General features: G+C 43.9%; 7 protein-coding genes across 7 annotated transcripts; 3 read left to right on the forward strand and 4 right to left on the reverse strand.

Moving 5' to 3' along the window:
- Positions 1-7,588: 7,588 nt before the first annotated feature.
- LOC147888578 (Phototropic-responsive NPH3 family protein) lies at positions 7,589-13,235 on the forward strand. Its single transcript, XM_087392470.1, has 4 exons — positions 7,589-7,826; positions 8,558-8,627; positions 8,746-9,969; positions 12,403-13,235. Exons 1-4 carry the CDS (start codon positions 7,768-7,770, stop codon positions 12,952-12,954), a joined length of 1,905 nt encoding a protein of 634 aa, XP_087248596.1. The 5' UTR covers positions 7,589-7,767; the 3' UTR covers positions 12,955-13,235.
- Positions 13,236-38,294: 25,059 nt separating this feature from the next.
- On the reverse strand, positions 38,295-202,275 carry LOC147888579 (alanine aminotransferase 2-like). The gene is made up of 16 exons (XM_087392225.1): positions 201,866-202,275; positions 201,606-201,785; positions 200,286-200,336; positions 192,205-192,255; positions 192,007-192,072; positions 149,580-149,641; positions 149,224-149,302; positions 133,907-134,011; positions 133,622-133,732; positions 133,103-133,240; positions 132,527-132,601; positions 123,426-123,546; positions 82,857-83,011; positions 39,443-39,517; positions 39,022-39,225; positions 38,295-38,940 (listed from the first exon to the last, which is right to left on the reverse strand). Exons 2-16 carry the CDS (start codon positions 201,765-201,767, stop codon positions 38,824-38,826), a joined length of 1,572 nt encoding a protein of 523 aa, XP_087248351.1. The 5' UTR covers positions 201,768-201,785; positions 201,866-202,275; the 3' UTR covers positions 38,295-38,823.
- LOC147888580 (uncharacterized) lies at positions 67,530-68,799 on the reverse strand. The gene is made up of 3 exons (XM_087392283.1): positions 68,467-68,799; positions 68,156-68,317; positions 67,530-68,015 (listed from the first exon to the last, which is right to left on the reverse strand). Exons 1-3 carry the CDS (start codon positions 68,764-68,766, stop codon positions 67,557-67,559), a joined length of 921 nt encoding a protein of 306 aa, XP_087248409.1. The 5' UTR covers positions 68,767-68,799; the 3' UTR covers positions 67,530-67,556.
- LOC147888581 (uncharacterized) lies at positions 73,558-74,744 on the forward strand. Its single transcript, XM_087392282.1, has 2 exons — positions 73,558-74,559; positions 74,709-74,744. The coding sequence occupies exon 1, from the start codon at positions 73,586-73,588 to the stop codon at positions 74,114-74,116; it is 531 nt and encodes a 176-aa protein (XP_087248408.1). The 5' UTR covers positions 73,558-73,585; the 3' UTR covers positions 74,117-74,559; positions 74,709-74,744.
- Positions 202,276-225,162: 22,887 nt separating the features above from the next.
- LOC147888582 (uncharacterized) lies at positions 225,163-227,765 on the reverse strand. Its single transcript, XM_087392321.1, has 3 exons — positions 226,309-227,765; positions 225,702-226,139; positions 225,163-225,550 (listed from the first exon to the last, which is right to left on the reverse strand). Exons 1-3 carry the CDS (start codon positions 227,763-227,765, stop codon positions 225,163-225,165), a joined length of 2,283 nt encoding a protein of 760 aa, XP_087248447.1.
- A 1,699-nt stretch (positions 227,766-229,464) lies between these two features.
- Positions 229,465-233,259, reverse strand: EIF3C (eukaryotic translation initiation factor 3C). Its single transcript, XM_087392267.1, has 3 exons — positions 233,120-233,259; positions 230,988-232,829; positions 229,465-230,746 (listed from the first exon to the last, which is right to left on the reverse strand). Exons 1-3 carry the CDS (start codon positions 233,144-233,146, stop codon positions 229,694-229,696), a joined length of 2,922 nt encoding a protein of 973 aa, XP_087248393.1. The 5' UTR covers positions 233,147-233,259; the 3' UTR covers positions 229,465-229,693.
- Positions 233,260-259,963: 26,704 nt separating this feature from the next.
- LOC147888584 (phosphatidylinositol 4-kinase gamma 3-like) lies at positions 259,964-262,796 on the forward strand. Its single transcript, XM_087392625.1, has 2 exons — positions 259,964-262,083; positions 262,318-262,796. The coding sequence occupies exons 1-2, from the start codon at positions 260,599-260,601 to the stop codon at positions 262,690-262,692; spliced, it is 1,860 nt and encodes a 619-aa protein (XP_087248751.1). The 5' UTR covers positions 259,964-260,598; the 3' UTR covers positions 262,693-262,796.
- The last annotated feature ends 25,562 nt before the right edge of the window (positions 262,797-288,358 follow it).

Consider the following 288,358-nt stretch of genomic DNA (forward strand, 5'->3'; position numbering starts at 1 on the left):
TACTAATGGTGCAACATGGGCCTTGGAATCCTTGATTTCCCCACTCTATGTGGGAAGGTATGGAAGTAAGTATAATTAATTAAAAGGAAAAAAGGTGTTTCAATTTGAATTCTTCCTAAGTACCCTCATTATTATTGGAATATGTTAACAAGTATCTGTAGGCTAGTAATACTCCATCACTTTCTTTAAACTTGAGACTCATTTTGCCTTTTTTGAACTTGAGATTAACATTGATTATATCTAGATGCCAACTTGGATTTGGATGACTTTGGTAAGATTGTATTTTGCAAAAGTTAGGTGAGTTGGCATACCTCTCCATCAGGTTCAAATGCATTAGAAAATCTAAGGCATGAAGGCATGGTGTTGACAAATTTGAGAAGCACTCTACAACGGATTTCTCCAAGCAATGTTAAATATAATTGAATTCTCTATGGGAAACTAATCATCAGTATCGTTGTACTTTTTGCAATGTACTGATATAATTGTGAGTATAGTATTTGACTCCCACTTTGACACTTTATTAAGAGGAATGGTATGATATGGATTATTTGCATTTATGAGGTATTGAGAGGTTGGTTATTAACAGATTATTCTCACTAGTTGTTTGAAAAGGGCAATAGTAGATGCTTGTAATTGATTTACTTTCACATTGAAAACTGGTCCAGTAGTAAAATAGGATAGATGTTCGATAGGTTGAGCACACACACATGCACACGAGCATGCACCCACACATGCACATGCACACACATGTGCACGGGCATGCATGCACACACAGACATCCATTTTTTACTATGTCTCTATATGTTACAAATACCCTATTATTCACACCTGTAGTAGCTCCCCTACATTAAATTATCAACATTTTTATCTTTGTAGTCTCTCTTTCCTCCTAATCATTTGATGGCACTCTATATTATAATTCAAGCACCCTTCCTAATTATTTGCACCTTATGCATGGCCACCCTCCTTTGTCAGTGGCTGTTATGATTTACATTATTATCCATGGGGTCGTCTCCCCCTTGCTAGGTAGTACCAATAGATACCATTGCATTATAATTTACTCTACATTCAAGTACAATTAGGTCACTGTTATTTTAATATTGAAGGAATGAGTCCTCATTTTTTAATTATTGGTGGTATGTAGGTTTTGGTCCATTTTGGAAATTTAAGGGTGAGAAGCGTCACTTTCATATCATTAATTTTTTGGGGATACTTATGGGATACCAACCTCTCTCCTAACCCAACCTTACCTAATCATCCCCTCTTACCTAACCTTACCCCTACATAACCCACCCATGCTCAGCTCACACCACCCTTCTTGCTCGTTTAGTGGCAGCTATCTCGTTTCCCTCCCTTGCGGTGATCTTGTGTGCAATTACTCGATACTTTCTTCATAACGGGCAATGCTTCAGCTTCTTTTCCTTCTTCTCTTGTAATTCATTTTGCTCCCTCGCCTTCCCATAGCCAATCTTTTCCTCGGGAGTTCTTCTTCTTAGGCCCGTTACGTCCTTTTGTGCTCTCTCCTTTGAACTCGTGTGATGCTTTGTAGTTTGCTTCCCCTTAGTCTCTTAGTCATTATTTTTTTGACTCGGTGTGGACATACATGGTTGCTCCCTCTACGCACCTTCATGGTTGCTCCTGCTACTCCTCCACTACGTTATTGTGTGAACTATTGTATGGAATCAATTGTTTGGCTCTATCGCCCCCCTTCTACTCTCTCAAAACCTCCTTGTGGAGCTTTGTATGTGCTTTCCTTTTATATCTTTACACGTAGTTTGTAGACAACCCCTTCCTTGACTTTAGTCCATGAACATCCCCTTACACGACATGGATTCTACCTCTTCCTTCATCAGGTTCTCTGATGACTTCGCCACCTTGCTCATAGCCAAAACTAAGTCAGTTCATATTTTGCACACAGCTCTCTTACGCTACATACTTGCCGTCTTTCTTATACTGTTCCATGTCTCTCACAGAATTGCATATGTTTGCCCCACTTACCTTACGCTACTACATACTCGCTTTGTTTAACTTAATCGCTCGTACTCTACTGGTCTTGTTTTCAATAGCACATTCGCAACCTTTGTTATCATCTAGATGCTTTAGGTTCACTTATCTCCCACTTTTACACTTAGTGACGCATCTACGTATTGACTCTAAATTGTCAACTTCCAGGGCCCATGATTGTTCGTTGTTTCGGACTATGGCCATGTGCATGGCAGAAGGTCCTTATGTGTTACATGCTTGTGTGTATAGTGGGGGCTTGAGTAGTGTTGTAGAGGCTTGGTCATTTTTTGTTTCATTATTGCATTATGCTTATGTATTATTGTTTTAAATTTGAAAAAAAGTTACCAAACTAATTAAAAAATAATGCTAATAATTGTTTCCTTGTGTTTCATTTGTTTCATTTATGTACTTGGTTTATCTTTGTTCCCTTGTGTTAGCACATTAGTTGTTGTTTCTTTCTTCTTCTCCTCCCTACAGATTAAATTTTTTGGGTTAGGCTAGGTTAGGTTCTGATGGAAATTAACCTACAAAACAAAATACTTTCTTTAAAAGAAAACAAAACTAGTGCCTATTATTGTGCAATAGTATAGCATATAACATGATACAATGCTTTATTGCTGCAAACACACATGACTAAATAATTTTATTGAAGGTGAAGACATCATATATTACCTTTAAACAAAATGGTTGCACTAAAGATTAGAGCTATGGAACATTGTGGTAAAAAATACAAAAAAAATAAAATAGCTTAATATAAAGACACAAGATACCATCATCACTATACTAAGCAAAAAAATGCTTTTGAGTACTATAATTCATTCTCTCTCTCTCTCTCTCTCTCTCTCTCTCTCTCTCTCTCTCTCTCTCTCTCAAACACACACACACACACATGTGTGTGTGTGTATGTGCGTGCATGCATGTGTGCATGTGTGTGCATGCGTGTGTGTGTGTGTGTGTGTGTGTATTTGTATTTTTACACACACACACACACACACACAAAACTATATCCATTTTAGAAACACACAAAATGTATTACTAAAATACATTTCTACAATTCGGGATACAACTAAAGCCCAAAGCAATACTCTTAAGGACTATGTGTTGTAGTATTATAGTACCAAAGCAAAGCATTTATTTTTTATATTCCCCCCCCACACTCTTATTTTAGCATGTATGATTATTTTAAGTTTGATATGAATAAAAAGTTACCAGACTAATTAAAAAATAATGATAATAATTGTTTCCTTGTATTTGTGGTTGTGTTTCATTTGTTTCTTATATGTATTTGGTTTATCTTTGTTCCCTTGTGTTAGCATATTAATGTTTGTTTCTTTCTTCTTCTCCTTCTTTTTCTTCTACAATTAAAATTTTTTGAGTTAGGTTAGGTTAGGTTGTGATGGATATTAACCTAAGTAATGAAGAACAAAACAAGTGCCTATTACTATGCAATAGTACAACATATAACATGATACACTTACAATGGTTTACAGCAAACACATGTGACTAATTTATTTATTTTTGAAGGAGAAGACAACATATATTACCTTTGCACTAAATCCTATAGCTTTGTAGGATTGTGGTAAAAAATGCAAAACAATTAAATAGCTTAATATAAAGACACAAGATACCAACATCACTATACTAAGCAAAAATCTCTCTCTCTCTCTCTCTCTCACACACACACACACACACACACACACACACTTGTTTTTTTGTGTGGAATTTCTCTCTCTCTCTCTCTCTCTCTCACACACACACACACATACACACACACACACACATTTAGTTTTATCTTTATATTTATATTTGTACTTTTACACACACATACGTATATATATAAATACTATATCCATTTTACAAACATACAAGATGTCTTACTAAAATTCAGTTCTACAATTCTAATACAACTAGAGCCCAAAGCAATACTCTTAAGTACTATATGTTGTAGTGTTATAGTAAAAAAGCAAAGAGTATAGTACGTTGCCTGTGCACACTAATACAATAGTACCAAAGAAAATAATGTAATACTTTGCCTATGCACACTACTACAATAGTACCAAAGCAAGAGATTTTTTTAAAAATTTTCCCCACTCCCTTATTTTATTATGCATCATTGTCTTAAATTTGGGGAAAATTTTACCAAACTAATTTTAAAAAATGCTAATAATTGTTTCCTTGTGTTTGTGTTGGTGTTTCATTTGTATCTGATATGTATTTGGTTGAGACTTGGTTTATCTTTCTTCCCTTGTGTTAGCACATTAGTTGTTGTTTCTTTCTTTTTCTCCTTCTTGGTTTATCGTTCTTCCCTTGTGTTAGCACATTAGTTGTTGTTTCTTTCCTTTTCTCCTTCTTTTTCTTTTATAATTTGAATTTGTTGGATTGGGTTAGGTTACGTTAGGTTGTGATGGAAATTAACCTAAGTTAACTCTGTGTGTGTGTGTGTGTGTGTGTCTCTCTCTCTCTCTCTCTCTCTCTCTCTCTCTCTCTCTCTCTCTCTCTCTCTCTCTCTCTCTCTGTGTCTCTCTCTCTACTTTTCTTCTTCTAATTTTCTGCTTTGTTTCTTCCTTTTTTATATCAAAGTTTGTGTGTTTTGGTTGCAATTTAAAAGCTTTGTAAGCATTGGGTTACCCAAGAGATTTCCAAATCTTTCGAAACCCAAATGGTAGCTTCTACTTGGGTACTAGTGAGAACGTAAGCGTTGCTTTGTTTATGATGTTATATTTATTTTACAATTTTCTCACTTACTCTTAATTTGCCTAAAGTCACTTACAAACTCCCTTCTTTACTTTGTTCCTGTGCTTGTTCTATTAAAATTTTAGAATTGTAACATAGATAGATACACACACACACGTACGTGTATATGTAAAGAATATGGTACTTTGCCTATCCACACTCTTAAAATAGTACCAAAGCAAAGAATATAATGTGTTGCCTCTCGACGCTACTACAACATAGTAGCAAAGGCATTGCATTTCAAAGACACTACTATAATTTAATAGTGTCTCATCAGCTATAGTACTAAAGATAGTAGTGCTATAATTGCATTTCAAAGACACTAGTACTATAATTTATAATAGTGTCTCACAGCTATAGTACCAAAGATGACAGTACCTACCTCCCTTGCATCCCCCCTAATCTGCACATGCATGCATGCAAAGAGAGAGAGAGAATAAGGATGCCCCGCCCCTAGTCTTGTCCTTTGACCCAATAAAGAGGCATGTAAAAGGGAAAATATGCTTAGGTGTCAAGCTCTTATGAAAAAATGTGGCACAGTACTATCCCATCAATGCCTTTAGTATTGGGTTTGTAGGTTTTCCACCAAGTTAATTTTTTTCTCTCTTTTTTTTTGAAAAATTATATTCTTTCTCTATTTCCATTCGTGCGATGCTCTTACATTTTGAAAAAGATTAAAAAACCCATAGGCGCAACCCTTTACACTATGGAAAAGATAGGGGTGTACAAGACTGACACCTTTACCCTAGCTTCATCACCTCCCCCTTTCCTCCTCAATGCCTTCTCACCCCATTCATGTCCCTCCATGTGTTGTCTCTTTGTGTGTGTTGTCATTGGTAGTTGGACTCACTCCTCCCCTCATGCAAAACCATTCATCTCCCTCCATGTGTTCTCTTTGTGCTCCTTGTCATTGATAGTTGGTGGACTCCCTCCCTCCCCTCATGTCAAACCATAACACTTTGCATGGACCCATATAATCTTATCCTTTTTCTTACAATTCGTACCTTTCATCTTATAACCTCAACCTGCAAGTCAACACTACAAAGACTTTCTACAAATGGATGCTTGTGTCCTTGTGGTGAGTGGATATGGATGCAATCTCATTCTCTCTCTTCTCTCTCTCTCTCTCTCTCTCTCTCTCTCTACACACACACACACACATGCGCAAGGCACACTTACACAATATTTGATTGAATGCAAGGAATTGTGGTCTATGTGTGTCCCTTAAAACAACCGGGGTTGAGATTGTTGGTTGTGTGAGGTGAATGTGGTAGTTTTCTAAAATTTATCTGAGAACTCTACATTTACATGCCCTTTTGCATGGTCAAACGTCTCTTTTAGTGCATGGGCACTACATGACATTACATGTGAGCACCCTCACACAAAATAAAAGTCTTAAAAGAAAAGAACATGTGACTATCACATCCAAGACCAAACATTGAGTTGGTTATTATATACACAAAGCCAAAAGAGACATGCCACCTTTAGATTCCTTGAGCGCCAACCCCAATAGACTTCTAACTGTCACCTCAAGTGAGAGATCCCTTTCTGATTGTCAACCCTTACAATCTGCACCAATAATCATTTCCTTGAATGTTGCGAAAAGTATGTATGCTCCCAAAGGGTTGTTTTGGCATGTGCTATGCTTAGTTGTATTGTGGAGATCGATGCTTAATACAATAGGGCAAGTGAGGTTGGTGTTTTTTGCCTACGGTGAGGAAGTGTGGGTGGGAAACCCTGATGACCTTCATATAATAGAGCTTCTTGTTCACTATTTCTCCAAGGGCTTGTGGGGTTGACTAGCATTGATCATACAAGTTGACATTTAAATCATTGCCCCGTCATCATGCTAGTGATGCAAGTGTTGATTGTTCATGTGAGATGGGGCATGAGTGATTGTTCTTGTGGCGGAAGGGAGGCGACACTGCACATTAGAAGAAAGGGATGTGCTGTGGTGACAAGGATGGGCATAGGAGAGCGGGTGGTCCGAGGTGATGTGATGACATGAGTAGATGCTCTTGCTCATGTCTAAGCTAGCAAGTGAGTGTGTGAGTGGGAATAGCACCATATGAAGAAGACAAGAAAATGTGGGCAATGACGAGTTCTTGCATTAGTCGAGACCCCTTCTCCAAAACGAGGGACCTTGTGTTTTCTCGCAGGTCAAGTATTTGACGTGTCCTTGTTCTTGAGTGCTATTGGTGCTATCTAAGGGTTAGGTAAGAAATTCTAAGAGGTTAGCAATATCTAAGGGTTACTTGATAAATTCTAATGGGTTAACCTGTTGAGCTTAACGAAACTTGGGCAACAATGAAAAAAAGGATTGGAGACCTTGAGGTGCCTATGTATCAAGGTCATCTGTTGTGTTCATATGAGATGGGCAACAGCAATGGGCAAGCACTCTACTAGTAGAGAGGGTTGGGAATGCACGTAAGTGAGCGTGTGAAAAGGGCTATTTGTTTCTGTGCGTGAGTGCGTATGTGGTGTGTGTGTGTGAGAGAGAGAGAGAGAGAGACAGAGAGACAGAGAGAGAGCTGAGCAGAGCTCCATAAAAGAACTCGGGGCTCAGTGAGGGCTCCATAAAAGTATTGAGGCCTCAGTCGAGCAAGCCTCAGATGAGCGTAACAATGTAGAGCTGCACACGATCCTCGCATGTGGACGGGCCGCTAGTAACACACCCAACAACAACAGTCACTCCTGCGCACAAGCTACGCACGATCGTCACTCCTGCGCACAAGCTACGCACGATCGTCGCATGTGGACGGGGCCGGTAACACATCCAAAAACAACACACACTCTAGAGGAGGCTTCAAGAGAGATAGAGAGAGAGAGAGAGAGAGAGTGTTGTGCCTGTGGAGTGCTTTTCCATCTCCATCTCCATCTCCATCTCCATAGCCAGAGCTTTGCCCTGCCCTCCTCCTCCTCCTCCTCCTCGATCTTGCTGCTTCACCTCGATCCTGCCGCTCCCTTCTCCCCCTTTTCCATGCCCCCCTCCTCCTTCCTCCTCCCCCTCAATTTCCTCCTCCTTCCCCCATGGCCTGCCTCAAGCTCGGCTCCAAACCTGACGCCTTCCAACGCAAAGGACAAGCATGGTTTGCCTCACCCCCTTCCGCCTTCTCCTTTCCGTTTTTTCATCTTCTTCTGCTCACTTCTTTTGCACCTTCAAAAAATTTCTCTCTACATCCGTTCTAGACGACCAGATCGTGCGTGCCTAAGGATCCTTAAACCTCTCTCCTAACACTGGCTCACTCAGTGCTGCCTTTCCCTGGTGCATAGTTCCTCTGGGCCGAAATCTCCGCTCACGATGCTGGGCACTACGCTCTTTCGAGCAATCGCAAAATCTATCAACTTCTGTCGACTCTTTACGTTCACCTTGTATAGATTAAGGCGAGCTATGTGGCAGATTCTTTGGGGCTTCAGAGCTTGGCTAAACACCTGCCCACAAGTCATATACCTCCCCTTTCGGACACCATTTTTTTGTTTTTCGGACACCATTTTTTTGTTGACTTGAACGATGACCGTCCTTACAGCACATCGCGACAGAATATGTATGTCTGCGACGCACAGCCTTGTCCGCGTTTTTGCACGACTCGTCCGAATCCCTTGCCTTCTGTTCTCAGTATCTTGTCGTAGTGATAGTGCTGCTTTCGGACGTTGAAAGACTCGGAGGATACGAGGCTCATTGGTGTCGTCCAGCAAGACCACTGGAATTTTATATGAGCTTTGAGTCAGTTTGCATATCGCATAATAATATCTTTGGCTTTATCTCCTTTCACTTTTTTGTCTGTACTTTAATTATATAAGGGGTGTGTAAAACATGCAGGTTCTGCACATCTGGCCTTCCAAGTGATGTCACAATTGAGGTGGAGGAGATGTCTTTCCATCTGCACAAGGTGAAGTTCAGCTGCTTCATAGTCATATTTGTTTGGTTGGTTCCCTGAATTAACTACTAGATGATTCTGTAAAAGATGAATGTCTTGATGATGGAAAACATTGTGCATGTGGTTTCAGTTCCCACTGGTTTCCAGAAGTGGTAAGATTGCCAGACTTATCGAGGAATTTTTGGAGAAAGAAGAGGAAATGCTTCATTTACAACTTTCGGACATACCAGGTGGTACTGAAGCGTTTGAACTTGCTGCCAAATTCTGTTATGGAGTTAGGCTGGAGCTCACCGCTGCAAATGTAGTTCCATTAAGGTGTGCAGCCGAGTACCTCGAAATGACTGAGGAATTTGGGGAAGGAAACTTGATAGCAAGGACAGAGGGGTTTCTCAACCAGGTTGTGCTCCGTAATTGGAAGGAGTGTACTCGTGCACTTCATAGCTGTGAAACTGTGCTTTCACAAGCAGAGGAGCTTGGAATTGTGAGTATGTGTGTGGATGCTGTAGCCATGAAGGCCTGCACAGACCCAAACCTGCTTGGATGGCCAATGCTAAATACCTCCATGCAAAGTCCAGGGGGAAGCTTTTTGTGGAATGGGATTAGCACTGGAGCAAAGCCCAAAAAGTCGCGTTCAGATTGGTGGTATGAAGACATTGCTGTGTTAAGCCTTCCTCTCTACAAAAGAGTGATAACAGCAATGGAAGCTCGGGGTATAAAACCAGAAAGTATTGCTGGTGCACTCATGCAGTTTGCAAAGAAATACCTTCCAGCTCTCAACAAGCGTCAGGGTACAAAGGAGGAGAGCAGTCGGTTTGGGTCACTCTCCCTTGCATCTGTCCTGTCGGAAGGTGATCAGAAAGTTGTTTTGGAAGCTATTGAAAGCCTTCTGCCTGTGCAGAAAGGTGTGGTGTCAACAAAGTTTCTTTCTGGTTTGCTTAGAAGTGCTATGATATTGAAAGCAAGCCCCGACTGCAAGAGTAGTCTAGAGAGAAGGATTGGATTGCAGCTTGAACAGGCAAGCTTGGAAGACTTGCTACTGCCCAACTTATCATACAATCTTGAGACCTTGTATGACATTGATTGTGCTCAACGAATTTTAGACCACTTTCTTTTGCTAGACCAATCTGCTGGAGCACCGTCTTCACCAAGCTCTATTGATGACGGACATTTGATAAGTTCCCCCTCACTGACTCCCATGATGATGGTGGCAAGGTTGATGGATGGCTATCTTGCAGAAGTTGCCCCTGACGTAAATTTGAAGCCGTCGAAATTTCAGTCTCTTGCAGAAGCTCTTCCAGATTTCTCTAGAATATCGGATGATGGTCTTTATAGAGCAATCGACATCTATTTGAAGGTTAGTATCCTCATCATTGCTATGTTTCACTTTTGTTCTAGATTCTTCATGTTTTTCACATTCCTCCTGTCTGTTGTATTTTTTTTTGTTTATCTGCAGAAGTTTTCTGGCATATATGTTCTGAGTGACCATGGCTTATCTATAGCATACATCAGGATGTTTTGCTGCATGCTTTATTATCCTCTTCTTTTGGCAAATCTAAAGATCCATGTAACCAAAACCACACATGCTAAAAGGAAACACCAGGGCAGCCTCTGGAGCAACAAACAGTTGTTGAAGTCAGATGTAGGTTGAGAAGCCAGAATGGCTAGCTGTCCACATAATAGACAAAGAAGCCCAAGGGGACCTCAACAACAATTAGTGGCTAAAGTGTTGTTAGTGGCTAAAGCAATGCAAGAGTTGGAACAACCTCCCATAGGTGATTTTTTTTTGGGGGGGGGGGGGAACCTCCCATAGACAAACATTTGGAAACTCCTGACAGGAAGATTCTCCATCCATACCATTCAATTGAGTGGAAGTGTTGATTAGAAGGCCTGCTCCCAAATTGCGAGTTGTGCTCAAGTACAGCTTTAAGAGAAGCACATATATCAATTGAGTATACGGAAGAGCTAGAAACAAATGGTTAGCTGAGATCACTGAGGTGTTTGCTGCCTTCAGTGTCTTCTTGTGTTTGAATCCCAAAAGGGTTTTTTAAATTGCCAAATGGAGTAGATGGGTGAGTACGTACAAAAAGAGCGAGGCAACCTAGAGATGCCGTTTTCCCATTGGTCATATAATAGGGCATTGCTTCGCATCCATGTGTAATTTGGTAGTCCATAACGTTCCAATTCTCAATGGAAGCTTGATAGCTCAAAGGGAGGTATCCAATGATGGGAATGTGGAGGGGGGCCATTCAACCAATAGCATAAACCACACCTAGGTTTGTATGGGGCTTGAGTAGCTTGGAGCTGCCAGCCCGCATCACAGAGAGCATGCAACCTGCCATGACCTGCAGCTAGCCATTCTCTCTGGCTAAAAAGCTTCTTGAGAAGAGGTATGAATCAAGATTGGCTTTGGAAAACTGACAAGCAAGCACACAAGCATGGAGTAGAGTGCCTTGGGAGACTGCTTGCAGGAGAGGAGAAGAAGGCTCTGAAAACGGGGTAGCATGGGCTGCAAAGCTACCAATGTCAGGTAGCCTGAGTGCCTGACCAGCATGTGTGGTGACCACTTTAAATGGCAACAAGAGGAAAACATGGGATGAGAAACACAGTGAGGAGGGAGTAAGGCCGATCTGAAGCAGAACGAAGGGCATGCTTGAGTTTGGGCATGTCCTGTATTCATCTTGATATATGCTTCTGCCATATTAGTGGACATGCAAATTTCACCTTGTGAAGTTTTCGTCCATGTCGTGGCTTGCTGGTATTGCGATAATTCTTTCTATCTTAAGGGGTGCATTGCCCTATCAGCTAGATTTAGATGCTTGGCTGGGAGAGACTAAAATGAAATCGTTTTGTCTTCACAAGCAGTTGTAGCTTGAATGAAGAGATTTTGAACTACATTGTTATTATCCTTCTCCTGGACTCTCTAGGTACATGCATTTTTATTATCCTTCTCCTTTAGTGCTAGCCTTAGCACTAAAGGAGTGCTAGCCTTACATTTTTATTATCCTTCTCCTTTAGTGCTAGCCTTAGCCTGCCTTTAACCTCCGGAGTGCCGACAGAAACTCAGTACAAAGACTTTGTATAAATGGATGCTCAAGTATGTGTGGGTGTGTGGATCTGTATGTGTGAGAGCATATGTTTATACTATGCTCTACACCCATTGTTGGGCACTGACGACATCAGTGGGGATGTCATAGTAGCTAGTCCCTGCTATGTGGGATGGAGTTTATGGTTTTATCATGAGATTGAAACTGTACTATGTTGTGTTTTTAGAGGATGAGTTTGGGCATGTTCCTGGATTCATCTAGATATATGCTTGATGCTGCCTGGAGTCATACAGCCAGGGGTAAGTTGTAGATGACAGTAATTGTGTGAAGGAGCAAGCCTGAAAAAATTTTGTCCATTGATTTATCTCCTTGGTGCAAGCATGAATAAGAATAATTTCTCCATGCATGTGCCCTGGAGTTTACAAAATCTGAAGTGCTCTTTCACGCGTGTGGATATTTAGATCGACATATGAGGATATATACATTGGCATGTGTGGAATATATATTTAGATTGGCGTGTGTGGAATATTTAGATTGGCACATGGACAGTATCTCCAAGTTAAAAAGGGTGTCTTTGTACACTTGAGCATTTGGGGTTTATATATGCATAGGTCTATGCCATTTCATTTTATCCTCAAGAATAGTATTTTGGAAGGGCTAACTTTGTTATGCATGAATGGGCTGATCTTAAGCTGTGATTTTCCAAAGCTTAGCCATTTGACATCATTTTGTGATTTATGAAGGCACATCCTTGGCTCAAAGAGGAAGAAAGGGAGCAAGTATGCCGCCTTATGGACTGTCAGAAGCTTTCACTGGAAGCTTGCACTCATGCAGCACAAAATGAACGACTGCCTCTGCGTGTTGTTGTGCAAGTTCTCTTTTTTGAACAGCTACAACTTCGCACTGCTATAGCCAGCTGTTTCATGGTGTCCGATAGTTCTCGTCCTTTGCGGCATCAACCGGTGGTAGATGCAGCTGTGCCAGCTGCAGCTTTACGGGGGGATGGGTGGGCTAATGCAATTCGTGACAATCAGGTTCTCAAGGTGGACATGGACAATATGAAGCTACGGGTAAGTGATCTTGAGAGAGAATGCTCCGGCATGAGGGAGGAAATTGAGAAGCTTGGAAAGTTCCGGGGACATTGGCGGATGGTCTCAAAAACTTTGGGAGGCAGATTCAAGTCTCAACTTTGCAGAACAAAAGAAAGTGCCGTGCAGGACCAGACTCTAACAGGTGGTGAAGACCCTACTCATTCAAGGCGATCAAGGCATCATAGAACAACCTCCCTTACTTAGCCATAGTTTTCGCAGCTCAAAGGAGGACAGAAGCTTTGATGCCCGTGTAATTTATGTTATTGAATCAGTCAGAGTAATGCATGACTGAAATTTTGATGTGAGCCTCACTGGATTTTTGTTTGGCTCTGATTGTAAGGGCTCACTAGAATTGATTGAAAGCAGTTTTTAAGGCTTTCTGGAGCCAGATCCATTTATCGTCTTAAATTTTCATTTTTTCCCATTAGATATTATATTTTAAAGTTATCATTGCAGCTATACAAAACATATGGAAAGGCCTTGACAGTACGAATCTGAAGTGCTACACAAGTGACAGGTATGCTCCAATTACTCGTTTGCCTGGATGAAGTTAGCTTTAAAATATGATTTCCTTGGATTAAGTTCTCATCAAGGAGCATTTTGGCAAGAGCTTAAGGAAGCTTTGTAATATTAAATATGCAGTGGGTACAAAATATCTTTGGTAATATCAAACATGCAGTGGGTACAAAATATCTTTGGTAATATCAAACATGCAGTGGGTACAAAATATTACTATCAAAGACATTATAGACCGAGTAGATATCGTGTAGATCTGGATACATGTCTCCTTTTGTAGAGACTATTGAGCTTAGGGGCTTTAGAAATAGTGCTCGTTTTTTGGAGTTAAAAGTATCGAATGTTGGAGGGGGTAAATGGGTCTATTAATTGTACAACAAGGGGCTCATTGTACAAGGGGCTCCACTTTGCCATTTACTCCACCTCTGCCCCCCCTAATTAATGCTGCTGCACGTGGTATAAGAGAGAGAGAGAGAGAGAAAGAGAGAGAGAGAGAGAGAGTGCTTGGAGATGTCAATATCAAAACGTGAGTAGTATAATAGTGAGCAAGTGAGACTTCTGAAGTCCTAACTTTCTCATTTTTAGCCCTCTCAAAGTCCTCTTTTTGCCCTTGGTCCACTCCAGGCTTCTTTTTCCTCATCATCCCTTCCCATAGAAATTTTCTCAAATTTGTAAACTGGTGCTGATCAACCTGGCAAAAGATGGGGGTACTCCTGCACAATGCTTTTTGGCTGCCATGATTGTTTATCCTCCAGTAATACCTTCAATTTGACGGAGGTACTCAAATGTTTATCTTGTTATAAAGTATTTTGTCTCTAAAACCCGCAATGCAAATGGGGATAGATTTCCTTAAATGGGCTTGATAATGCTTCGTAGTGGTGGTGTTGGTGAATATTGCCTTTATATTAATATAAAGTGAACTTATATAGATGATGCCCCGTGTGTGTCCACTTGCCTTCTGGAATGCGCAATGGTTGCATCAAACTTAGAATTTTGCATCCACACATATCTTTTTGGCCCTTCCTAGATTCAATGTCAAAGTGGTCCCATACAAGTAGTGATCTTGTTGTCAAGTGGTCAATCTTGACGTTGATCTTGCTCCCATACAAGTAGTGATCCCACTTTTTGAAGGTGTGCAAGGTTGCCAAGATGATCATAGACATGGTAATGGGGCTTTTTTCCATCAAACATCTTACTTTCAAAAGCTATCACTCCATGATCATAAACACATGGTAAATGAGCTTTTTATCATCAAAACATCCTACTTTCACAAGCTATCACCCCATGTTGTGGCCTTAAATCCTTTATTGGCATCTTTGCCTCCACATCAATGACCGTGAGAAGTCAGAGCAGACGAACATGAGGGCATGAGTCAACACACATTTCAAATCTTCAAAACTGTCCTATGCTTTATTTGATCTCAAGAAGGTGGCATTTTGGCAAAATGACATGAATCGCTCGTAGAAATAAGCAAGGCCCACAAACTCTTTAATTGAGTGGGATTGTGTAGATGCGGCCATTCCTTATGCATTCAATCTTTGAGGAGTCCACTCGAATCCCATTCTTACTCCCGATGTGCCCTAAGTATTTGACCTCTTTTGCCATAAAAAGTGCACTTGTTGGGCTTAGCATGGAGTTGATGCAACCTTAAGATTTCTAGCACCTGTTTAACAAGCTCAATGTGCTCTATTTGTGTTGTTATAAATGAGGATGTCATAAAACCCAGCATATAATGGAATACAAGCGCCTGGTATTGAAATACAAGTGGCTGAAATATCTTGTTCATTAGTGCCAGACAGGTGGTCGGTAACTCATACATGCCTCCTCTTGTTCACAAGGTTATCATCACCCTAATTTCGTGGGTGATTGGTAACTCATGCATGCCTCCTCATGTGCAAAAGGTTGTCTTGTGCTCATCACCCTCTTTCACCCTAATTTCGTTGTATCTAGACCTTATATCTATCTTGGTGAAAATTCGATATCTTGAATTCATCCAACAGAATGACATTGAAGAACATCTCATGAGTAGCAGGCTATGTTGCCACAATTTTCTACCTTGGACAAGGGTCCCATTCTTAGAATGTGGACAAAATCTTTGAGTTTACTGTGAACTTGAATGCCACGTCTCACTTTCCACGCAAAGAAAAAACAGTGGTTTTGCAAGGTCTAATACCCCTAAAAACAGCATCTAAGATTAGCAAGGCAATTGGGGAAAAAACTCAATAGAGTGCCTTATGTGCATTGCATGTAACAAAGCCTTAGATAGGTGAGTACGCGTCTAGTGGAAAATGTTGATATGTAGCAAATGCTTTAGGATTTTGCTAACATGCTATATTATTTGCCTTTGAAGTGAGATCTTGACCATGCTATAGTCTTGGAGCTACCAGTAAGCTCATCAAGGCTCCATATTATCTATCTAAGGTGGAATAGGAGGAAGTGTTAGGAGTATGTATGGTGAGAAGAACTTTCTTTCTCATAGCCCTTCTCCTTTTTCCTCGCTCATGCTTTTTCTTAAAAAGAAAGATGGTTCGTACCACACGTGCATTGATTACAAAGATCTCAACAAGGCCACCATTAAAAATAAGTATCCGATTGATGACTCCATGCTCGGAATGGCATAGCAATGTGAGGGTTAATAAATGTACCTTTGGTACCAGCATTTGGTTGAGATGTAATTCTCTTGTTATTCTAAATCCCTTGAATGTCTTGAGCATACACCTCGAGTCCTATAGAAACATCTAGGTCAAAGAGAAAAGTGGACCCATGTGTAGCTCTAGCTTCTACGGTTTGTTGCCCTACATCATTAGTATCATAATTCTCCTCGTGAGTTACAACAAGAATCTCAACCTCCACCAGCTTCTCTTCATCATTAGATAACTCCACAATCATGCTAAGCTTGGCTACCCTCACGTTTCTCATTTTTTATACTTCCTTGTGTTCAATAGTCCAGTTCTCACTACACTTGAAGCATAAATTTTCCTCTTTCGGCTGTCCACAATGGCTCTAACATGTTTTATTATGTCTGATTTTGCTTTAGATTTTGTATCTAGCTATCTATATGGCCTCACAATGGCCTTTCGCTACCAGTTATTGTCAAATCCCTGGGAGATGGGCTGTTGCAATGTTCTTGTCAAACCATTAAGCATTCTTGTCTTTTCCTCAACATCCAAAGCTAACCCATATGGGCTAACCCCAAGTTTCTATTTTCTAGCATACTTTGACTCAAATTCTTAGCAAGATTGGCACTTTGGGGATAGAATTCCCTCACATCAAATGCTCAAGAAGGGTGCAATCCTTGAATAAATTGTGACAACTTTCCTATCCATTGCATTGTGTGGATGATGCATGAGGTTTCCCCTCTTGCTAATGTCACCACTTTGACATTGGTTCATGAACTTTTTATGGTCCAATACATTGAATGCACAATCCACAAAGGTTGGAACATAGATTGGAAATGGTTTGCTTTCTAGATAATCCCATAAGTGGGAACAAATGATGGATGCTTTCCTAAAGTGCTTCCAAAACATAACCAATGAGGAAGATGTTAGAACATGATTGGTTAGAGAATAAAGACATAGTACTAGAACAACTCCAAGATATTGACTTCAACATGATTGAGAAACGAGTGAGGGTTGCTTTCCTAAAGTGCTTTCAAAACAGAACCAGTGAGGAGTGTTAGAACAAGATTGGTCAAAGAATAAAGACTTACTAGAACAAATCCAAGAGATTAACTTCAACATGATGTTGCAGTGATTAACTTTAAAGTGGCAAGGGATCCCAATCCACATATGCGAATAGTGTGAGTAACCCTTAAGCCGATTGAATATCAAAGATATCACATTAATTCCCACAAAGGTATCACATGAATCCCAATTATGCTAAGAGGGTCAAGAATGGTCTTGAACAACTCCTACTGACAAGCGTCAAGATGGACTTGAGTTTGTGCCCAAATAATCCTTGACCTATTACTAATGGAATGCATAGGTAGCATCCTTGATCAAGTAGTAGTGGACAAATCCAATGCTTTCTAAACTTTGAAAACCCAACAAAAAATTTGATAGCAAAAAGGAAGAAACAAAGCAAAAAATTAGAATAAGAAATGTGGAGAGAGAGAAAGAGAGAGAGAATGAGAGCTTAGAAGAAGAAAGAAACAACTACAACAACTAATGCTACATAGATAAACCAATTTACATATAAGAAAACAAGTGAAAGACCAACGCAAACACACAAAAATGATTGTTATCATTATTTTGAATGAGTTCATTTTTTATTTGTCTATTTCAAATTGAAAAATAGTAACAAATAATAAAATAAGAGAGGGGGATGAAAAATACAACAAATAATAAAATAAGAGAGTGTATCTAACTACTATTTTCACTTCAAGCAATTCAAAATCTAGAGTCCAATTCCAAGAGAAGATTGGCACAAGGCATAGTTTCTCTTAATCCTTTGAAATTAGTGAAACACGTTTTTTGGGATTTTTCTCATCCATATCAAATGTCTCTCCAATCTATATCTTGATAAGGTCGTTAATCTACACATTAAAGAAATAGTATTGATACCCTCTAATAGTTTCTCCAAAAATGTGTCACTACCTCCAATAAGTGACCCCATAGGATTCATGTCCACTACCTCCAATAAGTAACCCCATAGAAGAAATTTGATTGAGTATCCATGAGTGCCTTTAGTAGCATGACCCTTTGCCTTCTCTACATTTGCTTTGAGCCCACTATTTTGAAAACATGGCCAAGATATGCACTAGTTTATGTGCCTCCTCTTGGAAAAATGACTTCATCAACAAACAATAAGAGCATGATGGTTGTCCACCTAATAATGGGATAAAAAACCCTTTCCTAGACTTTGTATTGGAAAGTAAAGTTGATGTCACAAAAATTCAAGAGGCTCTTGATGTGAACAGAGTGAGCAGAAAGGGATATGCTTCAATATTTAGAGTTGTGTATAATATTCCATTACTCTAGTTTCTACACCCATAATGGGCTCAAAGTGCCCTTCCTACTCTGCACATTTCATTACCCTAAGTTCTAGTCTATGTATGGAGAAATTGGGTAGCCATACTTGACTCTAATATCACAAGTAAAAATCTTTGATACCTCACCTTTATCTTGACCAAAAAATGTACATGCTCATGTATATTTTGGATGTTGCAAGTATATACCCCTAAGACTCCTAATTCTTCCATTCTCTTCCACAAGTTGAGTTTGGGGAGGAGTACTCGACTGTCACATACTCCTGATAGATTTTAGCCAGGTTTGGACTATCTTATGGTGACTGATTGTGGTGAGCCTTCATGCTACAAAGAGGCTATGCAGAGGGCAGATAAGATTAAGTGGGAGTTGGCCATGAAGAGCGAGATGGCATCTCTCAAGAAGAATGGCACATGGGATTTGGTGCCTTTGCCGGATGGGCATAAAGTCTTGCCATGCAAGTGGGTGTATAAGCAAAAGTTTACATCGGCTGACACTTCACTAAAGTACAAGGTCAGGCTTGTGGCAAAAGGTTTTAAGCAAGAACATGGGATTGATTTTGATGAGGTTTTTTCTCCCGTAGTCAAGATGACTACCTTGCGGACTGTTTTAGCTTTGGTTGCTAGAGATGACTTGGAGTTGTATCAGATGGATGTGAAGACCGCGTTTCTTCATGGTGATCTCCATGAGAAGATATACATGCAGTAGCCAGAGGGGTTCGTTGACAAAGGGAAACCTCGTCATGTATGTAAGCTCAAGAAGAGCTTATATGGCTTGAAACAAGCTCCAAGGGAGTGGTATCACAAGTTTGATGCATTCATGAGAAAGCAGGGCTTTGGCAGGAGTGAAGAGGATCACTGTTTCTATGTAAAGAGGGCTGAAGATGGCAGCCTTCTTATTTTTCTCATCTATGTAGATGACATGCTTCTAGCCAGAACACGTAAGCAGTCGTTAAATGCCTTGAAAGCTGAACTACATAAGGCATTTGAGATGAAGGATTTGGGCATTGCGAGCCATATTCTTGGCATGCGTATTCAGAGAGATAGACAAAGGCGATTGCTTTACCTGTCTCAAAAGGAATACATTGGGAAAGTTTTGGAGAGATTCCATATGCAGGGTGCGAAGGCTCTTTCTACTCCATTGCCTCCGTACTGCAAACTTTCTCAAGAGGATAGTCCGAAATCAGATGAGGAGCGGGTTGCAATGTCCAAGATACCTTATGCATTGACTGTTGGTTGTTTGATATATGCCATGGTTGCTACTAGACCAGACATTGCTTATGCAGTGGGAGTAGTGAGCTGATACATGGCGAATCCTGGGAAACGGCATTGGGAAGCAGTGAAAGGGGTTATGAGGTATCTCAAAGGCACTCAGGATATGTGCATATGCTTTGGGCAGACAGATTCAGCAGTACATGGGTATGTAGATGCTGATTATGCAGGTTGTCCAGTGAGTAGGAAGTCGACTACAGGCTACTTGTTCACATTCGCAGGTGGTGCAATTTCATGGTCTCTCGTCTACAGGGTTGTGTTACCCTTTCTACCACTGAGGCAGAGTATGTGGCAGCCACGGAGGCTGCAAAGGAGGCCATATGGCTTTCTCGTCTCTTGGCAGAGTTAGGTATGTTACAGGAGATTCCAGTGCTACATTGCGATAGCCACAATGCTATCATGTTGGCTTGGAATCCAGTATTCCATGCCAAGACAAAGCACATTGATATCAAGTACCATTTCATACGGCAGGTACTTGGTGATAAGCTCATCCAGCTTGTAAAGATTCATACGGATGACAATCTTGCAGATCTTCTTACGAAGAGTCTAGCTTTAGCAAGGTTTGCACACTGCCGAGACCTCATGGGTATTGGATAGGTGACCTTCTTCTATTGTTGTACATTGTTGTACATACTCTCACTCCCCTTAGGCACATTGCCTTTAAGTGGGAGGTTGTTGGGGTAAAGGCCATGTGGCCAGTCCCGTGTACATAGTATACTATGCTTCCACTATATATACTATGCATACCTATTCTTTGGTGTCTCTTGACACCCCCACATTGTGTGCTCTCCTCTCCTTCTTGTTGCCCTTTGCTGTCCCCGATCCCCTTCACTTTGTCCAGCCTCTGTCTCGCTACTCCCTTTTGGTGCCTCCGTCACTGCTTTTGCCCTAGGGGTACCAACTCCTTTTAGTAAGAAAACCTATCAAAATCTTGAGTATGAGATGAATTTAACAATATGCCACAAGTAGAAATTATTCAAAGTAACATGGTTGTTTTCTACACTAAAAGAGCTTCAAATATGTCTTTACACCTTGAATTTTGGGTAACACATGAAAAAGTTACACTAATTTGAAAGGAGATGAGTTTTCATATTTTAGTGTATTTTTTGTTTTACCCCCCCCCCCCCCCCCCCCCCAATCCAAAAGACCCCCCCCTTGGGCCTTACATATTATGAAAAATATGTACAAATCTTAAAATCTTGCATATTTTTCAAGGTATATGCCTTATATTTTCTGGGAGGGCCGACATGAAATTTTCATATTTTTCCCTTACATATTTGAAAATTTTAAAGGAAATCCATGCATATTATATCTGGATCTTATCCCCCCATACCCTGAATTTTGGACGAGGGTAGTAATATATTACATATTGAGTTGGCACCCCAGGCTCCTACCACTTGTGTGCTTCTCCTCGTTGTTGCTTGCATCACTGCCTCTCCACGCTCACGGGTCTACTCTCCACACTCACGACCCTGCCACCCCCTATGGCTACCTTTCGTACAACAGCACCTCCTACTACTGCTCTCTGCTATGACATCCAGATCTCTTGCTGTTGCTGATATCCCATACGTGGTGATGCCTCTACCGCGACCCGGGACCTGCTGCTGCAACCCCCCAATACTAGCCTCTAGCCCCACCATGGCTACTATGGTTGCACTTACCATCACGGAGTAGCTGTCTGCCCCCGCTCCCTCTCTTGGCACATAGGTGCCCACAAAAACAGGTCACGGGGGCATGCTCCTAGCCCCTGCACCCCCCGGTGCCTTCACGACATGCAAGGAGGGACTTCTAGCCCCCAACCTAGCTAGCAAGGCCACCATCACTAGCTCTAAAGCTGCAAGGACAACAAAAACATCAAGAAAATCAACATCAAATCAAGAAAGTTCAGAAAGGGGAGTTTCAACAGCAAATACACAAAAATGCAACACTAGAAAATTAGGAGGACGACAGAGAAGGATTACCAACACACTTGAAGGTCACTTAGGGCGTTAAAAACATGTGAAAATGTATATTTCTACACTACCATACACAGGTCTTGTAAGTCAAAAAAATCTACTGCATAGTTCACAGTTAGCAGCGATACCATGGCTACAAGAGCGGGAGTAGAAGACACATGGGGAAAGCAAGCTTTAGAGATAGCTATGGCAGCCCTATTCAGTAGAAACAACACATAAAGGTACCACAGATGTACTCACATTCCTCAACAAAATTTGCCTCATGCTGATGGAAAAAATAGATAGCTTGGAGGCCACCAATGTGGCCCTAGTGGCTGAGAAAGAGCGTGTGGACAAAACACTGGATCAGATTTGGAAACAAGGTGGGAAGGTACAAGGAGAATGAAGGAGAAGGCCAAGAAAGGAGAATGGAAGAAGGAGAGAGCAGAATGGGAAAATGAGAAGACCAAGCTACAAGACCAAGTACACACATTGGGGACTGAGCTACAACAAATGAAGGGCAAGCAAATAACATCAGATGGAGGCAGCAAAGTTATGGATGAGCTCAAAGTAGAAAATGAGGTGGAGGCCATGCAGACTACCATGAATGGTAAGCATGCCAAGTTTGCACAACAGCTCAACAAGGGGAAAGAAGTGAGGCTTGAATGGACAGAAGTTGTTAAAAAGGGATCGGCAGCTCCCAAAAAAGACCTCATTTCTGAGACACTAGAGGAAGAGAAAAGACGGGCCGGTAAAGCAATGAATGTCTTAGTTAGAGGTTTCACAGTGGGAGATACCCCAATGGAAGATGCTAAAGCCCTATTTGCCAAGATGGGAGTCAACCTTACATGTGAGGCAGCTTGGAGGGTAGGGAAGATGGAGATACCAACAAGACCATTAGTGCCAAAACTCTAGATTGCCAATCGAGAGGTCCAACCTCATGAGCATGCGAGCATCCCTGAAGGGGACCAAAATCTACTTGGATGACGACCTCACCCTTCTACAACAGGAACATAAAAGGGAAGGCATGAGAGGGGTAATGGCACCAAGGGAAGTAGGGAAATGGGATGCCTATAGGGATGGAAAAGTGATTATTCGAGAAAGAGTTGACAGAGTGGATAAGTAGCAGGGGAGAAGGAACAGCAGGAACTATGACGGTGTCAAAGCCGGGAGGGGAGTGCACAAAACAAGCTGAGTATGGCTGTATGGAACTATAATGGTGCCCTTTACCCAAGTGGCTTCTTGGAGACATACACAGGCAGAGACATCATCTTCTAAATTGAGACACATGAGAACCCAGAGAGAGGGCTACCCACAGTGACAGGGTACATTTGAGAATCAGCTTATAGAAGAGAACTGAGGAGAGATAGCTGAGTACGAGGCTCTAGAGGTGTAGCTATCGTTTTCAAAACACACTTGAGACCACTCATATCTGTGGTATGAAGAGAGGAACATGCATGTCACATGTGGATACGAGTTCAACTACAAATGCTCGATCGATCTTCATTGTAGTATGCTATTTCCCTCTAGACACGTCATCATATGTCCATGATGTCACTACAAAGGGACACAGTCCTTATGAGATGATACATGATGATATTATAGAGTTCTCCAAATAGGGAGACACCCTCCTTCTGGGGGATTTCAATGCAAGGATGAAGGATAGGCAAGTGGGCTTAATTGACTTCACATATGAGAGAGACCCCCACATGATGCCAGAGTTAGATGCAATAGAGCTTGGGATTTAGAGACTTTCTGCAGATACTTCACATGTGATAGCATACGGGCGACACTTGCTTGAGCTGGGAGCTATCCACGACCTCATCATCTACAATGGCCTTCAAAGATAACCATCATTTGGGGGATTCACATGCTTCCCATGTGCAGGTGGGACTAGCACAGTGGACTACCTACTGGGTCCATTGGCTTTTGTCTCATGGATACATGACCTCCCCCCCCCCCCACTCGGAGCCAACCACTCATATCTGGCCTTCGATGTTCTTGCTACTAAGCCAGTCACAGGGGAGTTCCTACCGCATCTCGTACCCAGATCCACTTCGACGGTGCCCTTGATCCAGTGTATGTGTGTCACTTAGCCAAAGAGCTTCTAGCCCTATTAGAGGGTGATTTAGACCTTGCCCATGCTTCAGCCACCCTTGTCATAGTGGTACAGGATGCTACCACTAGATCCTCTCCTATGACCTGATTTTAATGGGTACGAGATGGGAAGATGCCTCAAAACCCCCGATTTGATGATGAGTGCAGAGAGATGTGAGCCCACCTCACATGGGAGTGAGCCTTGGGTCAGTTGACATCACATGAGGCACACAGGATCTTTCAGCAGTTGACACACCACAAGAGATGAGCCTTCCTCACACACAAGATGGATGAGATCATCAGATCATTTTGTGGGGGAGACCCAACCACTGGATGGGGAATTCTTTCAGAGGGGAAGCCACCCATCCCCATTATTGATCCGGGAGTGTGGCACACTTATGCATGCTCCTTGTATGATGTCCCGAGGCAGACACCACCAGACATGTCCTCTATGCCTAGGCCCACTACCTGTTATCTATTCACTATGCAGAATGTGTGGGATGCACTTTGCCAGCTCCACAACTGGAAAGCACAGGATCATGAGGGCCTTTAGATAGAGCACTTCGCACATGGGCAGGAGGTTCTAGCACTGATTCTTGCACATATGCTTACCTTGTAGTTTTTCATGGCTTCCCACCAGCATAGAGCACCACCACTATTGTACCGATACACAAAGTAGATCTCATGGACCCCGAGAACTATCGCACCCTCTTGATTAGCCACACATTGGCCAAGATCTATGGATCGGTATTAGAGAGGGAGATCAACAGTCATACAGAGGCACAAGGGCAGTGTGCACTAGGGCAGGCACGATTCAGGAGGCAGCACTCTACTCTAAACCACATTTTCACTTTGAGGGCTATCATTGAGGAGGCGAGGTTTAGACATCAGAGACTCTACACATGTTTCATAGACTTTTGTAAGGCTTTCGACACTGTCCCATGATCCCACATGATTAGGAGACTACAGGAGATGCAAATTCCAGAGATGTTGGGTGTGATGAGCCTATATGAGTCAGTTAGAGGTAGGGTTCGTGCTCCAGGCAATCTATCGGATTGGGTTGAGAGCACCATTGGGGTGAAACACGGCTGCCCGCTCTCATCGACTCTCTTTGGACTCTACATCGATGAGATCATATCTTTCATAGATTGCCTAGTGGGCGAGGGTTCATTACTAGGTGATCTCCTCATACGAATATTGCTATATGCTGATGATATAGTCCCCATATCCTCTTCGACGGAGGGGTTGTAGAGAGATCTGGAGGCATTAGAGGTGTTTTGCAGAGAGAGAGACCTGACGGTCAACCTTGGGAAAACTAATGTTATGATCTTCAACACCTCACGAGCAGTGATTCGTCGACTTAGGTTCACCTATCGTGGCAAGCCAAGGGAGATAGTGCAGTCGTACACATATTTGGGAGCAGTCTTCATAGGACCCATCTTCACATTGACCCATGTAGCCCAAGCACGGCTCACACGAGGGTGTAGTGCTTTGGCTAGACTAGAGCAACAATGCTTCTAGGCGCACTTCCAAGATCCACTAACGAAGGGCTGGCTTTTTGACACATTGGTGCAACCGACTACCATGTATGCAACACCGTTTTGAGGATGCAATCTTTCGAGGATAGACTGGAGGAGCTTCAAGCGGCTACAGGATGATTCGATGTAAGCCCTCAGTCCCACATGAGATAGTAGAGGCAGAGTTTGCCATGACACCTCTCTAGGTTGATGCCATCTTTCAGACAATGACTTTCATCCATAAAGTCTAGGATTCACCCCACTGGAGACTTTCGAGGTTGGCCCTAGAGTCATCTAGACGACTAGTAGAGAGCGGCACAGGCTTGCCCCCTTTCAGTATAGCATGGATGCACCCCTGACTCGATCTCGCAAGATGAGATCAATCGTATCATACAGTTAGACCTCCTCCAGCTTCATACATCCCAGGGACTTGGGGGAGGACCAAGAGCTCCCCACCAAGACCCGGTTTTATCATGACCACTTCCTAAGAGAATTAGAGGAGGGATTCATGATCAGAACCCAGTATCTCGAGGACAAAGGATTCTCCCATTCACTGAGGATTGCCATTGGTCGGATGCGGGTTTCATCCCATCAACTGAGGATCGAGGCAAGGAGAGTAGCAGGTATATGTAGAGAGTAGTGGGTCTGCACGCTATGTACGCTAGGGGAGGTTGAGACAGAGGAGCATCTTTTTTGTGTTTGCCCAGCCTACTACAAGATCCCGGGGCGCTACCACTGTCTCTACTAGGAGAGGAGTGGCTTCGGCCCTTTGTCACGAGTGATCCATTTCCATTATCAGGTCTTTTATTTGATGGAGATGCGTCGGCACAGGGAGACATTTCTGCGAGCGACAGATCAGAGAGCAGCAGGGGATAGCCAGACCACCACAAGATAGAGGATGACCGAGCACAGTAACGCATCACAAAATTCTATACATTTGAGTCAGCCCCAGGACAGAGTGGAGTGGAGGAGGAGGAGCTAGCTGCCAGTCTAGATGAGGAACCAACACAGTACCACCGAGAGAGGGACGTAGAGACCACATGTGCAACAAAGAGTCCCCAGAGTACACTCTATTGAGGTCCGACCTATCACAACTTTCCTCAGAGGGGACCAACATAGATGAGGGGTCACTCTGGACATAGCTCAGAGAGTCCAGAGAGTGAGGAGACTACATCCCCCACTACAATGCAAGACAGCTTGATAAACACAAATACGAGACATCTTCACAGCTCACCAGAGAGCCATCACTGTACCAAGCTTCAGTTTTTGATTCTGTCTGAGTCCCAGTGCCAAGACTGACTTGTCTTTCAATTTGTTCCTGATACTGGATGGATTGATCTGACCCACTATGCAGTTGCAGTTGACTATTTCTATTCATGATTATGGATTAGTACTCAGCAAGGGTCCTAGCGTGCCCTTTGCTTCAGCTCATTGAGGCTTGTATGAGATCGCTTTTTTATGTACTTTGTCCCATAGGCCCGCGAGGCCTCCCGTGGATGTTAATCTCTCTCTCTCTCTCTCTCTCTCTCCCCCCCCCACTTTATAATAAGCAAATATCATTTTCCAAAAGTGTACTAAAATTGTTGCATTACCTACATTATCAATAAGGAAGAGTAAGGTAAGAAAATGAAAAAACCTCTTCCCTCTTTGTGTTGGCATACTTATATCTCTAATATGAATGCTTGAACATATTGCAAGTCCTTATTCTAGCTATGTGATTCGATAACATCACAAGATAATATGCAAACTTGTTCTATTGATGAGCTATGTGTACATGACATTCCAATTTATCACAGCGAGAATGATTTTAAGAACGAACTTGCTTGAAGAATGGCTATGCTCCAAGAACTTTTCTCAAAGAAGTGCTTACCTTGAATGAGGATAAGGACAACAAGCATAATTATGACAAAATACCACTGAGCAGATTGACAATGATGAATAGTACAAGATTGAAGACGATATTAGCTAAAAGGGTACCAATAGTGATGGGGTGAGGAATTCATTCCAACATATGATAAAACTTAGGAATCCCAAGAGCTATTTTTCATTTCTAATTTATTCTTTCTATATCAAAATACATAATGCTTTCAAAATCCACATGCTCAACAAATCACATTTAGCACAAAATTTTACATTACATATTATTAATTGTATTTATAAATAATACCTTCACATGTTTATCTTGATATGCATGCTTCATGATTGTACGAGAGTATACAACTTGAGGTACATAAAAATGGATATGCTTTTTAAATCACTACATTGTAGGATGATGAACAAGCATAATATCACATGTAGCCATGAACAACAATACAAATAGATATGTGTGTGAGATCATTGCATTATAAGAATGTGAAGCACATAAATATGAAGACCGTGGCATTTTACGTTTGAGCAATTCACATTAATACGTCACATTTCACAAGGTCTCCTATGGGTAAACAAACTTTGTTGCATAATGAGTATGCCTAGAGTACATATACTTGTAGGCCAAGCTATAGGTTATTGTAAGCGGTCCATCACAAGTTTTGCATCCTCATGTGCTTTATGTTCTTGCATGTGTGCATGTGTATGACTCTATGTGTGTGTGTGCATATGTGCATGAGTGCGTGTGTATGCATATATGTGTGCCTCTGTGCATCCACACACGTGTGTGTGTACGTGTGCGTGTGTGTGCACGTGCAAGTGTATGCATGCATGTGTGCATGTGTGCGTGTGCTCGTGCATGTGTGTGTGGTGTGTGTGAGAAAGATGAGGATGACACTAATGAATGTGTTAGTGTCCAATGGAGGAATACTATGTGACCAAGAAGTAGCATTATCAGGAGTATCTATGGTGTGTAGGACACTACTTTAGTGGTCACTATGGGCAATATAGTGAATTTGCATTACTAATTTCTTAGTTTTTTATGGCCTCATAAATGTAAGTGCCGATGGCATTTGAATGACCATACTACAAGAGGAAGTGGACAATGGTGTGCTGACCCTCTAGGATATGGTAGAATCTATCTTGTATCATGTATAGGGGCGTATTGTACACACTCCAACTGAGGATGTTGCTCAACCTCTACTCTTATACTTTATTGCATTGTCAATGTTGATATCCCTCCTTAGCTATCCCATTTGGAGTATATTGTATGCTCCAAATGGGGACCTTGCTCAACCTCCACTACTATACTTGGTTGCATTGCAAACATTGCTCATGCATGGAAGCAGCGAGGGTAATATTGCTTTGTGGATTTCCACAAAGCCTTTGATATCGTACCATGAGCCCAACTATTTCAATGAATACTAGCTCTAGGAATTAGGACATCATTTGGACAGTGCAAACACTATATGAGCGAGTATCAAGTAGATTTAGGACTTCGATTGGGTGGTCAAAGGAGTTCATGAGCACAATCACGATCACAAAAGATTGTTCTCTGTCACCAACCTTGTTTGGTTTGTACATCGACAAGCTCAAGTCCTTCATCAATCACGGCATTGGGAGGAGGAGGTTCACCCTTAGTTAGTTCCATGATCCCAATTGTACTATATGCAGATGCTGTATGCAGATGATATGGATCTACCCTCATCATTTGAGAGTCTCCGATTGCATTTGGATGAGCTCTAGTCTTTTTTGTGAGACACATGATCTTCAACACATCTCGAGAAACCACACATCGAGAGTAGTTTACCTTGACACAACACCAATGGATATTGTTGCATCCTATACATATCTAGGGCTTCTCTTCTTGAGCCCAATCTTCACAATGTGGCCTCCATGGCAGCCTCATTTGAGCTAGGCTCAAGCACTGGTGATTTAAATCTCATTTCCAGGACCCCAGTACCAAGTCTCTCCTTTTTTATCCCTTGTTTGAGCAACTAAGATGTATGGCAGTCCCTTCTAGAGACATAATATATTGAAGATAGATTGGTCTTGCACAGAGAGACTTCAAATTCTGCTTCTTGCTCAGATGATCCCTAGCAAGCCATCAATTCCCCAACAGATCATATTGGCAGAGTTTGGCTAGCCCTAACTTCATCTATGGCATTGGAGGTAGAGGGGGATCTAAGGAGCTAGTAGGCTAGGATGGTTTGTGGGCTAGTATAGGTTCCCTCCATCTTGCTCACCTACCAAGAGGTGAACCAGGTCATCAAAGAGGACCTATTACATTTCCACATATACAAACTCAACTTCTACAGGGATAACTGCTTCCCGAACCCACAGAGGAGTTTACTAGACCGTCGAGCTACACTCTGATTCATATCCCACATGCAACGAGGATTCTGATTCATATTGTTGAGATATTAAGCTCTACCCCCGATATATCTCCTGGATGACTATCATTTATGTCACCGCCTATGTTAGTTGTACTCGTGGTGTAGTTAGACTACCACATATGTTTTTGGTTTGGGTTCACATATGAACCACGTATTCTAGGGTTTGACATATAGGGTATTTCCCTCTTCTATTGTATTGTTGTTGTGTGCAAAAGTGAAGAAAGGCTTCACCCTCCAACCGTGTGTCCTCTCTCTTTTGTGTGTTGTGAAGAAAGCTGAACTTGAGTCTCCTATCTCTCTCCCTTATTCTTTACATGGTATCAGAGCCTTGTTCGTGGTAAGGAGCTCAAGAACGCAAGCCAAGTTTGTGGTGTCCTGGTAAGAGGACCAGTGTTGCTTTCCTATTTCGAGTTTGGGAGCAAATCTCTGCAGGTAGCATAGCAAGAAGTGCAGGAGTGCACTGTTTCAGATTGAGAGGCCCTTCGCGGTGTGGCGAGAGCGCAGTATATGCTACGGGAAAAGGGCGAAGCCTTTGGTGACTTTATTTTTTTGATTTGAGGCCGTTTCGGGGCCCGTTTTGAAGGCGGAAGTTCTTCACAGGCACTCAGAAAAAGGCCCTGTTTTTCGTTGTGCGACCACTGCGCGGCTAGTCAGTGGAAAGGTGCCACAGAAATTGCATCGTATGCCTGTGTGCAGAGATATTGGGAGTTGCAGATTCATGCCTGTTGCCTGTTGATGCAAAATCGTCACTAGGAAGTGACTGTGTGGTGAAATACCACTTTCGTCAGTGTTGCGGATCTGCCCCTGTGAGGCTATTTGCAGAAGTTTTGCTATTTGCCCTTGTGAGGCATTTGCTGTGTTTACAGGTTGCTGTTGCAATTCGTGATTTGTAAAATGTCTGAGAATCTGTCTACCATTGTCAGTGAGAAGCTTGACAAGAACAACTTCCAAGCATGGAAGTTCAGGATGACAAACTTCCTTATGGGAAAGGGAGTTTGGGATTACATCAGTGGTGAAACTGCAGAACCAGTTTTGGGTGCTGCTTCCACTCCTGCTGAATTGAAGGCCTTTAAAGAATGGCATGAAAAAGCGAGAAAATGCTTGTATTGGCTGTCTGTTAGCATTTCAGATTCTATGATTGTGCATATACAGGATGTAGAGACGCCTAAGGAGGCATGGGATACATTGGTGAAGCTGTATAGCACAAATACCAAAGCACGAAAGATGCAGCTAAAGCAGGAGTTGCACAATGTGCAAAGGAAAAATCTGAATATAAATGAGTATTCCTTGAAGGTGAAAGGCCTTGCAGATTCTCTTGCCTCCATTGGAGCACCTGTTGATGATGAGGACTTAGTGTTCCAAAAATCACTAAGAACCTGGTTTCAGTTGGCCAGATGGTTGAGCAAGGTCTGCAGGTTAGATTTAATCCTGATGGATGCTTTGTTGAGGACTTGAAAAATAAGTGCCGCTTGGTTGCAAAAGGCAACAAAAATGGCAGAATGTTCACCTTGGATGTTGATATGCCTGAGGTGAAAGCTGCTATGTTTGCGCATGATGTTTGCGCATGGGAGAGGTGTCATTGCAGATATTGAGATATGGCACAAGCGCATTGGGCACGTGAATATACAAAGGCTGAAATCTATGCAAACGAAAAACATTGTTGCAGGTTTGCCTAAATTCAGAGTTGAGGGAATGCAAAAGGTATGTGAAGCATGCCAAATGGGTAAGCAGGCCAGACATGCATTTCCCAAAAATGCTAAGGTGAGCAGAAGACCTTTGGAAGTGATCCATTCAGATGTTTGGACAACCAAAGCTGCTTCTATTGGTGGATGCCATTATTATGTGACGTTTATTGATGACTACACTAGGAAGGTGTGGATTTATTTTATGAAGCACAAAAGTGAAGTGTTCAGCCATTTCAAGGCTTTTAAGGCCATGGTCGAAAAAGAGAAAGGTGTGCATATTAAAGTGCTAAGATCTGATGGAGGGGGAGAGTACTTTTCAGAAGAATTTTGTGAATATCTGAAAGAACAGGGAATTCAAAGGAAGTACTCATGCAGGTCTACCCCTCAGCAGAATGGGGTTGTTGAAAGGAAGAATAGGCATATTGCAGAAGTAGGACGGGTGATCCTAAATGAGAAAAACATGCCTGATTATTTTTGGGCTGAAGCAGTAGCAACTGCTGTTTATATTATGAACAGAACCCCCACTGCAGCTGTCCATGGCATGACGCCTGAAGAAATGTATACAGGCCAAAAACCAGATATTTCTCACTTGAAGGTATTTGGTTGCATAGCTTATGTTCATGTTCCTGATGAGAAGAGAACAAAGCTGGATCCAAAGGCAGAAAAATGCATCTTTATTGGATATGCTCTGCACCAGAAAGGGTATCGCTGTTATAACCCTTCCACCCGCAAAATGCAAGTGAGCAGAGATGTTGTTTTTGATGAAATGAGCAGCTGGTATGCACCAACTGTTATGGTAGGAGATGCAGATGCAGGAAATGGGAAATGCAGAGCAACAATCTCAAGCCTTGAGTGGACCCAGAGAGTCCTCTACTAGTGGATCCAATGCATGGACAGGGATTGAGATCTAGTGAATCGTCACATGGCAGCCCTGATAGTGTTGTGCAGGTATCACATAAGGGAAAAGAAAAAGTAGACCATGCTCCAGTGTTTGATGTGTCTGCTGGTAGCTCTCATGTTGATGGAGAGTCAAGCGGCTCTGAAATGAGCCTTGATGAGGAACTTGGGATTCCTTCTGTTGTTACACCTGGTGCAAGGAAAAGCAGGCATGATTTAAAGACTCCTGCAACTGATCCAGTTGTACGGAGGTCCACTCGTATTAAGTATCCAGTTGACAGAGGAGATATGATGGGTATACAGCACATCACTATGCTTATATGGTCAAGGTTCTAGAGGAGCCAGAGCCCAATGTTTTGAGGATGCAGCAGGGCATAAAATTGGGAAGCAGCTATGGATGAAGAGATGGCTGCCTTGGATGCAAACCACACTTGGGATTTGATGCCTTTGCCTCATGATAAGAAGGCTATTGGCTGCAAGTGGGTTTACAAAGTAAAGCACAATGCTGATGGGTCTGTTAGCAGGTACAAGGCAAGATTGGTTGCCAAAGGTTTTGCGCAGACATATGGAATTGACTATGAGGAAACTTTCAGCCCAGTTGCAAGGATGGCAACCGGGAGAGTAGTAATTGCTATGGCTGCTGCAAAGGGATGGTCTTTGCATCAGATGGATGTGAAAAATGCCTTCTTGCATGGCGATTTGCAGGAAGAGGTTTATATGATGCAGCCAGAAGGTTATGAGGATAATTCACACCCCGATTTTGTATGCAGGTTGCGCAAAGCCTTGTATGGTTTAAAACAGGCGCCGAGGGCATGGTCAGACAAGATAGGGCAATATCTTGTCACTATTAGATTTCAGATTTCCAATTCAGATTTTTCACTTTATGTGAAAAGGACAAACAGAGGGATTGTGCTTATAGTCATCTATGTTGATGATTTGATTATTACAGGTGATAGTGATGCAGACATTAATGAAGTGAAGCTGCTGTTGAAGCAGAAATTTGAGATGAAGGATTTGGGAGAGCTGCGTTACTTCTTGGGCATTGAGGTTATTAGATCCCCGAGTGGGATATGGCTGTTGCAAAGGCAATACGGTTTGGACATGCTGTCCAAATATGGGATGACAGGCTGTAAGCCTATCTCTGTTCCATTGGAGCAGAATGTGAAGCTCAATGCAGAGATAGGTGAGCTTCTTGAAGATATTACTATGTACAGGCGCATAGTAGGTAGCTTGATTTACATGACTATAACCAGACCAGATTTGAGCTATGTTGTGGGGCTGGTGAGTCAGTTTATGCAGGCACCGAGGAAGCCACATTTGGATGCAGCTAGGCGCATACTGCGGTATGTGAAGTCCACATTGCATTATGGACTGTTTTATGAAGCTGGGTGTGCATTACAGGTACATGGATACACAGATGCTGACTGGGCTGGTAGTGTCTCAGACAGGAGATCTACTAGTGGTTTTATGTTTTCCCTTGGGAGTGGTGCCATCAGTTGGAGCAGCAAGAAGCAGCCAACAGTTGCCTTGTCGAGCACAGAGGCTGAGTACAGGGGTGCAGCAATGGCTGCATGTGAGGTAGCTTGGTTATGGAAGCTACTTGCAGATATGGGACAGTCAATTCATGCAGTCGTTGTCATTCATTGTGACAACATTAGCAGCATTATGCTTGCTAATAACCCAGTTTATCATGCTAGAACGAAGCACATTGAGGTGCATTATCACTTTGTGAGAGAGAAGGTTCTAGCTGGTGAGATTGATCTTGTCTATGTCAGCACTGAGGAGCAGGTGGCTGATATTTTTACGAAGGCATTGGGTACCGAGAAGCTTCGCAGATTTAGGAGCTTGCTTGGTGTACGTGAGATGGATTTGAGCTTGAGGGGGAGTGTTGAGATATCAAGCTCTACCCCCGATATATCTGTTGTGGATGACTATCATTTATGTCACCGCCTATGTTAGTTGTCCTCGTGGTGTAGTTAGACTACCACATATGTTTTTGGTTTGGGTTCACATATGAACCACGTATTCTAGGGTTTGACATATAGGGTATTTCCCTCTTCTATTGTATTGTTGTTGTGTGCAAAAGTGAAGAAAGGCTTCACCCTCCAACCGTGTGTCCTCTCTCTTTTGTGTGTTGTGAAGAAAGCTGAACTTGAGTCTCCTATCTCTCTCCCTTATTCTTTACACATATCCCACATGCAACGAGGATCTCGATTAGGCATTTTTGAGTATCCTTACAGGCTACAAGTTGGGATAAGATGGGCAAAGGGAATCCCACGTGAGAGATGGACTTGCAATTTATGTGATATGTAGGATATCAAGAGAGAGGATCACTTTACATACACATTCACCTTGTAATATGAGATCCGTGGATGGCATCATTGTCTTTTCAACAGTAGTTTTGGCACACTCAAAGAGTTTTTGGAACACCTTGATTAGTGATGTGCGGTTCTTTTTCTCTTCACGGCCCAAAGACATAGAGGAGAGCTAGAGTTTATAAAAAACTCTCTCTCTCTCTCTCTCTCTCTCTCTCTCTCTCTCAGCTGCTCTGCCTCACAGCCACTTAGCCTCATAGTCTCCCTCACAACTGCTCAGCCACTCACCCACTCACTCACCACCACTCAGCCACTCACTCAGTCCACAACTCTCCCTCATACAACTCTCTCTCAGCTCCCTCACAGCTCTCTCAAGCACCCAACCTGCTCCCTCATAGACAAGGCCTCCTGTGGACGTTAATCTCTCTCTCTCTCTGCCCCCCCCCTCGCCTTGTAGCCGCCTTCAGAGTTGCTGCAAAGTCTCCACCAATTCATTCGTTCGAAAAGATTTCACACAAGTTCTAAGGCTAAGTACTAAGGTTCACACAATTTAGTCACCCCTTTAGTTTACCTTAGTTTACCTTAGTTCAAGGTTCAACTCACGATTTGGTTCCGTCCACTCCCCCCTAACCCCAGGTTGGTTTGAATTCCCAGCCCAACCAGGGGGTGCCCCAATTCACATAGGCAAACATGGAATTTCCCAAGGTCAAGACCTTTGCCTCGACTCCAGCCAACAAGGTCTCTTACTCGACCATTGTCGCCCTCCCATCTCCTTTCCCCTATGCACAGATTCAAAAGCGGAGGATCATTTCAAACCCCCACACGCAGACCTATTACTTGCAGCAGCAAGAAATACGGGAGCTCAAGCTCCAAGTTGCAGACTTGGAAGGAAGGTACAGGATATGGAGAGCAATGGAAAACATGAAATTGTAGTAGAAGTACTACACAAATTCAACATATCTCCACCAACACCACAATTGGTCTCCACAGTTAAGAAGATGATCACTAATCCTGTAAGTCCTATCAAAGATGAGATGATTACTGACACTAGCAACAAAGTAATAAAGCTAATCTTTGTATGGAAGTAAGAGCAGGAATCTAGAATAAAAAATAGAGTGATCTTATGCAATGGGGGATTGAAGGATGGTTTCCTTCATGATGAAGAGGAGAAATACATAGATGATATAATTGTGTGCCTTAAGCAAGAAGTTTTGCAAGTTGAATGAGATGCAAATGATATATGCAATGTCAGTACAAATGGCACACAAGCACAGGTCTACTTAAGAGGGAGGGTAGCAAAAGTTACGAGCCTCAGACAAAGACACAAATTAAAGGGTACAAATTGGATGCGTGAGGAGCTCACCCTGCTCGCTCAAACATAACAAATAGTGAACTCAACATGGTCGAGGAAGCATGCAAAGCAAGAAAATGGGTGGTTTATTGAGATCGACAAGCATTGATTAGAGACTTCAAATCCAAACCCAAAGACTCTTAGTCTTAAATTGATGTTATAAAAGCCAACTTATAGCAGTATTGGAAGGTAGTTATGCCCTATAGTGACTCGGTCTCTGACTTGGCTTTGTACTCCCTCGACTCCTAGTTATCCAGATGTATTAAGTCACTTTTTGGTCGTTTGTACTTTGTCTCACAGACCTATGAGGTCTTCTGTAGATTTTAATAGGTCTCTCTCTCTCTCTCTCTCTCTCTCTCTCTCTCTCTCTCTCTCTCTCTCTCTCTCGATCCCTCAGCTCAGCAACGTCCCCTCTTCTCTCTCTCTCCCTCCCTTCCTCCCTTCCTCTCTCACTCATTGAGGGTACTCAGTTTGTCACCACAATTCACAGGTTCTCAATTTTTCGCTGCCACAGTTCATCATGGGTACTCAGCAAGCCTTCAAAGGTCATCGGCGAGTACTTAGAAAGCCTCCAAAGTTCCAAGTTTTGCTATAGATAGATAGACAACTTCACTTCACAAGGCTAGCAGGTCTACAGGTTGCTACTCTAGGACCACATGTCATTTTTCTCACTTTAGTTCGAGCCCCAATTTAGTTTAGTTCAGTTCAATTCAAAGGTTGTTAGGTCACTCCAGGTTGGGTTGAATCCCTTAGGTCCAATAGGGGGGCACTCAGATCTAATGTAGGCCACTATGGAGCTTCCCAAGATATTTGCCTTCGCAACACTTGTAAGCAAGCCCTTATACTCGGCCATTGTAGCCCTATTGACACCCACCCCTCATGCAAATAGAAAAATAATCTCAAACCCACTGGAGCAAATCTACTAGTTGCAACAAGAAATTTGAGAGCTCAAACTTCAGCTTGCAACCATTGGGAGGATAGTGCAGGATATGGAGAGGAATAGAAAGTAAGAACTTATTGCAGAGGTCATACATAAATGCAATGCATCTCCACCGACACTAAAACTTGTCTCCATAATAAAAGATATGATCATCAATCAAGTAATCTTAATCAAGCAAGAAATGGGTGATATGCTAGTAATTAAGTGTATAGAGTGGATCTCTATATGAAAGTAAAAGAGCAAGAAACCAGAGCACACATTAAGACGATCTTGCACATTGGGGGACTGAAAGATGGTTGCCTTCAAATGATGAGAAGAATGACATAATCATGTCTTACAAAGGAAGTACCATGAGTTGAATGGGACAAATATGATATATGCAATATAAAAAAAAATCCAAACCCAAAGACTCACTCTTAAATTGATGTTACAAAGGCCACCTTATGATAGTATTGGTATGTAGCTATGCCCTATAATAACTCGGGAGGAGTTGAACCTTGCGCACTCCCCCAATTCTCTGGCTATCCAGATGTAGTAAGTCACTTTTTGGTGTTGGTATGAAGAGGATGATGCTAAATAAATAGTACAATATTAAAGATGATTTACACAAAAGGATAGCAATAGTTGTGGTGTGAGGAGTTGATTCCAACATATAATGGAATTTGAGAATCCCAAGATGCATTTTTCATTGCTATTGGTTTCTTTCTATATCACCGTACATCATTCTCCCAAAATTTGACATGCACAACGATCACATTTGCCATACAAATTTAAATTACGTATTATAAATTGCACCCATAAAGTATAACTCTACATATTTATGCTTCACAATTGTAGGAGAGTATTCAACTTCTTGAGGTGATGTTTTAAATTAAAAGGCACCTTAAGCTCATTATGAACTACGATAACATTGGATATGCTTTTAATATCATTCCCTTGTAGGATGATGAGCAAGCAAAATATGGCACAAAATGTGATAGCCATGAAGAACAATAAAGATGATATGTTTGTGAGATCATTACATTCTAAGAATTTGAAGCATATAAATATGAAGACCAAGGTGTTGTACGTTTGAGCCATTCACATTAAGAGGTACGCTTCAATTACATCTCATTAGGTCTCCTGTGTGGCCCACGTCTTCCAAAAGACATTGCACATCTCAACAATGACATGGCAAGAATTCTTTAGAGTGGGGAAACAAACTTCGTAGTATAATGAGTAGTCTATAGTATAGTAATTAGGGCAAGAGAAACATGGGTAGAGAGGTGTTTGCTTTGAATTCTAGAAACTTAGTTGGAGTACATATACAAGCTGTCCGTTATTTTAGAAATTTTCATTACAAGTTCAACATCCTATTATACTTTGTAGGAAATTACTTATTTTCTTGAATAAGACCATCATTAGAAGATGAATCATGAGTCCCATAAGGAAGAAACACAACCACATGAGTTTGCTACCTTCTTGTGTCCCTCAACATCCATCTTTCTCCATGTGCTCATGCTTCCTCTACTGCCAATTGTTCTAACAATGGACCTTTGTCAATTCTCTCCTTCCTTAGCTTGCTCCATTATATTTACTTGTTTCATAACCTATTGCTCCGTCATCATGTTAGATCTCTACCAGTAATGGTCTCTTCCTGAACTTGGCTATTGATATCAACCCCAATGTTATTACGTTAGATGGTCCTTGCACTAGTTTTACTCCTAGTACAATCAAGGTGATTAGAGGCCTCCCCATGCAATGATCATAAAAGTTTATTTTCTCTCAAAAACTTTCAAATGGAAAAGTCCCAAGGCAGGGTTGCAATGATTCAGATTTTTGGTGTCAATCATGTGATCACAAGACTTTTCATCATAATGCATGGCAAAAAAATCGTTCACACTGACAAATCCAGTGTCATAAAGATGTCTATTAGTTCTATGGGCAAGGTATGGCCCATCTTTGGGCTTGTATTATGACTCCAGCAACAGCAATGGAGTGCAATATGCAGACCTGCTTGTACAAAATGGAACTGGAGAAGGAGAAAACAATGGCAGTGTTTAAAAAGGACTGCAGGAGATATAGCTATGTCTATAAACTCTCCCCACTGCAGCAAATAAATGGCAGTGTTTAAAAGGACTGCAGAAGATATAGCTATGTCTATAAACTCTCCCCACTGCTGCAAAGTGTTTCAATGAAGAGTAGGCACCTTTGAAGTAGACATGTAAGTAGTGTCCAAAAAGGACTCCACTTGCTATAACATGTAAGGCACCATTTCAAAACCAATAAAGTTTTCTCCACATGACATTGTGAGCTTCTGCATTTTAGTCTCGAAACTCTTCCATGAATCTCTCATGAAATGTGGTGAGGTGTGAGATAATACCAGGCAACTTGTCTTCAGGAGGCAGAATCGTGGTTCGGAAGTGCCAGGTTCCAGGTACCTAGAAATCACGACGTTAGAACAAGGTTCATACAATTACCCCTGAGACTGGCAGGAAGTAAAAAATCAGCAAGGCACTCACCTGGCCGAATCCCGAACCTGGTACAATAACAATGCCTGTGGCGTCAAGTAAACGCCGGCAATAAAATGTATCCGGCACCATCCCTGCTGCAGATGCAGCATTTAATGCCCGTTTCGGTAATTCCAAGCGAGGAAATAGATACATGGCACCTTCTGCCTCATTACAGGTCACACCTTCCAACTTGTTCAAGGCTTCTGCAAGCATCTGTTTGATAGAAGAACAGAAAAAAGAAGGTGAAATACACTGCACCGGGCAGGCAAAAGCGGATGCTATCACAAACATAAGCTGCTATCTCTGTCTCACGAGAGATTCGATAATGGCCTGGGGATACCCATCCCAACCAGAATAACTTCCTACGTTTCTACCTGGTATCTTTATTACTTGTCATGCAGGAGTTTTGTATAACGAACATAGGAAGTACCTTTGCTCGTCTGCTCAGTGACGACAAGATACCATCACGTTCACTAGCATACAGCTCGTATGATTCATCTCCCATCTGCACCATGGTTTAGTAAACTGTCCAACGTCATTAAACAAGATACTTGAAGGACAACAGCTCAACAATCTCAAACAAAAACCAGAATGGATTTCTCTCTCTCTCTCTCTCTCTCTCTCTCTCTCCCCTTCTTTGGATGATATCCATGCAACCTTATATCACAATAAGCAGTTTCCAGAAAAGGAACATGCAATTACATCAGATGTCATTATAAGACAAGTACGCAGGAGCATCTATCTGATGAGCACATAGACAATCATAAAACGATTGTTGTAGTGACATCCAGAAAATGTTAAACTTGGAGGAGGTGGGATCACCAAAGACACGATAAATTCTGTCATCTCTCTCATCTCTCTCTCTCTCTGAGTCTCAGGGATGCCTACAGGGATGTCAAAGTGATTATTCGAGAGAAAGTAGACAAGGAAGAGAAGGAAGATGGGGAACTAGACAGCACATGACAGTGTCGGACCTATGAGATGAGTGTACAGAATAGACTGAAAATGGCAGTGTAGAATTGAAATGGCACCCTCTGGTTTGACCCGAGGGTTCTCAAAAACATACACTGATAGAGACGTGATCTTTTACACTGAGACACATGAGAGCCCGGAGAGAGGACTGCCTACAGTGACATGATATACATGGGAGTCAGCCCATAGAAGGGAGATGAGGAGAGAGAGTGGGGTACGGGGCTCTAGGGGCAGGGCTGTCCTTTTCAGATCGCACTTGAGACCATTCATATCTGTGTTACGGAGAGACAAGCATGTACGGCATATGTGGATACGGTTCAGCTACCAAATACATGACTGATCTTCATTGTGGTGTGCTATTTCCCCCAAATACATCATCCTATGCACGTGAGGTCACTATGAGAGACAACCCATATGAGACAATACATGATGACATCATGGAGTTCTCTAGACAGGGAGATACCCTCTTTCTTGGTGACTTCAATGCACGCACAAGGGATAGAAAAGTGGGCTTGCATGACTTTGCAGATCTCCTCATAGTACCAAAGCTACTAGATGCAACAGTGGTTGAGATAGTGAGGCATTCAGCAAATGCAGCACATGTGATAGGGTACAAGCAACATCTACTTGAGTTGGGGGCCGTAGATGATTTGATCATATATAACAGTCTCCGGAGATGGCCATCATCTAGCGGGCTCACTTGGACAAGCACAGTGGACTACCTGCTGGTCCCCTTAGCCTTTGCCACACAGATACACGACTTTATTGTACCTCCTCCCCCACTCGGTGCTGACTACTCATACCCAGAAATATACCCAGCCTTTTGTATTTCTGCTATTATGCCAGTCACAGGGAGGGCCCCTCCCACGCCCACTTATGCCAAATCCACTTTGACCATGCCCTTGACCCAATCTATGAGAGCCATTGGGATTGCAAAGACATCTGGAGGCCATAGAGGTATTCTGCAAAGAGAGAGACTAGACAATTAACCCTGGGGAGACTAAGGCTATGATCTTCAACACCTCACACGCAATGCTTCACCGACCCAATTTTGCTTATCGAGGTGAGCAAGTGGAGATAGTCCTACACATACTTCGGGGTCGTCTTCACAGGGCCGATTTTTATGATGACCCGTGCAGCCAGGGCACGACTAGAGAGGCCGACTACCATGTATGCAGCACCTTCTTGAGGGAATAATCTCTCGGCGACACAGTGTAGGAGATTTGAGAGGCTACAGGTGAAGATGGGGTCTAGGATGATTCGGAGGAAGCCCTCAGTCCCTCATTAGATAGTACAAGTAGAGTTCGCCATGACCTCTCCAGGTTTTGCCATGACCTCTCCAGGTTGATGCCATTTTTCAAAGAGTGACATTCCTTCACAGAGTTTGGGCCTTACCCCACAGGATACTACCGAGGCTGGCACTAGAGTCATCCAAACGACTAGCCGAGAGTGGGGTTGATAAAGTACGATATGCACACATATCTACATGGGTTGCCAGCCATGGTATTCAGAAGGACCGGCTTCCCCCCTTTCAATATAGCATGGATGCACCGACCAAGTCAATCTCACGAGATGAGATTAACCGTATCATGCAGTTAGAACTTCTCCAGGTCCATACGTCTCGAACTTTGGGGGGGAGGACCAGAAGTTTCCCACCAAGATCCAATTCTATCGCGACCATTTCTTGAGAGTGTCGGAGCATGGATACACTAGTACCTCGGGAGTCTTACACGCACTGAGGATTGCCATTGGACAGATGGGGTCTTGTCCCATCAGCTGCTGAGGATTGAGGCACGGAGGGCTGTAGGTATACCCAACGAGCATCGGATTTACACGTTATGCGCGTTGGGAGAGGTCGAGATAGAGGAGCATTTTCTATGTGTCTACCCAGTCTACTATGAGATTCGGGGACAGTACTACTGCCTCTTTCAAGAGGGGCACGGCTTTGGTTCAATCTCACGATCCATGACTAGGTCTGCATTGGGCTCTATCTGATCGAGATGAGACAACACAGAGAGACACTATTACGACAGATTAGAGAGCACCAGGAGTGACTACGCCACATGACATTGAGGTCAAGAGAGCACAGAGACATGCCACAAACTTTTACTCATTTGAGTCAGCTCGAGGACACAGTGGGGTGGTGAAGGAGGAGCTAGCTGATATGAGGGCGGTATGGATCAATAGAGACAGCCGACGATGTTGCCGAGGAGGGACACAAAGACCAACCAGAGCACACACAATCGAGGTTCGGCCTATCTCAACTCTTCTCGAAGGACGCCACCAGAGACGAGGCGTCACTCTTGACATAGCCCAACGGATCTAGAGATCGAGGAAGCCACATCTCCCCCTACCACAGCGATATCTTCACAGCCCATTGGAGCGCCACCATGGTTTTGGCTTGAGTCTCAGCTTTCAATTTGCCTCTGAGGTTTTGTTTGATCTCTTGAGCTCCTCAGCTTGGCATAGCACTCAGGAAGGGCCCTAGCGCGCCCTTTGCTTCATCCCGTTGAGGCTTGTATGATTTATCTTCTCTTGGTGTACGATGATACTGATGTGTAGTCGATCACTCTAACATGACTATGTACTACTTAGCACTAGATTTTTGCTTTCTGCATTGGTGTGGATGCTCGTTTTGTCACCACAATGTAAATATCCTAAGTCAAAGTACAGTTGACCATTTATTTGATCATAATTAAAGAGTTTTTATATGTGTTAATTATGGTCAAAGAGTTATTTTAATGGTCAAAGGATTGACTACGGTCAAAGATACTTGACTCTAGTCAAGTAAACCTGACTGCGGTCAGAGAGTGTTGACTTCGGTCAACAGGACTTGGCATGCGCCAAGAGGGTTAACCCCGGTTAACCAAGATGTGCCAACTTCGGTTGGAGAGACTTGGCTATAATTAAGGCGCCTTGACCTTTGGTCAAAGCTCTTTAATTATAATCAAGAGTGTTGACTCCGGTCAACTAGAGAATATATATATATTTATTTGTATATATATTTGTTTAGATGTGCACATGTGTTCAGTGGGGACGCCCACCATGACCAGGATTAGTCCACAGTGTGTTATTTGCATGCAAAGCGCTAACAATTAATGGGTACCATGGTGGTGCGCTTTAATTAATTGTTGCAGGTACTAGGAAGGATTATTTTTCCTAAGCGTAATGGGAGCCTGACAAGCATCTAGGAGGCGGTTCGTGTGACCGCGAGCTTTGAAGACTCCACAATGGCCCTTAGTGGCATGTAATAGGATTTAGTCTAGATTTTAGACAAGTGGCATGTTGCCAATTTGAATGGAGCTTGAAGCTCTTGTAAAAAAAGGGATTATTCACGTTTTGGAATGTGGAGATTTACGAGATAGCTCTACTCTGAACTTCTGTAATAGATTTTCTTGGATGAATAAAGACCTTCGGGGGGGTCCAGCCCGACGATTTGTCCTGGGCCCTAGTGCATCTTGAGAGAGAGAGAGTGAGGGAGAGCTTTTGAGAGTATAAATCCCGTCGTTTAAGAGTGGTGATATTGAAGTCATAGCTGTCTTTCACCGGTCAGACGGGTTTTATTGGTATCAGAGCTAAGGCAAGGATTGCCTCCTATGGCGACCTCGATCAAAGAATTCGTGAGCAAATAGGCTAGCTCTAATGCCCAACGTAGGTGCGGGAGACGTGAAGTTTTTGATGTTCCTCAAATTGCTACAAGGGACTCTCTGGCTGTAAATGATTGACGAACGCGTGTGATAAAATCAAGCCAGCCTGACAAGGGTGCACGGGTGAAACTATGGAGAGGTCTTCATGCTTGAAATAGCGCAAGGGCTCTGAGAGTTGAATGCTAACGGAGCGCTTCCACGACAGACAGTTTGACGCGCAGGCAACCCAAGGCTTGGCCGTGGAGATTTTTGCAGGCGACGTAGGCGTTGTAGCGTGGGTTGCAAAAAGAGGCGTGAAGGTTAATTGTGAAGCACCGCTCCTGTGCAAGCTTAGAGCGACGGTCACCAAGGCGCGGGCGGGGCACTTTGCATAGGCGTTGCTGAAGAAGAAGGGCGCCGGCGTGACGTGCGATGTCACTGACGCTGCCAAGGTTTGAAACCTTTGGCTGGTGCTGATGTAGTCAGACAGCTCAGCAGACACGTGGCACACAGGTGACGTGGCGTCTGCACGTGAAGGCGCTGACGTGGCGGATGGAGCGGTGGGGTTGATGACGTGGCACTGACACGTGGCAGACAGCTCAGCAGCTGACGTGGAAATACACGTGGCAAACAGCGCAATTGCTGACGTGGCATGCACGTGTGAGATGACCTGGCATTCTGACAGGTGACATGGATGCTGACATGGCTAACCAGGGGTTAATCTAACTCAACCTTGGTAGTGGACTGGTTAGAGGTCCAGTTAGTTGACCCAACCAGACCAGTCTGGTCACTGTAACCAGACTGTGGCCAGTCTAGTTAGTCCAGTTGCAGACTGACCAGACTAGAACCAGTCAGTCTGGTTAGAGTAACTAGCCAGTTACTCTATCTGGTTACTGTTCTTTAAAAAAAAAAAAAGAACAGTTGCAGAGACTGTTTCTGCTAGCAATTTTCACCTGCTTGTCAGACTTTTACTGTCAGAAAAGCAGCAGAAAAACAGAGAAAGCAGAGAAAACAGAGAAAGTAGATCTCTACTGTCAGAAAACAGCAGAAAAACAGAGGAATCAGAGATTTGCAGAAAAAGAGTATGCATGCCTTTGAGCAGTAAAAAGAGGGAAAAACAGATGCCTTTTGAAGCCATCTGCAGCAGCCAGAAAAGGGCGATATAGTTGTTGATGCTTTGGTAACTGTGTGGGTATATGCCTTGAACTGACAGCCAGTACTAGCATAGATTGTGAATGCAAAACACCTCTTGTTGAGGTACTTTTTCTGTTGGAAAAGCAAAGGTAGTGTGCATCAGTTACCTGCACGGTGTGAGAAATCTACAGATCTCAGAATATGGATCAATCACCTATCCAGTGGGATTCACAAGATAGGGATGTACATCCACGATAGAGAAATGTGCCGCAAACTCAACAAGAATTTGAACAGATGGTACGCACTCGTATACAAGAGCTGGAAAATCTCAAAAGGGATCCCAGGGCTCAGTATTTGTTTCCAGCAGAAGCTATGCCTAATCCAGTATATGACGTGCCAATGCCAGAGGCACACTCTCGTGTACAGCCTAAGAGAGAGAGATCTCATAGATCTCATAGGAGACGGTCCCATAGTAAAAAGAGATCGAGGCATCATCACCGATCTCCTAGTCCATCATCGTCTACCTCGAGTTCGACCTCTGTGTCTTCTTCTTCCTTATCAGATAAACCATACAGGAAAAGAAGGAAACACGAAAAGTCTAGGAAGAGAAAGTCTTCCAAAGCGACCAAGGAATTTAAAGAGGGAGGAAAATCTGTCAAGTTTATGACCTACAATGGACAGTATGGTCATACAGACAAAGCATTGCAGTTTATCAGACAGTTTGATGCTGCATTTGGTACAGAACAATTTTCAGAATCCTCCAAGTTAAGAATGGTCAGTTTACACTTGACAGCAACGGCTAGTGCATGGTGGAGTGCACTGACCACAGATGGGTCAGCCCCAAGGAAGTGGAAGGGCTTCAAGAAAGCCTTCTACCAGCAGTTCATGCCTAAACAGTTTAGAGACCATGTTCTTCAAGACTGGAACAGCTTGCACATGGATGCAGGACATACAGTGGATGGGTACAACCAAAAGTTCTGGGATGCTTATTTGCAGGTTGCACCGTTCAAAAAGATCTCCAAAGGCACCCAAATGAGGAAGTACAGAGCAGGTCTCACTCCAAGAATTCAGGTAGTAGTGAATGCTTTGGGGGCAAAGAATATTCAAGATCTTATGCATTCAGCTTCAGTAGCGAGTCTTGTGCCGCTACAAGATCCATCTACAGTGCCATCCTTGCATGCAGGACGTGCTGATAAAAAGAAAACTGATTTTACAAAATCAGAAAAGAAAGAGTACCCCAAGGCTGAAAAGAAAGGGTTTCAGCCTCAGAAGCCGAGGGGTACTCAGTTTTCAAAGACTTATAAGGGCAAATCTCTATTTACCCTTGAACAGATAGCGGAATTCCGTAGAGATGGGAAATGCTTCAGGTGCGGTAAAGAGGGGCATGTGGCTGCCCAGTGCCCAAAAAAGCCTTCAACATCGAAGGGAAAAGAGGCAGAGAAGCCACGAGGACCGCAAAAGCCAATGGCGGGGGGAATTCCTGATATACTGGGTCATGCTTTGAACCCAGAAGAACGAGAATTGCTGCTATCATGGGGCAAAGTTAAAGACCAGCAAGCGCTAATTTTATTTGATCCAGGGGCTACTGATAATTTTATATCAGAGGATCTAGCCCTGAGGCTGGGAATAAAGACGGAAGAGTTAGGCAGGGCTTTGGATGCCGATCAAATGTTTTGTGGGAATCCTGTGCCAGTTATTCCCTTGATAGGGAAGCTCCGTCTTCATGTTCAGAGCTATGTGGATCAGGAAGACTTCTTCATTTCTCCACTGAAACATTATGATGTAGTTTTGGGGATGCCTTGGTTTCACCACAAGGCAGTGAAGTTGACTCTTCCTGAAAGAGTGCTGGAGTTTGTGCATAGGGGGGAAAATCAGCGTTTAATTGCCAGGAATAAAGGGGACACTATCCCCATTGTATCTGATGTTTCATGCGGTAAACCAATAAAGTCTGCAATTTCTGCGTACATGGTTTTTGTAAAAGAAAAAGAGAATGATATGCATGCTGAAATGAATGATGCAGACAAAGATAAGTTTCAGTTTCTGGTAAACTTTAAAGATTGTTTTTCTGATGTTTTGCCAGGGGAGTTACCCCCAGAGAGACCAGAAGATCATCAGGTACAGGACTTGCTGTCCAAAGGGTTGATTCAGCCCAGCTCGTCTCCTTTTTGCTCCCCTGTACTGTTAGTACAGAAGAAAGATGGTTCATTCCGTATGTGCGTCGACTATCGCGCACTGAACAAAATGACCATTAAGAATAGATTCCCTATTCCGCGCATTGATGATGTCCTGGATCAGTTAAATGGAGCTTCAGTTTTCAGCACAATAGACTTAAAGAGTGGCTACCACCAAGTGAGGATACAGCCTCAGGATGTGCACAAGACAGCATTCCGCACTACATTCGGGTTGTATGAATACTTAGTGATGCCTTTTGGGTTAACAAATGCTCCAGCCACATTCAATAGAATGATGGATCGCATCTTCCGGAAGTACAGGCATTTTACGGGTACTTTCTTTGATGATATCTTAGTTTTTTCTAAGACAGAGGAAGACCACAGAGAACATCTTGCTATAGTGTTTCAAGAGCTGAGAAATCATCAGCTCTATGCAAACAGCAAGAAAAGTGAGTTCTTCTTGGAAGAAATCCACTATCTGGGGCATATAATATCCAAGAATGGGATACAAATGGATCCAGCGAAGACCCGTGCCATTCAGGAGTGGCCAGAGCTGAAAACTGTGCATGAAGTTCGAAGCTTCTTAGGCTTGTGTTCTTACTACAGAAGGTTTATCAGACATTTTGCTGATATCGCAGCTCCATTACATGACCTCACTAAGAAAAATGCAGCCTTCACATGGGGATTATCACAGAAGAAAGCATTCAATACACTCAAGGAAAAGTTGACTACAGAGCCTATTCTGGTAGTCCCGGATCTTTATCAGTCTTTTGATGTGGATTGCGATGCTTGTGGAGAATGTGTTGGGGCTGCATTGCATCAGAATGGTCATGTAGTAGCCTATGAAAGCAGGCGACTTCGGGATGCGGAAAGATATTTAGGAATCTATGAGAAAGAGTTATTGGCTGTAATTCATGCCATCCATACATGGAAACACTATCTTTTGGGTGCAGATTTTACTGTCAAAACAGATCACCAAAGTCTGAGATACTTTTTGACTCAGACCAAGCTTTCCGAGAAGCATATGAAATGGGCAAACATGCTGTCAATGTATCATTTTCAGATTGTCCATACTCCTGGAATTCGGAACAGAGTGGCAGATGCTTTGTCCCGAAGACCCCAGGTCAATAATGTAACTATTGCTTATCATCAGGACCTGGAAGGCATGAGGGAACAATATGCTCATGATTCTGATTTTGGTGAAATTTTACAGCAAATGCAAGAGGGGCAATCCACCAGTCACTATTCCCTGAAAGATGGGTATTTAATGAAAGATGATTGCCTATGCATCACCCAGGAGATGAGGAAAAAGATTTTGGGGGAATGCCATGCACCTCCCTATGCTGGACATAGAGGAATTACAGCAACAACTCTAGCACTAGAGAGGTATTTCTTTTGGCCAGGAATGCGGAAAGATATACATCAGTTTGTTACTGAATGCCTTACGTGTCAGAAAATCAAGTATGATAGACGGAAGGCACCTGGCCTACTTATGCCTCTTCCCGTGCCTCAGGCACCATGGGAAAGTATTACAATGGACTTTATTTTTTATTTGCCGAGATCAAAGTCAGGGAATGATGGGATTTGGACTATCATAGATAGATTCAGCAAGCAAGCTCATTTCATTCCGGTTCGCAAAACCATAAAGGCAGATCATATGGCTAAGCTGTTCATGGCACAAATTTTTAAACATCATGGTATGCCTAAGTCCATTGTTAGTGATCGAGATCCCAGAATGACCAGTCTATTCTGGAGAGCTTTATTTGATAACATGGGGACGAATCTAAATTTTTCTTCTTCTTTCCATCCCCAGATAGATGGTCAAAGTGAAGTAGCAAATTCTACCATTTTGGATATGCTGAAATGCTATGTGGGTGACCAAAGTTCAGACTGGGAAAAGTACCTACCGTTAGTAGAGTTTGCTTACAATAATACAGTACATAGCTTTACAGGGAAAGCCCCTTTTGAAGTCATATATGGGAAGGTGATTTGCCACCTATATTAAGGACTAAAGATGAAATATTTGCAGCTGATCAGTTTGTCAGAGACCTCCAGACAGCTTACAGCCAAGTCCGGACAGCAATTGAAAGGTCTCAAGAGAAACATAAAAGAGCTGCAGATAAGCATAGGAGACAGATAGATCTCAAGGAAGGGGACTGGGTACTTTTGAGGTTTGAAAAAACTAGGCTCCGCAAGTTTAAAGGCAAACAGAAAGTGTATGCAAAGTTATCTCCCAGATACTATGGCCCTTTCAGGGTTACAGAAAGAATAAATGAGGTTGCATACAGATTAGCATTGCCAGAGCATTGGAGGATTCACAATGCATTCGATGCGAGTCTTCTAAAGAAATTTCAAGGACCAGAGCCTACAGAACCAGTATCAGAAGATCCACCAGAAGTGGATGAGCTGGAGGAAGTCCTTCAGCCAGAGCAAATTGTGTACCATATTGTACGTAAAGGCCCTCAGGGTAAGGAGTTTTACAGGTATCTTGTAAAATTCAAGAATTATACGGCATTAGATGCCAAGTGGATGGACGAAGATATGTTATCCGATTATCCACAGCTTTTGGATGTTTACAAGGAAGCTTTTCAGTTGAGGTCAACTGAATAGAAGCCGAGGGGATGTCACCACAATGTAAATATCCTAAGTCAAAGTACAGTTGACCATTTATTTGATCATAATTAAAGAGTTTTTATATGTGTTAATTATGGTCAAAGAGTTATTTTAATGGTCAAAGGATTGACTACGGTCAATGATACTTGACTCTAGTCAAGTAAACCTGACTGCGGTCAGAGAGTGTTGACTTCGGTCAACAGGACTTGGCATGCGCCAAGAGGGTTAACCCCGGTTAACCAAGATGTGCCAACTTCGGTTGGAGAGACTTGGCTATAATTAAGGCGCCTTGACCTTTGGTCAAAGCTCTTTAATTATAATCAAGAGTGTTGACTCCGGTCAACTAGAGAATATATATATATTTATTTGTATATATATTTGTTTAGATGTGCACATGTGTTTAGTGGGGACGCCCACCGTGACTAGGATTAGTCCACAGTGTGTTATTTGCATGCAAAGCGCTAACAATTAATGGGTACCATGGTGGTGCACTTTAATTAATTGTTGCAGGTACTAGGAAGGATTATTTTTCCTAAGTGTAATGGGAGCCTGACAAGCATCTAGGAGGCGGTTTGTGTGACCGAGAGCTTTGAAGACTCCACAATGGCCCTTAGTGGCATGTAATAGGATTTAGTCTAGATTTTAGACAAGTGGCATGTTGCCAATTTGAATGGAGCTTGAAGCTCTTGTAAAAAAAGGGATTATTCACGTTTTGGAATGTGGAGATTTACGAGATAGCTCTACTCTGAACTTATGTAACAAATTTTCTTGGATGAATAAAGACCTTCGGGGGGGTCCAGCCCGACGATTTGTCCTGGGCCCTAGTGCATCTTGAGAGAGAGGGAGTGAGGGAGAGCTTTTGAGAGTATAAATCCCGTCGTTTAAGAGTGGTGATATTGAAGTCATAGCTGTCTTTCACCGGTCAGTCGGGTTTTACGTTTAGTAGCTCTACCCTCACAGTTTGTTTGTATCAAGATTCTCACACTCTCATAGACCCATCGGTCTTCCGAAGACTTTAATAAACTCTCTCTCTCTCTCTCTCTCTTTCTCCACACACACACTTTTTTTTTTGGTAATATCCAGTGCATATATTTATATGATCATAAATTTACATGATGGGAGGTCTCCAAAATGGAGAGCATCCCAAAGTTCAGAAGCATAAAAAGAAAAGCTGTATGCAAGAAGCATCCATATCACCCTCATGGCAGGCATCATATAAGGATTGCCGCAATGAGGCTCGGAAAGATTCATATGACTTGTGAATCTGCCGACCCAAGTATGCCAAATTATGCTCACTCCAGATTGTCCAAAGAGCCCAATATCGCACCCAAGAGAGAAATAGTGAGTATTGAGACAAGGACTTCATAAATCTGCCAAAGAGCCACAAATGTTTTCCAAATCTATGACTCGGGAAACGGATCCGAAGATAATCTGAAATTCTCCTGAGGAGGATCTTAGTACACAGGCAATGCCAAAGCAAATGAATAACAGTCTCTGAAGGAGCCTGACATCTTAAGCATGTGGATGGTGCAATGCGACGTTTAGCAAGTGGGACCCCCACTGACAATGTACCTGTCATACATCTCCAAAGAAAAAGTCTTTGTTTCAATGGCATTTTACACTTCCATAATATCCTGAGATTCTTCCGCCACCATGAGAGGGGCTTCCTTATATGCCACAGAGAATTAGCATATTGCTGAATCCATGGAGCAGGCTGAAGAAGCCTATAGGCTTTGATGGAGGTTAAGCCAGAAAGAGGACCAGGATGAGTGCAGGTAGCAGAGGGTTGCAATTGCCAATCCATAAGCCTGTCGGTGTCAGCCACAGGAGGAACAGGTAGAAAAGGATGTAATAAATCGGTAATTTTCTTCCATATAGACCTATGATGCATTTTCAATGCATAGGAAGCAGTGGCCTGCGGAAATGATAAGACATATCCCTGATCATCTACCACATCATGTATGTATCTAATTCCCAATTTCATGAGATTGTAGGCCCGAACAGGTTCCTGTAAAGCTAGCGGAATTGCAAAAATGGCACTCCAGTGAATACTTTCTTTCCTCATTGAGTTTGTCCCCAAGCAATTATCAGAAGCCCATTTGACCTTAGAAAGTACTTGTTTCCAGTCAAGTATCAAAGCAGTAGAGAAAGGACAGCCAGGTATCTTTCCTACAAATCTGCCAATGACAACCTCCCAATGATCAGTAGTCCAATGACCATAAGCACAAGTCCTCATGTTGACACACATGGATGCTAGCATACAAGTCCATGGCTGTTGTTGGCAGAAAAAAGTATGCAGCATAGTCGCCTTCCTTGCAAGCACATGATATCTTATATTGAGGACATTAAGTCCACCATGCATCCTAGGAGAGCACACCATTTCCATCTTCATTAGTCTCAATGCTTTCACAGCAGTTTTTGTCCTCCATAACATCTCCATAGCTTGAGACATGAAGGCTGAGATATCCCTGGAGGACCAATGCATCAAAGGCAAATAGAACTGGACATAGGACATTACAATGGATTGTACTATTCTGAGCCTGACATGAAGAGGCCAAGTAGAAATCTTCCAGTATTCCAGTTTGTGTTGAAGCCTTTGGAAGATCCATTTTAGTTGCTGCTTCCTGGTGATATGCCATCCTATGGGATATCCCAAATGCATGACTACATCTTTGGAATGCACCACCTGACCTGGCCAAAGAATAGAATGCCAATCACATTGTGTCAAGGGAAGTAATTTAGATTTGTCAAAATTGACATGCAATCCTGCTGCCAAACCATACAATGAAAGAGTGGTCATAAGCATGTGAACTTCCCGGGGAGAATTCTGTGGCATAAAGAAGGAATCATCAGCATATGCTTGTGCCAAAAAAGATGCAGCCCCAGGGATTTGAAGACCAGTCATCTGTCCTGTGTTTGTAAGATGATCAAGATACATCAAAAGGGGATGTGTTGCAATGGCATAGAAGAGAGCACTAAGAGGGCAGCCCTGTCTAACTGATCGACCCAATGTCCATGACCGAGACAGATGACCCCCAGGAATGCACTGAGAAGTAGAGTCAGAATAAAGCCAGTAAACTGCATTTGCTATCTTGGGACCAAGGCCTAACTTTGTCATAATTTGAGAGATAAAATCCCATTGAACAGTATCAAATGCCTTAGCAATATCCACCTGCAATATAAGGACATCTTGATGCGAATACTTAGCATATTCAATTGCAGTCAAGGCATTGGAAATATTATCATGGATTTGTCTTCGCGGCACAAATCCATACTGATGAGGATGAAGTCCCGCATCCAGTATCCTGTGAAGCCTATGCACAATCATTTTGGTAATGAGTTTGTAAACTACAGGCATCAAAGTAATAGGCCTCCAATCTGACATATGGTCACACAGATGTTTTTTGGGCACAAGTTTGACTATGCCATGCTTCCAAGAGTGCGGTAACTTATTTTCTTGCCAGGCAACATTGATCATTTGCAAGAGGACATCTTTCAAATCATCCCAAAAAGAAATATGAAATTCCACCGTAAGTCCATCCCAGCTAGGGGACTTGTATTTGCTGAGGTGGAACAATGCATTATAAAGTTCTGTGTCAGTAAAAGGTCTCTCCAAGGTAAGAGCATCATCCATTTTCACTATTTCAGAAACATATTGGAGAAATTCAGTCCTCGCATCAGTCATTTGATTTGATGGGGAACCAGGAGCAGAGAACAATTTCTGGAAATAATTTTGGCATTCATCTTGGAGATTAGAGAAAGAGTGCGTCCAAGAGCCATCTAGCTTCCTTATCCTTAGACATGAGTTTTTCTTTCGAGTAGCGTGCAGGCCCTGGAAAAAGGCTTTTGATGAGCAGCCCTTATCCATGAGGGGCTTCATTCTTGCTCTAATCTGCCATTTGTGCAATTTCCTCTGATCATTAACAGTCAATTTAATCCGAGCATGTGAAAGGGAATCATTTTCTGATTCAGAGAGAGGCCGGTGCAGATTCATCCATAATGGGGCATGATCTGACAAGGCCAATGAGAAATCTATGAGGAGATGAGGGCTAAAATCTGCATATTGTTGTGGGTAAAACAAATACCATCTGTCAAGCCTTGCCCAGTATGTAGTAAGTGCATTATGATGAAAAGTATATCCGGGCACTAACCCTTGGAGAAGCAGCCATAAATCTTCAGCCTGCATAGAAAGAAGCATGCTATCCCATTTTTGCCTTTCCAATGATAGCATATGAGATCTTGAAGTGGTGTTATCTCTTGGTAGAGGGGAATTATTAAAATCTCCACAGATGAATGCATTAGATCTCCATGGATATTTGCTTAAAGAAGCGCTCATGGCAGAGGTCTGGGAGGCAAAGACTGATGCAAACTCAAGTATATCACCATTGACATTACATTGTATGACCATCCATCTGCCACTGCTGTCATTGAAGGCTAACTGAGGCTCCAGCTCATGTCTAACCATTATGCATACACCTAAGTAGGTAGTGGTACCAGCATAATATATATCATAACCGCCAAAATAATCATGATGACCAACCTTAGAGTGTTGATTATGCTCTTGCAAACAAACAATATCTGGCTGCATTTTATGTACATAATTCCATAAAAGCCTCCACTTTGAGACATTGCAGAATATCAGAGAGGCAAAGCCTCTGCTTGCATGGGCTGCATTCCTTCATGATCCATGAAAGACATAGCATTCTCCCCCTCTTCAGAATCACATATGGGGATGCCCTTCTTCAAAACCCCCACCCAGTTTCGAAGGACAGGAGCTGAAGTAGAAGCCTGTCCTGGTGAGGGAGAAGAAGCATCCCATTGACGAGATTGAAAGAGGCGTTGCTTCAATACAACCACCTTCTTAGGCTGTTGAAAACCATCCCGATCTAGTTCCCGCAGATTCCTTCATCTTCTCTTTTTCTTTATCTTTTCCTTTTCCAGCAAGTGATTGCACCTGATTGATTGGTTTAGCATTCTTTGCTCCATTTCTATTTGCTGTCTTAGCTTGCAAATTCTCATTCTTTTCTCGTGTCTAGGGCGGCAAGGCATTGGGAGGGGGCTGATGCAGGACCATTGGGCATTCAGAGGCTAGATGCACAAACTTCTGGCAGGCAAAACAAGCTCCTACAAACGCACCCCATTTCAATTCAAAATACTTTTTTCCCAATTGCACTCCCTCAACTTCCATTGCAATAGGAGGGGTAGGTGTATCAGTGTCCCAGAGAATGCAGAACCTGTTACGGTTTCCCATAGGGCGTGGAGGACAAATGACCTGTCCCAAAGAAGCAGCCAAGCCAGGCAATTCTTCATGCATATAGTCCGGGAAGTTAACAACCTCAACCCATACAGGACAATGATGTCGTATAAGGCTTTGATAATCCTTGTTTGGGGACCAGGGCATAGCATGTACCATCTGCTTCCCGTAAAAGAGGGGAGAGAGCTCAAGTAGCCTCTGCTTGCACAAAGCATCTGATAAGTGCACCTCATAAAAGCCTCTAGATGCAAAATATACTCCCTCTACAAAGCATCCTCCAAGGATGGACTTAATCCACTGTGCGACATCACTGGCTGCTGGGATTTTTCTTGGAGAGAAAATTATAACCGCGGTTTGAGATAACTTCATGAGAGGATTCACGAGGGATGGCAATTTCAATTTGTATGTGACCTATGGAACTAGTTTGCCCCATTCCTGTCGTGACTACTGAAAGTCATCCTTAAGGGTATCAAACACGTATTGAGCTTCCATAGTAAGTTCATCATCTTGTGTTGCAGGATGTGAAGGGCGGCGCTTAGCATCTGCGGGTCTTTCTTTTTTAGCATATGTACAAACATCTGAACCTGAAGCCATGATTGAGATACGACAAGGCAAAAGGGACTGTACAGAGAAGTATAGAATCAAAACAAGCAAGACACAAGACTGTACGGAAAAGTACATGAGCAAGACTCGAGACTGTATGGAAAAGGTACTGGATTGTGTCCGGGCAAGACTGGACTGTACAGAGATACAGACGGGGCTATACGAAAAAAGATTGGACTGTACGGAGATGCAAACGGGGCACGGAAAAGATTGGACTGTACGGAAATGCGGACGGGGCTGTAGGGACGTACGGAAGGTGGTCGCTAGAAAAAAGTACGATGATGCAGACAGGTACGGAACTGCGCGGAGGTAAGCCAGACCTAACCTAGCTGTTCGTACGGTCATACGAAAACCGTATGGCGACTGTATAGGTGTACGGACAGAAAGGGCGGCTTTACGGGATCCTTGGCGAGGCTGAACAGCAGAGGCCGCACTCTCTCACGCTCTCACACACACTATACACACACTAACACTCTCTCCACACACACTTTTTTGTGAGAAGAAATCTTTTATTGCTGTAAAATAATTACATTCATAGTTACTTCAAAAATGAAGTAACTACTACTCAACTAAAGATCTCAGTATAAGCTGTATACATATCCTGATCAATCAAACGAGTATGAACACAATCATAGAAAGATTGCTGCAGAGATCGTTTGAAAAAAATAAAAGACGAAAAAAGTGGATCACCAAAGACTCTATGATTTCTGTCCATCCATAAAGTCCATAGTGCCCAGTAGCGTACCCATACAAAAAATAAGTCAAAACCCTGTCTCTCTGGATGAAAACCAAACAACCAGAAAAGTTTGCCAAAAGTAACAGTAGGAAATCTCGCTCGAAGCCTCTGTCGGATGAGAGCAATGAAGTCACAAGTATGTGGACAGAACCAAAAGATGTGAAGCACAGATTCAGTAGAGTGCAGGCATCTGTGACAAACAGCGGGAGCAATGTCTGTGTGCGAGTAACTGGCCAGATGGAAAAATGCCAAGCAGGACTTGCCAAAGGAAAAGCTGTTGCTGAAGAGGGACTTTGTAATGCCAAAGGAGATGCAGCCGTTTTCTCCACCACTTTAGTGGGCGATCCATATGCCAAACAGTATTTGCTCTGTCAGAAATCCAAGGCGGAGGTAATAACACTTTATACAGAGATGACACTGTGATATGTGAGAGCTTCAAGGGACGGGGTGAAGAGAAGGAAGAGAGTAAAATCCAATCCTCAAGCCTATTCTGAAGTTCCAAGCGAGGTACCGGCAAGAACGGTTGAAGCATTGCTGAAATCTTGTGCCATAAAGGACGATAATGAGCTCCCAAACCGTATTTGCTAGCAGCCATAGAAAAAGATAAAAGTGTGCCATCATCCTGAAGTACATCCGCCATAGATGAAATGCCTTTGAAGGAGAGAAAATAAGAACGTCTGGGTTCTTGAATGGCCAAAGAAGGGTGGAATACTTTAGACCAATAAATATTCTCAGCCCTCAAAGAGTTTCCCGATAGAGAAACTCGGCCATGCCATTCTAAGTGGGACAAGATATGTTTCCAATTAAGAAGTAGGCGAGAGACAAAAGGGCAGCCTCTGATCTTGCCTTGGATAGAGCCAAATAGGAAATCCCACTGAGTAGGCTGCCAATGCCCAAAGGCAGAAGTATGAATATGTAATAAGAGAGAGCAGATCATGAAAGCCCAAGGCTGATCTCCTTGCATAAACTGCAACATCATTTTTCCTCTTTGAGCAAGTAAATGCATTTGAATATTGAGAATGTTCAGACCCCCGTGCATCTTTGGAGAACAGAGACGATGCATAGAGAGCAATCTGAGATCTTTCTTGCCATTTTTTGAACCCAGAAAATTTCCATAATAGCTGACATAAAGGAAACCAGCTTTGCCTTTGTGAACATAATGAGAGGCAGATAAAATTGTATGTATGCTATCAAAATGGATTGTGCGATTCGCAAACTAACATGTAGTGGCCAAGTTGCAAGCTTCCAATATTCAAGTTTTTCCCTCAACTTTGTTAGCACCCAATCAGTTTTTTTTTTTTTTGGCACAAAAAGTAGTGCTAGTTATATTGCTTGAAAACGACAGTCCCTCCAAACCCGGAGCGAGCGCGCAGGCCCACGCGCCCAGAGCGCCCATGGGATATGGGATCTCTCTCCAAGCTGGCGACCTGTATCATCTGTCACCTGGCTGCTCCAGATCAGGGGCTGTCTATCTATCTCCTCTCGGCAGCTGGGGGGAACCTGAGAGAGGCTGTGCCGCAACTTCCTCCAGACCGAGACGAGGCTACGGAGGAAGGGGGAACGGGGCTGAGTCAATGGGACAGAAGTGAAAATCCACCGAATAGACGGCTGCCAATCACCCCCTCTCTGGGGGATACACGAGCTGAGACCATGCTGAAGCAAGAGCTTCCACGTCTGCCCTCCTGGGGTCAGACCGCGGATGACTAACTTGCCAAGTAATGCCTGACTCTGCAGCCTGACTCTGCAGTTCTGGATCTATGATGCCAAGACCGCCCTTTGTCTGGGGGAGAATGACCGTCTGCCAGGCGACCCGGGCTCTGGTGGTGCCGGAACCATCTGAGCCAAACCAGAGAAAGTTCCGCACCAGTCTCCTCAGCTGGGCTACACACGATCTCGAGAAACACCAACAAGATGCCACGTACCAAGCGGTGGCAAGAAGGACCTGATTGACCACAAGGGCTAGCTCCGTCGTATGGAGACTAGGACCGGTAAGAACTGCTGAGCCGGCATGATATCCAGACCTACCTGGAATCCCAAGTATCGTGTCGTCTATCCTCTAGGGATCCAATGAAACCCCAGGAAAATACCCCACTGTGAGCTGGCTTTCAGATCCGTAAGAAAACCAACTAACTTATGCCAGTTGATTTTCGCCCCAGCGGCTAGGCAAAAAACCTCTAAAGACAGTCTCACTCGCTCTAGTGACTCGATATCATCCTGCACATACAGGGCCGTGTCGTCTGCATACTAGGAGTCCAGAAGTTCTGCATCATTCCGAATAGGGAGGCGCATCCCTCGAAGACCAGTGGTACGGGCTCGTAGGAAGTGAGTCATGGCCCACGCAAAAAATAGGAAGAGGTAGGACGCAAGCGGGCAGCCCTGACGCACCGAGTGCTCGAGGGTGAATCTCTCCCTCATCCTGCCGCTGATGATAACCCGGCTGGAGGCCGACCTGTAGAGACTAGTAATACCTCTGATCCACTCGTCCGAAAAATCGAATCGAGAGAGTGTACCTTCCAAGAAGGACCAATCTACCCTGTCGTACGCCTTCTCAAAGTCAAGAAGGAGTATGGCAAGGTGCTGGCCACTGTGCTGGGCCCACTCCGTCGCCTCTGAGAGTGTGAAAATGTTGTCCAAAATGCAGCGATCTTGGACAAAACCAGTCTGGGTGTCATGGATCAAGTCATGTAGTAGGGGGCGGATGCGGCTACTGATCATCTTGGCGAGGCTTTTGTAGGCAGTCGCGAGGAGGGTGATAGGGCGCCACTATCTGATCTCCTGACGGTCCCCCCCTTTGGGAATGAGGCAAATCAAGCCTATCGCAAGGCTCTCTGGCATCTGTCCGCTGGAGAAGATATGCTGGAAGGCTGCGAGCAAGGGTTGCTGGACTTGCTCCCAGAAGGTGGTGAAGAAAGCTCTAGAGAGCCCATCCTCACATGGGCATTTCTGCCCATCAATAGCGCTCACCGCATCCTGCATCTCTGCCACGGTGAAAGGGGCGAGAAGGGTTTCACTCATGCTACGCTGCACGAGTGACGGTGTATACCTCCACACCTCCTCCCTGCAACGGCGGGCACAATGGTCTAGGGGCTCCTGCTAGAACAGGGATCTGTAGAAATTTGTCGCCAAGTCCCGGACCTCGTCTGGATCTGTCCAGACACTACCATCCTGCGCTCTAAGAGATCGGAGCTGTTCCCCTGCTGACCTCTGGCCATGAGTCCTGAAGAACTCTCTGCAGATCCTGTCGCCTTTCCTAGCCCAAAAGGACTTGGAAGCATGAAACAAGAACTGAGCGTCGCTGAGTGATCTCCTCTAGCATGGCTCGGGCTCTAACCTCCTGTCGTCTAAGCTCCTCAGAGCCTGGAGAAGACTGCTGCATCCGCTGTATCGAGGCAAGATCTCGTCTGAGACCCCTCTCCTTCGCCCACCATTGCTGCCTGACCTAAATCGCCTCCTACTGACAGATGAGACTAGACTCGACAAGAACCTGAGCTGCCATATCCCCCATGGGGTCCCAATCCTGCTCCCACAGGTCCACTATCCTGCTGCGAACCGTTGCTCTAGAGTAGATGGAGTCTGGGATCCGGCACGAGCATGGAGGTAAGCAGTGAGAGGCTGAGTCCAGGACTAGGATGACTGGAGCATGGTCAGAGAGGGTCGTCCCTGGAACCACTCTTGACTCTCCACCTCTGCGTAGCGCCCAATCGCTGACATAGAAATGGTCCAACCGCTCCAGAAGTCTGCCTCCCTCCCTCCTGTAACCCCAAGAGAAGTCCAGACTCCCTGTCCATCTGCAAAAGGAAGGCTCCCTCCAGCTGTCCCGACCTCCCACAGCGAACAAGAAGGAGTCCCAATCTGCCTGCTCCGCCTGAGCTATACCGAGGAACTCTGGGCCCCGTCCCTACTGATCCTCTAAAGTCTCAAGGTTATTGAAGTCCCCTCCTACAATCCAAGAATCCATCTCTGGCAACAAGTCTGTCAAAGAGCTCCAGAAAGCGGCTCTCCGTCTGAGGTCGGTCGGGGCATAGATATTGAGGATGCCGATGCGGGATCCCTCAATATTCAAGCCCACCCAAAGCGCTCGTCTTGGGATCAAGGTGCCAAAACCACACACATGCTGAACTAGAGAAGCGTCGATCGAGGTACAGACACCCCCGCTCCTCCCCTGCTCACCAATCGAAGGTTCCCAGTAGGTGTGGGAGCGTCATGTGAGGACCTTCCCACACTTAACTGGTCTGAGAAGACGAAAGATTGTGTTCCTGCAATAGGAGCACATCTACCCTTCCCACCAAGGCTGGCTGGAGCTCCTGTCTGAGCACCATCTTCCTGGGGTCGCGGGTTCTTGATGAGTGGAACCCGTTGACGTTCCAAGAGATAATGCGTATACTCATGAAGAGGGGAGATGGGCCACAAACAGCTCTCTGCTTGCGGTCTATGTCGAGGTGGTCAGAGGATGTCCAGTGTGTGCAGACGAAGGCGCATCTGTGAGGGTTTCGAAGGAGAGGCCGGATCATCGGACCCATCCTCTAAAACCTTCAACAGAGGGGAGAGGCCCTTCGTCCCATGGTGGTAAGCTCTCTCTAACCAACTCGAAGCCTCCGCCAGGGAAATACTGTAGAAGCCCGCTACCTTTGAGGTCCTCCAAGGGTGGAGCCCTTCTGCGTAGATCCACTCCAGAGGCGATCGAATGATGACCAAAAGGCGAAATTGTTTGGCACTGTGGCGCTATCTCAGACGAACGTCAACCTCCTTCCACTACTGCTGAAGAAGCTCCGCTGCTCTGCTACCGATCCAGTCCTGCACCTGCTCCTGGGACTGTCGTCTCCCAAACATTTTCATTCGTCCATTGCTCATTCCCGTCACTGGTGATAGTGAAGGAATAGCTAGGACCATCATGGGGGGCAAGGACGGACACCTTACCCTCTGCCCCCTTTCGGAGGAAGAAGATGTTGATGTCTACGCATGTAGGGAAGGAGCCAATACCCGCTGCATCCAAATAATCCCAAGGTCCTGCTCGGTAAAACTCCAAAGGTAGACACTGATCTAGGCGACCAATGACCATAATGTGCTGCGTTACCACACCTATGTCCGTCTCAATCTCGAACTTCGAGGGGATACTCTGCGGATCTAGGACTGCCACTTTGACACGTGGCACCCCTTGGGCTGCCGCCGCATCAATGAAGGTGTCCTGCATGAGCCAGCCAAAGTGCACCCCCAGGTCCTTGATGATCGGGCGAAGCTCTGTTGCGAGGCCTGGGAAAATGAGGGTAACTGGATGGCAAGGAATGCGAAAGCGGGCATCGAAGTCCGCTACACTGAAACCCCTATACCATGGGACCATAAGGATGATCTTCCCACCCATAGAAGTAGGGGACCGTCTGATCATATCGCTCACAGCCTGTGCTGAGGAGAGCTTGAGCCAGAAGATACCACGTCCCATGAGTGCGACCTCCTCAATGTGGCTCTCCTCAGGTAGAGGGTGGACTGCAACCAGTCCCTGATGTCTGCTCGTGAAGAGGCGTAGCCAATGACTCTCCCATAAACGAACGTCTGGGAGAAGTCAGTGGCGGCCTGCTTCACCAAGGAGACCTGATGCTCTGTTAGTGTTATGCGGTAGGCTGGGGGGGGGGGGTCCGTCTGGGCCACCGGTTCCGAGCTCACGGCCGCCATACCGCACCGACAAACTGCGAAAGCTCCAAAAGGCGGGGGAAGGAAATGGCGAAGGCGAGGGAGGGGGAAGTGGGACAGAGGTGGGGGAGGAAAGAGGGAGGGATGGAGAAGTACGGGGAAGCGAGGGGAGGAGAGGTGGTGGAGAGGGAGCGAATGGCGAAGGGGGAAGGAAAGGAGAAGGGAGGGGGGAGGCAGCGCAGCGCAAGGCGGGGAAGACGAGGGAGGAGAGGGGGGGTGTGGCAGTGCACCGCGAGAGCGGGCGGGGAAGAAAGGAGAGGGAGGGGAAGGGGGGGGTGGCAGCATTGCGCAATGGCGGGGAGGGGGAGGAACGGGGCGGGGGGGTGGTAGCGCAACGCGAGGGGGGGGAGGCGAGGAGAAGACGGAGGGGCGGAGAAGGAAGGAGGGGGGGGGATGGCGGGCGGAGAAGGAGGAGAGGGGGACAGAGGAGGCGCGGCGGGCGGCTGGGAGCTGAGAGGCGACGCAGAGAGAGGAGGGGGAGGGGTAGACGGGAGCGGGGGAGGGGTGGGAGCATTCGCAGGAACCCCAATCAGTTTGTTGGGAACGGGTGAGTCCCCAACCTAAAGGATAGCTAAGATGTCGAATGAATTGAGAAGCGGGGACAATTTCCCCAGGCCACAGAAGACTGTGCCATTCCTGTTCATGCAACGGCAACAATTTTGATTTCTGAAAATTTACCCGAAGACCAGCAGCCAATCCATATGTAGAAAGAGCCTGCATAATCATGGACAGATCAGCCCGAGTATTTTTTGGGGTAAAGAATGAATCATCAGCATATGCTTGAGCGATCATGCTATGATTGCCAGCAATCTCCAAACCATGCAACTGGTCAATGTCCAAAAGGTGGTCCAGATATTGAAGCATTAGATGAGTGACTATGGCAAAAAGTAAAGCACTTAGGGGACATCCTTGCCTAACAGAACAACCAAGAGTCCAGGATGTAGAAATATCCCCTGAAAGTATGCAGGCAGCTTTACTATCTTGATATAGCCAAGTGATAACTTGCTGCATTTTTGTGCCAAATCCCAATGCGTGCATAGTCGATGAAATAAAATCCCACTTAACAGTATCAAAGGCTTTGGCAATATCAACTTGCAATAATAAAACATCCTGCTGCGTGTATTTGGCATATTCAATTCCAACATAGGCATTAGCAATGTTATCTGTGATATGCCTATGCGGGACAAAGCCATATTAGGCAGGATGCAACCCATCATGTAAAAACCCCTTTAGCCGATCGACAATCATTTTTGTAGTGACTTTGTAAATAACTGGCATAAGGGTGATAGGTCTCCAGTCTGCCAAAGATTCACGAATTTGCTTTTTTAAAAGGAGTTTAACAAGACCTCTCTTCCATGTGTCTGGCATTTTCTGCCATGCAGCATTCACCATATGTAGCAATGTATGCTTCAAAAGAGGCTAATATTCTAGAAAAAACTCGACTGTAAGACCATCCCATCCTAGAGATTTCCATTTGCCGCAAGATTTGATTGCATCTGATAGTTCCTTCTCAGTAAAAGGTTCCTCTAGTCTCCCATTTAGCCAGTTTCCTGTGATCATTGAGTTTAAGACAATGTTTGGCCTTGCATAGTGTTGTTTGCTCATGCAGGGACAACGAACGAAGATGGCTGAGTTCAGTGAGGTCCTGACAAGTGAGTTTGGCCTGAGCAATAGTTTCCCTCATAGTCTTCATGTAAGACTTGCCATAACCTCGAATCACCGCTTGCATTTTGGAAACAAAAGAATCCCAGGCATCATCAATATGAATATGGCTGCGAGAAGACAGAGAATGAGATGCTTCAGTAACCATGGCCTTGAAAGCAACATGTTGCAAGTAGCTATTGTTCACGATTAGATGTCGCCTTTGTGGCAATCTATCATTTGGCATAGCATGAAAGGATAACCGCAACCATAGAGGTGCATGATCTGAATGCACAAAGGCATAATCAATCCACATTTTGCATGTAAAATCCCCATTTTGTTGCGGAGCTACACTATACCATCGATCCAGACGTGCCTGATAAGTAGAAAGGGCATTATGTTGGAAGGTGTATCCAGGCGATAAAGGCTGTAATTCCTTCCAAAGGTCAACCAAATCCAGACGCATCAGTAATTGAGACCATGCATGTCTTTCAGGGGTTAACATATGAGTATGTCTAGAGGTATTGTCACCCTGTTAAGGAGCATTATTGAAATCCCCACATATAAAGGCATGATATCTCCATGGATATTATTGCATGGCATCCCAAGCTGCAGTTCTTTCTCTAGAGGATTGAGGTGCATAAACAGAAGCAAATTCAAACACCTCTCCTCGAATAATGCATTGAAGAACAAGCCATCTGCCTTTGTTGTCATTTAAAGCAATAACTGGGTGAAGCTCATGTTTGATCAGAAACACCACCCCTGAGAAAGAGTGCTCCCCAGCATAGAAAATATCATAGCCACAGTAGTGTCCTGTCTTTCCTGCATAGACATGTTGGTTGTGTTCTTGTAATGCCACTATGTTAGGCTGAAATCTGTTGATGTACAGCCACACTGTTTTCCATTTCCTCCTCTCACACATCCCCTGGACATTGAGTCTAAAACATTTGATATGAGCAGTCATATTTATAGATATTTATAGCAATATAACAACTATGTACAACAGCAAATTTCATTGATGTCAGCCCTGCATTTCTATCTCAGGGTCAAGGCCTCTTCCCTAAGTAGAAGTATCCACCTGAGGAGTAGACAGCAAAGCAGCAACCTCTTCTTCAAGGAAGAGTGTTCTGCTAGCTGTCACTGCAGCCCATGTGATCCCAATTCCTGTATTGACCTTTGGGGTGTTTCCACTAGAAGACGCACCATTCCAAGTGCGAGGGGGTGGAAGTCTTCGAGCAGAAATAACTTTTCTTGGACTTTGCCATCCATCAGTTGGAGGTTTCTGTCCTTTTGTCGAGGGTTGAATAGCAGGAGGTGAATGTGAAGAAACATTCCCATTTGAAACCACTGGAGCTTTGCCTTTATCCTGAATTCCAAAAAACTGTCTACTACCTTTGTTTTTATTTGCAATGGAGGTAGGAGCATCTTTGGTAGGCATTTGAACCGGCAAAGCAGCAGGAGGCATTTTATGCTGATTCATTGGACACTGTGAAGCCATGTGTCCAAATTTTTTGCAGTCAAAACAAGCCCCTGCAAATAATCCCCATTTCAGTTTCTAAAAAGCACTTCCCATGTCCACATTATTCACCGTGACTGAATAGGAGTCAGGTGTGAGATTATCACTATCCCAGAGAATGCAAAATCGATTCGAGTTGCCATTAGGCCGTGGTGGGCAGACCACTTTGCCTAAAGATGCTGCAATTTTAGACGAGAGTGAGGCCATGCATTGTGGGAAGTCTACAACCTCAACCCAGACCGAGCATCTGTGTCGGATTAAAGCCTGATAATCCCTTGTGGGAGACCATGGCAGTACATGCACCATTTGCTGCCCAAAAAAGAGGAGCAAATGTTCCAAAAGCATTTGTCTGTGTATCTCATCCACCATAATAACCTTAAAAAAAACCCTTGGCTGCATAGTGCACTTTGCGAACAAATGAGCCAGCCAATGTGCGAGTCAACAAGTTGCCTATCTCTGCAGCAGGTGGCATCCGGCCTGGAAAAAATAAAATGACTGCATTTTTAGCATATTCTCTGACTGGATCCACAATTTCATCTACTTCCACCATGAGGCCAATTGATGGAACCGAGTCTTTCCACTCTTTCCTTGTGTCTGCAAATCCTTCATGCATGACATCATAGACCAGTTGGGCCTCAAGAGTATCATGTACCGGGTCATGTTGACCCTCAGCCTACTTTTGCTTCTTGCAGGGAACCGAACGTTCCTTTTGAAAGGTTTTTTCATAGGAATATTCAGCCATAGCTTTGTTAAAAAAGGAACTCAGAAAGGAGGTACCTGTAAAGTGGTAGTGGAGGAAAAAAAACCAGTCCCAAAAAAAGCCCACAGGAAGCCCACAGAGAAGAGAAAAAGAGTATATTTGTAAGAAGAAAGAAGGGAAAGAGGGATATAGAGGTCGAGAGAAGATTAAAAAACAGTTTTGTAGAGGAAAAAGAGAGAAAAAACCAGTAAAAAACCCCAGATGAACTATATTTCCGAGGAAAAGGGAAGATTTTGGCGATGGGAAAGGTGCAACAGACCCAAACACTAAAGAGAAGAGAAACGGGAGCGAAGGCCTTTAAGATCAATGCGTAGATGTAGTAGTCTGCAAGCAGAACGCTGCGTGGAAAACGATCCAAGAACCGGAGATGAACTGGGAGCAGCAACCTGCAGCAGGCGGGATTGGCTGTACAGCTGTATGGAATCTGTACGAAAGTCTGACAGGCTGAACGGCGGCTGATGACTGCTCATTTTTGGGCATTGGTGCAGCGCAACAGGGAGCAGATGCTCATGGGCTGGTCGCGGGAGGCTCTAGAGCTGTTCTGCAAGGCTTCTCCTCTCTCACGCTTCTCTCTCACTCACACTCACACTCACACACACCTCTCTCCACACACTTTTTTTTTTTTTTGTAATATCCAGTGCTGTATTTATATGCTCATAAATTTACAAGATGGGAAGTCTCCAAAATGGAGAGTATCCCAAAGATCAGAAACATAAAAAGAAAAGCTCTATGCAAGAAGCACCTATATCACCCTCATGGCAGGCATCATATAAAGATTGCCGCAATGAGGCTCGGAAAGATTCATATGACTTGTGAATCTGCCGACCCAACTATGCCAAATTATGCTCACTCCAGATTGTCCAAAGAGCCCAATATCTCACCCAAGAGAGAAATAGTGAGTATTGAGACAAAGACCTCATAAATCTGCCAAATAACCAAAAATGTTTCCCAAGTCTGTGACTTGGGAAACGGAGCCAAAGATGATATGAAATTCTCCCGAGGAGGTTCCTAGAACACGGGCAGTGCCAAAGCAAATGAGGGACAGTCTCTGAAGGAGCCTGACATCTTAACCATGTGGATGGTGCAATGCGTCGTTTGGCAAGTGTGACTCCCACTGACAATGTGCCTGTCATGCATCTCCAAAGAAAAAGTCTTTGTTTCAAAGGCATTTTACACTTCCATGATATCCGGAGATTCTTTCGCCACCATGAGAGGGGCTTCCTGATATGCCACAGAGTATTAGCATATTGCTGAATCCATGGAGCAGGCTGAAGAAGCCTGTAGGCTTTGATGGAGGTCAAGGCAGGCAGAGGAATAGGATGAGAGCATGTAGCAGAGGGTTGCAATTGCCAATCCAATAGCCTATCTGTGTCAGCCACAGGTGGAACAAGTAGAAAAGGATGTAACAAATCAGCAATTTTCTTCCATATCGACCTATGGTGCATTCCATAGTTGTAAGACACGTTAAAACACGACACGTTAGACACGCTTTAGACACGAGTGTCTAAAGTGTCTTAAAGATAAGACACGTAAGACACGTTTTCCAGTTATAATAATATTAAATAAATATTAAATTTAAAAATATAAGTATGTATAAGTACAACTTGGTAGCAATGTAGCATGCTGCATGACTAGCTGCTAGTTTTAAGTTTTAACATTTTAGAAGTACAATGTAGTTAAGAGTCAATCATCATAGTCTTCAATAAAGTTTAAACATATGTCATAAATAACTCGGCCAATGCCACATGAAATTTAAATGAAATCTGAATCCTCATACATATAACTGAATGGAAAACTTTTGAATCTCAAGAGTCAAGTCTCTCAAGACTCATCCTAGTCTGAATCTGCTAGGTCACTGCCACTGCTGGATCCAAAGTCACCATCAGTGATAGTGTTACCCTCACTATCATACTGTGGCTCCTCGGGCACCTCATCCTCCTCCTCCTCCTCCCCCTCCTCCTCGTCCAAGGCAGACCGCATAGGTGTATCTGACGAGGTACTGGCCATAGCCACGGCTCTCCCATGGCCACGTCGGATGGCACAACCACGACCTCGTGCTCCTCTTCCACCACTCCTGCCTCTGACTCTGCCTCTGCCTCTGCCCCTGCCCTCTGATGTGTCCCTCTGTGCTGGAATAGCAATGGCTGATGATGCTGATCTACGACGTGAACGAGTGACTCGTCTATCTATGGTCTCTAGCTCTCTATGTAGCTGTGCATATATCTCCTCCTCATCAGCTTCAACTCTAGCATAAGTAGGCAACTTGGTTATGTCAATGCTTGTAGGATCCACCTGCAACAACATTTAGAAGCATATGTTATTATGTTCAATGTTCATTGTTATGATTTCAATTTCCTAGATATATTTAGAATCGAAATCATAGATGATAGAACTGTGAACATGTTACAATAGACTCAAGCTACCAATGTTACCTGCATTGGACCTGCCAAGTTTTTAAGCTTTCTTATAAGCCTCAAGTTTGCACGGCAGTATACTAAGCGCTCGAGTTGCCTTGTGCTTAACTTGTTCCTTATTTTCGTATGGATCAAAGAGTGGGAGCTCCAGTTCCTCTCGCATGCTCCTGCTGCAAATTCCTTTTGCCATTTGGTTCCAAATCCCGATTGGCATTTACAAATCGAGATTAAAGGAGTGAGAATCAAGATCACTCATCATCTACATTTACAGTTTACCTAACCAGGAATAGCAAATGCCAAACTTCAAAGATATATGTCTCAGCTCTCACCTGAGATAAAATCCGGAGAGCCAACTTCCGCACTCGAGGAGTGGAGTAGCCATATGTCTCCCACCACTCAATTCGCTTCACACAAATCTCTTTCCTTCTAGACGTGGGTCTACAGAAGGAAGCACCCACACTATTCTGATACTGAGAAAGCTCCAAGTCCAGCTCCAATTGCTCATCCTCTGAAAAAACCCTCTCTATGTAGGCATCTCTATCCGCCAATAACTCTGGCTTATTGAATAAATCAACTGACTTAAACAGTGGATGCAAAAGTGTTGCAAGCCCATGGATGGGCCTACACATGAACTGCCATCTCGTATCCACTAGAGACCTTATTTCTTCCAATCTACATATCAACATAATTTGTAAATTATAATAAACACTGATAATGGATTTATAATAAGTGATGATTCATTACTTATTAATATAATGGACATAGACCAACCTTACCTCTCAGGTGCGAGGGAGTTACATGTACTCAGCGAAACACGCAACTGCTCCATGAAATGATGGACCAAGCCAAGAGTACTTCCCTCCATATCAGTCACCTGCAAGACAGCGAATAAAGGATGGAGAGCTTTCACCATGGACTCCATGTCAGTCCAAAGTGAGTGATCCAAGCAAATCCTCTGTACTGTCATGTTCTCTACCCTAGTAGAGTCAGGCCACTCTAACCGCATCCGAGACACCACTGTCTGTCGAAGAGCTGCATGCACTGCAAGAAGGCGCTCCAAAACAATGTGCATGTATGCAAAGCGTGTCTTCGATGGCCGGACAATTTCCAAGTTGCTATGCTCCCTGAATATGGCCAAGGCCTTGGGCTTCTTCTTAAAGAAGGCTGCAATGGTACTCGCAGTCTGCATCACACTAGCAATCCAAGGGAGCCGACCGATGTCCTCCATGAGAAGGTCTAGGCAATGTGAAGCACAAGGAGTCCATACAATGGAAGGAAACTCTGCCTCCACAAGCTCTCCCATCCTCACACAATTACTTGCATTGTCTGTAACAACTTGGACCACATTCTCAGGCCCTATCTCGATGATAGCTGCTCGGATATGCTGAAAAATGACTTCACCTGTAGTGCTAGCACCTCCTCGACCTGTATCAACAGCTTTCAAAAAATAGGTACCAAGGCATGAGGATACCAATATATTAATGATGCCCCTCCTCCTAACATCACTCCAACCATCAGACAGTCCACCACAAAGTTTTGGATGATCTCTGATAACTTTCTGCGCAATCTCAAAAGGAACAGAAGTACATCCACCAATTCCCCTACCACCAAGTCCAGACACATGGAGAATAAGACGTGTCGTTGAGCTCACAAAAGGCTCGCCACAATAATTGCATTTCCACTCTTTGTTTCCTGACCCCGTTGCCACAGCAGGGTTAATCATAGTGGTATGGATCCCCCAAAGTGGATTTGGAGGTTTAGGCATGGTAAATCTCTGCTGCGATGCTGTAATTCTCTGTTGCTATGCTATAATTCTCTGCTGCTATGACCTGCGACCTGTCATGGTGGCATGCACACGAGCATAATTCAATATAAATTTTGGGAGAAGTAGAACAAGCAAGTAAACTGCAATCTATAGACTAATTGTGTTGAGAAATGCACATGCCAAGCTTGAAGCAAGCTGCAATAGAAGCTTCAAGGCTCAAGCATTAAGCAGTAACAAGTCTAATGCATAAGGTGCTATGCAGCCCTAAGGAGGCCAAATTAATTAGGGCTTTCAGCCCATACTTTGCCCCCTTTAAATTTACTGTTATTCTAGCAGGCTCTTATATGAAACAAACCCAGAAGGGGGCCAACTTTCTTAGGGATTTCAGGAATCAGCCCATAATTGCCCCAATTTTTTGGGAAAGGAGAAAGCAAGATGCAGAGTGGAGCCTTCAAAAACAGCACTATATAACGAGATAAAAGAAGGCTGAAGCAAACGATGCAGTGTGCACAATGTGAACCTAAAGGCAGGCTGAGCTCCAGCCTCCAACGTTGATGCTCGTCACCCAAACCAGCAGGCTGCAGAAGGTGCCAAAAATCGAACGTACGGTAAATCCGTACAGTGTACGGCGAATCCATACAGTGTGTACGTCGAGTCCGTACGGTGTGTACGTAGAGTCCGTACAGTGTGTACGTCAAGTGTGTACGGCAAATCGTCAGCAGTTGTGCGGGAGAGGCGAAAGAGCGTACGGATACCGGACGGCTTGTACGGCGAAACGAAAATGCAAAGTCTAAGGTTCCAAAACGTAGGGTTTTTTAAATTTTATAAAAAAAATTTAGAGCGTGTCTAAACGTGTCTTAAGGTAAGACACGTGTCTTAAGTCTCTTACCATAAGACACGAGTGTCTTAACAACCATGGTGCATTCCCAATGCATACGAAGCAGTGGCCTCAGGAAAAGATAAGACATAGCCCTGATTATCTACCATGCCATTCCAAGTGGGATAAGATATGTTTCCAATCAAGATGCAGGCGAGAGACGAAAGGGAAGCCTCTGATCTTGCCTTGGATAGAGCCAAATAAGAAATCCCACTGAGTAGGCTGCCAATGCCCAAAGGCAGAGGTATGAATATGTAATAAGAGAGAGCGGATCATGAAAGCCTTCGGCTGATCTCCTTGCATAAACTGTATCATCATTTTTCCTCTGTAAGCAAGTAAATGCATTTGAATATTGAGAATGTTCAGACCACCGTGCATCTTTGGAGAACAGAGACGATGCATAGAGAGTAATCTGAAACTTTTTTTGCCATTTTTTGAACACCAGAAAATTTCCATGATAGCTGACATAAAGGAAACCAGATCTGCCTTAGTGAACATAGTGAGAGGCAGATAAAATTTTATGTATGCTATAAAAATGGATTGTGTAATTTGCAAACGAACATGTAATGGCCAAGTTGCAAGCTTCCAATATTCAAGTTTTACCCTTAACTTTGTTAGCACCCAATCAGTTTGTTGGGAACGGGTGAGTCCCCAACCTAGAGAATAACCGAGATGTCGAATGAATTGAGAAGCGGGGACAATTTCCCTAGGCCACAGAAGGCTGTGCCATTCCTGTGCATGCAACGGCAACAATTTTGATTTCTGAAAATTTACCTGAAGACCAGCAGCCAATCCATATGTAGAAAGAGCCTGCATAATCATGGACAGATCAGCCCGAGCATTTTTTGGGGTAAAGAATGAATCATCAGCATATGCCTGAGCGATCATGCTATGACTGCCAAGAATCTCCAAACCATGGTTGTTAAGACACTCGTGTCTTATGGTAAGACACTTAAGACACTTAAGACACGTGTCTTACCTTAAGACACGTTTAGACACGCTCTAAATTTTTTTTATAAAATTTAAAAAACCCTACGTTTTGGAACCTTAGACTTTGCATTTTCGTTTCGCCGTACAAGCCGTCCGGTATCCGTACGCTCTTTCGCCTCTCCCGCACAACTGCTGACGATTTGCCGTACACACTTGACGTATCTCGTAGAGACTTGACGTACACACCGTACGGACTCGACGTACACAACGTATGGATTCGCCGTACACTGTACGGATTTACCGTACGTTCGATTTTTGGCACCTTCTGCAGCCTGCTGGTTTGGGTGACGAGCATCAACGTTGGAGGCTGGAGCTCAGCCTGCCTTCAGGTTCACATTGTGCACACTGCATCGTTTGCTTCAGCCTTCTTTTATCTCGTTATATAGTGCTGTTTTTGAAGGCTCCACTCTGCATCTTGCTTTCTCCTTTCCCAAAAAATTGGGGCAATTATGGGCTGATTCCTTAAATCCCTAAGAAAGTTGGCCCCCTTCTAGGTTTGTTTCATATAAGAGCCTGCTAGAATAACAGTAAATTTAAAGGGGGCAAAGTATGGGCTGAAAGCCCTAATTAATTTGGCCTCCTTAGGGCTGCATAGCACCTTATGCATTAGACTTGTTACTGCTTAATGCTTGAGCCTTGAAGCTTCTATTGCAGCTTGCTTCAAGCTTGGCATGTGCATTTCTCAACACAATTAGTCTATAGATTGCAGTTTACTTGCTTGTTCTACTTCTCCCAAAATTTATATTGAATTATGCTCGTGTGCATGCCAACATGACAGGTCGCAGATCATAGCAGTAGAGAATTACAGCATAGCAACAGAGAATTACAGCATAGCAACAAAGATTTACCATGCCTAAACCTCCAAATCCACTTTGGGGGATCCATACCACTATGATTAACCCCGCTGTGGCAACGGGGTTAGGAAACAAAGAGTGGAAATGCAATTATTGTGGCGAGCCTTTTGTGAGCTCAGCGACACGTCTTATTCTCCATGTGTCTGGACTTGGTGGTAGGGGAATTGGTGGATGTACTTCTGTTCCTTTTGAGATTGCGCAGAAAGTTATCAGAGATCATCCAAAACTTTGTGGTGGACCTAGTACCATGCCTGCTGCCTTGCAAGATGAGGATTTGTTGGGGCCTGAGTCTCACACTATCAACCTTGATGATGCTATGGATAGTGACTCTAGTGCTATTGGTTCCTCTCATGCAGAGAAGAGGGCCAGGAAAGAGGGCATTGCTTTTGCTACATCCTCACAACCATCCACCACTATGGCTACTTCGAAAAAGCTCCAGGGGACTTTATCAGGTGCATTGTCCACATAGTCTTGGCAAAAAGAGCGGTAGCGTTTGGCAGATATTGAAATTGGGAGGACTGTGATTGAATGCAATTTTGCTTTCAATGTCCTACAAACACCACAGTGGAAGAGGATGATCAAGGCAGTGGCAGCTGTGGGAGCTACAGATACATGGACAGGTGTGACATATGGTGCGATGAGGACATCTGTGTTGGAGGAGGAGATACGCAGAATTAACAAAGCTCTTGATCCTATCAAGGAGGGATGGAAGAAATTTGGTTGCAGCATTCTGTCTTATGGTTGGAATGATGTTAGGAGGAGGGGCATCATTAATATATTGGTATCCTCATGCCTTGGTACCTATTTTTTGAAAGCTGTTGATACAGGTCGAGGAGGTGCTAGCACTACAGGTGAAGTCATTTTTCAGCATATCCGAGCAGCTATCATCGAGATAGGGCATCGAGATAGGGCCTGAGAATGTGGTCCAAGTTGTTACAGACAATGCAAGTAATTGTGTGAGGATGGGAGAGCTTGTGGAGGCAGAGTTTCCTTCCATTGTATGGACTCCTTGTGCTTCACATTGCCTAGACCTTCTCATGGAGGACATCGGTCGGCTCCCTTGGATTGCTAGTGTGATGCAGACTGCTAGTATCATTGCAGCCTTCTTTAAGAAGAAGCCCAAGGCCTTGGCCATATTCAGGGAGCATAGCAACTTGGAAATTGTCCGGCCATCGAAGACACGCTTTGCATACATGCACATTGTTCCGGAGCGCCTTCTTGCAGTGCATGCAGCTCTTCGACAAACAGTGGTGTCTCGGATGTCGTTAGAGTGGCCTGACTCTACCAGGGCAGAGACCATGACAGTACAGAGGATGTGCTTGGATCACTCACTTTGGACTGACATGGAGTCCATAGTGAAAGCTCTCCATCCTTTATTCGCTGTCTTGCGGGTGACTGATATGGAGGGAAGTACTCTTGGCTTGGTCCATCATTTCATGGAGCAGTTGCGTGTTTCGCTGAGTACATGTAACTCCCTCGCACCTGAGAGGTAAGGTTGGTCTATGTCCATTATATTAATAAGTAATGAATCATCACTTATCATAAATCCATTATCAGTGTTTATTATAATTTACAAATTATGTTGATATGTAGATTGGAAGAAATAAGGTCTCTAGTGGATACGAGATGGCAGTTCATGTGTAGGCCCATCCATGGGCTTGCAACACTTTTGCATCCACTGTTTAAGTCAGTTGATTTATTCAATAAGCCAGAGTTATTGGCGGATAGAGATGCCTACATAGGGAGGGTTTTTTCAGAGGATGAGCAATTGGAGCTGGACTTGGAGCTTTCTCAGTATCAGAATAGTGTGGGTGCTTCCTTCTCTAGACCCACGTCTAGAAGGAAAGAGATTTGTGTGAAGCCAATTGAGTGGTGGGAGACATATGGCTACTCCACTCCTCGAGTGCGGAAGTTGGCTCTCCGGATTTTATCTCAGGTGAGAGCTGAGACATATATCTTTGAAGTTTGGCTTTTGCTATTCTTGGTTAGGTAAACTGTAAATGTAGATGATGAGTGATCTTGATTCTCACTCCTTTAATCTCGATTTGTAAATGCCAATCGGGATTTGGAACCAAATGGCAAAAGGAATGTGCAGCAGGAGCATGCGAGAGGAACTAGAGCTCCTACTCTTTGATCCATACGAAAATAAGGAACAAGTTAAGCACAAGGCAACTCGAGCGCTTAGTATACTGCCGTGCAAACTTGAGGCTTATAAGAAAGCTTAAAAACTTGGCAGGTCCAATGCAGGTAACATTGGTAGCTTGAGTCTATTGTAACATGTTCACAGTTCTATCATCTATGATTTCGATTCTAAATATATCTAGGAAATTGAAATCATAACAATGAACATTGAACATAATAACATATGCTTCTAAATGTTGTTGCAGGTGGATCATACAAGCATTGACATAACCAAGTTGCCTACTTATGCTAGAGTTGAAGCTGATGAGGAGGAGATATATGCACAGCTACATAGAGAGCTAGAGACCATAGATAGACGAGTCACTCGTTCACGTCGTAGATCAGCATCATCAGCCATTGCTATTCCAGCACAGAGGGACACATCAGAGGGCAGGGGCAGAGGCAGAGACAGAGTCAGAGGCAGGAGTGGTGGAAGAGGAGCACGAGGTCATGGTTGTGCCATCCGACATGGCCATGGGAGAGCCGTGGCTATGGCCAATACCTCGTCAGATACACCTATGCGGTCTGCCTTGGACGAGGAGAAGGGGGAGGATGAGGAGGAGGAGGAGGATGAGGTGCCCAAGGAGCCACAGTATGATAGTGAGGGTAACACTATCACTGATGGTGACTTTGGATCCAGCAGTGGCAGTGACCTAGCAGATTCAAACTAGGATGAGTCTTGAGAGACTTGACTCTTGAGATTCAAAAGTTTTCCATTCAGTTATATGTATGAGGATTCAGATTTCATTCAAATTTCATGTGGCATTGGCCGAGTTATTTATGACATATGTTTAAACTTTATTGAAGACTATGATGATTGACTCTTAACTACATTGTACTTCTAAAATGTTAAAACTTAAAACTAGCAGCTAGTCATGCAGCATGCTACATTGCTACCAAGTTGTACTTATACATACTTATATTTTTAAATTTAATATTTATTTAATATTATTATAACTGGAAAACGTGTCTTACGTGTCTTATCTTTAAGACACTTTAGACACTCGTGTCTAAAGCGTGTCTAACGTGTCGTGTCTTAATGTGTCTTACAACTATGCTCCAAACCGTGCAACTGGTCAGTGTCCAAACGGTGGTCCAGATATTGAAGCATTGGATGAGTGACTATGGCAAAAAGTAAAGCACTTAGGAGACATCCTTGCCTGACAGAACAACCAAGAGTCCAGGATGTAGAAATATCCCCTGAAAGTATGCAGGCAGCTTTACTATCTTGATATAGCCGAGTGATAACTTGCTGCATTTTTGTGTCAAATCCCAATGCCTGCATAGTCGATGAAATAAAATCCCACTAAACAGTATCAAAGGCTTTGGCAATATCAACTTGCAATAACAAAACATCCTGCTGCATGTATTTGGCATATTCAATTCCAACATAGGCATTAGCAATGTTATCTCTGATATGCCTACGCGGGACAAAGCCATATTAGGCAGGATGCAACCCATCATGTAAAAACCCCTTTAGCCGATCAACAATCATTTTGGTAGTGACTTTGTAAAGGACTGGCATAAGAGTGATAGGTCTCTAGTCTGCCAAAGACTCACAAATTTGCTTTTTTGGAAGGAGTTTAACAAGACCTCTCTTCCATGTGTCTGGCATTTTCTGATTTTGCCATGCAGCATTCACCATACGTAGCAATGTATGCTTCAAAATAGGCCAATATTCTAGAAAAAACTCGACTGTTAGACCATCCCATCCTGGAGATTTCCATCTGCCACAGGATTTGATTGCATCTGACAGTTCCCTCTCAGTAAAAGGTTCCTCCAATTCCAAAGCTTGAGTAGTGGAAACAATAGGAGAAACATGTTGCAACAGTAAATTTCGTGCAAGCAACTCTCTCCACACACACACACACACACTTTTTTTTTTTAGTGAAATCTTTATATTTCTATGTGGGAAACCTCAAAAAGAGGTAAAAACCCACCAATAAGTACAAGGAAAAAGTTTTTACAAGTAAAACCTCAGAGCAAAAGTCATGAGGTAACCAAGTAAAAAGTTACATATCAAGCTGGAGGAGAATCAAACACAGCATCCTCCAGCTTCAAATTGTTGCTCTGTAAAAATTGATGCAGTGATGAAACTACACCATCAATAAAAACAAGCCGTTTTTTGCCCTTATGATTCTTCTTGATATAGGCTGGTACCCGAAATTTTTGAATCAAAGGGTCAAAAACCTGTTGTAGCATAGGATGGAAAGATTCCAATAAAAAAGGTACTTCTGCATCCCTAACAGAAGAAAACTCTGGCGCAGGCATCAAAGGCATAGAAGCTAACTCAACATCTGTGTCTTCTGATAAAGAAGCTACATCTGATGAAATAAGATTTTGCATTTGAGCTTCATTCGGAGGATCAATCTGAATAGGAGCAGGGGCAGTATCCTGAGAAATAACATGCGTATCATCCTGTAACTTGCCCTCTGCAATGGTTACATCCATATCCTAAGTAGAAGAAAACTGATGGTGCCTCAAACAGAGTGCAATCCTGAGCTTCTTCAGCAAGAGGAAGATTTGCCTGTGATTTATCAACCTTCCTCTAGTAGTGCTTCGGAGCAGTAGAGGACTTCACCAAAGAAGTCATAGCAGAAACCAGAGGAGAAGGGAGAGTAACCTTGACAGCTGAAGAAGGAGCAGGTGGTATGGGCCTGGATATGGAAGGGCAAGCGCGTGCAAAATGGCCAACCTGTCGGCACTGATAACATGCAGTGGGGAAAGATGCAAAATGGAGCCCGATGCGCAACGGATGAGCAAATCCCAAATCAAGATCCAGAGTGGATGGCACGGGCTGCGTCATATCCCACAGAATGCAAAGACGAACATCACGAGAGGCTTGCAAGAACTCCTATCTCGGAATATGGAGAGGCCTTCCCAAAAAAGCTGCAAGAGTTGGAAGATGCTGAAAAAGAGGCACAGGCAGCGCTTTGAGAGTGATCCAAACCGGATAGTGAGTCAGAAGTGTTGCAGAAGGATCAAAAAGTGGATCCCACGGCATAACATAAGCAAAGAAACCCCCTCCAAGGACACCATCATCATTAACAAGGCGCTCTACCACCTCAGTCGAAGAGCACTGGGCATAGTAAAATCCTTTGCCTAGAAAGACAAAGGAAGAAATAGAATCCAGACCCACTGCAACATCAGCCCAATGACGGAGCTGAGCTGAATATAAAACCCTGCCCATGAAGTAGAGGCAGATTCCAAATTGTTGAGCCTGTCGAAGACCAGAGACCAAAAGGGCATAATCCATGGGGCAAACAAGTGGGAAACTCGATGAAGGAACTTCTATGACAGAGGCAGAGCACAATTGGCGAAGAAGATCCAGCTGGAGTGAAGAAGAAGGGCCATCAGGACCATCCAGCTTTGCCGATTTGATAAGAGGAGAGGCAGGCAGACCACCATGCTTTCGGCGAAGAAACACACGAGTAGGAGCAAGGGCAGAAGGAGGTGTCAAAGCGGAAAAGACAAAAGGGGGAGGTGGCTGCAAAGAAGACTGTACAGTCGACCGTATAGGCTGTATGGTCGACCGTACAGTTTGTACGAAAGGCCATACAGCAAGGACAACGGACTGTACGGGAGGGTCTGCAAAACATGCAGAAGGTATGGGAGACTGTACGGGCGATGGTACGGAAGGCAAATCGAGCGAAGATTGTACAGATATCCGTATAGCTGACGGCAGCTGTACGGAAGACGGCACAGACAGTAGGGGTGTAGCGGGGGACTGTACAGACGAGGACTGTACGGGCAAAATCAGGGATGAAGACAGGGCTGGCTGCGCAGAGGCGGATAGCTCCATCGCACTCACTCTCTAATCCCTTCCACTCTCCTCTCTGACAACACACACACGCGCATGCATGCACACACAACGCACATACAACACAACACGCTCCACACACACACACACACACACACACATTTTTTCCCCATAAAAGAACCTTTCATTAAGAAGAATATACAGTCATAGCTGTCTAAAAGTGAAACAACTCTACTTATAAACTAGCAAAAACTGAAAGAAAGACAGCCATAGCTGCTCTAGTGAAGAGCAGTGGGGAGCGTGGTCTCTGAGCTCTCTGTATCCGGTTGGCCATGCCAATAATGGCGCCTTTGGTCGATCAGTCCCTATCTCAATCCTCAGCTGATGGGATGACACTCATATCTGCACAATGGCAATCCTAAGGGCGTGTGAGCCCTGATGATCACTCCATCCTCTGATACTCTCAAAAAATGGTTGCGATAGAATCGGGTCTTGGTGGGGAATCCCTCGTTCCCTCCCCATGTCCGTGATCTACAAAGCTGGAGCAGGTCTAACCATATGATACGGTTGATCTCATCTTGTGGGACCAGAGGATCAAGAGCATCCAAACTATATTGGAAGGGGGGGAGACGATCCATGAGAATACCATGCCTGTCAAACCATTTGAAAATGTGTGCATACCAGGCCCCACTCCAGTCGCATAGATGACTCCAGCGCCGCTCTCAGTAATATCTCTCTAGGTAAGGCCCCCAAACCCTTTGGAGATAGGTAACTGCCTAGAAGATAGCATCGATCTTGAGCGGTATCATAGCGAACACTGCCTACCTATATGATCTGGTGGGAGACTGAGGGCTTGCTCCGAATCATCCTGGATCCCATAATCACCTCAAACCTCTTGAAGCATCACCACTTAGTTGTGGAGGATGTAGCCAATGGCCTTAACCCAAAGAAAAATTTTCTTGTAGCAAAAACACATTCCCTGTAAATATAACTATCATGTGCTCTTCTTCAATTATATGACATGTGTCATGATGTTGTTTAATTATATTAAATGTCCAAATGCATGGGAGCATGTTCTCGTGATATTTACTCCATGTCCTTTTAAAAAATTATATGAACACACTAGCAAACTATTCTCAGCATATGATCACTGAGTCTTTCCAGCTGGACCACACACGCTCTCGTCCTGCGGGCGTCCGACACAAACGTGACCCAGAACCGACGACGCAACACCCGCAATAGAGAACGGATGCACATATTACAATTGGGGACAGTCTCTCCATGTTCAGGGTTAGAGCGCGACCAACAAGGGTTACCATAGCCCTTGTCAGACGCGGAGCGACAGCCAGGAGACAACGCATGGCCACACCCACGGACACTTGACATCAATCTATCTCTAGCTTCATGTTATCACTCCCCCACCGTCCTTGAGAGGATAGGGGAGATGGGGGGGAGGCTGTAGCTATGATACTGGGCTGGATCTCGCTTTGTACTTTGATGACATGTGGTGATAGTGATGATGGAAATGACCATATTAATATTGATATGATGTTATTATGACTATGTAGCATTTAGCATTTAGCATTTAGTATGGGTGTTGATGCTCATTCAGTAGCTCCACCCTTTCAGCTTGTTTTGTATCACTCATAGATCTATCGGTCCTCCGAAGACTTTAATAAACTTTCTTTCTTTCTTTCTCCAACATTTGCAATGTATTGTGCTTTCAGAATTCCTCATGTGTTTGTATGTGCTTTCTATTCTGCTTTCAAGCAGTCCTCATGCACTTACACGTGCTTTCTATTGTGCTTTCAAATAGTATTATGTGCTATCACTCCTCATGTGCTGATATGTGCTTTCCATGGCGCTTTCAAAAAATCCTCATGTGCTTATATGTGCTTTTAAACATTCTTCTATGCTTATATGCACTTTCCATGGTGCTTTCAAAAAATCCTAATGTGCTTATACGTGCTTTTAAACAGTCTTCTATACTTACATATGCACTCCATATGCTTTCCAAGGAGGGACGAGAAGAAGGTCTAGTAGTGTGGGCCTGTGTGTGTCACCTCCGGTGTGGGTGACATAAGTGATGAGTCGGATGGAGAATCTGCGGCAAAAGACGAAGTAGAGATCGATGACAGACCCCCTATTGTGGATGAGTTGTAACTGTAACTGTAGATGTAACTATAGGTGTAGCTGAGGCTAAAGTAGATCCTGTCGATGTAGATGTAGCTGAGGCTGAAATAGATCCCATCAATGTGGAGCTCTTATGAACCGCCCTGCTATCCACTCCAAGTCTGCTTTGGTTGAAGCGCTTATTGACGTCCTTGAGTTTTAACTGTATCTGCTGAGCTTTGTCTTCTTTCTTGAGTTTATCTTTGTCATTGTCTTTCTCTCTCTCCCCTTTCCCCATTAAGATTGCTGACTCCTGTTTTTTCCTGAACTGCAGGTGAGGGGGGTACTTAGGTGGGCTGGACTTTATGAGGGAGCCTCCTTACTTCTAATGCTATAAGCAACAAAAATGCATTTTCCTGCTTTATCATCCAGTTTGCCTCTTCTCTGTTTAGGCACGTGTGCATATGCTATGCAGGCAACCCTAGGGCAGTCAATCTTGGGTTTCCTATCATTCCAAGACACAAAGGGTGTGAAATATTGATATTAAACTATAAGAGACCTTAAGATTAGGTTGACATGATACTCCATCTAAATACTAAAATGAAATCAAGCTTTGAAACTCCCCACTGTAACTTTTACATTGGGCTCAGTGATCCTAAACATATCAAAGAATAGAGCAAAGGAAGTATAACGAAACAGCCTAGAAAACAGTAAACTTCCTCGACTTGTCTTCCTATATATACATTTATAAGACTAGAATATATCCAATCGTACAAATTTAGATTTTTTGTTGTTTTAAAGTCCAAATTTCTACAAAGAAAATAAAAGAGGAAACAAAAGAGAAGGAAAAAGATGCAACAAAATTTAAAAAAAAACAAAAGGAAGACATCATAGCAAGCAAAGCAACACTTATGTGTTCAGCAGTTCCCAAGCATAAGCAGCTATACTGGGTCTCTAAAGACCCGCAGAGTCTCATGGGTGACTTGTCTTCCTAGTCTCTAGCGTTGCAAAAATTTAAATGCTTAAGTTGCTCTGAGAGATTAAAGTAACCTTACTGGATGAAGGCAAAGGAACCTACGAATAGATAAGAAATCGCTTCATATTTAGCCATATAAAAAAACTTCCAGCCAATGTGAGGCATTCTTACAAGATCAAAGAAACGTAGGTAAGATACTACCATTTAAGCAATTAGGCTCATAAAAATTACCGAGATAAATCCCTTCATCCGAAGAAATTGAATCTTCAACCAAAAGTCTCAAGTCTAGAAGATTCGAAGCTAATAATACATCACGTTTGGACCATTTATGAAGATCGGCTAAACAAGTCTTAAAAGACATCAAGTATTGCATAAAATCAAAGTCATAATAAATAGAGAGGATACTAGTAAGAATACATTACAATTAGACCCCATAAAAATACCTATTATTTGTAGGGATTATGAATTTTCCTGGTTGTAAACCAATTACCTAGAAGTATGATGAGTCAAGAATTACATGTTCAATTTTGACAATCCTTTCTCACATCATAATCCTTTTGAGCAATCACCTAAGGAAACTGTTCACTTTGGATAAAACAATTGCTGCTCGAGAAAAATTCTGGTAATTAATCCACTAGCTCTTAATAGGTATTGGCTTTACTTTTTGAAAATTTGATAAGCACAAGCAAGGAGCCACATGCCACCATCAGACAACATATCAATCGAGCAAATATGCCTTAACAATACCTACTTGAAGCCATGGATTTAGAGTTATGATATCTATAATGTGCGGTCTAGGCCAGGCTAGTAGCTACCAATGCTCCAAATTCTATACTCCTGAAATAAGTTGTTTTGCGTAAGTATATTTGCTAAAGTCACTTTGAATATTAAGTCAGCACATTATTTAACAAGCCTACATTTAAAAGGGATTACGTGTTACAGAATTCTACTTGAATATACATGGAATTCCAATTTGCTTGCCATGGCTGTACCCTTGAACAAAATCTGCTATAAACTTGCATTTTCACTGAACGACTTGTAGAAAATATTGAATCTTTATTTAGGAAAAAAGTACTTAGAAATACTAGCAGCTATTACATTTAATTACCCAATAATTCTTTTTTTTTCTTTACATCAATAAGATTGAAATTATGCAATCTGCCTCTAAAACACTGACACGAGTAGCTAGTTTAAAAGACAATACCTTCGGAGGATTCATGACAAGGCTCATCAATATTTGGCCTGATAAGTTTGAACAAAGATTCACAGAGGCCACCTTATACAATTGTTCTTTCACGTCTGCATCTATGCCACACAATTCCATGTACCCTCCCCGCCGTCCACATTCACCATAATACCCTGAAACCATACTACTAGTTAAAAAATCGATTTCCATGCTTCTGAATTTAAGATTAGATACAATGATTATCACCTTAAAAATCCAGGCTCAAATGTTTTCCTAGGGAACAAAAAAGCATCTTTATGATTTCATTGGCAAAGATAGATTACACCACTATACCATTTTGCATGTGTGTACACAAACATGTGCCTTATATGCCCTGAGCACTCAACATCAACACTTCAATGGCATACAGTGCAGATAATAGGAATTGTACGTAATGGACACTTTGGCACTTATTAAAAAGACATTTTTATATGATGAAGGTGTATTAAGATGCCCCCGGGGTAGAGTTAGGTTTAAGGGAATGAAATACCGTTATCTTAGGATGTCAAAAAAGGAGCAAATCCTAGTTAGTGCATAATATAGAGCCACATGGCCTACAAATCATGTATATGAATTATGAAACATGTACCCAATGGAATACGAGCCTATATCAATCATTTGTATGTTCATGTTAGTGAGAGTAGAGTGCCAAGTTGCTCAAAAGTTCACAAAACTTACCAAACCTTGGAAAAACTGGTTCGAGAGGCACTTGCACCTGAACCTGAAACTCTATCTACACCCTCCAAATCGTTGTCACTCTCTACAAGTTGTGCTCTCTATTAAAAGTTTTTCTATCCTTACAACTCACTTTTCTGCCTGACCATTGCGGACAGGTTTGTGAATTCATGGCCTTCATTCCATGTAAAACACAATTGACACAAGGCACTACCAAGTTGCCTCTCCACTGGTGCTATCCGATCGCGGCAAACCCCAAGGCCCTAAAGCCTTCTCACTAAGTCCTTTGAGAAGGTGTATGCAAGCGATCGCGTCACCGAGTCAAGACCCTTCTCACCAAAGACTGCATCGCACAGCTTAGGAATCATACCCAACCTAGGCTAACATGCACCGATGAAATGTTGGTAACAAGGAAGGGCAGTAGGTCTATCTCCGCATCCTAGAGAAGAGAGTCAAGCAAATTGGGAGACAGAGCTTTGGAGCCTTAGGTCATCAATGATGCTTCCATGAAGTTCCAGTTGCCCATGACATGGACTATGCATCTAGTGTTTCATATGTCTTGATCTCAAGCTTTATGGGGGCTTGACAATGATCCTAGAGGTGGAGCAGCCTGAGATTGAGGTAGAGGTGAGCCCAAGCTGAGTTTGCTACATCGGTTTGAAAAAGGCAGAGGTCACGGTCAATGCTTGTACGTGGTCAAGTTCAAGCATCAGGGCTCCCACAAGGCACCATGGATCAACAAGGTCTTCTTTTCAAAGTATCCTTACCTCCTTACAACATACAAAGAGGCTTTCATCTCCCCTACTTCCATTTTCAACAGAAGGACGAGTAATGGGCACCTACAGCCCACGGCATGGCTTCCTAGATGGCAGCCCGATAGCGCACAGTAGCAGGACTCCAGCAATAAACAGGTCCACATGGCCACGGGGGCTATCACATGGCTAGCGCAGACAACAACAACAACAGGTGTATGTGCAAGCAGCACCAGACAGGTACAGAGCAATAGACGGATACAGAGCAGCAAGCGTTGACACCGGCAATACGGTGCTGACATCAGAGGCTGATGCCAACAACTTGTCAGCCAGCTGCCACGGGCAGGTTGGCTGACCCAGCCCTATAAAAGGACTTTGTCCCCTCATTCAGCCTTTGCAACCTCAGCAGCTCCAAGGAGGACCAGCAGACTCTAAACAGCAGACAGAAAGAACAAAAAGATGGCAGCCAGCCTCTCTCCATCTACACTTACAGGTTGGGATCCCCCTACATTTATCGTGTCCATTCCTCAGCCGCAGTTGTATTCAGCCTAGGGGCTGCAATCAGCCTATTTCCAAACAATGAAAAATAGTGAATACTCTCTCTACACACATGCAAGCACATGTTTCAGTGTCTTCTCTCAATTCAATGCATACTTCCACACTCAATTATAGATTATTGGCCAGAGACATAGTTACTAGGGAGCACAAATGTCCGATGACAGAACCGGAACGTTTCAGGTTAGGGGAATATGGACCTAGAACGGAACGCCAAGTCATATGATAGTATCAAATCACATGGAAATATACCATAATATAGAGAGAAAAAAACCTTTTATAACTCTACACCTCCTTTTCAACTTTAAACTTTTAAGATACAAAGATCCATAGAAATTTGAAATGTACATTGATGACAAATGTTTGCAATGTGCATTATGCCATAGAAGTTTTGTGTATGGAATCACTCTGATCAAATGACAAACTGTACTTCGGATGGCATCAAGCGCTACGCTGGTTGCACACATGGAACAAAGCATTCACCAATTTGTAAAATCAGAAATCACATGAAGAAAATCTGCGAGGCAAACCATACGTTTACAAAGGCACCAGATAGGTGGTGGATCATACAACAAAAGGATGAAAAAGCATCCGTTACGAGGGAAGGGTTCAATAAAGGATTTGGAAAACATTTCCTGCCTCCTAACAAAGCATCCCGAGCTTGGGATCAGTATAGAAATCTTTATCACTGAAGTTTGGCAGTACCTCAGTACACTAACAAGCTTAGGGAATATGTTATGAAGATATTCGAAGCTCGCCCTCACTCGGTGCAAGTAAAAGAGTATTTTCAGATTTGAATGACAAAATCAAAGTGGAAGTTCGGGCTCATTTTGCGCATACGTTAGATCAAGCAATAGCTATAGCCCTGACCTATGAAGATGCTACAGGCAAACCGAGTGGGTTTGTGCAGATAAGTGCTCAATATGAGTACCCAAAGAAGAGTGGGCTTGAAATGAGGTAGGTTAGAAAGTCTAGTGCCCTGCAACCTCGTGGTCAAGCCAAGCAGGCGAAGCTAACTAGGGCCCCTTCAAAACCAAGTACCACAGTTTGGGTGAAAAGGAAAGTAACACCAATGGTGGCCCTGACTTCGTCAAATTCTCTTTAACCTCGGAGTAGAGAAAAAGTGATGGGTGAAGGCTTACGCTTTGGATGCCATCAGCCTCATCAGTGGAAACATTGTCCACATAACAAAGAGCACTAGATGGCGGAATTTAGTCTAAGAATGCAACATGGAATGCAAGAGAGTCTAGAGCTGACCAAATGTAGATTCAGCTAGCAAGGTATTCTAAGAGGTCAGTACTACATTAATCAATTCAACATGAACGATGTGCAATGCGTTCTGCAAGATGAAAACGATTCGCCTCAAGGACCGTTGGTCTCTGTGATGGAAGTTTGAAAAGCTCCGAAAGAGTTTTTATTTCTTTGTACGGCATCGGTAGAATCCATTGGTGATCCATTGACTAGCACTAATGCCACCCAAGATGGGGAAATAGCCAAGGTTGGCTGATGAAATTGCAAAGGTTCTCTAATTGTTTTAGGGATGAGTTGCCTTATGGATTACCTCCAGACTGGAACATTCAAGACAAGATTGAACTTATCCCACAGGCAAAACCTATAACTAGGCCTCTCTATAGGTTGAGCTTTGCTTAAGAAGAAGGCAACTGAAACAATACCTCAAGTTGGGGCAGATTGAACCTAGTTTCTCACCTTTTGCTTCACCAATGATATCAAAAACGACAAAAGATGATACCTCCATCTCTTTATAGATTACAGAGGATTGAACAATATCGGTATGGCCCAAATTGATGGTCTACTAGATGCATTACATGGAGCCATAATTTTCAATAAGATACAACTTAAGAAGAGTGGCTATCATTAGATCCAGGTTAGAGCCAAGGATGTGCATTAAACTACTTTTAGGAGCAAGTCAGATATTACGATTTTTTGGTAATGTCGTTTGGGCTTACCAATGCTCCAACTACATTCGTCATGCTTATGAATGATTTACCACACCTCTTCATCATGAAGTTCATAGATATACACTTTATTAACGATATTCTTATTCGTTACAAAAGTATTCCTGAGAATCAAGAACACTTAGAGAAAGTATTCAATACTTTGAGGAAAGCTAGTCTAGAAAGAAAACCATGATGTGCATGGTTAGACTTGAGTATCTGGGGTTCATTGTTACTTCCAAGTGAGTTGAAATGTATCCGAAGAAGGTGCTGTGAATTCTTCGGAATGAGGTTTCATTGAAGGCATATCAAAGGATATTCCGAGATAGGGTTGCCTTTGACTGAGCTAATCTCACGTAGAGTACCTTTAAAAAGAGAGTTTTTAACACTATAAAGAAGGCGGTGGCTTCTGGTCAAGTGTTAAAAATCGTTGATCCTTAGACCCGTTGATAAGGGGAAAAAGGGAAAGACAACCAGGAATTATGTACTTCACCACGTCAAATAGCTGAGACTTCATAGGGATCAGCTGCAACGTGGGCTCGTAGATGATAAGCTTATGAACCAGGTACCAGAGCATGTGTCTTTGTATTAGGCACCGAGACAAACCCCCCCACAAAAAAAAAACTGACTGAACATGAATCACACAGACTCAAAGAGAGCCAAAAGACTACACAGCCCGAAGCAGATAAACTTAGAACTGAACTTCCCCCCGTAAATCAGAGAACAGTCAGCCTCAGAATACTATGAACCCACAGCCAAAACTCCTAAGCTTCCATCAAGGACAACAGCTCGTAACTCTTCACATAGTCATAACTGCGCCACAACATCTCCTTCATGTGGAGAAAACCAGCAACACGGCCTCTCTTATCATCATGGAGCATTCAGAATCTGTCTACTCCAAATTTGCAGTCGAGATTCACAGCCAAGCATCTCAAGACTCCAGCAAAAGCAAACAGCCCGTCTCTTAGGCTCCCAACAAGAGTAGGCAGCTCGTAGCTTGGCATATGATCAAGATAGCGCCACAACATCACCTTCCCTGTCGCCCAAGGTCCTCCAGCAAAGGTAACTGCCTCACAGCTCCTGTACTTGCTCACAGAGCACCTGCATCTCTCTTCTCCTTCACGCCTGCATAGCAGCGACGCCACAGTATTGCCTACTTTGTCATCAAGCCTCAGCATCCATAGCTCTCTTCAAATACGGCAGCCTAACCTCTAATCACATGCCCTCCTTAGCATGATGATCCTGGCCCGTATCAAGAACTCCAACCAAAGCAACAGTCAGTGACTCGTTCGTCACTTACAAGCTTGCACTCTTCGAACAAGCTTCTAGCTCACATGCAACTAACGATCAACTTCTTGTGTCAAGAACTCCATCGTCACAGCAGCTTCTCCCCTAGACCTGGTGCACACGATCTCCACAGACAGTGTATTCCAGCCTCTCAAAAGCAGCCGTTGTTGACACTTTTAGTAGATCTTACGTACTTCATTCTTCCACCTTTACGTGAAGGTAGCCAATAGAACAAACCTCCCGTCATCACACAAGCCATGGGACTCATGGACTCCCGTAGTCGGAGAAGCTCCCATTTCCAGAGCCCGTCACTCACCTTTCTCACGCACAAGTTTTTCCTGTTCTCACACAACCTCCGTTCCACTACGAGCCTCTGCCATCGATCTCGTCCTTCCCCCCAACTCTTTCAAGAAGCCTTCATCAAGTACAACATAAGATCCTTCCAGCGTCCCCAATCAACTCCCAGCCGCCATCTTCACGTAGTTCCAACTCACAGTCCAGAAGCTCCGCTTCATCCTTTCACGTAGCCACCTTGCATGTGTAGGATGCCTTCCCAATCAGTCCAGCCACCTCAGCCTAATTTGCCACCTCATCAGTGACATTTTACCACTCCCATTTAAGAAATGCAAATATCCCCCCAAGGCACATTAAATGCACATTTTGGTCCTTTGGTCAATCAATTCCCACACACATTAGCATGCACATTAAAGCTTGCATGCACCCCCGTACACACACATGAAAAGCCCCTTGACATGGGCACCAAAACATATCAAATTCCCGTAACATGCAAGTGCACATTGACTCAGGAAAATATTAAAAAACCCTTCATGACTTGACTTTACATGACCCCAAAAACATTTCACTTGACCACACACTGGACACCCTTGCTCTGGAAGTCTAGTACAACCACATTGCATTTCATCATTTCCCATGAAGTCCCTGCAAAACATACTTTATTGTCTCAAAAAACTATACATCAGTCCATCGTGCTTGTGAAAGAAAAATCCACAAATGCCAAAAGCCCACACCTACCCTAGATGTGTACAACTATGTGCCTACCCACAGCTATATACAGTGCTCAAAAACTTGATACAGATTTTGTCCTATCATTTTGCCCATCCCCAAGTCTGCAGACATTCATGTCTTGCAGATAGGGGTATATAAGATTTGCATTTCTTTAGAGATATCCTCATCCATGAGGTCTTCTGGCTTGTCTGGTTTCATCACAGTAGGTCCACAGCTGCCCACACTCATGATCCTATGAAAGTATTTCTTTAGTCTGAAGCCATTGACTCTATTCTTATGCTGCTGACGACCATCCAAATTCTCAAGTTGATATGAGCCATTTTTGAATTTCTTCGTCACACGAAAAGGTCCATCCCATTTAGTCACAAATTTCTTCTTGAAGGTAGAATCCACACTACTGTTGTATCTCAAAACTAGATCACCCTCCTCGATTTTCTTATCCCTGAATTTCCTGTTTGCCCTCTTCTGATTCTCCTCTTGAATTAAAGCATAATGTTCCACCACCTTTTGTCTATCTAGTTGTGCTTCCTGCAAAGTAGAATTTGAATCCTCGTTTATCTTCATTAACATCTGTAATGCAGGAATTTCTACTTCCAAGGGTAATAGAGCTTCTTTCCTGTAAACAAGATGAAATGGTGAAAACTGTATGCCTTCTTTTACTGCAACTCTGTAAGCCCATAAAGCCCAGTGCAAAGCAAGGTCCCACTCCTTCTCATGTGTTCTCATGATCTTTCCCATGATATTGGTATACACACCATTAAAATTTTCATTCATCCCATTACATTGGGGATAATAGGGACTTGCATATCTGTGTTTAATCTTCAGCTTTCCACATAATAAATCCATCAGTTCACTCCTAAAACCTAGACCTCTATCAGAAAGCAACTCCAGTGGCACACCAAATCTACAGCAAATATCATACACAAATTTACATACAGATTTCGCATTGACAGCCCGTACTACTCGTGCTTCAGCCCATCTCGTCAAATAATCCACAGCTGTCAGCACAACAATTTCCCTTGGCTATCATGGGTAGAGGACTGATGGCATCTATTCCCCATTTCTCAAAAATAATATAAGCAAGCATGATATTTCTGAGTTCTGGAAGTAAGATCCTCTTACTCATCTGCTGACACTGTAGGCATGACTTGCACCAATGTCTTATATCTCTCTAGAGGGATGGCCACACATACCCTTCTGTAAGTATTTTCCTCAGCATGATTTTGAAAGCAAAATGACCTCCACATACTCCCTCATGATTAGCTTGTAGAATATGAAAAACTTCCTCATGCCAGGGAATTCTTCTGAGCACCAGATCAGCCCTTTCATGTAAAGAACATCATCTATCAGACTAATAAGTACAGCTTTTAATAAATTTTCTTTGTTTCGGAACTTCTTCAGGCACTTTACTAGTTAACAGGAAGCTTTCCTCACAAGCCAATGTCTCCCTTCCTTTGCATAAGGGCTCCTGCACTCCTACTGCATCAACATAAGCTGCTGTAATTTCCTGCGCAGCATCATGTGCATTTACATTCTTACCTCTTTCAATATGCTGGAGTGTCCAGGCATCCAATTGATTTAGCAGTTTCTTCACCGCGCTTATCCATCTCTTCAAATGAACATGCTTAACCTAAAATTTGCTTCACAACCAACAGAGCATCTCCCTTAATCATGAGACTCTTAATACCCAGACTAATGCATACTTTCAAACCTTCGAAGAGGGCTGCATATTCAGCTTCATTATTACTACTGGCTTCGAGCTGAATTCCCATTTTCCGATCTCCTTTCCTCTAGGATCATAAATGACAATTCCTCCTGTACTTTTATTTAAACTTTTTTTGTAAGATCCATCAAAGTGTAAAACAAATGCATCCTCTAGTACTTTTTCTTCATTCATGTCAGTGTTCTTCTCCACATCTTCAACTAAAATAGGTCCTTCCTTACAGGTGAGGAGATCGGCCAAGGAAGCTCTGGTAGAGTTCTCAACCAAGAAGGTAAAAGAGTACTCCTGTAACTCTACTATCCATTTAATCATGCTCCTAGAGATGTTTGTACTATTCAACATATGAGGCAGTAGTTAACATGAGGTGAGAACCACAAAAGGCCTGGACAATAGATAAGACCGAAATCTCCTACAGGCGTACAAGAGGCTAGCTAGGACCAACTCAACCGCTGAATACTTCCTTTCTACTTCACTCTTCACCCTGCTGGCATAATAGACTGGCCTCATATATTTGGAACCCTCTCCCTGCTGCAAAAGAATAGCACCAATAGCATCTGGTCCTACAGACAGATTCACATAAAAAGTCCTGGAATAACCTAGTGGCTTTACACTTGAAATATGAGTCAAGGATTCCTTAACTGCCTCAAACACCTCTTCACTCTCTGTCCTCCATTTTAGAGGCTCATATTTTACCACCTATTGAAGAGGATACAAAATCTGAGATAACATATGAATAAATCTCGACAGATACTTCACCTTCTAGAGAAAGGTATGCAACTGCTTGGTATTCTCAGGAGAGGACAGCATAACTAAAGCTTTTACTTTACCTGGATCTGGCTCAATCCCATTCTCAGATACAATATGCCCCAATATTTTAATGCTGGTCTGAGCTAACTGAATCTTCTTAGGATTTAATTGACCACCATTATTATCAATCTCATAAAATACCTAATCCAACTTGCCACAGTGCTCCCTTCTTCCACTGTACACACAGATATCATCAATAAACACTTTACAAAATTTATCCACGAAAGGTGATAAAATCAGATCTGAATTCTCCTGATAGTGCAAGGGGCCATTGGTAACTTCAAAAGGCATTTTCCTGTAACAAAAACAGCCCCAGGGGGTAATGAAGGTAGTCTTGATTTGATCTTCCTGGGCTATGGCTATCTGGAAGTACCCTGAATATCCGTCACACAACCTGTACATTTCATGACCCATCACTTTATCAAGAATATCATCCAGAAAAGGCAGAGGATAGTGGTTTCTCTTTGTCACTGCATTCAAAGGCTTGTAATCGACACACACTCTCCATTTGTCCACACCTTTTGGCACTATGACCACAGGACTTATCCAATCAGAGTGAACAACACGATAAATTATTCCTGCCTTGAGAAGCTTATCTACCTCTTCCTTCAGCACATCTCTCTGTTCCGGGCTTAATCTTCTTATTTTCTGAAAAACAGGTTTGGCACCTTCCTTCAGCTCAATCCTCAAAGGCTTCCTTTTAAATCCCTTGATCTCCTCATAAGAGGTGACAAACACATTGGGGTATTTTTGCAACATCTTCAAATATTCTTCTTTCTGCTCAACATTGAGATCAGGATTCAATGATTGCTCAATCAACACCTGGGTTGATTCTTGAGAACATTTGGGCTGCATTAAATCCTCGATAACCTCAAACCTATCCACCTCTTCCTCACCGAACCCTGCTGCCCCCACAAAATCCACCTATGAATCCTCATCTACCAAATCTACCAATGCTATTGTTCCTTCATCACTTTCTGAAGTCACCGAGCTCTCATTCTCACTGTTGGTTTCACTTCTCTCTTCCTCTTCACTTGCTGAATCTGAAACTTCAGCCCTGCTTACCATATTGAAATTCAATTTCTTCCCATTCGTATGTATTCTGCCAATTCTGAATTGCACCTACCTTCCTCAACCACGGCCTTCCAAGAATCAAAGGATAGGCTCCCAACCCCGCAGGCATTACATGACAATCCACTTGACATGAAACACTAAATGCCTCAACCTCCAGGCCAGGTACTATCCCTAAAGTCTTCACCTTGGAGTGGTTTGCCATTCTGATGCGATAACTAGAGAAGCGGGATATCTTCAGTCCTCATCTCTCCACACAAGCCTAAGTAATCACACAAATCTGTGCACCCCCATCTATATAGGCCTCTCCAAAACCCTTTCCTTTATGCCAGGCTTCTACAGCGGGTAAAAGATCTGGCAACTCTGAGACAGACATCAACTTAATTGTACCTTTATGAGAGTTCCTCTTTTTTAAAGCTTTGGGCATAGACCAATCATTTGGGCAAATGTAATGTCCGGTTTCCTCGCTGAAAGATCTTCCACCAAATCACAATCTCCCTGCTCCTCCCCCATGGGATAATCTGCAGTTCTATACGTCCTTTTGGGCTTCTTGCTCTTCTTCTTTTGGTAGGTCATCATCTCCTCAGACTGCTTCCCCTTCTTTGCACTCCAACCAACCTCCTCTTCTCTATCTCTCTTCCCTAATGGCATGACATCTTTAACTTCCTCCAACTCCAACAAGCCAAATGTAACTGCCTTACCTTTCCCTTTCTCTTCTGCAGTGGCTTTACGGATTCTAGAGGTACTAGGCTGACCTACATCTTTTACTTCTACACTATGATCATTCACCCTATTATTTAACCCTGTTGGCAATGGATAATCATCACCTCCAACACGAGGAGGCTTATCATAGTGTGTGCTGTAATGTCCCCGCTCTCCACAATTAAAGCACTGGACACAAGGTGCAAATGACCCTTGACCTCGTCCTACCTGCCACGGGCCTGAATTATTTGAAGAAGGCATGCTGCCTCTGCCATAACCACGCGATGATCTACCTCTTCCCCTACCATTCATGAAATTCAAACTCAAACTCTTCATAAGCTCCGACATTTCATGAATTTCTTCTTTTATATTCTCCTCCTTCCTGACTTCTGGCTTCTGTATTTCTTTTTTTTTTCCCCCCCCCCCCCAAGAAAAAGACTTCTATTAAGTAATTAAAAAAACCCGCGAGAGCAAGCTCAAAGCGGAATACATCATGAAATCATGAGGATAAATAAAAACCCCCTCAGAGTGAGGTGGAAAACAACCAAGGCTGAGGCTGAAAGTGCCACCTCAACCCTGTAGTAGTTTCAGAGAAGAAAGGAGAATCCTTCCATTCCCTGAAGAAAGAAGCCCTCCTAGCTGAGGCTGCACGGGAGTCCCCCTGCATACCCGTCCATACGGCCATCAAAGTATGTACGATGTCTGTCCAGATACTAGCCAATGTATGCGAGGGATGAACCTGAGTACCCTCCAAAGCCTCTGTGCATCTGGCTCTCCAGATATGCCAGGATGCTATGCTCGCTAGAATCTCCCAAGAAGTATCCACAGAGGCATGTACAGCTGTAAAAGGAAGGTGTGGTACCACATCCAACGAACAAGACTCAATCCGATGACGTCGAACCGAAATAGCCCGAGAGGAGTCAACTCCCTCATAGAAAACCTGAGGTCCTGTAAGAGAAAGCCAAGGCTTCTGTATTTCTGGCTTCACATGAGAGATAATTTCAGGCACATGCTGAACCATTGGCATCTCTTGCATCATTTGTGACAATCTTATCTGCTTCCTCTCCTTCTCTTTTCCTACCCTGAGAGCATCCTCATAAGTCACCAGCTCTTTACATTCAATCTTTATCCTAATCTCCAGCTTCAGACCAGCAACAAACCTATCCTTTTTTATGACTCTGGGAGGAACTTCAGGTAATAAGGCCACCTGCCATTTATTCCACAACACAGTGAACTTACCGACATACTCATCCACTTATTGAGTCGACTGTTGCTGCAATAAACATAGCTCTCTCCAAATGCCATCAGGATCTCTAACACACATAAACCTGTCCAGGAAAGCTGTCCTCACCTCTGGATAAGTCAGGTTTCTGTGAGCACCCTGATCATCACGCATCCTTGCAGAGAAAGTTTGCAGCCAAGTTCTCGCTTCTCCCAACAGACAAAAGGATAGAATCTGAAGAAGGACTTCTGGAGCATTCCTGTCTTTAATAAGAGCTGTGAACTCCAAGCACTCTAAAAACCTCTCTGGGTCTTCATTGGGCAACTCGTGAAATCAAGGAAATTCATGAGCTATCTCTCCTCTTGACTGACTTATCTCAAACACACTTCCAACCAGAAATACCACCCAACCTCTTCTGGGAAGAAAACAAAAATAATCACTCTACTAAAGAAAACTTACCCTGCATCTGACTGGCATTATTCTTCCTAAAAGCAATCACTTTCAAAGCCTTTTGAACCTTAGCACGGAGGCGTATCACCCGAAGTTCAACATCAAGGCATCTATCTCTCCCGTGTCCACACTCCCCACATGACTCACAATGAATCACTCATGCGAGGCTTTGTCTTCATAGTTTCAATCCTTAACCACACAGAAATTCAAGCAACATTCCCTAGCCAATTTTTCGGGGCCCTTTTGTCTTGAGTACCCAATCTCAATTCAAAACTCCTCCTGTCCCTAGCAAGATCGCCAAAACGATGATAAGGGAAAAAAAAGGAAAGACAACCAGGAATTATGTACTTCACCACGTCAGATAGCTGAGACTTCATAGGGATCAGCTGCAACGTGGGCTCGTAGATGATAAGCTTATGAACCAAGTACCAAAGCATTTGTCTTTGTATTAGGCACCGAGACAAACCCCCCCACAAAAAAAAAACTGACTGAACATGAATCACATAGACTCAAAGAGAACCAAAAGACTACACAGCCCGAAGCAGATAAACTTAGAACTGAACTTCCCCCCGTAAATTAGAGAACAGTCAGCCTCAGAATACTATGAACCCACAGCCAAAACTCCTAAGCTTCCATCAAGGACAACAGCTCGTAACTCTTCACATAGTCATAACTGCGCCACAACATCTCCTTCATGTGGAGAAAACCAGCAACACGGCCTCTCTTATCATCATGGAGCATTCAGAATCTGTCTACTCCAAATTTGCAGTCAAGATACACAGCCAAGCATCTCAAGACTCCAGCAAAAGCAAACAGCCCATCTCTTAGGCTCCCAACAAGAGTAGGCAGCTCGTAGCTTGGCATATGATCAAGATAGCGCCACAACAGCACCTTCCCTGTCGCCCAAGGTCCTCCACGCAAAGGTAACTGCCTCACAGCTCCTGCACCTGCTCACAGAGCACCTGCATCTCTCTTCTCCTTCACACCTGCATAGTAGCGACGCCACAGTATCGCCTTCTCTGTCATCAAGCCTCAGCATCCATAGCTCTCTTCAAATACGGCAGCCTAACCTCTGATCACATGCCCTCCTTAGCATGATGATCCTGGCCCGTATCAAGAACTCCAGCCAAAGCAACAGTCAGTGACTCGTTCGTCACTTACAAGCTTGCACTCTCCGAACAAGCTTCTAGCTCACATGCAACTAACGATCAACTATCTTGTATCAGGAACTCGTCACAGCAGCTTCTCCCCTAGACCTGGTGCACACGATCTCCACAGACAGTGTATTCCAGCCTCCTCTCAAAAGCAGCCGTTTTCGACACTTTCAGTAGATCTTACGTACTTCATTCTTCCACCTTTACATGAAGGTAGCCAACAGAACAAACCTCCCGTCATCACACAAGCCATGGGACTCATGGACTCCCGTAGTCGGAGAAGCTCCCATTTCCAGAGCCCGTCACTCACCTTCCTCACGCATAGGTTTTTCCTATTCTCACACAACCTCCATTCCACTACGAGCCTCTGCCATCGATCTCATCGTTCCCCCCAACTGTTTCAAGAAGCCTTCGTCAAGTGCAACGTAAGATCCCTCCAGCATCCCCGATCAACTCCCAGCCGCCATCTTCACGTAGCTCCAGCTCACAGTCCAGAAGCTCCACTTCATCCTTTCACGTAGCCACCTTGCATGTGCAGGATGCCTTCCCAATCAGTCCAGCCACCTCAGCCTAATTTGCCACCTCATCAGTGACATTTTACCACTCCCATTATGCAAATATCCCCCCAAGGCACATTAAATGCACATTTTGGACCTTTGGTCACACAATTCCCACACACATTAGCATGCACATTAAAGCTTGCATGCACCCCCGTACACACACATGAAAAGCCCCTTGACATGGGCACCAAAACATATCAAATTCCCGTAACATGCAAGTGCACATTGACTCAAGAAAATATTAAAAAACCCTTCATGACTTGACTTTACATGACCCCAAAAACATTTCACTTGACCACACACTAGACACCCTTGCTCTAGAAGTCTGGTACAACCACATTGCATTTCATCATTTCCCATGAAGTCCCTGCAAAACATACTTTATTATCTCAAAAAACTATACATCAGTCCATCATGCTTGTGAAAGAAAAATCCACAAATGCCAAAAGCCCACACCTACCCTAGATGTGTACAACTATGTGCCTACCCACAGCTACATACAGTGCTCAAAAACTTGATATAGATTTTGTCCTATCACCGTTTTTCCTAGAAACCGATGCCAGTGGCATTGTAGTAGGAGCACTTCTTCTCCAAGAGGGAAGTCTTTGAAAGCAAGAAGCTTTCTCTCTCTCAACGTGATTGGCCAACTCATGAACAAGAGCTGTACGTTGTTATTCATACTTTAAAAGCATGGAGACATTACTTATATCGTTTAGAGTTTTACGTGAATGTGGACCACAATACTTTTGAAGTAGTTTTGTAAACAGTGTGATTTGAGTGGCCGCCAAGCTAGGAGAGCTCATGCAGGAGTTTAATACGAAGATTCGGTACCAAAGAGGGAAGGAGAACAAGATTGTTGAGGCATTGTCACATATTATGCATAATATGAGTTTGAAGGTATTAGAGAGTACTCTAATGATCAAAATTACGAAAACTCAAAAAGTCGATGAGTTTGTCCAGAGCCTTTAGCCTAAGGCTAAATGTGAATAAACCCGGGAAAATAAATAATTTGGCATCTGGAAAAGACCAAACTTATGCAAGATGTACCAAAGTGGGTGGTAAGCTAAAATGTAATGGCAAGGTAGTCGTACCTAGTCAAAATGGTCTCAGATAGAGGATCATTCGATAAAGCCATGGTAGCCCATGTGCACAACATCTAGGTGTCAAGAAGACATGATCTCGTGAAGTGAGATTCTTTTAGCAAAAGATGAAAAAGCATATTCATGAACATGTGACACTATTTCTCATGTCAAGTGAGTAAGGTAGGGTGGGTAAAGCCACTTGGTCTTTTATAGCCCTTGGAGATACTATCAAGCAGATGGGAGAGCATCTCCATGGAGTTTATTATTTGTTTGCCTACGACCCAAGATGGTTCACTTCGTTCTGACTAGGGAGTCTGTTAGTGCCTTCATAAATAGCAGAGTTGTTTTTAATCATATATTTCATCTGCACGGATCACCCAGATCCATAGTGTCAAACAGGGATACTAGATTTACCAATCATTTTTTAACTAGTGTTTGACACACTAAGGACTGAGTTGGGAATGAGGGGCAAGGGCGAAGGGCACGGGCGGGAAGGAGGCGCTGCATCATGTGCCTCCATCTTGAATACCTACTATCCCTGAATTTTGTAAGCTAGAGAGGCTGGATCAATAGGGAAGGCCAACCAAGTGGCCATCTCCCAAGTGAAGCCTCTCTGCATCATCTGCGTGCTGGCAACAATCCTGAGGACACCCAATTTTGATACGCTGGTGCGATTGAGTACCATGTATGCAGTGCCCTTCTGAGGATGCGATCTCCCAAAGGCAGGGTGGACGAAATTTGAGCGGCTACAGGTGATCATGGGATCCAGGATGATTCGATGTAAGCCCTCAATCCCACATGAGATAGTACAGGAAGAGTTCGCCATGACACCTCTCAAGGTTAATGCCATCTTTCTAATAGTGACAACCTCACTAGAGACTTCCGAGGTTGGCCTTGGAGTCATCCAAACAACTAGCGGAGGGCAAGGCAGACACATGGTATGCACGTATATCCATCTCGCTTACCAAGCACGGTATCCAGACGGACAGACTTCCTCCCTTTCAGTACAGCATGGACGTGCCTCTTGAGTCGATTCCACGAGATGAGATCAACCGTATCATACGGTTAAATCTCCTCCAACTCCACACATCTCGGACTTGGGAAGGGGACCAACAGGTCTCCACCAAGATCCTATTCTATTGCAACCACTTCCTAAGAGTATCAGAGAAGGGATTCATCATCAAACCCCAGTACCTCGAGGACAGAGGACTCTCACAAGCACTAAGGATTGCCATTGGATAGATGCGTGTTTCGTCACATCAACTAAGGATTGAAGCAGGGAGAGCTGCAAGTATACCCAGAGGATTTGTATGCTATGTATGCTGGGGGCGGTTGAGACAGAGGAGCATTTTCTCTGCATTTGCCCAGCCTATTTTGAGATACGGGACGCTACCACTGTCTCTACCTGGAGGGGAGTGGCTTCCGTCCACTATCACGACTGATCCATTTTCATGACCAGGTCTATTTGGGGCTCTATCTGATGGAGATGCGTCGGCACAGGGAGATACTCCTGCGATGGATCAGAGAGCAGCAAGAGGTGGCTAGACCACAGGACATGAAGGCTGACCGGGCACAGGAACGCATCACAAACTTCTATACATATGAGCCAGCAGCTCCAGGACATAGTGGAGTAGAGGAGGAGCTAGCTGATATGAGGGCAGCTTGGATCAGCAGAGAGAGCCGACACAGTGCCACTAAGAGAGAGACGCAGAGATCACACTCGAGACAGAGAGTGCCAAGAGCACATTCTATTGAAGTCCAGAGGGGACCGAGAGAGATGAGGGGTCACCTTGGACATAGCCCAGAGAGTTCAGAGATTGAGGAGACCGTGCCCCTTGCCACAGCCGAGACAGCTTGACAAACGAAGATACAAGACTTTTTCATAGCTCACTAGAGAGACACCACTGAGCCAGGCTTCGATTTGTGAGTCCTAGCTCCAAGATCGACTTGATTGAGCTTTTGATTGACTGATTCTAATTATAGTTATGATTTTGCTAGCATAGATTAGTACTCAGCAAGGGCCCTAGCGCGCCCTTTGCTCTAGGCTTGTATGAGTCTACTATTTTTGCATACTTTGTCCCATAGGCCCGCAAGGCCTCCGGACATTAATACATCTCTCTCTCTCTCTCTCTCTCTCTCTCTCTCTCTTATGACACCTTCTTCGGAGGTGTCATACATTGCTCCACATTACGCCTCAACCTTTCTCTCCCCTCTCCCTCTCAGTCAGCCCACACTCCCACATCCCATTGGGACTGCCTCTCTCATTCCACTGTCATCTCTGTACCTCACGCTTCACACAGGAGCAGGTCCGCTTCAACCAGAAGTAGAGTTGCATCATACAAGAACAGGCTCGCACCATTCAAGAGCAGGCTGGTCTCATTCAGGGACTCAGAGGATATCTCGTAGCTCCGACAAGAGGTCACAGCCATACACACAGTCCCAGGGAGTACCCCAGTTGTCTAGGCACAGATTGCGAGTATGCAATCTGTTATTGAGATCTAGATGGGTTGACATGGCCATACGGAAAACCGCAAGGGTAACCGTTTCAGCTATCCTCATGCAACAATAGAGAGAGCCAGCAAGGCTCTCAATATCAGAGTGCGTGGGATCCCACGCTCTGAGGCTACACCGATGGCAGATGTGACTGCTTTTGTGGCCGCTACTCTGGGTGTGGCCGAGCACACAATCAAGAGGACATGGCGAGTGGGGAGAGACCCCAACCGAGAGCAACCCCTGATCATACGGTTCCATGACACTCAGGCACGACTTTCAACTTTACGACGCAGATCAGCAGTTCTTCGAGATCAACCAGTGATCTCCCTGAATGAGGACCTCACCCCTCTATAGGTTGAGGAGAGGCACTCTTTGTTTCAACAACGGGATCATAACCGGAAAGAGGGAAAGTGGGCAGTGGTAGAGAGGGACAACTTCTTACAGGCCCCCGTAGGGCACCAGCCCCCTCCCCTACATAGGGAAGCGGGGTCTATGAGACTCAGATATCCAAGACCCTATCTTGCACCATTTGGAACTATAATGGTACCTTATGGTCAGAACTAAGGAACTTCTTGGAATCCTATACAGGTCACAACATAGTCTTTTACACAGAGACACATCAGAGTCCAGAGCGCCCACTACCAGTAGTAAGCGGGTATACATGGGAGTCTACCTCTACAGAGATGAGACGAGGGATACAGGGGGAGTTCAAGGGTCAGGTGAAGTCGCAGCCCTTTACAGATCCACACTTTTGGGAACCATTTCAGTAGAGTAGAGAGATGGACATTCCAAGTTTCTTTGGATCCGGATTCGGCACATGGACAGCCGGGATTTGTTTGTTGCAGTGTGCTACTTCCCCCTTGAGACCTCCCACTTTGCTAGAGATATTCGAGGTGAGAATGAGACGTCTCCATTTGCTGCTCTTTATCAGTCCATTGTTGACTTTTCTAGCTACGGAGAAGTCCTCCTAGCTGGGGACTTCAATGCAAGGACAGGCGCCCGTCAAGTACCACTCCTCGACTTCAAGGATGATTCCACTCTACTGCCAGACATTGACCTTGAGAATGTAGGTATGCTATGGGTTTTGGCTAATAAACAAGGCCCGATCACATCTTATGGACAGGCCCTATTAGACCTTGGCAAGATGCATGATCTCATTATTTATAATGGTCTTGATAGATGGTCCGCCTCAGGTGGTTTCACGTGGTTTCCACATGGGGGAGGCTCCAGCGGCGGCGATTACATCATGGGATCCCTTGCCTTCACATCTCACATCACTGATTTTACCGTAGCACCTCTCCCTCCAGGGGCTGATCATACCTAACTTTTCTTTAGCATTTCCACTCCCCGTCGCACAGCACCTTCCCACCCCCACTGAGTTCTTACTCCACCTATCATGATATATGCTTTGACCGCGATCACTCACCTACTTACTCTGGTCGTCTGTACATACTTCTCGCTTATATTGACTTCATAACCCTATTGGAGGATCGTGCTGCCCTGGTCACCCGCTCACTACACAAGGCTATCCTTCACGCTTTTCCTCACACCACCCGCTCCACCTGCCCACCACCCCCTGGGACCGTACCCTGTAATAGCTCGTACAATGATGAGTGTAAGGCTTTATGCCATTAGCTCAGATTCGAAACCAAAAACAATCTGCCGAGCGAACCAGAGACGCTATCATGATATACGCTTTGACCACGATCACTCACCTACTTATTCTGGCCGTCTGTACATACTTCTCGCTTATATTGACTTCATAACCCTATTAGAGGATCGTGCTGCCCTGCTCGTCACTACACGAGGCTGTCCTTCATGCTTTCCCTCACACCACCCGCTCCACCTGCCCACCACCCCTGGGACCGTACCCTATAATAGTTGGTACGATGATGAGTGTAAAGCTTTACGCCATCAGCTCAGATTTGAAACCAAAAACAATCTTCTAAGCGAACCAGAGACGCTACGCGAGTATCGTCGACTGGTACACAGAAAGAAACTAGACTTCGTTCGCCGGAACGAGGAGAAGCTACTTAACATTTTATTTAGTAACAACTCTAAGGACTTTTGGCGGAGATTTCTAGAGGGACGGTCCCCCTCACCACTCACTGACACGCAAGTCTGGTATGATTATGCACACACACTTTATGACATTCCAAATCAGCTAGTCCCTGACCTCTCACATATGCCACACCCCACATCCTGCACCCTCTTCACTATGAGGGGGTAAAGGATGCCATAATGAAACTTCATAATGGCCGAGCGAAGGATCATGAGGGACTATGCACTGAGTTCATTGCATATGGGATTAACCTCCTAGCCCCGATCTTAGCAAAGCTCTTTAATGAAGCTATCTGTTTGGGGTTTCCACGCACCTGGACCATTAACACTATCTCACCCATCCACAAGGCAGCGGATCCCATGAGCCCGGAGAACTACAGGACCATTAGGATTGGACATTTCATGTCCAAGATTTATACATCAGTACTTGATTCCGAGGTTAGCAGATTTGCGGAGTGTCGAGGAGGACTTAGAGCAGCAGGACAAGCACCATGGACCACATTCTCACGCTCAGATGTATCGTCAAGGAGACAAGGGCATGGAAGTAGAGGGCTTATTGTTGCTTTGTGGATTTCCGCAAGACATTCAACACAGTTCCAAGAGCTCGCCTCACACGACGCCTATAGGATTTGGGTTATGACTAGGAGATCATTTGGGCTGTCATGGCACTTTACGAGAGAGTTTCAGGCAGAGTCCAGGTGGACAAACGAGATCATGAGCACTATCAGAGTCACACAAGGGTGTCCATTATCACCCACCTTGTTTGGCCTCTACATTGACGAGCTTGAGGCAGTGATGCAGACATAGGGGGGGTAGGTTGCGCTCTTGCGGGCACGCTGATCCGGATATTGCTTTACGCAGATAACGTGGCTCTCTTGTCTTCCTCAGCAGAGGGGCTCCAGAGACACCTTGATGCACTACAGTCCTTTTGTGAGTCTCATGATTTGAAGGTCAACCTGGGTAAAATCAAGGTTATGATCTTCAATACAACTCAAGCCGTCATGTGCCAGTAGTAGTTCACATTTGATGGTCACCTGTTGAGATAGTTTCATCATACACTTATCTTGGGGTTGTCTTTTCCGGACCCATCTTCCCTACGAGACCCGCAATGCTGGCACGCTTGAGCAGAGGATATGCTTCATTGGCCAGACTAGAGTGCCTCCACTCGCACTTTCAGGATCCACGAACCAAGGGGTTGCTTTTTTACTCCTTGTTCTGTCCAGCGGGGATGTACGGCATCCCATGTTGGAGGCAGACTTATCCGATATAGAGTGGGCCCGTGTGGAGCAACTACAGGTTCTCATGTTATCATGGATGATTCGTGGTAAGCCATCCGTTTCTCACTAGATCATTCAAGTTGAGTTTGGGTCACCCCCATTACAGCTAGATGTTGCATTTCAAGTCATCACGTATCTGTACCGAGTCAGGGAGTATGGGGATTACACCTCTGAGCATAGCAAGCTACCATGGCTAGCATTGTCCTCTTCTATGGCACTTGCAGCAGGAGGGAACCAAAGGTGCTGGTATGCACGCACAAAGAGATGGTTTGAGTGACTAGGGCTCCACATGGATAGACACCTCCCTTCCAATATAGCATGGATGCTCCATTCTCTCCCCTCTTATCACACAAGGTCAACCACGTTATCTGTAAGGATCTCTTACAACTACACACATTTCAGACCTGGTTGGGACCAGTGAAGCTTAGCTTCTACAAAGATCACTTCTTACATATTACAGCGGAGGGTTTCATTGTTGACCACCCAAGCAAGATACACACATATATACTTACCCCACTCGCTGAGGATCTCTATTGGGCAGTTTTGGGTCTCTTCACATAGACTTCGTATCGAGAGCAGCAGAGCAGAGCAACTACCAAGGGAGAGGCGCATATCCACATTATGTGACATGCAGGAGGTTGAGACAAAGGAGCACTTCATCTTCAGGTGTCCTGTTTACTATGAGATCTGAGGGCGTTTCTACTACCTCTTCAGAGATAGCTATGGGATTTTGGCCCAATTCCTCTCCTACCCAGACCAGCGATGTTTGGCAGGTCTCCTTCATGAGGTACTCAGACACCACGAGAGGATACTTCGAGCACGGAGACAAGAGCAGACTGTTTCCTTGGCTGATCCCTCTCAGAGCTCTATCACGGAGTTTTTTCAGCCAGATCACATGGACCCCCATGAGATGAGGCCTCGACATGACCGTGACCCGAAGCCAGTGACCCGACAGCTCAGACAGAGGGTTGACACACAGATCACACTTGGGGACATTCTCTCTCTCTCTCTCTCTCTCTCTCTCTCTCTCTCTCTCTCTCTCTCTCTCTCCTGTTTAGTTTCCACTGCACTTCTCACATGATTCTCCCAAAGAAGCCAGCCCTCCCATAACAAGAGGCGCCATAGCATCCCTCCTATCTTGCCAAGGCTGGAATTGGATCAATGGTCCAACCCTTTCCTAAGCGCCTCACTACCTTTATCCTCTGCCAGTCGAGTGAGTCCAGAGCCTCGCCATCCCCTAGGTCCCTCGTTGTCTCAGGCTAAAGAAGGCCTCCAGGCTCCATTGTGTAAAGTCTGCATCGATAGGAGCGAAGGGAATACTGCAAAAATTGAATCCTTAGAGGCACCCATGTCCTAGAAAATTATTCGTACTAACAAGGAGGGTTCAAGACACTACGGAGTTCCTCCCACCAAGACTCTATCATCACTGCATCAATCTCCCGCCATCCGGGTGACATCCCCAAAGAGAGTGCCTGCCCCCATGCCTCTGCGTCTACAATAAAGCCGCTCCATGTCCCAAAAGATCTAGTAAGGTCACTACGCCACGGAGCCCATTTGACATGTATCCACTACCCCTGCATGAGTTCCTCTTGATCCCAAACCTCCGGATCCCAAATGAGTGGCTCTCTCTCAAACTCCTCGAGACACATTGGACTGGCCTGAAAAGCAAGAGCTTCTAGGTCTCAGAGCCTTGGGTGTGAGATTGCGTACCATCAACTTGTCCATTAGGGCTCTACTCTGCATCTTGGGGTCAATAATCCAAGTCCTCCCTGTGCCTTGGGCAAGATCACCAACCTTGGATCTAGTATTCCTTGTACCATTTGAATCTGCCCACAAGAAGTTGCCTAAGCTCAACCCATACAGCCTCTGTGAAAGCACCAGCAAGAGGCTATATACAAAGCTGTAGCCAGAAGGACCTGATTTGCAACAAGGGCCCTGCCTGCTAGAGAGAGTTTGGCCAAGCTCTGGGATAACAATTTGTGCCTCGCACTCTCAAGCACTGGGCAATCCATTGGTTTGCTGAAATATCCATGCCCACCATCATTTGTCAAAATCCGATGTGGTGGTCGGTGGGGACTCGAGCAATGTGCCAAACTTCGTCCGATGGAGGCCAAGATAGGCCCATACTCCTTTGGGAGCCCCAAGAAGCGAAGCGTCACCGGAAATTGAGGCATACGGTGTGTCGCATCCATGTTGTTGATCATAAGACCATGATACCAAGGAAGGAAAATACACCAGATGTGGGCCAAGGAGTCTGCTCCATCAAAGGTTGTGTGATATCAGGGGAGCTCACCTAGAGAAGAAAGACTCCTCTCCAATAGATAGTGATCTCGTGAATATAGTTGGCTTCAAGGGCTAGGCTCGCCTGGATCCAATCACGAATGTAGCTTCTCATGGGTGTGAGGCCAACGACACGGCCCACCAGTGCTCTATCCTATAGGGACTGAATGGCTGTGGGATTCAAGGGACCTGCCATGAGTCCCAGACCAAAGGAGGTTGGCACCAAGAAGACTTTTCCTAGAAAAACAAAACAAAAAAACGCCTACTTGCAAGAGGGAAAGAGGCGGAAAGGGGTCAGAAAAGAGCAAGAAAGAAGCTGAAAATTGCAGCAAAGGGGAAGAGGAAAAAGGAAGCTGCAAAGTGGTTGCATCCTCGAAAAAACCAACCCAAAGAGGGGATGGAGCAGCAAGAAATCTGTGCCCACCACCAAAAATCCCAACATCAAGGCAGCCACCAAGAAGAAGACCCGGGACCAAGGCACAGGACGCGGGGGACAGCTGCCTATGAACGAATACCAAAGACGCGCATGAAACAAGCAGCAATCAGACACAAAGTGACCTGGCGCCAAGCACGCGACAATAGAAAGAGCCGATAGGCAGTGGGAGCCAAATGGGTAAGGGCAGAGAAGCTGTAACAACAGGGCAGAGAGAAAAGAAGGGAGAGGCCATGCGAAGGAGAGAGAGGCGCAGCTGAGGGCAAAGGAGTAGCAAGGAGCAGGGGAGCTATGGCAGGAGAGACAAAGGGACTAGCGAGAGCTCCACCAATCACGACTCACTGCATTGTCACCTAATATGTTTGTGATTGTCACTAGACCAAACATAGCTTATCCAATCACTACACTTTCCCAATATATGGCTGATCTTAAACATAGCTTATCCAAAGCCATTGAGGGTAGAAAAGAGAATCCTCAAGTATGTCAAGGTAACCTTGATGGGATTGAACATAATAGAAGTAATGATATGAAAATGTCAGGGAATAATAGTGATTGGACATGGTGCTCAGACAACAAAAGACTACTTCTGGATATTGCTTCAACATTGGATCTTACCCGATAACGTGGAGGAAAAAGAAGCGAGAAGCACCTTCAATGATATTGGATTTGTTTAAAAAGACCTAACTTTGTTATTTCTACGTTGTTAACCACCCAACCAGCGGACTTACTTCTCCACCTCTATATGTCTGTGAAGCAATTCCTTCCCTCGTATTCTCTTGAGAGATGTGGAGCTCTTTGGAGCCCTCCCCTAAACACGGCACTTACCAACTAACCCTATCATTTGGTGCCACATGTCCCACAAGGGACCCCTTGCTTTTTAACCCTCTTTTAGGCTGTCCGAATCACCTCCTCAGTATTGCCTAAGCCTAGCTGTGACCCTAGACCCAAGCCCTCTAGGCCCCGCTAATGCAAGTGCTATCGAGCCCTCTTGGTTTCTCACTTCCACGATTATGGCTGACGTAACATTCCCTTCCCCTTCAGAATGGTTTACGTCCTCGGAAACGAAAGTGAGAAACCTCCTCTGGAGATTACTTACCCTTTCCCATGTTGAACTCTCTTCAAGTCTATCTTTCCACTTAACCAAACATTCTTGCCATATTGTATGTTGCGTTCTTTTTTCTTGTCGATCTAAATTTTTTTTTAATTCATGTGGTAAAGTAGAAGGTTCAATGAGTTCAGCTAGGACTTCATTTCCAATGAGGTTATCATCATCTCCTAACTTTCTTTTTGGCCTACTTACATGAAAAACTGGATGTACTCTACATCCCTTTAGTAAGGCTAAGTTCTCCAATTCTCTTAAGTATTGTGAATGGTCCACAATACCTAGGAGACAACTTGGGACATTTACCTGTCTGTGGGGATTCTGAAGATTCAAGTACCTTAAGAAAGACTTTCTCAAAAACCTTCTATGGTGGGTGTTTGCATAACTTCTATCTTGAGCCCTTCTGACTCTATCTTTAGCTAATTTAAGCATTTGATTCATATCCTCAAGAAAGTCTTTGGCCGCTTGAAGCTTCTCTTTTTCGAGTCCCATTGCAACTGGGGCTGCATTGTCAATGACCCGGATAGCAAATTTAACAGCCATTTTTTGAGGGTTGTGTTTATGAGGTTGCAAACTTCTTTGAATATGAGCATTGCGGACCATCCACAGAGTGATGGTCAAACTGAAAGGGTCAATCAGGTCATTGAGGATATGCTTCGAGCATATGTAAGTAAATGGCAAACTAATTGGGAACAATATTTGCCCATATTAGAATTTGCATATAACAATGTCAAACATTCAGCACCTAATGTCATTATTATCCAGAACACATACTCTACCTTTGTAGAGCAGGTAGCCATCTTCAATAGTATACTTTTTTCATTCAAGTCCTTTATCACCAACTTGTGGTGTGTCATCATTTCCATGTGACTCCTCAGTGAAACCTCTTCGAATAGTTAGATCCCTCTTCTTAATTGCTTTCCATATTTCAGAAAAGTGAGGATCAAGCTCACCTTTTTTTTTTCAAGAAAAGACTTCTATTAAGTAAGAGAAAAAACCCGTGAGAGCAAGCTCAAAGCGAAATACATCATGAAACCACGAGGATAAATAAACCCCCCCAAAATGAGGTCGAAAACAACCAAGGCTGATGCTGAAAGTGCCACCTCAACCCTATAAGAGTCTCAGAGAAGAAAGGAGAATCCTTCCATTCCCTGAAAAAAGAAGCCCTCCTAGCTGAGGCTGCACGGGAGTCTCCCTGCATACTCGTCCATACCCCACGGGAGCAAACTGTTGCGTGGAGGAAATATCCAAGCCGCCCTGGCAGCCCAAATATCTGACTGGCACACCCCTCTGAACCCAAGTGAAACCCCCAAGCCCCCAATCTGGAGTGTCCTCGTCACTGATCCAAAAGCCATTGGATTTATGCCAATTTATATGTGCCCCTGCCGCCAAGCAAAATAAATTCAATGCTGTCCTGAAAGAAGTGAACGCCTGTGGTGTGGCATTCAAGTAAACTGCCGTGTCATCTGCCAACTCACAGTCAAGTAGCTCCTCTTCCTGTCTGATGGGAAGTCTCAGCCCAAAGATCTCTGCTTGAGATCTAATATGTACAAGGATGATTAATCACCAAATGGATATAAGTTCAGGGCACTGCGAAATGCCTCGAACTTTTCACGTGGAAGTGCTTTGGTGAAAATATTTGCAACATTGTCATGTGTGGACACAAAGATCATGCTGATCTCTCCTGCATGCAACTTCTCTCTGACGTAATGATAGTGAACCTCAATGTGCTTCGTGCGACCATGAAACACTGGATTCTTTGCCACTGCAATGGCACTCTAACTATCAATGAGAATTGGAGAAGGACCCTCCAATGACAAATGAAGATCAGCAAATAGACGACGCAGCCAGACACATTCAACTGTTGGTGTGAAAGCTGCCCTGTACTCAGCTTCACATGATGAGGTAGCCACTGTAGATTGTTTCTTGCTCAGCCAGGAAATGCAAGCTTTACCCAAAAAGAAACAATTGCCACTAGTGGACTGCCTAGTGTCATAATCACCAACCCAATCTGAATCACTGTAGGCATGCATCTGCAAGTCACCCTCTTCTATTGCAACTAAGCTTTCAGCTCTCAGCTCACTCTCTTGCTCTCTCTCTCCCCAAATCTTACATTTGGCATTGAAATCCCGAAGAGGGTATGGCATCAGAGCTTGCCCAAATCGAAGCTCCCCTGCAGCATTCACAGGCTAGAGCTTTTAACATAGAGGACGTCATGAAATTCATTTGACAAATATTCTCAGTCCTCCGGGCTGGCTGCTCTGCTTTAAACCTCCAACCAAGTGAGGTCTGATTGCTTGGAGGAGCTCCCGTCTGCCTGCTGCCCGCCATTGCCCACCGCCTTCTTCCAGCCCTTGGCAGCGCCATGTCCCTTGGTCACACCCTGCTCCCTTGGAAGCGCCCTGCTGCCTTGGTCGTGCAGGGTCCCTTGGCAGCGCCCTGCTCAAGTCGCCCCCCCCTTCAGCCCTCTCGCATCACGCCCCCCCCCTTCAGCTTGCTATCACATCGCGCCCCCCCTCTTCAGCCCGTCTGGCTGCAGGTCGCCCTGGTGGTCGTGCCCCCCTTCAGCTCGTTCACGTTGTGGCCCCCCCCCCCCTACAGCCCGACTGGCTGCTGCGCGCCCTGCTGATCCTGCTGGCTGCTGCTGGTCGCGCCCTTCAGGCTGCCATCTAGGCCGCCCTTCAGGCTGTTGTCTGCCCCTCCCTTGCGCTTCAGGCTGGGCTGCTTCAGGGCCGTCTCTGGGGCTGTTCTGCTCGTGTTCCGGAGAGCTGTGTTCCTGGGCTGCTTCCAAACATTGGCAGAGCTTTCTGCTTCAACATTGAGTGGCCTGTTTTCATTCCACGCAGGCTGAAGCTTGGGACTTTCTTTAACCAGGGGTTTTTTGGGATTCTAGAGGTTGGTTGCGAGTTCTTGGTGGATATTTTCAGCAGAGGTAGCTCCTCCCCTCAGGACAGCGCAAGCTGAGACAATGGAGGACACTAATGCCACTCCCGTCGCCGAACCTGAGGAGATCGAAGTCACAGTTTCTTTTCCTCCTGACATTGTGTAGATAATTGAGGTAGCAGAGGAGGGTTTTCGTTTGACGCACATCATTGGCTTTCTACCTGGTAGAGGCCAACAGTTACGTGATTGGGTGTACACCAGCATGGCCTCATTGGGTATCTCAGTTACGGTTTTCCGATTGCTTGGCAAAGGGTACTTTTCTTTTGGCCTTCAGTCTGCAGAGCAGGCTCAAAGAGTACTTATGAGCTCACCGATTCAGTTTCAGAGCAGAGTCATCCGTTTGTGGCCTTGGCGGAAGCACTTCAGTACTACTTCCCCAGAACCGTGTCAGGTCTCTTTTTGGATGCTTTTCCCTGGACTTCCAGATGAGGTCAACTCTTGTCGCAGAGCTGTGGAGCATATGGCTAGCGTGGCAGGTACAGTCATCCCATCAGGTGCTAGACTTTCCTATGCTCAGTCACTTGCTGGTACATGTGTTACGAGGGTCAGACTCACTTCAGAGTTCCCCCCTCCTCGACCTTTGCCTACTTTGATTTCGTACTCCACGGGAGATGGGGTCCAGATGCAGCAAAGGGTTTTGTACGAGGGGCTTCTTGATCAGTGTCTTTTTTGTCGGAAGAGAGGTCATTTTATTAGGGATTGCCCCAGTCGTCGGCCTGGATCAGAGACTCCGGATCCTTCTCATCCCACGAGTGACCCAGAGCCTACAGTTCAACCTTCAAGGGTCTCTAAGCCTGCTTCGACTCATTCAGCAGAACGAGAGGAGACTCCTCTGGGGGAGCCTCCAGTGGACTCAGAGGACCTGGAGGTGCCTTCAGTGGAATAGCTTTCACGGAGAGCTCGGAGGAGACGGAGACAGAGAGAGAGCCAGCAGTACAAGCAGCCCTAGGTACGAGCTCACAGATGGCAGAGAGTTGAGACACATGTGCAGGAGACCCCGGAAAGGGGAGATGCAGAGGACCATCCGCAAGCAGGTCTTGACACTGTGCAAGAGACGGTAGCTCAGGGAGTCGAGACAAATGTGCAGGAGACCCCTGAAAGGGGAGATGCAAAGGACCATCCGCAGGCAGGTCTTGACACTATGCAGGAGACGGTAGCTCAGGGAGTCGAGACACGTGTGCAGGAGACCCCGGAAAGGGGAGATGCGGAGGACCATCCACAGGCAGGTCTTCACGCTGTGCAGGAGACAGTAGCTCAGGATTTAAGGACTCTAGACACTACTACCCTAGAGGTTCAGATATTGGTTACGGAGACAATTATTCAGCAGGAGACTGCTCAGGCTGCAGTTACTGTGATGGATGCCTCTCCCCAGCAGTCCATTGAGAGAGTGGTATTTTACGACACAGGTCAGAGTGAGAGCCCGTCCCAGGATCTCATGTGCCTGTACAAGGTTCCCTCGAGACCTCTTTCACAACCCCGTCGCACAGTACCTTCCTTTGTTGCTATGTGGAGCGTCCTTTTAGACACCCCTCCCAGTACAGCCTCATCCTCGCAGCTTTTCACTCCATGTTTATCCAGATCTTTTGCGAGTGCGGTCACAAATTTTGCTCAGTACCCAGACAGGCGTGAGGATTGGGAGATCCTAGCAGACGAGATTGAGTGAGAGTATCAATCACCCACGCGGACAGACACCTCGTCGCACATTCTTCCTCTCCCTCTCACCTATTCTAGGAGCAGAGTCAGGACGGCCCAGCCCTTTTCAGCTCTTCTGACTCCTAGACCTGACCCTAGGATGGTTGATAGAGATCTGCCCGTTGAGTTTTGGCCCTTTTTGGCTCGAGAGGTTATCACAGACTCCCTCACTCGATTGGAACTTCTACCGGTGTTTTGCCGACGGTCAGAGGAGGTAGAGTACTTGGGATCTGTTACTCTCTCCAGAGAGGGGCATGTTCTTCGTTGAGTTACTTGACAGCGAGATTGCTAGACAGCTCTTGTGCATGACTCAGTTTTCATCGGTTCATCGTATTGTCGGCTCGCAGATTTATTCTTGCCCTAGGACTCTTCGACCTGGCTTTGGTGGCAGGGCCTTTCTGTTTCTGTTCTTTGAGATTCAAGGAGACTTTGATTTACCCAGGAGTGCTGGTTGGTTTGACTTTTAGCTCCTCAGTTCGCGCCAGAGTACTATTCCCTTGGATGGAGCCATTTTACATGAGTTGAGGCAGATTTGGAGTTTGATCATTGGATTGCGCCGTCAGAGAGAGAGTTTTGTGCTGTTGCCACTGACACACCCTCACTTCCATCTGATGTCTAGGTTGTCCATCATTTCTTGGAATGTGAGAGGACTGAACGGCCGCAGATTTACCTCAGATGCAGATGGTCGTAGATTGGGAGTTCCTAGATTGCAGTTGCTTAGGGACTCCCTTCGGTTTATTTCCTCAGGGTCCCCTCCAGACATTGTGCTTATCCAGGAGCATAAGCTCTCCCAGGACAGGATTGACAGATGCACATCCTTACTCAGAGGACAGAGCCGGACATATTGGAGCCCAGCGGATGGCACGAGGGGAGGAGTTTGCATTTAAGTTTCAGCTAGGTGGGCCTCAGAGATCACCCAAGAGGGTACATTAGTGGAGAGCAGAGCATGCTATGTTATTCTTCACATTGAGAGCACAGCAGTTGGTGTTCTCAATGTGTATGCTCCCACGGATCCAACCCACAGACGTGCTTTTTGGAGACAGCTCAGAGAGTCCCTTCCTCAGGCAGACACCTGGATTGTTGGAGGAGATTTCAACATGGTTGAATTCTCTAAAGACAAGGCGGGTCAGACAGAGGGTGGCCTTTTTGATAGGGAGAGAGTGGAGTGGGATAGTTTTGTTTTGCATGCTGGACTTCATGATGCAGCTCGATTGGATGACTTTCGTCACTTGGCTAACAGTCTTCAATTCTCTTGGTCGGGGGTTTTCCATGGCTCTCTTTCTTTGGTCAGACTTGACAGGTTTTATATTGGCCAATGGGGCCAGGCCAGAGGAGGACAGATTGGGATCCGCCCGGGTTATGTTTTATCTGACCATGCTCCAGTCCTTGTACAGATTCTTCCTACCTCTCGATTGGAGAGCACAGGCTCAGTGAGAGTTCCGGATTTTGTTTTTCAGGACACAGAGTTCGTGGAACGGTTGAGAGAGGCTTGGTTGTCAGAGGACACTCCTATGGATCAGGGCTGGTTGATGTGGGTAGAGGGGGCTTTGGCTAGAGTCAGCATGGCCTGCCAGTTGAGGGCAAAAGAGGAGAAGGAAAAGCTCAGAATCAGAGATATCGGAACACAAGAGCGGAGGTATCCAGACTTCAGAGATTGATTCAGAGTTTTCCTCATTCTCTTTTCATCAGAGGGCAGCTTTCGGAGGCTCACGAGAGACTAGAGGAGATTCAGGGCAGGAGGGCCCAATTCAGGTTTTACTCCCAGCAGACTTTCTGGATTCAGAAGCGGGATAGATGCTCTAGAGAGTTCTTGAGGGCAGTGGGTCAGAGATACTCTTCGGACAGTCTTCGTAGACTTGTGGATGAGGCCGGGGCTCTTCAGACGGACCCTCACCGTCTTGTTGAGATCACTTCTGATTTCTATTCCACTCTTTACACCGCCGATCCAGTCACTGAGGAGATGATCAAAGCCAGAGAGGAGATTTGGAGCCATATCCCCCTGATGGTCTCAGATTGGATGAGTCATGTTTTGGATAGCCCACTATCACTCCTGGAGATCACGGATGCATTACATGAGCTGCCCAGAGATAGATGCCCGGGGGAGGACGGTTTGTCGCCACTTCTTTTCAGAGCTCTTTGGGATACGATTGGGCCTCATCTACTCTCTGCCTTTTCAGAGGCTCTCGATACAGGATCTTTGGGCGAGACATTATGCACAGGTATGATTTGTCTCATCCCGAAAGGGGGAGACAAGACAGTCCTACGTAATTGGAGACCCATTACACTTCTAGGGACAGCCTATAAGATCCTAGCGAAGACCTTGGCTCTTCGTCTAAAGCCTATGCTGCCAGATATCATCAGAGCTACTCAGACATGATTTGTCCAAGATCGGAGTATCTTGGATAACATCTTTACTTTTTGGGAGGCCACTCACTGGGTGAAGGAGAGTCAGCAAGAGATTGCAGTTCTTCTTCTCGACTTTGAGAAGGCTTATGATAGGGTGGATTGGGGTTTCTTGGAGGGCACTATGAGGAGGCTAGGCTTCAGTGATAGATGGATTTCTTGGGTCTCCTCACTTTACTCTCACTCTTCTAGCAAGATGGTGGTCTGTGGAGGCAAAGGACCGCCTTTCCAGCTATCCAGATCGGTACGATAGGGTTGCCCGCTTGCACCTTACCTTTTCCTTTTCGTAGCGGAGGCTATGGGATACTTTATGCAGGCTACCAGTCATGGCACTTTGGGCCTCCATCTGCCTATCCGCCAGGAGCAAGAGCTTCTGGACACTGAGTTTGTTGATGACACGGCACTGACAAGTTCTGCCTAGCCTCGCTACTGCTGTGGATTCAATTGACAAGTTCTGCCTAGCCTCAGGGGGACTTGTCAATTGGAACAAATCAAAAGGCATCTGGACTGGAGCTCAGCAGGATACCCCAGCATGGGGAGGAGACGGAGGCTTTGTTTGGACTCCCAGAGGCACCTCTACGAGATATCTAGGCTTCTAGGTTGGCATTGAGGTGTCCCCGATGCAAGAGTTTGCCCCAGTTCTTGAGAGTATCCGAAGAAAGCTAGCCTATTGGAGTACGGCTAGACTCTCTTTGGCCGGTAGAGCACTGGTACTCAACCAGGTTCTACTAGCGACTATGTGGTATGTTGCGTCATGTTGGTGCTTTCATGCTGACTCGATCCGTCAGGTGAGGAGATTGCTCCGAAACTTTCTGTGGAGTGGTGGCGACGGTTCTGAGGACACTAGGGCCAAGGTTTCATGGGATACTATCACTTTACCCTCCTCGCAGGGAGGACTTGGGGTTCTTGATCCTAAGATGCAGAGCAGAGCCCTTTTAGTCAAACTTCTTGTTAGAGGTTTGACTCCAGGAGATCAGCCGTGGAAGCAGCTCTTACTGCATGGGATTCACCAGTGCACCCCTAGAGCAGCAGGCCAGTGGGCTGGTAGAGTCAGTTGGATCTTCCTGACGGACCAGCATTCTCAGCCTTCCTCACCTCTTGTGAAAAGGCTTATTCAGATATGGGATCATTTTCGACAACACCTCATCAGAGCAGTTCCTCCTCTAGAGAGGAAATTGCTCGACAGCCACTTTATCATAACCCCCTGGTTCGATATCAGGGATCTTCCCCTGGTACAGAACTTAGGACTCCCTTGGTCAGATGGCATGCCCAGGGGGTTGTGACAGTTGGAGATTGGTTCAGGGGAGGTGTGGAGATGCCAGAGGAGGAGATCAGAGATAGACACGGGCCACTTGAACAGATTGCTGCCACCAGATTACTGATCATGAGAGCTATTCCTCAGGAGTGGAGAGATATGCTTACAGATCCAGCCTATGTTCATCCCATCTCTACTTGGTCAGGTTGTTTTAGTGAGGTTGGGCTATGCATTGGAGCTCGTTTAGGACCGGCACCGTTTACTTATTTTGAGTCGGACTCCTCTCACAGATTGTATCCCACTCAGCCCCTGGATCGACAGGAGCTCCTTTGGCAAAGGGTCAGGGTCATTGGTTGCCTGGGTAAGGAATGGGCCATAGATCCTTCCAGGTTGACCATTGCAGAGGATCCTAGATGGAGACTTTCGATTTTTCAGGGTTGACCTCTCGCGGAGCTCGACTGGGACCCACGTGAGTGGACGTGGCCTGCTCCGGTGGCAGGTGGCCGTCCTCTTCCTTTTTCCAGTACTCGACGAGGTCAGGTTACAGGCTTCACCAGAGAGACTCTCATCACCGACCATTAGCCTCACAGCATTGGCACGCACAGGGACTTACTGCAGAGCTCTTGTTGAGCTATTGGACTCACTTTTGGGGCATCAGTAGAGCCAGGAAAGTATCATATTTTCTTTGGCTCACTATACATAGGGGCATACCTGTGGGTACTTGGCTTCAGCAAATGGGTAGACCCTCCTTGTGTATGCATTGTCAGCTTGCAGAGGAATCTAGTAAGCATTGTTTATGGAGCTGCCCCAGCTCTAGAGTGGTATGGGCAGGTATTTTCAGGTTGTTCTCATAAGTTACATCCGAGTCCTTTCTGATGACATGGGGTGCTGCCCTTTGGGGGAGAGGATCTGGAGCCTTTGCTCTCTTTAAGTCAGAGCCAGGAGACCACGGTTTCTTCATGCAGCGTCGCCAGAGACGGGGTCCCACAGATGTCAGCATCATGGAGCCACAGGATTTACTTTTGGTACCTGTACCTGCTCAGGATTTCATGCCTACTTCACCTGCAGGGTCAGCCTAGGAGGTGATTTCCAGCATTACTCTATGGCGGATATGGTGTTCGCGATGTTCTTTTGTCCTTGGGGGCCATTTATGCACGGAGGCTGACACTCTCGCTTCCATTTGGGTGGAGATTATCTTCACTCTCAGGAGTCAGTGGGAGCAGTGTACAGGCACCTCTTTGGCAACTCGTGGGAGACTTCTATCCTTCATCAGGACATGGAACTGCTCATTATTTTTTCATTTGACCCCTTTTGGGATGTCGTGGCATTTTAGACCACCTCCATGGCTTTTTTGCCACATTGTTGAGGCTAGGGATAGAGTACTTTCTCTCCCACCTGTTGTATGATTCGTTTTGAATGGAATATATCACTTTTCTCTTAATATAGATACTCATAGCTTCAGCCACGAACAAAAAAAAGAAAAGGAGCGAATAGGCATCCCTGACGGACTGATCTGGAAATCTGAAATCTCTCACCCCTTATCCCACCAATAAGTACCTAGCTATGGGCTGATCTGTACAAAGAGGAAACACCTCTGATCCAAGCATCTGTAAAGCCAAAACGTAGAAGGGTGCCCTCCAAAAAACCCCAATCTACTCTGTCATAAGCTTTCTCAAAATCCAAGAGTAAAATGGCTAGATTCTGGCTGCTCTACAAGGCCCACTCTGAAGCTTCCCAAAAGGAGAAAATGTTATCAAAAATGCTTCTGCCATGCACAAATCCCATCTGAGTGTCATGAATAAGATCTGGGAGAAGGGGCTGCAATCGGAGGCTGATTGCCTTGGCCAGAATCTTGTAACATGCCCCCAAAAGTGTGATAGGCCTCCACTGGGACACTAAATTTCTGCAACCTCCTTTCGGGATAAGGTGGATGAGACCCTCTGTAAGTGACCTGGGCATCTCGCCAAAGTCCCAAATGCCCTGTAGGGCTGATGTAATGTAGTCTCCAATCATATCCCAAAATGCAATGAAGAAAGGAGTGAGGCCATCCAAAGCTTGGCACTTACCCTTGTGAAGGGCTGAAAGTGCAGTCCTGAACTCTATGTTGGTGAAAGGTGCATCAAGCAAAACATGCATATCCGGTTTCACCAACATAGGGATGCTCTGCCAAATAACCTATCTAGCATCCTCTCTATCCTATGTGTCAGGATCTGCAGTAAGAAGGGCGGCATAAAATTCTGAAGCTATGTGCATGACATCATCTGGATCTGTCTATAAAACCCCATGTGAGTCAATAAGCTAGGATACACTCTCTCTACTATGTCTAGGGATAAGAGTAGAGAAAAAGTGTTTATTGACTCTGCCACCCATCTGAATCCAGAAGGACTCCCGTGCATGAAAGGCATACTCTGCTCTCTGATCAAGCAATGTCTACTGATGAGCCCTTGCTGTAGCAAGGCGCTCCTGAATCCAAGCATCTGAAGGCTGTTTCTACTCTTCCCTCTGCAAAGCTGCCAACTGCTAGCAAATACCAATCTCACATCTGAGAATATCTCATCTCCTGGTACTAGCAATTAAGTGGTAAAAGTCGCTAATACCAGAAAGGGCAGCAGCTACATGTGATGGAGATGGCTGCCCACCCTGGACATGAGAAACCTATATCTGTGAGGCTGCCTCAGTAAAGTCCTCCTCTGTATACGAGGCATCTGGAATCCTGATGTTGGCAGACCGGCCTCTCATGTGAGGCTCTGAGATAGCCAGCACAATAGGAAAGTGGTCTGAAGTGGTAACCCTAGTAACAATGCATACCGATCCACCTCTGTCTAGTGCCCAATCATCTACATAGAATCTGTCAATGCGTGCAGGAATAGGCATCTGTTGCCTCTTGTTCGACCAAGAGAACAGGAGGGACTGTGGCTGAATAAGAAAGGCATCGTCCAACCAAGTATCTCTGCCACAGTAATGAAAAAGGAAGGCATCCCAAGCTGCTCTCTCCAAAGAGTGAAGTCCTAACTCAATCATGTTAAGGTCACCTCCAATCACCCATGAATCCGCAATGGGGGCCCAGGAGAGCAAATCCTTCCACAAGGTTGTTAGGCTTATGGAGGAAATGTGCCCAGTTGTATGAATTGAATGTAAAGAGACAAGGATGTCGAATGAATGCCTTTTACCTTCTGATGGTGCTATTCAGTTGTTTTAAATGTGGATGAGGGTGGTTGTGAAGGCGGATTAGGCTCTACTGCTTTTATCCATCCACGTTTTGGTGCCTCCACAGAGAACTGTGCACTTCAGTTTACAAGTGTGAAGCTGTGCAGTCAGTTGTAGTGTTGAAGAGCTGAGAGAGATGGCACAGGACTTTCCAGAGTTTTGGGGGATGCCATATGAGAATGCAGTGAGATTCCTGGAAAGGATGGAATTTATAGCACTTATGAAAGATAGGGCAACCCCTGAGATTTGTTTCATATCATGAAGTGTGAGTGTCCTAGACTAAATAAGTCCTAGAGTGTGAAGAGTCCTTGTCCAACTTGTGCAAGCGGACCACTTGTCCAAATGGACCAAGTCTTAGATTAGATTTGATATCAGTGTGACATCACATGTGAGCTCCTTCTATGACCTCACATGTGATGCAATGTGTGAGACTTGACCAGCCTATAAAGTACTCTCTAAGCTTATCACCTTCCATGCCTACAAATGGTGATCAGACTCTTGCCATCTCAGTCACTTTCAGATATCTGGCAAGACACTTATTCACACCCTCAGGCCACCTGCCACCGAGTTCAAGGCTCCTCATGTGCTGCTGTGGCCAAGAGAGTATCTTTCATCAGAAAGTGGGGCCACAGTTTATTTGTCAAGTATACTACCACAGGGCCTTTGTGGAAGGTTTACAAAGGTCAAAGAATGTTGAGCTATCGTTCAATATAACATCATCTGGCCATGCTCAAACTGGGCAAATGAAATTCTTGCAAGTGGAAGGCTGGGCAGGGAGGCTGCACAGGGAAATATATATATTATTATTATAATGGAAATTCCATCCTATATTAATTGGTACAGCAGGAGCTCCCATGCTTGCTACAAGTAAGGAATTTGATTCTTCCACTAGTGCTAATGTCAAAGGATCAACCTCTCGGGTTGGTACGTTACATCGTGAATTGCGCCCTTTGGCTGGTTAAAGTGGTAATCGTCTCCTGACATGGTCTGTCCAGAAGGAGCACATCTCCAAAAGTGCATCTGTTGTGGAGTATGGAAATTTAGGAAAGAGTTCTCATTTCAGGTAGAAGAGAGATGCAACTGGTAGAATTCATGCAGACACAAGCAAGGAGCTCTGGAATTATCAAAGAGATTGGTCAAGTGAGCCATTGCAAAACTACAACAATTCACATCCTCAGGTCTAGCAAGGTACAAGGAGGGACTCCTGTTCGGCACCAGGAATGCTCCCAGCAGGCAGAAGAGTACAAATTATTATAGCCAGCCAAAGGAAGGAGGCATAAATGACTATGCTTAAGGAGCAGCAAGGAACAAGTTAAGAGTAATTATTTGAGGCAACCAACATACAAAGGGCTGTGTCACCTTTCCTGCACATAATAGTTCTGCCTAGATGCGAACAGGCGGCTAAAGTGTAGGCCATCTTCTCCCTGTTCTAGTGATGCCCCAATGCTAAAGTGGTTGCCTCTACTGCTGGTCCCTCTGCAGAGGGTACTACTCCTGATGCCTTATCTTCTAGCACCCCTGCTGTTGCTCCTCCAACTCGGGAACAATCAAGATGGGATGCCAGAGATGCAAATGCACATTCCTGTATTGCTTTATCATGCAAGAGAATCATTAATCCACACATCCGATCTTGCAGGACAGCAAAGGATGCTTGGGACAAATTGGCTTCTCTTTATCACATTCGCAATGAGGCACATGTTGCATGTTTAAGAAGGCGATTGCAGGAAGTCAGTATGAATGAAGGTGACTCTATGGATGCATACCTGACAAAGGTCAAGGACCTCATGGAACAACTTGCCAATATTGATGAGGTCATGCCAAATTCTCAGCTTGTCAGTACCACATTGAATGGACTACCAGATACATATCAAGGGTTTGCTACAACCCTTCGATTAGTGGCCATGGGTTATCCAGACCACTACTCTTTTGATCAGCTAGTCACATTGCTTTCGCAGGAAGAGCAAAGTCGAGCTAATAGACAAGATATTAATCCTGATCATGCATTTGCTTCACAGCAGACAGGAAGAGGCAAGGCTTCCAAGCCTATAGGGAAGCCTAAATCTGCGCCTAACAGTGGCAATTCCTCCAATGCATCTAAAAATACATAAAGATAAGTCAAAGAATAAAAGATGCAACTATTGTCGCAAGCCTGGACATGACATTTCAGAATGTAGGAAGCGCATTGCTTCGGAGAAAAAGAAAGCAGGATTGACAGTTAATGACATGCAATTGAATCTCACGAGCCAGCAGATGCTTCACATGCACATGCTCTCCCGGATGATTGGGCATGGGCTGTCCATGTTCATTTGATCCCTCCCGAGTTGATGCACTTTTTACTGCTAATGATGCTCAGTCTTGGTATTTTGATAGTGGTGCTTCCAAGCACGTCACCTCTTGCAGACAGTTGTTTCATTCCTTAGCTAATGCACCTCGAGGAGGGACTGTCACATGTGCTAATAATGCTTCCTATGCTGTAAAAGGAATTGGAAATGTGCAGCTCACATCCATTTCAAGTCATCCTGTCACTTTGACAAATGTTCTTTTTGTGCCTGGAATTAAAGTCAACTTGATTTCAATTTCAGCAATTGCCACTTCAGGTTTCAGAGTGATTTTTGATAGATACACATGCCTAGTATATGATCTTCGTGATGACAATGCCATAGTTCTCACTGGCATTATGAAAAAGGGGCTTTATCACCTTGATGATCACTCAGCTGCACTCTCTATTGAAGCATTTGCTATTTCAGATTCACAGCTTGTTGCAGGTTTCTGAAATGTCACACATGGGACAGCTCCACTATTATTTGGGCATTCACTTTGCTCATGTTGAGGGAAGTATCATGATGTCACAGTCGAAGTATATTGGACAGCTCCTTGATCGTTTTCAGTTCGAGGATTGCAAGCCAATCTCTACTCCAATGGACCCTGGCTTCGAATTTTCAGCTCATGATGGGAGCCCACCATGTGATATCACTCTTTACCAACAGGCTATTGGATGTCTCATTTACTTATGTCACACCAGACCTGACTTACAGTATGCAGTATCTCAGCTCAGCAGATTCATGCACATGCCCAGTTCACAGCATTGGCAGGCAGTGAAGAGAGTTTTCAGATATCTCAGAGGCACTCAGGATTTAGCTCTCTTCTATGGTGATCAGGGTTCACTTATCATGCATGCTTACACAGATAGTGATTGGGCAGGTTCTTCCGACACCAGAGTGTCACATACCGGCAATTGTCTTTTGCTTGGCAATTCATGTATCTCTTGGCTTAGCAAGAAACAACCAACAGTTGCCACATCTAGCTATGAGACTGAGTACAGGACAGGCTTCACCCCTACAGTAAAGCGTGTCTGGCTTTGACAGTTACTTACACATCTTGGTATTTGCCAAACATCCTCCACTATAATCTACACTAATAGCCAAAGTGCTTTGGCCATTGCGCGTAACCTAGTGTTTCATGCACGTACCAAGCACATTGAAGTTCACTATCATTATGTTCGAGAGCGGTTGTCAGCAGGGGACATAGAGTTGTCCTATCTTCCCACAGAGGACAACATAGCAGATATGTTTACAAAGGCATTTCCTCGTCCCAAGTTCGAAGTCTTCCGACAGGCTTTACACTTGGTTCCCTTTGTTACATGATCTGACATACCTTGTACATTCATAGGTGGCTATATCCTTTTGGATGAACATGTGCCACCATGACCAGAAAATACCGGGTATTCTGAGACGTTTCCAGAATACTTCAGCCCATACCATGGAGGGGGGTTTGTAGGCCATCTTCTCCCGGTTCTAGTGATGCCCTATGGGCCCTGTTATGTGCCTTGTAGGCATAGTTATAGGCACTTAGTGTATTTTGTGCCTTTTATGCCACATAGGACACTTAGGCCTATGTGACACCTAGGACACTTAGTCCTAGGGTCTACCTACAAGTACTATGTACTTTTCTTTTCATTTTAGTCTAGTTGACGTGATGATTGATAACTATCGACTCTTGTACCTTGTACTTGCTCTCTCGTTTATCGATCCTACATAAAGATTATTAGAAGAATTAAATTCATTCAATATGTAATGTAACACCTGCCGCTTTCCATCTACTGATATGCAAGCCCAAAAATTGTGTGCAGGCTTACACAATCGTTGGGCCCCTTTCCTTGAGCTGGCCGCCAGAATATCCTTATGGTGCCGTATAAATTCTACCTTCGTCGATAGCAGTGATAGCCAGCGTTTATAACTATGTCATAAGACTATTACAACCCCACAGGAAAAAAATACCTATGGTAGATTTACTATCAAACCAAAAGAAAGGGCCACCATCGAACATTTTCAAAGAAACATCGAATAATAAATATTTAAAGAGAGAAGGAATTGATTGAGACCTTTTGAAACCGAGTGGAAAGATACCAAACTGAACTCGTGAGAACTAAAGCCCATGCTCCGAACTATTTTCTTGAAAGATGTAAAGCTTTTATTTTCTGCATATATATTTTCTTGATATACCTACATGACATCGAAACACAAAAACTAATTAAAACTTCTTCCAACCTGTAAATACATTTTCTTATGCTCACAACAAAGCATACTTTAGACATAAGAGTACATGATTTTGTTGTGTAACAGTAGCACAGTTATCTCTTAGTGCCCATATGTGAATGCAATCTCAACATTTGCATGCAAAAGCATCTACAATGATTGATCTTGCCACCATGAAATGCTTTAGGAGTTGCAATTCCCAACCTTTTGCAATCAACTTGTACAAAAGGTTTGTTGAAAACACCATAGATGTCCCAAAGTCCTTTGAAAGACTGGTTTCCATCTGCTCATATACAAACTATTTGAAATAATAAATTTTCCAGACTAGAATATTCACAATCCAGAAAGACTGATTTCCAATCTGCTCGTATACAAACTGCTTGAAACACTAAATTTTCCTTGAAGGTGATTATGGGGTCCAAGATGATTCGGAGTAAGCCCTCAGCTCCTCATCAAATAGTACAGGCAGACTTGGCCATGACGCCACTCTAGATTGATGCCATCTTTTAGACAGTGACAAATCTTCATAGGTTTGGGCTTTGCCTACCTAGAGACTACTGAGGTTGGCACCAGCGTCATCTAGACGACTAGCTGAGAGAGGGGTTAGCACGGCCTAGTATGCACGCATATCTACATGGTTTGCTAGTCTAGATATTCAAATGGACCAACTCCCCCCCCTTCTAGTACAGCTTGGATGCCCCATCCTCGTTGCTCCCACGAGATGAGATCAACCGTATGAGACACTTGGATATGCTCTAGCTCTATACGTCCAGAACTTGGGGGGGGAGCCAGGAGCTCCCCACCAACATCTATTTCTATCGTGACCACTTTTTGAGAGTATCAATGGGTACATGCACTCAGGATAGCCATTGGACCAGATGCAGGTCTCGTCCCATCAGCTAAGAATCGAGGGAGGGAGAGCCGAAAGCACACAGAGAGAGCAGCGGATCTGCATACTCGGCACACTAGCAGAGATGGAGACAAAGGAGTGTTTCTATGTAAATTATGAGATCCATGAACGATACCAATGTCTCTTTCAGAAGGGGCACAGTTTTGGGCCACACTCTCGGCTGATCCACTTTCATGACCAAGTTTGCGTTGGTCTCTATCTGATTGAGATGCGACAACACAAAGAGGCCCTGCTGAGACAAATCAAATAGCAGGAGGTGACAGTGCCACAAGAGAAGAGATAGATCAAGCACAACGATATGTCACAGATTTCTACACATTTGAGTTGATCCCCAGGACATAGTGGAGTGAGGAGGAGAAATTAGGTGATATGGACCAGTGGGACGAGACGTGGAGCCACAGAGCAAGAGACACTGAGACCACACACGAAGCAAAGCATGACTAGGGCTTGCATGATGGTCTAGTCCATCTCAGCTTTAGTCAGAGGGGACCGCCAAGGTCAAGGTGTCGCTCTCGGTATGGTTCACTAGATACAGAGATCACGGCGGCCACGTGTAATATTAGTGAGCTTAGTTTAGCAGCCAATTAAGTAATGGGCCATGTTAGTTTATAAAAGGGTCCGGTCCCACTAATTTGTGAACACTTCAGTTTTTGTCTGTACATTCAGTAGTAATCTTAGGCTTTCATTAGGGCTTGCCACGTGGTCATATACAATTAGGTGCTGGCCCACTTTCCAAGACCTATAAAAGGGGCTTCAGCTGTACTTGCAAGCATTCAAGATCAATACACTTCAGATACCACATCTATGAATGTTAAGTACCTTCAAGCATCAGCCTTTCGGGTTGCACATGCAAGAAGGACTAAATCTAGCATTAGCTAGCTAGCACCATGGGTGTTGTCACATCCCATGCCCTCTTCCTAGTAAGGGTGAATCTTCCTTCTCTTTTCCTTCTATTTTTTCTATTCCTGCTATCTAGTTTCTCAGTTTCCCTAAACTAGTTATTGCTAGCAGCCTATAGTCCACGTTCTTTACTGATGGTATCAAAGTAGGTTTTGGACAGATCAAGCAGATTTATGAAATTTGGAGGATCATATCATGACCCCAACAGCTACCTCTGTGCAAAAATTCATTGCTGGAAGTTTTAGGGATCCTGTTCTGCCACATGCCACGCATGTAGAGAGTCAAATTTTCAAAGTGCTCATATTTTGGGGATTTCCGGATCGATAGAGACCTCTTGACTCCCTGATCCACCCCCTGTGCTGGAATCTCAAAAAATTGAAGAAATTGAACCTGCAGGAGCTTTTGGCTGGCGCTAATGGAAACACCTTACAGCCATGCTCAAGGTACAGCCTCTGATGGTGTGCCAAGCTCTTCCAGGGTGTACCAAGAAGCCCTCAAGAGAGGTGAGTTTCTATCTCAACAATTGATGACATACAATCAGTTGGACCCTAATGTTAGGTCAGCTATGACTTTCACCCAGTTTTGAAGGCTATCTACGATGATATTCTAAAGGAAATGTGGAAACAGTTGGGTATGGGTAAGGATTACAAGGACAAAATCATCTGCAGACGTTAATGATGAGACCAGCTCACCAAATGAGACCATTTTGCTGTTTTTTCTTCTCCGAAGCAATGCGCTTGCGATATTTGGAGATGTCACGGCCGAGCTTCCTGCGATAATTATAGCGTTGCTTCTTCTTCCCATCAACACTAAAAGAAGATGATGAGGTACTAGCTGACAGGTTTGGGCTGCTGTAATCCCACCCCCCCCCCTTTTGCCTTTGCCTTTTCCCCTGTGATCTGTGGCAAAGGCCTGATCTATGACTAGAGGCAAAACTGTTTCTATTTTGGCGGCTCTACCTCTCCTGCAGGAGTAGGGAAACAGCTAATCGAAAGAATAGTGGTTCAGGTTACCCACGGCCACTAGTCTCAATGTCATAGCAAATCCCTGGTATGAGTCAGAGAGCCCATCAAATGTCATAAACACTACCTATGAATATGGGACATTCTCATCAGCATTGATGAGCTGTTCTCTATAATCCTTAATCTGTGTGAGATAAGTATCCATATTGTCCCCTTTATTCATCTTAACACCATCGAGCCACCTACGCAAATAGGTAACCCTGGCCTCATTCCAAATCTGATAGAGGTTAGCAAAAATATCCCATGCAGCCTTGCCTGTCTTGCAAAACCGGATGTGAGGTATAAACTCCCTTTTGCTATTCATAGCAATGCATGTGCATCTCTGTGATCCCAACAAATCTATTCGGGTCTAGGAGGCGCTACGGGAGGCACTGCGGGAGCACTGGTAGATGAACCAAAAGTGGCAGTAGTAGTGCAGCAAATGCATGTGCTGGAGAGACAGGTCTAGTCTCTGATCCAAATACAATTCCCCAAAAGTTTATGGACACCAATAGGCGGCGCACCATGCACGACCACATGCGATAGTGGGTACCATCAAGTCTGTCCTCAGGTGCAAGCATTCCAAATGACTTGGTTTGCCATTGCAAAAGATCCGCAAAAGAAGAAGTGTCCCCTGCAAATGTCAAAGCCTCAAGGCGATTGCTGCAAAGAGCTAGCTGCTCAAAGTATCTGACTGCTCACTGCAAATGTCACGAAAAAAGTATCTGACAGCAATATTTGAAAAGTATCGGACAGCAATATGTGCAAAGGTGAATGCCAAAAGTGGCTACTCAAAATGCACAAGCTGTCCCCAAAATCTGATGTCCTAAAAACAAGGTTTCCTACCAATAAGCTGTCTTGCAAAATGCTGCACAAATCTGCCCCAATGTATACACAAATCTGCTTGAAATTGATGTCCCCAAAGCACGAGAGCAAGATAAAGGGAGCAAAAGCTCCAAATTCTTGCAAGCTGAGTGCGTGAAATCAAGGGGGCAATGTCTTACCAGGTAATCCGACAGCTGAAAAAGGCAATTTTGGCAAAAGCCCCAACTTCTGAAGAGGACAAATGTGCCAAAAAGAGGGCAAATCTGAAAAATCCTCAAATGTGACCAACTAGGCCAATGTCACTGCACTAGAGCAAATCTGACTCAAAAAACTCAAATGTCGTCTGTACTAGGGCCACTGCAAAAATCAGAAAATCTGGCAAAAGCCCTAAACTTGGAGAAGGCCAATCTGCCAGAAAGGGGGGAAATTTCGTAAAAGCCCCAATTTCCCTGCAATTTTGCAAATGTGACTGCAATGTGCTGCAAATCTGCAAGTTTCCTGCAATCTGCTTGCAAATGTGACACGGAAGCCCCCAAATCGGCCTGAACTAGACAATATCACTACAAAAGCTCAAAAGCCTCAAAGTATCCTGAAATCTACAGAAGCACTTTTGCAACAGCAAATGGTGGCTGAACTGCAAGAAAAACAAGCTATTTGGAGCTGTACAGAGGTCCAACGTCACCAAAAAGTGTACGAACAGGTACACGGAGGCTATATGAATAGTTTGCAATCGAAACCATTGAATCCATATGGCTGTATGGACATGTACGGGCGTCCATACAGACATGCACAGCAAGTACAGAACAAGGTCGCCTGTGTATGGACCAATCAATAAATGTGAAAAAAATCAAAATACGACCCTGAAAAACATCAATAAACAGTCCCAGAATTGTTTCCAGCCCCAAAAAAAGATTTTTGCCATCAAGACTGCAAACTCAGCTTCTTTTTGGCGATGCTTTGCAGGCTGGAGCAGGAAACGAGAGTACTTGCAAATGGATAATGAGAAAGTACAAGTGGTGGCCACTATATGTCCCAAAGTCAACCACAAGTGTTGACCAATGAACTCACCCTAAGTATGACTGATCGTAACTAGCCTATAAGACCATACCAGCATAAGTGCTAACAACGGGTACTTCTAGAAAACAGCCAATGTGGACTATTCATAGAAGAAGCCTAGTGAAGAGCAAAAATCTCATTTCATTCCAAGACCTCTTCGACCTTGCTCTCAAGATTCAAGGGAAAATTGATCCTAGGTATCCCACTGTTGAAGCTTCAAAGTCCAGCACTTATGGCAAGACTTGAAACTCAAAGGATAAGAGTAAATCTCTTACGGATGAGAGGAGAAAGAAAGATCTCTATTTTAGATGTGGTGAAAAAAGGGGAGCTGATCACAATAACGGTATGCAAAGTGGCAAATTAAGTATGATTATGGAGATTTCAGAATCTGAGGATTAATCTTCCTCAACAGATGATTGTGGTCAAGATGTCTCAAGGGATGATGAATTGGATGATAAGAATTATGTATTCAATCCCGGTGATAATAACCATTGTGAACTCAGAGCTATGAATGGCTCTAGAGCTTGGATATTATTATCTTGTTCTTCACAGCTGTACACAGTTCCTTTACAGCAGTGGGTAAGCATAGCTCCTACCCTACCATCTTGAAAGTTCTTTTGACTGTTGTGACCCCTACAGGGAAGCTGAGGGTAATGAGGCTGTGAATGATGAAGAGATTACATGGGACACACAACCAGAATTGTACAAAATATCTGCAAATGCTATTGAGGTGTAAGAAGGCCTACCACTTTCAGGATCAAGGGGAAGGTAACATGAGAGACCTATATTCTTGTGGATAGTGGCAGCACCCATAGTCTTGTAAATTGGGTAACAGCCAAACAATTCAGAAAGCTGCTCAAGAAAGATGTTATCATGTAAGTTAGTTCGCTTTAAAGCTTTAGGCTGGAGATAACTGAAACCAAGAAAAGGCTTCAAAGTGGAGCGACGTTGACATGCTAGGGTTGCTAAAGCAATATCAGGATATTTTTCAGGAACCCCCACCTGGTCTTTCCTCTAAAAAGGCCATTTATTCGGAGGAAGGATCAAAGCCCATCAAGAAGGCCCCTTACATGTTATCAAAGGCAAAGAAAGATGAGGTTGCCAAGCAAATTCAGGAGTCGTTGGACAAAGGTTTATCACTTATAGTCAATCTCCCTTTGGTCCCCCTGTTTTGTTGGTGCAAAAGAAGGATGGCACTTTCATATCATGCATTGACTATAGGGAGTTGAATAAAATGACTATAAAAAACAGATTTCCCATTCCCAGGGTGGATGATTCGTTGGATGAACCAAAGGCATCTAGATACTATTCTAAGATAGACCTCAGGTCAGGGTACCACCACATAAGAATCAAGGAAGGTGATGAATATAAAACTGCCTTCAGGACAGAAAGAGGTCACTACAAATTTAAAGTGATGCCTTTTGGGCTCACTAATGCTCCTGCTACTTTCCAGCACTTAATGAACCTGACTCTTGGGCCTTGTCTCTACAAATTTCCATTGGTATATGTTGATGACATGCTTATACATAGCAGGAGTAAAGAGAAGCATTTACAGCATGTTGCCCAAGTGCTGGAAGTTCCCAGAATGCATCAACTTTATGTCAAGCCTTCTAAGTGTGCATTCATGGTGCAAAAGGTGGAGTACCTGGGCCATATCATTACTCGGCAGATAGAGTATAAACAAGAGAAGATCTTGGGATACAAAGACAAAATTCTCAGGAAAAAAGTCTTGATAGAGTACTACATCAAATCGAAGGGTCTACCTGAGGAGGACTCCTCATGGCAGCCCAAGAGTGTTGAGCTAAGGTGGATCTCTTTCCATCCAGAACTGGTGACAGTACTTATACATGCTCTTCCCTACTCAGTTGTATTACTTCTGTCCATTTTGAGGACAAAATTCTTGCAAGTAGGAGGGGATTGAAACATTAGTGAGCTCTAGTTAAGAAATTGGCCCTGTTAGTTTATAAAAAGGTCCAACAAATTGCAAACCAGGTTCTACTCATTAAACTGCTCTGATACCACTTGAAAGAAAGAAAGATATATTAACGTCCTCGGGAGACCTCACGGGCCTATGGGACAAACACGCACCAAAAGGTGAACACCAAAACATCAGTTATAGACTGAAAGGTGCAATGGATTTGACTAAGAGAAAAAGCAGTAAACTCACAAGGCAGGAAAAATGCAATGAAGGGAGAGACACTTCGACACTCGAGGTCAAGGCAAAACTCTGCATTGAAGCTGAGAAACCCACTGGTACAAGATGAAGAAAGAGGGCAGGGACCTGTAACTGGGGCCCCAACCCTGCAATCAGTCTGCTTATGCAGGCCAACCCATAGGTTGGCCTAACCCAACCCAACAGGGTCAGGTCTGGTAGAGTTAACGCAACCAGTCTGGGGACCTAGTTGGCCCCCAACCCAGCCCCATCCCGCCCGGCTTCTGGAGCAATCAAATTGCAGGTTGAACTGACCCCTCAAGCACCCCAAACAGCCTCAATTTTCGCTGCTGACCGAGCTCATGTGTCGTACCCTGGCAAGGCAGTTGCCCTGGTAGGGGTCAATCCCCAAACTGTCCTGCACTAATCTATCCTCTCGCTGGGGCGGGCACACCCACAAAGAAGCCTTCTCACCCTAACAGACAGACGGGAGATGACTAACGTCTATTAGGGGCGGCACCGAATGGGTCACACTCCCACCCTTGGCAACCTGCACACTAGGTGGGGAAGCCTAGTTAAGTTGAGGCTCCAAAGGAAGGCGAGACTAGCAGCTAGCTACTGAAGAGCCAGAGCAAGAACCTAAAAACTAGGTAGAGAAATGGAGACTAGGACCGGGGCGAGAAGGAGCTCACCACTAAGGAATCTCCACCCTATTGTCTACCTTGCTCCTGAGGAGGGAGGTCCGTCTCCATAGGCACACCATCTTGCTTTTGTCGTCTAGCTCTATGCTTTGCATTTTTCTTGGCATAGTGCCGATTTCTCTTGGTCTCGACAAGCACCCACGCCGTGCCAAGGAGGACCTAAGAGATCATGCCGTGAGTAGGTAGAGGCTAGGGTGGGGGATGTAAAGGATCCTATGCTAAGTGGGTGCCTCACCTCCCTGTCTTGCCCATGCTTCAAAAGGACAAACAAACTTTGGGCAAGCCTTGGCCAAGTGGACAAGTTCCCAACAAAATTCACACTGGCCCAAGCGACCCACAACCTCTACTTGCTGAAGCACTAATGATGCAAAAGGATAAGGAGGAGGGGTCCATAATCACCAGGTAGACCTTTGGCACCCCCTCATCAATCAAGAGCAGGGCTAATGTCTTTGGGGCCTCCAAGACCAAGCACACAAAACCGAGCACCAATAGAAGGGAGAATGCCCATGTACTCCTATGGCATGCTTGGGGAATCTCCACCGTGATGCTAGGGATCGAGCGGCGATCTCCATATGTCCATGTGAAGCTGTGGTACCAAGGTAGACAAGGGACTCTGAAGAGTGTCTGAGCCATCTATAGGGAGGATAACTGTATTATGAAAATTCGGCGTCCATAGATTGCCAGCTCTTGAACATCATCTCCTTTCTACCTATACCCAATCTCGAACTTGGTGTCTAGTGAGGGTGAGACCACGAGGCACCCAATGATTGCTCCATCACAAAGCTCCTGAAGTGCATGCTCAACCTGCTTTTAGTCCTCAAATGAGAGCATGATACGGAAGAAAAGGGAATTGAGTAAGCTTCCATATGAGCTCCTTTGGCCAGACCTTATCCACTAAATGCATGTGAAGACAAACTGGTAGCACCCAAAGGGAAGGAAAGGAGAGGAGGAAAGTGGAGACACAGGAAGAAGCGAAAAGAAAGAAAAGGGGTGAAGAGGAAGGGATAACATAGTAAGATACATGCATAAGCCACCACCCTTGTTTAAAGATAAGAGCCATACTGTTTGACTCTCCCAGTCACTGCATAATTCCTTTTGTATGACTCTAGGGCATATTCACTCCGCGATGGATTCGCTGGTTGTACAGTCTCCCCACCCGGCTGTTAGCCCCCTGTACGAGTGATTCCCTAGGCAATGAGCAGGGTTTCTCTAAAACAGGCTGGTTTTCTTATTTCAGCCTTTATTCCCGGTTTTTTCCATACTCAACACCTTCAGGGCTGTTGTTTTGTATGAAAGTTTCTTCAAGCATTAATAGAAGGTTCCTTTCTTTGCAAAACAAAAAAAAAATTTCTTTTGTATGAAATAGACAGCTTAATGTGTTGAAAAGTATCACAGAAGTCACCTCATCAGCAAGTAGAAGTAGGCGTTCATCCTTGCAAAACTGCACAATCGCTCGCTGGTTTTCCTCTGAGAGCACCTGCACAGCACCTTTCCCAAACTCAGACTTTCTATCAACAGCTACCAAAAGCCATGTATGCCACAACAAATTCTGGTGTCTTATCAACATATACCTTTGTACGACTAGAATATGTCCAATGGTACAAATTTAGAAATTTTTGTTGTTTTAAAGTCTTGACAATTTTTATATGCTGCTTATCAACATATTGAAAATACAAGGGGTTGCTCCCTTAGCTACATTGATGAAAGGTTAGAAGACTTTCATTTTCAATAGAGTCATACCTTTCGGCCCTATTTTAGTACACAAAATATTGATCTGGATACAAAGACAAATTCAATTCTTACTCATACAGGTAATGGAATCATTCCTCACTATATAGGAAAAGCCATTCTGCGCAAATTCTTATAAAGCTGAATGGGTATCTTGACCATTCTTTGATTAAGAATGATCATTCTGAGCCAGACAAAGAATAAACATGAGCACACCATCCTTGGATCATTTTGTAAGACATGTACGCACCTGACCAGTTGGGTTTCCTGGGTTGATAACAACTAGGGCGCAAACATTGACACCTGTTGCCTTTGCTGCATCAAGCCTTAGTTTCAGTTCAGATAACTCAAGACCCCACCCTGTGCTTTCATTCAAATAGTAAGGCACCTGTTGGAAACAAAATCTCAGCTTCATTCCTTTTCGCCTAAACCTTCAATTGGGGTCATATTGTTTCAAAGCTCTCATGAATATTAGAAACTTCCCACAACAACTAACACTTGGCAGAGACATATCTCAGTAGATCACCCCATCATGTTTTCAAATGATCATAAACAACATAATTTACAGCTTCATCAGCTAACCACTCTTACACTAAGCATAAACTCCGACAGCCCTATTTTGCTACATCACCAGGATGAGACTAACAGGACACAATTATTTGCTTTCTTCCCATGTAGGCAAGATTGACGAGTAAACCAATTCATTGTCCCCTCAAAGAACCAATTCATTGTCCCCTCAAAGAAGCTGTGAACAAAATCGGTCCCGTACCAAAGCCCCACCATGAAGAGCAATCGACGCAGAATATAAAGGATATTGTGGGATAGGGCACAGAATGCCATCTTGTTGTGAGCTTATAATCATTTGCATCATCATATGAACCTGAAAATTTGCAAATCAGTAGGATACTATGTGTAAAACCTTATAGCATTCCTAAAGAATGGCTTTCTCTAGAACAAAGGAATAATGCAAAGTTCAAACATCAAGACTCCTTAACTACACAACATATACACGGCCTGAAAAGAGTAAAATGAGATGTGTAAGTATGAGATTAACCCCAGGACTAGCTCCATCTGTTAGAAAAATGTTATCTGCATCAGCCGGATATCCATCACGCTTGGTAATTCCCTCAGCAATAGCAATTCTCAAAGCCTTCACACCCTGCCAACGATTAACTGAATCAATTAATTACATTTATAAGGTATGCAAATGGCTTTAAACCACAGTAGAGGAATATATTGTGCAATTCACAAACTATAAGAGTACATACATACATGGGTGGTGTGGAAAGTTGTCTGCGCATGTGCATGAGAAAGAAAGAAAGAAAAGAAATTTTACTAGAGTCTTCGGAAGACCGATGGGTCTATGAGACTGAAAGAAAACCTGACACAAATCACAGTAAGGGTGGAGCTACTGAAATGAGCATCATCACCCGTGCTAAATCCTAAGTCTGATCATACATAATCAAATACATCTAGATGTAACAATGAAAAGAAAAGGACTGGAGCGGAGCGGAATCCTCCGTATGTCATGTCCCCCTGGTTGGTGCATAGCCGGTGATGGGATGCTGGTGCCCGTCAAGGGGTGCCGTGCGTCTCGGTCTCCTGGACGAGGCTCGACGCAAGACCAAAGCCACCGTGACTCCCGTGGGACGTATCCCGCGTCTAAACAATGACGGGAGGTCCCCCAGAGTGATTTGTGTGTCCCCTCGATGTCTCGTGTGTCGTGCTGCGATCGTCGGGTCGGGGTCCCTGTCACGTCGGCGGCTAGAGACTCGACGATCAATGTCACTCGATGGGAAGAACTCTGTGATCCTGCTCTGAGAGGTGTCTGATGATGTGGCCAAGCCCTGTCGCCTGAGTAAGTACTCTCTATGTCGGACTCCCTCGTGAATGAAGGCCGTGAGGCATCTCTGATCTGGGTAGGCGAGGAATCTGGAAAGGAGCCCGGAGCCGTCTCTGAAGAGGCAGTGGTAGCGACCTCAGATCTCGTAGTACACTGGGAACCTGAAAATAAAATGCTCCTTCGACTCAACCTCCTGACAGTCGCACAATATGCATAAGCGATGCCATTACCCTCAAGTTGAGGTAACATGACCTCGGAAGGGTCAGTCGACATTTTCCTTTATAGGATCAATGTTTGTATTATATTTCTTTGGGCTTCATGTAAATGATCAAAAAAAGGAATCAAGGTCAAGGTCCTAGGTGAGGGTGATCTGGCACTAGACTAGGTGGATCTAAGGCTAAAGGGACCTAAATGCATTAAATGTGCCTAGGGGCAAATGGTTTCAATGATATCCCAAGAGAGGGGTAAATGATGCATTAAGGAGGGACCCTAGAATGAAGACATGTGGCATACTAGATCCATCTAGGGAATTTTGGGGCTTGGTGGAATTTTGTAAGCAGGAGCTTCACGTAACAGTGGATTTTGCAGGAGAGCTTGCAACCACCGAGGTTGGCTGGGAGGACAATCAATGTGCCTATGCCCGTGATTGAAGAAAGAACATAGGCGCAACAGATTTACGCATATCATTTTGGTATCAGAGCCAGACAAGCGATTGGGGAAAGGGGGAGGTGGACGACGTCGTGTTATCTGTCCATGATATCTAGATTGTGTACAGTCGCAGGTTAATAATTTGGTTAGTACTGAAGGCTGGGGGGGGGCGTTCGAATCATGGGTCAATTGCTGTGCGAAGTCCGTGAGTTACAATAGTTACGTAGATCAATATTCTTCATCGGATTGACCACACTGGTATTACTTTTAATTACGTTTATCGCGGAGCAATTTTGGAGAGTAGTTAAGCCCAGGTCTTGTGCCTTCGTCGTGAACGTGAGCGTTGAAACAGTGACTTGAAGCGAGATAAAGCATAGCGATCGTCATAATTTAGAAGGCGGACATATCTTCTCTATCAGTTTATGATCAGTAATTAAAGAACGACGTCTTGTCTATTTAAAAGACCATCGTTGATTGCGTTGAGTATACTGTCGAAAGGGAGTCACAGTTCAAATTCGATGATTTTCAAGCCTACTAGTAACTGGTTGGCGGAGTTTTGATTTTAAAAAAAAACTAGAGCGTAACGCTTGCTTTGCAAAATTTGGGCTTGCGACAATATATATGGTTTGTTTAGTCGTGGACCCAACTATTGGACTTTGTAGCCCGCAGAGCTAGGCTTTCGTTGGTTGCGCTTGATCGTGAGCTCATGTGAAGGGGTAGATACTACAGTATGTTTGTGGTCACAAGGCAGGTCATAAATGCATATTTGGAGTGGACTACAGGGACTAGTTCATCTCTTCATGCAGCAAGAATTATAACCAGGGAGCTCTCTATGCCTTCTAAGCTTTGTTGGAGCATATGCTTGTTTATTTGCCTCCGTGTTTGAGTAAATTTGGATTGCAGGAGTTTTCACTAGTACAGGGAAAAGTGGGTTTGGTTACAGTGTGATATATACCTAGCTAGCTGTAAATTTGGAAGTTGGACTTTCGAATTGTAATTACAGTTTCAAACCGTGTTTTGTTATTTTTTTATTTTTATTTTATTTTTATTATTTTTTTTTTAAAACACCCATTGTTCTAAATGGAAGTAGAAGAAGAAGCTTCTAGAATGGATCCCGTAGAGTCGGAAGTCCAGCCGACCCCGCAGGTGTCGCGCCCAACAGGGCATACACTATCTGGCAGAATTGCAATGTTAGAGGATGCCTTGCAACAGATTTTAGCACAGCAGTTACAAGCAAATGTAGGGCAATCTGAGCTCAGGAAAATGGTGCATAGTATGTCTGCTAGGCCATCCCGTGAGGAGAAAGGTAAATCTCCAATGGAACCAGAGTCCAGTGCTTGTACGGTCGAGCCTAGGAGGGATAAGGTGCCTAATATTGCCAATTATAGGCCAAAAGAGTATTCTCGTCGGATGTCTGACCGTAGTTCTGATATCATTGAGACCTGGTTACACAAATGGGACGAGGCCTTCGCCATTTGTGAAATCAGGAATGATATGAAAAAAATCTGCGAGGCCACCCATATGTTTAATGAGGCAGCGGATAGGTGGTGGATGAAATAACAGAAAGATGAAGTAGCATCCACTACTTGGGAGGGGTTCAAAAAGGAATTTAGAAAACACTTCCTACCTCCTGACGAAGCATCCCGAGCTTGGGATCAGTATCGAAACCTTTGTCAAAGAAATTTATCAGTGGCGAAATACACTGATAAGTTCAGAGAAAGTGTAATGAAGGTTGATGAACCCCTACCTCAGTCAATCCAAGTAAAAGATTTTATCTTTGGATTGAATGATCGGATAAAGATGGAAGTTCGGGCTAAGTATGCGAACACGCTAGATGAAGCAATTGCCATAGCCCTGAACTATGAGGATGCAAAAAGGAACAGACCAAGTGGGTTTGTGCAGGTTGGGATTTAGTATGGGTACCCGAAGAAAATTGGGTTTAAGAAGAAGTGGATTAGCAAAGGAAGTGCCTCACAGCCTAGTGGTCAAGCCAAGCAGGTGAAACCAGTTGAGACTCCTAAATCAAGTACCACCATTGGAATGAAAAGAAAAGTAACACCAATGGCAGCCCGGGCTTGGTCGAAGTCTTCTTTGAACCCAGAGCAAAGAGAAAAAGCGAGGAGAGAAGGCTTGTGTTTTGGATGCCTTCAGCCTCATCAGTGGAAAGATTGTCCACGAAACAAAGATCGTCGGATGGCCGAGATGGTGGTCTCAAAATGCGACGTGGAAATGGAGGGAAGTCCCATAGCAGAACAGATGCAGATTCAGCTAGCGGGATCTTCTCAAAGGTCAGTACCTGTTTTGTTATGTGTGTCTATTGCTAAGTTAGAAACTAGTGCACCTGATAATATCCTGTCAAAGCCCGCAGCAACGGGGTATACACCCTTTAATGATATGGAGTTAATTAAGATGAAAGGGCAAGTGGCTAATCATGATGTCATTGTGTTGTTTGACTCAGCGTCAATGCACAATGTAATTAACTCCAAGCTTGTAAAGAGGCTGAAACTAAAGACTAGCCCATCTGACTATGCATATACAGTCAGAATGGCAAATGGAAGTTCAATTGAAGTATGGGACCAAAGGGTTACCCAGTTGGAGCTTCGAATTCAGGACTATGCTGAGAAGCTTGATTTTGAAATGACTAAGCTTGCTCATGCAGACATAGCCCTGGGTAAGGCTTGGCATTCTAAGAAGAATCCAGCCATAGATTGGAAAAAGCACATTTATCAATTCAAGATGAATGATGTGCTGTATGTCTTACGAGGTGAAAAAGATATACCTCAAGGACCGTTGGTTTCCGTAATGGAAATTCAAAAAGCTCAAGAAGAGTTTTTGTTTCTTTGTACAGCATCGGTAGAGCCGATTGATGACTCTTTGACTAGCACTGATGTTGCTCAAAATGGAGAGATGGCCAAGCTGGCTGATCAAATAGCAGAGGAGTTCTCTGATTGTTTTAGTCATGAGCTACCTTATGGTTTACCTCCAGAGCGGAATGTTCAGCATAAGGTTGAACTAATCCCGAGGGCAGAACCTGTAAATAGACCTCCCTATAGGTTGAGTTTTACTGAAGAGACGGAGGTGCGAAGACAACTGGAAGAATATCTCAAGCTGGGGCAGATTCAACCAAGTTTCTCACCTTTTGCTTCGCCAGTGATATTAAAGAAGAAGAAAGATGATACTTTTCGCCTCTGTATAGATTACAGAGCATTGAATAATATCACTATTAAGCTGTTACGCTCTAGCCGAGGTAGCATGACCTCGGAAGAATCAGTCGACATTTCCCTTAAAGGATCTATATTTGTAATATATTTATTTGCGCTTCATGTAAATGATCGGGAGGGAATTAATGTAAAGGTCCTAGGTGAGGGTTGATAGCACCAGACTAGGTGAATCTAAGGCTAAGGGTCTAATGCAAGAAATGTGCCTAGGGGCAAAGGAAACTAAAGCATCCCAAGAGAGGGGTGAAATGTTGCATTAGTAAGGCCCTATAATGATGACATGTGGCATCTAGATCCATCTAGGGAGATGGGGCTTATTGAAGCTAGTGAGAGGTGAGAATGAGCTTTCACGTATGTTTTGAATTAGAATTCTCAGTTAGCTCTCACGCTTCAGCAAGATTGGTTGGGTGGAACAAATTCGATGCTTCTCCCGTGAATTGTCTGTAGTGAGAAGTAGATTGTGACATTTGGTATCAGAGCTCAAGCTAGGTAAGAGAGCGGTGATCTAACGGAACGTGAAGAGGGGTTCGTGAGTTGTGAAGAACTACGAACGGTCTATTGTTGCTGAATTGAAGTGAAGTCGCGTATGAAGGAGGGGCAGGCACAGGAGACGTGACGTGCAGGCACGGATACGTGACGTGCAGGCGCGGGACACGTGACAACAAAGCAGTCAAGCTCCACGCATCTAAGCTGTTGCTGGAGCGGAGGGTTCCCGTGAGGCAACTTGACGAAACAAGACAGATAAGGAGCGCAGGATGATCTTGCTACTCCTGACCTCCACGCGATGGACTCATTTGACGAAATACGGATAGTGAACGACGGACTAGCGGGGTAGACTAACGCACGGACAGCGTGTTCATCTACGATCCACCTGTTTCATTAGCGAAACTTCATCGACAAAGATCTGGCTTATGGGAGGAGTCGTCAGCACAGCAAACTCTAGTTGAGGAGCGCATCAATTGGTGGTACCAATTTGTTCACCAAACCAGAGCCAGTTGGTCCAGTTAGTGTAACCAGACAGTTATCCATCCAATTACTGTGGGGAAAAAAAAACAGAGAGTTTTCTTTGGCCACCAGTTTCTACTTATCCGTTGTCAATTGATTTCCTGTCAGAAACATAGAGTTTGGCAGAAATCTAGAGACTTGGAAAAGCTTTAGCAGAAGCAGGCTTCGGGGACTCGAATTGCGATGTGGAGCTGAGACAGATTCCCTCAGACAGATTTAGACCAGGGAGCACTTTACTCATTTTCCCTTTTGTTCTGTCATTCCTATTTTGTCAAAAACAGATTAGGCTTTTGTGGTTGTAGCAGTGTTTGCAGTTTACGATGCTATAGCAGGGACAGATTATGCCTGTGCATATGCCTGTGTGCTTCAATCAGAGTTAGGTTGCAGGAATTTCCCTAGTATAAGGAAAAGCACTATTTGGGTAAGCACTATTTGGGTTATGCATGTGTCAAATGCCTAGTCAATGTGCATGTGGGATTGCAGGTATTCCCTAGTATAGGGAATTGTGTCAGTTTGTAAATACAGTGTTCTAGCAGTGTTTTAAATTTTTTTAGTTAAAACAAAACAAAACAAACCAAAACACCCATTGAACTGAATGGAAGCAGAAGAAGGGGCTTCCAAGAGGGACCTTGGTGAGTCAAAAGTCCGGCCGACCCAGCAGGTGTCGCGCCCAGGAGCTCACACCTTATCTGGCAGGATTGCATTACTTGAGGATGCCTTGCAGCAGTTATTAGCGCAACAGTTACAGACAAATGCAAGGCAGTCTGAACTTAGAAGAGCAATACATAGTATGTCTGCCAGACCTTCTCGAGAGGAGAAAGGAAAGGCTCCAATGGAACCGGAGTCTAGTGTCCATACGGTCGAGCCTAGGAAGGCTCAAGTACCAAATATTGCAAATTACAGGCTGAAAAAGTATTCTGGTCGGATGAATGTCATTGAGACCTGGTTACACAAATGGGACGAGGCGTTCGCCATTTGTGAAATCAGGAATGATATCAAGAAGATCCGCGAGGCCACCCACATGTTTAGTGAGGCAGCGGATCGGTGGTGGATTAAGCAACAAAAAGATGGTATAGCATCCACTACCTGGGAGGGGTTTAAAAGAGAATTCAGGAAACACTTCTTACCTCCTGACGAAGCATCCCGAGCTTGGGATCAATATAGGAACCTTCGTCAAAGAAATTTGTCAGTGGGAGAATACACTGATAAGTTTCGAGAGAGCGTAATGAAGGTCAATGAACCCCTGCCTCAATCAATCCAAGTGAAAGATTTCATATTTGGATTGAATGATCGGATCAAAATGGAAGTTCGGGCTAAGTACGCGAACACGTTAGATGATGCAATAGCCATAGCCCTGAACTATGAGGATGCCAAGGGCAGCAGGCCAAGTGGGTTTGCACAGGTCGGAACCCAGTATGGGTATCCGAGGAAATCTAGGTTTAAGAAGAAATGGATTAGTAAAGGGAGTGGTTCTCAGCCGAGTGGTCAAGCCAAGCAAGCGAAACCAGCTGAAACTCCTAAACCAAGTACCACCATTGGAGTGAAGAGGAAAGTAACCCCAATGGCAGCCCGGGCTTGGTCTAAGTCTCCCTTAAACCCAGAACAAAGAGAAAAGGCGAGGAGAGAAGGCTTGTGTTTTCGATGCCTTCAGCCTCATCAGTGGAAGGATTGTCCACGGAATAAAGATCGTCGGATGGCTGAGATGGTGGTCTCAGAATGCGACGTGCATATGGAGGGAAGTCCCAGAGTGGAAGAGATGCAGATTCACCTAGTGAGATCTTCTCAGAGATCAGTACCTTGTTTGTTATGTGTGTATGTTGCTAAGCTAGTAACGAGTGTACCTGATAACATCCTATCTAAGCCCGCAGCAACGGGGTATACAGCCTTTAATGATACGGAGTTAATTAAAATGAAAGGGCAAGTGGCCAATCATGATGTCATTGTGTTGTTTGACTCAGCGTCAACTCACAATGTGATTAACTCCAAGATCGTGAAGAGGCTGAAGTTAAAGACAAGTCCATCTGACTATGCGTATACAGTCAGGATGGCAGATGGAAGTTCAACTGAAGTATGGGACCAAAGGGTTACCCAGTTGGAGCTTCGTATTCAGGACTATGCTGAGAAGCTTGATTTTGAAATGACCAAGCTTACTCATGCACATATAGCCCTGGGTATGGCGTGGCATTCTAGGAAGAATCCAGCCATTGATTAGAAAAAGCACGTATATCAATTCAAGATGAATGATGTGCTTTATGTCTTGCGAGGTGAAAAAGATATACCTCAGGGACCATTGGTTTCCATGATGGAAATCCGAAAAGCTCAAGAAGAGTTTTTATTCCTTTGCACAGCATTGGTAGAGCCAGTTGATGATTCTTTGGCTAGCACTAATGTTGCGCAAAGTGGTGAGATGGCCAAGCTGGCTAATTTTATAGCAGAGGAGTTCTCTGAATGTTTTAGGGATGAACTACCTTATGGGTTACCTCCAGAGCGGAATGTTCAGCATAAGATTGAACTGATCCCGGGGGCAGAACCTGTAAATAGACCTCCCTATAGAATGAGTTTTACTGAAGAGGCGGAGGTGCGTAGACAACTGGAAGAATACCTCAAGTTGGGGCAGATTCAATCAAGTTTCTCACCTTTTGCTTTGCCAGTGATATTAAAGAAGAAAAAGGATGATACGTTTCGCCTCTGTATAGATTACAGAGCATTGAATAATATCATTGTTAAGCACAGGTATCCGATGGCTCGGATTGATGATTTGCTAGATGCATTACATGGAGCCGTGATTTTCAGCAAGATAGATCTTAAGTGTGGCTACCATCAGATCCGGATTAGAGCCGAGGATGTGCATAAGACCACTTTCAGAACAGGTTTGGTCATAATGAGTTTTTGGTAATGCCCTTTGGACTTACCAATGCTCCAGCGACATTCGTCATGTTTATGAACGATTTACTACGTCCGTATATCGGAAAGTGTTCCTTCGCACTCGAAGTTGTTAACTTCAGGAGAGTGTGCTAAGTTATCACCTCGATACTGTGGGCCGTGGTTAATTCTAAGGAGAATAGGCAAGGTAGCCTATAAATTAGAATTGCCACAGGGGTGTAAGGTGCACCCGGTTTTTCATGTTTCGCGCTTAAAGAAATTTTTACATACAAGTGACTCACTAATCGAAGGTGTAGTTTTGTTTCAGGAGATAGAGGATAATGCGAGGCGCAAACCAACAAGAATCCTGGACCGAGGAACAATGCAAATACGAAATCGGAAGATACCCACGGTGTTGGTTGCATGGCATGGTCAGCCACTATCCGAAGCTACCTGGAAATCCGTATACCAGTTGCAGAGAGTGTTCCAAGACTTTATCATCCACGACGCTGATGTCTGAAGAGGGAAGGAATGTTACGCTCTAGCCGAGGTAGCATGACCTCGGAAGAATCAGTCAACATTTCCCTTAAAGGATCTATATTTGTAATATATTTATTTGCGCTTCATGTAAATGATCGAGAGGGAATTAATGTCAAGGTCCTAGGTGAGGGTTGATAGCACCAGACTAGGTGGATCTAAGGCTAAGGGTCTAATGCAAGAAATGTGCCTAGGGACAAAGGAAACTAAAGCATCCCAAGAGAGGGGTGAAATGTTGCATTAGTAAGGCCCTATAATGATGACATGTGGCATCTAGATCCATCTAGGGAGATGGGGCTTGTTGAAGCTAGTGAGAGGTGAGAATGAGCTTTCACGTATGTTTTGAATTAGAATTCTCAATTAGCTCTCACGCTTTAGCAAGATTGGCTGGGTGGAACAAATTCGGTGCTTCTCCCGTGAATTGTCTGTAGTGAGAAGTAGATTGTGACATAAGCAAAGGTATCCGATGGCTCGGATCGATGATTTGCTCGATGCATTACATGGGGCCGTAATTTTCAGTAAGATAGATATTAAATGTGGCTACCATCATATCCGTATTAGGGCCGAGGATGCGCTTTTAGAAGCAGGTTTCGACATTATGAGTTTTTGGTAATGCCCTTTGGACTTACCAATGCTCCAGCTACATTCGTCATGCTTATGAACGATTTACTACGTCCGTATATCGGAAAGTTTGTAGTACACTTTATTGACGATATTCGAGTATTCAATAAAAGCATTATTAAGCATCATGAACACTTAAGAATAGTGTTCGGTACTTTGAGAAAAGCCAGTCTTTATGTAAATAAAAAGAAAACTATACTGTGTATGGTAAGACTTGAATATTTAGAATTCATAATTACTCATGAGGGGATAGAATTGGATCCAAAGAAAGTGGCTGCAATACTGACTTGGCAGGACTTTTACAGCCCTTGGAAATACCACTAGGTAGGTGGGAGAGCATTTCCATGGACTTTATCATAGGTCTGCCTACAACACAAGGTGGATATGATTCTGTCCTTGTGGTGGTTGATCGTCTTACCAAGATGGCTCACTTCATTCCAACTAGAGAGTCTGTTAGTGCCCTGCAAGTGGCGGATTTGTTTATTAGACATATATTTCGTTTGCATGTATTACCCAAATCCATAGTGTCAGACAAAGATGTCAAATTTACCGGTCATTTTTAGACAGCGGTGTTTGAGACACTAAGAACTGAGTTGGAAATGAGTAGTGGGCATTATCCAAAAACGGATGGTCAGACGGAAAGAATCAACCAAATTTTAGAGGATATGCTTAGAGCATATGTGTCATTGAGGCAACATACATGGGACAAGTAGTTGCCACTGTTAGAATTTGCCTACAATGATAAAAAACATTCCTCTACAGGGTTCAGTCCATTTGAGCTGAACTATGGTTATAGACCAGTGAATCGAACTACAGTTGGAGTACCTCAAAAAGTGCCTAGTGCCGTGAACTTTGTGGTTCAGATGCGGGAGGTGCTAGCACTTGCGAGAGCTAACATCCGTCAAGCTATGGATAGAGCTAAGGCGTATGCGGATGAAAACCGATCCGCTAGAGAATTTAAGGAATGAGAAAAAGTTTTTCTCCGAGTTCCTTCGCACTCTAAGTCTTTGACTGCAGGAGAGTGTGCTAAATTATCACCTCGATATTATGGGCCATGGTTGATTCTAAAAAGAATAGGCAAGGTAGCCTATAAATTAGAATTGCCACAAGGTTGTAAGGTGCACCCAGTGTTTCATGTTTCTCGTTTAAAGAAATTTTTGCATACAGGTGACTCACAAATCGAGGGTATTGTTTTGTTTCAAGAGATAGAGGATAATGCAAGACGCAAACCAACAGGAATCCTGGACCGAGGAACAATGTAAGTACGCAATCGGAAGATACCCACGGTGTTGGTTACATGGCATGGTCCACCTTTATCAGAAGCTACCTAGGAATTTGTATACCAGTTACGGAGAGTGTTCCCAGACTTTATCATCGAGGACGCTGATGCTTGAAGAGGGAAGGAATGTTACGCTCAAGTTGAGGTAGCATGACCTCGGAAGGGTCAGTCGACATTTTCCTTTAAAGGATCAATGTTTGTATTATATTTCTTTGGGCTTCATGTAAATGATCAAAAAAAGAAATCAAGGTCAAGGTCCTAGGTAAGGGTGATATGGCACTAGACTAGGTGGATCTAAGGCGAAAGGGACCTAAATGCATTAAATGTGCCTAGGGGCAAATAATTTCAATGATATCCCAAGAGAGGGGTAAATGATGCATTAAGGAGGGACCCTAGAATGAAGACATGTGGCATACTAGATCCATCTAGGGAATTTTGGGGCTTGGTGGAATTTTGTAAGCAGGAGCTTCACGTAACAGTGGATTTTTTTGGAGAGCTTGCAACCACCGAGGTTGGCTGGGAGGACGATCAATGTGCCTATGCCCGTGATTGGAGAAAGAACAGAGGCGCAACAAATTTGCGCATATCGGATGCTCCTAGGAATCCCCTCTGCTCTATCGCTCTCTATGCGGAGGCGGTGTGATGATACCCAAAACTGTCCGATGGAGATCCGTTGTGAGTGAGGCATATGAAGCTCAGTGTACCCCGGTGGTGTGATGAATCCCTCCTCCCAAATGCGAAGACAATAAGAGAAAGAAAGAAACTTATTAACATCTAGGAAAGGCCAAAGGGTCTATGAAACTGGAAAAAACAAGATACAATGAAAGTTAAGGTTGGAAACAGGCACCCATACCCCAAGGCTGGTGTCTAAAACAAAAAAATGAATACATCATGCTGTCGCTTTCGATCTAGTTAGAGCTGGCGTCGCCGAGGAAGAAACTTAGTGACTGACCACTGCTGCTGATTAGCATGCCCAAACTGTCCAGGTCCCTGCTCCTCCTCCGAAGCCTTCGAGAGGAAGCTCGTCGTCTGACAAAATACCACAGTCACTCTCATACCTTGTCTCCCCATGTCAAGAAGTAGAGGAGATATATGCGGCAGCTCTTACGTGAGTGTCCACGCGAGGTCAATTCTACCGAGTCGTGCACTCTAACTCTCTGATACGTCTAGTCCCCTGCTACCCTTGGCTCAGATAGCTAGAGAAAGAGTCCATGATCGTCCTTTGATTGGGCTCTGGCGGTCCCTCTTGTGCTTTTCTCTAAGCTCATACGAGCTGATTTCCCTCTGTCTCTGGCCTCAAGGAGGAAAACAGCCACGCATCACCAATCAAGGTGTGCCAGAAACTCTTTGAGTGGGTCAGAACCGTTGCTGAAAAGACAATGACGCTATCTCTGAATCCCATAGTACATAGGGCATTTGAATGCTAAGTGATCCTCTATCTTGTTGGAATATGTGGCAATCATGTGTCCATGAAGGTGCAAGAAGGGAGAGGCCTTGTAATGACATGTGGCAAACTTCTAGGGGCTTAATCCCACATACAAAGTGGGTAGCCTAATACCAAGGCATATAAGCCTTGGATAGAGGAGACCTCAAATACCGCAGATCCACTTTCGGGGAAGAGGCTCCTAGGAGTGGCTAGGTGGCTGAGGGTTTGGGCACTCATTACACGGCTCCACCAGATAATGCCACATGTCCAAATCTCAACATATCTCATGCATATCAATAAAGTGTGCAGAGCATCTCTTACTTGGGATGCCCTTTGTCTGCCCTGTCTCAACCTGTAGCCTATGTGGAGATACTAAAACTATCCAATTGAGATCGTCAATGCATGTACTAAAACTATCCAATTGAGATTATCAATGCATGTGGGGAGATGACTCTCAGTATAGCCCGGCCGTAAGAGTCGAAAGGCTTCCGTACGGTGGTTTGTTGTGAGGGACGGGGAACAGGGGTCCACGGCCCGGACCCCGGCAATTCGGTAAACCCCTATAAGATCCATAAGCAATGATCTTTGTAGTAGCTAAGTTTAACTAAGAGCTCGGTAGGTGCTAACCAAGTCATATATATATGACGCTGCAATAGATCCTTGCTGATGACTTGGTTCACCTCTTGGTAGGTGAACGGAATGGATGGAGCCTCAAGGCTATACTGAAAATGGTCATGTATAGTCCCAAGCCTTCAAACCATACGCGTGTCTCCCCCTTTGCCTCCAATGCCATAGTCCCTAATTCTAAGGAAAGAAAGAAAAGAAAGTTTATTATAGACTTCAAAAGACCACAGGGAACAGCACAGTCAGGATGCCCAGTTAGATAATGCCATGTCATCAGTGCACTAAAATTCATTTTGCTGCATTTGACGCGTTGGTGTGTAGTCTTTTTTGTAGACTAGCACAGCCATAGAGGAGATTCAACTCTACCATTTCCATATCACCCGATTAGTTCCCAGCAACGTCAGTCCCATCGGATCTATTATCGATGTACACATTCACACATCTAACACCAGCTCACTATCTTGGCATTCGGTAGTTCAGCATGTCAGGTTGACACTTCTAAAGAAAACTGGATACAATGAGAAAGCTAAGGGGTGGAGCCACTAAGGGGAGCATCCACACACAAGACTGATATCTAAGAGCATGAAGAATCAATAGGTATCAAGATACACAGCAATGTCTTTGAGAAAGGATGCATGTAGCAAATCTACAAGAGGCCATGGGAGACCATTACTAAGAAGCAACTTGGTCATCTATTCACCTATGTATCGAGTTCTCTATACTTTGTCTATTGGAAGACTAGGCCACTAGGCGACGGTATGTAGAAAAACTAATCTCGATGGACAATGGCTCTAGTAAGGTTGGCATCATCGAGGGATGAAATTAGTGATAGGACACTGCCACTAGTCAGCTTGGGTAGCCTGCCCATGCCTTGCTCTCCTCTGTCGGCACCAAGAAATATAGCTGAAGTTGATGCGTCCAGCAAGAAATAGAGCTGATAGTCAATGCGTCCAGTTGAAGTCGTTCAGCAATGCGAGTTGTGTAGGAGAAGAACTACTCTCCACTACTTGATGTGAGTGTCCTACCCTAGATGGCCAGAATCACTCGCCTAGATCCCACTGCACCTCATGCAAGGATATGCCCTCCCAAAACCAGAGGCAACCCTTCTTATGATGTCAAAATTGCACCTCATGGTAGCCTTTCTCTATGTCCACGTTTCATCTCTCTTTTCCATAAGATGCTGCCAGTAACCTCCCCTATGTCCCCCTCATTTGGGGGCCCATAGCTGGAGAGGTGACCTATATAATCTCAACAGAGTCAACCAAACTCTTTAAAAGTACTAACAGCATATCTTTCAGTAAGGTAAAGTATATGGAGTAAGTGGTTACCATTACTTGAATTTACCTATAATGATACAAAACATTATCCATAGGGACGACTCCATTTTAGTTAAATTACAGGTTTAGACCAGCAAATCCAACTACAATACCCAAATGCGTGAAATGGTAGCACTTGTGAGAGACTCGTGGAGCTTTATGTTGCTACTTTAAATGGCATTGTCTGTCCAAAGAGCCCAACCATCCGGGGGGGGCCCTCCACTCACCAAATCCATGCAATGGCCTATTGGACCTCCTCCTCTTGAAAAAATGCAATTGGAATCCTCACCTCTTTCTAGGAGAGCCCTTGACATAGCTTTACCCGTGTAGTTAGTTTATGGTTTTAGACCAACAGACCCAATTATAGTAGTACACTTTAAGGGATAGACAACTTCCTCGATTTTTGTCAAAATCTACCTCTTTAATTTTGGATCTTTAAGAGGAGGTACCCTCAAGGTTTTGTTATTTGAAGACAAAAGCACAAGGTAGGCAAGCTCATGCATTGTATACAATATAGCTCCAAGAGAGAGTACCTAGTGCGGGTACCCCCATCACTTCTTGCCAAGTGACAAAGGGTATATCTATAAATTAGAGTAAACAAGCTTACCTTGATCAGGCACCTCATTCAAATTGAAATTTGCATGTAGCCCCTTTTTCAGCTTTTTGTTAATCCAGACCCAAATGACACTTCATTCCAAGCCCAGCCTTTTTACAAGAGTCATCGCCTTTACCATCCTATTCGTAGAGTCTCAAATCCTATCATATTTAACTCATACTATTCAAGAAGGTAAGCAATGGCTTCATAGACATTAAGATTGATTACAGCTGATGCACTTAGATTTGACCTCCTAACTATATTTGTACTACACCTGCATGACACCTTAGGCACCTCACATCTTTTGCAGTTCCAAAAAACATCTCTTTTTCCAATGCCATAATTGTCCTCATGATATATTAGAATGACATTTTAAGCTATCACAAGAACACATTACTTGGCTATGGCTATAGGCTCCAGTGGCCCTCCCAGGTATGCTGTCGATGATGCTCCAGGCTCTAGAAATGGAATCTGAGCTGGACAATAAATACAACAAAAAAATGTAAAGGAAGGAAAAATCAGATTGTTTCGTTGAAGTCCATCCCCATTTTGCCTTTGTTTTGTTTAAGTATGCCCCAAATACTTTGCCTCCTGTGAGCATCTGCGCGAGGTATAAATTTACAATAGAAAAAAAGCCACACTACCAAGCAAACCTTTCCAAATTTTCAATTTGTAAGTAAATCTACGGCCACCCCTACCGAAACAATAGTCTTGTTTACAAAACACTTTGAACATGTTTGTAGAAAACCATACCTGAAAAGACCATGCACTTCGTCTTTGTCCAGTAGAGCAGGATGGTTACAAAGGGCCGACACCTGCTTAAAATAAGAGACATAAGCATACGTGTGAGGGCATTAAACTTTCCTGGAATCAAAGAATGCATACGGGCAATGCTTCAAACAACGGTGACTGAGCGACAAGAAAGATTCCCTTTATGCAATTCATCAATGCCCAAAGCAATATGGCGATTGTGAAGAAAGTTCCAACTATTACTAAGAGACTATGTAAATATAAAAAACACTAGTGTCCACATTCTTAAGTGTGACATACACCACTAGGTGCAAGCATCATTCCTCCTGCACACAGACTTTTTTGGTGAAACTCTCCTGCGTGCACGCACATGCACATGCACACACACACTCCTTTTTTTTGTGACAACTTTGAATGCTTTATATTACAAAGTCCCAAAACTGTGAAGCTAAAAGATACATAGCTGGAAAATACATCAAGAGAAAATCTCAGTGTGGGACAAATATACATCATACTCTATATAGTGAGGTTGCAGGCAATCAAAAAGAGATTGCTGCAAACAATGATGAAAGAAAACAAATTTAGAAAAACTAGGGTCACCATAGACTCTATGGTTCCTATCTTTCCAGAGAGTCCAAAGTGCCCAATACTGAACCCAGGAAAAGTACAAGTCAAACTGCAGTCGGCGAGGATAAATCCCAAAAAGCTAGAATAACTTGCCAAAAGTAGTATGAGGAAAGCATAATCGCAATCTCTACTTAAGAATGCCGATGAAGTCACATGTGTCAAGGCAACGCCAGAAAATATGAGAAACAAACTCTCTGGGTGCCAAGCAACGATGACAAATAGCTAGAGCAATACGCCGGCATGAGAGCAAGAGTCTAGAAGGAAAACCCCCCAACAGAATGCACCAGAAAAAGATTTGTTGTCGAAGAGGAAGCTTGGAATGCCAAATCTGCCTCAAGCGTTGCTGCCACCATTTGAGAGGATGAGTCAATCTCCACATTTGATTTGCTCGAGTTGACACCCAAGGTGGAAGCAATAGAACTTTATACAAAGAAGACACTGTAATGTGAGATAGCTTCAAAGGACGAATGGATAAATTTAATGACAAATGAGTCCAGTCTTGAAGCCTGTCTTGAATTTCTAGAGGCATAACTGGCTGAAAAGAGTGAACCATACGAGTGATAGCCTGCCATATAGGGCGATAATGCATCCCCAAGCCATATTTTCCAGCAGCCAATGGAAATGATAAAAGAGTCCCATCATCATGAATGACATCAGCCACAAAGGAGATCCCTTTTGGATTAAGGAATATGATCATCTAGGCTCCTGCAATGCCAACAGTGGAGAAAAAGCTCGGGACCAGGAAATACTTTCAGCTCTCAAAGAATTGCCTTGTAAAGAGTCACGTCCATGCCAAGCCAAATGCGAGAGAAGATGTTTCCAATCCAAAAGCATTTGAGAGACGAGAGGGCAACCTCAAACGTTGCCTTCAATACTTTCCAAGAGAAAATCCCACTGAATAGGCCTCCACTAGCCAAAAATAGGGGTGGTGATTTGAAGAAGCAAAAAAAGCATCACAGCAGCCCAAGGGTGATCCTCGTGCAGAAATTGGAGATCATTTTCCCCCTAAGAGCAAGAATATGCACATGAATATTCAGAATATTCAAACCCCCATGCATTTTTGGCGAACATGACTGGTGTAAAGGAAGTAAGCACAAGCTTTTCTTGCCATGTTTTGAACGCCCAAAAATTTCCATAACAATGGACATAAATGAAGTAAGATCAGCCTTGGTAAAGAAGATCAAAGGCAAATAAAATTGGATATATGCCACCAAGATAGATTGAGCAATTCGGAGGCGAACATGTAGAGGCCCAATAGCCAGGTGCCAATATTCAAGCTTCTTTTTGAGTTTTGCAAGGACCCAATCAATCTGCTAGCGACGAGTAATCTTCCACCCAAGACGATAACCAAGATGACGGACTATTTGATTGGGTAGAAGAATTTCCCCTGGGCATACAAGACTATGCCAATCTCGAAAAAAAAAAGTGAAAAAGTAGGATCACCAAAGACTTTATACACTTTTTTTTTTAAATAGTGAAATCTGTATATTTCTGTGTGGGAAACCTCAAAAGAGGTAAAAACCCACCAATAAGTACAAGAAAAAAGTTTTTACAAGTAAAACCTCAGAGCAAAAGTCATGAGGTAGCCAAGTAAAAAGTGACATATCAAGCTCGAGGAGGATCAAACACGGCATCCTCCAGCTTCAAATTGTTGCTCTGTAAAAACTGATGCAGTGATGAAACCACACCATCAATAAAAACAAGCTGTTTTTTGCCCTCGTGATTCTTCTTGATATAGGCTGGTACCCGAAATTTTTGAATCAAAGGGTCAAAAACCTGTTGTAACATGGGATGAAAAGATTCCAGTAAAAAAGGTACTTCTGCATCCCGGACAGAAGAAAACTCTGGCACAGGCATCAAAGGCAGAGAAGCTAAATCAACATCTGTATCTTCCGATGAAAAAGCTGCATCTGATAAAGCAGGGTTTAGCATTTGAGCTTCATTCTGAGCATCAATCTGAGTAAGAGCAGGGGCAGAATCCTGAGAGAGAGCATGCATATCATCCTATAAAATGCCCTTTGCAAGGGGTACATCCATATCCTGAGTAGAAGGAAACTGATGGTGCTCAACAAGGGTGCAATCCTGAGCTTCTTCAGCAAGAGGAAGATTTGCCTGTGATTTATCAACCTTCCTCCAGTAGTGCTTCGGAGCAGTAGAGGGCTTCCCCAAAGAAGCCATAGCAGAAACCGGAGGAGAAGGGAGAGTAACCTTGAGAGCTGAAGAAGGAGCAGGAGGAATGGGCCTGGATGTAGAAGGGCAAGCACGTGCAAAATGACCAACCTGTCGGCACCGATAACATGCAGTGGGAAAAGATGCAAAATGGAGCCTGATGCGCATCGGATAGGCAAATCCCAAATCAAGATCCAGAGTAGATGGCACGGCCTGCGTCATATCCCACAAAATGCAAAGACGAACATCACGGGAGGCTTGCAAGTACTCCTATCTCGGAACATGAAGAGGCCTTCCCAAAAAAGCTGCAAGAGTTGGAAGATGCTGAAGAAGAGGCACAGGCAACGCTTTGAGAGTAATCCAAACCGGATACTGAGTCAAAAGGGTTGCAGAAGGATCGAAAAGTGGATCCCAGGGCATGACATAAGCGAAGAAACCAGCCCCAGGAACACCAGCATGACTGACAAGGCGCTCTACCACCTCAGTCAAAGAGCAGTGGGCATAGTAAAATCCTTTGCCCAGAAAGACAAAGGAAGAAATACAATCTAGACCCACTGCAACATCAGCCCAATGACGAAGCTGAGCTGAAGATAAAACCCTGCCCATGAAATAGAGGCAGACTCCAAATTGCTGAGCCTGTCAAAGACCAGAGACCAAAAGGGCAGAATCCAAGGAACAAACAAGCAGGAAACTCGATAAAGGTACTTCTGTGACAGAGGCAGAGCACAATTGGCGAAGAAGATCCAACTGGAGGAAAGAAGAAGGGCCATCGGAAACATCCAGCTTTGCAAGGTTGGTGTCTGTTTCAGCAGCTCTTTTCACAGTTTCTTTTACAGTTTACTCAGCTCACTCACAGCACTTATCACTCAGTTCTCAGTTCACATCTCAGCTCTCTGTTAGCTTCCATTACTCTCATATTTCCATCTTACCTTCATCCCTCACACTCACACAGCTCCGCTGCATGCCCGGGGACAGCACAAGCCTCTTCAATAGCCTTGCATAGTGGTCCAGATCTTCCATGTGGCCAACGTGGCCTTGGTCGAGATTTGGGTTGCTTCTCATGCATTTGTGGGTCAGCTCTCCATATCGAAGGGTCATCCCCAGAGTTGGCTCTCAAGCTCTCTAAAGGAGTGTCAGTTGTATTATTTTGCAATTCTCCAAGATATAAAGCAAATTCTTCCCTATTTGGGAGGGGGGCCCTTAGTGGGGTACAGGGACCCAATCTGGTGTCATCTACATTCCCTCTCTAATTCTACTCTCTCTCTATCTCTTATGGTGCATACGCATACACCTCGCACAAAGGTTTAAAGAAGGTCTTGCAGCGCACTACACGATCATTCATCGTTGCATGTTACACTCAGCATAAATTCCAGTTGAACGCTGATGAGTGCAACTACGAACCAGCCCCTAGCTAACGCACGGAGGAGAGAAGAAGGGGGTGTATGCGCAGCTCCAGAACCCGACTCCTTTTCTTCAACCAGACGAATCAGATCTCTCGACGACCTGCCTGACGACGCGCTAATTCAACACCCTTGTTCGGCACTTGATCGAGGTCTTGGTAAAATGAATGCATGCATGTAGCGCAGGGGATTTTCCTCTCCGTCGTCGCCAACACCAAGTTCAGCCCGGGCCAACCATTTTTAATCTCGTCACTGCCCAACAGCCCGTAGCCCTTGTGGCCCAACCGACCTCCCCGCAGCCTTGTTTCCCAACCCCGTGCCATGCCGCCATCCCGTGCCATGCTGACGTCGTCGAATCCTACCACATCCAAAACGTTAGATTCTAAAATTAGGTTTCTTTGTAGCTTGGGGATAGTTTTGGGTTAGTTAGTCTAGGATTAGGTGGTTAGGCTTGGGTTAGTTTAGGCTAGGGTTAAGTTAGCAGGTTGGATTAGGTTAGTGGTTAAGGTAACTTGGGTTGAGTTAATCTAACTGGGGTGACTTAAGTGTCCTAATTGTCTTAGCTGCCCTAGATTAGTGTACTAATAGTCATAGGTGACTTAGGACCCAACCCAAAACAAAAAAACAAAAAAAGAGAGCAAGGAAGACATTTGTCCATTCTCCTTTTAGGGCCTTTCATAGCCCCATTTGGGCTCATTGGGTTCCATTTTGAAGCCTCGTCATCTACCTTTCCTCTCAAGCTTCTCCATCGAGATTTACAGTATTTCACACTGTATCAGGAAGCCAACTACATCCACGATTCCTCTCTCCCGTGACAGTTCACCATGGCACCCAAGCATGCCCTCATGAGTCACTTCATTACAGTGATGAGGCTGCTCAGCATGAGCAATTGCCTTCCACAGTGGGTGCATCCACTAGTGGTACAGAGATCCCTACTACTCAGCCTCTCCCTCCTGCATCTCGGAATGCTCAAGCACAGTTCCTGGAGGCATTATCCTTCAAGCTCCACGATACATTCCTTTAGTTGGGCCAGGAGATTGATGAGCTGATACCTCAATGGATTGGCCAGCAACGTCGTGCATTATCTGACAAGGGCAAGCAGCCCACGTTCCATCATGGGGATTGGTCGGAAAGCTAGGAAGCATTCTCCACACCACATGGTGGTTTTATGGCAGATGCCCGACGCTCAGCGAGATTTCAGCCCTTTAGTTAGCCTCAGTTTGAGCAGCTTGCTCCCCAGTATGGGGATTATCGAGGCATTGAGGATGCCTTCTCTATAGTACTACCAACCCTTTTATCGGACTTGAGGCCATCCTTCAGTTTACAGCTCTCTGCACCTCTACAGATGGAGCAATCTATTTTGGGCCGACCCAATGGTTTGCATGCGTTCAGTGCTCCTCATCCTGCAGTCTGCCTACAGCTGCATTGGTTTACAGGGCAGCCCACACCATTGGGAGAGAGATCAATCCTCTTCCTAGCCTTTTGGCATGCCATCATTTCAGAGGGATGCGTTTGGTAGATAGCCACAACCAGGGGTTCATGCTCCTTTTGCTCCACCAGTGAGCACATTCAGCCACATTATTAGACAAGAGGTTCTACTTTTCAGCCAAGTGTTGGTGTTGGGCAGCAGGTCGCTATTGATGATATGCTTCTTTCTGATGCCTTGCAATCATACTAGTCGTTGCCTGAGGACATCCGTGATGCAATGCCTTTCCACCAATATGTGAATCTTAGGCGTGATGATGCCCGTTCCAATGGTGGTTACAATCTTAAGAACTACGCATCCAAGGATGTAAAAGATAAGCTCATAGTGCATAAGTTCAAAGGTGACACTCGCACACCTAATGAGCTTGAGGATTGGCTCACGAAGCTGGAATATTACTTCCGCTTCTACCCTAAGTCTAATGAGGATCGCATCATTTTTTATGGTATACATATGCAAGATTACGCTCACACGTGGTGGCATTATATGAGGGATTCACCTCAGAAGCCTACCACATGGAAGGGATTCAAAGAACTCATAGTCACTACCTTCGTATCTTCGCTGATTTTAGAGCAATACCTGGTTGAGTTCTATGCATTAACACAGACCGGAACGGTCCAGGAGTATCTACAGCATTTTTGGAGGCTTTCTTTGTTTGTGCATGACATATCTGAAAAGGGCAAATTGCTGCATTTTATACACGGACTGCACCGTCCTTCGGTTGTAGATGTGAGGGCACATAACCCTCAAATCATTGAGTGAGCTGCCCAACTTGCAGAGGTCCTTGAACCCAAGTATGCCACCAAATTTAAGAATGCAATGGGCAGCACACAAGGGACTATGCATGAGGCTGAGAAGTGTTGGGTGTTGGAAGCAATGGAAGCACAATGGAGAAAAATGAGATGCTATAATAGATTGCTGCAAAACTGAAGTGTGGAGGCTCAAGGGAGAGCCAACATAACAAAACCCTAGGGATAACTCCCCTAACTGGACTAAGTGTCCTAACTGACCTAGATGGTACATAAACTAACTGTACCAATAGTCCTAACTCACTATAACTAGGCCTACAAGGCTCATACCAAGGTATAAGTGGCGTTTATGAATAGCCCATGAGATAGCCTACAAACCCCCCTCCATGGTATGGGCTGAAGTATCCTGGACATGGCTCAGGATACCTAAATATCTAGTGTCATGGTTGCACATGTTCATCCCGTAGGATAACCTATGACTGTACAAAGTACAACAGATCAAGTTACAAAAGGTACTAAATTTAAAGCTTGCCGAAAAGCCTCCAACTTAGGTCGAAGTAGAGCCTTGGTAAAAAGATCTACCAAGTTGTCTTCAGTGGGAACATAAGACAACTCAATATCACCTGTTGATAATCGCTCTCTAACATAGTAATAGTGAACCTCAATGTGCTTTGTGCGAGCATGGAAAACTAGATTTCGTGCAAAAGCCAAAGCACTCTGACTATCAGTGAAGATGACGGTAGGAGCAATCTGACATGCACAAAGATCTGCAAGTAGCTTCTGAAGCCAAACACACTCCACTGTAGCTGTAAAAGCCGCTCTATACTCAACTTCACAACTGGAAATAGCAACCGTACTCTGCTTCTTGCTTAGCCAAGAAACACATGAAGTACCAAGCATAAAACAGTTGCCACTATGTGACACACGAGTGTCAGAACAACCAGCCCAATCACTATCAGTGAACACATGCATGACAAGTGAAGTATCAGCCCCATAAAGAAGGCCTAAATGCTGAGTGCCTTTAAGATATCTGAAAACACGCTTCACGGCATGCCAATGGTGCATAGATGGGCTGTGCATATATCTGCTCAACTGTGAGACAGCATACTGTAGATCAGGTCTCGTATGGCATAGGTAAATCAAACAACCAACTGCCTGCTAATAGAGAGTGACATCACATGTACCGTTGCCATCCTCAAAAGAGAAGTGAAAACCAATATCTAATGGTGTGGATACTGGCTTGCAATCCTCAAATTGAAAACACTGCAAAAGCTGTCCAATGTACTTGGATTGTGACATGAAAATGCCCCCCTCACTGCTAGCAAATTGAATGCCCAGATAGTAGTGCAGAAGACCAAGATCAGACATAGCAAATGTCTGCTGCAAATCAACTTTAAAATCTGCAATTTGCTGAGCATGTGTCCCAGTTACAAGCATGTCATCCACATAAAGGACTAAAATCAGCAAATCTGTCCCACGCTTGCAGATGTAAAGGGTAGCCTCTATAGGGCTGTTCTAAAAGCCAAGTGTGAGCAAATGAGAATGAATTCTCGAATACCAAGCCCGAGGTGCCTGCTTCAATCCATAGAGGGCCTTTTTCAAGAGGCATACCTTGCTTTCAAAACCTTCAACCTCAAAGCCACGAGGTTGGGAAACATAGACCTCTTCCTGCAAATGCCCATGAAGGAAAGCTCTCTTAATATCAAGCTAATGTATCTGCCAATGAAAGTGGTCAGCAAAGGTAATAACAATGCGAATGGTAATGATCCTGGAAGTGGGAGCAAAAATCTCCTCTGTAGGCCATCTTCTGATGGTTCTAGTGATGCCCTATAGGCCATGGTATGTGCCTTGTAGGCATAAGTGTAGGCACTTATAGTGTTAGTGCCTTCTAGACCACATAGGACACTTAGTCCTATGTGACACCTAGGACACTTAGTCCTAGGTCTAGGTACAAGTACTTTGTACTTGTGTGTTTTCAAGCTATCTAAGATTTTGACGTGACGGCTACTCTCCATCTCCTTCGTACCTGCACTCTCTCTCCTTTCTCAACGGACCTTCAGTGGTATCAGAGCAGGTTTTGCTCTTGTCTTCCAGCTCTACTCAACCCCTGAGTCCTCCATTGCTCTTTGGGAGTCTGTTGCCCTGCTGGTCGACATATCTTCAGCACCTGCAGTTTTTCGAGGTCTCCTTCAGCACCCGTGGCCATCAGACGCCATTTTTCGTGCTGTAGATCCAGGCCTCCAGTCTCACCTGTTCGGTACTGCATACAGTACCTTAGCCGTACAGCCCGTACGTGAACACGTACATCGCCGTCGCCGTACTGCATCGTCGTATCATACTGCATCGCCGCATTGCACGTCCGTACTGCACGTCGCCGTATTGCATCGTCGTACCGTACTGCATCGCCGCATTGCACGTCCGTACTGCACGTCGCCGTACACCTGTGCATCGCCGTACTGCACGTCGTCGTACATCTCCTTCACTGTACCTGCGCATTGCCGTACAACGTACGACCGTACAACCGTACAGTCGTACAGTTGTACTCAAGCTGGCCGTACAATCGTACACTGTACTTGAGCTGTCCGTACAGTTGGTACTTCCCTCGACACTGTAGTACAAGTGTTGCAAGTGTGAAGTCTCTTGCAAGACTTTGGCAAAATTGGGGGTTTTCAATACCTTCAGGAGAGATTTCGGGATTTGGTCTGCAATTTCTTTTTGATTGCAATACATTGAATCACATTTGTAGGACATTGAGTCACTTTTGCAGTAATTTGGAGTTCTTCGTGAAGATGATAAGTTGGATGGCACCAACTATCCAATGTGGTCTTATCTCATGAAACATATTCTTGTTGCAAAGCATTTGTGGAATATTGTTTCTGGGGCTGATCTGAGGCCAGCCAATGCTACAGTGGTTGTTTCTACTGCTGGTCCTTCTGTAGGTGGTACTCCTCCTGATGTCTCTTCCTCTAGCACTCCTGCTGCTGCTCTTCCAACTCAAGAACAGTCAAGATGGGATGCAAGAGATGCAAATGCACATTCATGCATTGCTTTATCATGCAAGAGAATCATTATTCCACACATCCGGTCTTGCAAGACAGCAAAGGATGCTAGGGATAAATTGGCTTCTCTCTATCAAATACGCAATGAAGCTCGTGTTGCATATTTGAGAAGGCAATTACGGGAAGTGAATATGAATGAAGATGAGTCAATGGATGCATATTTGACAAAGATCAAAGACCTCATGGAACAGCTTGCCAACATTGCTAAGGTGGTGCCAAATTCAAAGCTTGTTAGTACCACATTGAATGGACTGCCAGATACATATCAAGGGTTTGCTACAACCCTTCGATTAGTGGCCATGGGTAATCCAGACCACTATTCTTTTGACTAGCTAGTTACTTTGCTTTTGCAGGAAGAGCAAAGTAGAGCTAACAAACAAGCCATTATTCCTGATCATGCATTTGCTTCACAGCAGACAGGAAGAGGCAAGGCTTCCAAGCCTATGGGCAAGCCAAAATCTGCGCATAGCAGCTGCAATTCCTCCCATGCATCTAAAAATACAGCAGATAAGGGAAAGAAGAAAAGATGCAACTATTGTCGCAAGCCTGGACATGACATTTCAGAATGTAGGAAGCGCATTGCTTCGGAGAAAAAGAAAGCAGGATTGACAGTTAATGCCTCACATGCCATTGAATCCCATGAGCCAGCAGATGCTTCACATGCACATGCTCTTTAGGATGATTGGGCGTGGGCTGTTCATTGCTCATTTGATCCCTCCAAAGCTGATGCACTATTTACTACTAATGATGCTCAGTCTTGGTACTTTGATAGTGGTGCTTCCAAGCATGTCACATCTTGCAGACAGTTGTTTCATTCTCTAGCTAATGCACCTCAAGGGGGGACTGTTACATGTGCCAATAATGCTTCATATGCTGTAAAAGGAGTTGGAGATGTGCAACTCACATCCATTTCCAGCCATCCTGTCACTCTGACAAATGTTCTTTTTGTGCCTGGCATTGAAGTCAACTTGATTTCAATTTCAGCAATTGCTACTTCAGGTTTCAGAGTAATTTTTGATGGCTACAGATGCCTAGTATATGATCTTCGTGATGACAATGCCATAGTTCTCACTGGCACTTTGCAAAAAGGGCTTTATCACCTTGATCATCATTCAGCTGCACTTTCTATTGAAGCATTGGCTATTTCAGATTCACAGCTTGCTGAAACTCATCTTTGGCATGAGAGAATGGGCCATCTCAATTATAGAGCTCTTGCAAAGCTACATTCACAGCAGATGGCAAATGATGTACCTCAGACTCACACAGTTTCCAAACATGTGTGTGAGGGTTGTCTTTTGAGTAAGATGCATCGATTTCCTTTTCAAAAGAATTGTCCAAAACTCTCACAAAGGAAATTGCAGCTAGTACACAGTGATGTCTGTGGCCCAATGAGGACAAATGCCATTGGAGGATACAAGTATTTCATGACTCTCATTGATGATTTCACAAGGTATTGCTGGGTATATCCTTTCAAGGCCAAATCTGAAGTTTTCTTATGCTTTCAGAGATGGCTGAATATGGCTGAGAATGAATCAGGAAACAAGCTTGTCACCCTTAACACAGATAGGGGGGGTGAGTATATGTCAAAGGAGTTTGATGCATTTCTATCCTCACGGGGCATTATTCACTCATGCACTACTCCTTACACTCCTTAGCAGAATCTTGTTTCTGAAAGGAAAAATAGGTCCACAATGGAGATGGCCAGATGCATGCTTAAGGCCAAGTCCTTGCCCAATAAATTTTGGCTTGATGCAGTAATGTGTGCCAACTATGTGCTGAATAGATCACCTACACGGGCATTAAAGACTATTACACCTTATGAAGCATGGAAAGGCAGGAAGCCTTCACTTTCACACATGAAAGTTTTTGGGTCTCTTGCATATGTTCATGTACCATCTCAGCTGAGACATAAGCTTGATGACAAGGCAATCAAATGCATATTCATTGGTTACACCCAGGAGAGCAGAGGGTATCGGTTATATCAACCAAATACTGGGAAGATTATTGTCAGTAGAGATGTGATCTTTGCTGAACATTTAGCTTCTCCTCTTGTGGACTGCAAAGCAAAGCCAGATGTTGACATGTTAGACATGGGACGGCTCCATTATTATTTGGGCATTCAGTTTGCTCATGTTGAGGGGGGTATCATGATGTCTCAGTCCAAGTATATTGGACAGCTCCTTGATCGTTTTCAGTTTGAGGATTGCAAGCCAATCTCTACTCCAGTGGACCCTGGCTTCAAATTTTCAGCTCATGATGGGAGCCCACCATGTGATATCACTCTTTATCAACAGGCTGTTGGATGCCTTATTTATTTATGTCATACCAGACCTGACTTGCAGTATGCAGTATCTCAGCTCAGCAGATTCATGCACATGCCCAGTTCACAGCATTGGCAGGCATTGAAGAGAGTCTTTAGATATCTCAGAGGCACTCACGATTTAGCCCTCTTCTACGGTGATCAGGGTTCACTTACCATGCATGCTTACACGGATAGTGACTGGGCAAGATGTTCCGACACCAGAGTGTCACATACTGCAAATTGTTTTTTGCTTGGCAATTCATGTATTTCTTGGCTCAGCAAGAAGCAACCGACAGTTGGCACGTCTAGCTGTGAGACTGAGTACAGGGCAGCTTTCACCGCTATAGTAGAGTGTGTTTGGCTTCGACAATTACTTACAGATCTTGGTATTTGCCAGACATCCTTCACTATTGTCTACACTGACAGCCAGAGTGCTTTGGCCATTGTGCGTAACCCAGTGTTTCATGTGCGTACCAAGCATATTGAAGTTCACTATCATTATGTTCGGGAGCGGTTGTCAGCAGGAGACATAGAGTTGTCCTATCTTCCCACAGAGGACAACATCGCAGATATGTTTACAAAGGCACTTCCTCGTCCCAAGTTCGAAGTCTTCCGACAGGCTTTACACTTGGTTCCCTTTGTTACATGATCTGACATTCCTTGTACATTCATAGGTGGCTATATCCTTTTGGATGAACATGTGCCACCATGACCAGAAACTACCAGGTATTCTGAGACGTTTCCAGAGTACTTCAGCCCATCCCATGGAGGGGGGTTTGTAGGCCATCTTCTGATGGTTCTAGTGATGCCCTATAGGCCATGGTATGTGCCTTGTAGGCATAAGTGTAGGCACTTATAGTGTTAGTGCCTTCTAGACCACATAGGACACTTAGTCCTATGTGCCACCTAGGACACTTAGTCCTAGGTCTAGGTACAAGTACTTTGTACTTGTGTGTTTTCAAGCTATCTAAGATTTTGACGTGACGGCTACTCTCCGTCTCCTTCGTACCTGCACTCTCTCTTTTCTCAACGGACCTTCATCCTCAAAGTCAATGCCATGCTGCTAAGCATAGCCCTTAGCAAGAAGACGGGCTTTGTAACAGTCCACTGAACCATCAGCTTTCCGTTTGATCTTGTAAACCCACTTAGTTTCAATGGCATTCTTGCCATAGGGAAAATCACACAACTCCCAAGTGTCATTCTGATGGATAGAATCCAATTCAGCTTGAAGGATCGATAAACCAGAGAGCAAGCACAAGATTCAAGAGTCGATGGATATCAGCCGTCATGTTAACTAGATAGAATGAAATGAAGAGTACATGGTACTTGAGGATAGACCCTAGGACTACATGTCCTAGGTGTCACATAGGACTAAATGTCCTATGTGGCATAAAAGGCACTAAAACACTAGGTGCCTATAACTATGCCTACAAGGCACATACCATGGCCCATAGGGCATCACTAGAACCGGGAGAAGATGGCCTACAAACACCCCTCCATGGTATGGGCTGAAGTATTCTCGAAACGTCTCAGAATACCTGGTATTTTCTGGTCATGGTGGTACATGTTCATCCAAAAGGATATAGCCACCTATGAATGTACAAGGTATGTCAGATCATGTAACAAAGGGAACCAAGTCTAAAGCCTGTCGGAAGACTTCAAACTTTGGATGAGGAAGTGCCTTTGTAAACATATCTGCTATGTTGTCCTCTGTGGGAAGCTAGGACAACTCTATGTCTCCTGCTGACAACCGCTCTCGAACATAATGATAGTGAACTTCAATGTGCTTGGTACGCGCATGAAACACTGGATTACGCGCAATGGCCAAAGCACTCTGGCTGTCAGTGTAGACCATAGTGGAGGATGTCTGGCGAATACCAAGATCTGTAAGTAACTGTCGAAGTTAGACACACTCTACTGTAGCAATGAAGGCTGCCCTGTACTCAGCCTCACAGCTAGATGTGGCAACTGTTCGTTGCTTCTTGCTGAGCCAAGAGATACATGAACTGCCAAGCAAAAAACAATTGCCGATATGTGACACTCTGGTGTCGGAACAACCTGCCCAATCACTATCCGTGTAAGCATGCATGGTAAGTGAATCTTGATCACCATAAAAGAGGACTAAATCCTGAGTGCCTCTGAGATATCTGAAGACTCTCTTCACTGCCTAACAATGCTGTGAACTGGGCATTGCATGAACCTGCTGAGCTGAGATCCTACACACTGTAAGTCAGCTCTGGTATGACATAAGTAAACGAGACATCCAACAGCCTGCTGGTAAAGAGTGATATCACATGGTGGGCTCCCATCATGAGCTGAAAATTTGAAGCCAGGGTCCACTGGAGTAGAGATTGGCTTGCAATCCTCGAACTGAAAACGATCAAGGAGCTGTCCAATATACTTGGACTGTGACATCATGATACCCCCCTCAACATGAGCAAACTGAATGCCCAAATAATAGTGTAGCTGTCCCATGTCTGACATTTCAAAAGCCTGTTGCAAATCAGCCTTGAAAGCTGCAATATGTTGAGTATCTGGGCCCGTAAGTAGCATATCATCCACATATAAAATCAGCACTAAAAAATCAGATCCACTCCCACGGACATTAAGAGTGGGCTCTATGGGGCTATTCTGAAAACCAAAGGATAGTAAGTGTGCATGAATTTTGGCATACCATGCCCTGGGTGCCTGCTTCAAACCATAAAGGGCTTTTCTAAGCTGGCATACCTTGTTTTCAGAATTAACAACCACAAAACCAGGAGGTTGTGTCACATAAACTTCTCCCTGCAGATCCCCATAAAGAAAAGCAGTCTTGATGTCAAGTTGGTGCACTTGCCAATGGTGATGGGCTGCAATGGCAATGACACATCTAATAGTAGCAATCCGGGATGTGGGAGCAAAGGTCTCCTCAAAGTCAATGCCTTGTTGTTGGGCATACCCTTTTGCAACAAGACGGGCTTTGTGTCGATCTATACTGCCATCAGATTTCCTTTTTAATTTGTAGACCCACCGGGTACCAATGGAATGCTTACCGGGAGGGAGATCTACTAATTCCCATGTGTCATTTTTGGCAATGGATTGTAACTCAGCTCGCATTGCATCCATCCACTCTTTGCTGTCAAAAGCATCTTTATGGCACAAAGGCTCTTCATTGCAAGCTGTAGCAAGGAGTGCAAACTCAAGACAGTGACCATGCATCTGTCTATTCCATGATCTTGTCCGGGCAGCAAAAGGTTGATCTTGTTTGCTGTCCCTCAATGTATCAAGAAGCCATCTGGGAACTTGCCTTTGCTGTCTATTGACAACTCTTTCTTCAATCACTGCATCATGAATGGTGGGATCATTTTGTGCTGGAAGAGAAACCTGCAAATCAGCATGGGGTACTCATTGCTTGTTGGAGGATCTACAAGAGGCTCATGTTGCTGGTCCAAGTCCCCCTCTGAGGAAGGCAGAGGTAACCAAGAGTCAAAAGGCATCAAACATGTCAACTTCTGGCTTAGCTTGGCAATCCACAAGAGGAGAAGCCGAATGTTCAGCAAAGATGACATCTCTACTAACAATAATCTTCCCAATATTTGGTTGGTATAACCTATACCCTCTACTCTCCTGGCTGTAACCAATAAATATGCATTTGATTGCCTTGTCATCAAGCTTATGTCTCAACTGAGATGGTACATCAACATATGCAAGAGACCCAAAAACTCTCATGTGTGAAAGTGAAGGCTTCCTACATTTCCATGCTTCATAAGGTGTAACAGTCTTCAATGTCCTTGTAGGTGATCTATTCAGCACATAGTTGGCACACATCACTGCATCAAGCCAAAATTTATTGGGCAAGGACTTGGCCTTAAGCATGCATCTGGCCATCTCCATAGTGGACCTGTTCTTCTTTTCAGGAACAGGATTATGCTGAGGAGTGTAAGGAGTAGTGCATGAGTGAACAATGCCCCGTGAAGACAAAAATGTATCAAACTCCATTGACATATACTCTCCCCCCGTATTTGTGTTGAGGGTGACAAGCTTGCATCCTGATTCATTCTCAACCATATTCAGCCAGTTCTGAAAGCATGAGAACACTTCAGATTTGGCTTTTAAAGCATATACCCAGCAATATCTTGTGAAGTCATCAATGAGAGTCATAAAATATTTGTACCCCCCAATGACATTTGTCCTCATTTGGCCACAGACATCACTATGCACTAGCTGCAATTTCCTTTGTGAGAGTTTTGGACAATTCTTTTGAAAAGGAAACCGATGCATCTTACCCAAAAGACAAGCCTCACACACATGTTTCGAAATTGTGTGAGTTTGAGGTACATCATTTGCCATGTCCTATGAATGTAACTTGGCAAGAGCTCTATAATTGAGATGACCAATTCTCTCATGCCAAAGATGAGTTTCAGCAAGCTGTGAATCTGAAAAAGCAAATGCTTCAATAGAGAGTGCAGCTGAGTGATCATCAAGGTGATAAAGCCCCTTTTTCAAAGTACCAGTGAGAACTATGGCATTGTCATCACGAAGATCATATACTAGGCATCAGCATCTGTATCCATCAAAAATCACTCTGAAACCTGAAGTGGCAATTGCTGAAATTGAAATCAAGTTTACTTCTATTCCAAGCACGAAAAGAATATAAGTCAGAGTGACAGGATGGCTTGAAATGGATGTGAGCTGCACATCTCCAATGCCTTTTACAGCATAGGGGGCATTGTTAGCGCATGTGACAGTTCCCCCACGAGGTGCATCAGCTAAGGAATGAAACAACTGTGTGCAAGATGTGACGTGCTTGGAAGAAACACTATCAAAATACCAAGACTAAGCATCATTAGCAGTAAAGAATGCATCAACTTGGGAGGGATCAAAGGAGCAATGGACAGCCCATGCCCAATCATCCTGGAGAGCATGTGCATGTGAGGCATCTGCTGGCTCGTGGGATTCAATTGCATGTGAGGCATTAACTGTCAATCCTGCTTTCTTTTTCTCCGAAGCAATGCGCTTCCTGCATTCTGAAATTTCATGCCCAGGCTTGTGACAATAGTTGCATCGTTTCTTCTTTGACTTATCTGCTGTATTTTTAGATGCATTGGTGGAATTGCCACTATTAGGCCCATACTTAGGCTTGCCCATAGGCTTGGAAGCCTTGTCTCTTCCTGTCTGCTGTGAAGCAAATGCATGATCAGGAATAATGGCTTGTCTATTAGCACGACTTTGCTCTTCCTGCAAAAGCAAAGTGACAAGCTGATTAAAAGAGTAGTGGTCTGTAGCAAATCCTTGATATGTATCTGGCAGTCCATTCAATGTGGTACTGACAAGCTGAGAATTTGGCACCACCTCATCAATATTGGCAAGTTGTTCCATGAGGTCCTTGACCTTTGTCAGGTATGCATCCATAGAGTCACCTTCATTCATACTAACTTCTTGCAATTGCCTTCTTAAATATGCAACACGTGCCTCATTGCGAATCTGATAAAGAGAAGCCAATTTGTTCCAAGCATCCTTTGTTGTCCTGCAAGATCGGATGTGTAGAATAATGATTCTCTTGCATGATAAAGCAATACAGGAATGTGCATTTGCATCTCTTGCATCCCATCTTGATTGTTCCTGAGTTGGGGAAGCAGCAACAGGGGCGCTAGAAGATAAGGCATCAAGAGTAGTAGCCTCTGCAGAGGGACCAGCAGTAGGAGCAGCCACTGTAGCATTGGCTGGCCTCAGATCAACCCCAGAAACAATATTCCAAAAGTGCCTTGCAACAAGAATATGTTTCATGAGATAAGACCACATCCAATTTATCATCTTCACGAAGAATACCAAATAAGTCGTGATTGTTCCCAGCCATTGTAAATAGTACTGATATAAATGCACTGACAAAGTGACCAAAGGATAGCCTCAAGGCTTTAAACTGCAAAAATATGTCTTACTATCACAAATACCTGTGAGCCAACAATAGATATTTCCAGGAGGCTGCACTGGGCCTCAAGGCAACACGGTGCCTTTTCTTGCTCAGATGATAAAATAGAGATAGCAAAAAGACTGAAAATATGTGCAGCAAGGTATAAGAACAGAATACCAGCTGAAATTGAGCTCCCAACACAAAAGCCCCAAATTTTGTTGGCCTGAGTGATGACGTGGCACAATGTGATAGTTTTGAACCTGACTTTTACTAAAAACTTCAATTTTTGGAATGATTTCAGTTGTCAACCTTGTCCAAAGTGTTGTATTGACAAGTTGAAGGTCCAAATGTCAAAATCCCTAAATTTTCCTGTTGGAAATTAGGGTTTGACAGTAAAAGCTGTCAAAACTTCTGGTCCCCTTAACTTAAGGCTGAGACCCAAAAGACCTCTGTAGGTAGAATATGACAGACCACGGTGCTGCTGCAGCAAGTTGAAGTGCAAAAGGCGGCTGGAGCAAAGCTGGAACAGCCCTCAGACACCTCGAAATGAGTGCGTGGCTGCAAGTGTCTCCTGTGGAGGGCTCTGGACAGGTCGCGACAGCAGGACACCTCCTGCAGATGAATCTGGAGAGGTCGCAGGAGCTGGGCGCCTGGATCTGAGTCTGGTTGAAGTGATCTGCAGCACAAAAAATGGCGACAGATGGCCACGGGTGCTGTAGGAGACTTCGAAAATGCTGCAGCAGGACCTAGAAGCAATCGCCTCAGCCTGGAAACAGCAATTAGGCAATTTATGGCAACAAAAAGACTCTGGAAGCCTTGGACAGCAGCTGAAGAGCCTCGAACAGGCTGGAAATGTGACGACCAGCAAATGCTGCAGCAGGACCTAGAAGCAATCGCCTCAGCCTGGAAACAGCAATGAGGCAATTTATGGCGACAAAAAGACTCTGGAAGCCTTGGACAACAGCTGAAGAGCCCCGAACAGGCTGGAAATGTGACGACCAGCAGAGCAGCAGACTTCCAATGAGCAATGGAGGACTCGGGGGGCTGAGGAGAGCTGGAAGATAAATGTAAAACATGGGCTCTGATGCCACTGAAGGATCGATAAACGAGAGAGCAAGCACAAGATTCAAGAGTCGATGGATATCAGCCATCACATCAACTAGATAGAATGAAATGAAAAGTACATGGTACTTGAAGGTAGACCCTAGGACTAAGTGTCCTAGGTGTCACATAGGACTAAATGTCCTATGTGGCATAAGAGGCACTAAAACACTAAGTGCCTATAACTATGCCTACAAGGCACATACCATGGCCCATAGGGCATCACTAGAACCGGGAGAAGATGGCCTACACAGCTTGCATGGCCTTTATCCAACAATCATTCTGAAAGGCATCTTGATGACATAATGGCTCTTCATTGCATGCTGTAGCAACCAAAGCATAAGCAACAAAACTAGCATGCTCTTTCTGGACAGCTGCTCTCGTATGGGCTGGCAGAGGAGTGTCTTGTTTGCTGTCTTTTAATGTGTCAAGAAGCCAACGGGGTACCTTTTTAGGCTCCTGAATTTCTGCTCTTTCCTGGTCAAGAGCCCAGTGCAAATGATACCTGATCAATGATAGGCATATCAGGCTGAATTTCTGCATGCACATGGGGCTGTAAATGACCAATAGATGGAGGAGGGACCACCTCAGATGGAACATCATCCCGAGCATCGGATGGAAACAAAGGCATCAAGCTAGTCAAATATGTATGAGGCATCAACAACGGGCTGTTTTTGACAGTCCAGCAAAGGCATAGTGGAAGATTCATCAAACACAACATCTCGACTGACAAAACACTTGCCCGTGCGGGGCTGATATAGCTTATAGCCCCTGCTCTCTGAACTATACCCAAGAAAAATGCATTTAACAGCTTTATCATCCAGCTCAGTGCGTCTCTGTAAAGGCACATGAGCATAAGCTAAGCATCCAAAAGTCCTCAGATGGGAAATGCGAGGCTTATGACCCGTCCAAGCCTCATAAGGTGTGATAGTCTACAATGCCTTTGTAGGACATCTATTCAAGATGTAATTTGCACACATGACCGCATCCAACCACAACTTAGTAGGCAAATGTTTGCCTTTCAACATGCATCTGGCCATTTCCATCGTTGATCTATTCTTCCGCTCAGCCACGGGATTCTGTTGAGGAGTATAAGGCACCGTGCATCGATGATTAATGCCACGGGAAGCCAAAAAAACAGCAAACTCTTTCGACATGTATTCACCCCCCCCGTCTGTATTAATGTGAGCAATGTGCAGCCCACTCTCATTCTCAGCCAAGGCAATAGAGTGCTTGAAGCATGAAGAAACATTAGACTTGGATTTCAATGCGAAAATCCAAGTGTACCTGGTGAAATCATCAATAAGAGTAACAAAATAGTAGAACCCCCCAAGAGTTGCAACCCTCATGGGTCCACAAACATCATTATGAACCAGATAAAGCTTACGTGAAGCACCAACTCTCCCATCCTTAGGAAACACAGCACAGTGCATCTTACCAAGTAAGCATGGTTTACAAACATGTTTGGTAGGCATATGCATTTTGGGAAGATCCACAACCATATCTTCCTTGTATAACTTCACCTGGGCTCCATATGATGCATTATTGGCCCATGTGACACTGCCCCCCTTAGATGTAAGCTCCAATGAGCTGAATAACTTCCTGCAGGAAGTGATGTGCTTGCTAGCACCACTATCAAAGAACCAGACATCACGAACATCTGAAACTGCCATACAAGCATCATGAACATTAGGATTATACTGACATGTAACCAAGGAAGCCCAATGGTGGTCTTGTGCGAAATTAGCGAACTCGTGTCAATCTTTAGCACTAGAAGAACCAGATACTGCAAGACCAAACTCTTTCTTTTTCTTTTCAGATGCTATGCGCTTCCTGCATTCAGAAATATCATGCCCAAGTTTCCTGCAACAGTCACATCTCTTCTTCTTTTTGTTATCGCCTGAAGAAGAGACACCATGTGAATGATCAGCATGGAAATGAGAGGGCTTTCCAGTTGAAACCTTGCCTTTACCTTTGTGTTTATGATGGGCAGCAAATGCTTGATCACTAGCCATAGTAGCATTGCGATTCACACGACTTTGCTCCTCCTGAAGAAGAAGATCAACAAGCTGGTCAAATGAGAAATGATTGGCATCACCCCCTGCAACCAACCTCAATGTAGTAGCAAAGCCTTGATATGAATAAGGCAACCCATCAAGGGTATTAGAAACCAGCTGAGAATCAGGCATAATCTCATCAATGTTGGCCAACTGCTCTTTCAAATCCTTCACAGTAGTGAGATAGGCATCCATGTCACCACCCTCATCAAGCTTTAAATCTTTCAATTGCCTGCGGAGATAGGCAACCCTCACCTCATTCCGCACCTGATACAAAGATGTAAGTTGATCCCATGCTTGCTTAGCTGTCTTGCAAGACCAAATATGAGGGATAATAACCTATTTCACTGAAAGAGCAATCAAGGCATGTGCTTTGGCATCACGACCATCCCACTGAATTTGCTCCTGTGAAGGAGGCAAAGCACCTGGAGCAGGAGGTGCAGGAATCCTGGCTGTAGCAGTAGAACCATCACCTGAAGAAGTAGAGGCTACAGGTGTAGAACCAGTAACAATGCGTGTAGGCCTGGCCTCAGAACCTGAAACAATATGCCATAGATTCTTGGCAACCAAAACATGTCCCATCATGTATGACCACATGGGATAATTGGTGCCATCAAGCTTGTCATCGGCCCCAATCAGCTCAAACAAATCATCTTTGCCACCAAACATGGTGCTGAAATACAATACAAATGCACCAATTGGCAAAGCAAATGAGAGAAAAGCAACCTCTCAGAATCAAGTGCCAAAAAAACTGCCCAAGCTTCAAAGCTTATATTTGCAAAAGACTCTATTGTCCCAAGGTGTACCTGTTGCAAGAAAAATTCCCAAAGGCAACACGAGGCCTTTCCAAAATGCAAATGAAGCAGAAATTGGAAAAAACCAATGCAACAATGGCTTACCCAATGATGAACAGCATTAACAAGCTCTGAAAGCGAGCAAATGACGGTTGGAAATGAGAATTACAGCAAAAGAAGTGCTCCCACGAGGAGGAGAGCACGTATAAATGGAGTGAAAGAGATCCAATGGAGAGAAGCTCGCAGCCCGAGGCAAAGGGACGCCAAATGAGGAGGAAAGGGCTCAAAGAGAAGTCTCCGGATCAATTCAGCAGCTCCAAATGGCTCCAAACACTGACACGCAGCTCGAGGCAGCTCCAAAATGTTGGGAAATTTGAGAAATGACTGACACGCACCTCGAGGCATCCCGTACTGCAAGGAATGTACTGAAATTCTAACAAACTAGACAGAAGTACGGAGTTTTCTTATAGATGTATGGATTTTCATACAATTTATGACAGATGTACGGGTTTTTGTACAATTTCTGACACATGTACAGATTCTGTACAATTTCTGACATGTGTACGGATTTATGAATTTCCGTACAATTTCTGACGCATGTACGGGTTTTTTTTTAACAGGTTCAAAATTCTATACAGATGCTATAAATGCTCGAGCGTGGTCGTTTTCTGCTGCAGCAAGCTGGAAAATGCATCGAAAAACAGTTCCCTTCGCGAGAGTTGCTCCAAAGCACGGTCTTCTCGTGACAAAATGAGGTTTTTCGCGACAGAAGTGCTTGGAAAGGTCTCAAACACTTGTGGGAGTGTGAAAACCAGCAAGACCAGAGCTCCAAAGCCTGCCAAACAGCTTAGGAAAGCTGTCAATGGCTGAGGGAATGGATTCCTGACCTGCTCTAATACCATTGTTGGGTGTTGGAAGCAATGGAAGCTCAAAAGTGGAAGCACAATGGAGAAAACGAGATGCTGTAATAGATTGCTACAAACTGAAGTGTGGAGGCTCAAGGGAGAGCCAACATAACAAAACCCTAGGGCTAACTGCCCTAACTGGACTAAGTGTCCTAACTAACCTAGATGGTACATAAACTAACTGTACCAATAGTCCTAATTGACTATAACTAGGCCTACGAGGCTCATACCAAGGTATAAGTGGCATCTATGGATAGCCCATGAGATAGCCTACAAGACGAAGCCTCAATGGGCTGACTTGTATGATAAGAAATCTGCAGGAGCACCATTCCCCAGATTTCCTACTGTATCAGGCAATAAGATGTCGTATGCCAAGCCATACAGATATCTTGATACAAAGCCAGGAGGCAAGACTAATGCTGGAATTGATAAATCAGGAATAAAACAGCATTCAAGAGCCATTATGGACAGCAGAAAAAGAGCCAACTTATGCTTTAAGTGTGGGGAAAAGTGGACTCTTGAACATAAGGATGTATGCAAGATGCGCACCACTGGCACAGCTAAACTCAGTATGATCATTGAGTTATTGTTGGGACAAATTGATGTAATGGGATTGTACCAAGGGGTACAAGGTCAGTATGTGCTTGTGTGTGACCATATGGTGGTTAGTGTGACCAGGTTAGGTGGCAAAAGGTTCTATTAGGTGTTATTGAGAGATTCATGGATTTGATTGAGAGATCAGTGGAGAAATTGGTGAATCTGGAGATGCTCTCCCTTGGGCACATGCATTGTATCAATTGCCTACATAAGGGCACTTCTACTCATGAATAAACAAGTCTTTTCTTCATTGTTGATACTCTCCATGCTTCCATTGCTGCTCCATCATGTGGTTTTAGAGCATGTTACCCTCCTTGAGCCACGTCATCATCTTCCCCATCTCTCTTCCTCTTGTTCATCTCTTCTTCCTCTCTGCCCATTTTTTTCTTAAGCTTGTTCTCCACCCCTGATGCATCATTCCATGAGCACTCTGAGCTGAAGATTCCTCGTGATTGGGCGAATCTCTGGTCCAAAGGAATTAAAGAAAAACACCGCCATCTGCCCGTGCTTTCACTCCCACTAGTCGCTGAAAATTCGCGCAATTCTCTCTGTAGGAGTCACCATTCACAAAATGGTTCAAGCTGCAGTTGGGAGACATCATGAGGAGGACGCTAACGCAGTTTGAGCACCAATGCTCCAGCGTACGAGGAGAAATCACGAAAAAACCAATCGACAATAGAGCATTACTCCCAAACGACCTGACGCAAATTGCCGCAATTCTTCTCTAGTGGATGATCTCTGGTAATAGAGCTCCCTTTCTGTACTGAAAGCCCTCTAAAAGCTGCTTGCATCAGTTCGAATTTTGGGCTCCACGCTGCTGCAGTTTTTGCAAGGCATTTTTTGATAGTTTTCACTTTTGAAGGTTTGACTAAGTCAACATAGACTTGGGGTCTTTACTCTTGACTACATTTGGACTCAGTCTTCAGTGCATAAAGGTTTTGAAATCAAAATTGAGGAGAGTCTTAATTGATGTATTGAAAGCCTTGATTATGTTTGGAAAATGACTTCGTCATGTGAATCCTCCAACATTCAATACATTAGGGTCAAAAAGGTCATCAAGAAGAAGGCAAGGTTTGTTAATAGGAAAGTAACCAAGGTCCAAGCCAAACCCGAGTTTCCTACTACTATCAATGTGCAAAGAACCTTGGTTTTTCACATTTTCTTGCTTGCAATATGGACTTGTATGGTGATGGTTCTTTCTAAAGAGTTGAAAAGGAATTAGACACTGCCATTATTCATAAGACCTTCCCTATGGCTACCAAAACAAAGATAGACAAGTTTGAGGGTGAGGGATTTCACACATGGCAAACCAGACTCAAGTTTGTTCTAATGAAAAATGGGATTTGGAATATTGCTAATGGGAAAGAGAAGAAGCCTACCACTAGGGAAGGAGAAGCATTATGGTTACCTAGCGATGAGAAGGCATTGGCTATAATTGCACTGGGATTGAGTTATTCCTTTATTCATCACATTGATGGTTGTGAAACTGCACATGCTGCATGGAGGCACCCTGAGACTATCTTTGGAGCACAGGGAAAATGTTCCAAGTATAGCTTGCTCATTAAGTTCTTTGATCTAAAGCTGGTTAAGGAGAATCAATATGCTCACATCTAAACTCCATGAAAAGTGTATTGACTCAACTAGCTAGCATCAAGTTTGATCTTGATGATGACATTATGATTGCTATCTTGCTTAAGAGTCTACCTGATGAGTATGGTGCCATTGTAACTACTCTCACTAATCTACCAGAGTTTGGTAGATCCCTGTTGGAAGAAGAAAGGAAGATCAAACAAAAGAATGACTACAAAGAAAGTGAGGCATATCTAGTCAAAAGCAACTTCAAAGGATCTACAAGCAAGAGCAAGATGAAGTGCAATTTCTATGGAAAGCTTGGTCACTTTTTAAAGAAGTGCTATGCAAAGAAGAGACTTTCAATAAATCTTGTAGAAGAATCAGAGAAAGAAGAAGAAGAATCACAGGAGATTAAGGCTCTCACTGCTTTCATTACCCAAGTCAATCTTGATGAGGGTGATGACCCATTTATCTTCTAAGTTGTTTTGTGTGTGGTCAATTAGGGTTCTCTGCCCTGGGATGTCCCCCTTAAATGATTGTTAGTCTTTTGTGTGAGTTATTTTGTTGTCAGACCTATGGGAATTTCCCATGCATAGTCATTGTCCATTCTCCCACTTGTAAACCAAGAGCCATAACTAGAGTAAGTTACAAGTTGGGGTCATGAGTGTTGTTCCTAGGTGTGAACAAGCCATGAAGCTTTCCATGTACTACTGCTGGGGTAAGATCATTAATTTGTGGGGGGGTATGTTGGGACAAATTGATGTCATGGAGTTGTACCAAGGGGTACAAGGCTAGTGTGTGCTTGTGTGTGACCACATGGTGGTTAGTGTGACCAGATTAGGTGATAGAAGTATCTATTAGGTGTGATTGAGAAATTCATGGACCTGATTGAGAGATCAGTGGAGAAATTAGTGGATCTGGAGATGCTCTCCCTTGGGCACATGCATTGTATCAGTTGCCTACATAAGGGCACTTCTACTTATGAATAAACAAGTCTTTTCTTCATTGCTGCTCCATCAGTTATCTGATGATGAGGAGTTGGTGTATGCCTCTAATTCTCTAAATGCTTCTCATGATGAGCTAGAGGGAGCACATGAGCCAGAGGAAGCACCAGATATTGGAGCCCCGTAGGATACATGTTTTTCTTTTCATCCTGGTGGGGCTACTGATGCATTGATGCATGTTCTTGACACGATTGACATTCAGCCCACCCATGGTAGACAAGGCCGTATGCCTAGAGCCTCTTATGTGGAGCACCATGTGGCCATGCCATTTCATGCACGAGATGACGCGGATGGAAATGCTCCTATGACTAAGGAGGAGATTTATTGGGATGCCCAGCCAACAATATATGATATCTACCTTGATGCATTGATGGGTGCCAAAAGTGTTGAGACTATCAGATTAATCAAGGGCCAAATTGTTCACATGCTCTCAGATTCGAAACCAAAAACAGTCTTCCGAGCGCACCAGATACGCTACGTGAATACCATAGACTGGTATGGAGGAAGAAACTAGACTTCGTTCGTCGAAACGAGAAGCTACTGAACATTTTGCTTAGTAACAACTCTAAGGACTTCTGGCGGAGATTTCTAGAAGGACGGTCCCCTCCGCCACTCACTGACACCCAGATCTGATTTGATTATGCATGCACACTTTATGACATCCCAAATCAGCCAGTCCCTAGCCTCTCACACATGCCTCGTCCCACATCCTGCACCCTCTTCACTAGAGGAGGGGTAAAGGATGCTGTAATGAAACTTCATAATGGCCGAGCGAAGGATCATGAGGGACTATGCACTGAGTTCATTCCATATGGGATTAACCTCCTAGCCCTGATCTTAGCAAAGCTTTTTAATGAAGCGGTTTGTTTGGGATTTCCACACACTTGGACCATTAACACTATCTCACCCATCCACAAGGCAGGGGATCCCATGAGCCCGAAGAACTACAGGACCATTATGATTGGACATGTCATGTCCAAGATTTATGCATCAGTACTTGACTCCGAGGTTAGCAGACTTGCAGAGTGTCGAGGACTCAGAGCAACAGGACATGCCAGATTCCGGCGTGATCATGGAACCATGGACCACATTCTGATGCTCAGATGTATCATCGAGGAGGCGAGGTCACAGAAGCAGAGGGTTTATTGTTGCTTTGTGGATTTTCGCAAGGCATTTGACATGGTCCCGAAAGCCCGCCTCATACGGCGCCTACAGGACTTGGGTTATGACCAGAAGATCATTTGGGCTGTCATGGCACTTTACGAGAGAGTTTCTGGTAGAGTTCGAGTAGGATCCGGGTGGACAGACGAGATCATGAAGAGAGGTTTGCACACTGCAGATCTCTTATGGGTATTGGTTGAAGCCAGCATATTGGTCTTGTACATTGTATACATTTGCTGTTTTTTATTCTTTCTCTCCTTGAGGGCACACTGCCTTTAAGTGGGAGGTTGTTGGGGTAAAGGCACTGGCCACCCTATGTAAACAGTACTTAGCGTACTTAAGTGTCCTACACTAAAGTACAACATAAAGTACTGTTTACATAGGGTGGCCAGTGCCTTTACCCCAACAACCTCCCACTTAAAGGCAGTGTGCCCTCAAGGAGAGAAAGAATAAAAAACAGCAAATGTATACAATGTACAAGACCAATATGCTGGCTTCAACCAATACCCATAAGAGATCTGCAGTGTGCAAACCTCTCTGCAGCTAACCCTTTGGTTAATAGATCTGCCGGATTGTCATCTGTATGCACCTTAACAAGCTGAATTTGCTTGTTCTCAAGCACCTCCCTGATGAAGTGATATTTCACATCTATGTGCTTCGTCTTTGCATGAAAGACAGGATTACGTGCCAACTGTATGGCACTCTGACTGTCACAATGCAACAATGGAATCTCCAATGGATAAGCCAAATCTGCCACTAGCCGAGATAGCCATATAGCCTCCTTGCATGCCTCAGTGGCTGCAATATATTCAGCTTCTGTGGTAGACAGAGCAATGCATTGCTGCATTCTAGATACCCACGACACTGCACCTCCAGTGAAAGTGAAAACATATCCGGTAGTAGACTTCCGGGTATCAGGGTGACCGGCATAATCAGAGTCTGTATAACCCTGCACGTTTGCATCTTGACTGCCGAAACATATACACAAATCTTGTGTACCCTTCAGGTATCTCATGACACCTTTCACTGCATTCCAATGCTTCTTGCCGGGGTTTGCCATGTATCTACTAACCACTCCCACTGCAAACGCAATATCGGGCCTGGTTGCAACCATAGCATACATGAGACTGCCACACGCTGATGCATACGGAATCTTTGACATCTCAGCCCTCTCGGCATCTGTCTGAGGGCTGTCCAAAGCACTGATTTTCACATAAGGAGGCAATGGAGTACCAATACTCTTCCCCCCCTCCATGTGAAATCTCTGCAAGACCTTGCCAATGTATTCCTTCTGAGACAAGTATAGCAATCGCTTTTTCCTATTCCGAAGTATCCGCATGCCCAGTATATGGTTGGCATCACCAAGATCCTTCATATCAAAGGTTTGGTGCAATCTTTTCTTCAAGGCATTGATCTCCTTATGAGATTTTCCAGCAATCAACATATCATCCACATACAAAATGAGGATCAGTAAACTGCCATCTGAAGCTTTCTTGGTATACAAGCAGTGATCAATGTCACTTCTCCTATAACCTTGGATTCGCATGAATGTATCAAACTTATGATACCATTCTCTGGGTGCCTGCTTAAGACCATAAAGACTTTTCTTCAGTCTGCACACAAGCTTCTCCTTTCCCTTCACTGTAAAACCTTCTGGCTGCTGCATAAAAATCTCTTCATGTAAATCACCATGAAGAAATGCCGTCTTGACATCCATTTGGACCAAGTCCATATCTGCATGTGCAACCAATGCTAATACAGTTCTGAGAGTTGTCATCTTAACGACAGGAGAGAATATCTCATCAAAGTCAACACCATATTCCTGTTTGAACCCCTTGGCAACCAGTCTGGCTTTATGCCTTGGCTTTTCACCAGGTGTGACCTTAAGTCGATAAACCCATTTGCATGGCAGTACCTTCTTACCAGTAGGCAAGGATACCAATTCCCAAGTGCCATTCTTGTGAAGACTGTCCATTTCAGACTTCATAGCAAGATCCCATTGAACCTTGTCTGCCCTCTGCCTAGCCTCTCTGTAGCATGAAGGCTCTCCACAATCAGTGAGCATCAAATAATCAATGCCTCGAACAAATCTTTCTGGCTGCCGCGTCGGTCTGGTTGAACCCAATGACCATCGTCTTGAGCTGGCTGTCCAGCCTGTTCATCACCCAGATAAGGTGGCTGTCCCATGTCTCCTGGCTGCATTTGCATGTCAGGAAGATCACCTAACTGTGCCTCATCCATTGGGATGTCTTCTGCCATACCTGGCTGTCCATTAGGACCTGCTGCAGCATCATTTAATGGCTGGTTATGCTGCTGTTGTGGCTGATTTACAGCCTGTCTTTGTTGCCCATGATGCCTGTCATCATCAATAGTTACTTTTAAAGGTCCCTGCTGTACAACAGGTTCCTTGAACATGATGGTTTCATCAAACACGACATCATTGCTGCGTATAAGTTTTCTGTTCTTGGGATCCCAAATCCTGTAGGCCATCTCACCTTTGTCACCGTAACCTAGGAATATGCATTTAAGAGACTTTGGATCCAGTTTAGTTCTGTCTTCCCTGCGTACATGCACATACGTGACACAACCAAAGACCCGTAGGTGTTTGTAAGACGGAGGCTTACCCGTCCATGCCTGTTCAGGCACACCGCCACATAGTCTCTTGTTTGGTGACCTATTAATAAGGTGCACAGCTGTCTTTACAGCTTCAGCCCAAAATGTGTGGGGCAGTGCAGCATGTGACAACATGGATCTGACTTTCTCTTGAATGGTCCTGAACATTTTTTCAGCGGTACCATTCTGTGGAGGATCATATGGTGTAGACAACACCCTTTGAATACCCTTTGCCTCACAGAATTCTTGAAACTCTTTGGACAAATACTCTCCACCATTGTCAGATCGTAAAGCTTTCAGTTTATTGCCTGTCTCATTTTCGACCAGTGCAACAAACTTAGTGAAAGCCTTGAACGTATCACTCTTCTTTTTGAGAGTGTAAACCCACACTTTGCGGGTGGCGTCATCTATGAATGACAGTATGTACTTAGAACCTCCTAAAGAGAGTGTAGGCATCTCACACACATCTGTATGTACCAGCTCCAAGAGCTGTAATTTCTGATCTGACCTTCTCTTATGAGGTATTTGTACTTGACGACCGTAGAGACAAAATTCACATTTCTTTAAATCTGAAAATTTTAGACTCGGCAAGTAACCAAAATGAGCCAATTGCTCCATTCCCTTAATACTCATATGGCCAAGCCGGCTATGCCACAATGAAATCTTTGGCAGCTCGGCGGCATTTACATCGGAATGCGGACAATGTCCAGCATGAAGTGAATACAAAGTATCAACCTTAGGACCCCTGGCAATAGCCATTGCCCCTTTGCTGATTTTCCATTTCTGACTGCCAAAGGTGGTCTGATAACCATCGTCATCCAATAAACCTGTGGAAATCAAGTTCTTCTTCACTTCAGGGACATGCCTGACTCCTTTGAGCATTAAGTGTTGGCCATTTTCAAGAACAAGCCTGACATCACCTATGCCAATGATCGAACATGCATGGTTATCACCAAGAAAGACAACTCCCTTCTGCCCTCCTGCATATCTGACAAACAGATCTCTGTAGGGTGTAACATGAAAGGAAGCACCTGAATCTATAATCCAGGAAAGCATATCTGATCCATCACCAGCATGAAGTGTATGAGCCTCCAGTGAAGAGGTGAAACATATCTCACGTCCACTGTCACTGTCACTAACATAAGTAACATGCAGCTCCTCTTTTTCCTTGCCCTTAGATTTGCCTTGAGTCTTGCCTTCTTTGGCTCTCAGGTCGTTCTTCTTTTTAAAACACTTTTTCTCAATATGTCCCTTCTTGCCGCAATAGTTGCATACAAGATCACTTTTAGAGCGGGACTTGCTCCTCTCTCTTTCTTTGTAGTTTCCACGTGTCTTGGACCTGCTGCGTGCATTCAAAGCATTCGACTTCCCAACAGCATTGTTCTTTCTATTCATCTCTTCCTGTAGAAGAGCACTCTCCACATCTGCAAATAACAGAATGGCATTTGAGTTGCTGGTAGAAGTCCTGAATGTGTCCCATGACTCAGGTAGAGAACATAGGATGAGTGTAGCTTTCAGCTCATCATCGAGCTTCAACCCCTGGTTGATCACCTGGCTGAATATGCTGTTAAACTCAATAATATGAGTGGACATAGGTGTCCCCTCCTTCATTTGAAGACCAACAAGCTTTTTCAGCCAGTAAGCTTTTCCCGTGGCACTTTTCTTGGCATAAGTATCCTCAAGACATTTCCACATCCTCCACGCAGTAGGTTCATCCCTGATGCCTACAACCAGTGAATCAACAACTGTAAGCATAATGGTCGACATGGCCAAGTTGTCCATCTTCTCCCACTGCTCATCAGTAACGTTGGAGGGCTTAACACCCTTCTCCTTTATAGGCTTGTACTGGTCCTTCTGCATCAGCACATTGTAGCATTGTGTCCTCCATATGTCGTAGTTTTTAGCTCCTTCGAGCTTCTTTATCTGGAACAAGGACGACACGTCGCTTCCGGAACTCATGGTAAAGAAAGTGGAGTTTGTTCCTCAATGGAACCGCCTGACTCCCTGTAGTCATGCAATTAAGCACTAGTCACTCCAAGAAAATTCTCCCGCAGCGGAAGTACGATCAAAAGTGAACTTGGTACTGTTTCAGTGGCACAAAACCAACTGAATATTTTTCTCCCACTTGCTACAGAAACAGTACAGCAAGCTGTTCCTGTCTTTTTCGCTGGCGAAAGTGCGGTACGGCTGCGTCAAATCGCTCTAGAAAAATCCCAGAACTGATATAATAAAAAAAACAGCAGTACTTTTTGACTTTTTTGATAGTCAAATATGGTCAAACCTGCTGTTTGACAGTCCCGGACTGTCAAAAAACAGTAAATTTCTGATTTTTTGATGAAAGTCCCTGATTTTAGACCTCTAATGCTCCAGAAACTTCCCCCCCAACTGAATTTACAGTTTGGAAGTGAGGTGGCTCAAAAGCCCTTTGAATGCATGAAGAAAATCAGAGATTTGACCTCCAATCTGGAAAAGATTGACCTTTGACCAAACACTGTAAGTCAAATTTGCACTTTCAAAGCATAGTAGTGCTCTAGATAAGCATTTGTCACAACAATCTGCAATCTGCCTGCATCCACTGCCTGTGCGGGTGACAATCCTGACTAATGCATCTGTCTCTGCACGAGAATAAGCATACACACTGCAAGTGACAATGCATACACCGCTTCAAAATTGCATAGACCTCTGCTCAGAAAATATGCATACACACTGCAAATCTGTCAATGCATACGCTGTAACGCTTCACTGGCCAAGTGAATAACCTGCCTCAACTCTATTTGCGGCATAAGCTAAGCCTCAGAGTTGAGTAATGCCCTGCCCCCAAGTGGAACACCTGTACATGCAATTGTGCAGTACAAGGTACAAAAGGAAAGAATGGTAGGCAGAAAGTACAATGCAAATTACAAAGTACCTGGCTATGGTTTGCCAATGGCAGAATACAATGCTGTCCAAGAATGACGCATAAACAGGGAAAATCTTTCTCAAGTGTGAGCCCCAAAAAAGGACTCGAGAAAGACCGCCTCAGGTATTGATAAAAAATACAGAAGATAAAACAGTACCCCTTGGTACTTGTTCCAGTGCTGCTGTAGCTCCTCAGAATGCGTGTACGCTGTACTTCTCCCACAGAAAATGCATCAGGAGCAGTTCACATTTGCGGGGTCATCTGTTGAGATAGTTTCATCATACACTTATCTTGGGGTTATCTTCTCCGGACCGAACTTCACTATGAGACCCGCGATGCAGGCACGCTTGAGTAGAGAATATGCCTCATTGGCTAGGCTAGAGAGGCAATGCTTCCGCTCACACTTTCAGGATCCACGCACCAAGGGGTTGCTTTTTGACTCCTTGGCTCGCCCAGCGGGGATGTACGACAGTCCTTGTTGGGGGCCAGACTTATCGGATACAGAGTGGGCCCGTGTGGAGCGGCTACAGGTTCTCATGCTATCACGGATGATTCGTGGTAAGTCATCCGTTCCTCACCAGATCATTCAAGCTGAGTTTGGGTCACCCCCTTTACAGCTAGATGCTGCATTTCAGGTCATCACATATCTATACCGAGTTAGGGAATATGGGGATTATACCTCGGGGCATAGCAGGCTACCATGGATAGCTCTATTCTCTTCTATGGCACTTGCAGCAGGAGGAGATCAGAGGTGCTGGTATGCACGTACAGAGAGATGGTTTGAGCGACTGGGGCTCCACATGGATAGACTACCTCCCTTCCAGTATTGCATGGATGCTCCGTTCTCTCCCCTCTTATCACACGAGGTCAACCAGGCTACACACTTTTCGAACCTGGTTGAAACCGAGTGAACTCCCAGTGAAGCTTAGCTTCTACAGAGATCGCTTCTTACATATCACAGTGGAGGGTTTCATTGACCCACCAGGATACACACAGATTCACCTACCCCACTCGATGAGGATCTCTCTTGGGCAGTTCCGGGTCTCTTCACACAGACTTCGCATCGAGAGCAGCAGAGCAGAGCGACTACCCAAGGAGCGGCGCATATGCACACCATGTGACATACAGGAGGTTGAGACAAAGGAGCATTTCATCCTCAGGTGTCCTGTGTACTATGAGATCCGAGGACGTTTCCACTGCCTCTTCAAAGATAGTTATGGGATTTTAGCCCATTTCCTCTCCTACCCAGACCAGTGGTGTTTGGCAGGTTTCATTCATGAGGCACTTAGACACCGCGAGAGGATACTCCGAGCACGGAGACAGGAGCAGACTTCTTCCTCGATTGATCCCTCTCATAGCTCTATCACGGAGGTCTTTCAGCTAGATCACATGGACCCCAACGAGACGAGGCCTCGATATGACCATGACCCGGAGCCCGTGACCCGACAGCTCAGACAGAAGGTCGACACACAGATCACACTTGGAGACATCCCCTCCTTGTTTAGAGTTGGAGCCCGACTGACGGGGGTCACAGTAGCCTTGGTTAGATGCAGAGCTACGACCTAGAGACGTGCCAGGACCGCACCTCTGAGTGGCCAACAGCACTCTATTGCCGACTTCATGCCTCCACTGCCTCATCCATCCTAATACCTTGTTGTTGCTGGGGATGATGATGATATTGATGATGATGCTGAAATTGATATATAGTCAACCATCGACATGACTATGTTGTACTTAGGTAGTACTGTCATTCTGCATTTTTTGCATTTTGCATTGGTATGGACGCTCGTTTAGTAGCTCCACTACCACAACTCGTTGTATCAGGATTTTCACAGTCTCATAGACCCATCGGTCTTCCGAAGACTTTAATAAACTTTCTTTCTTTCTTTCTTTCTTTCTTCCTTTCTTTCTCGCAGAGGGTCGGGCTGATTGCTACAGAGATTGACCGCGGGCTGAGAGTGGAAGTGGCAAATGGACAGGATACGATCAGTAGATTGTGTTGCCAAGGTGCAAGGATCAGGCTCTCTGATGACTATGATTTTTGCGCTAGACATGGATCCGCGCGATGTTGTCTTGGGCTGCGATTGGATGAAATCTCTAGGACAATTCAGCGTGGATCTAAATGCCTTGACACTTCGCTTTGCGTACAGGGGTAAGCAAGTGGTGCTACAGGGACAGCCCCGAAAATGCAGGTAATTTCAGCAAGACAATTGGCCAGAGAACTCAAAAAGGAGAGTGTCATCTATGCCCTAAATTTTTCCATAAAGGGAAGCATTCCAAGGTGGAGGATGTGGATATGAAGCAGTTGCTCGCTGAGTTCACGGATATATTTGTTGATATGCCATCTCGATTGCCCCCCAAGAGGGATGTGGATCATGCTATTGTTCTGGAGCCCGGTAGTAAGCCCATAACAAGGCCCCATACCATCTTTCTAAGTTGAGCAGGAGAAATTGGCAGTACAAGTGCAAGACTTGCTTGAAAAGAACTTCATCTCTCAAGGCACTTCCCCTTTTGTCTCCATAGTGCTTTTGGTGAAGAAGAAAGATGGATCGTACCGCATGTGCATTAATTACAGGGATCTTAGCAAGACCACTATCAAGAACAAGTTTCCAATTTCCCAGATTGATGACCTGCTGGATGAGCTCAAGGGTGCTCAATTTTTCACAAAGATAGATCTGAGGTCTGGCTACCATCAAATCAGGGTGAAAGAAGGGGATGAGCACAAGATGGTCTTCCGCACAGTATGGGGCTTGTATGAATTCAAGATGATGCCTTTTGGATTGACTAATGCACCGGCCACCTTCTAGGCGCTCATGAACAAGATATTGGAGCCACTTCTTTTCAGATTCGTGTTGGTTTTCTTTTATGATATCTTCATTTACAGCAAGGATAGGCAGAAGCACATTAAGCATGTGAAGCAGGTACTGGAAATTCTAAGGATGCATCAACTTTATGCAAAGGCCACTTTTATGGCAGAGGAGGTTGAGTACACGAGGCATATTTTGAGTAGACATGGCATTCAGGTAAGGGTGCAAACCTCAAAGGCGACTGCCAGGAGAGCTCCTGGCAAATTACAAATCAACAAATCAGCCCTGGCAAGGCTCCTGCAAACTGCGAATCAGCTAGACCAGCCCCGAGAGCATGCAAAACAATGAAAAGGCCAGCCTGGAGCCATGAAACAGCCCTGGAGAAGTGAGCAGTCATGAAATGCCTATCTTGGAAGGCTCCCTGGAGAATTGTGAATCAGTAGGCAGATCCCAGAAAGGCCCTGGTGGATTGTGATTTGATCAAACAGCTCCTAGGAAAGGTGCTTTTGCAAGCTGGGACCTGGCAGAGCTCTTTGGCTGGTGGCAAATCAACGAAACAGGCTCTTGAAAGGTGTGTGGACAGTTGGGGAGCAGGAAAAACGAAATCTTGATCTGAGATGAAGCTGAACCAACCCCAGCTTAGCCCTTAATCCACTTAAGCCAAGAATAGCTACCTTTGATTGCCCAACACGTTACTGGATTTTTACCCCTCGCTAACCCTCAGATCCTTTGCCTTAGCCCATGGAATTAATTGTAGTGAAGTGTCATTTATAATTTTAATCAGTTTGAGGCTAGGTCAATCACCGTAAATTCCTAAAAAATAGAAATTCACGTCCCCGCGACACCTCTCTCGTCTCACTAAAACATATAAGAGAGTCAAACAGGGCTTTATCTGGGAAGGCATGTGGCAGGATGTGGTTTAATATGTGACTGAATGCTTGCCTTGCCGACAGAATAAAAGTGGATAGCAAATTACCCGCAGGACCCTTACAACCATTACCCATTCTAGAAGACAATGGACACACATAGCCATGGATTTCATCATAGGATTGCCTTCTACAGAGCGGGGATGGGACAGCATCTCTGTTGTGGTAGATAGAATGACAAAACAGCCCCATTTCATACCCACGAAGACCCGATATTCAGCATCACAAGTTGCTTGGCAATTCATTGAGTAGATTCTCTCCACAGCATGCTATAAAGGCTTAAATTAAGAACATCAAGTACATACCAAACCGTGGTACTACCTATGTGCTTGCTCTGAAAGCAAACCATGCACCTCACCGCCTTTCAAGGCAGGGTCCCAGCCCCCTTTGTTTGCCTATATAAGGCCTGGTTGGCTGGCTCCAACCAGCCCAACCAGCCCCTCCATGTAGCCGACCCCACTGCTGATCTGCCCCGCCCTATTGTGCCATCTCCAAGGCCCTGCTGCAGGTCGTACACCTGCCCATAGACCCACCAAACGGTTCACCTCCAAGGCGCCTATACCCCGGGATACCTTCGCCCTCTGGTGCTGCTCCAAACATGCCTCTGACAGGCTTGATCCAGGCTGAACTTCCATAGCCAACTCTCCGTCCATGAGCTTCGTTTCTCTCAGGACCCAGGTCCACCCCCCCATGCTCTCCTCATATGGGGGTCTTACAGATGGGGAGGTGACCTTTCCAACACAGAAGTCTTGGGATAAGTGGCTGGCACTTGCTGAATTTTGCTACAACAGTACCAACCATCACTCTATTAGCATGAGCCCATTCGAGGCAATGTACAAATGCAATGGGAATGCCCTCTTCAATTGAGACATGGCGGTGAAAAATCAGCAAGCACATGATGACTTGTGGATGCCTGCTGCCATTGGCTAAAAAGAATCTGCAGGATGCCCAAGCCAAGCAGAAGAATTATGCGGATGAATGTCGGAGATATTTGTCTCTCAAAGAGGAGATTATGTGCATTTGTGTCTCCATAAGAACTGTTATGCCTCGCTGAAGGGTAATACCAACACGAAGCTTGCTCATAGGTATAACGGTCCTTACAAGATCATCCATTAGATCTAAGAGGTAGCGTATCAATTGGAGCTACCCCCTACCTCCAAGATCCGTGATGTTTTCCATGTGTCTTTGCTGAAGCCACATGTGGGACAGCATGTGCATGTTCTCCCAGAGTTGCCACCTATGGATGATGAGGGTCATATCCTCTATGTCCCTGAGCATATCGTGGGCTTCAGAGATCGTGTACCGTCAACAGCCAGTACATGAATTTTGAGGGCTGGCTGTAATGAAGGGGGGGAAAGGGCTAAACTAGTAGTACTTCTAAGGGGGATTTAGTGAGAAATATGGGGGAGACTATATATGTCCACACCCACCACTCATTGTAGTACTTTTGATGTGACATCTAATCCTATCTACTCCCTCCTCCTTCCTCCTACGTACTGTCTACACTCCCTCTCCCAATATTTCTATATCTCTCTCTTCCCCTCCCTCTACCCCCTTTCCCAACTTGTAATGATAGATCCCTTATCTTTCCCTTGTTTGAACTGCAAGATCATAATTTTTCCCATTAAATTCTGAATTATTCAGTGATGATTTGGATGAGGCAACTTCCAAAGATCAATTTGCTCAATGCCTTAAGGATGGCTTAGCTCTAAAACGTACGTAGATCACACTATTGCGTTACTTTCTGGCCATTAGCTAAACTGTGGCGATTTAGCAAGAAAGATAAGGACCAAATTGTCTGCCAATTTTGGAGTATCTTAAAGCTGGTCACTTTCGGACGAGTCAGTCTCCATTGGGACACTCTCATTCGCCTTAGCAAGAAGAATGACAATAGCTTTCCCAAGTGTGTTGACTATAAAGGATTGAAAAGAATAATTATCCCCTTCCTCAAATGGATAATCTAATAGACCGATTGCCTGATACTTTACCACAATTAATTAAATATCAGGGTACGATCGAATCTGAATTAAACCTCAAGTCTGTTCATTCTAGGCTACCAATATCATGAACAATTAATTTTGTCCATATCTTGGAAAGTTTGTGGTACTCTTCTTGGTTACTGATTTATAATAGATCATTGGAAGAACACCAGCAACATCTTCATGTTTTCTTAGATATTCTCACACATGTACATGCAAAGGAGCCAAAGTATGACTTCCTTGAATGTAAGCTTTTTAGAACGCATGATGTCTACTGAGGTAGTGTGGTTGACGAAGAAAAACTCCAATCTGTTTGAAATTGGTCAATCTCTCTCACTGAGGAGGACATGGCAAGGACGCGGAAGGTTTATTATTGCTTTGTGGATTTTCGCAAAGCCTTTGATGAGGTATTGAGGGCCCACCTTATTAGATGGCTGCAAGATCTAGGTTATGACCAAGAGATCATTTGGGCTATTACGAGAGTCTCGGGCAGAGTCAGGACAGGGACTGTTTGGACTGAGGAGATCATGAGCACTATATGGGTCAAACAAGGGTGTTCTCTTTCGCCCACCTTGTTTGGCCTCTACATAGATGAGCTCGAGACCTTTATGCAAAACCTAAGAGGGGTTGGGTGCTCTCTTGCTAGTACTTTCATTCAGATCTTGTTGTATGCAAATAATGTGGTGCTTTTATCCTCCTCTGCAAAGGGCCTTCACAGACATTTAAAATGCATTGCAGTCTTTTTGCGAGTCACATGATTTGAAGGTCAACCTTGGCAAAACCAAGGTTATGATCTTGAATACCTCCTGAGTAGCCGTGCATAGAGAGCAATTCACAGTTGATGGATCGTCAGTTGAGATTGTCTCAACTTAAACATACCTAGGGGTTCCCTTTTTTTGCCCTATTTTTACGACGAGATGAGCTATGCAAGCCCATCTTAGCAGAGGATACGCTTGTCTAGCTAGATTGGAGAGGCAATGCTTCCACTCACACTTTTAGAACCCCAGACCAAGGCCCTCTTATTCGACTCCTTGGTCCGACCAGCTCGGATGTATGGCAGCCCTAGTTGGGGGCCGGGTCTTTCAGATGTAGAGTGGGTGCCAAGTCCTCATGTTGTCATGTATGATTCGCCAATAAGCTGTCGGTTCCTCATCAGATTACTCAAGCCGAGTTTGGATCACCCCCGCTACAACTTGATGAAACATTCTAGGTCATCACATATCTATATCGCGACAGGGGGTATGGGGACTACACCTCAGGACAACGCAGATTACCATGGTTGGCATTGTCCTCCTCTATGGCTTTCGACCAGAGATGCTGGTACGCACACATATGCAAGTTGTTCGAGAGATTGGGACTCCACATGGATAGACTTCCCCCCTTCTAGTACAACATTGATGCGTCGTTTCTCCCACTAAGGTATCACGAGGTTAACCAGGTCATACGCGAGGACAACCTACAACTACACACATTCCGAATCTGGTTGGAACCACAGGAACTTCGAGGGAAAGCTTAGCTTCTACAAAGACCACTGACTACATATTTATGACAAGGGCTTTATTGATCCTCTTGGATATACCCGGGTTCACCTCCCCCATTCAATGAGGATCTCTATTGGGAAGTTCCAGGTTTATTCACACTGACTTTGCATTGACAGTTCGCGAGCCGAGGGAGTACCTATGAAGCGGCACATATGCACTCTGTGTGAGCTACACGAGATTGAGTGAAAGGAGTATTTCATCTTCAGGTGTCCGGTATACTACAAGATCTGAGGTCGCTTTTACTGCCTCTTCAGAGACAGCTTCGGGCTACTTTACCACTTCTTCACCTTTCCAGACTAGAGATGCTTGGACACCTTCATCCATGAGGCAGTTAGACATCAAGAGCGCCTACTCATATCACAAAGACATGGACAAGGTGCACTGGCAGACTCCTCTTAGAGAACGATCACAGAGCTTTTCCAACCAGACCACTCAAGTTATCACCACGCGGACCTACGATGTGGCCTAGACCCGAATCCAGTGACGCGTGATATCCGACAGAGGATGGACACACGATTACACTTGGAGACATTTCTTCCATGTTCTGGGTAGGGGTATGACCAACTGGGGTCACTGTAGCCCTGGTCCTCGACGTAGAGCTTCTGCCAAATGACCACGCTGGGTAGTGTCCACGGATAGTTGACAGCACTCTATCTCTAACATTATGCTACCACTGTCTCATCGGGCACTACATCCTTCATGATATTGCGTTGGATTCTATATTGTACTCTAATGACCCATGATGATAGTGGTGATGAGGAGGGCCACACTGACATGGACATTATATTTGGCTTTGTATTGAGGTTCTTATGACTATGTAGCATGTAGTATGGGTGTTGAAGCTCGCTTAATAGCTCCACCCTTTCAGCTTGTTGTATCTGGTTTCTCACACTCTCATACACCCGTCGGTCTTTCAAAGTCTCTAATAAACTTTTTTCCCTTTCATTCTTTCTTTCACCATACATTAGGCAAACATATTTTTAGAGTTTCTTTTCTAAGCTCATCAAAGACTATGGCAAGGTTGCTTATCCATTGACCCAACTTCTTAGGGGAATGAGCAAGAAGGGAAGACCTAACCCACCTATATAATGGAATGATAAATTGTATACCTAGATGAATCCAAGAACATTCCCAAACTCATCCTCTACAAACACAACATAGTGCAGTTTTAATCTCATGATAGTCACTCATAAGGTTGAAAGCCATAAAGTCCATCACGCATAGCAGGGACTCCCCACTGACATCATCAGAGCCCAATAGTGGGTGTAGAACATAGTATAAAAATATGGTCTCACACATACAAATCCGCACACCCACACATACTTGAGCATCTATTTATACAAAGTCTTCGTACTAAGTTTCTATTAGCACTCCGAGGGTGGGTGTCATTGTTGGAAAGGTCACCTCCCCATCTATAAGCCCCCATATGAGGAGTGCATGGGGGGAGTGTACCTAGGGTTTGAGAGACTGACACATGAGCAGCAGCATGGCTGCCGTGTGGGCAAAAGAAAAGAGAGAGGGAAGGGGCCGCCACATGGGCAGCACCTCACAGCCAAGAGAGAAGAGGTGGCTGCCACATGGACGGCAGCAAGGCTGTCATGTGGGCAGCACTGCTCAAGACATACCTAGAAGAGCTTCAGAGGCTGCCTCAGATGGCAAGACTGTGCAGGAAGGATGGCGAGGGCAACAGCCCCTGGATCTAGGCCTGGCCAGAGGCGCCACATGGCAAAGAGGCTCTAGGCAGCAGGCTACACATGGCAGGGTATCCCGGACAGATGGCACAACATAGCGAGGACTTGTAGGCAGGTACACGGCCTGCAAACAGGGCTGATACATGGCGTGAGATGGCGGGGGGAGTCTGCAGGAGCAGTCGGCCTTGTAGAGGACTGGTAGGGCTGGTCAAGAGCTAGTCTACCAGGTCGGATCAAGGGCTGCAAGAAGGGGCTGGACCATGTATATATAGGGGGGGAATGTGCCCTAGTTTTGTGGGCCAACATGCCCTTGTTTTGAGCCCTAGAAGGGGCACATTTAATGGGCCAGAGGGGGCAGGTTGACCGACCAGCAGGTTGGCCATTTTAGGTCTGCTGGGTCGGTTGGTTGGCCAGCCCTCTGGGCCTATAAAAGGGAGGGCCTTGTGCCCTCATTCATCATTCTCTGGAGCAGCAGATTTACAGCAGACAAGGCTTCCTTGGGCCTTTTCCCAGGAGGTGAAGGAGACCTAAAGAGGGCTGCAGACTGAGCTAGTAAGTGCTGCCTAACTAGGCTGATCTACAGGCACTAAGGTAGAGAGAACCATTCTGGACAGAAAGTCTACAGACGCTCGAGGTGGAGCACGCAGGCTCAAGTCTAGAGGTAACCGCAGATAAGAGGAGGACCTTGTGGCAAGATCAGAGGACCACACCATTGGTGGGACTCTGGATCTCTCTCTTTGTATTGTGTCCATAACTTTGGACAGAAATATATTATTTAGGTGGTTTCTCTATCTGGCTGGTTCATTGTCTATTGATGAGTCTGCACATCTATTCTATGCACATTAAGTTAAGAAGTATGTGATTCCACACCCCACACCACACTGTGTGAGCTCCTGGGCAATTCTATCAGTCTTCCGCTGCGCTGTGCATACCCTCTGTTGGGTCATTTCTAACAGTCACATCATCTTTCCCAGATCTTCCACATGTGTGCAATTTATAGTTTTCAAGTACACTAATAAGTACCACATAATCCAAGCAAACAAACAATGTCAAAAGCTCAGATCACATAAATGATAAAGTCAACTCACTAAATTCAAAACATACCTCACGAAAGAAGGTAATTGGCTGCTGTTGAAGAGATTGAGGATTTCCAATGTTGCAGTAGATTAACTAACGAGAACAAAGGACATAAACAGATCACATTAGTCAAAATCAAAACATTTGGTCTAAGTCTTTAAAGCTGTGACTGTTTCCAAATGTGTATGAAATCAGACCAATACATCTTAAGAAGATACACATTACCTCATCAAATGGAAGAGATGATGGATTTGTCTGAAGGACATGTTGCAGACGCTGTACAAAAAGGCAGGATGTGAAATGATTGATAAATGGAAATCACTAATAGCATTGCAAAAAAAAGATGCAACTAATGCGGAAATTTGATCCTTAGTTACCTAAGAACATGAGCAGGAAAAACACGCAAAAGTAGAATAAGAATGGGAAAAGCCCACATCAGTATGAACCATATTCCCAAAATCAAAACAGGACATCCGCATTCAATTTGCATGATTGAGACAACAGAGCAACATTGACACATTATATACGTGAAAAAGGTCATAATTCTATCATAAATAAAGCCGAAGTAGCTGTCACAAATGGTTGTCCAAACTAGAATAGCAGAACCCATTGTCTCAAAATGAAGTTCAAAGGCTAATCTAAACCCTCATTCAGTTTGAACACACCTTGATGGAGGCAAACCTGTGGTCTGCAATAATCCTACATCATCATTATTAGTACTATCAATCTGTGACAAAGGGCTGGTATAACTATCCCATCCAATGAGCTCCAAGCTCAAGGTCATACTAAAATCATTCGGTGTCATTATAGTTATAAAGCGCCCAGACTTCCAGCTCAGTGGTTCACCCCATCGTAGTCATGGTGTCATTACTACTAGATGTTGAAATCCTCCTCTGAGAAGACTTCTCTCAGGTGCTTATCCATGTAGTTGATTTGCTTCATTTGAGCCCGATGGACAACCTTTTACACCAACATAGCATAGATCTTTCCAAATAGGTTTTCCCTTGCTTGAGGGAAACCATTAGAGACACCTTACATCAGTCACTGAAATGGAGTCTGCTTCATTGATGTCTCATAGGAACCATTGATACTCCAACAACGAAAGCAATCCTCCAATAAGCTCAAATGTTTCAAGATGCACAGTCTAAGCATGATGTAACATGACCAAAGTCTTGTTCATCATCTATGGCTGCTGACATGTCTAGAGTTGAAAGGCAAAGAAAAATGGGAAGTTGATGCCAAAAACAATGAACAAGACCAGAAAAACTAACGTATGAACTTTCCCCCTTTTTGGCAAGCCATGCAACCTGAAAACACTTTAGAAGATCTAAATCATGACTTGGGTAAAATCCAAAAAGAAGTTCTATTTTTTTGCAGCTTTTTTGGCTAGCCTCTGGTCCTTGGTCTGCCCTTGTACTCTCTACCCTCTCCTGTCATAGCCATTGCTTGCTTTGCCTTGTCTCATCATTATCCTTGCCTTCCATTGCTTTGTCTTGTTTGTCCATCAACCCATTCATCAACGTTCACTTGTCCTTATAATCTGTCTACTATGTCACGAGCACTGCCCCTCCAAGGGACACATGGCTAGGCTGCCATGTAACAGTCAACAACGTTGTGCTGCCATGTGGTAAGCCATCACTCTGGTTAGATGCACACCAGCTAGATGGTCAGTCCCAAGTCAGACCTAGCTGAGGGGAACAAGGGCATTTGAGACTGGGATTACAAATGGTTGGCCTCGACGTCAGCCCTGTTTGTTGCGGCTCTCTGCTGCATTGCTGTCCTGCCCTGCAATCAGCCCGGTGGCTTTTAGTTGAGGAAAATTCTTTGACATTCGTAGGTACACTAGTGTTTCCTCCACCTTGGTTCTTGAGGCACCAATACACAACAGCCGCCTGCCACCTGGCAAGCTGGAGCCGCTTGCAGGGTCCACGGAAAAGTTAGCAGGCCCGCATACACAGTCCGTCAATAACAAGGAAGGTTTGCCCTAAACCATGTAACGAGCCCCTTCCCTCCTCATTCCATCATCAGCCTAAAGGAGTTCCAGCCTCAGCAGCAGCCCTTAGCGTACATTACCCTACAGGAGGACCAGCAGACCTTGAGCGTGAGTTAGGGGGAAAGAAAGAAAGATAGAAAGTTTATTAACGTCTACGAAAGACCAAAGGGTCTATGAGACTGGAAAAAAACAAGATACAATGAAAGCTAAGGGATAGGGCTAGTAAACGGGCACCAATACCCAAGGCTGATGTCTGTGATAATAAATACATAGCGTCGTCACTGTGAGAGAGAAAACCCCAAATAGGGGAACAATAAGGGAAGCCCTTGGTCATCTATCAATCGGTCAGGTATCCATCAGCGTGACTAGACCAATGCATGTTGTTTGTGGGACCAACTCCATCGGACGATTGAGGAAAGGCAAGAAGAGCTCGCCTGACAATGGCTCTAGATCTTGTGAGAGCTGGCATCAAGGAAGAATATAGTTGATCTGTCCTTGATGATGCTTAGCCTGTCCAAGTCCCTCCCTCCTCTGTAATCTCCATGAAGTAGACCGATGAGTGCTACCATCAGTCCACTGGTCTGTCTCCGCACGTCAAAAAGAGTGAAGGATTAAGTCTCTCCTCTTCTAACGGACTTGATGGTGGTGATGCTCTCATTCGATCTCTGCCTCACTCAACAGTAGGCTTGGTCTCGATTCTGAGTTGACGGCATAAGGCCTTACACTCATCATCGTACCAGCTTTTGCATGGGACCGATCCAAATGGATCTGGATTGCATCGCTCCACAATGATCATCCCCATGAGAGATGATCAGTATAAAAATTGTGACCTTGTCCAATCCATGTATGCCTCTTACGTCTTTGGCCTCATCCCCATAGGCAGACTCCCATGTGTACCCACAGACTAGTGGTAGCAGACGCTCCAAGGTCTGATGAGTCTCTGTGTAGAAGACAATGTCTCATCTTGTGTATGACTACGAGTCCCTGGCTCTAACCATAAGGTTCCATTATGGTTCCAAATGGTACAGGTAAGGGTCCTGGTCCTCCAAGTCTCATTGAGCTTGTATCCCTATGTGAGTGTGTCAACAGGCCCTTTCCTAAGGCTGATCAAGAGCTAACCCCTCATGTACCACAACCCACTTCCCCTCCTCACATGCAATGCAGTTTGCCTCTCCATATCCAATCCATCTTCAAGTAGGCACAGCCATTCAAACCTTGTATCTCAGCCTACTTGGCAACAGTTGTATCTCAGCCACACTAATAACAATAAAATACAATCTACAAAGGGCAAGGGGGGGAGGCAATTGCAACCCAATCAAGCATTGTCTCATACACTCATAATTGAAAGCACAGGTGTTATGTGTCTTTCATTTCCAATTACACTTCCCCTTTTCATAGAAATAACAAGCTAGAGAAAGAAAGAAATACGTGTCTCCTGAGAGCTGCAAAAATACCTTGTATCTGTGCCTGTTGGGTCATCTCTCACTATGGCGAGAGACGAGTCTCCATGATCTCTGTACCGAGTGGGTCTGATCGAGAGTGACACTTTTGCTCGGGCAACCCCTCCGAGTAGAGCTTGTAAGAAGTGCAACGGAAATGAAAACTCCTAGTCCCCCCCCTAAAAGTTTGTCACTTATAGAGCTTGAGTAGGTACAACCATAAAATCATGGACCAAGGGATCAGGAGCATCCTAGCTGTATTGAAAGAGAAGGGGGGGGGAGACGGTCTATCTGAATACCCTGGCTGTCAGACCATCTAGATATGCATGCATACCAGGCCATGCTAACCCATTCTCGGCTAGTCATCTATATGACTCTAGTGCCAACCTTAGTAGTCTCCACCCAGATAGGGCCCAAACCTTGTGAAGATTGGAAGATGGCATCAATCTGGAGTGGTGTCATGGCGCTCTGCCTGTACGATCTGGTGGGGAACTGAGAGCACATCTAGGCTGCACTGGAAGAAGCAAAAGAGGACTATGAACGCAAGCCTTGAGAAAATAAAGGAAGAACGGGATCAAGGTGTACTCCTATTTTGATCAGGCCACAAGTATCAGAGACATTCAATCGAGAGCCCACCAAGACTTCATTTCGTGGGAAGCTCAACTTCCAAAGGTATGACAGCAAGATTGACCCTTTCTAAGCATTTCGAAGCTATTTCTTAGTGGTTCCCACAAAAGACAACAAAATGTGTGTTCCAATTTCTATGCAACTTTCAAGTGAACTATAATTTGATGGCACAAGTAGCAAGCAAATCAGATGTAGATTGAGAATAGCTAGTTATATGTTGATGGAGTTCTTGAAGGCTATTAGGACACAGCTTCTTCCACATGAACTATTTGGAGACCTAGTTCTTCAAGCTGTCCCACAGCCCCTGCAAATTGCTCAACCATTGCGCCCACCAATTCACATAGGTAGCCATTCAATTACAAACAAGGTGAATGATATATCTATCATTCATCAGGCCTGCCCCTGCCTGAAGTGAAATGCACAGAGTGAGCATTAAATTGGAGGCCCCAAATTCAAGAAGGGATGACGAAAGTGAAAAGCAAGAAGGAGAGTGTGGAGAGAGGAGTAAATGTGAATGGCCCAAAAGTCATCAAGGGACCCCAAATCAGCAATTCTCTTTGCCAAGGTTTGAAGCAACCAATGGGAATTTCGAACAACCCCAAAAACTAAAAAAAAGGATTTTTCCCTTTGAAGACCAAATCATCACTAAGGGCTTCCCAATAGGGCAGGCCAAAAAGAAATGTTTTGATGAAGTTTGAAGGAGAAGAGTAAAATCATGTGTTTGTGGGGTGCTCTAAACATGGAATTTGGAAAGGCCTTTAAAAAAAACCAAATACGTGGCCAAAATGAATTAAACAAAGATGTATTTTTGCTTCTACTGAGAGTTGCCTTCACTTAGGCCTCCTCATGGCAGGCCAAAAAGGAAAAAGAAGAGACCATGAAATTTTCCATGGCCTCCGATCGGACATTCAATGATACTTTGGCAGTTTTCATCCAAATAATAGGACACCGCTTACAAGATCGATCACAACTTTGAGCTCATTAACAAGGGCCAAAGACCCAAGGTAGTCCTCAGCAAGAAGTACCAAGATTCCACTTTTTTATAGCTCCAACAATGAAAAGAAGCTGAGAATGAGTAGCAAAACAGTAAGAAGAACTGAAAAACGAAGGTTATCAATAGCTGCGAAGGTTTCTTGTACGCCAAGGCACTTTCCAGGTACAATAAAGAAACTATTGCTATTACTATCATGTGCATGGCCACAAGAAACAAGATTGCTCGCACGTCAAGAAGCTCAACGAGGACATGGCCACACCAATCGGGCCAATCACATCTTCAACTCTAGCAAAGACGACTTCCGGTTGAGGATCAGCGGACAAGAGAGCCTCAAAATTTAATATGCACCTACGTGTAGCATACATAGTCTAAATCTTGTGTTGAACGATTGGGACAAGCGTGTGGCATGGATCAAGTAAGTCGTACATGAAGTGCATAAAATCCTGAAATTTATACATTTGAAACAACATCTAGATGCCATCAATCTATCCAGGGCAAGAGAATAAAAGAAGGCCAATCAATTGTTGGAGTCAGGGAGAGAAGAACAGCAAAAATGTGGAGTTGTATTAAGATGCAAGAGTTGTGATACATTGAAAATGCCAAAAAGAGGAATATATCGTCGACAAAAGAAACTAATCCTAGGGGGAGGAGCCTCCTTAACAAGAGGGAAAAAAGGCCCCAAGGGGTCTTCACACCACATTACAAATAATCTAGATCAGCAACATTGTCCTGCATAGAGCAGTAGGTCAATTGTGAGCTCCCCTGCATGAAGAGCCTCTCTTAGCATAGTGACAGTGAATCTCAATGTGCTTGGTAGGGGCATGAAAAATTAGATTCCTGGCCATAGCCATAGCACTATCAGTGAGAATGGTTGTAGGGTCTAATGATACTCATGAAGATCTCCGAGTAACATCCTCAGGCATACACAATCTACCATTGCAGTGAAGGCTGTCCTATTCTCAGCCTCATAGGTACAAAGCAACAATGGGTTGTCTCTTGCTTCACCAAGATATGCATGACTTGCCAAGGAAAAGCAATCCCCATTGGTAGACTATCGGATATGATAATCAATGCTGAGTCTGAATCACTGAAAGCACATAACCACAAGCTGTCCACCCTTGGATAAAACAGTCCAAGATTCTATGTAACCTATAGATAAAGGAAAATACACTTCACTGCTTGCCAATGCTTAGAACTGGGACAGTGCCACCTTCACTTTCAAGACTAGTCACGCATGATATTTTCTTCTTCCATCCTCATGGTGAACAACTGATCTGGAGGTTGAGGATTCTTGTTGTATTGTTCGTTTCATATAGGTCCTTCAAGATGTCCTACGCTTTCTTCAAAGTACATACCAACGAAATGTGTAGAATCACTCCATCTGCTCTCGTCCCGATGATCATTGGTAATACTTCGGCATCCTTTTCTTCCCATTCTTCTACCTCGTCTACAGCAGCTAGTTTTCAGTTCCCCTTCCATAAGTGTAACTATCCCCATCCAGCTTGCCTGGATCTTCAAAGTTTGGGATCAGTGCATGTGTAGCCATAGAATTTTCTCGAATAGACTCAACACAGATGCAACTGATACAAATACTGTCAATCCCTTACTAAGGCATACAGGTTGGAATCTTGGTTACCTTCCTTCTCGCAAAGGTACCTGTGCTTCAACGTAGGAGATGACATCAATTTCCACAAGCCTGAACTCAGATCTCCTTCCAAATGTTATCTCCAAGCTCCACGCACTTGTGAATCTTCCTCAAGGCTCTGCTACCATCTTAGAAAACAGAGACAGAGGTTGCTTGCTGTAGCCAACACCCATGCAGTGGAAGACTGTATCGAAATGTAGCCCAAGGATCACACAATGCTAAAATCAAATCTCACTCTTTGTGCACTCTAATGTGGATAGAGACACAAATTTTGAACAATGCACAATAGAGTACAATAGCAAAACTTGTACTATAGATTGCTCCAAAGATGAACAAAACCTGATACAAAAGCATGCTCAGTGTGCGTCTTGCAGCTAAGGTACTGCCTAGATGTGGACCCCTGGCACCTTCAGAGCTGTTCTACCTCCTGGCAATTCCAATCATCTGTCAGCTGAATGCTCCAATAGAGCTTCAGTAGGCCGCTTAGATGCTGCTCAAGCAGACCTCCTTGCTCCTCCGCAAAGCAGGCAATGGTGAGGCACTGCACACCTTCTCCTTGGCCTCCCTGCTGCTGTGGATGCAGCCCAAGTATGAGGCATAAGGTGACCTGATCATGAACTCTCTGCTGCTGTGGATGCAGCCCAAGTATGAGGCATAAGGTCTGACCTTCCTGCTGCTCTGGATGCAGCACATACACAAGGCACATGCATGGCCATGTGGCAGGTGTCTAGTGGCCCTCCTCCACTGTATTGCCACCTGGCAGTCCGTACTGTACTCCTGCTCTGGCCACCTGCCTCTATAGGCCTGACCATTGCTGTAGACTGCCGCCTGGCAGAGACCCACATACATGCTGCTCCCAACCATTCCTAGGCTTCTGAATGGCCCAGTACATTCCGTCTTGCAGCTGTACAGATTCCGCAGAGCTTTGCTGCCCTCTGCAGGACCTGCTGCAGCAGCTCCGCTTACTGCCTACATGGCAGGCTCTCTTGTCCCAGACATGCTACTGGTCTACCTCCCCCATGTCCTTGCTCACAGGTGACCCATATACTCCCAACAAAAGGGCTGGGTTGGACAGAAACAAAGAGGTCTCAAGAGTAAGAGCAAAGAGGAAGTGAATTTAGTTACAATTCTCAAGTCATAGAATTATATAAGAGTCCCTTTTACCCCATGCGAATGAAACAGAATGCAACACGATGCCTTGCATCTTTAAAGCCCTTTTGCACCAATAACCAGTAAAAACACTTAGCCACAATATCACAACACCTCTGTTGGACAGTTATATACATCTTTGACTTGCTGAAAAAGAACTGCTGAGATTTGGACACATTTCTAGGAAGTGGATAGACAAAAGGGTCAGTAAGACTAAGCCATGCAAGCTGCTTCAATATTCAGTCCTGCTGAAGCTTGCATACTGCAAAGTGCACATATTTTTTTGTGTACGGTATCCATGCACGTAAAAGATTAAATTCTAACTGTAGACAATCTAATTTTCATGTCTCCCACCCTCCCATGTTAAGCAGTTGATTCAATATAAACATTTTAGAAGCTTTTAAATAACCAAAACATAAGAACATGGCATGAAATGGTCAGGGGGGTTAAAAGGAGCACCTCTGCATGTGCAACAATCTCTCCACGAACAGCATATTCACATGCAAGAACCTGTAAGCAAAAAGGCAACATCAACTGAGGAGTCAAGCAAGTTGAGATTAAGATTGAAGCATTCTCTGTTCATGTATGCCATCTTGTCTCAAGAAAAACAATGCAGTACGAAAAAAATGCAAAGATAAAATGAAATAACTACGTTGATGCCCATCTGCTCACTTATTAAGCTTGGCATAACTAAAACAACTTTTTTCAAGACTTTCCAAGCTTAATAATCTTTAACCTATTAACCACGGACACGAGGGGGGGGGAAAAAAAGAGAGGACACGTGGCAGCTTGGTGACCTGCCACGTGTCACAAAGAAGGAGCTCTTGGATGGAGGCTTGGAGAGGGGAGGAGGTGGAAAGACAAGAAGCAGGCTTTGAGTGGGGAGGAGGTGGAAAGACGAGGCAGCTTTAGGGGAAAGGAGGAGACAAGAAGCAGGCTTTGAGTGGGGAGGAGGTGGAAAGACGAGGCAGCTTTAGGAGAAAGGAGGAGACAGATGGTCAATGGAATGGAGGAGATGGAAGTTCAACTTTGGGAGGAAGGAGGAGATGGAAGGTTAATGGAATGAAAGGAGGAGATGGAAGGTCTCAAAGCCGTTAAAACAAATTTCAAAAGCCAATCCAAGTATGCAAGGTGAATTGATTAGCAATTAAGAATCGATCATTCTGCTGGATGGCTGAGGAAAGATCCACCTTCAGATGGGGAGTGGTTGAGGATGATCATGCATCTTTGCCCATGCAAAGCACGGGTTCAGTACTCGTAAGTCTTAATGCCTTCCAAATCAGCTGTCATGCAGGTGCTATCATCTAACCTTGAGCTATCCCACAACAACAATGCAAAATCTAGCAGAGGCGTCCTACACACTTTGTACGTAATTAGTATGTTGACAACAAAGCTGCTTGTGAAGTGTTGGCATCAACTATAGAAACTGAAACATTTGCAGCATATAATCCATTGAAATCTGATTCCAGACCGTTTTTGTGCTTTAGATATAATGCATTGTTTAATTTAATAGAACGGTAAAATAGTAATGGCCGTGAGACGCTGAAGGCGTAAGTAAAACTAGTGTGCAACCGATGATGAATTTATTGCATTGGTTAGGTGATGGATCGTTTCATTGTGACCCCAAAAGTCGTTAAAAGACCGTTCCATCCCAGGAATGAATGATTGATTGCAAGAGAATAGGTATCCGTTTGAGAAAATCCTTTCCGATAATTCCGTTTTTTGTCCTTCCAATTAATGCAACATAGTAGTCAAGAAGACCAGGACGAAGAAAGGGACCTTTGGACTGATCGTGTCCATGGTGATAGGAGGAGACCACGGACTGGACGAGAGCGGCCTGACAAGTTCTTTTAGACCGTGTCGAGCTTGCGGTGCCATCGCAGGAGCTATAGCCGTTGCCTTGGTGATAGCACGTTTGAGAGTGTAAACTGATCGTCTCATTGGGTCTCAACTTTCTCCCTGCAAAGATATATAGGAAGACCGTGGGCAGCGTCGTCTCTCTCTCTCTCTCTCTCTCAAGTGCACAGTGCAGCTCTTACTGTTAACCCAGCCTCGACGTTAGCTCTTCTTCTGAAAGATCGATGCAGCTTGTCGGCTGTGCGCTCTCTCTCTCTCTCTCTCTCTCTCTCTCTCTCTCTCTGCCTTTCAGCTAAACGGATCCACCTTTCTTCCTTCCTCCCTAGCTTACTCTGTTGCGCTCTCTCTTTCTGTCTCGGCCTTTCGGCTAAAGGGATCTCTCGCTCGCTCTCACTCTCTCTCTCTCTCTCTCAATGCCAAGTGTTCTACACGGTGGACCCGTCAGCCAACCAGCTGCAATGCCTTCATACTCGACTTTCAGTGACGGAGTGGGTGACTCGATCCGTGATGGGCACCCACGATGCTAGTCATTTCGCATCTTACGGCGCTTTGACTTGCATTGAACCTAGTAGCGAAGAAGGCAACAAAAGTTTCTAGTGAGCTGAAAAAGCTTGTTCTCTCTTTTGTCTCGTTGATAGTGTTGTTGCTGCTTCTCACCATCTTCCTTCATGAATACATTAGCATCGCTCCATGTTCTTTTACCTTTTACGCAACACAGATTCCACTTGCATTAATTTAAGAAAAAAATTGCAGCATTAAGCTCTGTTTTTTGTTTTCCCAAATTTTTAAATAATAGATTTTTGGCATGCCCCATGGGAAGGTCTAATTGGAGGTTCCACTTTGAGGTGCTAAAAATGTTGATTTTTCAAATGTCTAATTGGAGGTTCCACTTTGAGATGCTGATTTTTCAAATTTCTCATTTGGATATTTATGATTGGGCTAAGTTTGCAATTTCTACTCTCTCTCTCTCTCTCTCAGCTTTCAATTCGCCCCTTTTCGCACATCATCTCATGCAGGCCACATGAATGAAATTCATCTTGTAGAATTATATGTGCATATTCATTGTTTTATTGCAAAATTGTAACTTTGAGCAACATGACTTTATGCTTATTTTTGCCACGCTCAAAGATATTAGCACCGACTCAAAATCTACAAGGTAGTTTGACTCCATGGCAATGGTTCGATGCCCAATTTAATAGTTTGGTTTGGTGGTAATGACCCTAGCTTCTCTCTCATACGCATTGTGTTGGTGGGTTTGTTTTGCTTGCATTGCTTTAGGGTGGTAGGGTGCACAGGCTCAGATTGTGGTTATCTCTCCCACGTGTCTCATGTGCGTACAAATACGAGGTTTCTACGTATAGTACTTTTTCATCTAAGGGTATGCCTGACGCATCAAGCAGCGAGCCTAGTGCATGCCAGACATGTCTTAGGAGCTAGTAGTGCCTCTCTCACTCTAAGCCATGGAGTGAGGACTAAGTGTCCTCACAGGGATAGACCAGTTAGTTCATCCTCAAAGGTAGGTATGGAGCGTGGAGTGATGATAGAGGGCATTAATGGCGGGTGAGCAGTTCTTGCACTTAGCGAGGGGGAGGCAATCAACGAGAAAGAAAGTAGCATGGAAAACCCATCCTCTTGCATCCACGTGGTTGATGGTCGCTTGAGTGGAGGGTTCTTTACCATCTCTAACAAGGAAGCCAAACAGATTTTACATGTTGACATTGCTCGTCAAGCCCAAGAGTTGAGCGAATGGGGTGACACGAATCAAGTTTCAAGCACCCCTACTAATGCAAGGTCCCCATGGACAAAATTCTGCCTGAGTTCAGTAGGTTGGTTCAAGGGTGATTCTGGTCGTCGCATCATTCCTCTAAAGAGCTATGGAAATTTCTAGAGTAGGAGTACGAATTTGTCCTCAAATGGCTATGAAGTCCTTTGCTGTGTTTTCAAAGCTCTATCTAATGGCATTGTTGGGAAGTCCTTTGTTTAGCAGTGTTGGTTATTCCTTGGACTCCTTCTTTTAGTGTGGATGAGTTCTTATATAATGAATAGCCAGTGTTGGTTGACTTTTCTAATTTGCCTCTCTAGTTGGGGGGTGCCCTTAAGGAAGTTTCTCCTCATCCCTCCCTTGACATGAACCCCGTTTTGTGCAAAGAAGGCTTGGATTTGTTGTGCTTAAGAGATTACCAAGCAAATGGATATCAAAGATGGCCAAGGGTTTAGTGCATATTCAATAAGTTCGATTAGGGGTCTTTTCAGAGACTTGTTTTATATGCAAGAAGCGTGGTCATTTCATGCATAGCTACACCTCAAAAGTGTAGAAGGATGTTCATGGTGCACGAAAGTACTTGCATGTGGCTATTTGTGTGGGGGGATTGCAGTATGACAGAGAGTTTAGAGGATAGTTCGGATAATAGAAGGGGTGTCTCTAATTCTAAGGCCAATTGCTTTGTCTGGGTTGGAATTTAGTTGATTGTGCTACATGGGTCCAAGGGGAGTTGAGCGGGTTTTCTTGGATGAATAGGAGAAAGGGTCACGAGTTCTATGCAAGGTGAATCAACCACTTCTATGCACATAGAGAGGGATGGTGGATGTGTCCCCCCCTTGGAATATTTTCTCTATTGGATTGTCTGACCATATTTCTATGGTCTAATGGTTCTCACTCCCAATGTTAGTCAAAAGATCATTCTTTGCCTAGGGCCTTTGCCTGCATCCTTGTGATGACCTTCAAGGGCACTGCTGCTACTTGACCTTGTTCAATGCTTAGTAAATTAATGCTAGTGCTCTTGAGCGGAAGGGTTAGAGTTGTTGGCCTCCTCAAGGGACAATCCTTGAATAAATGCTCCACTCCGCATCTAGAGCACAAGAGTGTGGGACTTGTTGTGGGCGAGACCACAAGGGTAAGATCCATGTATGGATAGTTCTTTAAAAGCGCGGCCCTTGGCAGTTAAAGCATGATACAGGGGGGTTCGTTGCGACCTTATATGGGAATTCGCTTGCCTTGCGTGGACCTTGACATGCATAGCATTGGATCGGGGGCCTTCGTGCCAAGAAATTCATGTCTCTTGCCCTTGAGGCCACGAGCATTGTCTGATATTCTGGGACATGCTAATCCTCATGTAAAAGATAGTGACTTATGATGCCACTTCCCTCCTCGTAAGTATGATAGTCAAGATGTCCATGATCATGCTCAAGCTCTTCCCAATCATTAGGTAGTTCTTCCATCAATACTTGGTTGACTGGAGTTATACGAGGTGGGGGCGGTTGCAAACCTAGTATGGGTCGTGGTAATGGAGCATGTTGTGCCCTATATTGCCCTGAATTGGCTAGACGGGCTCCTTGCCCATTCATCGGGTTGGGTGGGGCCCTCAGGTTGGGGCCTCGGTTGGTAGATCGGTGGGGGAAAGGACCTTTGAAAGTCAACACTAAGAGGTGTCGAACTTTCCCAATCTATAGCAATGTGCACAAGGTCATGCAGCTTCGGGTCCACCAATTTGATGAGGAAGCATGGCAACACTCGCTCGTCACTCATTCTCGCAACAGGAATTGACGTGTTTGATCCTAGTGATGTAGTCTCAAAGGGATTCAATCATTCTGTTTCACCTTATACAACCGATTAATCGGGCTCCACTTGTGACCATTGGGGGCGAACCCTACAATGAAGGCCCAGTTGCCTTTCTCCTCAGGGCTAAGGGACTTACACCATTGGCCAGCCTTGCCATCCAGGCTAAGGCCGAATGCGTCAACCATTTCTAGATCTCCGAGAGCACTAAATGCTTCACATATTTGCTCAAATCGCTCCACGTGGGAGATTGGATCTCCTTCCCCATGGAATTTAGTTATCAGCTTCTTAGAGATGTCTATGGATCGACTCCTAGAGGGATTGGTGTTCCCTGTTAGAAATACGGGTACAATCGAGGGTGGAGCGGCCCCCCTTCCTAGTGCATCCACCAAGATGTGCATCGCCTCATCCGATAGCACTATTTGGGAAGCTTGAGAAGGCAACATTGTTATGGACCTAATAGGACATAAAGGCGGCCTCAGGCCTTGCCCTAGTAGCGGGGTCCATTGGTTCGCTTGTGCTGATGTTGGGGCTGTAAGGCCTACTCCCCTGACCATCAGGGTTGTAACTATGGGAGTAAACTATCAGACTCCTTGAGGGAGCAGGTTACCAAGCATCTACATGGATGCTCCTTGCATCGGTCTGTAGGTGGAACTTGCAAGGGTGGCTTGTGGCCTAATGGGGAATGTTGGGGGCACCTAGAAGGTCGAAGGTTCATAAGGGTTTCCCCCTTGGAAGTCTTGTGAGTTTCCAAGGCAAGGGTTTTGTATTGCAAAGTCCCTCATCCACGAGTCTTCGTCTTCCATGTGCTCTGGGTCAGGGTGCCCAGTGAAGACTATGAGTCATGGGTCCACAAAAATGGCCTCAATCCCTACCTGTGGCTCAAGGGCTGGTTGTCGTCATTGGGCCCTTTCCGTGGGCATACTAGAGCAAAAGGGTTAGCCATTTCTACTGAATCCATTCAGCCTAAGCGTCCCAACATGTTGGATATAGTCCCCCTTATTATGGAGGCTACAAAAGGAGGAGGAGAATGAGGTAGAGCTATGCTGGTGTAGGGGGTTTCGAAGGCCCTTGGGCCAGTAGCTTCTTGAATTTCCTCATTCAAGCTCTTGGTCTCATTTGAACTAGAGGGATCACTATGTTGGGGTCCTAACACTGAGTGAGAGATGAGAATTGAACTCCCTGTTGGAGCTGAACCAAAACTGGGGCGAAAGGTGGGTTGCATGTAGTTCAAAATGATGTCCTCGGGCTCAAGCTCCTTGGACAAAATGCTCTCGGATCTCAAGTGCATGTATGAGATCCTTGCAAAGGTACACCCTACTTCAAATTCAGTTCTGTATTTTTATCAAAGAATTTGTTCCCAAAGCTATCCCTCTGGTCAGAGGGCTAGCTGTATGCCGCCAGGTCGAGTGGGTTAGTAATGGTCGGTGGGATAGTAGATGACACATGTCGGTGGGTTGGGTTAGGATTGGTATGTCATTGGGTTGACGGATTAACGTTAAAAAAATGGGCGGTGGGATAACTCAAGTCGACAGGATGGAAATACGACAACGGTCATAGGGTTAACCACCAGCGGGGTAGCTTGCCTAGGAGGGATACCAGAATGGCACCGGTCGAGGGGATCCTAGTTTAAGGTGTCAGATCAACGCCTGTCAAGGTGGCGGGATAGCAAACCCTTACACATCATCATTAAGGCAGTGGGTTAGGTGACTATAGGTCGGCAAGATAGCGAGCTAAGGTGACGGGTCGTTAGGATAGGAATTGTCTAGGAACACGTCATGTCGCCGACTCTCTTCTGATGATTCTTGGTGGTTCAAGTTTTGTTCCAAGTTTGTGTGCATAGGGGCATTGTTAAGGACCTAAACTACCTATCACAAACAAAAACATCACAAAACAATAACTTTTGGCACACAAACGAGTGGTTTCTACAAGTTGGACTATCAAGCACCCAAAACCACTTCAAAATTCTCCTTCGATCTTTATTTCCAAGTGTTTTTGGTTGGATTTGACACTACAAATAGCTTAGCAATCATTCTAGCTACCTTCTTATATAAACAAACAATAAAAAACAAGCTCAAATGCATGAAAATGGCTTTATGGATAGAAAGTTGAAAAGTAAGCTTTTCTACTTTAAAATCACTCTTTCCCACTTCAAATCCACTCCTAATCTCAACTAACAGAGTCCAAGGAGATGTGCAATGGGTTGTTTACGGGAGAAAGACAAACAAATGCAAAAGCATACCTCTTATCTCCCTGGCAGCAGCAGCGATGCCAAAGATGTGTTTTTTGGCAGAGACACGTGTTGTGGGGATGCTGGAAGCATGCCGATGGAGCTTCTCACTCCTGTGCTACTCCTTGTGGGAGCATTGCATAGTAAATCCTTTACTCTTGTCACTTGAGTGCCTATTGGATCATTGCAATGGGGTTTCCACTGAGAAGAAGGGGGTGAGAAAGAGAGAGGGGAGGGGCAGGGAAGAAGGGATCGTGGCAAACACCAAAGGCAAACAAGGAGAGCAAGCAAACCTCAATCTCAACACATGAGCAAGAAGAGAGCTTGTATTTCTCAAAGGTTGCATACAACAATGAAGACAAAAGTCAACCACTTGGCCTTTTATACATGATGTCACCTTTCGAAGGGAGGGTCAACCCTATTCCTTGTACCACTCTCTCTCTCTTGTTACAATTACTTGGACCCATATGGCGCCAAGGCATATGCAAATTCTCTCAACCTTCTCTCTGTCTTCAAATGGCTCTTGTGTTATCCATATACCGGATCCAAATGGCTCTCGTGTTATCTTTGCCAATTAGGGAGATCCCCGTGACTACTTTGAAACTGAGTGGCTCAAAACCCGTAGGGTTTGGACTGGCCAGATACATTAGCATGCTCAATGGCTATTAACCAAAGCAAGCAAACACAGCCTCCTAGAATTCTTAGCTTTATTCCATCACATCAACACTCAAATACATAAGCCCACAAACCTTGGCACTCCACTCCCAAGTGCATGTTTGAGTATGCTTTAGATCAACTTTATTCCATCACAACAATACACAAGTTCATAAGCACACGAACCTTAGCACTCCCAAGCACATTTTTGAGCAGTCTTTAGTAGCATCAATTCCTTGCGAATTCTATCAATCGAAGCATTCTTGCTTGAGGCACGATTATTGCTCCAAGCAAAAATGGTCAAATTCAAGCAATTAAAAAGTAAACTACAAACGCGAGGGGAGGCATAAGTTAGGCCAAAAGCTAGGACATAAATTTGGAATGCATGCCTTGAATTGGATACAAGATCAACATCTACAATTATGACACGTGGCTTAAGGGGGGATCACAAAAAGAAAACACAGGTCTAGGTTGCCTGTCGTAAAGAATATCATCCAACCCTGAGAAAACCTAGAAACAGACAAATAAAATCCTTAAAACTAGCCACAAGGACAATGCAACATCAAACTTAGTTGCCTATATGCAAAGGTCAACACATCATAGGAAGCAACAATTCAAATTCAAAGGCAAACAAGCCTACTCCCTTATGAGAATTTTGTTAGACCAGCTACTTATAGGCTCTAGCCACATGTAAGCAGATCCATCACTTAGAAGCATGCGCACTTCAGCATGCTTAGAACCTTAAGCATAGACAAAAGCAAACAAATCCCATCAAACTTAGTTGCCATATATGCACAGGTCAACACATCATAGGAAGCAACAATTCAAATTCAAAGGCAAACAAGCCTACTCCCTTATAAGAATTTTGCTAGACCAGCTACTAATAGGCTCTGGTCGCTAGGCTCTGGCCGCATGTAAGTAGATCCATCACTTAGAAGCATGCGCACTTCAACATGCTTAGAACTTTGAGCATAGACAAAAGCAAACAAATCCCAACAAAAGGAAATATCCTTAAATGAAAAGGCAGTATCCTTTTAAAAGTAACATAAAATAATATACTAGCATATATTAATGGGGTGGTCACCCCCGAAAAAAACATCAATATGAAATTGGGTCAAGTGTAGATTGGGCTAGCAGCCAATGGCCTACACTGTATTATAGCAGGACCAAAATGTAGGGGTGATTAAACAAGCACACGCTAACATCCAGCAAAGAACAACTTCCCAAGGGGTCTTTAGGACTTAGCACCACTCTAGCATGGACTTCACGCTTGTAAGGACACAAAGAGTATGAGTTCTTGTCTTCAATCCTCCAAAGACAAAGTAATTCCTACTTCCTCATATTACCCGAAATGTTGCAAACCTTAAGTAAGGCTAAATAAATGTCGCTGTTGAGGTTAAACCGTGGGGGTCACACATGAAGATTGTTCTCCACATAGACAAACATCAAAAAACCCATCATTAGGCTAGACTTTCATGCAACTCCTTTTAGACTCCGCGAGGCACCTTACCCTCTGACTAGGAGCCAATTTTCGAAAGAGCTTTCCCCACTTGGGATGACTTCTAGATATTCAACAATCTATCTTCTCTCCATGATGACCCCCTCTTAAGTTCCACTTAAAGTTTATGGCAAGAACAATGAACCTTGTGACACTAGTTGCTCGTAGAACACCCCTGTTACATATCCTTTATTAGCATCACCTTTCTTCCAGACACCCACCACTAGTTTCCCTCCAATAATTTAATATAACATAATTTGTCAGCCAATCTTTAGGAATACACTCTAGCATTCTAGCCAAGAGCACAAGTTCTCTATGAGAAAGACAAAAACTTAGGCGCAACTCCTCATTCGATCTCCAATCAACCACTTCCTTATTCCAAAGCTACTCTCACCTTTAAATCCCCTTCTTTTGAAGGCTTCAAGCACTAGAAAGAGCTAGCTCATCTTATGTTTTCCCACCATGCACCATAGGCCTTCACGAGATTCACGAGATGAGCCTCTAATCACCCTTTTTGCTTCAAAGAACCTCCTCAATGCTCAACAGAGTCCACATCTAGCTAATGGTCACACCCACAAGGTTTTTTTGTGAGAAATCGGCTTACCCAGACAAAAAATTCGTCCACTCTATCTCAGAAAACGTCTTTTTTGGCTCCAAAATCGCTTTTGGGCTTACCAAAACACTTCGAGACTACCAAAAATCACTTGCAAGCTTCTACAAGTTTCCAATACCACTTAGGCAACTCAAACAAGCACCCGCAGGCTTGCTCAATCCTTCCATAGAGCTGTAGCAACAGCAAACACACGGGCTCAGCTAGACCACCCACAAGCATCAGATAGACCACCTGGGCTCTAATACCAATTGAGAATGCTCTCAACGGAAGCGAAACAGAGGAGAGAGAGAGAGAGAGAGACACACACACACAAGTTTTTAGTGGGTGCTGAACACCCTAATCTTCTATGTCATCCATATGTGTGTGTGTGTGTGTGTGTGTGTGTGTGTTTGAGTATTGTACATAACTGGGGTTAAGGCACAGCGGCCTTTAACCCCTACACAACCCTATACCATTGGCCTGGTATAGTCACACTCATAATGGATATCGGTCAATAGGGTGCAGTCGAGGGGTAGGGAGTGTCTCCTAGGGTACCCACCCAAGATGGGTATAGAGGGGGGCGAGAAGCCATTGTGCATGGGAGCATGTTCCCCCAAGTCCATCTGTTCATTTCCTTGCATCTCATGACTCGATAGCCGAAAGCTAGGTATCATGGGCTCATAGGCTCTAATGAAGGAGGGCTCTCCCTCATAGAACTAAACATGAGGCCCCCTAGGGTTCACTGGTGAGGTGAATGTTGGGATACTTTGGGCACTTCCAACTATAGATGTTATAGGAGCCTACAACTCCTCCGACCCTCTAGTTTGCCTAGCAAATAGGTTGACCATGTCAAGGTCATACCACTCGAGTCTCCCTATTATATCAGAGAGTGATTCCCCAAGCCGTGAGGCTATAGTTGATGGTGTGGGGGACTGGGGTCTGTGATTGAACTACAATATGGAGCTCTGGAGGCCCTTGGATTTGGGTTATCACCCTTTTCTACATCAAAATTCATTGAATCCTCTGAGCTAGAGGTGTTTACTTGTGAATGACCATGCACGAACTATGAGCTCAGAGTTGAGTTCCCAGATGGTGCTGATACTAAGGTGGTTACTTGATTATATATAGTATTTTTGGAGGCACTATCTTATGGCTTTGGCTCCTAGGATCCTACCTAATCTCGATTGCATGTAGGTGGGTTAAAGTGAGTGGACCCTTAGCTAGCAACTATGTTTCCGGCCTCGAATTCCTTCCACAAGTCAACTAGCTAACCCAATGTGTGTTGGGTTATTAATCCACCAGCATGCGCTGGGTTGTTAACCTGACATGCAATGCATTTTAATGTAGCATGTTTGTGGGATTACAGTTATTGTAGTGGGTTCCTATCTTTTGACAGTTTGGGGCTCAATTGGAGTTTTTTGATGACCTTGATATATTCTTAGAGGTGATATGGATTCTCAGCTTGCTTGGTGCCACTTAGTTTGATGATTCCCTTATAAATTTCTCCTCTGTTTATTCTATGAACACCCCCACCCCTGAGGTTAATTTTTTAGAAGGTCCATTGAGTATTTCTGGGTGGTTGGTGATGGTTCGGAAAATACCAGATCACTAAATGATCAGATATGAATCACAAGGGTCTATTGACCGTTGACCAGTTAACCCGGCAAGTTTGATGGGTCATTAACCCAATGCGCACGATATAAACCCGATGTACACTAGGTATTAATGCAATGGGTTCGCGGCTTACTAACTTGTTGGCATGCGTTGGGTTAGGGTTGACCTCTACTTTGGCCAAGAATTTGTCCATTAGTTATGCTAGCTGGAAGATTCTTTTGTCAGGTGTCAGGCTATCAGTGGATGCCAGATGATGTCAGGGTGTCAATTTGGTAATGAAGCGAAGTCAATCAATATTGCAACATAGTCAACGTTAATGCAATAGAGTCAACGGCATTGTAGCAGATTTTTAAATTGTTGTGCGATGCATTATATTGCAGTGTATTCACTGCATTAAGGCTACAACAATGCTTCTCCCCCATACTGTCTGGCCGATGGAGTTTTTGGGATTCTCTAATGTTCTAGGGCTTTTGTGCACTTGAATACTTGTTTTGAAACTACTCTACCTATACTAAACAACATGAAGCAACAAAAAGAAACCAAAAAAATCAAAAAGCAAGCAAGCATGGAGCAAAATGGAAGGTTTCCTTCCCAAAATGGACTGTTTGTCATTCCCCATACCTTGGAACTTCCACCCAATCATCACTATTCTACTTTTTCAAAAGGATGGGACTACCTCCAACGTTTAGCAATGATTCTAACTACTCAATCTGAGATTTTCACACCCTCAATCCTTTAAAACCCACAAAAAATAGCTCGAGTTTCTTCCCACCTTCCTCTCTCTCTCTTCCTCCACTTTTTTTGCTCATTCCTCACACAAAAACACCAAAACCAAGCTCTTGGCAATGGAAGATAGCAGAAGAGACATGTGCAAGCAAAAGCATACCTTGAACTCCTTGGCAATGACACCAAAATCAGGCGATGACTCATGTGTCATGGGGATCTTGAAGGGATGTCGAGGGAAACTCTCCTCCTACTAATTACTTCTCCCTATGGGAGCAATGTAAGCACATGGGGTCCAAGAGTGTTACGCCAATGGCTTCTAGAGTTGTAGCAATGTGAATCCTTGAGAGAAGAAGGGGAGTGAGGAGGGGGAGAGGGAAGGGGAAGCATGAAGCAAGAAGGGGGTGAGAGGCATCTACAAAGGCAAGGGCAAGAGAAACACAAACAATGCTCCTTTGGAAAAGGGAGAGAGCTTCTATTCCTCAATCTTGCAAATTTACAACTCAAGACTAAAGTCAAACTTTCAGCCTTTTATTCATACCACCTTTTGAAGGGAGGGCCAACCCTATTCCTCCTTACCACTCTCCCTATTTCTCATTTTACAAGCACATGGGCCATATGCCAAGGTGGACTTCCATTGTTTTCCTCTCATCCTTTCCTTCTTTCCACTCTCTCTTTTAAAAAATCCTAGGAACTGGCTTTGCTATCCCATGGCATTAACACTTGAGCTCTTAGAAGAGACGGTTTGATTTTACTTGGACATTTTGTAGTAACCATATCGTTTCCTAGTGGGTTAAGTGGCCTACTGGTAATATGTAATTCATTTTCAAAGAACATGTGCAATGAGACCTTGAACATGTTGAATAAATCAATTTTCATTAAGTATTTGTAACTTTTAATGAGCGACCTATTTCATGTAAGCATATGGCAAGGGAATAGGGCCCCTAAGGACTATCAGTTTACTTGTTCAATTTTGAAATTATATTTGGGATTTGGCTAAGGGTGATCAAATGTGGCCTAGCAATCATATCTCTCTCTTCAAAGGTTGATCCAAAGAACAAGCTATAATGAGTGTGGATGATTGGTGCCTCTTTATATGTTAAATGTTTCATATGAAATATTTCCAAAGCTCGGCTTGTTGATAATGAATAATCTAGCTTCATCTTTAGAGTAAGTATTTTATTATAGGAGCTATTGGGATGCACTATACCTCGGTCAAGAGATCTCCAATGCTTTAATTGAGCTTAATTTCATCTTTAGAATATATAATTTGGTGAATTTATTAAAATAGCTATTGGATGTACTATCTGATGCTTTAGTCAAGAGATCTCGAATGCTTATAGTGAGCTTAGATCCTAATTTTGATAAAGTCAATGATCAAAATTGTCAAGTAGTAGTGTGATTTTAGTATATGCCTTCAAAAGATAATTTGATCAATGTTTAATGAAACTTGATCATTTTGTTAAATGCATGACGTAGAGGTAGTGGATCTTGCATGTGAATTGCTTAGAAGGAGATGTATGTCTTGCATGCTAGTCACTTTGAGTTTAGAAGGGGGTAATTAATAGATGGAGAAAGGGGTGGGTGGAGTAGCAAAAGGAAACTGGCTTAATCATTGGAAGGAGAGGGGGAGGGGGGGGGAGACTAGCAAGAAGAAATGGCTTGATAGTTGGAGGAAGGGGTAGTTAACAGTTGAAGAAATGGGGGGTTGAATAGCAAGAGGAAATCGCTTACAAGTTGCTCGTGAAGTACTCTAAGCATCATCTGCTATAGGAGAGCTTTGTTCACCTTAAGGAATCAAGCCGATCAATACACCACAAGTATAAAACATTGAGAAGCCTCAAATTTCACGTCAAACTTTGTATGTCATTCTTGTTAGCTTGCATGGTAGAAGTTTTTTAGTCCAATTCATTCGAGAACAAATGTCCAGATCAATCATTGTAGTTTTTTAGTCCCGATTGCATTCTCTACATCCTCCTTGGTGTAGTATTTACAAGCCTTATTTTGATTCAATGGATTTGACACCCGTGGAAGGAAATCTAGACTTGGTTTAGGATGCATAACAACAAATTGCCATTTTTTATCCCCTATGTTTTCCTCCTCTCTTCTTGCTCATTGTGTGTACAGCAAACGAAATAAGTTAACCTTGGGGGAAAAAGAAGGGGAGGAGATTATGGAGCTACTTCTTTAAGACAACACCTTATTGTCTATGAATTAGAGTTTGAGCACCAAATTTTTTTGTACATTCCGTGGCTGTAAGCAATGCCTATAATTGGTAAATGGGATTGAGGAATAATGCTTCCTCACATGAGAGCATAGTACAGGATTATCTACATACATATGATCACATTTACAAATACGCTCACCTTTGACAACAATAAGGACACTAGTGAAAAGCTTATTCAACAATGAGAGATCTCTTTGTTTCGTAAGGCCAAGCTTGCACATGCATTCTTAGAGGTGGGGGTTTGGGTGCTTCTTTGTTTTGAAAATCAATTGTCTTAGATTTTTCATGTGGTGGCATAAAGATGTAGATTGGAATGGTTGGCAATTTTAGATATTGCTATTTGTATCTTTTGAAGGGTTATGCTTAGATTACATGTCAGCCTTTTTAGCTTCGGGCATATGCTAACGCATCCCTTCACGCTTCATGGGAGGTAAAGCTTCAACCATCTCTAGCATAACATGTTGTGGGTGAATTCCTTGTTAAGTTCTACAAGGGGGTGTGAAGAATATGATGCAATCCCTCTATTGAGATTATGTGTACGTATGGACTCAGAAGCGTAAGTATTATTTGTTTGTGCTAGGATTATGTATATGTGTGGACTTGGATGTGCATGTCTTGTTTCTTCATTAACACTGCCTCCATAGAGGTTGTGCTATAGTGGAGTATTGAAACTCTTCTTGCAAATTTTCACGTGTAATTTTTAAAAGCAAGTTATGTGTTCCAAAGTGCCATTTATGGATCATCCAATGATGAGAGAAACCAGAGGACCATGGGTGACCTTTATGACAAGTCTCTAGCACACCAACATACATTGAACACTAGAAAAGGGCCAACAACTCATATATTTTATCAGCATACATTGCAGCATCAATGACTTCTACAACCCACACTTTTTCTTTCCACTTTTGCAAACAAGAACAAGGATCAAAGGGGACTCTCATACACGAGGAAGACTTCAATATGGTGAAAAGTAGGAGCACCACCCTTCTTCCAATCCCAAGATACTCACAAACTTCCTTTGCTCCTATAAAACATCAGCTATCCTAAACCTTTCACAACAAAAATAGGTTGCCTATTGTATTCTCAAGTTTTGACCCTCTCTTTTTCCAATTTAGACCCCTACTTCTTCTAAAAAGTCATAGATCTCAATCTCGACTTCGTGTAAGTAATAAAAACTTCTATATTCAAGTTATAGGTCTAAAGTTATTGCAAAAATAACGACTACTTTTTTTGGAGAGGTGCGACTGTTTTTTTTAGTTGCATGCTCTTTACCCATGCCTCCATTGGCCTATCTACCATTAGTTTCAAAATCAACGATCAATTTCTATCTTCATGCAAATAAGCATCTAGTATTTTACCTAGTTCCTATCTCTAGTAGTTCAAAATTGTGGTCCTCGAATTCCGCCTATCATTTTTGCCCACCCCTCAGCTGTCCGGACATTCATGTCCAACAGTCTCATTTTTTTTGCCTTGTTATCCTCTTGGATCAAAAGGAAATAAACCCTTCTTTCTGTACCAACAATCACATTACCTCAAGCCACCCAAACTTTGCAAGCTACAAAAACTACATGTTGCCTGCACCACTTGCAATCCACACTCAATTACTAGGGTACTTGCATCCAAGCATAGTTGAGTCTCATGTCTCTATTCTTCAAAGTCTACAGCCCATGTTTTAATATCTCCAATATGCATTCCATCTCTAAATCCAACTCTTTAGTTGGTTTCTCAAATCCCCAATCAAGATCCTCTCAGGCAAAAGCATCGATCTCATAGCCTTGCACTTCTAGTACATCCATAGCATCAAGAGGTACATCCCTTCGAGAACCTTTGAGCTCTGCTCTTGCATTGGAGTTGCTACATTAGGCTTTGCTACATCATATTAACACAAAACATCATGGCCCAAGTAGGGTAAAGCAAATGATTATTTCTGTTAAGCACATTAGCATCATAAATAAGAAGGCCTCATTGTTTCTCTGCTTTTCATTGTTCTCACATCCTCATTATTTCCTTGCTCTTCATTATCATCCTCATTGTTCTCACATCTTGTTACTATCTCTTCATCAATATGGGGTTGATATGGCTCATGCTTGCCCCCTTGTTGGCCTTTAGCATCTATGGGAACCCCTTCTCGTAATCAGCCATGACTGTCTCTGCCTCATGTACTATGCATCTCAAGCATCTACCTCTCCATCATGTTGAGCATTTGTCATGTTCAAATGATATTCTTTTTGGTTGGAAATATAAATCACCTGCTTCTCCTCTTCTTTAGCATTAACATATGCCTCATTTTAAGCATGCATGCTAGGTTCTTCTTCAAGAGGTTTTGGATCCTCTTCTAATTGAGCCTTTATATCCATAAGAGCTCTCTCCTTCTTCTTCATCACCCCCTTCAAGCATCTTTGGCTCCACTTCATTGGCCTCAGCTAAATATGATTCCTCATCCATGATGTGAGAGTCCAAAGTGTCATAAAGCACTCCTTCACCACCTTCTATAAATGTCTCTTGTCATCCTGCTTCAACATGTATCCACTTGCTTGGTACTATTTCTTTTTGTTTTTCAATAGTATGCTTATTAAGAAATGAAAAATTTTCCTACTATTCAGTTACGGACAATGGGGACTAGGTCTAGCATTTGAGGGTGGACCCTCTTGCTTGGGGTTATGGGCATTAATGACCCACAAGAGTGATGGCCTCTCTTTGAGAGGGACATCTGGAAACCACACCCCACCTGAGTACCCAAACATGGGACCAATCAAATGCACCAATTGCATACCGACCTAGGAACCATTCAAGAGAATGTTCCCTGAGCTTTGGGTGTGGGCCTGGCAGCATGCCAAGAGTAATGGAGATACAAGATAAGATGACAAACAAATGAGCTCAGTATGGCTCAATTATGACCTTAGAGTACGTCAATAGATAGTCTAAGCTGTTAGGAACCCGTGGGTGCGATCAGAATTGAATTCTGACAACTTTGAAATTTTAGGGTTTTTGGGAGTGACACGTGGCAGACTGCCACATGGAATCTGAGCTGGCAGGTCAGTCCACCTATCCCACACATGTGGCAGCATGCATGGCAAGTGGCAGGGCATGCAGGCCAAGTGTTTGGCCCCAAATCTGGTAGATTTGGGGTAGGTTGTGGGCTGTCCTCTTTGGGACTGCAGCCCACCAAAAATCTGGGACAAGTGTCCACCTTTCACTCTAGGCCTGGGGGGGGCTGAGTCTATAAAAGAAGGCCTCTCCCCTTCATTCCTCACATGAAAAATTCGTCACTTTTCTTCTCCCTCCTTTTGGATGATGCAGCAGAACCTCTCCAGCTCCTTGGGTGCAGCCAGCTTCTACCCAGGCCATTCTCTCACCTCAGTAGCACTTTCTCTCTCTACAATAGCACATTCTCTCTCTACAGTTCCAGCCCCTCCGCTCTAGAAATCTGCCCCCTCTTAGCTCTTCTGGAATAGCAGCAGCATCCTCTCTCCTTCTCCTAGCCTGGAGCAGCCACAACCCCTTTCTCTCTCCTGTTGCAATCTCTACTCGAGTGAAATTGCAGGTGCTTGTGCTTGTGATGCAACCTGTTGTTGCCTATGTTCTATGCCACAACCTCCCCCTTAGTATAGAAAGGCGCCTAGGGCAACATGAGCGGGATGGACTTTGTCTCATCGGGAACATAGTCCCAAAGTGCCTTAGCTACCAAAAGACTTTTGACCATAAAGCTCCAAAGAGAATAGTTGGTGCCATCCAACTTATCCTCTTGGGCAAGCACATCAAAAAAATCATTTTGACTTTGATACAAATGCACAAAGGCAACAAACCCTATCATTGGGGAGCTGTGGGGTTTCAAAAGGGTCTCGTAAACAATGGATTAAGAAAGGGATTAAGGATGGACTAAGAGTCCCGACTATATAACCACATGGCTAAGCACCTTCCAGTAATTACTCAACTATCACGGGTAGCTTTTCTTGAAATTCATCAACCTTGGACCTTGGATGGACGTGGATGATGATGGATGCATCGAAGGCCTAGGATGCCCAAAAGGATAGGAAATTGAAGGAAGGTACCTTTGTTGGGCTACTAACTAGCAAAATCTGATAAAAAGGAGGTGTATTGATGAGGCAGAAGGCACCTGATATTGTGGACCATTGGATCTTGTGGGTAGGTGCTGGGAGTAAAGGAGAAAGATTGCAACAACAACAAAGAGAGAGACCACTAGGGTAATTATGGGGTCAAAACCTAGGATGAAGCCTAAGTAGGGTCAACATACATGTGGTGACTAACTCAATCACAAACTCAACCTCTAATTGAGGTTAGGGGGGAAAGCCCTTTTTAAGGCAAAAATTGCCCCTAGCCCCTTATTATATTGGCCATTTCCTTAGAGACTAATATTCCCAACACAAAGTCTAAGAATCAAATCAACTATATTTAGGAAAATATTTTGATGGCACAACAAGATGAGAAAAAGGGAGTTCCCTCTTGGAGGCATAACATTTTGGTTCCATGCATGGTATTCCAAAGACAATATTTTGCAAATACAAACAACATGAGCTTTGTGCACACAAAGGTATAGGTATATGTTGAAAAACCCTATGAGGCTTGTGGACATATGAAAACAATAAATATTTGTGAAAATAGCACAAAACATATGCCACATAGGAGACATAGATTGATGAGTCACACTCAAGTGGCCATCCCTTCTACCTATAAGCAAGTGGACATACTGTGTGAATGAAATGCTACATTAGAAGGGCTAAAATACAAGAGCTTGTCAAAATTTATGTTTAGCAAACCATGGAATATTATCTTTAAGCTAGTTAGTCTATCAAAATCTAGCATTTTCTCTGAGTGTGATACACGTAAAAAAATCGTAATGAAACTTGAATCTACAAAGGTTCAAAGTGAGAGGGAGCATTTTCTACTTTACAACATGTCTTGTAGAAGTTTGTATTATGCATCGTGCTTATCTTCAAAGCTAGACCAAGCCCGATGTCTTGTAGACTTGTATTATGTACATGTCATTGTCAACCCGACAACTCTCATGGGCATGGTTAGTTAGTATATGGGAACTTTGCATTACAATTATGGAAGAATGATCCTATTTTACAATAGGTCCACTTGCTTTTTTATGCAATCTTGAGAAAAAGGACAACCACAGTTATGGCGAGCTCTTAGTACAGGAAAACCAAAATTGCAAGAAATATTCTATACTTTTTGGGTAAAGATGCATCGGATTGCCATATGTAGGTGAAAGAATATGATACTATATCTTCCACATCTCTGTAATCTATGGTTTATGAGATACATCTTATGTGTTGGTTCTGCTTGCAAACAGTTAATATTGGTGGCTTGGGAAGCCTTTTATGGATGGGTGTAAAACACACTTTTTAAGCTACAACACAAAAGTGCCATTGCAGGGAACTGTGTACTCCTGCATTTTGTAAATTATCAAAGGACTGGGGAGTTGCCAAAAGGGCAGACTCAACCATGACGAAGGCTAGCACTATAGAAGAAGGTTAATCAAACAGTAGTCCTAAATCTCTTCATTCAAGCTACTTCGCTCATGAAGACTAAATCTGGCTGATAGGGAAATGCACCACTTAAGAGAGAAAGAATTATTGCAAAACCAGCATACCACAACATGGACAAAAACTAGCTTATAGGGAAACGTGCCACTTAAGATAGAAAGAATTATTGCAAAACCAACATGCCGCAAGATGGACAAAAACTTCATAAGTTGAAATTTGCATGATGGAAAAGGGAAGCTTGTGGATCATTTCAAGATATCCCAATGTCGTTCCTACATGAATGATGGGATTCCAAAGTTCCAATATATGATGCATTCAAAGTTGATTCAATGGTTGCCAATTAGTGCTATAGAGATATGGAAATCCAATGCAAATGGTAGGCCTCCCAAAGTCGTTCCATTACATGAGTGCCTAACTGACAAAGATATAGTACTATTTGGATTGAGGAATCATGTGTAGTATTGAAGATCTTGGATTGAGAAGGGAAATGGTGAAAGACTAGATTAGACAAGGCGTCTAAAAGATGCCTCTCTCTAATATTGGATGATTGTTGAGACAAAGTGATTTCTTGCATGACTATGAGTCAAGAAGAACTTTGCCATCCATTTCGACCAAGCAGCCAATTTTAAGATCGTATGTTGAATAATGCAAATGAGGTAAGGGAAGACCTTGAGTTTTTGGGCCTTCATGACCTTGATGATCAATATGTTGGATGAGCCTATGATGATCCGAGGCATTCCTCAGCAAGAGGAGTCGTGACTCGTAACCACTCCCTCTTGCAAAGGACATAACGGATTTCTTTGCTAAACGTTTTCTCATGCATGATGTGGCTGTTTTAGGGCCAAACTGGGAGGGAAAAAGAGTGACACAAACGTGCATCATCATGCTATTGTGTGTACTATGTTAGATACATACAAAAAAGAGATAATATTGGATAACAGTAACGTCGTATATTTGCAACGTACTCCTTTATTATGGAGGACCTTACATCCCATCAACAAGAGGAAAGGCAGCTGATGTATGAGGCACAAAAGAAGAGAAAAGAAGATGTCAGGAACAAGAAAAGAGAAGATCGGGAGTTGAATTGCGCTCCATAGGATACATGGGACTCAAGCAAAGCTTAAGGTCACGGTTAGAAATTGTAGAGGTTTTTCCTGGCATAAGGACATAGAGCTCAATAATACACTACAAGATGCTTGCAAAAACATGAAGCCCTAATTCCCTTGGATATGTGGTACATTCTATTTGCACGCAGGCTCACAAGGCCAAGGCAAGACTGCACGTGTATGATGTATCTATAGAGAACACCTGCAAGACACCATCAGCACATGTAAGGATGATGTGCATAAGAGCATATGGATTCTGATGGACAAAGACCATTCTCCATTTCAAATTGCAGGTTCTTACATACCTCACTGAGAGTCAGACTACCACCAAAGATATGAAGACTTCGCCAATCCCTTTGGAGACCTATGTTTTGATAAAGACAGGCCACATCATGCTTGTTGGTGATATGAAACCCTCCACACAACAAGGAGAATGGATCCTAGATGGCACAGATGCCCAAATGACCAGGAAAATTCACATTGTATATCCAAACACATCTTTTACCCAAAATACACACCCCACGTGTTTCCTGGCAAGTGGAGGTTCCATGTGGTTGATTATGCATTGATCAGTTGGATGCAATACATTGGATCCGAATCCCTCAAAGTCAGACCACACCAGCAAGCCCTCTCCTCACTACAGTAGTCCACAGCCATCATCTCAACATTACAATTGACATACATGTGAAGACGCGTCAATTTCATTTCAAGTGGGAGTCTACCAAATAACTAGAGCCGCAGGAGTCTCTAAGCATAAAGGTTGATGCTTGAGAAACTAATACGAGCGATCCAATCAGGACATATACCATCATTGCAGCATCTCAATGGTAGGATGTCCGCAAGTTACCTTACAGAGAGATGTCTCAGACGATAGCAACATATCTTGGACTTATTCTAGAGACACCTAGACTCTCGGGTTGGTCCCATGCAGAGCTTAGACTACTTATGACTGATACATGATAGGGCACGAAGGATTGTTGAGCGGAACACACCTTTTCCCAAAAACACGCACCCCCACTTGTTTCCTGGTAAGTGGAGGTTTCATTGTGGTTGATTATGCACTAATCAGTTTGGATGCAGTACATTTCATTGGTGATTTTCCAATGGCTCCGAATCCCAGGAGTCAGACCACACCAGCAAGCCCTCTCCTCACTACGGTAGTTTACAGCCATCATCTCGATATGACACTAGACATAACATCTAAAGACAAGTCAATTACATTTCAAGTTGGAGTCTACCAGATAACTAGAGCCATGGGAGTCTCTAAGCATAAACGTTGGTGCTTGAGCAACTAATCTGAGCAATCCAATCAGGACATATACCATCATTGCAGCATCTCGATGGTAGGATGTCCGTGAGTATGGTCGCATGCAAAGCTTAGACTACTTTGGCATGATAGGGCATACAGCCGAACACACCTTTTGCCAAAAAGACATGCATGATAGGGCATGAAGGATTGTAGAGCGGAACACCTTTTCCCAAAAACATGCACCTCCACGTGTTTCCTAGCAAGTATATGCATTGATAAGTTTGGATGCAGTACATTTCATGGGTGATTCTCAATTGAGTCTGAGTCCCTCGTGTCAGACCACACCGGCAAAGCCCTCTCCTCACTAGGGTAAGTCCATAGCTATCATCCCGATATTACAATCGACATAACATCTAAAGACAAGTCAATTTCATTTCAAGTGGGAGTCTACCAGATAAATAGAGCCGTGGAAGTCTCTAAGCATAAAGGTTGATGCTTGAGAAACTAATCTGAGCAATCCAATCAGGACATACAATCATTGCAGCATCTCGATGGTAGGATGTCTGCAAGTACACCCTATAGAGAGAATCTCAGACGATAGCAACATATATCTTGGACTTATTCCAGGGACACCTGAACTCCCAACAGCAACGTGGTTGGTCCCATGCAGACTTACTGATACATGATAGGGCATGACAAGACAGGAGATACTCCCAGGACTTGGAGTTTCTTTTTCCTTCATGCTGGTCCTCATCTCAATTCATGAGCTTTTGTAGCAGCTCACACTCATGGTTAGGGTAGCTTCAGCATGAGGGGTATGGTATTACTGGTTTCCATATATGGCATCTCATTGGGCACAAATCCTAAAGTTTTGGTCAGAGCCATAGTTGACAATGCCTTTCCGTCTCGAAATGTCATCCATCGAGCCTGAAATAAAAGCTTGGCCATCACTATAGATTGGATTGATGCAAAGATTAAAATATATTTATAGCTCTATCTCTACCTATGTGGCAGTGCCTGAGAGAGATTTCTACTCCTTTGCCACATTAATAAAGGTCCATATGTGCTTAAACTAGTGTTGCCATCCCTTATTTCCTAGTCAAAGAGGTGAGAACTTGTGTGGTTGCTCTTGGCCGCCATGACGAAGCATGAGAGTTGCTTGGAAGGGGAGAAAAAGAAGGCATGCACCTCCCCCCCTCCCCAAAAAAGAGCGCACATGCACACTGCATGTGTCACACTATGCAATCTTCACATTTTCATAGCCTATTTGATTACTCTTTGAGCTTCAATCTACATAAATTTTCAATGCAACTTTCATTAAAGATGATTAATTTTGTACCATTGCTGATCGACCCATGCTTTATATTTTAAACATCCTAACTAATTTTTATTTTTGAAGTTATATTGACCAAGGCAATGACTTAGTAGCATTGCTACATCACCCCAATGGCCATACTCCATCCAACCAAACAACTCAAAGGCACAAAATGCATGGATAGCATAGGAACTCCTAGAAACAAAACTCATGAATTAGCGAAGGAAAGGGAAGCCACAAAAATTAGTAAATGAATGTTTAAAGAGGTGGTCATATATGACTTTCTCAAGGCATAAACAACAATGAGGCTCTCATGATCCTTTAATTAATTAATGCAACATAATAAGCCTTCATATGGACACTAGGTCTTAAGCATCATGTACATTTGTTTTGATCCAATAGATGATTTAAATTATACATCACCATCTCCCTAAAGGATGATTATACGCTGAGCACCAACAATAGGCAAGGCGATCGAATACAGCACACAGTCAAGAGGGCATGTGGATGAATTAGTCATGGAGACATAGTTCAATGAAACGTTTCAGAACGTTGAAACGTGAAACGTTTTGAAACGTTTCAAAACGTTTCAAAATAATAGGTGAAGTTTCAAAAAACCAAATTGTATTTTTTGGGTCCAAAAAATATAAATTTTATGCATGCATACATTTGGTATGCCAAAACTGTGCAAAACTAGCTAAAAACATAGAAAAAGAGTCAAGACTTGACAGAAGCCTATAATGGCCAATGGTAGAATAGATTATAGACTCCAGATTAGAAAACTCAATCAAGCCTTCAACTTTATCAACAAGCCTATAATGGCCAATGCTAGAAATTAGAATAGAGTGTAGATTACAAAGCTCAATTAAGCCTTTAAATTTTAGAAATTAGATTTCAGTTGAGTAGATACTAGAATCTAGATAGGTCACAAAAAATCAGATTTCAGATTACAATTTACAAGCTCAAGCCTTAAACTTTATCATATTTCAATTTTCACAAGTTCAGGAATCACAACCATGGAGTCTGGACATAAATGAAGTTCTCAGTTTCACTCTTGTAAATAGTCTGCTAGTCTATAGACTAGAACCTAGATTACATAACTCAAGAGTCAAGAGTGAAGGCATCAACTTTAAATTTCCAACAAAACTAAAGTTCAAACTCTACTGAAATCTGAAAGAAAGTAGCAAGTTAATCAGCAAGAATCAAGATCTGTAGGTGCTTGGGCTGCGGGCATCTTCTCCCTGGCCCTCAGCCCCCTCCTCCTCCTCCTCCCCATCATCACTATCAGAATCTGCAGAAGTGGATGAATCCTCTTCTGTTGATGAGGAGGTCTCCTGTTCTTCTGGAGCGGCTGCTATTAAAGTTGGTTCTGTTCTCCCTGCTCGTCTGCCTGCCTGAGATCGTGTGGCACGTGCCAACGATGCCCGCTCCTCAACAATGAATGCATATGCATCATCATCCTCATGCATAGGATGAAGCATTTCATCCTCAGGGACTTGCACACGTATCTTATCAGGATCCACCTCCTGTGGACCTTCAATGGTCTTCATTCGTCGAATAAGTCGTAGATTGGCATGGACATATACAAGCCTACCATACACCAAATGAATTAACAGTAAATACATGTAGGTTGTAGCATAACTATAATTCAAATGCTAATAATGAGCTGTGTGCTGAGTGCATATAAAAGAAAATAGATATGCCAAAGGCCGGAGTGCTCACACACAAAATTATGAATTACTTGTCAAGTTGTCCAGTGCCTAGTCTATTCCTTTTTTTAGTGTGTATAAGTGAGAACACACTCCAATTCCTTTCACAGGCGCTAGATGAGCAATCTTGTGAAAGGACTCGGAGGGCAATGCGCTTCAACTCCGACGTGCCCCGACCATACTTCTCCCACCAGGTAACAGGCCTCAACTGACCATCACGGAGACATGCACGAGTTGATCCAAACTCCCCAAAGGAGTTCCTAAATGAGAGGAGTTGGTCCTCCAAAGCATCTTGCAATATTGCATCTTGATATGCACGTTCAAGGAAACCTGTCCACCCTGCAGTCAACTCAGCATCATCCGATTGGTCCTCCCTCCTCCATAGAGGATGCAAAATGTGTGCTACTGCATGAATAGGCCTATGGAACCATGTCCATCTTTTTTCCCACAAGGCCATAATCTCTTGCTCTCTGTAGGGTGCAAATGAAATATATTTAGGTTGCTGCAAACCTAGAATCTAGATTCTAGATTCTAAATACAAATGTAACATCATACATGCAATTCCTTAAAGCTGCAAATAAGAAAATTAATTGCAGCCAACAGTGAATTGAAAAGTCAAGATTCATGATTTGCATTTACCTTGTTGCATCAAGCCATGTGCACCCTTTCAATGCCTCTCCAACCTTCTCCATGAACTCATACACGAGTCCAATTGTGCATCCTTCTCTATCAACAAGTCGAAGGGTACTGAAAAGGGGCTGCACAATCCCCACAATCTCCTCAGCTGCATGCAAAAAATCACCATCAAACACAATGTCCTCAAAGGCACGTGCCTTTGGTTTGCTGGACTTATCCCAGCTCAACCATTCCTCACTGACTACCATGCGCCTTAAGTTAGGCTTCACCTTTACCAAGCGTGACAAGACTATAAAGAGATAGGCAAAGCGGGTCTTTGAGGGCTTCAGAATGTCATGGGAGCTATGTTGCCGAAAAATTGCAAGGGCTTTATGCTTCCTTGTCAAGAAAGTCACCATGCTCCGTGCCTTGTCAACCACCAAGGAAATCCAAGGAAGCTTCCCTATGTCCTCTATAAGAAGATCCAAACTGTGTGCAGCACAGGGAGTCCAAAAGATATGCGGATAGTCACTCTCAAGTAGCGCACCCATGCGCTGACAGTTACTTGCATTATCTGTAACCACCTGTACTACATTCTGAGGCCCCACATCCTCTACTGCCTTCTTAATGTGGCTGTAAATGTACTCACCTGTATGAGATTCATTTGATGCATCTATGGATCTCAAAAACATAGTACCCACGCAAGATGATACAAGAATGTTAATGAGCGGGCGCCTCCTGGTATCTGACCACCCATCACACAAAATGGAGCACCCGTATCTAGCCCATGATGCCTTAATAGGCTGCAGCTCCTTCTCAACTTGCAAGACCTTTGCTTTCAGCTCCCGAGTGCGTAAAGTCTCTGAAGATGGAGCCCTAAATGAAGGGCCAGCCTCGGCCACTGCTTGAACGAACTCCTGAAAAGCTGGAGTACGAGCAAGGTGAAAGGAAAGGTCACACTCATAAAAGAGCTTGCGAGTTGCCCGACGAGCAAATGCAAGCAAAGTTGTGACCCAACTGGCTCGTAAAGTCCTTGGCCTGGGTGGTAACCTGGTTGAATTTGGAAACCTTGGAGGCTTCACAACTCGCACTGATGCCCGTCTAGTGGAAGCACTACCAATAGAAAAAGAAGCCCCTTGTGTAGGTGGTGAAAGTGGAGGAGGGGGTCCAGATGTCACAGATAGAACGGGACTCCTGGGAGGAGATCCAGGACGTACTAGTGTTGATGAGGCCTCAACTCGTGCCCTCTTTGACGGGCCACTTGGTGTGCCTCCCAAGGAAAGAATTACATCATCTGGAACTTCTCCTACACATGGATTGACACCCTTTCCAATGATACCAAGAAGATGTGCCCTTACACGAGGTGCACTACCACAAAATGAGCCACCACAATGCTTACACTTCCATTGTTTCGAACCCGAAGCACCATACTGTTGCTCCACATGCACTTGCTCCCAAACAATGTCCTTTGCTCGCCCCATCTCTAAACAATGTCCTTTGACCTGCGAGACAACCAATAATCCCTTTGATTATTTGTTGCTTCAAGCTTGCAAGACAAATTACAATAAATTTTGTATTGTGAATTGTGAATATAGTAGTTAGTAATACGTATTACGTATAGTATATACTAATGAACATAACCAGCCAACTGCTTCCAATGCTCATTGCTCACAGCAGCTAGCTAATAGCTAGCTAGCTGGCAATTAGCAGCATCATGCATGCAACAATCTACTTGCCACGCTCCAACGCAACGAACAAAAGGGGCTACAACCTACTATCGTCATGCATATACAGCTAACGAACCTGCGTGTCCACGATGCACTTGGGCGCTCCTGTTCGTCGTTCAAAGGCGTTGGAACTTGGAGTAGATATCGATTGCTGCTCGACGCTCGTGGACCGTGGTACTTGCTTGCTGCTCGACTCCAGTGTGCACGTATTGCGTAGGGGCCAAGGCGCTTGAGCCTTGCAACTTGCAAGTTAGCGGCGCAGGGGCCAGGGCGCTTGAGCCTTGCGTAGGGGCCAAGGTGCTTGGAGATAGCAACTAGCTAGCCGCTAGCGGCGCAGCCTTCAGGTGTCGTCAAAAAGCCCCTAGACCCTGCATGGCTACTTGTTGACAGTTGTGCGCAAGGGATGGCCTAGTCGAGGGCCGAGGCTCATGGGCTTGGATTTCCAGGTAATCGAACGACGAAGAGCAAGGATGTCACTTGCACATGCACGCCACGTCGCCGCCGTACGAGAGATTTCGCCTTGCAAACTTTTATCTAAGCTTACCCTAGCCACATTTCATTGAACATGAAACGTTTCGAAACGTGCTGAATTAGGCTGATGAGTATGATCAGGTTACCCATCTTTAGATCTCCATGCATAGTCACAATGAAACGCGTCTCATTGAATTCGAAACGTTTCAAATTCAATGAGACGCGTTTCATTGTGACTATGCATGGAGATCTAAAGATGCGTAACCTGATCATACTCATCAGCCTAATTGTTTGTATAATCCTAGCAACCATTTTTGCTGCTGCCCATGAAGAGGTCGGGCGACTGTGCAGATGCTATGGAGAGACTCATAGATGACGAGGCTGAGAGCATAGGTATAAAAGTTGATTGCAGGTTTTGGTCGTCTTGCAAGTTGTGTCCACTACATCAAGGATATATCTCCTGTGACATATCATCAAGGATATATCCGCTGGAGATCTCATGTGACATATCAGTAGTCATCTCCTGTGAACCCAAACAAGAAATTTTATCTCGCGTGTCCTAGTGACGAGGGATAGGAGTCATACTAATAATGTTGAGACAGCATGGCCTACTAGTAATGAGGGATAGGAGTCATACTAGTAATGTTGAGACAGCATGGCCTACTAGTAATGAGGGATAGGAGTCATACAATATGTAGAGTCAAAGTCAAGCCTATATCGTGAACTGTTTGGCATACAAAATGCTGAAATGTGATATGCCATGCCTTCAAAATCACATACTCATAAAGGCAAACGTATACAAGGGCTAAAAAAGATTATTCCTTGTCAACGATGTCAAGAAACTGTTGCAAACACTGGAGGCACTTGAATCAAAAAATAGATTTGTGCATGCTAATACATTGAATACTTATAAATTGGAACTCCAAAAATTGATTCAAAGCATGCAAACCCAATAAGATGCTCAAGACAATACACTTGTACCCATGAATGAAATCAGACATCAAAAGAAAGTACAATAACAGGACAAATGCCTTGATAACATGTCAATCGGAACTGCAAGGATGTCAGGCTAAAATCAAGTCTTTGAACAAAGACATACAAAGATAGAGAGAAGTCTGACAAATGATCCTTTAAGGGAATGAAATCATCTACTGAAAAAAGGGATGCAGACATTAGCAGAGGATCAAAAAAGATAACTCTCCATATACATATTAGAACCGACTCGCCCTGGTCAGGTTGACCATGCGTCCAGCTCCATCTGATTGGCTACCCCGAACAGTATTAGCCGAGGCTGGGCCAGTTTGATATGGTGTCCTACCTACACTACTGTATGCATCCTGGTACCTTGTACTTTGATACCCTGTCGAATAGGTATTGCTACCACGAACTCCTCCTTGGCTAACCCGGGAATCCCGGAAATTACTTCCACCCGCATTGACAATGTTTCGACCTTGTCCAGTTCTACCGGTACCATAGCCAGTCCGCCCGCCAGCACCACCGAAACCTGCATAGCCACCTTGCTTCCCCTGTCCAGATGAAAAGTCATTCTGCCATCGACCAGCAGCAGCACCAATATAGTCCTGACCTTCCTTGCGTCTACCAAGGGGCAGTCCTTCCAGACCACTACCTGTGCGAGCTTCATACGCCCTCTCATTACTCTCCACAAGAACTGTCAACTTTTCAGCAAATTGAGCAGCCAAGGCTTGCAACCTTGTAGGCTCAACATTATGAGTGACAATGCAGCGAGTTGGTTGATCCCAACTAGCATGAAGCTCCTCAGCAATCATCATTTTACTCACAATACTATGAACCTGAGGCTCTGACAAGCCAAACATCTTCATGAGCTGGTCAAGGCTGAGGGCATCATAGTATGACGAGTATGTGAACAGGTATGTTCGAAGAGCCTCCTCTTGAATCTTACTCTTAAGCATTTCAAGAACATGGTCCTTTTTAGGAAGCAACTTCCACACATCAAGGCCTTGAATTACCTCCACTGCCTTCTCCCAACTGCCTTTGCTTAGTGCTCGTGTAGCTGCCATGACATGATCTCGCACATTTTCTGGGGGACCATTGAATGTTTGCCTCTCATTTATATCCACAAGACGACGGAAAGCCTTACTAATTACTTTTCTTTTCACATCATGCGCATTGGCTGCCATATTTGGTACTTCCAGCAACATGGCACAGATTAAATGGACAGCTTCAAGCAATTCCAGATTTATGTGCATGTGAAAAGGCATCTGCCTGCGCCTCTCCAGCTTTTCCTGCACCATGCCACAGCCATTATTGACACCAGAAAGCCTTGCAGACACTTAAATACCGAGCAAGACAATGCATGCCTGACATAACTTGTAGATTGTTACAATACAATTTACAGTTAAACAAGTACATTTTAAAAACAATGGTTAGTATAAATGAAGACAGAAAACAGTACGACTTCCACCATTCAACGCAATGGAAGCTGTCAACTGAAAGCCTATCAACTAGAGTTGCATCAAAGCACACCTGTTCAGGAGTCTTTTCATGATATCGACTCTGTGAAACTCCTTGGGCAAGCAACTCTTTCACTCTTCCGCCAGCATACAGCTCAGACAGACAATTATGGGCCTCTACTATGATGGAGGCCCGAAACGCACACAAGCCAAGTTGAGCCATGGCTCTGTTGAACAGGATCTGGGTTGAAATATCCATATGCTGAATGCTATCTTGCAGATGACTCATCAACAGCAAGTCTCTTGCTGTATGAAAGTTCTCAGAGATTGCGTGGTGATAAATATCACAAAGCATTGCCCTTGCCTTAGTGCGCTCATCACCTATCCGGTAAATAAGTGTTACTAGCTGATCCATCAAATCTCTACTAAGCTCAGGAAAGGAGCACCTACGTGCCACAAGTTCTGGTGTGGTAACGAATGAAGGAGGACCCTTCACATCAACAATTGACTTCATCTCAAACTTTATCTCATCATCAAAGCCATCCTCTCCATCTTCAGCACCCTCCAGGACAAGGTCTGGACGTGCTTGCAACTCAGCTAGCTTCCTCATAGCTTCATAGACTTCTTGAGGCTTGTAGTAAACATGTTCCACCCTTCGCAGAGCTACCCTTGCCGCAGACCTCATATCCCCTATGCGTTCCAAATACTCCTGCACGTTCTGGGCAAGAACCATGAAGAGAGGCTCATCCCTCAGCCTCTCAATGTAGTCTTTAGTATGTGGGTCAATAAACTGAAGACTTTTGAACAGCTCATCATCAATCCGTTCCAGAAAAGCAACAACATTCCCCCACACGTGAATGGGACCCTCATAATCAGAACCCTTCTGTGTCTCGTTCTCGATCTCAGGTTCAGCTGTCTCTTCCAATACAATGTTAGGGAACTGGGCTAGTATATCTAGGATCACCAGAATATTCTGAACACACTTCTTCCAGACAGGAATGGGCATATGAGTGCTCAAACTCAGATTCACATCAAACTGGGCTGAAACAACATGTATCATGACCTCCAATTTCTGAGCAGGTGTCTTAGCAACTCTTAACAGGTAGCTCAGCTGCTCAACTTGTTCTGCTCTATCAGTCCCCTTCCGGCCTCTGGCTGCTGTGATTTCTTTTAGCTTCTTATCTACCATATCCCATGAAATCTCACTCGGATCTTTAGAAAACTGTTTGTCCATAGACTTTTCCTTCTTCGTTCTCTGTTTCTCCCAACCTCCATCTTCAGCATTCCCGTCACCGTCATCCTCATCATCTTCTGAGTCTGATAAACCTGCAATCTTTCCGGGCTCCTCATCACTGTAGTCAACTTCAGAATCTGGCTCTTCGTCATCGTCACCCTCCTTTTCCTCCTCTACCTCTGATTCAGGATTGGCTCGAAATTTCTCAATTGCAACTTCGTAAAGCTTATTGTTTTTCTTGAGCTTCTGCTTCATATAGTTCAAAGCCTTTGCGTTACTTGGACTCATTTTTTTCTTTGCGTCTTTGTTGGCCAGAGCTTGGGTCAAAAAATCCTCCAGCGTTACCAGAGCCTTGATGTAAAGGCGAGGAGCAACTTCAGATTCCGTCACTCGGATCACCTTCTCCAATTGCTTATTCAGTTTGTCGAAATTTTCCTGGATACTGACCCAATCGTTGATCTTCATCGAGTTCTTTATCTGCTCGACTGTGTAAGCCATCTCCTCAAAACGCTTATCTTTAGCGGATCGAACCACTCGCCGTTGATCGTCCGAATCATCGCTGTCACTACTATTCTCCTTCAAGTACTTCGAGGCTGCCGCCGCTGCAGATCCTCCATCCTGTGCACCGGCTTGAACTTCGTCCTCGATATCGCTCTCTTCCTCCTCGGATTCACTGTCATCCTGCAAATAGACACGGTAACACGAAAAGAGTGAGCGTAACACTTGAGTCGGCATAAACCGAAACGGACCAATCCTCGGACAGATCCCTAGCTTCAGAAGCTTCCACCCCTTTCACGGATGCGTCCCAGATCCACAAAATTTCCCCATTGCAGTAAGGATTGAGGAGGCTAAATCATGACAACATGTTCAAAACTAGAGAGATTCTATGCGAGCAGGGAGAGCTGCGAGCTAGAATTGTTCAAGGACGACAAATTTTGAGCGAAGGAAAAGAGGGAGGGAAAAAAACATACATGCTGAGTCCAGAAACGGGAAGTCATAGCTGAAGCTGGAGATGGAAGAAAGCCTGGAAACCAGCAGAGGGCAAGGGAGAAACAGAAGACGTAGCAGAGGCAAAGTGAAAGATGGCCTTGCGCAATTAGGGTTTTTCTTTATCTTTAGGGCGCTCTGCCTTTGTTGCCCTTGCTTTCCTTGACCTTGGTCGGTTACCCCGGTCTAGCTTTTTGCAACCCCTGGCTTTTTATCTGAACGGAGCATCAGCCACGTGTCACCCACATGTCTCACACTCTAGCTTCACGCACGCGTGCTTTTCAATTAACCTTGATAGTGTTGTGCAACCCCTGGCTTTTTTATCTGAAAGGAGTATAAGCCACTTGCCACCCACGTGTCATCATGCTAATGGCGGACACACCGAAGCGTAGCGCAGGAAAGCCACAAGCAAGGAAAGCAAATAGAAAGCTTGAGAACGCTCCCGTGTCATCATTGTGATGGCTAAAACAGAAACGTAAAGTAGGAACGCCGGAAGCAAAGAAAAGCAAATAGAAAGCTGAGAAAGCCACTACCATCATAGGCTTATTATAAAGGTTACCCACTGTCCTCTGGTTTCTCTCATCACTGTTTTGAGGTGACTGAGAAGAAGTTGTCACTTCACATATGTAGGTATTGTTGCAAGCACAAGATGGCCCAAGATTTTCCTAAGTTTCTTAGGTTGCCTAATGAGGATGCTTCTCAATTCATCAAAGACCTAGAGTTCGGAGTGCTGCTAAAAGGTAAAGATAAACCCAAAGGTCTTTTGCAAAACCTAGGTTATTGTCTTCAAGGTGAAGCGAAGATCTGGTTTCAAAGTTTTGTTTAAGGTGTTGTGGGGAGCCAAAGTCAAGGAGCTGAATATCTGGAGGTAAGAGCTGCATTTTAGTTCAATATGTGTGTCAAGGGATCCCAATTGGATCCGAAAGGAGTTGTGCAATTACCAACAAGTCAAGGTGCTGAATATCTGGAGCAAAGAGCTGCATTTTAGTTCAATATGTGTGTCAAGGGATCCCAATTGGATCCAAAAGGAGTTGTGCAACTACCAACAAGTGCCCAATCAGGAAGTGGACCGCTACTTGATCGCTTTGTTGAGCAGTGGTAGGAATGGAAGGCTTATTTGCATCCTGAAGTCCCACCCAAAGTACTAAAGATCGAGAGATTTGTTGCTAGGCCCATGTTTGTCGGATCTCAGGTTGAAGGTGGATTTGAAGAATCCTCGTCGATTTAAAGCGGTTGAAATTGCATGTGCCAAGCAGTGGAAAATGCATCAGTTGGGTTTGATCAATGTGCCCAATTTACAAGGGAAGTGATCTTATGCATCAAAGCTTACAAAGCCTTCTTTGGATGTGTCTGTGTTGTCTTGTATGCCAAATAGTGGATTTCTTTCCGATGTATCACTTCCACAGGCTAGTAATGTCAGCGATGCAATCGGATACGATGTAATGAAATCGAAGGAGACCAATGATGTGATGGGATGTGGCAAATAACTTAGGTGGTGCAGAGATGTAAACTACTCGGTGCTTTCTATCAATTCATACAACAGATTTTGGAGAGGCGTTTGAATGAGATGATTGCGAGTTGCCAAACACATATACTTGAACTTAAGAGTTTGCAATTAAGTTGGAATTAATACTTATACAGCTTAAACACAAAGTAACATCATTGGAAAATGCAATATGATTGAGGGGCCAAGACGGCGGGCCCCCCCCCTTATCCAGGCTCACTTTATTCTTGAAAATGGAGATACAAGACCAAGGTGCAATTCACCTTCCAAACTGATGAACTCAGTGAAAACCTAGGACCTAGATACAAGACTCAAGAGCATATGTGCAAGGTAGACAACAAAAAGGAGGACTCCAAGCTCAGGTTTCAACTCTTGGCTTGCCTAATCCACAAGGAAGAAGCCTGCAACAATCACCACTTACATCCAACATTAGAGACAAGCACTAGTTTCTAGAAAGATAGTAGAAACAACATGAAATAGTGCTGTAAATGAGATAAACTTGACAATACAGGCTCCCTTCATGACTTGACCCTTTGGTAGATAAAGTCCTTGATGCCTCTGAAGCTACCTTGGGTGAGGAGAGTGTGGAAATGGGGCTGGAATGAGAACAGCTTAGAAAAACAGCCTGTAGGCTAGAGAGAGAAAGCTTTTATGGAGTGATAGCTATAGAGAGAGTGCCAATGCTGATCCCAAGGGAGGGGATGTAAGAGAGGAGCTGCTGCTGTTCCAGAGGTGCACAGAAAGGCAGATTTCTGCAAGGGAAATGGGCTGGAATAGTAGAGAGAGAAATTCTACAGTAGAGAGAGAAGGTTTCAAAAGTTGGTGGTAGGATGACCAGACCACAAAGAATATGTTAGTGATGCACATGGTGGAGAGCAAGACTTTACTACAAAAGATAAGAGTAGAGGCAAGTATTGGCCCAAAACATAATGCTAGTCATACTTCTGGAAAGGGCAAGAAGGATGCAAATAAGCCCAAGGAAAAGGGCGAATTCCATTATTGCAAAAAGCTAGGTCATCACATCAATGAATGCTCAAAGAGGATTGTAGGAGTTTTGCCACTATTGTAGGAAAAAGATGATGCTGCAATAATCTTGTAGAGCATGCTTGGGGATTTCTTCACATGCGGTTATGATGCCTGTTGGAATTCACACATACTCAATGTCAGTGAAACTATGGAAACATGGTATTTGGATAGTGCGGCATCCAAACACATCACATCCAAGGACTTATTTGACATGTCTTGTGCTATTGTTGGCATGAAGGCATCTTGTCCCAACAACTCTTCTTATTTATTCTCTGCATCCATGATTCTTTGTATGTTCGTGGGATAAAGAAGAACTTATTTTCGGTGTCCTCATTCTCTAGAAGGAATTTTAGGTCAATTTTGAAGATGCTAGGTGTACAGTTCGTGTGACAGAGAGTGACTTTGCATTGGTGTTATCATGCACACTTTGTCTCGGTCTTTTTTTATCTTGGTGCATGTGAGGAAAGGGCACAAAATGTTTTTATTCAACTCTTCCATGTGGGATGTAGACTTGTGGCATGCCAGGTTCAGACATGTAAACTTTGGTAGTCTTATGCATTTGCAAAGATTTCAGATGGTGGATACCTTGCCTCCTTGGAAACTCCCCCTAAGAATATATGTGAGGTTTGTATTCTTGGAAAAATGAATAGTTTCTCATTTCCTAAGGATGGTGTAGTTTGAGTTGTAAAGAGATTACAGCTAGTTCAGTGATGTTTGTGATCCTATGAGGACACTATCTCTTGGGGGTCATTTCTATATTGTCACTTTCATAAATGACATTGCAATAATATGTTTGCACTCAAGAGAAAATCAAAAGTGTTCACTATGTTTAAGCCATGGTGGGTAATCCATCTAATTGCAAGATACAGACTCTATGTTCTTGGGTGTTTGCACTCAAGGAAAAATCAAAAGTGTTCACTATGTTTAAGCCATGGTGGGTAATCCATTTGATTGCAAGATACAGACTCTACATTTCGAATAAAGGGGGGGATACATGTCCAAGGATTCACGAAATTTCTTGGGTGAGAAAGGCATCATACATCAATGCATGGTTTGTTGTACTCCATGGATGGGTAGGTGCATGGTTTAGTTACCTTACAATGGAAGTGATTATGTGTTCTAATAATGTTTTGAATAGGTGTCCCACCAAAGCATTTAAGGTTATGACACTGTATCAAGCTTGGTATAAAAGAAGACTTGATGTCAGCTACTTCTCTATATTTGGATGTGTAGCATATGCACATGTGCTTGACGAATTGAGAGAAAATCTTAATGACAAAGCTGAGAAGTGTATATTGTGGGCTACAACATTGAGAGAAAGGGCTACATACTTCAATCCTATGAAGAATGTCCTTACCACTAGAGATGCTAATTTTGCTGACAAATCAGATTTATCCCTTGTTGTTTTTGATAGAGCTCATAGGATACATTTAAATGGTTGTTTCCCAATTTTTGTGATGCTGGAGCTAATATGCCTATTGAAATTAAATTCACAAGATGTTAATGCCTCAGTTCAGCCTAGGGTTGGTCCTATCACTCAATAAGAAACTAAGGATCTGGTGGCACAAGAAAGTTCAATAGTGCATGAAGGTAAGACAAACTCTCAACATATCTTCTTGGGCACACACATACTGACACTAGAGATGTTGAGGATGCCAACTCTTGTGACTTATCTTGGTCCAGTAATTTGCTAGAAATGGACGAAGGTGATTGTTTTGATGACGCACAAAAGAGGTGCATTGGATGCAGGCTATGCAAGAAGAGATTGACTCCATTCAACAAAATAACACGAGATTTAATAGACTTGCCCATAGGAAAGAAAGCAATTGGTAAAAGAGGGTATATAAGCTAAAAAATTGATCAGATGGATCTATAGACACCTAGGTACAAAGCTTATCTTGTTGCAAAGTGCTATGGATAAAAGAAGGGCATAGATTATGGCAGACCTTTTCTCCCACTTTTGGTATGAATAATAGTAGAGGTGTGTGATTTCTCCCACTTCTCATATGACTACCATTATGTGTGTGGTTGCCATCTCACTGGCGCATGTGCCACATATCTTCTCTGCCAGTTCTACCCATGAAATAGCCGATCGCGACCATTAGATCTCTCTAGATCTGATGTTCCAAAGAACAATAGTCTCTGCCACATTAACGATCATAAGGTGGCCAGATTTCCACCATTTGATGAGCCTTCCATCCAAGTGCACGCGGCATTGATCCCTCACTCTTAGAGCCTCCTCTCATCCAAGCTCCTAGAAGCTACCGCCGGCCACCGCATTAGCTTTGTGGCCTGCCACGAAATGCACTGAGTCACCACTGTCCAATATGCCTTCCATCTAAGGGTACATGTGCAATGCCTATCCCTCACCATAGATCTTGGACTTTATCTAAGGGCTTAGATGTAGCTATGAAATGCTATAACTAGCTATCACATGGGAGCCACAATATGAATTTGAGCGATTGGATCACTACACTCTCAAGGGCTAGGATAAAACTAATGCATTGTGAATCATCCATCTTCAATGTCCAAGCACGATCTAATGGCCAAGGTACCTCTTAATTCCTACCAAGCACCTTTACCAAAGTTATACGAGGTAAATTGGATGTAGTGGCAACTATTGCACCAATCAAAAGAGGATGGAAAACCTCCATTCTTTAAATGCTCAAGCTTTCCTATTGGCCAACACATTAATCTCATTTCTTAAGGGCCTAATCCAAGAGGCCAGAGCTCAAAATTCCCCTAATGTATGTCCCCCCACCTCCAAAAAGTTTCACAAGTTGTTGGCCCCTCTTCACGGAGCTTCGTGGCACCCATCCTGCTTGTCTCTCCCCTTCCCCTTGCTTCCCTTCCTTCTCTAGCCTCTCTATCTTGCCACACATTCCTCTTCCTCTCCATTGTTCTTGGCTCAGTTCTCTCCCCTCTTCTTGTCTCTTCCCTTCCCCTTCCCTCCTCTCTGCCTAGCCCTATCCTCTTTTGACCTCTCTACCTCGAGCCCATTCCTCTCCCTCTCCTCTTTGTTGCTGGCTTGTCTCTTTCCCCTCCTTCTTGTCTCTCCCCTTCCCCTCGCTTCCCTCCCCTCTCCGCCTCTCTAGTCTCTCCCTCTCTTCTCGCCCCTCTCTAGACTCTGTGGTCTCTCCCTCTTTCAATCCCCTCTCTCTCCCTGATAGCCCTTAGACCTTGCTCCCCAGATGGAAGGACAACACTGTGCCATATTTTCTCAAGCACAGCAAGAAATTATAGTTGTCCGAGCTGTATGACTTGGTAGAGGGAGTCACTTCATAGGTGAGGTCATGGAGGACCACGGTCAGTTGAGAAGAGGGGAAAGGGCTTGGCAGATGGTGAGAGAGGTGGTTGAGTGCAAGGGCGGGCTAAGGAGCCTGGAGGGAGAGATGGGGAGGGAGATATATCAATGGAATAGGGAGGGAAGTAGGGAAGAGGGAATAGAGAGTGGGTAGAGGTAGAGATGATGAGGTGGCGGAGGGGAGCGATAGAGGGAGGGCAGAGGAGGGAGGCTAAGGGAAATAGAGGAGGGAGGCTAAGGGTAGTGGAGAGGGTAGAGGGGAGCAGCACAGGAGGGAGGGTGAGTGCGTTGACATAGGACTTAGATTAATTGGTTTAATGTGAGAGGCATGTACTAACTTAACTATAGGGGAAGTTTGCAATCCTCATTGCAAGAAGTTGGTGGGTTCATGTGAGTAGTTGTTTTTGCAATGATGGCATTTGGCTAGTAAACTGGTTGTATACCAAACTCAAATCTCAATATATTATAATGGTCATGCACCTTATCTAGGGTTTGTGGATCCTAATCTAGGGTATCTACCTTATCCGATGTACTATCCTCCTCCCCCCCTTTCTCAGCTTATGGTTGGTGAAGACTTCTTGAAGTTAATATAGGCTCTAGGAAGGGGGGGGGGATGTATTGTTTGTGTAGCAACCTTGAAGATTTAGCCCCATAGTTCCATGTATCCTTGAACGTGTTTTCTGAATGTAGGAGGCTTTGATTCTTTTGGAATGTAAAATTGAGAGGTTTAATGATACACTTTCTTTGATAGTTCACCTAATTAGTATGAGGCTAACATGGAAGTGGTGTACCTTAATGTTTACAATAAAAATATTATAATAAATGAAACCCTAAATTAGCTCTAAAATGCAATCAATGTGCTTATATGCATCTAAAGCATAATGATAGAAACTATTATTGCAAAATTGCAATAGTTGAAGAGCTAGATTTAAAGTTAACATTATGATTCACAAGTAAGTCTTAAGAAATGAGATGTATAGCATTAGCGATTCTCATGTAACTTTTGAGACAAGTTTTTAGAACAACACTCATTTTAAAATGGGCAACTTTCCATGTAGAATAACACTTGTCACACTTAATAAAACAAAACCTTTTGAGTTTCAACCTTGAACGTTTTTACATTTTTTTAATTTAAATAAACATAATTGCAAAAATTCATGAATGTTGAAGACATGTGTTCACCTCCTCTACTTGATCTCATGACTGAGATCTTTTTGCCTGTCTTGTTTTCTACCATGGCTTTGAATTCTTGAAATCTGGAAAGCACTTCAGATTTCTCTTTCAGACCCAACAATATATGTTGTAGTCGTCGATGAAAGTCAAGTAGTAAAGTGAACCATTGATGCTGCGGGTTTGGGCATAATGTTGTTTGCATCTTTTTCATTTTAAAAAATGCTTTGTTTCGTTTTAATTTTTCTTAATCCCTAATTAAATTTTTTTTCTCTTAGGTGTCATAGGCTTTTTATAATGCATTCACATTTTATACTATAAAATCTTTTATGAACTCCCAAGAACCGAGCATGCTACTACTGAATAACACATGTCGTGTATATACTGTTAGGCTAATTAATGAGAAAATTGATTGTTTCTAGCACCACGACATATCTTGAAAGATGAATTAAGGTGAAATAGGACACAAAATAATATGTTTTTTAAAAGATATATCAAAGGGAAATCCAACTTTTGATGCTATCATGATGATAAACTTTCTCATTAGCATAGATATAAATTAGCACATAGGAATTGGTGTCATCAATTAGAAGTTTGTGCATGATCACCTAGCAATGGGTAGAAAAAACAAAAGGATCATGGTGAAACATTAACTTGTTTTGATGCACACTTGACATAGTTAAGGGTGGGATGGATAGTAAGATACAAGGGGTGGAGGGTAGATTACACCTAGGCATATGCAAAATGTTGTTATCCATTTAATAAATCCTCGGCACAACTATTGCACGAAGGGGGATTAGCCATGATGAGGGGTCTAGAAGCATCTTCAAACATGTCCACATGTTGTCCGACATGAGACCACTTGAATGTGTGAACAAGATTTGCAAGAGTCATGGGAAATAATAAGAAAGTCAAGGGTAAGCTAGGGCACATACGCCTCCCTGACTCGCTCATAGTCACGACCAATAACATCCCCTTTCTACTTAAAAACCTATGAAAAAACTAATCTGCTTTGGTCCTTATCGATTGACCACACATTCACAAGTAGCCTTGCTCTTGCAAGAATATTATCAACTTCACAATCTTCTTATGATGCATGTGGTACTAATAATGGCAATGGTGGATGAAGCCTCTGAACACCTCCTTTATTATAGCTTTCAAGTAGAGTAGTTTTTCCAAGTCAAACTCTTGCACTAGTCAATTCTCTCCTGCCATTACTATATCAATATCACTTTGTAACTTCTTCATCACATTGGAATATTGTAATAGCTCTGCCATGGTCCATTCCACTACAGACCTAGACATGTCAAAGTTTCTGATGAAACACAAAAACACAACTGAAGGATCAATTCCAAGCAAGCAAAGAAGGTAAAACTAGCTTACAATATTGACCTTTTTATTGTGTTAGATGATAACAATATGGTAGCCTTTTCATTGTGTGAGATGATAGCAATATGGTTTTTAATTGTGGTCAAAAAGTTAAGAACTATGTAAGTAGAACATATGAATGCAACAAACTCTTTAGTAATAATTTGAAGGCACCAATACCTTGTCCTTTAAATAAAAACAAAAAGTCATGTCCTTTTCCCTAGCTTTTAGAGAGAATGAACTTTAATACAAGATGCACAACAAGAGTTCCCTTGCAACACAAGTATGGTATGTCCCTCCTCATGGTGAAAGATAAAAATTTCCTATTACATTAGTCTGCCCCCTTCGACAATCGCAGCACCATTAAGCTAAGCATAATGGTTTGCCCCAACCATTAATATAAGATAAGGTATGCCCTCAAAAAATTAATGTATGTCCCCCCTCCCTCCCAAAAGCTTTGCATGTCATCATACCCCCTACGCGAAGCTGCATGACACCCCTCTTGCTTTTCTCTCCCCTTCCCCTTGCTGTCCTCCCCTCTTTGGCCTCTCTACCTCGTCGCTCATTTGTTTAATCTTGGCCAAATGCCATGAATTTCCTTTGACTTTGCCTAATTTTGACATCCAACTATTGATGTGGCAATCAGACTCAAATTGAAAGCCAATATCCTACCTGACTATTGCTATTCGAGTACATAGGCACGCAATGCCTGAAACTCAATCGACAGCCAACCAAATGGCTCCGGCAAACATGTGCTTACCTTTTGGAGCCATATGCCCATAATTCCAATAGCTCTAACAAATCTCTAGTAGCCATATTCCCATAATCGATAGCATACAATAAGGAGGACGACTAATGGAATGCACTCTCATGCAAGTCATGCCCAATCTATCTACCTCTCCATTGTTCTTGGCTCAACTCTCTCCTCTCTACTTGTCTCCCCTTCCCCTTGCTTCCCTCCTCTTTGCCTCGTCTCTTTGTCTCTCCATTCCCCTTACTTCCCTCCCCTCTCTGGGCTCTCTGGTCTCTCCCTCTTTCAACCCTATCTCCCTTTCTAACAGCCCCTTAGCCCTTGCTCTAACTACCCCTTTTGATATGGTAGGACAATGCTATGTTGTGTTTTCTCAAGCGCAGCAAGAAATTACAACTATTCTAGCTGCGTGACTTGGTGGAGGGAGGTGACTTCATGGAGAGAAAGGTGAGGCCATGAAGGACCACGATCAATTGAAAAGGGGGGAAAGTAAAGAGCAATGCTTCAGCTTCTTTGCCTTCTTCTTTTGCAATTCATTTCAGTCCCTCACCTTCCAGTCTTTTCCTTGGGTGTTCTTCTTCTTAGGCCCGCCACCTCCTTTCTTGCTCTCTCCTTTGAACTCATGTGATGATTTGTATTTTGCTTACCCTTAGTCTCTTAGTCATTATTTTTTCGACTCGATGTGGACATACATGGTTGCTCCCTCTACCCACCTTCATGGTTGCTCTTGCTACTCCTCCACTATGTTATTGGGGCAGATGGTGAGAGAGGCAATTGGGTGTGAGGGTAGGCTGAGCAACAGAGAGAGGAGGGAGAGAGCAATGGAAGAGGGAGGTAAGTAGGGGAGCCCGTATGTTAGTATGAGTGTCGCTAAAATGCACTAGCAGGCTAGTATGGTAGTATGAGTGTCGCTTACGTGCAACAACACTCGTACTAACATAATGGATGCACTTACCCACACTAGTGATTGGTGGTATGATTACTAGGAGAATAGACTTCACAAAATCGAGGGCATCTGCATCATCATGTGGTATGTTTGCCAACAACACATCCAATAAGTCTTGCCTTGATTGCTTGAAATTTTCAAATGCTCACATTGATAATTAATCTCATCAAATTGTCCTCCCTTTGATGTACTTGATGCATGAGTTCACCACCCATCCAAGCCAAGGGATGAAGTATCCAATCAGCACACGGAGAGCTAAACGGCCACCTCGTTCAACAAATGTTGCAGTTCATGGCACTCACCGCCTGCCGTTGGCTAAGTCTACCAACCTTATCGACAGTGCCAATTGTGATATGATATTTGTCTACATCGATGAAACCCATTTCCTCACCTCTACATACCCTTTGCCTACCCTTGCCTCCCACTCCATGCACTTTATCATGCTCGCAACCTCCTCATACCTCAAATTTTGGTATTCTTGCAGCCTTTTCTGTGTAAAGAGCTCAAGTGAAAAGACTTTCCAGAGCTCTCTCCAGTTTTGTCCATAGTGTGCAAAAGCGGCACCCTTGTTCTATCCATACAGCAACACCAAACAGATTCCAAGGGGAGGGCGAGAAGTTCTTGTCGTGGGTGAGCAAGAATTGTTTGGCCCTGGCGGAGGAAGACATGATGATGGGAGGGAAAGAGCTGAGTTAAAGGGTGAAGATGGGTTGGGAGAGGCGAGCGAGGGAATGGGGGGTGAGAGGGGAAGAGAGGAGGAGGGGAAGGTTATCGATGATGGGCCAAGGGCAGGGGCTTGGGGGAAGGTTGGATTTGCTATACACAGAGGAATAGAACAAGATGAGGAAGGCAACCAAAAAGAGACAAGCCATCAGGAAGAAGGGAAGCTCCATGGCTCTATGTAGCTTCCGCATAGGGGCCCAAGTCATTGAAATACTGAAACTTGGGCATAAATGACATCAAGTGATGCTTCTGGTGCCGAGTTCCTGATTCCTTTATATAGGTAGATTTGTTTTCCCTCTTCTCATGAGTGTACATGTTTAGATTACGGGGGCTCGGAGGGACGATCTAAGCTGTTTGATCAAGTCCCTTTAAAAGGGTGCTGTGACATGGTTGATGTGTCAAGAATGCCCGAATTTGTTAATCACATCATGGTTAAAAAATTCCATGCATGCTCACGTGCCCTAAACTTCCACACTAGCCCATCACTTCAAAGGTAAATTTGCAAAAATTAACCCTTTTTGCCCCATCTACTTGACTGTCAGTAGAAGCCATTGGTCGACCTTTATCCCATGTATAAGTAACTCGTGGCTTCATCGCTCGTCACTTTCACATGGGGTAAATGCCTCCACATGGCCTCTAGCTACTCCATCATGGCCACCACTATTCATAATAAAATTACATCAACCCAATAATGCATCCACTAGATTTGTTTTTGGCCCTCAAAGGGGTCTTTGGAAAGGACCAAAAATTGTGTAGGTGTTGATATTGTTTTGGAAAAAGTCATGTTGACTTTCCTTAGGTGCATGTTGTTGATTAGTGATTGTCCTTAAAAGGTAAAGAAGTTTAAAACATAGGTTAGTTGTTAATTGTGGATTAGTTTCTAGGTTAGTTATGTGGTAGCATATAAGGGTTAGGGTTGAATTAGGGTTGAAATGCAATAGGTGCTCTACTAAACAACATTCTATGGATCAAAATCTTTCATCAGTGAGGGATTTTGTAGATCATTTTCATAGATTATCGCATGTGTCTTCTTAATCACTGTCTTCCCCATGCGGGATGCTTTTGCTTTGCCTTTAACATTATAAAATGGTGAGGTTTGTAGTCCCTTCCATGCTTTCCATCCTCTTCACTGCACATCATATGATTGGAGCGCTCTTTCATCCTTTCTATCTAGATTTAGAAATGGCAGAAAATGAAGGTGCATGTTCCATACTGCTCTACTTTTGAGGTTAACATTTCAACTGTTGTTAACGAAGGGTACCAGTCCTCTTTTTCATACAAAAGATGTCGACTTCAGTTTATTGTTCTATTATATTTGTTTAGCACTGTGGTGATAGATTCTTTCACACTATGATTTTCTTAAACATAGAGTTTCTTTCCTTATTGTTGTCGATGGACAATTGAGCAGTTCAACTGTTTTGATGTTACGTGCGCATAAAATTCTATATTTCGAACATTGTGTTAGATTAATAGTAATTATGAGAAGAGTTGTGGTTGTCGTCTGCAGTTCAAATAGCTTGATTTTTTGAGTTCAACCTCGTTTTTTTTGAGGTTTATTTCGACATATATTTCATTGGCTCTTTCCCACGGCTTCCGCAGGAAGAGCAGGGTATTCTTAGTATGTCGGGTTTCGAGGCTTTTTGTCACCTATAGATATATTGGTGTTATCGTTTGTAGTATAAGTGTAGCTTAGGACCTCAAGTCATATTCTGGTGAGAGACGTAGGCTTAAGTGTGGTAAGCAAACATAGTGCATGCATGTGTGAAAGGAATGTGCATCATCATGGTTGGGGTAATGAAGGCTTTCACCTTCATTGGAGGTTGAAGGGTTTAGGAGGAGTTTAAGGGTTAGAGGTAGGTTCAGGATTTAGAAGGAGGTTCCAATGTTTAGAGAGAGGTTCTAGAGTTTAGAAGAGGTTCAAGGGTTAGAAGGAGGATACAAGGTTCAGGGTAGAGTACATGGTGGAGAACTCGTCGCCCTCGTAGATCATGGAGGTCAAGGGTTGAGGAACTAAGGGTTTAGGGGGAGCATAGGAGTGGGAGAGGAAGAAGGTGTAAGAGCATGGGGGGAAAGGAGAGGAGGGAGGAGGAGGAGGAGGAGGGAGGAGGAGAAGGGAGGAGGAGGGAGGAGGAGGAGGGAGGAGGAGGAGAGGGAGAGGATGCATGGCAAGGTTGGAGGAGAGGAGAGGAGGAGTTGCAAGGTTAGGACATGCTTTTCGACATGGAGTGCAAGGAAGCATGGACACTTGGAGACAATTGCTTGGAATACCAAAGTGGAACTCAACACGATGCCCCAAAGAGTGTGGGCTTCATTCCATTATGGGGTATTTATACAAGTTGGAGAGCTTCTCTCTTTGCCTGTAGGAATTGTAAGCCATTCTCTCTATGTAGAACTTGTATATAGAAGTTGCATGTAGAACTCGCATGTTGCATGTTGCATGTATGAGTTGCATGTAGAACTCGCATGTTGCATGTTGCATGTAGGAGTTGCACATAGAACTCGCATGTTGCATGTTGCATGTAGAACTCGCATGTAGAACATGTAGGACTTGCATGTAGGAGTTACATGTAGGAGTTGCAAGTAGAACTTGCATGTTGAGGATTCGTAACAGAGATTATTCCTAGCCTTATGCAAGTACAAGTGGAGCTTTGCCGCTACTCTACATGCACATTCTGAACTACCTAAGTCCATGTTGGCATAGAGACAACAATTTTCATTGTGTTCTTCTACTATACTTTTGTGGAGTTGAAGTTGTACACTCTTCCCTTTTATCTCTACAAGCCACCTCTCTCCTATTTTTCCAAGTGCTTTGGTTCTTGCCCCACTACCCCTCTATATCACTATTGTGTGTCCATGGACCTGTTCTCTCTGTTCTTAGAGACGAGTGTATCTTTGGAATGTTTATCGTGCCTCTCTAATGCTATCAATATTTATTTGTATCCCTGTTTTGTATCGTTTCTTGGCAGCAACAGCTATGTATATGATGTCCTTGGCCCTGCATGTTAGTCATTCTTTCTATTAGATTGCATGCTGGAAGGAAAATTTTTGTCTTTCTTTCGTTCAATGGTGGCTTCTAGTTTTATTGAATTAATTCTGTATCAATATACTATTTCTATGTTGTATTGGAGAACAAACCTATGTTTTCAGGTTGTAGATAGAATAGCTTAACAAATGTGAAATATGTTCTTAGAGCATGTTCTAAAATAACAGATTTATTAATGGTACATTTAATATAGAGGTGTCTCTGTTTCACTAGCTAAGCATTTGTTCATATTCACAGGTACCAAATTTACAAGGTAGCTTAATTACATTCTTTGCCATGTATTGTGATAACAAAAATCCAAGGATAGTTTATGTTTTTCCACTCCTTTCATATAGCTATTGGAGGAGAATACACAGTATCTTGTGTCGCAGCTCTTCACCAAGAAAGTTGAGTGGTGCTTCTTGACCAATATGTTCGGCATGCTGACTAATTTCATAGTAGTAAAGCCTAAAGTCCAGATTTGTAGTTTAGTTTTTTGGGAGCTCTTGTGGACAGTTATTGTCACTGATGCTTTGCTTTTCATATGTATTTCAATTACTTGTAGGACTATATCCTTTCCATATGAACACTATATTGGAGAATTTGGGAATCTCCCAAGTCCCATTTTCAACTAAAGGGTTAAGATTTGACCATAGGACTTAGGAGGATTCCCTAATATTATGTTTAGGATGGATTCCACGTTCAAGTAATGGGTTCATATTTGAACATGTGGCCATATCTTAACCATATTTACAAGTCCCAAACTATTTAAAAATTCCCAAATTTCCTAATATTTTGTTTATGTATGCTACCACTCTTTTGAATGGTTTTTGATGTTTATGCAATCTAGAAATTACTTTGCCTTCTATTTCTACTGTTATACTGTTTAATTTGTTTCCTAAATTGCTGCTCCATTCATGTCTTATTTGCATTTTTGCCTATGGTGGTTAATATTTTGAAACAGTAGCATATTTTAATATGTGTACAGCTTCACCTTTAACTTTGCAAATCAGTTATATGAACATCATATGTATTGAAGTTTATGTGTGGCCTTATAGTAGCCTTACCTCAGTGCCATGATTTTTTATGCTGATTTTTCACTTTGCAAATGTTCCTCAGTATGGTGAAGCATTACGTGCTTTGTTGTTCCATGAGCATTAAAAATTTAAACGATTCTTGTTTGTAAAGGAATTTGAAATATTGTTTTCCAACATTTTCGAGTGTTGCAATTATAAAAATTTCCTTTTTACCTTGCTCAACTCTAAACCTGTTGTTTTACTTTTGCTATCCAATATGAAAATCTGTTAGAACAGTACATAGTATTGTGTTAAGAATTCTTCAAAGTTGTTATTTTGAATGCTATCCACAACAGATATATCTTCAAATAGTAAAATTTCAAACAAAAGAGAAGGATAATTTTCAAACTGAACTATAATATTAAAGTGGAGGTTACCATAGTTGACTTAACATCATCCAATTCAATTTGTAATTACTCTCTCTATGACAAAGAGGTTTTTTTGCTTGAATTGTAGATAAGAATTTATTGTTCTTCAATTTATGGTTAGAATTTGCTTCGAAAGATAAGTTCAACACTTACATTAGCAGATACTTATCATATGAAAGCAGTTGCAGATGTTTCAATGTACATTGTTTCTTGAAAGAACTGAATCTGTTGAAGTATTTTGAAGGATCTCTTCCTCTTTGCTGTCCTCACTCTCAGTAATTTAGACATCCGTTAAGGTCCTTTGTTTGATTTACAAAATTAAGCATTGTAGAACTTTAGTCTTCCCATAAATCATGGAGATTAGTGCAGATAAAAAGTCATTATGAATTGGACTCCAAGTTTGTGGATATTTTTGAAAGTAACAAGCGCATATTTACATGCCTTTCCTACTCATTGAACTTCCATGTCAGTTTAAATGCTTTTAAAAAATAAATAATTGAAAACATAAAGAATGAATTTAGAAAGAGTATAACTGAAAGTATTGGCAGCAGTCGAATGGTTTGGGAATAATTTTGTTACAAATACTTATCCAAACATTAAATGTGCTGAAGACTATTTGCAATCCTTGGATGACAAGTCATTCATATTTCCCCCCTTCAATTTAGTGTTTTTCAATACTATCGTGAGAATATTTAACTTAAAATCCAAGTTTACCACAATAACAACAAGTTCATTACTTATTAAAAATACATAAGCATATGTACCTCCCACCTAACATCGATACAACTTGTTGTGCAATTTCCTAAGATAAATATAATCCCATGCATATTCACAAACTCTTTCAATAGGAAGATGTTTTGGACACCTAATTTTGAAAATACATTGGCAAAGATTATTCATGAAAATGAGAACATAAGCCTTAAACATATTGCAAAAACTTTTAAAGATGCCTTTCTGTCTAGCAACATGTCTATAAACACAATCATAAAAAAATTAGAGACTTCACGAAAAGATTTGATAGTGTTGATATGGTTTGTGAACCACAGAAGTCTTTCCCTAAGGTTTTCCTATTGTGGGATAGGAGGAAGGATCCTCCTTAGGTTATGGAGTTATCTTCGGCACCTAATGACTTGAACTTTATGCTGAAGGTTCGCTTCGATTTATTTCTCAATGCTTGTTACCTTTGTAAATGTGTTAGTCATATTGATTGTAATTGCCCTGTCAAAAACTCAGGAGTCTCGCCCCCTCTCTTTTGGTGGTTCTTTCTCTCAAGGCAAAATCCCCTCCCCCTCAAGAGGACACTATTGTGCTAGTTGTGGTGGATCCTAGTTTGAATAAGGTGGTACCTCATACTAAGGAGAAGACCTAGACTTGTGAAGAAATCTATTTGAAAGGATGGCACAGTGGCCATCAGCAACATTGGTTTTTGCATAAGCCCCTAGCTCATGTAGCAAACATCCAAAAGGAAAACAAAGCAAACATACAAATGGGCCACATGGGTAAGGAATCATCCCTTTGGGCCACTAAGGGAGTGGAATGTAAGGGTAAAAGCAAGGCCTTTGTTAATGTTTGTGCACTTTTGGTTGAAGGATGGAGGAAGAAAATGTTCCACTAGATGCATGACTACCGTGTGTCCTCCCCACACCTTACGATGATGAATTGAAATGTGCAGAGTATTTGCTCCCCCTAGAAACAAGGTTCTTTGAGCCACCTTGTTAGAAATGTTCGTCTTGACCTTGTAAATTTAGAAGAGTTGAAGGCATGCCCTGATCATCTTTTGTCTCTTGATTTTAGTCCATATAGTGTTTTTATCAATTGTCCTATATTGGGTAGACGTGACACAACCTACTGGTGGTTAAGACTTCCCTTTGTTTGTCTATTGTCATGGAGGATGATCGTGGTGACTTCCTATCATTGGACCCCTCCAGTTCAGGTAAATTCTTCCTAGCGGTCTCAATCTATGCTTCCAATCAAGCTTCCGATTGTGCCTTTTTGTGGAACCGACTTGCTATGTGTATCAAGGTGTTACTTTGGTATTCCTAATTATGATGCTACCATATTGGATGCCTATTTGAAGGTTCACCATTTAGGTGGTAATCCTATCAAGGTTTGGGAGAGGTGTATTGTTGCAGTCACACAGGCCAGTAAAGCGTAGAGCTTGAGAAGCTCGATGAGACAAGATTGATAGCAGCACATGGCATTAAGGTAAAAAAACTCCGCTGCAAGAAGTGGTTTGACTGCAACCTCCGGAAGCCAATGACTGTAGTAGTGCCACAAGCACCTATTCCTAAAAATGGGGCAGTAACACAAGAACCTGCTATATTGAAAGGAAAATGTGAGGCTTGAACGATTACCCTCTGTGGATGTTCAAAAGTAACTTGGTTAGCCATTTTGTAAGAGCACCATGGCTATTGCAAAGCTAATAGCATCAACCTCAACCATGAATGGTTTATTAGGCTTCACCCGTTTTAAGATAGTAGTTGCAACTATAGCCATTTAAGGTTTTGACATCTTTTTCTTTTGGCTTCTTCCTAAATGAACCCTTAAGCTTATCCATCATCATAACAACTAGTTTTCCATATTCCTTGATGAACCTATAATAAAATATTGATAATCTAGCAATATATGCAATTTTTCTAAACTAGTGAAATACGACTATTTTAAGATGGCCTTCACTTTATTAGAATTCCATCTTGGGATATTATATGTCGCAAATACTATACTTCTTCCACAAAGAGATAGCAGCTAGGTTCTTTTGCAAACAAGGATATTCTCTAAGCAATTAAAAAAATTTCTTCCTATTGGTTAGTGCGTGCACGTGTCATCTTCTAACATTTTTGAGTGTTGGACATATGATAAAAGAAATATGGTGCCCAATGCATCACAAGAGGTTTTTGTTGTATAATGAATTTTGTCTATTCTATCACTCACCACGATGTTAATAAAGTTTTCTATGCATTACTAAAATCACAGTAGACACTTTGTTTCTATCAATCATTTCAAGAAACGAGCACCTCTATTATGGATTCTATAGGTCTCTATGTTGAGAGACCTTAACTCCTCATGTTGAAAGGAAGGTTAATACTAGTTTGACACCCCTCTACACATCCTTCTCATTATGAGGGATTATTAAGAAAATCCACCCAACCATAGGAAATCATAAAGCTTCCTTGACCACCTTGGTGTAATCATCTAATCTCTCCTCAAGATGTTTTTCTCTTTTGCTCTTAAACTAGGGTCCACCCCCATGCCTAATACCTACATATGGAGACCTCTAGTGGATGCCAAGTCTCCTCATAAGAGAAAATTCAATTCAGAGCCCTCGCTTGGACCACCCCAAACATTGCATCCCTCAACTAATTTTAAGGACTAGGTATGTCCCTAGCCCTAGCCCTAGTTTAGACCATTGTCGAATGTTCATGCCCTTTCTTGTTCCATGCCTTGGAAAATGTCAATCCCTCATGGTCTCCCTCCTTATCATAGTCCACATCCATGGTCTCAATATTACAATGACATAACATCCAACATAAGTCAATTTTATCTCAAGTAGGAGTCTACCTGATGACCCCATTTGCTAGAGCCATGGGGGTCTACTATTCTAATTGTAAAGGTTTATGCCTATGACTATGTTATAACTTATTATTTTTGCTTAGTCTGCTTGTCATTTTGCATAAGGCTCCAAAATCATCCAACTCAAGCAACACATTCCATGGAATAAGTGAATCAACACATTGTCTTTAGGTGTAACATACATGTGAATACTAGGTGTTTTGTGGCTCCTTTGAGCACATTGCATGGCTATGTTCATTAGAGGAGTACAATTCTACTATTTTACTACCCACATAACTTTATCAAATTGCTCTAGCTTCACTTGTTTCATCTTTGGGCTCAAGTGAATAGCTAATTACAAAACTTTATGAGACTTTTCTCCTATTGCTTATGAGACTGCTCTGCTATTCCTTATGAGACTCCTCTAGTATTCCTCATTGGTTCTAATTTTGGGACAAAGTACATGTTTAATTGGCACTCAAAACTCAATATTTTTGCTATAAAAACTTACAAAATGTAGTAAAGCAACCATTGCTCTAAACATTAGGGTGGAGACATTGGGGAGGGGGGATTGCTTGATGGTTTTACAAAGACTATTATATGGTTTGTAGGAAGATAGTACATAGGAAGCTCTAGAAAGAGCTTTCCTAGATTTTATGTGAAATATGCAAGTATTAAGCTAAATTGAAATATGTGAAATATGCAAGTATTAAGCTAAATTGAAAACAAAGTTTCTTAAGCATGTTTCACATTTAAGTCAAGAGGGAATAGGCTTAAAATATCACCCTAGTCAAAGTAGTTGATCGACACAACGATAACAAAAGGCAAGGGGATCTATGGTAATATTTAAGGAGTATCACATGTTGAAAAGACTCATTGTGTTGGTCGTTTGGATATTAGGAACGAGACTGAGTGGAGCATAGGCTGTTGTATGGTGCATGCATGAGGCTTATGCATGACATGGTGTTGCCCTGGTGAGCGGGACGTCTTGCAAGCATAGGAAGCATTCTCATGAGCCTAGCGAGGAGTTCGAGGTGGTTCTGGTGAAATGCAAGGGGGAGTTCAGAGCGGTCATTGAAGGGCGTGAGAGAGGGTGAGGTGATGGTTGATGCATGCGAAAAGGGACCTTTAGGATGTGAGTTACTCTGGTATGCCAAAACCGTGTCCAAAAAATTATTGAGTGGCTTCTCCCCGCTTGAGGAGGATGAAGCTTGGGAGCTGTTTTGTAGACAGATGTCCAAAGAAGGGTGAGAAAAGTAGAGAGGAAAGGATGGTCAGAGCAAGGCGAGGAACACTCTATTTCATATGAGCTTGGATGTTGTTAAACCAGAGTTGGAACATTTGGTAAGAGGAGGGGTTACTTGTTTTCTACTAGTAGTATTTTGTCCATGGAGGAGTTGCATCAATTCGTTACGTTCGAGTGTGATGTTTTGCCCTTTTTTTGCCAAATTGATATGCTACGAGATTCTTGGGGAAGGGTTTTTTCTTGGTTAGGTGTGTGTTAGTGGGTGAGGAAGGATTTTTTGTTTTTGGGGTCAGTAGTTTCTAGTTATGTCATGGTCTCTCAATTTCCCCATTGAATAAAATTTGCTCTAGGATTGGCGGGTTTGGGTGGAACTTTGGTTTGCCTCTAATGTGATAGGTTTTTTGGCCAACATTTTGGGAAAGCTATTACTTATCCCCCTCATCATTGAGATTGTTGTTTAGACTTAAAAAGGCGTGGATATTCTGGGATCATGCTCAAGAGGTTTTGGATTTTATTGACATCAAGCTCACCAATGGTCTCATGTACACACAAGTAGTCCATTGTGGGTCATTTCTATATTCCTACATATATTCAAGGACAAGACATTTAGCTTGAAATTGCCTAGAGAGAACAACCAAGTGGTGCTAGCCAATAATTCTCAGGATCTTGGCATGGTTGAAGACTTGAGATATACCTAGGAGAAGCCACAACTTGATGGAAGTCACATGATTGTTCTGTCAAAGCGTTCTTTGGAGAAAAAGCTGAAAATATGGTGTCAAGATTGATCATGGAGCCTTAGAAGGTGGTTGGGAAAAATGGAAGAGTGGTTCTTAAGGAGATGAGAAGGCAAAAAAGTAGAACGAGGGTGTCTAAGGTTCTATCTTTGAAGAAGTTCCGTAGGCTCAACACGTGGAGAGATCTTTCCAAGAGGCAGCTATGTCGAGGCCTACGAAGAAGGATTTTGGTGCATGCAGACAAAAGGAAGACAATTTGATTAAACAAGTAGAGAATGGCCATGCACACAAGGGGGAAATGCTTGAAGCCAATCGTAGGAAGAGGGCCCTTGAGAATTAGGCTCGTTCAAAGAAGTCGCTGTCATAATGTAACTCATGTTTGAATACATACTGAGCTATTAGGATGTTGAAGTGTCTTAAGGGTGCAATGAGGAATGCAGGGTTGGGGAAAGACAACCGCTTTCACTTCCTACACGATGCTTATAAGGTCAGAAAGAAGCTATTGAGCTTGATGACTGATGGTGATGCAGAGTTTACCTCTTCAAGATTTCAGCATCTATGTGATACACTTGGTATTAGGAGGGTGTTGACCACTCCTCATCTTTGGTTTTTAAACCTGGATGCTCTCTGTGAGGAGGTTAGAGTGATTTGGAAAAGTTGCAGAGTAGGGATATTAGATCCTTGTGATTAGTGGGCTGTTGCCATTAGAGGGGTTTATAAGGTGGATAGAAAATGGGATTGGCAATGGAAGATTGCTAAAAAGGAGGTAGAGGGAATCTTACTTGGCATTAGAGCTTCATTGAGGCTAGCGTTAGAGGAGTGTCCTCATGAATTGTTTATTAGTTGAGGTAGAGGAAGCTCTAGCAAGTTCGGAGCTGGAATAAACAGAGAGATTCTGAGTTAAGAGTTGCCAGCTATGGCTTTAGATAGGTGGCTATCCTTCAAAAGATGTCTTTGGTTCATCCTTTAAGAGTCAGCTTAGATGCCTTGCCTCCATGGACTGGGGGGTTACTAGTAAAATGGTTGGATATAGGGGTTATCATCGAATATCTGGGTTCTCCTTTGGCGTATGGGTGTCCCTAAGACAAAGATTTGATTGGTTTAAGAATAGACTTAAGTAGAAGTTAAGAGGGTGGTATGGGGTAGAGGATTTAAATGAACATATCAGTGCTCAAGGCACTGGTGGGAAGCATTCAATTGAATCACCGTTAATGATTGTTGGTTTCTAAATCATAAAATCTAATAGGAGCTCTAAGTTAGCACTATCTGCTTGTATTGTGTAGGCAAAGCTTGTGGGAAAAGTGGAGAATTCAAGTAAAAGCAAGCTATTTCTTTCAGGAAGATAAAACAGTGCTATTTCAATCTAGAGGGTATGGAATCAGTCGAGGATGGAATGCTAGGATTTTTGTCATTAAGCATATATTGTCACCTACTACTACACACCTATCTTCCTTGTGGAATTTTAGGAAGATACGTTAGATGGAAGTTGAAAAAATGTTGAGGACCTTTTTGTGGGCCGAAGATGGGGGAAGAAGGAATCTTCCTTATATTCCTTGGGATGCGCTAAAGGCAACTAAGTTGTAGGGGGGTTTGGGCGGTTGGGGATGAATGATATTGCTACGAGGAACACCTCTTTATTGTGTAAGTGGCTAGCTAGAATCTTTGAATATCCAACACCTTGGGTGGAGATTGTCAAGTGGTTTGTGGAGTAGGCTAAGATGGGGCACTGGAGAAATTTGGATTGGCATGATAAGTTATGCTTGGGTTCCCTTTAAATGTTATAGGGTTGGACATGGTAAAGGGGCTTGTGGAAGTCTGGAAGATCTGGTGTCAAATGATGAGATGGACATGGTTAAGAGGTAATGCAAGCTTGCTTGAAAACATATGGTGGACTTGGACTCTAAAGTTTTATAATAAACCTTTGGCTTTGCTAGATCAAAAGAAAGCTTGAGTGTTCAAGAAAAAGAGATTTGTAATTGGTTACAAATATGGGATGGAAGGAAGGCAACCTGGCTTTTTATAGATGAGATTGGTCAAAAGTTCAGGCTTAATATTAGTGACAAGAACTTGGTTAATCGGGTGTTGGGGCTATTTCCTAAACATTGGCCATCTAATTATGTAGGTGCTTCTAATTAGAGAGTCAATCAATGGTCTATGGGCAAAACAAATCAAAGGAAAATTTCAGCCAGGGGTATTTACAAGAAGATTATTGAGCAGACATCTTTGTTAAGATGGTTGAATGCTAAATGGAGTTTAAGGAGGGGATGAAGATGGTGGCGGGATAGACTTAAAGCTATTTGAAAATGATATTTGGCAGGGAGAGCTAGCTTCTTAATGTGGAAAGTCTTGCATTTGTGGTTGCGACTATGTCTAAATGGATGGCAGTTAATCCTGGGTGCCCAATGTGTGGATGTTCCATTGAAGAAGTACAACATCTTGTGCTCGGTGTCTAGGAACTTATGGTAGCAGGCTGGAGTAGGCTATTAGAAGATAAGATTCTCTCTTGGTTCTAATTGGAGAATGTCTTTTGACTGGTGATTCTAAGGGGATTCACCCTATGCTTGCGGTGTGTTGGCCATATCTATGCTCGGTAGTTCTGATCGTGATCTGGATGTTACGTAATCTTGCAGGAATTTTTGTGACTTGAGATGAGGCTCGGAGGAATTTTTGTGTATTTGACCTCTTGGGTTTGCTAAGCATAACCCTCACCAATGTTGTTGCTATCACCAATAAGAAGTTTCCTATTGTTAGTCAGGGTCTTTGTGAGGTGAGTGGACATCCTTGTCTGCCGTGGGAGCATTGGCTCGATGGGAGTGCCCTATGGGATTGAGCCATCAATGTAATTTGGGGGTTTTGTTTTGTTGGGGTCTCCCCTCTTTTGAATAAAAGCTGGCTTGTTAGATAAAAAGGGCCTTCTCTTTGAAAACAAGAGACTTGTATTTTATCATGAACATTGAAGGTGGTGGGGGGCTACAGTAGTCTCTCTCTCTCTCATATGTCAAAATCATGGGTTGATGGAGGAGAGGTCTCCTTTGTCGGATTGGCTTGCCTTATGTAGTGGTGTTGCATCTTGGGCACATAGTGCCCAATCTACTTGTTGTTGCAGGCACATGGCTTCACATATTGTTGTCTCCATCATCTCCACGCCTTTAACGCTTAAGAAAAGCTTGGAAAAATGGCTTGTGGCCCTTGATTGCTTCGAGGTCTCTTAGTTGTTGTATCTCGTACACGCACTCTTCCTCTGTGTGTGTGTGTCTGTTTGTCAGTCTCAGTCTCAGTCTCACACACACACACACTTTTTTGGATGAAATCTCTCTCTCTCTCTCTCTCTCTCACACACACACACACACACACACACACACTTTTTTTGGGGGGTGAAATCTCTCTCTCTCTCTCTCTCTCTCCACATTCACACTCTTTTTATGTGGAACTCACACACTCACACACACGTACACATGTATTCAGGCATTCTCTCTCTCTCTCTCTCTCTCTCTCTCAAACGTAATGGATGACCCCATGAGTGCATGCATGGGCCTTGGAAAAGAGGTCCGGCATCCATCAAGCTTTCAAGGTTAGAACTTTGGTCGTGCACGGCGATGCAGGGGAGCCCAAGCCGCCGGGGCAGTGGTATCGTCACTCGTGCTGATCCATTGGCGACGTTTCGCGACGGATAGAAGCGGACAAGAGGGGGGACCAGTCTGCTGCTGAGGCAACGGCAAGATCGTGGCGAAAGGTGGGGGCTGCTGCAGGTTCGCAGAAAGCTCAAATTTGTGTTTGAAGAGGACAACGAAAAGGGAGGCCTTGGGCGATGCAGGCAGGTATGTCGTATGAAACGGATTATAGACGGCTATGGCGGGATGAACGAAGAAGACAGGGCCTCTCTCTCTTTCTGTGCGTTTGTGTGTTTCTGTTCCGGAGGCAAGAATTTGACCAAGTCTCAGCACAAGGGAACGACTTGCAATTTGCAAACACAACGGTAAAAAGACTAAAATGTTTCATTTTCCTTCTCCCACTAAGACTTTTATCTTGGTGTTTTGGCTAATCTCGAGACACACTCCTCTCGACTCTACCCGGTTTGCTCATCGGCTGCGCATTGAGATGCCCTTCTGGCACTCTACTTTCGTTCACGCACGTTTTAGCGCTGTTTTGCCAATTGTCACCAACACTCTGCCGCCCCTCTGGCCCCCCCCTTGCCCCTAGTTCTGGCATGAGAAAACCTCTCCTTCCCCTGCCATTGTGGGGTGGCGCAAAGGTGCTGAGTTTTGCAACCTCCCAAACGAAGGTGCCAGTTTGAGCAAACCTGAGGGTGCGTTTATGCGCCCTCTTCAATTAGATGTGTGCACAAACTAGATATGCGACCAGCTACGCTTCGGTGGTCGTGTGTGCACTAACTCTAATAAAACAAAGGTGGTATGCCCCTCAAGGCTAGGAAGGTGGAGTGATGCAGTGAGGACCCTTTAGTGGTGAAAAAAGGGATCCTAGTAAGAAGGAGTTGTTCCCCTCTGCTAGATTCGTTTCATCTTCCGCTAAATTCGTCTGTAGTCATCTTCTTGTAAAAGATATCATCCATTCACATTTCTTAGATGAGACCTTGATTCAGGGCTCCCCTACTATCATGCTTAACATCAAGGAATTCTCCGATGTCTTTTTCCACCTCCATTTCATTATGCAATAGGCCGTGGGAATAGTGGAAAACTGATGTTGCTTGAAAATAGCCATGAGCTTTTGCGAGTGTGGAAATGCTCTCTGAGTGGTGGTCAACAAATGCCCCTCACATTGGGGCAATAATGATGGGACATGGCAAATTGGTAGATTCCTTCTTGGACTTTCTTCCAAAAATGAAAACTTGAGTTTTGAAGGTAGCTCGAGCTTTAAAAAATTGTGGTCATCCCTATAGCTAGGATGATGAAAAGCTTAATCCAAATTATGATTAGGGCTTGAAGTCACCTATAGCCTCCCACACCTCTGGCTACCTTCTCCCTACACCTTAAAATTTGGCCTCTCCCTTGCCAAATTTTGTACTTCTTCCCATAATATAACACAGCTTGAAATTTTGCAATTTAAAACAATCCTTGAGGATTATGGGTCAAAGGTTTAGGAAAGTTTAAAATAAGGGTGCTTGACCATTTTGCCAGTCAAAAGTATTTGCTTGGGGTGCTGATCAAATCTGAGGCTTACTTGTACCACTTGGCTTGATGCACAATTTAGTCCCCATCGAGGGTGAAAATCCCTAACCTACTCCATGCATCAAATCCCTCTTCACCAACAATAGGTAATTCATAACTCCACCTCTGTTTTCATTGCGGCCTCCTAGTTGCAAACTCCTCTATGCACCTCATTGTTTTGGGTGCCAAGGGGTACTCGCAACCCACCGCTCAGAACAACTACTCCTAAATTCATAGGATGGTTCAACAAGGTCCTCCATAGGGACCTATATGTTGGCTTGAAACCTCTAGATAATGTTGATGCCTAGTGCATTGGTAGAGGCGCTAGCACAGCCTAAATCTATATGGGCTTCCATTCTTTTGGCAAAGATGGGATCAATGATGGGGACGTGCTCTAAAATCCCATGTTGTTGTGTTGTGGCCCCACATTTTCTAAGGGGAGGGTAAAAATAATTTGGGGGATTTAAGGTGTAGGGAAACGGTTGGATGACACCTGTCATTGAGGAAAATGGCGAGCGACGGATGCTGTGAGCCGTTTTAACTCGAGGTGAAAGGTGGACATCAGCACTTTTCCTGTCGTCAAATGTCGAGCGAGGATGCTGTAAGCAGCACTGCGACAGGTGTAATGCAGAGGCAAGGACTGTGTGACATGTACCATGGCCCGCAGGAATTACGATGACGAAAGATCCGTGATCTGACAATGTATCGGGGCGCGAGGGGGTGGGGAAGGGGAGAAAAGAGAGGAGGAGATGCCCATAGGGAATCCCTCACCCCCCACGGCAGGCCAAACTATGGAGTCAAGTCACAAGCACCAAGTCGTTCTAATGCTCTGCAATATTTATATGCTTCACGGCAAACTTGAATTTCTCTTCATTTTCTTCTTTAACGTTTACAAGGTCCCATTTTCCTCGATCCTTCCTCCCCACCTTCCTCTCTCTGCATATACTCATTCGCTTTGACCATCTCCTGTGCTTCTATCTCTCGCTCCCTTCCTTTTGTTCCTCCTCTCTTCCCAAACCTTCACCTTTCTTCCCTCCCCTTCTCCCTTTTCCTTCGTTTTCTCAGCTCCTCAGAGCCTTTCCCCCCCCTCTCTCTCAGATCTCCCTTCCCCCAGCCGCATCTATCGTTTATCCCTCCTCCATGGATCACGAGTTGCTCCTTTACTTGGCTTTCCGCTTGAAACCATTGTGATTCACCACCGGAGCTGCGTGGTTCCGCTCGGGAACTCTTTGCGGCTGGTGCGTTGCCGTGGGTTCTTGTTGCGGCTATTGCGTTGCTGTGAGTTCTTGGATCTGCAGCACCGTGCTGTTACCCGGCAGGAGCCGGGTGCTCCTTCCCTATCTGCACCACTCGAACGGCTTGTTTTGTGGGTGCTTGCTAAAGGCACTGTGTCGCCACAGTTGGGATGGCGACATGAATTGTTAAGGAGATTCAAGCCTCTGCTCCCGAAGGAGGACATTTTGTGACTTGATTTCTTCGAGCATCTTTCAGCAACAACACACTTTACAACAATGGCAGCTTCAGGGCTCATTCTGACCCCTTCTCCTCGAGAGGATTTCAGGGTATCTACTCTTTTCCACAATTTGGAATCCTTTAGTCTGGTAGGGAAGCCCATTCAGGTATTTCTAGCAATGTTGGGCCCAGATTCCCCGATGGTTCCTTTGGAATTGTCCAGGGATGATACCATCGCTTCTATCAAGATAAAGATCCAGGCCCATAGAGGCTTCTATGTTGATCAACAGAGGCTGGTGTATGGAGGTCGAGAACTCACCCAGGATCAACGCCCAGTACAAGACTACGGAGTAAGTGATGGCGACACAATTCACCTAGTGCTACGCCTTTCGGATGTTGTAGCTATAACAGTTAAGACTGTGAATGGCTCTACGTTTGTGTATAGCGTTAGGCGCAATGACTGTGTGAAAGACCTTAAAAGACGCATTTCGGACAGAGAGGGGGGTTTACCCTTAGACCAGCAGGTGCTCACTTATGAAGGTATACATCTTGAAGATTCGACCACCATCGAGGATTTGTCTCTCGGACGGGAGGCTGTATTGTTTCTTCGTGTACAGAAGCCCAGTAAATTTCGAAGCAAGTGTACAGGTAAAAGAGATTTGGAGTTGCTCGTGACCGCATCTGAGAGCTGGTCAAAGCCAGAAGTTGCCGTTTCCAAGGAGGATGTGCTTCCGAGAATCAGTGTGGCGTCTGGGTTGTCCATGTCAAATGAAGTTTCAGAATTCAAGCCAACTTTTTCTTCAAGATCCTCTGCTGCCAATGGGGGGAAGAAAAAAAATCAGTTGCTACCCTTGAAGTTTGGCCATGACCCAGCTAGCCCTCACACTATATTTAAGTATCCTATTGGATGTGAGGTTTCTGAATCTCTCAGAGATCTTGTGGAGCGTGTGAAGATGGGCCTTGATGCAGGTCAGGCTCCCAAACTGACCTCGGAAGGTTCTGGGGGAGTGTATCTCATGAAGGATGAATGCGGCTTGCACAATGTGGCAGTATTTAAACCTAGGGATGAAGAACCCATGGCTGTAAATAACCCTCGTGGATTTTCTTCAGCCTACTTTGGGGATGGCTTGAAGAAAGGCACAAGAAGTGGGGAAGGAGCAATTAGGGAGGTTGCAGCTTATATCCTTGATTATCCTGCTGCAGGTCCTATGCAGGGGGCCAAAAAGGACAAGGAAGGGTTTGCGGGCGTCCCTCCCACAACAATGATTAGATGTTACCATGAGGCATTCAATTACAGCCCTGAAGATTGCAAAATGTACAGGAAACCCAAGATAGGATCACTCCAGCAGTTTGTCCATGCGCTTAGCAGTTGTGAGGATATGGGCTCATCTATGTTTCCTGTGGAGGAGGTTCACAAGATTACAGTGTTGGACTTGAGGCTTGCCAATACTGATCGGAATGGTGGGAATATTTTGGTTTGCAAAGGCGACACTGGAGTCTTGAAACTGGTTCCCATTGACCATGGCTACTGCTTTCCTGAAAATGTAAGAGGCACCACCTGTTCCTATTCCATGGAGCTGTTAGTTTTTCAAATTAAAACAAGTAAGGTGAACTGTTGTAAATTGCTAAGTCTCATGCATTGGATTAAGTTTGAAGAATGCAGAGGCATCGAAATACATTTATGCAGAGGCATTGAAAATGATTTAGTTTTCCAAATTTGATGGTATGGTATGCTGTTGTAAATTGCTAATGTTACTTTGTGAATTCATTGGATTCAGTTTGAAGAATGCACATTTGAGTGGCTCTATTGGCCCCAAGCATGCCAACCGTATGGATCTGCTGCGCTAGAGTACATTGACTCCCTCGATGCAGAGCAAGATATTGTGTTGCTGCGGCAGTGTGGGTGGAGCATTCGACCTCAGTGTGCTCGTGTACTACGTGTTTCAACTATGCTGTTAAAGAAAGGTGCAGCTGCTGGTTTGACACCTTTCCAAATTGGTTCCATCATGTCGCGAGGTGAATGTATGGACACAAAATCTCCTATTGAACTTATGCTCGAGGAGGCTGAAGTCATTTGCCCAAAAGATGCAAGTGAGGGTGACTTTATCAGAATTGTTGCAAACCTGCTGGATGAATACATTGCTACAGTATAAGCTCTTTGAGGTGATCACTGTTTTCTTACCCCACAGCAATGTGGGTGCTTTCGACATGATCATTGTTTTTACTTTCTTCCATGCAAGCAGGCAGACTGAAAGCATCTCACATTTCAACAGATTCTGTCTCTTAATTGCTTTGCATCTGCCAAATTTTTTTGTGCCATACTCAGACAAGTGTGATAGTGAGGCTGTATAAATATATCCTATTTTCCTCCTTTTGGTTGCTAACACAGAGAGAGAGAGAGAGAGAGAGAGAGAGAGAGAGAGAGAGAGAGAGGGGGGGGGGGGGGGGGAGGGAGGGAGAAGTACCGTTAACTTGCATGGAAGAGAGAGAGAGAGAGAGAGAGAGAGAAGTACCGTTAACTTGCATGGAAGACATCACATCATCGTTGCACTGATATTATGTTTATGCTAACAACTGTACAACTGTTGGTTCCCTCATTGAAGGGGCTGAGTTATGACATTGTGGCCCCACCGAAGGAGCTGGACTGAGGCTATGGAGTGCTGCTCATGACTGAAGCTGACTATATAGAGGCTAGGGTGATTGTTGGGGTTGCTGTAGATGCTGAGGGCTAAAGGTGCTGCTGCAGGTGTATGTGCTGTTGAGGCTGCTAGAGGTGTTGCTACTGCTGGAGCTGATTGACCTGACTGAGGGGAGGGGCTGCTTTTATAGGCGCCAAACCTCCCAGAACTGCCTGACTGGATCTGACAGACTCTGTCTGTGAGAAGGGCAACCTGCACAGGCCCGACCTGCAGCAGAATGCCGATCTATCTGTAGGGGTGGCCTGCCTGATGCCTTCTGCTGACTGGATCTGGGCCCTAAAAATGGCCCAGGCTGCCCAGTATCTGCTGCTGTCTGTTGCCTGCTGTTGTAAGCAATCTTGGCTACCCTTGGCTTTAAACAAATTAGAGAGAGAATTATTTGGAATGCAGGACTTGGCTGAGGATGCAAAACATCAATGTAAATATTACTTCTTGGAGTGGCATGCCATGGGCTGCAGATGCCCATTGCATCCCCTTTTGCTGAAAGGGTCTGCCTCATACGTGCTGCTAGTGTTGTAGGCAACGTTTACTGCCCTTGGTTGGTGAACTGTGTGTTGGGTGGCTGCTACTTGCAACAAGGCCTCCTCGAGGTCCAGCTTATACCACCAAATCCCGTCTCTGGCTAGCTTGTCATCCATCATCTTCTACCACTTCCAATAGCACCAAGGCTCGTGCTGGGTCATGGATAGAAGCTTTTTGTGGCACTTTCGGGGGCAGCCAATTTGTTGGTTAAGCATATCCTTCAAACTGCATACCATAAAAAAGACTAGTGACTCTTCATTGTGCTCTCTATCCGCAACACATGAGAACCTATCTGATTGGTTCTTTTGGAGGGAACTTCTACCGCTTGTGAGACTGCCAAGTCTTCTCTATCCAGGGCTGCGGAAGGCCTTGATGGAAGGGAGGTTGTGATGGCACACTAGCTGGGGTACTCTAATGGGATGATGTCGCTTATCATGGAACTAATATCAAGAGTCATAAGTAGCCACTAACCATCCACTAGGCCACTAGCATTAGGCCACTAAAGCCTTATAAATAATGGCCATTGTCTTACTCTTATCTTCCTAATTCAAAATGTCCCCCTAGTTAGCGCTTCGACATGAGCCAAATAGAATTAAAGAGAGACATACATTCTTTGATATGGAATACAGGTTGAACAATTATTCAAGAATATTTAGTAAAGTGAAGGGATGGTTTAGAAGAGAATGCTACTAGGAAAAGTGTAAGCAAACGGAAAAGCGGTGTCCTACCATTGTTCCGCGGACATCAACTCTTCTTCAAGCCACTAACATGGAATACGGGATGCACTCTACATCCTCTTCTTAAGGCTAACTTGTAAGCAAGGTCACCGATCCTCTAAAGTACTGTGAAGGAACTTGGAGCCAACTTAGGGCATTCATTAATCTTTAGGGTTTTGGAGGACTTAGGGTACCCCTAACTAAACTTTTTCACCTTTGAATTTAAACTTTCTCACCTTTGAATTCTACTTTCCTTCTATGAGGATTTACATAGCTTTTAGTTGTATCTTGAACTCTCTTAGTATTATTTGGGCATGCTTCATCATTTGATGCATTTCTTAGAGAAAGTCTTTAGTGTCTTTTACACTTTTTCTCTAGGTACAAATAGATGGAGGAGCTCTATGCTAAAACCCGAACATAAAGATAAATTGACTATAGCAATAAATGCTTTGCTTTTTATAGGTAATGTCCAAAATTGAAAGCATGCAACTTATCTTTGAAAGTTCGATTGGTTGTTCTATGACATCTAATTACGGATGATCAAATGTGCTCATTATTTGAACTGTTGAAGACATCCCTCGAAAAGTGGCTATCAAACTTACTCTTGAGATCACTAACAACGTTGGTGGGCAAACCATACAACTTGAAAACTTTTGACAAGGAATTTCCCTAACTCAAGGGTTTCACAATTTTTGTGGTTGGGATAAAATGAGCTAGCTTACCCACATAAAATCTCGACTTCTATGTGTTCTCGGTAAATCAACAATAATGTCCATAGAGATACTTTCCCATTGCCAGATGGAATCTTTGATGTTCGCTTGAACTTGGTAGTTCTTTCACTTAACATGTCTTAGACACCTCATTTCTACCAAGCCAAAAGAAGTAGCTTTTCATAAGAGTATTAAGTCTTTTGAACCCTCAAATGTCCGGCACTTAACAATAGTTAGAGCCTAATGTTTCTATTATCTAGCCTAATGTTTCTATTATCTAGCCTAATGTTTCTATTATCCAGGACACAAATTCTAACCTTATAGAATACATAACCATCTTTATTATTGAAGACATAGATTCTACCCTTGTAGAATAGATAACCATCTACTATGGTAAACTTTTCCCATTTTTATCCTAATTTACAGCAATAGGAACAGTCAGGTGTTTTTTGCGCCAAAAGCTTTTGCAGTTATGAAATGCCCAACCTAAACCCCAATTTTTTTAAAGGCCATGTGGCACTTCTGTGGGTCAAAATGCCACATGGCTTTAGAAAAAGTTATTCACGTTGGCCTTTTGTTCACATCCAATCCACAACACAAAACAAAACAAACCAAAAGGGGGAAAAAAAGGCCACATTTGGCCGATTTGGTAGCTGAAGTGCAATGAAGCAACCAAAACGTCACATGGCCTTTCTCTCTCTTTTTTGGGGGGGGGGGGGAGTGGGGGAAGGCGGCTAAGGGTGGTGGTTCATTCTTAGTGGGATTTCTTTTCTTTTGAGAGAGGTAAGGGTAGCATGGGGGAGAAGATGAAGGGAAGTTTCTAGTGGGCTTTCTTGGGTGGGAGAAGGGGGGGAGTTTAGGCGGGTTTCTTTTTCTTGGGTGGGTTTGAGAGGGACGCGTGGGAGAAGGGGGGGTCACCGGGGCTACGTTTTACTCTTTTTTTAAAAAAAAGCGTGCCCTTAGACTCTCTTGTGGGTCCCGAATCTTGGATCTTTCTCTCTTTCAGTCCCTCTAGTTAGTCTTTGGCTTGTTGTTTCCTGATCGATGCTAGAGGAATGGAAGCTCCTACCAACAGGCTCACATTCAACCTCCGCATCTTGTGCTAATGAAGAGCCTACCCATTACCTCACTGCTAGGACCTTTGGGTGCCAGTAACGTCTCTTTGACCATCTCTTTTGCCTCTTGTTCTGGCAGCGCTTCCGCATACTCTGCCCGACCTCCTCTCATGAGCTCGCTCCACCTTGAACAAAGGCTTGGGAGCCATTGATTGCCTTACGCGTCGAGCACTCGATTTGGCCACATGGCCTCATCGGATTTGAGACTCGAGTCGGTTTAGTTGGACCACTCGTTGTGTGTAAGGTCAGTCCATTTAGTTTGTGGTTCCTTAGTTCCACTTCCCCCACTGACCCTATGAACACCACATGTCCTACTTAGGTTGGCGCTCTGATCTCTGATCTGTCTCAGTAGTTTATGTCCATTCCTCGATCTGCTAGATGGCATGCCTTGAACTAGCCCATTGGTCCTGATGTAGATCCAACACCCCCACGAGCCCTCGACCCACCAACCATGCAAATCTCACACTGCTACGTGCGCGTCTTTCTTGGAGCTCCACGTCAGAGTTGTTTGTCGAGCTGGCTTTTGCATTGTCTGCCACCTCTCAAGCTCTTTACAGCATTGCAAGTGGCTGTGTTCCTCACTGCTAGCCGCTTGCTTCCGATCCTTTGCGATTGGGCCCTACGTGCCCTCTTGTTGGGCCACCGCACGTACTGACAGTCTGCTTTGACTTGTGGATTGTAGGTCTACTACTGGTTTGTCTACGTGGCCTTGCAACATCACCTCGTCTTGGCCTACAGCAAACGGCTGCATGGCTACTGTATGTGCTCAGTCTGTCCTCGAGTTGTGCGACCTGTTGACGGGCTCCTACCTGTGCCATGTCGTGCCACTCGGCGAACCTTCTTGACTACTCGTTGCCACGTATGTATCATGTAGGTGCCAACTTAGCCCAACCCACTCCTCTTGGTCGGTTGGGTTGGCCCCAATGGCCTCTCGCAATTTGGCTATAACTATCCATGCTAGTTGCCTCGTAACCAAACTCCTAGTCTGGTCAGGTCTTTAGCTAGTGAGATGTCCTACGCGACTCCTGTAGCCATGTGGCATGTGATGAGTGGGCCCAAGGGTAAACACACCTCTTGGGACCCTTGTTAATGAGCAAGGCTGGTTATAGGGGGTGAGGGGGGCGATTTTTAGGGGTTTTTTTTTTTTTGAGGGGCGCATTTGGTGGGGTTTCTTTTAAGGGGGGTGAGGGGGAGCATTTTTAGGGAGGTTTAAGGAGAGGATGGGGGGAGGTAGGTCGTTTAGGGGATTTTCTTGTTTTAGCGTGGATTTGAGGGGGAGGAGGGGTGTTAAGGGGGGGATGCTGTAAAATTATTTTGGGTAGGCGAGAGGGGGGAGGCTCCAGTTTACCAGAGAGAAGAAGAAGGAGAATGTATTACCGTCCTCAGAGAGAGAGAGAGAGAGAGAGAGAGAGAGAGAGAGAGAGAGAGAGAGAGAGAGAGAGAGAGAGAGAGAGGTGTAAACAAAAGGTTGCAAAAAATGGGTGCCTTTGGTTCTCATGCTATGGATTTGGTGCCATTAGTTCACAGAGAGAGAGAGAGAGAGAGAGAGAGAGAGAGAGCAGTGGTAGGAAGGGAGAGGGCCTCGGGGGGGAAGAGAATATGGAGGAAAAGGAAGTGGGAGAGAGAGAGGTTAGTGGAGGAGAGGAGAGAGAAAGAGGGAGATGAGACAGTACGCTCACCATTTTTTGGACAAACTCGCCAAAAAATTAGACGACTGCCTGTTGGTGAGATTGATATTTTCCAAGTGGCTACTGACATCAAACAAAAACTGAAGGCCAAGCAAATTGCTAAACAAAAGATTTATTTCCAAGAAACTTCATTGAAGACATTGAAGGGGAGAGAGAACTGGTCAAGACATTAGTGACCATTACATGTCTCAGAATGAGCAATTGGTGCAAGAACTCAATCTTGGAACGGAAGACAAACCTACAAAACGATGGTGGCTAGTGCCAATCTCTCTTCCGAGCAACTGGAATTTGTTAAAGAACTATTCACTAGGTATAAGGATGTTTTTGCATGGAACTATACTGACCTTTGGGTGTGTTCCTCCCGAGTTGTGTCAGCATAGTAAACCTCTATTGCTAGATGCTAAACCAATTCGGCAACAAAAGTATAGGATGAATGCTAAGTAGGTAAGAGTATCAACTTCTTTGTGCTGGATTCATTTATGCTATTGACCACAGGGGTTGGTTATCCCCCATTGTGGTGGTGCCAAAGAAAAATGTTAAACTTTGGGTATGGGTCGATTACTGGACGCTGAATGCACAAACTGTTCTCGACCCATTTCCAATACCTTTGATAGATGGAATTTCAGATCAAGTTGTAGGACATGAGATGTAGTTATTTATGGATGGTTACAGTGGCTACAATCAAATTCCTGTAGCTCCAAAAAATCAATCTGAAATTATCTTTATTACAAACTGGGGTGCTTATGCAACCCAAGTACGCATTTTGGTTTGAGAAATGCACCATCAACTTCTTTCCCTAAATCCTACAAGAGTATGTTTTATGTCCGAGTTGGTATCTGACTTGGGCATGTCATTTCACAAGCATGCACAGAGCCACGTAAATTCATGCTATTCAACAAATGCCAGAGCCTAAGAATCTAACTCAATTGTGTTCTTTTGTGGGTTTCATTAGTCTTTATAGGCGTTTTATTAAGGATTTTGCCAAGATTGCAGTGCCATTGTATGAATCAACTAAAAACTGTGGACTACTCAGTTATCTGCGATCTTTCATGACTTGAAAAGTCGAGCTACAACGACACACATTTTGAGGCAAACTAGATGGAATGTCATTGTCCATGTGTATGTTGATGCTTTTGGATATGCATTAGGCATCATATTGGCTCAACCAGACAGTCGGTTGGATTGTCTAGTGTATTATGTCGGTTAGTTATTGACTCTTAGTGAGTCTAACTACAGTACCATCGAGCGAGTAGCTTTGGGAATGATTTTTAGTGTGAAAAAATTAAGGCATTATTTACTTGGCAACCCTTTTTGTTTTCTATGTTGATCATGAGGCCTTGTTGTATTTGATCAACAAGACTATCATTCAAGGGCACCTCGTGTGTTGGATGCTTCTTTTACAAGAGTTCAATTTTAAGATTATTCATAAGCCTAGGAAGACTCATGTAGGAGCTGACTGTTTGTCTAGGAAACCTGCCTCGAAAGATACTCAAGGAGCCACTACTAATCTTCTAGATGTGAAGCTCTTCGTAGTTGATTACTATGAGCATGAGTATGCCGAGTTGATGGATTATTTATCTAATGGCACATTTTTTGACAATATTCCATGAGACAAGCATAGGAAATTAGCCTTGAAGGCTTGGAAATTCACTTTAATTGGTGGACATCTCTATGATGAGTGTGCATATGGTGTTCTCCATCGATGGGTTTCGCCACATTAGCGAGCTATAGTTCTGCAAGAAGGTCACCCGGCTCCATCTGGTGGACATTTCCATGGAGAGTTGACTACCAGAAAAGTTTTGCAGGTAGGTTTATCGTGGGAAACCTTGTTTAAGGATGCTTAGACTAAGTGTATGTAGTGTGATGTGTGTCAACATACTGGATGTCTGTTACCAAACCAGTTTATGCCAATAAAGCTTACTCATCCTTGGGAAGCATTCCAAAGATGGGGATTGGATTTTGTTGGTCCTTTTAAACCTGCCAAGTTCACATAGAATTAGTATATCATAGTGGCTACTGTTTAAGCTATTAAGTGGGCAGAAGCTAAGGCACTCCGTGATAACTCGGCTCAGAGCATTGCCAAGTATGTCTTTAAAAATATCATTTGCAGATATGGATGCCCCATACAACTTGTTAGTGTTCAAGGCTCACATTTTTTGAAGAAGTATGTAGTTGCTGAAGGATGAATTCAATATTATGCATACAGTTTCAATAACTTATTATGCTCGTGGTAATGGTGAAGCTGAACCAACCAATAAGACACTTCAAGTTAATCTTGACTAGGACTGTGCAGTCTCATAAGGTGATTGGGATGCTAAACTTCATGATGCACTTTGGGCTTACAAAACTACCTATTAGGTCACTATTAATCTAACACCTTTCCATATGGATTTTGGATTGGAAGCTGTAGTTCCCTCGGAATTTATTGTTCCCAGTTTTTGAGTGGCAACGGAACATCACTTAGATGAGGCAATCAAGGGATGATTGCATCAGCTAAGCCACCTAGATGCACTATGCCTCCAAGCTACGTAGTCATAGCAGGTGATTCAACACCGAAGGAAAGCATGGCATGATAGGGATATTATACCTAAACACTTGGGAATAAGTATGCTCATATTATTGTATAAGTCCAAGTGTATAAGTCCAAGCTGGGACCCCTTAATTTTTTTTAAAAATTTGGATGGAATGGGCCTCCACCATCAAGTCCCAGAATTCAATGAAGAACTCGATCATGAAGCCATCAGGTCCTGAGGCCTTATCCTTGGCCATGGCATTAAGGGCTTCCCCTAACTCTCTAGCTATGAACGGTCTTTCCAGGAGCGCTCTGTGAAACTCAGAAACTGGAGGGAGAAGGACCTTTGTAAGGGCATCCAAGTTCCACCACCACCCTACGTCCTGGGGGTTGCTCCCTCACCCACAATCTGGCTCAATCCCTTAATGAAGGTGTCAGCAGCGATGTGCTAGTAGTCTATGAAGAGATTCCCTTGGGCATCGAGGATATGGGCAATGGATTCTCTTTCCTGCTTCTTCGTAATGGCCTAGAAGAAGAACTTATTGGGGTAGTCCCCAGTCATCAACCGTGACTGTTTGCTACAGATCCTTGTGTTCTTAGTTTCTTCAAAATTCGTGGCATGGAGTGCAGCTTCTAACTCCGCTAGTAGGGTAGCCACCACATCGTCCTCAAAGTCGGCGAGGAGCACCTCCCTGAGAGATTTCCTAACATAGTCTAGACTCTTGGTCAGTTCTCTTTTGCCAACTCTGTATTCACACTCCCAAGCTTTGGTGGCTACATGGATCCTCCTGATCGCACAATCCCATCTGGAGCAAGGATCTAGGGACCCACCACCCTCCTTTTTCCATCCGCTTCGCATGAGATTGTAGAATTTCTTAGAGGATAGATGCTCTTTATTGAAGGAGAAGGGCATATCATCAAGCTTCATTTTTGTTGAGGGCACACAGAACGACAACACAATTGGGACGTGGTTAGAAATGGTGGTTTGTGTAAGGTAATCTCCCTTCATGGGAGCATGCATCTACCAACCTTCCTAGAGGCATAGAAACAGTCAAGTCTTCCAGATTTGAACCTTGACCCTATTCTTTGGTTCAACTAGGAGACCCTTGCAGCCCTTGATGATCAAATTCAATCCAATCCACTAGGCCCTTATCGACGAGGGATAGCTCTTCCCATGCCTCTCTTTCCTGAGGAGAACTGGACGAGAACTGGACAAGGTGGCATGCGATCTATCTTGTGTTCCTTTAGTAAAGTTCCAGTCCTCACCAATGAGCCAGTGATCCCCATCTAGCTTATCCTTTAGGCTCTTCTAGCATTCTCGTTTATCCAAGAAGGTGTTAGGAGCACAGACACATGCCAAGTTGATTGGAAAGCCTTCGACCAAGCTTGCTATAGCCACCATGTACCCCAGATCATCATAAAAGACTCTAGCAGCCTTGAGGGATTTGTGGGTCAAGATAGTCATGTCACCTTAACCTTTGTTAGGGCAATTGACAAAATAATCAAACCCCATCTTGTTGCATGCAAACCAAAATTCATAATTAATTCCACATTTAGCTTCCTACAGCATGATGACTATCGGCTTGAATCTTCTAATCACCTTGAGGCATCCTTTTTGCTTCAGCTCACCACAACAACCTCTTACATTCCAGCAGGAAAGAACCGCCAACTTGCCATGCACCCTACTTCCCACTTGGTCACTCTTCTATAGACTTATGCACACCGTGGAAGAAATTGAACCTATTATTCCTGACCTTGCCTCCACTCCTAGCTATGTCTTTGATTCTTTTTGTGAGATTTCACTACTCTTGTAGATTGTTTCCCCAACTAGAAGTCTTCTACAAACTTTGAATCAGCTTCTGCTCCTCCAGAAGTCTCTTCTTTTGGTGGGCGTCACATAGTTCTTCTTCATCAAAATCGGCCACCTCAGTTGGGGAGTTCGCAGGCAGTTGACCACAAGGAGGCCTTTCTTCCACCTGTATCTCCACTGGTTCAACCACCTTCTTTTGCCCTCCATCACCACTGGGCTAGCATTGGGAAAATTTGTCTTGCAAAATATCCTTATCCCTTTTCCCCACCATCTTCCAACCATCCATATATGGCACAACTTCCACAATCTCATTGGATGAGGCGTCTGTTGATGGCTGAGGGGATGTTGAGGCTTCTATGGAATCCTTTGGGGAGCTAGAAGGATCATTACCATTGTCCTTTGCGTTGGGTCCTGATCAATACTTTCCCCATGCGCCAGGGCAGTGTTCTCCGGTTTGTTTGGGTAGGATCTTGCAAAGTGTCCCGTTTTTATGCACACAAAGCAAGCATCTGGAAAATAACCAAATTTGACCTAGATCAGGAGCACCAAACCATTAGGGAATATGGCTTTGACAAAATATGGAGTTTCTTGCACTCAATCCCAAAGGATCCAAACTTTCCTCCTGTCAAACAGGGCTCTCGATGAGGGAGGAATGTATAGGACTCTTCCAAGGGTCGTGGCCAGCTTCTGAAGCAAGTCTCCCAGCCATGCAGGAAGCTCGAGAAACTCCACCCATACCAGGTAGTCATGATAGAGGAGCTCATCTATAGAGAAAGAGGGGCTCCATGGGATTACTAGCACTGCTGCACCAAAGAACAGGAGGGGCTTTCTCAGAATGTCATTGCGTAGGGGCTCGGCAATGCATCTAAGGAGGAAGAACCCCTTCCTAAGAAGTTTTGTGGAATAAGCATCATGGGGAAGATCACATTCAAACGTGAGAAATTGCCACAGTTCCTCCAATGATGGGATCCATCTTGTGAAGAAGAGATAGACCCCGCCTCGAGCCAGGCAGTCCAACTCTGGCATGACGTCCTCCACTTGAATCTCACAGGACGTGGAGTGCTTCTTGACCATTTCATACCATGCTTTATTATCCATTTCTTTAGCTCAGTGGGACATTTCTGCATGTACCAGCTTAGCAGCCTTGTCTGCTTCCAACTTTGAAAAGCCGGCATGGTATTTGGAAGCTAGAATCTCCACATATGATGGAGAGGTAGGGATGTCTCCTTTCTCAAGATGCCTCAAGCCCTCGGCCTCCAAGGTGGTCTCATCACTCCCACTCACGGAACTCATACCCTGAGTAGTCGTCAAGGGCTCTACTCGCATGTGCTTACAATGCTTGCCTATCCTTGATCCATTTAAGGGCTGCATAGGTTGCATGCATTTGGAAGTCTCTTTACCCTAGATCCAAGCACCAATGAGTTAACAAAGTCTTTAGATCAAAGCCTTTGCTTTCATTCCCAACCATTTAGAAGCAGTTATGATGCCCATGGAAAATGTTTGCTTCAAAAATATATGCACTTGAGTTCTCGCATGGAATTTGTGTTGTTCATTATGTGTATCCTCTGTTTCGAGTATGGAGTTGGGACATTTTGTTATTTAAGTTGAGCCACTACTTTGTTTGTATATACTTGTCTAATTTGTACTCGTATATGGGCATTTACACAGGGAAAGAGTTGTTAGATATCAATGCTCCACTCTCATGTAACTACGCAGGAACCAGCTAACTCTACTTGTAAGCCCCCCATATGAAGAGAAGGCATTTGAGTAGCTCGGTTATCCGATAGGTCCTGGTTTGGACATGAGATGGGGGTCATGTGTGGCGTGATGGCTGGACGGCTTCAGATAGAGTTGGCACACTGCCAACTAGGCTACATGCAAGTGCGGGAAGGCATCCTTTGACTGACCACACTGAGGGTAGATGGAGCATTTCTCGGGGCAGCCCACTCTCGGGTTGTAGGGCCCATTTGGAGCCTCAGATGATCCCGGATGGCTGTGGGCCGAATGGTAACCATAGGTTAGTTGCTCTGTTTTGCGCACCGGTTCTATCGTATGGTCGGTGGCCTATTTCGGGACCGACCCCCAGTCGACCGTTTTGGGCGGACTGGGTCGACCACCCAATTGAGCCTAACCAACTACGACTGGTGGCTATATAAGAGCAAGCCTGTGAAGCCCATTTCATCACTGGCTACAGCAACCTTGATTCCTTAGCATTCATCCTCCGTCTTCTACTGTTTCCAACACGCCATCGAAGCTTCTTTCGCAGGAGCGCACGGCTGGGAGGCAGCGCCATCTATTGTATCAATTCTATAGTAATCAAATTTTTGATTCTACATACTATCTTGTTTTCTCTCTTGCGTACGAGATCTTGTTATCTGTTGAGCACATACATTGTATTATTTTCTTACAAGAGTGAGTAGGTATAAATAGGAACAATGTGAGCAAATTGCAGAAGCTATGTTTGGTCTTCATATTTCTTCTTTTCTTTTCCACAGCTAGTAAACAATCTATAATCAAGAATGAGTTAGGTGATGACACCAGTTCTATTGGCCCATTGAGGGGAAGTGACAATTTTCATATCCCTATGCATACACCTCAGCTTAACACTATAGCCATTGTTCCTAGTGGGGAGGATTTCATGTATGGTGGAAGCTCACTATTTGTTCTTCAAATATGCAATTTGTGTGAGTTTATTCGATACCGCTTCGCCTTCCAAGGAAAGCTACTAGTGAACTATGGCACATACAAGACTAGAGATGTCTTTTACCCAATATGCTTGAGATTTGACTTCATGGATTGAGACAGTTGTAAAACTGTGACTCTTATGCTTCCACATGTATACATGTAATAGTTCAGGGATAGGCTTGATGTAGATTCATTCTATAGAGTCAAGGGGCCCCTATTATTGCAAAAGCTATAGTTAAGGGAGGTTCTTGTAATTATTCCTTGCATGTGAATGCTACCATAGCAATTGTTTGAGGGGAGCCCTTTGAGAGAACTGTGAGCTTCTCACTAGAAACTTCAATCGCTTCATATGTTCCATGATCTTCTACCATCGTCCAATAACAATCGAGGGTCAATATCTAGAGTGTCATGCAAACAATTTGCTTCATCTTATCAAAGTGGATAGCAAGGTAGCTGCAAATGACCAGATAATTGTCACAGATGGGCCATGCTATGAGGATCAACTTCAGTATGGATCTTGCATTAATGCCTTGTATTGTATGTCCCTATGTCAAATAATGTGAGCATGTAGCCTTTGAGTGCATTACAGTTGTCATTTGTTTATGAGAGGAAGTCCATGCAAGCACGGCTGATGCAAGAGTACAATGAGAAAAGCATTTTCATGTATCGCTAAAGAACATATCTTACATGAAAGCATGTGATACCTTGGGGGTCTTTGATTTCACGATACTAGGAGATATCCCTAAAGGAAGCAAGCGAAACGAGCTCAGAGATGCATTCATCACCCAAGTGTCTAAACTCAATTATAGTAGAAAGGTTGGTACTCTTTGGTTTGTGTGAGCATACAATTACAGTGATTTGTAGTGCTCTTTCATGAGTTTTTGACACATGTTGTTTGCAAGTATTTGGGATCCTATAATTTAGCAACTTGAATGGGAAGATTTTCTTGGCACAATCATTCACCTTGTAATTGCATGAACCACATTCTTGAAAAAGAGTAAGTTTGCAAGCGCATGTGCAAGACTTCCAAATGTTTGATTCTGAATTCCCGCACAACACCAACAGACTAGATTGTGTGCTCGCAACATTCACACAACATACATACGAGAGCTTGTTTAGTAGTCTATGCAACACAATCCTCGCATCTATGAACATTAATTCAACACCATGGTTTTCACTTGCCATTCCAACTTTTTCCAAGGGATATGTAAGTACATATGAAATATTGATAGAGATAGAAATATACCTTTATATAATTTCCATATATAATGTCCAAATGGTGACTTATTTAATGACTTTCAAATATCCTTTTTTTTTCTTTCACCATTGGAAAATTTTGATCAAATCTTCTCTTTATAGTTCCTCGGCCTGGGCTAAGGAAAAGATATAACCCTTTTTAGTAGAACCTCCAGCTGTATTCTTCTAGAGGAATATGGTTTGAAGAGCTTGCCCCAACCCTATTCTACTAGAAGAATACCCTTGGAGGGCCTACAAAGAAGGGGTCATAACTTTTGCTCTGAGGAGTTGTAAAAAAAAAGATCAAAATTTCATGATCTATGTGTCAAAAGGAGTTGGATGCTGATACTACTAAATATGGTGCTCAGGGGTTTTCTTTTTAGGTCCCTTCTTGTTTATACATGAAAGATTGAGATGTTTAACGTTGCTTTCCTTCTTGCATTCTTCACTAAAGAGATGATGATGGGTGTTGCCCCCCTCTGTGGTTTTGACACAATTTATGCTTATAGCTGGAAACCAATTTTATCCTAATAAGGATAGCATTATGATGTATAGCATTTCATGATAATAATATAATCACTTTTTTTGCCCAAAAAAAGAAAAAAGAAAATACGAAGGACTCCAAACCACAAGAAAGACACGCAGGATGTTTACAATCTCATAATCAAAGACACAGCCAAGTGCGTTTGCATATGCTGTGGGACACTGACATTCTATACGGAGCTCAAGCGTGCAAATACACAAGCTATTCATTTCCTTGAGGCAAATGAATCAATGGGCCAATCTTGCAAGCGGAATAAAAAAGCATTGTGATCACCTGTGCAATCCAAATAAAGAGCGGAGCATTGCCAACCTTGTAGAGAAAGAACATAAAGATGGTACCATCGATAGGCATCACAAGGACACTCAAGGGCATCAAAGCCCATCTTCTCTCCATTAGAATCCCTTTTGCACAAATCAAGGAATTGACACACAAGGGAGAATTTGGGCTATATGGTAGTGTCATCAACATGTTCGTGCACATCAACAAGGCACCGAGCATCTTTTTGAGGTTTGTGACTAATAACGCCACAGTTTTGGTTGCAATCAAGGAAAAATGGAGTACATTCACCATTACATTATAGCCACCATTACATTAGCAATCTCATGTGATTACAACCACCATTACATTAAGGGGACTCATGGGATTGACATTGACAATGAGGGCATTGGATGAACTACTCAAAACACCCCTATACAAAGAGAAACAATGTTTCACTCGACCACTCTTGGGCACACCACATCACAAGCTTATAGCTTGATAATAACGATGATACCCCAAGCACTAGTGTCGAAGGGGCTTGCATAGACATAGAGAACTTTGCTATGGACACTCTAGTGCATGGCATCTATAGTTTGTAGTAGGTTGTCGACCATGAAGACAAACCCATATTTGTAGCCCTATCTGAAGGCTTCCCACCACTTAGCATTTTCAAAGACAAGGACTGTGAGGAGCTAGCCTTCCCAAAACTATTCTATGGACACAGAAGAGCATATGAATTCCCTCCAAGCATCTCATACCAAGAGATAGCATGCTGGGAGCTAAAGAATGAAGACTAGTGATTCACACTGTCCATAGAGAACATTCTCTTCAAAACCATGAAAATAATGGTCTGCCAAATTCTCTCGTCGACTTGGGTTAGGGTGCGTAAAGGACAACTATAAGGGCATAGACTACAAGTGAAGAAAGCAATTGCAGACACAAACATTGAGAAAAGCAGTTACAATCGAACATCAAGTACAAGAACTTCACATGCTTGAGAACATTATTAGATTACAAACAAGAGTGCATGTATGCACAAAAGCACTGGCTTTGGCTTATGAGTCTCTAGACTTCTTTTGAAAGAAATTCCTTGAGCTCTATAGTTGCAACGACACAATATTATTTGTAAGATCGTATACTTGAGGCATTAATACTCCATTTGAAAGAGATGCCAAAAAAACTTGTTAAGCTCTGTAGTTGTAACGACATAATATCATTTGTAAGTCCATGCAATTCAAAAAATGAACCTTTAAATGCACAAGAATCCAAGTAACTCAAATTTTCCCTTCAATGAGGCCTTTAAAAAAAGTTTGAACTATGTCAGGTCTAGCCTCCCTGAGTATGCTAATTATGTTCTTGTTGCCACTTGTAGAAGCTAACTTGAATGAGTTCTTCATGGGGGCCACTGTGCCACGGGGCTACTGCACCACTTCTTCCTCAGGTCCTTCCTAGTAGGGCCTTTAATATTAGAGAGGGGCATGGGTTTGAGAATATTATACTAGTATTTTGTACCCATGTCCTCTTGTCATTATCCATTAACAAGCTGCCCTTGCATGTCCCCTGCTCCATGTTGTGAAGTGGATGGCTGTGTGGTGGTGCCCATGCTTGGGTGAGTTCCTATGGCGATGGAGCTTGGGCCTATTACCAATGCTATGTCGGGAGGGTGGTGGTGGGGTGGGGCAAAGGAAAAAAGATCCCAGGCTAAGTCCATATCGTGGTCATGGACTTCTGTGGGGTAAGCTACGTGGGAGTCATTAAACTGGCTAATGCTAGTTTGAAGCATATTCTGGATGGCTTGCATAATATTACTATATAGAACACTGATGGTGGTCAGTGGATAGCATTCGCTTGCTACCCTAAACAAGTAATGGAAAATATATTCAGCTTTAGTGCAACCACATGCCTACATCCATTCCAGACTTCACTGGATCATTTCAAGATTGCAGGGTTGGTTTTCTAGGGCATTAGGCTTTACTAGCTCTAGTAACGGTGTTGCCATAAGGTAGTTGGCCAATTCCTAGAGCACTTTGCACCACACCATAAAATTGTAGATCATGGGGTGGTAACAGAGAGTCAAGATATCCATATCTATGTTTAGAATAAAATCTTTGTGGAAGTAGGCCATTACTAGGAGAGGATGTGCTTGGATGGTGGAGTGGTGGAAGCCTCATTAAGGTCATGCAGTGTTAGTGTATGCTCAAAATTGATGTTGTGGGGGATTATTGTAGCTGTGAGTGTGTGCAAGAAGTAACTGTACGTATCTAGGACCATGTGCGGTGTGAAGTAGAGGGTGGAAGTGTGCGATGATGCTTCTTGCAGGCTATCATGGATTTGATCGAGGTCTCATGCCAGAGGGGAAGAAGCCAATTCCATTTGAAGGTCTACTTGCAATGTTTAAACTTGTTGCTCTCTTCACTGGGCACCTGCATGGAGTTTCTTTATTAGGGCGGCCTGTTTTTGGACCTATAGCTCCAACACCTGCTTGTCCTTCATGACTTGGGCACGCTATTGTTGATCTAGGTTTGTTTTGTTGTTGCAATGCCTTAAATTCAGCTTGGAAGCTATCCATTTGTGATCTTTCCATTTATGAGAGCCTCTTGCATCTATAGTAGCTCCTTCTTGAGCTTCTTGCCAATTTCCACTGCCTGTAGTCCAATTGCTTCAACTACCAAGCGATATGCATGTGCTTTTATTACAATGTGCAAGGTGCTTTACATCGCGACTTGTTGGTGAGATCTATTAATGGAGCCATGAGAGGATTTCAAAAATAGGTTCTTGGACCAAAAGTCAAAGGAGCAAAGATTTAGATTAGTACAAGGTATAATAGGATCAACAGAAGCAAGATGCTTATGACAAAACAAAATGGCAAGAATAAAAATTGGATTTAGTGGTTGAAAAGTGATTATGGTGAAAGGGAGTATGATTTGAAAGCCTCTTGGCACTAATGTAGAACATTCTATGCTACCATAGTGAGAGCATTGATTAAATTGCTCTTTTATATCTATGTTGCGATCGTCTGGACCAATCGATTGCTTGATCCAGTGTTCTTGCTCTCGGCTTTCTTGTATTTCTGCTACCTTTTCTGCTCCTCTTCTCGGAGCCTGTCTTATTCCTCTTGTCGCTCAGACATCCAGTGAGCATCATCTCTCAGATGATTCTTAAATTTGAGCAAATATTTAGTATAGATATTTCCTTTTTGGGTCGAGGTTTGTTGATGATCAATAATGCATTCACGTTCTAGTATTTCTTCTTCATCAACAATCAATGGAGCCTCTTCAAAAACAGGATGTATAGGTAAAGGTTTTTTGAAGGGTGTTGAAGCTGATATGAAAAGCATTATGTATTTTCCAATTATCAGGTAATTCAAGCCTATAAGCTAGATCATTGATTTTATGAATCACCTTGAAAGGTCCATAAAAACAAGGATTACTGGCCATTTCTCAATGCTCTTCAATCTTCTTTTCTTAATCTGAAGAAGTACATAATCATTCTTTGAAAAGAATGTGTTGCCGTTTCTTATTAGCTTGTTTTGTGTACTTATCTTGAGTGATTGCAATGGCCTCTCTAACCTCTTTGAGAATATTTTGATAGTCATGGGTAAATGCATCTGCTGCCTCCACTCTCTGGGTCAATCGTGTGATAGGATAGGTAAAACTCTCCCATTGATGATCTCAAAGGGTGCTCTTCCAGTTGCAGAATGAGGAGTATTATTGTAAGCAAAGTGTAAGTGGTGAAGATATTTGTCCCAAGTCTTTGGTTGACTTCTTCCCACATATGCTCTTAACATGTCCAGAATAGTACTATTTGTGACTTTAGTTTGTCCATTCGATTCTAGATGAAAAGCTGATGAGAAATCTAACTTAGTGCCTAGATTATGAAATAATGCAGTCCAAAAATTACTGCAAAACTTTGAATCTCGATCACACACTATAATCTTTGGCAAGCCATGATGAACAAAGATATGCTTGATGAATATATGTGTAGCTTTCTAATGATGATCTCACTCTCCTACAATAGGAGCATTGGAGGGAGGGCATGGCACATGTAATGGCAACTAGAGAAGCAAGGAAATGGGCTACACATAGGGAGGGTAGGGTGATCATTTGAGATGGAGGAGAAAGAAGATGGGGAGTTATAATGGTGTCAAGCCCATGGGATGAGTGCACGCAATGGATTGAAGATGGCAGTGTGGAATTGCAATGGCATGCTCTGGTTTGATCTGGGAGGATTCTTGGAAACATACACTAATAGATACATGTTCTTCTATACTGAGACACACAAGAGCCTAGAGAGAGGGCTACCCATAGTGACAAGATATTCATGGGAGTCAACCCATAGAAAGGAAGTGAGGTGAGATAGTGGGGTATGAGGTTCTAGGGGCGTGGTTGTCCTTTTCATATCACAGCTGAGACCACTCATAATCTATGGTTTGAAGAGAGGCACGCCATATGTGGATATGAGTCTAGCTCTAGATGCTCAATCGATCATCATTGTAGTGTTCTACTTCCCCCTAGATACATCATCTTATGCATATGAGGCCACTATAGAGGGACCATAGCCCTTATGAGATGATACATGATGACATCATAGAGTTCTCTAGGCATGGAGACACCCTCCTTCTGGGAGACTTCAATGCATGGAAAGGAGACAAACAGGTGGGCCTACTAGACTTTGCATATGAGAGAGATCCCCACATAGTTTTGGAGCTAGATGCTATAGAACTTGGGATATTGAGGCACTCTGTAGATGCCCCACATGTGACATGGTATGAGTGACATCTACTTGAGCTAAGGGAAGTACATGACCTCGTCATCTACAATGGACTTCAGCAATGGCCATCATCTAGGGGACTCACTTGTTTCCCACATGGCGGTGGGATGAGCATAGTGGACTACCTACTAGGCCCTTTAGCCTTTGCTTCATGGGTACAAGGATTCAATTGTACCCCCTCCCCCACTCGGAGCTAACCACTCATATCTGGCATTTTGTATCTCGGCTAGTATGTCATCCATAGGGAGAGATCTCCCCACACCGGCTCATACCCAGATCCACTTTGACCATGCCCTCGACCTAGCATATGTGAGTCGCTTAGCCAGAGAGCTTCCAACCCTACTCAGAGATGACATAGACCTTGCCCATGCCTTTGACACCCTCTTCTTAGTGATACAAGATGCTTCCATCAAATCCTTCCCCACGACACACCCACACAAGCTTGAGATGGGAAGATGCCTCAAAATCCTTGGTTTGATGATGAATGCTAAGAGGTGAAAGCCCACCTCCCATGGAAGCAACAAGGCCTGGGCTAGTTGACACTATTTGAGGCACAATGGGTATTTTGATGATTGAGATGCTGTAAGAGATGGGACTTCCTCAACACAAGATGGACAGGATTATTAGATCATTTTGAGGAGGAGATCTAACCATTGGATGGGGGCTTCTATTAGAGGGGGAGCCACCTACTCCTATCACTAGTTCAAATGTGTGGTGCACTTATGCATGCTCTCTCTATGATGTCCCTATGCAGGTGCCACCGGATATGTCCTCTATGCCCAGGCCACTACTTGTACTTGTTCACCACATAGAATGTATGGGCTACACTCTATCAGATACATAGTTGGAGAGCACAAGATCAGGAGGGCCTACAAACTCAGTGCTTTGCACATGGGCAGGAGGTCTTAGCTTTGGTCCTAACAAAAATGTTCAACCAGGTAGTATGCCACAGCTTCCCACCTGCTTGGAGCACACCACCATTGTGTTGATACACAAAGTTGGGGACCCTATGGAGACTGGCAATTTTGCACCCTTGTGATTGGCCACACTTTGGCCAAGATTTATGGATCGGTATTAGAGAGGCAGCTTAGTAGTCATATAGAGGTTCAGGGACAGTGGGCACTTGGACAGGCAAGATTCAAGAGGTAGCATTCTACTCTAGATCACATCTTCACTATGAGGGCTATCATTAAGGAGACGAGGTCTAGAAACCAGAAAGTCTATGCCTGCTTTGTAGACTTTTGGAAGTCCTTCAATACCGTCCCACAATCACGCATGCTCAGGAGACTACAAAAGATGTAGATTCTAGAGACAGTGATTTGGGTGGTGATGAGCCTATATGAGTCAGTCAAAGGTAGAGTTTGTGCTCCAAGTGGTTATCAAATTGGGTAAAGAGCATGATCGGGATGAAGCAAGGTTTCCCCCTCTCATCGACTCTCTTTGAACTTTACATCGATGAGTTCATATCCTTGACAGACTACCTAGGGGGTAAGGGATCCTTACTAGCTTATAGATATTGCTATATGCTGATGACATAGTTCTCATATCATCTTCAGCAGAGGGGCTGTAGAGACATCTAGAGGCCCTTAAGGTGCTTTGCAGAGAGAGACACTTGACAATCAACCTTGGGAAGACTAAGGTTATGGTCTTTAACACCTCACATGAATTACTTTGCCCAGTCAACTTCACCTACCATGGTGAGCTAGTGGAGATAGTGCGATTCTACACATAGCTACGAGAAGTCTTCATAGGACCCATTTTCATGCATCCCAAGCATGACTCACAGTAGGAGGGCAAAGTGCTTTGGCCCAACTAGAGAAATAGTGCTTACAAGCTCAATTTCAAGATCCACCAATGAATGGTTGGTTTTTGACATGTTAGTGTAGCCAAAAACCATGTATGTAGCACCCTTCTAGGGGAGTGATCTTCCGAAGATAGAGTGGAGGAGATTTGAGTGGCTACAAGTGACTATGGGGCCTAGGATGATTCAGAGTAAGCTCTCAGTCTTGCATGAGATAGTATAGGTAGTGTTCACCAAAGGTCGATGCCATCTTGCAAAAAATGACATTCATTCATAGAGTTTTGGACCTACCTCAAAGGAGACTACTAAGGCTGGCCCTGGAGTCATCATCGAGATGACTGGCAGAGTAATGTTTAGATGGATAGGTTTCCCCCCTTTTAGTACAGCATGGATGAACCTCTTGAGTCAATCCCACAAGATGAGATTAATCATATCATACGATTAGATCGTGTCCAACTCCATACATCCTGGACTTGGGGGGATCACAAGCTCCCCACCAAAACCCAATTCTATCATGACCACTTCTTGATAGTATCAAAGAAGGGATTCATCATCAGACCTCGGTATCTTGAGGACAGAGGAGTCTTGCATTCATTAAGGATTTGCATTGGACATATGCAAGTTTCATCCCATCAATTGAGGATTAAGGTGGGGAGAGCAGCAGGTATACCTAAACAGTAGTGGATCTATATGTTATGTACATTGGGAGTGGTTGAGATAGAGGAGCATTTTCTTTGTGCTTGCTCAGCCTACTATGAGATCCGAGGATGATACCACTATCTCTACCAAGAGGGGAATCGCTTTGGCCCACTCTCACGGCAGCTAATCCACTCTCACGGCTTTGGCCCCCACTCTCATGGTTGATCCACTTTCATGACTAGGCTTACATTGGTCACTAGGTCTACATTGGTCTTTATCTGCTTGAGATGCGCTAACACAAGGAGACTCTACTATGGTAGATTAGGGAGTAGCTGAGATCCTCGACCTATCACAACTTTGCTCAGGGGAGGGCGCCTGGGATGAGGGGTCACTTTGAACATAGCCCAGCGAGTTCAGAGATCAAGGAGACCATGACTCCCTCCCCACCATAGTGCAAGACAGCCCAACAGACACATATATATGATATTTTAACTGCTCACAGACGACGACCCACTATGGTATTTGGTTTTGGTTTTTGAATCCTAGCACTCAGCTTGCTTCAATTCAATTTGTGTTTGGGTTGTAAGTGATATTTGATTTTTGGTCAAGATATTGAGCTCTTTAGATCAGCATAGTCCTCAGCAAGGGTCCTAGCACACCCTTTTCTCCAGGCCATTGAGGCTTGTAAAAGTTTTCCCCTTTTTTGGTGTAGTTCAAATCATACCATATTTCCTTATTTTTTGCCATGCATCGCACATGGGCGTGGGAGAAAATGCCTTGGTGGAATTCTAGCTATGAAAATGGCATCCAATGGCCATGATACTTTGCATGGGCTTGTGAAAAGTATCATGGCCATTGGGTGCTATTTCCATGGTGAAGAAGCCATACTCCATGTTATTCACCATGCATCATGCATGTGCATAGAAAACCATGCCTTGGTGGTCATCTAGCCATGCAAATGGTATTTGATGGCCATTATAATTTTCATGGGCCTTAAAGTATATTATTTTAAGGCCCATGCAAAGTATCATGGCCATTGGGTACCATTTTCATGGTGAAGAAGCCATATTTTCATGTTTTCACCATGCATCACGCATGGGCATAGGAAAACATGCCTCTGTGGTCTTCTAGCCAAGAAAATGGTATCTAATAGGCATGGTACTTTTCATAGGCCTTAAACTCACCTATTTTAAGGCACTTGAAAAGTATCATAGCCATCGGGTACCATTTCATTGAAGAAGGCGTATTTCCACGTTTTCACTATGCATTAGGAATGTTAGATATGCTCAATGCCCCACCCTCCTGGTAACCACCAGTGGTCCAAGGTGATCAAATTTTAAGGCCCCCATATGAGGAGAATCCATGTGTGAGCCCGGGACATTGGATGGATCTTGACTTGCATGTCAGATGAGGTCTATCAATGAGATGGTAGAAAGGTGATTGTGTGGGAGCCCCTTATTCTTGCTAGGGCTCGGGGGGTCCTAGGGGGGCCAGCGGCCCCCATGGTGGGGGTTCGGGGGCAAGAGCACCCTAAGCAATGGTATAGGGAATATTCCTTGAATATTCCATGGACGACTAGTCCGTTCCATTGACTAGGTTGACTGGTCGGCTCCACTGACTAGGTTGACTGGTCAACTCCATCGACTACTGCCCTCATAGCTATAAAGAGGCAACCTCCCCAGTCGATTGTATCAGATCAGTTCAGATCAGATCAAATCAGATCTTCCAGCTAGTAGCTCTTCACCTAGTATCTGTCTAGATCACCATCTAAGCTCCACAGTGGGAGCACATAAGTGGACGGAGCCATCATTTGTACTACGTCAGTATTGAAGGAAAATTTTGTTCATCTCCAGTTTACTGTGTACTCTCTATTCTTTGTTCAATTTTTGTTCCACTGTGTTGTGTAATTTAATAAGGAAAACATGCCTTGTGGTCTCTTAGCCATGCAAATGGTATTCGATGGCCATTATGAGAAGCAAGAATGGAAGAAGAAGAGAGAGAGACAGAGAGCCACACAAGTTTTGGTGGGTGCAGAACCACCCTAATCTTCTTTTTCATTCATTTATATATGTGTTTGAGTATTGTACATAATGGGGGTAAAGGCACAGTGACCTTTAACCCCCACAACCTCCCACTTAAAGGACAATGTGCCTTTAAGGGAGAACAACCAGTGAGCATACTATCCAATGCCCATCAATACACGACAATACTCAAACCGCTAACTAGGTAGACTCTTCGTTAGCATATCTGTAGGGTTATCATCTGTATGAACCTTGACAAGCTCTATGCACTTGTCCTCAAGCACCTCCCTGATGAAATGGTACCTGACCTCAATGTGTTTGGTCTTTGCATGAAAGACCAGATTCCGTGCTAGCTGAATAGCACTCATGGAATCACTATGCAATGTCGGTACACTTGTATGAATCCCCAAATCTCCCACTAGCTGATCAAGCCATATAGCCTCCTTGCAACCCTCTGTGGCTACAACATACTCAGCCTCTGTGGTAGACAAAGCCATGCACTTCTGTGCACGGGACATCCACGACACTGCACCACCTGCAAAGGTGAACACATAACCAGAAGTAGATCTCCTACTATCCACATGCCCTGCATAGTCTGAATCTGTGTACCCAAGTACATGCATGTCTCCTTTACCAAAGCAGATACACATCTCCTTGGTACCCTTCATGTACCTCATGATGCACTTAACTGCCTCCCAATGCCTCTTTCCTGGATTAGCCATATACCGGCTAACAACGCCCACTGCAAATGCAATGTCTGGTCTAGTAGCTATCATAGCATACATAAGACTCCCAACCGCTGATGCATAAGGAACCTTGGCCATCATGGCCCTCTCCTCATCTGATTTGGGACTATCTGTATGACTCAGTTTCACATATGGAGGCAATGGAGTACTCACTGCCTTCCCCCCCTCCATATTGAAACGCTGCAATACTTTTGTAACATACTCTTTTTAAGAAATCCAAAGGAGTTTCCTACTCCGATCACGCGTGATGCGCATACCAAGAATATGACCTGCAAATCCCAAATCCTTCATATCAAAGGCCTCATGCAACTTGGCCTTTAATGCATCTAGCTCATAAGTATTCTTGCTAGCCAATAGCATATCATCCACATATAGTGCCAAGATTATCAGGCTATTATCCTTAGCCCTTTTAGTGTAGAGGCAGTGATCAATTTCACTTCTTCTAAAACCCTGGGACCGAATGAAAGCGTCGAACTTCTGATACCATTCTCTAGGTGCTTGCTTAAGACCATAGAGACTCTTCTTTAGCTTGCAAACTAAATGCTCTTTGCCCTTTTCTTCAAAGCCTTCTTGCTGCACCATGTAAATTTCCTCATGCAAATCCCCATGCAAGAAAGCTGTCTTGACATCCATCTGCATAAGCTCCATATCCTCTGATGCCACTAGTCCAAGCATGCATCTAAGTGTGGTCATCTTCACAACCAGAGAGAATATCTCATCAAAGTCCACACCCTTCTCTTGCTTGAACCCTTTAGCAACCAAACGGGCCTTATACCTAGGCACATCATCACCTGTGACCTTCATTTTGTAGACCCATTTACATGGCAATGATTTCTTTCCATGTGGCAAAGAAACCAAGTCCCAAGTCTTATTCTTCATAAGTGAACTCATCTCTGATTGCATAGCATACTCCCACTTGCGTTGATCCTCACGCATCATAGCCTCTCTATAGGAAGAAGGCTCCCCGCAATCAGTAAGCATCACATAGTCTACCCCTGGAACAAACCTATCAGGCGGTCTAGACACTCTAGATGATCTTCTCAAGGGCATTTCAGCTTGCTGTCCCACCTGCATATCAGCCACATTTGGCTCATCATTTCCACCAATAGATGATCCATCATCTACCCTTGATTGTATACCTGTGGGAGTACTTGGTGGTACCATTTCTTGCACATTTGGTGCATGGACAGCTTGCTGCCTGTCAACATATGCAGGTGGATTCACATCCTGGAAAGTGATTCTCCTCATTTCCACATCCCTCATGGGTGCCTTATGCATCTTCTTCTCATTGAAGACCACATCATGGCTGCGTATGATCTTCTTTGCTTCTGGATCCCAGAGACGATA

Source organism: Dipteris shenzhenensis, chromosome 21, assembly GCF_047967505.1.
Source record: "Dipteris shenzhenensis isolate YYH24624 ecotype China chromosome 21, Dip_SZ_1.0, whole genome shotgun sequence".
Taxonomy (NCBI): domain Eukaryota; kingdom Viridiplantae; phylum Streptophyta; class Polypodiopsida; order Gleicheniales; family Dipteridaceae; genus Dipteris; species Dipteris shenzhenensis.

Bases quoted from the DNA above. Each gene is read 5' to 3' on its own strand.
- LOC147888578 (XM_087392470.1), top strand. From the start codon at position 7,768: ATGGCCTGCCTCAAGCTCGGCTCCAAACCTGACGCCTTCCAACGCAAA. The intron at 8,628-8,745 runs GTGAAGTTCAGC...ATGTGGTTTCAG, and splicing joins TGTCTTTCCATCTGCACAAG to TTCCCACTGGTTTCCAGAAG. The intron at 9,970-12,402 runs GTTAGTATCCTC...TGATTTATGAAG, and splicing joins CAATCGACATCTATTTGAAG to GCACATCCTTGGCTCAAAGA.
- LOC147888580 (XM_087392283.1), bottom strand. From the start codon at position 68,766: ATGTGTAGGCCCATCCATGGGCTTGCAACACTTTTGCATCCACTGTTT. The intron at 68,318-68,466 runs GTGAGAGCTGAG...AAATGGCAAAAG, and splicing joins CTCTCCGGATTTTATCTCAG to GAATTTGCAGCAGGAGCATG. The intron at 68,016-68,155 runs GTAACATTGGTA...ATGTTGTTGCAG, and splicing joins ACTTGGCAGGTCCAATGCAG to GTGGATCCTACAAGCATTGA.
- LOC147888581 (XM_087392282.1), top strand. From the start codon at position 73,586: ATGGGAGAGCTTGTGGAGGCAGAGTTTCCTTCCATTGTATGGACTCCT.
- LOC147888579 (XM_087392225.1), bottom strand. From the start codon at position 201,767: ATGAGACGATCAGTTTACACTCTCAAACGTGCTATCACCAAGGCAACG. The intron at 123,547-132,526 runs GTGACTTCTGTG...GATGTCATGTAG, and splicing joins TACTTCTACTTGCTGATGAG to GTATATCAAGAAAATATATA. The intron at 38,941-39,021 runs GTGAGTGCCTTG...CGTGATTTCTAG, and splicing joins CAGGTTCGGGATTCGGCCAG to GTACCTGGAACCTGGCACTT.
- LOC147888582 (XM_087392321.1), bottom strand. From the start codon at position 227,765: ATGGGGCGAGCAAAGGACATTGTTTGGGAGCAAGTGCATGTGGAGCAA. The intron at 226,140-226,308 runs GTAAATGCAAAT...TGCACCCTACAG, and splicing joins ACATGGCTTGATGCAACAAG to AGAGCAAGAGATTATGGCCT. The intron at 225,551-225,701 runs GTAATTCATAAT...GGTGTATGGTAG, and splicing joins GGCACTGGACAACTTGACAA to GCTTGTATATGTCCATGCCA.
- EIF3C (XM_087392267.1), bottom strand. From the start codon at position 233,146: ATGACTTCCCGTTTCTGGACTCAGCAT. The intron at 232,830-233,119 runs GTATGTTTTTTT...GTCTATTTGCAG, and splicing joins CCCGTTTCTGGACTCAGCAT to GATGACAGTGAATCCGAGGA. The intron at 230,747-230,987 runs GTGTGCTTTGAT...GGCATGGTGCAG, and splicing joins ATGAAAAGACTCCTGAACAG to GAAAAGCTGGAGAGGCGCAG.
- LOC147888584 (XM_087392625.1), top strand. From the start codon at position 260,599: ATGGCAGCTTCAGGGCTCATTCTGACCCCTTCTCCTCGAGAGGATTTC. The intron at 262,084-262,317 runs GTAAGAGGCACC...CATTGGATTCAG, and splicing joins GCTACTGCTTTCCTGAAAAT to TTTGAAGAATGCACATTTGA.